Genomic DNA, 262,138 nt, shown 5'->3' on the forward strand with positions numbered 1-262,138 from the left:
CCAACTAATCCCAAAACTGAGGCGAGGGATACCTGCCAAGTCTTAATCTTAAAATTTCCTCTCCATCTCTCAAACAGCTAACTAAATCACAATTACAATCCTTATGAGAACCTCCTTATTTTTGGCCTTTATTGTTGATTAATATTAAAATATAACACCACAAAGAAACACTTCTGTACTTCGGGATGTAGTCAGTGTGGTATGTTCTTGTCTAGTGTAAGGGAAAAGGTGCTGTATTAGGTACAAGTAGTGCTGCAGTAGTCCAAACTGGAAAAGATATATAAGTTAACTACTAAAAAACAAGTCTTTATCTGAAAAAGGAATGCAGTGTTCCTGCTAAATGAAGAACAACAACAGTAATCTTAGTAACTGCTACTTTTGATTCTTAAGGGTCAGGGACAAATCCAGCAGGACCCCAGCGTGTCGTAGCGACTTAACTGCCAGAAGCAAATGCCCTAAACTAAGGGCAAAGCAAAGGTGCCAGCCAGATCCTAAAAGCAGACACTTTCGTCTTTTCTGGATTCAATTTAAGTCAACTGGTCTTCGTCCAGACTCTAATCTCCCTTCAAGGTCTGTTTTTATCTGCGAGCTAGCCATGCCTGCACTGGACTAAAGAGATTCATAAAGCTGCATGTCATCAGCATATTGTTGGCATCGAAGCCCATGTCATCTCACTGTCCCCTAAGGGCTGTATGTAGATCCTAAGCAGGAACAGAAGAAAGAGGAGATGGAAATAAATAAGAAACCGCCACAATCAGCCAACTTGCCCCTCATTGACACACTCTTCTGTCAACTAAAGAAAGGTTTACAAGGAGCAGTTTCTAATATATTTGCAGGGCGGGTAGACACTATGAGTATTTTCCAGCTCCACTTACTAATCAACTGACCACTACCTGTTCGTTTGACACCAGGATCACCTGGAGTCACCCTGACACACAGCCAGGATAGCACCCCGATCTAAAAAGGTCAGGTACTGAAAGGGGCTTCTAATGAAGGAAATAAGAGTGTTAGGTCAAGAAAAAATTGGTAGATATAGCCACATGATCAGTGTTCCAAACACCCAGCTGGCTACTGGATTCTGTACATTTCAAAAATAGCAAGAAAAACAGTGAAAACTAGCTGTTGCAGCAAATGTATAGACCTACTGTAAAATCACCCCAAGTCTTTCAATTGAGACAGTCTACCCCGCTGGCTGGAAAGACCTACTTGGTTTATAACAACAGGAAAAAGAGTAACAAAGAACAGTCTATAACTAGTTGAATGAAACTACTTTACTAACTGGCATTAATGTATGAATATATTTCAGATTAATTATTTGGAAGGTAGAGAAAGGAAGAGTTATTTCACGTGGCTGGTTTTTGTCAGTTTTAATAAGGAAGGTACCTCTGGATCTGCATATACACCGGTTTTGTATTCTTGGAAGGGGGGGGAAGGTGTTTCAAGTTTTTTGGTGGTGGTTTTGGCTTTTTTCTTTAAATGTAACTGAAAATATTGCCACATCTTCCAAGATTCCAAACAATCCTTGCTATAAAATTCCAACCTAGAACTGACTAGACATGGGATTCAAACACTTCTAGCTTTCTGCCATAATATGAGAGAGCTTGATTCGTAAACAACCGCGACAGACAGTAAATTACTACAAATGCACCTTTTCTCATAAGAATGTGAACGAGACTGGAGATCTCGAGACCGCGACCTTGACCTCGACTTCCTCCCAGATTTTTTACGGCTGTATGTTCTGCTGTCTGAGGAGCTACTTGAAGACGAACGCCTGCGGTGTTTCTTTTTCCTTCTGCTTCTGTTCTCTTCTTCTGTGTCCGAGGAGCGACGTCCCATTTTTAAACTATGTAAAAACAGAAATTCTAAACTGTAAGAAAGTCTCGTGTCTACATTATGTTGTTATAGGTATAAAAAAAATAGTGTGTATGCATATATAAACAAACATATCATGATACCATTTTAAAGTCATCATGTAAACAGAAAATTTGGTTTGCATGCAAAAATTAAAAATCGATTTTAATGTAAGTTGTCAACAAATTCATGTTATTAAGTAACTTCAAATTCACACTATCAGCAAATCTGAATTATTTTATTATGGTATCAACTATTTGTTGTAAATTTTCACAAATGCAGCAATCAAATTTCTACATCAGAACATATTTTCATTTTAGCGTATTTTTACATTTTTGCCTTAGATATTAATTTCTGAGAAATTTGGGGAGTAATGTATAAGATACTTCTAATACCTGATATTTCACTTTAAGACGCTACGCAACCAGTAGTACATCTTTAATATGTTTAATTAACAGATATAAATGAAGATCCACAATAGTTGCACGATCAATAGAACACAGTCGATTTCAGTGACTCATGTGAGTCACTTCATGTGGTTTTGGTCGTGCAATTAAAATAACATACTTTTTTGTCCTAGTTGTCATAATTAAAACATGCACTGAGAAAAAAATTCTAGGAAGTTATTTTAAATTAATTTAAACTAGAGTTAGGTTGATTTTGATTCTCAGTTTAGATCCACTCAACTTTAAATTGCTTTATTCCAAAATCAGACCTATAAATACTAAATTAATGTTTCTTGATTGCCAGTGTGTTTACTTGGACAAAGTTCACAGATAAAAATTTTTGAATTTTAAAAAATTTTCTTTGATAAAAATTTGAGTGGGAGGTGGGGAAGCCTGCCATTTATGAATTGTTGCAAAGACTACCCTCTTCATTCGGAACTTCCAAGAGATCAGTTCCACTGCTTCACAATTAAAGAATTTCTTGACTTTCCAGGCTGCAAAAAGCGCATAGTGCTTTAAAACCATTTTTCTGTCCCAGCAGTATCACCCCTATCCACCAAGACCCCTCTTGTTCACACACACGTCAGCTAATGGTTAGTAACAGCTCCTCCTCCCAAGAGCAAACTGGGATTTCAAGGCTCCCTGGTGACTTCAGCACTGGGAAAACAGGAACTCGTCATTCTTTAACATTCACATCAACAGCTAGATCACGGCTATATTTTGTCACAATATCACCTGTCTTTAACCAACACTGAAATATTACAGGTCCTCATCCTTCTAGCATAAACAAGTTGAACTTATTCATTTTCTGCACACAAACTTTTGCCCTTTCTCACACCTTTGACCACCCAGGCAGCAGACCCTAATCTCCAGGGCAGAGACTGAAAACAGAATGAAAGAGAAATTCACCATTAAGTATGTTTATGCTTAAATTCACAAAAGGTTTACATGCAAATATAAGTCTTGATTACACTAGGCCCTTGGGTCAAAATGCATGACTCAGCAAAAAACACATATTTAGTTCCACAGACAAAGTCTCTTAAACCTACATTTTCACCCCCAAGTTCCCAAGACAGCTAAAACTGTTTTGCACAGGATCGTACTCGCTAGAATCCTACCCTGGTATATGTAAACACCCAAGCAGGCGTGGGACTTGCAACGTCAATGTACTGTGACCAACTTTCCCACAGGAGCCTCTCAGGTACCACCTACCTTCAAAGTACAATAAATATAGAGCCAAAGCGCATTTGCCAGAATTTAAAGACTATATCAGAGATGCAGGTTTGCTTGTCAAATTGAGACATGCTCCTCCCACGCTGCTTAAGCTCATCCTAAGGCCTGCCAGAGCCCTGGAGCCAGGGTGAGGAAGCCACAGCAAGCCCAAGTCTAGAGTCAAAGCGACATCCTCCCAGGACGTGCCAAGTTCTGGACCCAGCATCTACTTCAAGGAGAGTTGCCATATTTTTACCCAACAGCTGTTTAATGCAAAATACAAGAAAGTCCCTTAAGTATCTGGATTTTCTTTGATGTTCACTAGAGTTCAGTTACTGCCACAATCCAAACAGTAGCTACGTAAACTCATCCCTGTGTAGCCAAATCTCTGTGGATTGCAGACAGCTCTTTGTCACACAACCCGCAGCTATCGGTTCCACTCCTGCAGCCACGAGTGCCTACAAATTAGCCGTTACTAAGCTCTGCTGCAATAAACCCCTCTGTATACGTACTTCTCTGCTCAAGAGTTTCTGTCTTCAGCACTTTAGAACTGGTCCTAATAATCTAAACAAAGCATTTTTGACATATTCAACTTAAAACAGCAAACCTCCGTGCACCTAAAACAGCATTTAGGAGGATGAACTGTTATGCAAGAGAAATTCTTTTTTAAATGAAGTTTTTTCTACCATCTTATTAAAGTTATTCTGCACAGATTTTGAAAAAGACATAGGCAGTACTTTACAGACTATTTTATCTCATTTAAGGAACTATGACTTTACAATTCTGCAGAGGAATGCCAATTTATATCAACACACCATCTTGTGCAGTCATTTTATTTTTTTTCCCCCTCATAGTAAGTGATTTACAGAGCTCCAAGCTACTAACAGTTATTGAACAGTAAAATAATGCTCTTCAAATATATACTGATGGAACAATCTTCAAATGAACATGAACCTGAATCTCAAACTTAAAATAAGCGGAACTGCTTAGAAAGATGAAACTACAACACACAGATTTTAAGTTAAAAGCTCACAGACCACAGCTTATGACAGCAAGATTAATGAAAGAGACCAGAGAAACAAAGAGTACAAAGACATTTCTGCCGAGATATTCGCCACTTGATGTGGGTATCATTATGAGCCAGAACATCGTACCTCAACATATATATGGCCTGATGTTTAGCTTCCTTTTTTTGCCATCAGCTTTCTTCTTCATTTGGACATATAACTGGATTAAGCAGCACACAAAACTAGTGAAACATATTATGTAAATCTCAATTTTTTGTGTCTTTGGGACCAAAGAAGCAGCCCTTCTCTATTAGGGGACAAGCCCTACAGCATACAGGCACATACTTGAACCTCAGGAGCTCCAGGAGCTCTGGATTTATCATGGATGAGCTACAGGACAACGGCAGCCGGGTGACTGATGTCCTGCATGTTCCAGAGTTCCCACTGGAAAAGGAGGTTGCCAGAAGCAAAGGGTTGATCCGGGAACAATTTGTGCAGCTGAGTCCTAGTAGCTGTCTCCTAGGGGGATACCTTGGAAGCACACAGGCGACAGACAACTTTGACAGGCACTATCTTTCACCGGGGTCTTTAGACCATCCCTTCAGTGCATGACACACATTTTCCTGTAAAGACGCCTCTTATAAACAAAGCACTTCAGAGCAGTCAATTATCAAGACCTTGAACACGTTAGTTCTCTCCCTGCCTGCTGCCCACTCCCCCCCTACTCCTCAACAGACCTGGGAAATTGCCAGCACTGACCAATCACATCACTGATGGACAGAGGAATCGGTCTGGGGGGTCAGCAGTGGTCCATACACCGTTTCCACAAACAGGACGGGATAATAGCACCTACAGCTCACAGAGGAGAACTAAGATCACTCAGGGAACCTTAATTAGCAAAATCATGAGGAGGGGGGAAGAAAAGGCAAATGGAAAAAACGAAGACTCATTACATGGCACCAGATGCTGAATCTCGTGGGGTTTTCCCACCTGCCTGTTTCCATATGAAGTCTGTAGATCCACCACAAAGACTTGTACCATAGAGTTAACAGAGTGATGTGAGAGAGTTCACCCTTACAGCTCTAAGGAATCCCATTTTGATGGCTCCTTACCCTTACTTCTTGGGCAGAAGCATTAAGCCATATGTATTTGCAATAGGAAACACGCTTCTGCCAACCCCTCTTTATGTGTAGGCACTGTGGAAGATGTGGCTCTCGTTGCCTGGCAAGACACAAGAGGCTTTTATCCTGACCATGGAACAATTCTGGGATGAGAAGAGGGGAAAGGGAAGACATTAACAAGCACCAACAGCAGATGAATGGTTTCAGGTGAACTTAGAACCTGGGTTACATCCCAGGTGTCTGTGGGGAGACAAGTCTCCTGACTATCATATCAGTGAGGTTCCTTCTTCTCCACCACCCTGTCTCAACCTTCCCACTACGTGTTTCTCGACCACCCTCAGCATATTCCCTTTCCCACTCCTGCGTTTAGAGCAAAGAGCAAACACTGAGCATTCAGAAGATGCTGTCTTGAGATATGAGGACCCACAGCAGCTACATGGAAACTCCCGCTGAAGCCTGAGCTGGAGCATAACATCACCAAATTAATCAGCTACTTAAGTAGTTTTGAAAGCTCTAGGGAATGTCTGTGAACATCAACATTTTGAAGGCTTGCAGTTTGTCTGAAATCGAACAGCTTTTCAGGACAATGACTAACAACTAGACCTGATAAATTGTAAGTCCCTGTTCTGGAGCACAGGCATGTTGGAGTATCTAAAAGACAGGTCTCCAAGCAGTTCTTTTTTTTTTTAAACAGTTTTTGTTTAAGTCTTGTTTATGAAAACTGATGCTGCAACACTTTGGTTGAAACAAAAACAAAGTGCATACTCTCCTACACATGTTTTGCCAAGAAAAACACCAACATCAAAAATTTCAAACCAACTATTTCCATTTGGCAAAGTTATATAGTGCTATCAAGCTCACCTGCAAACAGGTAAGTCACCTCCCACCCTGCATTTAAAAATGTAAAGAACAAATAGACGACATAGGAAATGGGCAGACTTCTCTAGAAAAATCTATTCAAAGAGAGTAAGGCACACTATAAAATATAGCAAGAAGTATACACTCATTGATCTGACCTTGTTCAATCCTGTTTCATAGATGTTAGAATCGCTTCAACTGTGCAATACATGTTTTCAAATGTGAGTTTCAAATTATTACTGTATTTACTGTAGACTGTAAGAAAGTAATATCGTTTAGTTGTTTTTAATCAGAGGCTGTTATCCAGTAAGCATCACTGCAGTAGCCTACACCTTGAGCACAGCAGCCAATTAAACAGTGCAATCTTTAGTTACCATAATCAGCCAGAAGTGAGGAAGACAAAATAACCTCCACATTTGTTCAGCATCAAATCCAAATTACGTTTGTTAGTTACTAAGAAACTTTGATCATAACCAGCTTGCAATAATCACTAACCACCTGCACTGTTTATGCAGCACCTCTACAAACAAGATCCTTTAAGAAATTATAATTGATGAGAAGGGCATTGACAGCAAATATACTGCGACCGTCTTGGTATCTCCTTCCTCCCTGCTGAACTGTGCAAGTTCATCTACAGGAGAGAATCCACAAGTCAGGATGAGATGCTGCTCAAGCTTCAGCCAGGAAACAAGGCTACCTGGAGTAAAATTTCTTCTAAGTCCTCGACAAACATGCTCACTAGCTAATAAGTAGGAGTCAGGCTGTTACTAATGGCAACGCTGCTCCCCAAAAAGGGGAAGCCACAAACAGGCAGCAGGTAGAAGTCCCTCTCAGACAGTGTGTGCAGATCAAAGACTGTCTTTGGATCTTCCTCCGCTGAGCTTGTAGTTATGTGGAAACTGTCCCTGCTCTGCAATTCGGAAAAACCACTCTCAGTAGAGGAAGAGATTTGATTAGAAAAGACAACAAGGTGGTTGTTCTTATGAGGGCAGCAACGTGACTTGTTGATTTTATATATTTATCCAGTGGGGCCTCTTTTCCTTAGCCAAGTTTCCAAACCACTACAGGAAGAACACCTGAAGCGCATCTACCAAGACCACTGCCATAACGGGTCACCTCAGAACAAAGTCTAGAGAATAAAGGGTTACAGGAATTCAGTTCCTTTCTTACAATCTCTCCCATAGGAACAGGAATCCACAGACACCAAACATCCCAGGACACCAACATCTTCTGGTTATGTAAAAGATGTCCTCACTGAGAACTGTATCAACGGTGTTTTTCCAAAATCATTAGTTTTGCACTTGAAGAAAGTTTGCCTCGGTTCAAAATCATGAATGAACAATTCATTTGTAATAATAATATTCCTTAATTCAGCTTCAAATCTTCAGATTTCAAAGCGCAGGAGAAACTAGGCTCAGGGAGACATCACATGCCCACGGTCGTCCAGAACACCAACAGCAAAGTGGAGAATTGAACCAAGACCTCAAACCTTTGGATGATGCTCATCTACCAAGAGACCACCTCCCCAAGCCACCTTTTGCTCACTAATTCTTAATTCTACAAACTGACCTTCCACCACATAACTACATTTTCCATACTTGAAGGCAGCAAGAACTACAAACATTCCTATTCTAGATCAACTCAAGTAAGTTTGCTAAGGGCATTAATTAATCAGCATTTCTTCCAAGTACCTAACTTCCAGAATATGCTTACAGATCAACTCAGTTTTTCTGAACTTTTGGTATTTCTTTTAAATCAAGCAGCTTTTGGTATTTCTTTTAAATTAAGCTCATTCATGGGGTGTAGGACCACGCTAAACCACTAAAACCAAGATGTTTAAAATTTGTCCCACACCATTAGAACAGAAAAACTGTTCAAAATAAGTTTCATTCATAACTGGGGGAAAAAAAAAAAAGTAGCACCCAGAATTGTATTTAGCAGAAATATAAAATGAAAATACCTAAAGTGAAATAAATAAAATTAAAATACCTAAAAGGACTGCTGCCAGAAACAGCACATCAGATACAGAAAAAAAAAAAAAAAAAAAAAAAAACACCAAAACAAAAAACAATCGTACACCTTCTTTACCCCTGTTTTCCCAGACAAGAACTGGGAAAGCAAGATTCTACACGAATAATTTTCTCTTATCCTACACATCAAAATACAAAGTGGATTCCAACGGCAGGTGACAGGGACAGTGACATCCACCACAGATACTACATGCTCCCTACTCACACCAGCTGGGCCCTGCTAGTAGGCAGCAAGAGGAAAAGGAGACTTGAGGAAGGCCGGGAAGAGCTCCTACTGCTCCGTGCCACCGGGAAACCCGCCTGGAGTCGGAAGAAACACACCCCGGGCTGGGCTCCGCTCCCCAGCCGGCTGCTGGGCGCTGCTCCGGCTCTGCCCCGCACAAGCCGGTCCATACTCTTCTGCCCCCGCACCCCGACTACTCCTAGACTACTCCTAGGAGAGATGGACACGTTTACGACTGCGGTTATCACACACCCCCCGCCCCGCACTCCGCAGCCGGTCACGTTGCCCGCACCGGGAGGGGAAACAACCCGCAGCGTTTCCACACCGGGAGCCCGGCCCGGGGCTCCACCGCGGCCCCGGTGCCGTCATGGCAACACCGGCCCGGCCGCAGGCCGCCGCTCCCGCCCCGCCACCCCCCCTGACCCTGACCCCGGCCCACAGCCGGCGGCCACCACGGCCCTCAGGAGCGACAGCAGGCCGCAGGGCGCGGCGGCGGCTCACGGCGCCCTTGCCTTGTCGCTGCTGGGGGTGGGCTCGCCGCCGAGACCCCTCCACCACGTTACCTGGGCGGCGGAGCGGCCGGGCCGGGCCGGGCCAGGCCGCGGGAGCGAAGGTGCCACCGGGCCGCGACTGCCGGTTTGAGCTCAGCGCCTTCCTGGGCGGCGGGCAGGCAGCACCAAACCACCGCCGAGCTCATCCAGGCGGCTAGGCAGCGCCGCCGAGCGCCGAGGAATCGATGCGGCGCGCTCACCTCCCCGCCGGGGCGATCGCCCTCCTCCACCCACCCCTGACGCCCCACGGTTGTCCCGGGGTCCCCCGCTGCCCACGGGCGGGCGCAGCAGCCCCACGGCGCGTTGTCTGCAGCGGGAGCAGCGTGGAGACAACGGCAGCGGCTTAAGCGGCACGGTGCCGGTGGCGGCAGGCTGCGGTCCGGCTCCCCCCGCGGGTGGCGGGGACAGCGGCGTGGAGGGTTTCTCGTTTTAGCTCCAAGTCGGTGTTTCCTGGCACTGACAACCGCCCCCGTGGCGTGGGCACCGCGCCGGGGGCCGGGCTGTGCCCCGGGGAAGGGAGCGCCCCGGCCGCAGGGGGAGAAACCGGGCCGAGCTCAGCCTCCGCCCGGGCAACGGCGAGAAACGCAACGAAACGCTGGAATCCTCCACTTAATTCTGTCTTTTGACGAATTCGGTTAGTTTAACGCGAGTTCCCGAGCACACGCTCCCCGCCACGGGAATGGGCGAAGTGTTGCGTGTGGAAAAACAAAACATGAGGACGGAAGAGCCGCTGACACCGGCATCTGCCCGCTCGGCAGCGCGGGGCCGGTCCGTTCCCCCCGGGGTCCGATCCCCCCCCTCCCCCGTCCCGAAAATGCCTCCCGGAGCGGAGCGGGGACCGGTTTCACCGGCGGCGGGACCCGCTCCGCTGCCTGAAACGGGGTAACGGCAAATCGTTGCCTATCGCGGCTGAGACGTGTGTAATTGGATCTGAAGAAATGCTAATTCCGTCCCCAATTCCGTACCTGCCCGAGTAAATAAACGCTCTTTTATGTAAAGTCATCTCTCCAAAGGTCAAATGAAAAATCAATACATAAGGAAGAGTTAAACAATTTTGAATAATTTATTAGAATTCTAGCGAAGGTGTAAAAGAGACGACTTCTGTCAACAAAAGTACTCTCTTAATGGGATTTAAACAACAAAGGAAAAACAATATTAGCAATAAATAGCGTGATTCGCTCTAATCTGATGCCTCAATTCGCCGTACGAGAAAACGTTAATGATACGGCTGTATTTGTCACTGTCAATTAGCCGGTAATTTATTTTGGTGGATTTGGGCGTCCACGGCGGAACTTTTCCGGCTCCCCCGCTGCTCCCCCGGGGCCGGTTCTCCGGCGCTGCCCGTTACGGGCCGGCTCCCGGCGGGGGAAGCGCCCCTTACCTCGGCCCCGCACCCCACGGGGGCCTCCCCAACACCCAACACCCCCCCTCCTCCCTCCCCGCGGGGCGGTGCGCGGGCGCGGAGCCTGCGCGCCCCCCCCCCCCGCCTTGGCCACTCCCCCGCAGCTCCGGCCCCTCTCCCGCGCCGCGCTCGCCCGGGACCTCGAGCGCGGGCCCGCGCTTAATTAAATTAATTAGGGCGCAGCGGGCGGCGGGCGGGTGGGCCGGGGGTGGCCTGGCCGCAGTGCCCCGCGGCGGGCGGCGCGGCCGGGCGGCGGAGAAGGGGTCCAGTCAGAGCTCCGAGGGGAGGTAATTCGCCGGGAACAAGGGGCAGGCTTTGCAAAGTATAAATAGTGCCACTTCAATCGCGGCGTCACTATCAGACCCCGAGAGCCCTCCACGTCGGGCGGCACGGTACGGCTCGGCTCGGCACGGCCCCGGGGCGCCGCCACCCCCCCTACCCCCCCCCCCCACCCCCGTGGATGCCCACCCGGGGAACCGGGGCAGCGCGCCCCTGAGCCGCGGCCATGGAGGAGCTGACGGCGTTTGTCTCTAAGTCGTTTGATCCCAAAACGAAGGAGAAGAAGGAGCTCATCACCTACCGTGAAGTGCTGGAGAGCGGACCCCTACGCGGACCGCGGGAGACCGGCGGAGCCGCGGCGGAACCGGGCCGAGACGAAGCGGGCAGCCCCGCGGCGCGGGTGGGAGGCGGGAGGTCCCCGCCGCGGGAGCCCGACGCCGCCGCCGAGAGAGCCGCCGAGGCGGCCACCCCCAAGCTCAGCGACGGTAACGGCGGCATCGGGGGCTCCCCACTTCTTCCCTTACCCCGTCGCGGTCGGTACGCGCGGAGCGGAGGCGGGAGCGGGCGATGGCCGCGCACCGGGCGAGACGCACCGCGGGCGCGGGTGGAAGGGGCTCGGTAAAGCGGCAGCGCCCGTGGGGAGGCTGCGGTCGGCGTTGATGGGCGGCTTTCCGGGTTTTCCCAATTACGGGAAATCCGCGCCCGGCCTCGAAGTTTATATTAAAATATTTAAAGAAGCGTTTAACTTGCTCCTAAGGCGATCCGCTGCCGTTTAGCATCCCGCGGGAGAACCGCGCTGCCAACGAAAGCCCGGGCGCGCCGGCCCCTTCGTCCCCCCCGCGGGTCTCGGCAGCGCGGACACGCGTGGGGCCGGGCCGCAGGACGCTCAACCCGCCGCCTCCGCGCCCCGCGGCTTTCTTCAGCAATGCCCCGCGCTTATTCCGCGCTTTTTCCGCGCCGGGGAGATGGCCGCGGTGCCTGTACTGGGGGTCGCCTTGCCGCTCTCGGGAAGGCAGCCGGGCCGCGCCGGCGGTGCGAGAAGCGCGGAATCTCCGCGCTCGGCGGCGGGGTAGGGCCCGTCGCTGCGCGGGGCCCCGCGGTTCACTGCCGCCCTTTTGTTCGGACAAGCGTCACTCGGCGGAGCGCGGCGCGGCCGGGACCATCCCCCGGAACGGGCTAATAAACGAATTTGTGTTAACGATGGGGCGCGGGGGGAGCCGTTACCGGGGCAGGGCCGGGTGGGCAGCTCCGCGGCGCGGAAATCCCGCGGAAGGGGGGGATGTCCGCGCAGAGCCAACGAAAACAAAATCCCCGGGAGAAAGCGAGGTGCGGAGGGGCCGCGGTGACCGGCGGAGCGTACCGGGGACCTGTTGCTGCGCATCCCCCACACCCCCCCCTCCTTTCCCCGGGGCTGGAGCCCACCGGTGCGGGCGGGCTGCGGGCTGGCGGCCCGCCGGGCTCCGTTCCCCACCGCCAGCCGTTACCGGAGCCGAGCGGCGGGGCCCGGAAAAGCAGCGGCCGAGGCGGGCCTAGCGCGGCTCCGGGAGCCAGAGGCCCCGCTCCCGGTTGCTCCAGTCCCCCCGGGGGGGGTGGGTGGGGGCGGTTGACCGGTTCTCCCCCCCTCCCTCTCCGAGCACCCGCGTCGCGGAGGGGAGCGGCGGGCTGGGGGGGAGCCCCGGTGTCCCCGCTTCCCGCCCCGGGGCTGGCACCGCCGCGGTCCCCCGTGTCGGTCTGTCTGACCGCCCGTGTCGTGCCCAGTCTCCCCAGAGCTGAAGGAGCGCAAGGAGGATGCGAAAGCGATGGAAGACGAAGGGCAGACGAAAATCAAGCAGAGGAGGAGCCGGACGAATTTCACCCTGGAGCAGCTGAACGAGCTGGAAAGGCTTTTCGACGAGACCCACTACCCGGACGCGTTCATGCGGGAGGAGCTGAGCCAGCGGCTGGGGCTATCGGAGGCCAGGGTGCAGGTAGCCAAGGCCGTGCGTGGGTGCCCGTGTGCGTGGGGCTGTCAGCACGGTGGAAGGGGCCAGCTCGGTAAAACCCGGTGGTGGCCCGTCCCCTGCCACAGGCTGCACCCGGCAAATCTTGTAAAATCACCCCCCATCCCCAATCCCCCGGGCTTTCTGGGGGGTTTAAGTCCCCTGCTCCTCGCTTTGTCATGTTTTATTTAATTTCTGCATTTATTTCATCGTGAGAGCTACAATGGCGATTTTGTTGGCGTGGGCTGCGGTCCCTCTCCGGGCTGCTCCTGGCGCAGGGTTTACCGGGCGGACGTACTAATTAACTTTATAGATGTAGTGACCATAAACTAAATTAGAAACTGCTAAGTGGAAAAAAAAAAAAATACAGATTTACAGTCCGTTTCTCGTCGTAGTTCTTAAATCTTGAGGGAAGCGACACGAAAATGGAGCGAAGTGCACAGACCGGCTTTGTTCGGATTTATGAAATACAAAAGTCTGGGATAAAACCAGGCTATTTTAAGCGTTCTCCCGTACCGAGAAGCCACAGCTTCCTTTGAAATTTTTTTTTTTTTTTTTTTTTTTTTTTAACCTGCGCGTTTAACCTCGGGCTGCCCTTCCAAAGTTTTGCCAAATCGGTTCCTGGGCTGATTTCTGGGAGTTTGGTCGGGATGTGATGAAGAGTGAGGAAGGCTCCGGGCTTTGCCCGGCTGGGGAGGACGGGAACTCCTCAAATGAGAACAAATGTAGCTGCTCCGGTTTATTTCCGTTCTAATAATAAAAGAAGAGAAAATGATGGTCATTATTTGTTTGAACACATGGAGTAGTTTTAGGCCCCTCACATCTGCAGCTGCTAGAAAGTCTTGCTGTAACAGATACTCCCCCTCAATCTTTGTGCTCGTAGGCCACCATCTGCACCCAACTACGCGCACAATCCTTGGGGGGTTTCCCTGCATCTTGTACCAGGGTGAGGACAGCGACAGAGCACTCACGTTGAACCGAAAAAGTAGTAATAAGCAGCTTTTGTCATCACAGCCTGACCCACACAGAAAAAGAAAAAAAAATTAAAAACAAACAAACAAAAAATATATATATATAAAGGAGCCTTCATTTTCCCGCTGCCCCGTTTTTCCGCCGAGGCGGGCGCCTATTTACGCGCAGCAAATCTTAAGCAAAGCAAAACAAAGTTGCAGGGTTTCAACTTGGCTATGAAAAATGTAAAAGGGAGGTGCTTCCTTCTGCTGGCTGTTTGCTCGACAAAGAAACGCGGCGGCGGCGGCGCATAATCCGCGCTCCCATTATGCCAAATCGCAGGGTGCATAATAACTTTTAGAGATTTACATAGATTAAAGCCATTCCCTTTAAAGCGTTCCGGAAAACGCTTTGCAATAATATTTCGCCTCGCATCTGCACTAATTTGTAAATTATGGAATGTGCGTTTCCACGGGAGGCTGAGGGCGAACATGGCTGTTGGGCAGATTTTGCTTGGCTGAAGTCAATGACAGGGCGGGGGAAATTCACATTTATATTTGTCTCCTCAAGTAAGACCTCAAAAAAGACATTTTTGGGGTTTTTTTTGGCCGCGGGGAAAGGATTGCTCGGTGGCTGTGGCTTCTGAGATGCGGTGCAGAGGTCTGTCTTTAAACAGGAATGTTTTAAGACGCGCTCTCCCTCCTTCCCTCCCTCCCCTCTCTCCTCTAAGCGAGCAGAACTTTATTCTGGAAATTTATTTCAACAATTCCATTTCCCGTCTTAAAAGTATGTTCATGTCTAACGCGCAGCCTTCTCTGTGGGAGCAAATTAGATTATCATGATAATGAGACAATTATTCCGCTTCTGTGCTACCCTCCACTGCACAGAGGAACAGAGAAATTCTAAACTTCTTTGTAGAGAAGCTTTTATGACAGTAATTAACACCCCCCCCCCCCCCCCAAAAAAAAAAGGTGAGTCTAAACACTCTTCGGTGTTTAGTTTTTCTTGAAGATAAAGCTAATTAATTTATTTATTAATGAGCACGATCTTCTCAGGCCTGACAGTGCAAAGATCCATTATCGCCAGTCAGTATTAGATATCAGGGGGCGATTTCGGTCTTTTGGGACCCTGATGTGGAAAGACGAACCCGGGACTCAGAAAGTCATTTCTCTGGAAGGAGCACTCCGCCAACGTCGATTTTTTTTTTTTTCTGTGTATTTTGACTTTTTTTTTTTTTTCTTCCCCCCTCCCCCCTTGCCTTTTGCGTTTCGGAGCTCATGAGCGGGGGCTGCCCGGGAGGAGGGAGCTCAGCCCGTGCCGCAGCCGGGTTTCTTTGTCTGCCTTTTAAAATTATTATTATTATTATTATTCTCGGTGGGTTTAATTTATTTTTTCTGACGCTTCGCGGCGGTGGCAGCGCGGCCCGTGTCCCCCCCACCCGTGTCCTCCCCGTCCCTTCTCCCCGCAGGTCTGGTTCCAAAACCGAAGAGCCAAATGCCGAAAGCAAGAAAACCAACTCCACAAAGGTACTGGGGAGGGTGGTGGGGAGTGTCGCGGGTGGGTCGGCCACGCATGGGGGGTTGTGTTTGTGTGTGTGGGGTCAAGCCCCTGCTGACCGCCCCGCTGCCTCCCTCAGGGGTGCTGATCGGCGCCGCCAGCCAGTTTGAAGCCTGTCGGGTGGCCCCGTACGTGAACGTGGGTGCGCTGCGGATGCCCTTCCAGCAGGCAAGTGGGCGGCGGGACGCGAGTGGGGGGATTTAAGGGGGACACCCCAACCCTCCCCACGGGTCGCGGGTGGGTGGCTGCCACGTCCCGCCCCTTCTCCCGGCAGGTTCAGGCGCAGCTGCAGCTGGACAGCGCCGTGGCCCACGCCCACCACCACCTCCACCCGCACCTGGCCCACGCACCCTACATGATGTTCCCCGCTCCCCCCTTCGGGCTACCACTAGCCACCCTGGCCGAGTCCGCCTCCGCCGCCTCGGTGGTGGCCGCCGCCGCCGCCGCCAAGACCACCAGCAAGAATTCCAGCATCGCCGACCTCCGCCTCAAGGCCAAGAAACACGCCGCCGCCCTGGGGCTGTGACCGGGCCCGCTCGCTTTTGCTTTTTTTTTTTTTTTAAATAAAAAAAGGGAAAAGAAAAAAAAAAAAGACGAGGGAGAGGAGAAACTGACGGGAGATATTATACTTATTTAAAGAATTAGAGGAACTAGACGCGCAGCTGGGAAGTTCACAGGTTTTGAAACTGACCTTTTTCTGCGAAGTTCACTTTAATACAAGAAATTTGATAAGAGAGGCGGGCCTCCTTTCACGTTGCATCAGATACTTGAGTTTAACAACCACGTCTGGAATAGCGACAAAAAGAAGAAAGATGACGACGAAGAGAGAAAAAAAAAAAAAAAAAAAAAGAGGGAAAAGGAAAAAAAAAAAAAGAAAAGAGAGAGAGACAATGATTTCTCTGCGAATTTCTAATGGGAAACTGTCCGGGATACTTCCTCCAGCAGCATTCCGGGTTGCATGTATTTGTATTTCATTGATGGAGTCCTTTGATTCACTTGCACTTCACCCTCATCTTTAGTAGAAAAAAAAAACAACAAACAAACCCAAAACAAAACAAACAAACGTGGCTGGGCTCTTTTAATCTTGGAGGGAAGCAGAAAGAGAGAGAGAGAGATCAAGCACTACCTTTTCCACTCTGAAATCTTTGTTGGTCGTTTGCTGTCCCACCTCTGAAATAAAAGGGAGCGGAAAGCATCAGGAGAGCGGAGTGTGCCTCCCTTTGCCGGCTCTCTCTTGTCCTGAGGGCACAAACAAAAGGAAAAAGGAAAAAAAAAAAAGAGTATTTAATTCCCAACCACCACTTTACACACGGCAAATTCCAATAAGAGGTACTGGGTACATGTAAAATATGTTGATACACACGAACAAAGTTTATTTTGGCTATAACTTGTGAATTGATAGTTGACTGTCAAACATTTACATTTTATCTCATAAAGGTGTATCTATTCACGTAACCTTGTGATTATTTTTTTTTTAATTTTTTTGTTATTATTTGAAAGACGTATAGCTATTTAACCTGGGGTACCTTGCAGTCGGTGATTGTTATCCCAGTTTGCCATCAGACCCTCATGCTTATTGCCAAGACAGAGGGAAAGCTCTTCTACGCGAACTTTGGTATGGACGGGCTTTGTATCTATTTGTTCTCCATGAAAACAAAATTATTTATATTGACCATATTTTTTCTAGTGTATTTTAAGTTATTGAAAAAAGGGAAAAAAAAGAGAAAGAAAAAAAAGCTGTTATTTCATTACATTTGTTGTCAGTACAATATATTTTGTTTCACTCAGGTTTGCTTCACCTTTTTTAATCCATTTCCGACGTCACGAATTTCAATAAGTGCCAAGTAATGAATTTAAGACACTTTGCGACCTATTGACTGAAAAGGGTAACGTTTTAGTGGACGGTTTCACGTCACTTCTGGTACTGTTAATGTTAAATCATCGGTGAAATTCTTTCTTTTCTGTGTTTACACCTGCTGTAGAGCTCGCACGTTTCTTTCTGCTCCGTAGATACCGCCCAGCACGACGAGGAAGCACCGCTCACCTCCGCGCATCTTTCGTTACCACTTTCTATCCGTTTTTTCCTGAGTTTTCGGCTTCACAAAACTTACCGCGGCGTTTTGATTTGGCTTTCTTTTGAAGAAAAAATTAGACCGGTGGAAGTTATATAGCAATTGTGTCTTTACAAGTTCTGTCAAGTTCCCTCAGGTAATAAAATCGAGGAAAATGTAATGGCTCAAAATATTTTCCAGGGGAGGAACGGGGCGGCGGGGGGGGGGGGGATTTGCACCGCCCGCTTCCCTCCTCGCAGCCGCGGGCAGAGCCCGCACCCCGCGGCGGGGCGGCCCCGGTCCCGGCCCCGCCGTGTCCCGCTCCCCGCCGGGAGCCCCCCGCCAGCCCCGTCCCTCCCCGCCGGGCCCGCCGCCGGGCGCCCGCTCCTCCGAGGGCTCCGGGAGGGGGGAGCGCCCGCCCCCGTGAGGGGAAGGCGCCCGCCATAGTGATTCTTGTCAGGGGAAGGCGCCCGCCACGGGGGTCCTTGTGAGGGAAAGGCGCCCGCCATGGTGATTTCCGTGAGGGGAAGGCGCCTGCCGTGGGGGTCCCTGTGAGGGGAAGGTTCCCGCCATGGGGGTCCCTGTCAGGGCAAGGCGCCCGCCACGGTGATTTCCGTGAGGGGAAGGCGCCCGCCATGGGGGTCCATGTGAGGGGAAGGCGCCCCTCTCCCTGAGGGGAGGCCGGGCAGCGCCAGCGGGAAGGGGCCCGTCTCGGCGCAGCGGGGGAAGCAGCCGGGCGCTTCCCGGGGGCTTGGAGGCGGGTGAGGCGCAGCCCCTGGAGCCCCCTCGCCCCCGCCGGGCCCCTCGGCGGGGAAGCGGCGGCCCCCGGCGAGCCGAGCCCGCTCTCCGCGGGGAAGCGCTTCCCCCGGGCCCGGCCGCCGCCGGGCTGAGCGCGGCGGGGAGAGGAGGCGGCGCCGGTGGGTCCCGCGGAGGCCCGGGGGCCGCGGTCGGTCGGTCGGCGGAGGCCGAGCTGTCCCAGGGGGGCGGGCAGGGAAGGGGCAGGGGCAGTGCCGCCTCCCGGGGAGGGCTGGGGGGGGAAACGGCGGGCTCGGCTGATAACGGGTGGGAAAGGATAGATTTTATGTTAGGTAAAGCAGCTTTATCCAAGCAAAAGTAAGATACTGCTAATGATAAAGTCAATAAAACTAACGGTGGTGTCGATTGATCCCCGAATAAAGAAGTTAATTAATATGTGCGCGAGCAGCTAATATCACAATGCCATTGTGGCCCCGCAGTTCGCATCCCAAGCACAGCCTGGAATATTCTCCAGATAAACTTGTCACGTCTTACCTGCTCTGTTTAAAATACACCTAGTTTAAATCTAGTTGCCTAACAGCCTCGTGCGGGTTATTGACGTACGGAACGTGAACTGTGATGGATACAAACAACGTGAAATTCAAATCTTTACAGTATGCTCAGATATTGGCGTGTCTGTCTTCAAGATGATTGTAATAAAAAACATGAAAAATGTACTTTTGTCATAACAGGGAAAGACGATGGAATGGTGTAAGAGAACTGTGTGTTTCTTAGTGCAGCTGTGATTAAAATAAAATAGTCTTAACGGGATATTTTTGGACAGGAATACTTACATTCCTGGTTTCCTTAGACTGGAATACCTAATAAGTCTATAGGCCGACAGAAGTTGGCCAGAACTCTTCTGTTTCTATTTTATTTCTTAGAGTGTCTAAACCTATATAAAAACCCGTAGGTTTCATGAAATTTAATTATGGATATTTCATGAGCCAGGCAGTGCGCATACAATATATGCTTTCTGCAGATAAAATTTTAGCGTGGGATTTACGTGGAGATGTACTGGCCTGAGAAGGGGATTTAGAGAAGAGATCAAATAATTCATGTAGGAAGGAATAAACACCTGTTTCTGTCCTCATAGAGCCGATCGCATGTTCGCAGCAGGAACTTAGCGCAGATTCTTGTTCACTGAAGTAGCAGTTTCCACAGTTTGTTCACTCGCTACAGCAACACGATGTCGGGTGAGCAGCGCGGTGTGATGGCAGCCAGGTGTCCTACAGAAAACTTCAACCACCACTGCCCTAACTCCTACCAGAGATTTCAGTTCTCCTTACAAGAACACTTCCAAGGAGAAAGAAAGAAAACACTGGTCTTGCCCAGTGCATAAAAGTGCATGAAGATGTGCTAAAAGCTGCGTCTAAAATTGATATGTCTCATATTGTTCATTAGCAGCTCAGCTTTATTCCAGGCAAAGCTTTTAACCAGAGCACTTAAACTTGCCTTTCAGAAAAGCAGCGTGAGAAGAGCCCTTGAGCCTCTGTGGTATCCAGCCGAGGGTTCTGCGCGACAGCCGTTTGCCCTGACGAGTACAGCAGTCCTTCGAGTGAACTGCGGCTGAATACTCAAGGAATAAATAATGTGTTTTGTGTAACAGTACCCACTGTACTAACTCCTGCCCAGTAAATATTGATACTTGTCCAATTCTGTGGCTGTTCCCATTTCATTTGCCCTTCAATTTTCAGTTTCTCACAATTTCTGAGCCTGTTCGCCCTTGCTGTGGAGTACCAGCAGGTTAAAGTCCACCTTAAAGGTCACCTACTACCTATATTTAAAAAACAAAAGCAGCAGACCTGTATCACTTTTGTGTTTTTGAGAAGGGAGGCAAAGTTCTAAAAGGAACTGGAAAAATTGTGCTCATTTTTAACCTTTCCTATATTTAAGCTGCAACTGCCCCAGGTTTTGATGGAGGATCTAGTAAGTGTTCTTGGAAATGTGAGTTGTCGCTACTCACACTTTACGGGAGCGGCCAGCCTTCTCTCCAGATGTTCTTGAGGCAATTAAGTTGGTGTGAATGAAGAAAATTCTTGGAATTTTCTACACCAGGAACCTTGCTAGCCTGGTTGCGGAGCGTGGCTTTTAGGGTGCATTTATGCTGTTTTGCCAGTCCTTACTCCTTTTACTGACTGGGCACAAGCTGAATTTCTAATGGCAAAACCAGCAGAGCCCGCAAAGCCCCTCACCTTTCTCGGCGGCTTGACAACCATGTGCCTTCTTTTGACAAAGTAACAAGCAGCGCAGACCCAAGCTCTCCCCAATTTGAGGCTGATTTTTTGTTTTCAGTCACAAGTAAAGGGCTCCCATCTGTCACAGGTAAAGGTTTCTCCCATTTGCAGGCAGCCTGCCTGCTAGGAGGGAAGGGCTGCAAGCGTGGGGTGCTCCTGCCTGCACATTTTGGGGGGATCTGCTCTATCATTTGTGGGTAATGTCCCCCATGTTTTGCACGTACCAGTGCTGTGCTGACACACTTTTGTGCTGCAGAAGGCAGCCTCTTTTTCAGCAATAATGTTTTGCGCTCATATGAGAACCTTAACTTTTCTTGGAGAGGGAAGGTAAGCTGAAAGAATAAAAAAGGAAAACCTGCTGCTTTTCTCCAGTGGCCAACGCTGCATGACCTGCCTCCTTCCGTGGCCTCAGAAAGTGGGTAGTTGGGACTCTGGTGTCCCTTTTTCTGTCACCCCAGCCCCAAGTTTATATCTCTTTCTGTAAGATAATGGGGAAAAAAATCTGTATGCAAAGATTTGTGTCACGTTTTGCAAGCCTATCTACATACCCCTCCTTTTCTCCGTGTTAAACTTTTTAATACTGCAGCTACAAAACATATTTGAGAATGTTTTCCTTCATAACAAAGGTTTTGTGGCCTTGGCACATCAGACATGCTGTTCCATAAATGCTGATGTGATACCAACAGTCTCCTTTTACACAGGTAAAAATCACTCAGGGAAAAAGTGAGAAAGGATTCTGAAATGAGGAGGTACAAAATGCCCCCATCATGCGCCGAACAAGGTGTAGTTTGACCTTACCAGCAGCTACGTCCATCCTGAAACCACTGAGGATATAAACCCGTGGTTGATAAAACACAGAACCAGAGCAGTGTAATCTTTTATGAGCATCTCCTTCAAGTTAATTTAGAGAGGAAAGATAACAGTTTTAATAATGCATTACAAAAATGCAGCTGCATCACCGCTCAGGCTGACATTCCACGTGTGACAGATTAATATCCACATCAGTGCTCCTCACCCGGGTTCCCCACCGGGATCCGGGACGTGCATCTGCAGGCCCTCAGCGGTTTCTGCGGCTGGGTGGCTGGAGGCTCCCTCAGCGGGTGCCTGCGCTTCCTCCTCTCTCTGCCGGCGCTGCCGCCCTGGTGGTTTGCTCTTTGAAAATGTCGCCCTGGCTCACCGCATCTTCTGCAAAAGGCAGCAAACAGATACAAACTAGTCAACGGTCGCTTCTGTCGGGTTAACGAGCTGGTCAGCAGTTTTTTACACCCAACCTTCAGTGTTGTGGATGCAGGTTCCGTAGTGTCCCCTGCAGCCTCTATCGCTCAAGCTTTTGGGCTTCCTGGGTTTGCATAAAGTGATCTCGTATCACTGTGAAATGGTAAACGCTGGCAATTTTGCTCAGAACTTAATGGCTACGGGGTCATATTGGCTTCACAGTGCCTGCACTCTGTGAAACCCAATTGTTTTAATTCTCCAGTCATCTGCCTCTGACTAGCGCCTTCGCTGCTGTGGTCACACGCTCCAGCAAGATGTTAACATGCTCCGCACACTCTGGAACGGGGGAAACATTTCGTCACTCCGATATTAGGCGGCCGCTGCTGCCATTCCTATTTCCCTAAGAACTATTAAGACCTACTATTTTCTTTTACTTACAGGAGGGAACACGTCCCTCCAGTCACCACTGATGAGAACACCAGATGCAGCTTATACAAGATGGTGGAGTTAACCCATGTTTGAACAGCTCACGCTAGAAAGAGTGTTTGAAAAATTAGAATTGGCCATGTTATTAGAAAGCATCTGAATTTTGGATGCAACCAGAAAGAGACACAACAACTTTTCTTGGAGGGCATTTTAGTGTCATGACTAAAATAGTTCTGGTGAGAGCTGGCACCAAGCGATCGCCCCTCTCAGCGTGCCGGAGGATCACAGAGGGTGCTTTAGCCCTTAGACCGTACCACAGCAGACAGCAGTGTGCAAACTGTTAGTACTAACAACAACATACTTACGAATCTCTTAGTTGTTCTTTGAGTAAATAAGCAGCGGAAACTTGGCTAGCACTTACCAAGATGGGTAATCTGCTGGAAATTAAGATACTGCCTGTTACAAAATAGCTGTGAATACTCAGAACATCTTTTACACCATTCTTTCACTTAATGTGTATACATTATTTATTATGCAGATTCTCTTTTATGGAATATTTAGATTTGGAAGTGTTTTGACATGTGGTAATCTTTAGGAAGAAGGTAAACATATTCTTTTTTAAAGAAAATGTAAATAAAGTATTCCCCCAAAATATCTTTGCGAGGTTAAATGCAGGACAATGGAAACCACATGTAAATGCCCCTGCTGTCCCTGTGCAGGAACATTCATATGTATTTCTGTTGACTTTGTTGACTGTAGCAGAAATTCTGCATGGGTGAAGACCACAGTACCAAACCTATAAGAAAAGGAAAACAATAGGCTAACGAATTAACTGTGTTTGATACATTTTAAATAGCTGGTTTAGATTATCGGAATTACTTGAACAGCCATTAATTTAAAGAAATACCATTGCTGCAACATTTGTCCTCACTATGGAAAGGAATCCTAACTAATCCATATGCTTTCTGGTAATTTTTTACATAATTTTTCTCCTTGCCCAGTACCTGCAGGTGGGATTTTGGTTATTCTTATACTGCTGCAATGGCAAGGCTGCAGGAGATGACTCCCTGGCAGGATCTGCTGGCTTCAAAGGCCAGATCCTTACCTGGTGTAAACAGCAGTAGCTCTGTCTTACGCTCATTCCATCAGGAAAAGATCTGACCCTTAGTGGTTTTTGTCCTTGTTTCATGCAGCTGACAAACAGCTTTATAATAGGAAGCAGATGAAAATTTTTACATGTGTAATCAGTTTAATTACAGAAAGAGTTTACAATGTTTTCCTACCCAGGTAAAGCATTTTGTATGAATTTCAAAAGTAATTTAACCATAGTCATATTTCTAAAGGAAAGATAAACATTTGCAATTCATAAATTATTTTATGTTCAGATGTAATTAGTTTAGATTAATTTCTAATGGACTCATTTTGCTTGTAATCAAGAACTTATTTTCATGGGCCGGGGAGATGCCTGTGAATTTTCTCTCCGAGCTTTCTTTCATAACATCTGCACTGAGACTTCTCGGTTAAACAATGGAAAGGCAGGATTTACAGAGTGTCAGCTCGCTGTTCTCTTCCTGGAGAAAGATGAATTAAGCCTTCTGTTATAAATGGAACATATATACTTCAAAACAATTGTTATTAGTCAAGATATGTCCAAGGTCAGGCTAAGTTATGTATGATGTATTCCTATGAGTAATGTATCATTATGGCTATTTAAAGTGTGAATACATTTTAAATTTTTTTAAGCTTTTGCATAAGTTTTATAAGTGTCGCACTTAGTTTTCAGAAAAATAAAAATTAACATTAGCCAGGAATTGCATTTGTTTTTAACTGTTTCCTGTGTGCTCATACACTCATTGTTCATTACCCCAGGGAAACATGTGGGGTTTCAATGTACTTCAAGTGTTGTCAATAAGGAAATGGTAAATCTGGTCTTGTCTAATTTCAGAAAACTTGAAGCAATAGCTTGCAGATACATGGATTAATGTTAGGGGCTCAACCGTGCAAGGATAATAACTGGAGCAGAAAGAGGAATTTTAGTTCTGCCATTGGTAATCAAAATTTATGTTTAAAACCACTTGCACTTTTGTATTTTAACATCTATACAATTGGGATAGTCGTAATTTAAAAGGGGAATTAAATTTGCAAAAACTTAAAGAAAACTTAAAGAAATTCTGAAAGCTGTCCTCAAATCTGCACTGGCTTCTTCTTGCCTCGGGTGTCTCTACAGGCAGTACCACCACTATTCCTGTGCTGTCGTTTCTCTATGGCAGTCCTCCTGTCGCAGGGTCTCTGGACCCTGGGTGCTAGATATGCCCTGTACTTCTACTACTGACTTCAGCAGTGCATACCTGGCACTTGGGAAACAACCTTTTATTTTAAAAGTACTAATTCTCTTCTCCTCACATGGCTTATTTCCTCAAAGTTCTCAATAAGGCTAAAAACCAGCTTAAAAAAAAAAATCTACACAACACTCTGTAGCCACCTTTACCATCCTCCAAGTTCCTTGGCCCTTACTGTGCCTGGGCAGGTGGCCAGGAAGTTTATGATAAGTTTTGGTGAGTTTTGAACTCATAAGATCAGTTTTAAAATCCCCCAGCTCATATAAACAACTGCACGGGCTTAACACAACCTTACGGGAGATCTTCCCCACGCCCTGTCTCTGGGTGTCTTGAGAGGAATTGCAGCAGAGCTGAAGCATCTCCATGCAGTACCTCATGTGACCATTCCCAATTTCTTGCCTGGTTCTGTGTGTGGTTTTCCCCTCTCTGTGCTGACTTCCAGGCCTCTTCCCTGCGGCTGTCAGTCACGTTATCCCAATCTCCCTCCAAAATATCATCGGGCTCTGGCTCTGCATTTCCTCTTGCCCACCGCTCTGTATGATGCATTCCTGTGGCATCGTTTGCCTCTCCCTGACAGACTTTCTCTGTGCTCCTCACCCCAGCCCTCCAAAGATGTTTTTTCTTGTCCCCATTTCTCTCCACTGACAGTCCTTTCTCCTGGACGTAACCTCGAGCCCGTTTATAATGCCGTAGGGAAACAAGTGAGCTGCTTTGAGGGCTGGAAAGAGCTCTCTTCTGTCTTGGATCTTAAGCTGCCGTCTGCTGCAACCAGTGCTTTCCTGCTGTCTTCCACTGCTGGGGTTGCTGCTCATAACATCATTTTCCCGGGAAGACGTGAGAGCTCCCTGGGGACAATCAGAGACCTGGGAAAAATACTTATTCCCTGCTCTCACAGAATCGCAGAATCATTTTGTTTGGAAAAGACCTTGAAGATACCTGGTCCAACCATTAACCTCACACTGACCGTTCTCAACTCCACCAGATCCCTCAACACTGTGTGTCCTGAGAAGACAAAATGCTGTGCACTCACAAGCGTCCCAGGACAGTCAATAACACTGGGAAAATACAACGAGATGGTATGTGTGTAAATTTAGTTTGTCCAGCCAGAACATAGTGATGCTGGGACATCTCTCCGTAAGGTCCGAGCAGGGCAGGAATGGACCTCCCTGGCAGCTGGAGGTCACAGGAACTCCAGCCACCCCACTCCCGGGGTCCAAGCTCATGTACTTATGGTCTTGCTCTTTGCAAGAGGAGTTGTGGTAGATCTTCGGTGGAAACACAGCCCTCTGAAGCAGGGCTTTGCAGTTTCTACTACCAGAGAGGAGCACACAGCTGTGTCTCCTGGAGGATGCTGGAAGAAAAGCCACAAGCCAGGCTTTCCAGAAAAGGTACTGCAAAATGTAAATGAAAAAAAAATCAGGTTTGTGCACAGAAGAAATGCATTGTCCACAAATTGCATTTTGCCTTGATTTCTTCTGTATTGAGTAGGAACAACCTTGTTTAGCTTAAAAGATCTAAGAAAATTATAGCCTAGGGCTCTTGGCTAGTGTCTAAGTGTTGCTCTTATCACTGAAGTCCTGAGGAACAATTTAAGACAAAATGTCCATCGCACCTCTCTTACTCAATACTACTGACAGTTTGCCCCGGGACACCAAGGAAGGCATCAAATGTGGACAGGCTTTAGAACATTTAAAAATGTGGAAAATTATTAAATACAGCTACAACTCCCACAGAGAAGCAACAAGCTTGTAATACTGCTTATTTTCAAGTGGTCACAAGTACTAATGTGAAAAGTATTGAATCTCCATAAAACTAGACTAGATCAAACAAATAAATAAACTGAAAACACCTCTCTGAAGCAAACTACCATTGACCCCTGAATTACAACTTCCAGGCAACAGCAAAATTAGTTAATTCAATAAAGCAATCTTATATCTAGGAACCTGTGTGTGCGTTGTGCAGTAATAACATCAAGTCTGGTGATATTGAAGGTGGTGGATGCAATAACTGAGCTTCACTGCAGATGGGCCTAGGAAAGAATTGAGCTTCCTTATGGAATGAGATGGCCAAAACAGTAGAAGCCATTCCCTAAATGGAGGCAGAAACCGAGATGAGTCACAGATTAGGAGTGTGTGGGTGGAGAGCATCCTCGTGGCATGATGACAGGCACAGAGCAGAGATCTGGATGCTGTGCCTCTGCATCTGTGACAGCCTTGCAGGGAAACAGGAGAAGCAGAGGAGTGGGGAGAGGAGGTGAAGCACCTGGAGCAGAACATGACACCGGGGAGACACACGGTTCGTTTATTGTGAGCACCGAGAGAGGGTGGGAGCCGTGGACAAAAAGAGGAGCATTTCCTGGTCAGTTGGCTGCCTCTTCAGGGAAACTGGAATTGGTGCATTGCTTGTAAATAAACACTGATGTATTTGTGGAATACTTTACCCACTCATCAATTTATTTTCCTAAATTAAACAACCCAAAAGAGCCTGGACAGTAAGTTTATGACACACAGGCTAACAGTACTTTCCTTCTGGCCAGATCTGCTCTGAGGACTGTATGAATTCAGAAGGAAAAGGGTGGAAGGGAATATCCACAGTTTGGCCCTTGAAATATCATTATCTCATGCACATTTATGTCCCTACAGAAAGACCAGAATCATAGAGTTTAACCAGGAAATTACATTTTCTGATAGCCATTAATTCATCATCCCTTAATGGCCACTGTCTCCATAATTCCCAGTGGTAGGGGAACAAAAACACCTTGAGGGGAGCTGGAGGCTCCCTGTGGGGTCAGGAGGCGGGAGGGAGCACCACCGGGTGAAGGGCATGGAGATCATCCCCCTCCTCACTAAATAGCCTTCTGGCCTCATCCCTGCTATGAACAAGGGAGTTGTTGGCACGAGGGTGATGGGTTACCTTGCTGGAAAGGGTACGTGCAGTGACGAAAAGGACAGAAGACTATTAAGCTTTACGTAATAATTTTTCCCTCCATAAGATTTTGTACAAATAGACATTTGAATAGACGATTTCGTCCTGGTGATCAGAAACTGCCATCCTTTAAACACAATTGATGAAAAATATAATTTAATTATAACTGTCTTCCCTCATTTGCAACATATGGATAATATTTCAATGGGTTGTGACTAAACGGAAAGTCTCACGAGCCAGTACCCTCTGTGGCTAAGGTCAGTTGGCGTACGTGTAACTTCACAAAGTAGATCTTTTTTTTGAGATCCATTTTAAAGAAAATTTAAATCTAAGTATTGGCTTATGCCTAAGTTCTCAGAAAAGTCATTCAGCACTGAAAACAAACCGTTATTTTAAAATTTCCTTGCATACAAACCCATATACATTTCTTTGTACAGAAAGAAGTTGAATTCCAGTTTACGCGCGAAACTCAGTGTGGCCATAAGCAGAGAGCTGTGAAACCTGCCTCCCTGGGTATTTAAATCGTGTGTGTTTGTATGCAGCTCCACAGCCAAACAATCACAGAGTGCCCTTGACTGCCGGGGCCTTGCCGCCCGTGCTGCCTTTGTAGCCCAAAATTGGGATTTCAGAAGGGAAAACATTCTTGAATTAGTCATTTTTCAATGTCTTTATTTTAGACTCAAAGTGTAGGGCAACGAAACAGATTCTGTTAAAACTGATTTAAAGAGGGTTTCCAACTGAGATGATGTGCTGTGATCTTAAGCCCAGCGCTGGAGCGGCTTCTTGCTGGTGGGTGAGGGGAGGGCGTGCAGAGTCGCTGGGTGCGCTCACGTCTCAACCTGCCTCACTCCAGCTCCTCTTCTTCTGATGGAAGAGAGCAGACAGCTTCCACGTGTCTGAAGGGATCTCCACCTGCACCCAATGACCTTTGGCAGTGTTTTTTCCCAACCCATCGCTTGGGAGCGAGCCAGGAGGTTCATAAGGAAATAAAAGTTCACACTGATTGTGCGTGTAAATCCTGGCAGTGCTGGAATTTAGCATGTACAAGGACTGCAGGAGCAGGCTACGTTTCTAAACTGAATCAAAATTATTTCACGTTCTTGAGACACTCCCCGCTGGTTAGCTACTTGCCATATTTGATGTAAAGTTAACAGTATTTAATGAAGTATCTTTAGAGAGAAAAATAGTAGTTCAATATCAGAGAGAAAAGGATGGCTAATCTGGTTACATTTCTCTAATCACTTTCATCGACATTTTTAATAGGATTTATTATTTTGATTCAAAAAAACTGGGCTGCCAGAAAAAAACCCCAGCCCTTACCTTCTTGAGGAGGGCAGTTACATAGTACGTTTTAGCTGATGTTGTTTTTAATGCTCCAATGAGAATAGAGCAAATTATTGACAGTTTTTTTGTAATATTGGGTTGATCTTTAAAACATGTACTTCGTCGGATGTTTGTCTTTTCCTGTGTCTGCTGTCTGCAAATGCTTGAGCAGACACAGATATCTGTGGGAATACTGACCACAACAGCATATTTTATTTGTTGAAAATCAGTTTTGTATTGTAATAAAGAATATTTGCTGTGGCAGGCTGGGTTTTTTTCCCAGTCTGATTTATACCTGTCCAGACAGCTAAAGAAAAATGCCTTAAGACTTAAATGCACAATTATATTATCCTAAGTATTGACTATCAAATTCTTATAGTGAACTGACTGTGAATTTCTAGATTAAAACTGAATTCTGATTAATTTAAAGAAACAAAAGGAAAACCATGAGCTGTGCCACTACATGACAAACTGGAAGGGAATGTCCTGGTGTAGATGCAGTACAAATAGCTCTGGTCTGTGGTGGAGCTGAGCTGGGCTCCCCAGCAGGTATTGTCAGGCTCTGATGAGGCAAGAAGGAAAGCCCATGGTGATAACATCATGGAAAGCTTCTTCCTAAATTGTCTTCTTGAAGATATTTCTACTATGAGATGGTCTACAAGTCTATAATTAGGAGCTCATCTAGCCTCTGCGGCTAAGCTTGGTGATGGGAAGCAGATATGCCAAATTTAAAATAGCGTGAGGAGAAGGTGGTGGGAGGGACGGGCATTTATGGATGGACTTGTGGATGGGAAAAAGACAGAGGCAAGGGGGAAATGAAGGAACAAATGAAAAGCAAGAAATGACTAAGTTTGGAAACATTCCTTTATTTATATTCTTTGGCAGACAGTTAACTTTCTGATGATGCTTTCTTCTTATATCTGTCTGACTGGGACCCATTTTCTAACTATTGCCAATTTTTCCCACTGAGATAGCGCTATTTATACTACGTTTTGGTTGGGTTTGTAATCGGCAGCTTAGCAAGCTGGACTCAGGCCAAGTTAACCAGTTATAGATGCAACTCGGGTGATACCAGTTTAACTTTCCTAGCAGTGAATAATGTAACATAAAAAATGGTCGAGTACTGCCCAAGGAGGAGCCTCTCACCTTGGCCAGCTCACATCCAGAGGTGCGCTTCGAAAAATGTCCAGGAATTGTGACATCCAGTCTCCTTCCCTTGCTTTCCTTGGGCTTTTAATACACTCCCTGCCCTCCCGCGCTCTCGGTGCCATTTCAGGTGTGGGAGCCATTTCGGGGTGCTGGTGCAGGGCTGTGGGTTCATATGAGGTTGGTGCCTGCACCTAACGATCACGGCACCAAAGCAACACGGTTGTGTTAGTTGCTTAAACAAAGAATCATACAAGTAAGGAAAGGAGCAATGGTCAATTATACATTAAAATCAGGAAAACATTAAAAGCACACATGACCCTGGACACAGCCTGTATCAACTGCCAACATTTGTCACCCGCTTTTTTTTCTTTACTTTATTTGTAATGAAGGTGATAGGGGATAAACAAGTGGAAATTGAAAAAAGTGACTCACAGGCAATGTTCATTAAAAAATAGTCCTCAAAACCTGTTTATTTAGCTTTTTTTTTTGTTTCTAATTCTTTAGTACAAACTAGTCATTTCTAATTATTCTAGATACAACCAGAGACTCTTTTTTTTCTGATTTAAAACAGTTATGAATATAATTTTCTCTTCACAAACTGAATGCGTCCCTAAAGCGGTTCCAGATGCCAGACATGTACATACGTAACATTCCTACTGGACGAATAACTTTTGATATTTAATCAAAAGAAACAAGTTTAACAAACAATACACTAGCACATGAAAAGATAACATGGTGAGAAAAAAAAAATCTAGGCTATAAAATCTAGATGAAACTTTTCCAACTTGTAAAGAGGGTTTTACAAACTAACCAACAGTAAGACTCAGGAATTAAATCTGAAAAAGTATGAAATAACCAACTTGGGGAGAAGACAATAAAAATGGAAGGAAGAGGAAATGGAAAGGAATAAAAACAGTCAGCAGACAAATGGGGACTTAAAATGCAAAGAGAAAAAGAAGAAAATCAGAAGAAATATCAAGAAATAATGTTTTCAACAGCACAAGAATAATAAATGGAGTTGTATGAGGAAAAGCGCAAGATATACCATGAGTAATAATATTCTAAAGAAAACAAAACTGTGAAAATACACGGGAGAAAAGAGAAAATATGAAAAACCTCATTTTGTATTAATTGTGTTCCACTTCAAACGACACATTTCAATGCTGGAAAAACTCCTGTAATTAGATTATTGTTTACAGCAGGTTATTACTCAACTGGTTCCTATTTAGGCTGTCTGTATTTGATCTGATTCTGTCAAACCTTACAGTGAAGCCGTTGAGTTGTTACCTGAAAATAAAGACTTAATCACGTGAATGTATTTGGAACAAAAATTCTCATTATAACACCATCTTTCCTAAAGGCCTTGTGCGACAGAATTGTGATTAAGCAAAGCTCAGGCTGCAGCTATACGACTTATAGCCAATAACAATATATTGACGTTTAGGTGGTTGGGTTATTTCTTGACCTTGAGTAGCTTAGACGTTGTAGGAATCACCAAGAATTTTACCTTCAGTGCAATGTCCAGAAATACAAATAACATAACTGATTAAATACAGTCCAGATATTAATACACAATAATAAAATCCAATCCATTATATAGGTTGTTGATAATTTGCTGCCCTCACAGAATGGCAAATCACTGTACTTTTGGGGGAAAGAACATTGGAAAATAGTTATAAAATACCCAAACAAGCCGTTAGACCTATCTAAATAATCACCAGAATGCACCAAACAAGCAAGTGGAAAGAGTCGTGTGTAGATGTTGTTACAGGCGAAAATTATTTTATTATCGTGCGTTTTAAACAACTAGGTTACTACATTTTTCATGTTGTGGCACTATTGTATTAGACACTAAAATTGAATTTTAACCTACTTTTAAATGTTCATCCTTTCCCTTCACTCCAGGGTTTGAAACTGTCATTTGTGTTACCATTCTCTTGGCTTCCACTGTTGCTTTTAACTACTCCGCAATTATAATAGCTCGCTAATAGACCATATCATTGATAAACTTCCTCGTTAAGAAGAACCTAGGACAAAAAATGATACTGGTTCTTTAAAAGTTTATCCCTATGGCACCATCATGTAAGCATACATATGGGACAGTAAAAATGGAAGACGACACATTAAATGACATTATTATAAAATGCAATACTCTTGGAATGATCCCTTATTAAATTAGGCTCTATGATCTGAGATGAATTTCCCCGATCCCTAATCCATCACTAGAGAAATATTAAAAGATAGGTCTCAACTGGTATTAGAATCGCACTCAGTCTCTACTTTCATTATTTTGAATTAGGGTGCTACTGGGGGGAAGCCTCTTAATGAGAATTAGAGTGATTCACTGGCCTTCTTTTGGATTTTGACAAGTAAAATATTAACTCTTCAGTCACAGCTGTCGGAATTAAAATACTTGGCAGCCACAGATGCACAAATTAAATTGGCCTTTATGTTTCCATATTGCTGACCTCCTTAGAGGCAAAAACATCAAACCCAACAATAACAGAAAACCCACAGTATGTCATTTCTTGGAAGAAAATGTATTTATTGAAGTTTTTATATTTGTTTCAGTTTTAAACACATAATTGAACAGATACAGAACATTTTTACAAAAGGCTGTTATTTTAATTTTGCATTCGGTAAAACTTCGGCTACAAATCAGTTACTCGGAACCATTAATCAGGCAATAAAATAATAAATGAAGTTATTTCGGGGATTTCTTAACTGTTTAAACCAACATAAATCAGATTTACGTGCGGTGCATCAGTGAAAACATCTTAATGGCTTTGAGTGGCATTTTTTTAGGGTTGTTTCTTGGTAAATAATGGATTCTCTTTCTTAGAAACAATATATGAAAATGTGTAATTATTGCAGAAGCACTTTTTGTTACCGAAGCTCCAGTTTGCAAAGCAAAACAAGTTGAAGCTTAGCAATGTCGAGAAAACATCTTTTCTGATCTTTTTCCCTCCTTTTTAATTTACTGCTATGGTAGTGGCGGCGGAATTTCAATTAGTCTCAATTAAGTGTATCTCAATTAAGTGTATTTCAATTACAATAAGTGTTTCCAAAGCGGAACTTGCCACATGTAAAAGTCTCAAATAAGGGGCTGATGCAGAAGTGGCATTTTTTTTTTTAAAGCTGTCCTTAAATTATATGATCCATCATATCCAAGGCAGCACAGGGGTTTGTTATTCTTTTATCTGTCTCTGGTCACCTCCAGCATCTCTCCCTCCTCCCTAACGATCACTCATTGATCTCAACTTGTGATCGGTTGAGAACTACTTGGAGAGGGACAGTGATGGATGAATTTTAACCATTTTACCCTTCGCATCCAATACTGCAATGAACTCCCCGGATCTGTGGCATGGGGGGAGAGCCGGGGGCTGTGGCCATTGTAGGCGTTTGGGGGATGAATTTTGTCTCCGGCTGGGCGTGCGCTTCTTGGAAGAGTCTCTTTTTGTGTGTAGGTGATTGCAAACCACCTCCACGTAATTTCTTATAACACATGTCGGATTTTTTTTTTTGCGTGCTGATGTGGAGTGGAGAGACTGGAACGTTGACATATGAAGCACGTTGTATTTTATATGAGGAAATAGAGTTTGTTACCCACTTTCTGTTTTGTTGATTTTTTACTTCTAGATAAACGAACCCATACTTTGCAAGTGGAAAGCTATGCCTTTTCTGCTCGTGACAATGGAGTTTTAGAGCTGATAACACAGCATAGTTGCATATCTAAAACAGCTCTGGTGCCTTAATATTTTGAAATATTTTGTTATTCACGGGCAGGGATCTTGTTGGATGTGTTTGCCCTGCAGCACACTTGTTGTCACCCCTCTCGGCAGGCTGCGATGAGGCAGCAGTGGCTACGGGAACATCTTGGTGACATCTGAGACATGCTTGCCGTACTTGTTTGAATCCCCGAGCTCCCCGCTCTGCTCACAAGTCCTGAACAGAGTCCCCTCCCAGCCTCCTCCAGGAGGAGCTACCCCCAATGCGGGGTTTGGGGAAGCCCCTCGCTTCCACAGAGGGAGTGGGTTGGAGACGCAGAGGTTGCGGCTGTGAAAATTTTGGGCTGCGACAATTTTGGGCTGCGACATCCAACCCCGCGTGGTGCAGAAATACGGCCAGGCTCAGCCATTCTGGGGGGGGTCCCCGCGCTGCTCTCTGCCACGCTTCACCTTCTGCGGCATGCGGAGCTGTGCCCCGTGAGGAAAGCATTCAGGGCAGTACATCCACAGCTTTCCTGGAAATGGTGCTACATTTTTTTTATCTTTTTTATTACATTATCTCAGCTATGCAAACAGCTTGCTGCATGGGAATAGGGGTTTTCCTACGAGCACTTTGTCTTTCCTCCTCGCCACATCCCTGTTTGGTGCTGAAACAACCCCCCAGCAGCCCTCCCCCCTTGGAGCACAGCCTCAGCTCCTGTCTCAATTCAGATTTCCCGGCTGGATTGGGGCTGCTAACCCACGCAGACAGTTTTCCAGGCTCTGCCATTTGTTCACCGGTTTCTCGGCCGGCTGGGCACCGGTCAGAGCCGGGAACGCCACGGTATTATGCAGGAGGATGGTGGGCGCAGCCGGCTCAGTGTGTGAATTAGTTCTGCGCAGAACTACTTAATACATCTTTCCTGGAATTAAATGTGCGCGGAGAGCTGCCATAGGGCAAGCTGCGGGGTGGTTTAATTTCTTTTTTAGAAGACATTAGCAGAACTCGATAAAGGGTCAAGTAATTTCATCCAAGTTGCCACTAGTTAGTTAAGAGAAAGCGACAGGGCTGGAGCCTGACGTCGTTACATTCCTGCAAATGTATTTTATAAAACAGGAGTTTTAAAATTTCATTTTTTTTTCCGAAAGAATGATTACAGGAAGAACGCTTCTTAGCTTTAAAAGATTACCTGACTGGTAGCTAAGTAGAGCATTTTGATTAATATTTGCTATTTGGCGAGCGGGCCAAGACCCGAAATGAGATGGTTACTTTTGCAACAGGAACGCCTTTGGTGGGAGGCTCGCCGAGCTCCCGGGGAGGCTGCCCGGGGAGTAATTTCGGCGAATTGTAAGCGGACAGTGAGTCCGCGGGGAGCGCTGGCAATCATGGCGGAAACAATGTTTGCATCGATCAGCTGTCACGGTGATTTATGGCTTCATTTTGCTGTAATGGAGAATTAGTGGAAAGATTATCAGGGACTCAACACTTTGGCTTGTTACCCATGTCCAGACGAGCAATTTGTCTCCCTGAAGCAGTGAAATACTTGTGACAGCTCCAACACTTGCCCTAATTCAATCAAGAGAAAATGTTGGAATTAATTTGTTACAAGAAAATTTAAATATGTTCAGCAAACAGTAACCGCAGAGCAGCAGGCTGATTTATTGTGCTCGGCAAGATATCGATCCGCTTCGATCTGGCCCATGTTGAGGTTTTAATGTGTAATAATTTCCAATTTAAAGCTCCTTTTCAAGATCACGGGTTTAAAGAGAGGGCAGGCTAGGTCTCAAGACCTGATTAGGAGCCTGTTGCAATGGCTTTGTCAAAAGCCTGTTTGAATGTAAATTCATAGTTATCTTTTGCACTATCTTTAATATTCTTGACATGGATTTTATTGTGTGTCAAACCTCAGGCCAGCTGCCTGCCACAACCATTAATGAAACATCTTAGGAAATAAATCTCAGTCTTTATACAATATTTTTAAAAACCTGAAACATTAGATGTCAGCGAAAAGGGTTTAACAGCATCCTTTTTTTTTTTTTCCACACAGTAAACCATCAGAGATATAGCAGTCTTACAGCTTGCCTACACAATTAGATTGAATTATTGTGCAAATGCTATTATGCCATAAGCTTAAATTCCAAAGTCTGCATGAATATTTTAGGTAGTTGTACAAATCTGTTATCTTCATTGAAGGTGTGACAGCTTATTCTACCAATACCTATATATAATTTTTAAGGTTCTCATTATTAAAATACTCTTCCCTAATGCGTGTGGGATAACACCACTCAAGAAGGTGGCCGGGGCATTAGAAATTTAGTCTTTTATAATTCACAGAGCAGACATGGTGGTCTGCAGAGCTGTGTTGCTCTGTGCCAGGCTCCTCTGCCACACAGCTACAGCAAAATGGTGTGCAAAATGAAGTGTGCTCAATTAGTCCTTTAAACCAAATTATTATGATTGATTAAAAGGGGAATCCTGGCCTCCAGTGCTAAAAAGTGTGTATAATAACCTCCCATGTAGCTCCAATTGCAAGTTTCCTCTAACATTTTTAGAGCATCAGTGGCTCACATAATTAGAGAACAATCCCATTCAACCTAATCAATAAAAAGTCATCACCCACTGTTGGAGACAGCCATACCGAAGTATTTTTTTGCTCATTAGTAGAGCTCAGGCGTTAGTTTGCTTTAGTTATTCTTAGTTTTGCTGCCATACCCTTGGACAAAGCACTGAAAAATAAGCTCTCTTTATTAAAGCAGTGTTTTTGAAAAACTTTCTGATAGTATCTGGGCCATCAAACGTAGGGTTTCGGCATCATCACTCGGTCAGCAGCACTGTGGAAGTGTGGGTAGCACAGTGGGCTGCTGGCGCGAGGCCTCACGGGTCCTCTGAGAAGAACCCACGCTGGGCACCTGGATTTATCTGGAATGGCTTTGGAGTCATCTGCTGGGTGATGGGAGAGGTGTTGTGAACACCTCGACTCTGTGGATGATCCCAGAGGGACTTTGCACCTTCCTAGCACTAGGGAAAGGAGCAGTGTGGCCAAAGCCATGGACAATCAGAGCTCGTTAACTCCCCTGGCTGTCAAACCTCCCGCTAGCCTAACACTAAATGTCTCTATCTATAAGTGTGTTTAAAACGTTGTCTTGAAGGATGAATATTATCCAGTAAAACATGAGCTTCTTGCCTGTCAGCTGCAGTCATAGGAGCCACTTTCTGAATTCTTGACTTTGAGGGCTTTGGAGAGGCCTTTGCAGAAGCAAAATTTGGCTCTGTAGGAGCTTTTGGAGACAGAATGTGCAAAATTCCTGGCCCTACACCCAATTCCGAGTGGACATAATCAACAAGATGTCAAACCGGGATCCTATTTGCTCATTCGGTAGCAGATTAAAACTGAGGTGAATCTGGATAAAACAATGACACATTGCTCCCTGGAGAAACTCTGGTGCAGGGGTGATGAGCTCTGTGAGGGGTTTTGGTGGCCTGGCAGCATGGTGTCCCCTGACAATGTCAAGGGGACAGGACATCGGCCACGGGGTGAGCGTGGTTGCTGTGGTAGGACACATTGCTCAGACTTGCCTTGCCCCTGCCTTGGCCTCCTGAAAAACCAGCCTTGGCAAAGTTATCTGCTGTGTCCTCTGCCACCACATTTCCCAACGAGCCCTTTCACCAATTTCTCAGCACAAGAAGACATCATCTCTCAAGAAGTCAAAGGACCGCATTGATCTCTGTCGATGTCTCCGGTCCAAGGACTTACTGTTGCAGTCTTTGCTTAGTAGACGTGTTCCCATCTCAGTCCTCTCTCTGATGAGGTCTATCCTGAGATATTCTCTATATATCCTTTCACATGTGTGCACTCACATGCCTTTGGAAAAGTAAATACAATTTTATTAAAATTTTTGCATGAGTTAGATCATAAAAAAAGGGATTCTGGGCATGTTGTATAAGCTTTATGACGTGAGGTGTCCCTGTATTTTCGAGATGGACACTGACTGGGCACTTTAGTACTGGGAATTTGCATTTTTTTGCAGATGTTGTGATGATATTGTACTCATGTTTCTGCAAATCCATAATTATAATTCAGTTTCTCATTACAAACTATAAATGTAAATATTTCTGTGGTTATTGATGGAATTTAACTTCTGCAGCAAATAGTATCTACACATATGTTTCCTATCTTGTTCTTAACTGTATAATAACATGCACGCTACAGCTAGTAAAATATTATTATAAAACTCCCTTTGCTGCAAATCTTGACCAAAAAATAGAGCTTGCTATCAAATATATGTTCCTGGGAGTTCATGGGAGTCAGCAGAGTTCACATGCCATGAAGGGCCACGGCAGTCAGGGTGCGCAGGAGCAACTTGCCGACCTGCATCCTTGTCCTTTCATGGCCACGTCTTCACCTGGTGTCAACGCAGGGGTCCCATCAGTGGGCTCCATCAGTTTGCACCAGATGCCCGCAAACCTCTTTTTCCTCCCTGATTTGGGGGAAGCCAGGCTGGTGCTGGCTGGCTTTGTGAGCTGGAGCTCTCCCCAGGCTGGCGAACCCCTCAGGCCCCAGGCAGAGCAGGGCTGAGCGTCTGGGGCTCTGAAGCCCAGCAGGGACCTCGGCGGGAGGGAGGCCTGCCACCATTTTAATGTGAATTGGAGGAGAATCAGGCCTTGACATTTAAAACTGAATTAGTCTGATATTTAAAACTGAGATAAACTGACATTTAAAACAATCCCATGCTCTGTTGTTTCATTTTTATTCAATTTTGTTGGTCTTTTAAAAATTTTTGATGGGCCAAGGCTCCACCACATTGGAAGTTTCTTGCATGGGGCCCGATGCTGGATCATGACCTGTGGGAACCCTGTGGCTGAGTTACTCACTGTTACTTCACCAGCACTTGCAAACGAGGAGAAGAAGCCTCCTTGCTGGTTCCAGCGAGATGCAGTATGTCCTCACCCGTTAATGTGTCAAAATAATGACACCAAACCAGCTTGCAATAGGAGTTGGGGAAAAAGTCAATGTTCCCGAGCCGTCAGGAGCAGTGCCAGGTTAAATTGTATTTAAAGCAACCACAATGTTGTTTAACAGTGCTAAAAGGCAGTATTGTAGATTAATAATACCAAGAGAAATCTAGAAGCCTCATCTAATTTTTGGAGCCGCGCACTTTGTTTTCTTTTCTCATTCTCTGCTTGAACAGCCAAGAACTGGTTTGGTTCACATCTGTGCCTCGGTGTGCCCGGAGAAATGCGCTTTTCCAGCTCCCACTCATCAGCACGGTCCTGCAACTGTGGGCTGCAAATCCCGCTGGGAGATGTTTATTTGTTTTTTAAAAAGTCCTATCAGAATTTGGATCTGCTTTCTGCAATTGTCTTTATTGCTCAAATAAAAGTTTAGGGGCTGTTCATGACTGCAAACGTAAACGTTGGTAGAGGTCTGAAAGAATGGCATTCCTTTCAAGTTAGATTTGCACAAAGCAAAAAACTCTGAAGAAAAATAATTTTTAAATAAGTTACCAATTGCGAACTTTATAATGGTGCCAGCTATTAACAATAGACCCGTTTGGGGTGGGCTTTTTTCCCTTCCCATAACATTTTTTTCTTTCTACAAGGTCATTTTAGGTCTTCAGTCTCAATAATAATTTGCTCTGCGAGCCATTGTAGACAGAGCTGTCTTCAGCCTCTCAGCTCGGATGGAGAAATCCAATCGTGCCATGGGATCCTTCCTAAATCTCCGCCAACTAAAACGTCTTTTTATTTTGCCCAGAACAAGGATGCTGGCGGGCTGGGGTGGCTCCGCAAGGCGCTGGGACCTCTCGAGTGCTGCGTCCTGCTCAATGCGGGGTGGCAGCCCGGGAGCCGGCGGGAAGGAGCGTGCTCTTCCTTTGGGGTGAAGCCCTGGCCGGGCTTTTCCAGAGTTCCCATTGTTGCACAGCTGAATCCAATCACCGCTATTTGTTTTTCAAAACAAGGCTCAGCTCCCTGTTGCTGGATGATATTTTCATCCGCTGACATTTAACCAAGCTATTTCAAAATGAGACGAGAACGTTTCTAGAATTCCTTTATTTTTAAAGTTTTATATAAATCAGCTTTTAATTGTCTGTTAGGAAATATTGTTAGTAAACAGCTCCATTTGCAGAGATTTGCACAACGCCTGTGCCTGCTCTGGAGGCTGTGCACTCGCCGGACCTGTGAAAACCAGCTATAAACTACTCTGCGCATCGCACATTTTGGGAAACAATATTATTTTTCCAAAACCACAGAGCGATCAGATAACATTCAGGCCCGCATGCTGCATCTCAGACAATGTGTCTGTGATTAACCGTTTCCTCCAACTTATGAATCGGGGTTTCACTCTAGGATAAAGGTAGAGCAAAGCTATTGAAAAAAGAAATAGCCTCTTCCTTGGAAAATCAGCAGCCGGGCTCTCCTGCCTGGGGGAGCTCTCAGCAGGAGGAGATTTCAGGAATTTCTGAGCATCCTGTTGTGACGGAGGGTCATTATGTGGGATGTATTTTATGAAGATTGGGAAATTAGTTTTGTTTGATTATGGTTATGACTTTCTTCAAATGATCTGCCAGGACTTCAAAACGCTGAGGAAGAAAGGGGATAAGAAATTAAGATCTTCAAAATATAATTTTGGCCTGCTGTGCTGTTGTGTCTCCCTGCCCCCGCCACAGAGGGCTACCAGATGCCGCTCTTTCATTTTCAGAAGTGTTTCATTAATTTACATTCTCATGAAAATGAGAAGTCAAAAGACTGAGGTTGACTCATGTCTGCTGCGGCCATGGGCCTTGCCAGCTTGCCCAGACCCATCGCTGCGCTCAGCCCTGCGATGACCAGCTAATCATAATTAATTGCCAGCAAGTGGAGGAGTTTAGTCCTTATGCCTGTAATATCAGCTCACAATTCATTTAATTCACTCCTCACTTAATCCAGACTTGACTCTGGTGTAGGTTGGCTCTGGGCATTTCTCTTTTGAAGAAGACAACCCGTGTGCCTGGGCCAGAAGGAAAGGCTCACCAAAACGCTCCAAGGTTCCTCGTAGTGAGGGAACCTTTAGGAACAACTTTCAGTAAATCCGTATCCCAACAGCCAGGCCCAGATGAGATGGTAAAATTTGGATACTTGTTTTCTGATGAATAACGAAGTTTTGAAATGATTGTGACCTTGGGAGAGGTGAGATATGGAGCCTTCCTTGCTGTAGCATCTCAGGACTGCAAAGCTTTTAGCATTTTTTTTAAAGATCTGCAGGAATTTGACTATCCTGATACTGAGGACACATTTAGAAGTAAGATGACTGTTTCATTCCTGTCTGGCAGAGCCAAGCTAATCAATTTAGCTTATCAAGCTCCAGTGTCTAATTAGAGGCTCTCCTGACATCATCCCCAAGCTGGGTTCAGCTCATCCTGGAGGCAGCGTAGCCTTTTTATTACTTTCTACAACTTAATCACTCTGTTTTAAAGACATTTTCTCTGAATTGCTCAAAGGTTAGCCCCTCTGTCAATTTAAGTCAATATCCTCTTCTTTTCAAAATTAATTGCTATTAATTAATCACCATCTGAAGCAGTTTATTGGTATTGATTTGCTCCCTTTTGTATGTTTCTATGAGATCTCTTATTGGTCTTCCTCACTGCATTTATTCTTCACCCAAGCTACAAAGCCCATATTGGTGAGCACTGGTTGACAGCCAGGTCCAGATGAACATCCAAATCTCAATTATAAACTTTCTGTCAAAGGAAATGACACCATGGCATATGTGTCTCTGGCTTTTACAGTATTTTCATTTTCTGAACTTCCTGATTCACTTAAAACCAGAATAGCACTGCCATTTTTTCACTTATTCCTGGCGTTTTGAAAATGGGTCCTAGTTTCAGGTTCCTGGCATCATGTTTCCTGTGTGCATGTAATTGAGGAGCCCCATCGACTGTCCTAGCACCCACATTTCAGTGGTCTGACCTTTGGACACGTCAGACCAGAGCACAGATTGTAAGTATTTAAACAAGACAAGACCACGCCGGTAGCAATAACACACCTTTCCCTCCTTCATGTGCAGTAGGAAGAAGAAGTAAGAAGGAGAAGACATCATCGCAGTGTCTCTGTGTGATGCTCTGCTTCCCATTGCTCTTCCACGCTGGTGGGAGTTGGAACCATGACGATAGAAAAGCATTAATTTGCTTTCAAGTTTTGCACTGTTATTGGCATTTTCTGTCCGACCTTTTTCCTAGTGTAATCAAATAGCTACGATCAATACATTAAAAGCCAGATTTTCTTATTAGCTTCTCTCTGCAGCCATCAGCTGTCAACATGTAGTGATCAGTGCAGCATCCTCTTCCAATTCAATCTCATAAAGCTGGAGATTTGTGGGGTTTAAAGAAGACACCCCATGCTATGTTGGGGCCCGGCGGGGCTGAGCACAGCGGGGAAGGCCAGCGGGAACGAGGATGGTGGTGTGGGAAGAGGTCACAAGCTGAAGGACATCCTGCAGAATAATGTGCTTTTCACAGTCCTCTCGAGGATACAGAATGAGGAGCCATTTAAATGCATCATAGTCTTGAGATCAGTTTTATTCTAACAGACTAGGACTGCGATAATTCAGACCTCATCTCCTGGCCTTGGGACACCGTTAGGGTGGTTTAGGCATCACACCTCCTACACCTGAGAGGAGAAGTTCACCCAGTTAGCAGGACCCACCTCATTTCCTTCCACAAGGGTGAAGGAGGAGCGCTTCCTAAAGCAGAGCTTCCCCTGGCCCATCACGTCGCTACACGTTAATGACGGAGTTTCTAGCTGACGGATGGGTTTCCCATCGCTTGCCGGTGCCTCTGATTGGTGACACTGTGTGGCGGTCACCAGCCCATGGCATCAGCACCGTCATCCTGCGTCTGATCCAGGGCTCCACAGAATGTGTTGCAGGCTGCTGAGCGCTGTCATTTTTCAGCCTCTGAAAAGATATAATTTCTCCTCTCGAAAGCTTCGGGAGGTCCCCGGGGATGTTGTCATCTGCTTTCACCGCCTTGAAAAAAATGTCATTTCTCTTTTTAAAGAGTGCTACAATTATTATCACCAGGCCTCGGGGCACTTCACCCCAAATCACACAATGCTATTTCGGGTCTCTCTTTTACCACAAATGTTCAAAACCAGCTGCTTAAATCCAGTTTTCAAAAGTGAATTGGGCATTTAGCAACCCAAGAGTCTCTTGGCGTCTCTGAGACGCTGCAGAAGCTCTCCAGCCAAGCAGGAGTACCCAGAGGCTTCATCCTGAGGCCGTGGATCATGTCAGGAGCATCTTTCTGGGGTCCTTGGGGGCGAGATGGGTTTGCTGAAACTTTACTCCCTTCCCCGTGCTTCGGGACGCCCAGATGTGAGCAGGCGGGACCCAGCTGTGCAGCGCCTGGTCAGGCAGGGTCGCACTCACCGGCTCAGCTCCACAGAAAAAAACGGATTATATTTTGTATATAAGGCTTTGTGGGATTAAACATTGCTGAATTTGAAAGGCTAATTACTTCTCGGGCAGAGCCTACAGGATTTTTTTCCTCTGAAGTCTCTAATGACCGTGTTTATGGGTAAGTTTCCCTGAGTACCTCCAAGACTGAAAGCTTTTTTTATGAGACAGATGGAGATGTTCTTTCCAAGAGTGAGTAATATTTAACCTTAAGCACTTTCAAATCCGGCCTCAGGAATATTGAGATGAAAGCCTCGTGGCACTAAGCTTCTTTCAAATGGATATTACAGAAAAGCTGCCTGGACATTTGTCTCCCCGAACCTCCTCTCTGTTTAGCATGCTGCCGGTGCGCCTGTTTTCCTCGAGGAGGTCCAAACAGAATAAATACTTGTCTTTTGGATTTAATTTTCAGTGGCGGCTCTGCTCTCACTATTGTATTTCTTTTGAGCATCATTTATTGGATTTGAAGTTCCTGATAGTGTCGGTGAGGGTGCGGCGAGGTGCCTTCATCCTCTCCCTACCAGCAGGGAGGGCAGCTCCAGTGGCTGGGGATGGGTACAGGTACCAGGACAGGTACCTCGATGTCCCTTCATCCCCTCGGCGTCTCAGCATCACTGTCAGGCCCGTCGCCAGCACATGGGAAGCAGGTTTGTCACACAAGCGCCCGTTGAAGGGAAACTCATGCTTGTGCTGTTCCCAGCAGCCCCAGCCTCAGCTCAAGTGAAGCAGAATCCCCTTTTTTGCCCATATTTCCAATTATTTAAATACAAAGCAAAGCTTGTCTAGTGCTGTGCTCGGCACCTCCTCATTTCACTCACTGAAAGAAAAGCTTAAGTATTTTAAACTGAGTCAGATTTCTTCTATACATGTTGAAATGGCGATATTCAATCAATAATCATAGAATGGTTTGGGCTGGAGAATAAGAGTTGGAGAAAAATGAAATAGGAAGTACAAATACATTTTCAAGAGCTTTTACTCCTTTTCTTTCCCTGTTGATTTGATTCTTTACACGCGAACCCGCATCTCAATAGCATTATGTGCTGGGCAGGGAGGGGAGCAACGTTGTCCCCCGCTGCACAAAGCACTGGCACTTCGCAGTCTTTCTTAAGATCTTGCGTAGCCTCCGAGTTTTCAAGGGAACCCCTGCGTGGCTTTGTCCTGCCGCGGCGGTGGGTACGCGGCCCTGCAGCCCATATGCAATCTGTATTTGTCTTGATCAGGATATTAAACTACAATCGTGCACAAAGCAGTGAGGTCCCTCTGCACTACTGTTGAACTAAGAAATCATTATCATCAGACAGAAGAGAAGTATGGATGATGGATAATGGGTCTCTCCGCTGCCCAGCGATCATTACGCTCCTGCCGATGAGGCAGCAACTGTTTTAAGTCCCATTAGTGGATGATGGGCTGTCTGGAAGAGGATGCTCATACCTGAGCAGGCAGCTCGCTCCGGCTGTGCTGCGTTAACCCTGGCACGGTGGGACCGTCCCCCTCCCGGCACGGTGCCACTGGCCAAGCCCTTGGGATGCGGGAAGGGATGAAACGGCACGTACCCATCAGCACATGAGGCAGAAAAGTGCAGAAACTGAGAAACAGGGCGTGAAAAGTAAATTGCTGCTTCCTGAAGGGACTGTTGGGCAAGAAACATGTTTAGGAAAGTGTTAATGAAACTCCGACATGAATTTGAGAGTTTATGAGTCACCTGCTGATAGCATTTATGTCAGCTTAGCCCAGCGTGGGTTAAACTTTTCCCATATCCGTGGTCTGAAACCTCTATGGACACACTGAGTTTGGTGGAGAGCAGGGAGCGGACGTGGCAGAGTGTCATCCCGATCGATGTTCATAACTGTCCACACTCATGTCAAAATGGTTTTGAGCTGCCTCTTTCATGGGTGGTGGTCAGCAAAATTTGAACAAACTGGACAGCACAATTGCTTCTGCAGTGAAGAGGAGGTGATGTGGGCACCACCCCCCTGAAGCCCCAGCTGTGCTTTGCAAAGCTGTCTGCAGGGCGGCACCACCTCGCTCAGCAGGTCTCTCCCTGTCCTCACCTCCCCAGTAACACAGCCTGAGCATAAATACCCCCATCTGATTTACTCTGATTTTACCAAACCTGGCCAACAGCCGGGAGGTGACACCTCGAGAGTGCCAGGATCCTTGTTTGAGTTAAAACCCACATTTGTTCCTGTTGCTAGGCCTGGCTTGCAGCCCCCTGGTCTGAGCTTGATGCACCACATGCAGGTGGAAGAACTCTTCATTGCTGGGAGCAAGAGGGGACTCACTCGTCCCAGCTGGTGTCGGCATGGCTGACCTTCAGGAAAATTTAGAACATTTACTTTTAGGCATGTAAGATCTTATCTACAGCCCTGGAGAGGACGTTAATGTAAAGTGAAGCTCCGTGGTGCCAAGACACTTTCCAAAGAGTCTCTCCTGAGGGAGTCCAACAAGCCATGGCTGCGCTGGGTAGTCGTGGTGTAAGATAACCTGAGAAGTAAGTGAGGACGGGATGTACAGCTGGGGACTGTTAGCCAGCGTGAGTATTAACCTGCGTTTCTCCCTGAGTCCAGCTAAGTGCACTGCCAACATGCCACAAACGCTGTTTTGAGATACTGCTTGTGGTCCTCTGTGTAATATATGACCCTAACGGGGTGCTTGCATGCACGGCTTCTACATTTGCTTTTGCTAGCAGGTGGAGGTTGCAATAGGGGTGGGAGCAGCTGTACGGAAAGAGCTATAACGGCAGGAGCGTGACGTGTCAGCCAGGAGGGATGGAGCTGCTGGGTTTGGGATGTCTGAGCAAATCTGTGGGCTCCTGGCATCCGTCACCAATGTTGGCTGAAAAATGCCGTGGGAAGGGCACGGATATCTCTTGACTCTGCAGGCTCGGGGAGGGTTTCCCATCATAGCCTGTTCCATTTTCAATGAAATCGTCTCCTATCACTGTGTGGTCCCTGAGTCACAGAATCACAGAATCATCTCGGTTGGAAAAGCCCTTGAAGATCCTCCAGTCCAACCATGAACCTCACCCTGACCGTTCCCAACTCCACCAGATCCCTCAGCGCTGGGTCCACCCGACTCTTCAACCCCTCCAGGGATGGGGACACCCCCCTGCCCTGGGCAGCCCATTCCAACGCCCAACAACCCCTTCTAGAAAGAAATACTTCCTAAGAGCCAGTCTAAACCTTCCCTGGTGCAACTTGAGGCCATTCCCTCTTGTCTTATCGCTTGTTCCTTGGTTCAAGAGGCTCATCTCCCCTCCTCTACACCCTCCTTTCAGGGAGTTGTAGAGGGTTATGCAGCCCTGGGTGGTACAGGAGAGCTCACAGCTGTTAATGCCACAGGCCTGTATAAAACCATTCACGAGTCTGAGTCACTTTAAGTAAACTTTGAGAAAATGAATTTTAAGTCATATCTAAATCAGATACATCACTGGTGCGTGACCTGGGTGCATGGTAATGACCAAGCAGCAGCCATCGATACCTCTGGGTCTCCCCTGGGGAGCAGATCTTCCCTTGGCAGCTTTGTTTTAGATTACATAGCCACGACTGTGGCTCCCTCAGCGTGATTCATCCTGACGTGATCCCCTGGTGATGAGAGCAGAGGACAGAAACCTGTGTTTAGCTGGAAATACGTTTAAAAATGCATTCTGGAGGGTTTTCTTTAAATTATTAAAGAACAGTAATTCACCTTTTAAACTCCTGAAGATGTAAAGCACTTTATGGACTATCTTTCAAATTGTTTTGAAAATCTTCAGATCCCTCTCTTGGTGCTCTCATAACTATTTAGTAAAACAATAATAAAACCAAAACCGATACAAATGTTATCTGTTGTTTAGAGAAGTAAATATCCTTGGTAAGTCTTAGCAAAGCACTTACAACAGAGTGGTTTGGATGAAGTCCAGACTGTTCAATGGTTAATATATTATTCATATTAATAAAATAATGTTTGGAAAGGCACCAAGAGTCCTAATATGTGTATCAAGACCTGGGTTTTAGTAGTTAGTTGACAATGAGTTGAGGATTTCCCACGTTTCTCTGAAATTTATGAGGGTGTGAAGAGGCTGGTTCCAAGCCACATCGCTGACACAACTCCTACGTGTTCGGCATTGTGAGTGTCCAAACCAAGCTCCTCCACCAGACCCTGGAGCGATGAGGCTCAGCTTTTGTCTCAGGGATTGGAAAACCAGGGCGTCCATTAATTGCGTGTGGGTGGGAGACTGGCGTCAGCCAAAGCAGGAGGAAAGTCGATGCCCGGCAAAGCTCCGGCAGTGGGAGCAGCGTTTCAGGGTGGCTCATTGGACCTCAGCTGGGTGCTGGACAGGACATAAAGTTTGCAAACTTCAGTGGGTCCCCTCAATGGGGACCCTCCGTGCACCCCTCGCCCTGGCCAAAGCCCTCCCTGCACTTTGCCAGAGTGGCTCTTCAAGGAGCTGAAACCCTCTTGCCAGAGCAGCAGAAGACAAATGAGCTATTTGTAACCCTTAATTTAAACAGCTACCGAAGTAATAGTATAAATAGTATAATGCAATTGTAATGGATAATGAATTATGCATGCAGCCTCTTCCCTCTTTGAATATGCATGAGGCAGGAACTCACGAAGTGGCACAATATTGCTGCTTTATTGCTTACTTAAAGCCCAGTCCTAAAGGGGAGCTCTGGGGACAGCGAGCCCAGAGTCTGCACCATCCCCTACCCTCACAGTTATCACAACGTTGCTCCAAACACGCTGATAAAGATCTTCTGGCTTTGAACAAAACCTGCACCAAATCTCACTCTTCCAATCACGAGTAAGCTGGATATAAATATCAGAGCCAGTTCCAGCTTTTCTAGGCTTTGTACTGTCTAGCTTAAAAATCAGGAAAATATCAAACTAGTTCTAGAAGCTGAAGCAAATAAATTAATGTCAGTGACAGGAATAAAGTGGATCTAATTAGAAGTCCCTCTGCAGTGCCTCATTAGTGTGGTTGGTAAGTAAATGAAATTTCATCAGTAGTGAGCTAGACTATTTGTCTTTGGTTATTTTTAGGGTTTACAAAATGCCAACAACCGGGTTTCCTGGCAGAAAATTTTCTTCATCAGATGTCTAGAGGCCTTTTTCATAGACCATGGCACAGCCACTTCATTTACATTCCTTGGGCACTTCCTTCACTTTCTGCAGCTCATTCATAAATTGAAACAAATCAAAGCAATTTTTGGAGACAAATGGATTTTAGCTGTCTTATTGGATGTATGTAACTCCATAGAGCAGTGTGCTGCTGTTATATCAGAATACTTTATAAACTTAAATTCTTTTTTTCATGTGAATAAATGACTATTTTTTCCTTTCTGCAGGTGCCACCGTACTCCAACATGGGAGAAACCCACATGCCGCACGGTAATTTTATTACAGGTTTGTCCAGGGAGCAGGAGGACTAATTTGTCAGTCTTATTCAACTTGAGTCAGCTGTTGGTAACCTGCACTCTCCGGCAATCCCGAATTGTCAGTCAGCAATGATTTTCCTTGACTTTCAGTGCTTATAAAGTCATACACGGTGGTAATTTAATGAGCGGGAGATAAAAATTCTGGTCATACTCCTCCAGCAACGGTCCTGACATATCAGTTAGTTAGAAACCCTCCTTTCAGGACAGAGCCCTCTGATTGAAACTGCAAAGTTATTCCCGTTAATTATGTCCTCAACATATTAGAAAGCCCAAACAGCAGCAATTCATGCGGTTAAGGTTTTGGATGTGTTGCCACCTACGATCCTGTTGTTGTTACTGTACCACAAGCTATGGACATTGGGAATTTAATCAAATGAATGGCAATACCACTCTGGAGCAGCAGCTAAGGGACACGTGCTGTTAGCAGGGAGCGACCTGCAGCCCAGCTGCAGAGCTCTGCTCCTCGTTGAAGGGAAGCCAAGAGATCCCAATAGCTCTGCACGCTGGTTGCAGTTGTCCAGGGTTTGCAAAAGGAGGCTTTTTTGCATAAAAGGTAAGATTGCTGCAAGGAAAATGTGCAGTTTGGCACCAAGCCCCATCTTCTGCAGGTTGCGGCTGTGTGTGAAGGCACCTGGGTGCTTTCTGCCCTTCCACCAACATGTGCTCACAGCCTCCCCCGACACAGAGGAATCAGAAGGGAAAAGCTTCCCAAGAGCTTCCACTTCCATTTGTAGGGTTGGAATAAAAACCTGCATGAGCTTTTACCCCCATTTACAGCCTGAACTTTTCTATCTAACCACTAACCACAGCCCCTGCAATGTTTGGAAAACATTCGGATTGGGATTTAGATGTTCAGCTTCCACCTTCAGAAATGTTTGTATTCAAACATTATTTTTATGGTAGATTTTAAGCCTGATTTTAACATGAGTGGTAGCCTTAAAGAGCTAGCACAGACCTGGGGACAATACACTGCAATCAGTTCTAACGAGAACATCAATTTGAACTGGATTGGGTTAGCTGTATAGAATGCATATAAATTAGTATAAAGTTCTTAATAGATTTTAAGCCAATGGCTAAGATTAGCATCTTCATTTAAAAATATTACACGGATTAAATTCAGAGGCTGCATACTTCCATTCTGTTTCACAGTATTACTGACTAGACACTGGGCCACACAGAATGATTCATAAAGTTTAGATACCAGAATAACATCTTAAGGCAAGAATAATTTGATTTTTTTTCCCTAAACGTGTTGCCATAGATTTTCCTAAATGTTTCACAAACAGTTATTAAAAGCACATTGAGAATCTGAATTCCCCGTGGGCAAAATGTTTTTGTACTTAACTTTCATTTAATTCAAAAAAAAAAAAAAAGATCACATCTGGTTGGAGTTGCAGCAAAACATGGGAAAATCGTACCCAGCTATCACAACAGCAGCGCCACAAACCTGTGGATCGCTTGTGGCCACCCTCCCTCGTCCCCTTCCTTCTGGGGGCTGGGGGATCCCCGTCCTGGGGGGTGGTCAAGGCAAGGCAAGGCTTTGGGGGGGCTCAGCCGTTAACCCCCCCACCTGCCGTGGGCTTTGGCAGCATCCCTGCAGGGTCCCACTAGCAGCATCCCAGGCCTGTTGCATCCCGGGGCCGTTGGGGTGTTTGCACGGTGGTGGCCCTGCTTGGACAACTTGTAGTATGAAACAACAGGCAGGTGCCATGGGGGGTGGCTTTTCCTGTAACAACCATCCGGAGACATAAAGAACATTCCAGCATTAATTTATTGCACCTGTGTTAGAGTTTTAAAAAATGCACTTATCAGCTTTTGGTATTAAATAGTCCATAACTGAGTGAATATACGTGAATCAAAAAAAAATCCAACACCCCCTTTCAAATCTCCCTTCCCTTCACAGCACCGTAAATTTCAATGTCATATTCCTGTACATCGCTGCCCTTAATCTGACAGTGTCAGAGGGATCTATCTTCATTTTCTCACTCTTTTCATAATCTAATCCTCAGCTCTAACATGCAATTAGTGCCCTCCTCGCCCTCCGCATACCAAGCAGGCTGATTGCTACAGCTTTCACTGTGCAATCCATTTAGCCATGCGACTCATAATGAATATGTACATTTTGAGGACCTCGGCGAGGAGGGTCACAGGCAATCAACCTTGAATTCAATTACGCGAGTCAAGGTTAATGACTCGGCGCAGTGGTCAGAGGCATTCAGCCTCCTGCAGATTAAATCAGGCTGTCACAGCTGACAATGCTGCGGCTCGTGCGAGGAGCGGGGGATCACGCCGAGTGAAGATGGTGTCACTCCGTGGCCGGGGCTGCATGGGGCTCTCCCTGCCAAATCAGATTGTCGGGCTCCCCCCGACCCGTAATGCGATTAGGCGGCGAGAAGGCACGGCTAGTTGGGAGCGTGGGGTGCCCAAGCCCTGCCGATGCTCACGCGGGGGGACGGGGAGGACAATCCCACTTGGGAAAGGAGACTTTGGCAGAAAGCAGAGCCTTGGGTCCCACCTGGGCAGCTCTTGGGCAAGAGCCCTGCCTTCACCAGGGAGCCCTGGGCTGAGCACAACGCGAAGGGTGCCGCAAGGTTCCCCAGCCCACGGTGGGACCAGCCAAGAAGGGTGCGCAGCCTTCCCCCGATCTGGCACTCAGCAGGACACCCCAAGTCCAAGCACCACACACCAAGGAGAGATCATGGTGTTTCAGGACAGCTTCACAGCTGATATTAAAATAGCACCTATTTCTTTTTAAATTATTTTTTTGCTGCTTCTTCATCCAGCTCCCCCAGGGTCTCTATTTTTAGCTGTGCTCTAGGTGTAATGACACGGCGCTAGAGGGCTTAGAATAAGCTTAAAGATGGTGCTTGAATGGTGGACTGCAAACACTTTATTACATGTTTCCATAACCATGGGCTAAATTGCACTCCCGACAGCTTGCTGGCTGTGGCACGGATGCAGCGCCTGGCTCCGGGTATGTCCCAGCCAGCAGCAGGATTTCAACAGGTCTGCCTTCATTTTGGGGAAAAATGGGTTTTCTGCAATGAGTTCATCCCAAACAGAGCCAGCATCTGCAGAAACCCTTTCCAGAAAGTCCATCCGTGGGAAGGGGTAACGCAAGGATTGCTCCACAATGGGACGCTGGGACCAGTGCTGACCGTGACCTGGTGTGGCCCCGCATGGGGAGCCCGGCCAGGACGGGAGGGACTTGAAGCCAGCGGGCTTCTGGGACTTGGGACAACCCTCTGTGTGTTTTGGCTCCAAACAGCACCTCGTGCATTTGTGCCCTGGTCCCCAGGAGCAGGATAACCAGCTGCCATCCCCATCAGCAGCTCCAGCTCCACTGACATGTCGCTCATGATGAAGAGCTGCTCATCAGCGCCGACGGTTTATGATGCACTATGTCAACCTCCACTTATTAAAACCTCCCTAGCGTAGATTGATTTTTTTTTTTGTCCCCTGCAGTGGCTGTGTTGGAGGCGCTTGGGGGCCTTTCTTTGCTGCAGGCATGCTGCTCGCCCACGCTTCAAGCCCTTCTTAGGTTTGCCAAGGTTGAAGGTAAGGGACTGGATTGACCTCTTCGGGCCATGCTTTGCTGCGATGGCCCTTGGGGACCCCCGCAGCAGTAACCCCACCAAAACCCACCACTGCTGGTCCCCTGCCCAACCACTTATGGTGCATTTCAGCATCAAAAAATCTGTCGAAGAGGAGATTGCACAGAGGAGATATTGGGTGCTGGCAGGTTCAACCTCCTGGTGTGCTCCTGCCTGGGCATTGCGGGCACGTGGGACACCAGAGGCTGGAACTGGGGACAGACCGCCGCGGAGCAGCCAGCATCCACTGGGGATGAGGCCCTGGGGGCTTCCCCACACTGGGTAAAGTGTTATTTAGTAGTGCGGACAAATTAAAAACATAAATAACATTCGACTGTCGGAATCTTTTCAATAAAAACAAATTATGGGGTTTATGTATGTAAAGCAGTATCGTTTGGTGTGAAGAATCTTTTACCCGTGATTTATACTGTTATTAAATATGGGGCAATTTTTAGAACCAAATCACTGCTGTAATTTCAGGACCATTACATTGTATTTAACACAAATTCGCAATGAATGTATTTTTCAAAATGTCTTTCCAATGTGCAGTCTATTGGTAGCTTTTAAAATAGAAACCTCTTTCCTTAAAAAATATTATTTTGTTTGTCTTCTTCTCCTTCCTTTTCACTGGGAGAAGAAAAATCAGAGAGGCCAAATGGGCAGCTTTGGTTCACATAACTCGGCTTGCTAGAGTTGCAGTGTGAGACCTCGCAGAGCGTTGTAAATACAGACAAATTCATCATTCCTTACCATGAAACAGTTCCTCTGCTAGGGTGGACACCCCTGGCCCCCCCGGCAGGTGCCCATTGCCTCTCCTCACTGCCCAGCATGTCAGCAAGGACACGCCTCGGGCGCTGACGCTCTGAAACGTGTTCACCATGTTCCTGCTCCTCGGTAAACACTGAGAAATCCTCTGGGTTTCTTTTATTTTTTTGCTTGTTGTCTTCACGACTGGCTCTTCAGGACTCGGTTGCACAGGGCTTGGGGGAAACGGTCCCCCCAGGAAATGGGTCCCAGGAAAAAAACCCATCTTTATATTTATATCCAAGTCCTGATGTGCACCAGCTTTCTCCTCTGCCCACAGGGGAGGGGGTAGAGACCCCAGCCTGCCCCCAAGCGTGTGTGTATGGAAATGGGGGACAGAGACAGGAGGGGCTGGGGCTGCTCCATCACCTCCTGTGTGCCCCGACAGCCAGAGGCCACCGTGGACCCTTACCAGGCTCCTCACCCCCAACATGCATCTCGAAGAACGGTGGGATGCTTCTAATCGTAGTGGTCATTAGTGCAGTAGTTATGAACTGCTCGCTACCATTAGTGATAAAAAGAGAGGATAAAATATCGATATACAGGCTTACAATCCCTTCCTGTTACTTAGAAAGTGGAGAAAATTTCTGGAGATCCATTCGGCTCTTCCATCACCCATTAAACATTCAGAAAAACAGCTCTCCTGGGCAATGGAAAAGCACTTTTAAGTGCTTTTCTCAGCCCTAAAACTTTCAGTCAGACTTAAACTTTCAGCACATTGAATCTAATACTTGTAGGAGTCACCGCGGTCTCTGGCCCACGCCAAGGGATGCTGTCACTGTCGAGCAGCGTGGATAAATCACCTGGAGGGGACGATGACAACACTTAGAGGGGAGTCCGGGTGGGGGAATTGGGGGATGTACAGCAAAACCCAAAGAAATACTTGTCTGTAACAGGGGTGCCTACAGAAGGAGGGATGCTACGACACGAGCTCACCCCCAAAGCCTGATTCAAAGCTGCTGGCTCAGATGCCAGCCCACGGAGCAATGCTGCCAGAAATTGGGAACTGGGACAAATCACAGGGACTGTCCCCAAACAAGAGCGGTTTGTGGAGGTGGGCTGGTGGAAACTTTAGAATAAAGATTAAATAGGAGAAAAATATGAAACTGCCAGAGGCGCTTCTCATCGAGGTGGAAGAAACCTTGGTGGAGCGCAGGGGGAGGTGACACTGTGCATTAAGGGGAATGTTTGTTGTTGTCCGATGTGATTTGGCTGACGTACAGATTTCTTAATATCACACGGTGACACATTTCAGGTGTTATGAAAATTTGCATGTGTTTGTTTAGTGGTCTGGGGGAGCCACTAATGAGAATTCATAAATCCTCCGCTCTGACTTTTAGCTGGCTGAAGCCTTCTTTTATTTAAGCTCCTTAAATGCAATTTTGGCAAAACAATAATATCAGATTAGAAACAAACAGCAAATTGAAGCTTGTTTGAGAGGGGTAGCGTGACAAGCAGCAAAACGAAAACTTATGAATTGCCGGCACAGCCCCAGCTGTTGTTGCCTGATCTCGGAGCAGGAGACCTGTGTGTGACGGGTTTTCAAGCCATGCGAAATTATCACCTGCCATTGCCACGCTGCAGCGGTGGAGAATTCACGCTCCTATATAAACTGCCCAGCAGTTTGGCTGTCCTAATCCCAGACATTTTCAGAGACTGGTGAATGGAATATTTTTAGGATTATCTGATTAGAGGCATTTACTGAAAATTGCTCTAATTAGATTACTGAATATTACAGCCACAGAGGATGCTGTTGGGATGAATTAGCTACCTAAACAGCAGGTAATCAATCAGTGGAAACTTTTAATTGATCTAACAAGTTTATTTAGCAGAATATGTGATCACATCTTCCAGGTTTTATTTCAGTTTCCTCCAAGCTCCTAAAAAGTCTTTCAGGGGCTGTCAGGAGTCCCTGGGATGAGCAAACGGGCTGCTTTTCCTCACTGTATTTACAGCGTAACTGGTTTGCAGCAAAAGGGTTTGGAGGGAGAGTTTGGAAAACAAGCTGGTGTGTAGGTGATGTACATGTGACTGACATAGTTTTCTTTGAATTTCCAAAATATATTCAGGTGTAGCAAAAGAGCTGTAGGATTAAATGATCTGAACCAGTGTCATTATTATACACAATTATATTAAATCATACTTTTGTGCTAATAAAAGGCACCCTCAAACCCGGACTTTCATCACAAAACGGAGTGTCTTTCTGGGTACATCCACAGCTTTCTCAACAAGCACTGAAAGTTAAATAAAGCTTTCAAAAGGATTTATCAGGTAAATGTTATGGATTGCTGTGATTTAATTTATGGGATTAGTTTGACTTTCAATTACCAGGCTTCACACTGAATCACTTTATATTTTGAGCTCTGTAACTAGCACTCCTTACACTCGATCTTTCATTTAGAGAAGGATTATCAATAATTAGACACCATGGCCTTATTGATCAACTAATCAATAACCGCATTAATCATCAGCAGTCTGAAAACAATTCACTCTTTGCATTAGAAGGAATCAGTGCAATCAAATTAGCATCCTTTGCCGCACACCCATCGCAGGTGGTATCTTTATGATAGATGTAATTTCTGAACCCGTTACTGCAGAGCTAGAAAGTGTTTTCTCTTTCTTTGAACTTCTTAATTAAGTGTGGGTCATTATTTCTTAATTGTCCAATGTTTATTTGTCACTAACAATAAATTTTTTGTCACAAAACGTATTGGGTATAGAGGCTGAGTCTCCAAAGATGCCAGTTTATTGACACATGGGAAATAAAGCAGAAATGCAAAGCTCCCTGGTGTGAACCCCGGGGTCCAACCATTACCTGCATCCACATCACCCCAAAGCCCAGCGGAGGTGAAGTGATGCTGCCTCCCGAGCCAGCTGCTTTACACAAATGTGTGTCTCTGAGTTTTTTTCCCCTTAATTGCTTAAAATTTTCCCAGGCATTACAAATAATTATACCTTTGTATTATCCAAGTTACATGGGGTTTACTTAATCCAGAGTAGAACACCTGATTAAGTTTGCATTTTGTCCTAGCCATAAAAAACATTTATAGCCATCCCTCTCCATCAATCAGGTGAGACTGTTAGGAAAACAACAAACTGCCCAATAAATTATCATAATCTCTTGTAAAATCTGATCTTCATAATTAATTTAGTCAATTGTATTTAAGCAGTTGGAAAGTAGCCTAAATAATGTAATCACATTGGGTATTTCAAGGAATAAAACCTGAGAAAGCCGTAAAAATCATTCAGAATAACACAAAACGATCATTTTGTTTGTCAATATTCTGCAGACCTGTGGCTCAGGTGGGCAAATGGTCTCGGGTACAGCCATAAATCGTATTTTGTGGTGGGTTCTTGGGCTGGGCGGTGGCTGGTGGGGAGAGACTGGCATGAGGTTGCCCAGCTTTGCTGAACCACGCCGGCTTCCAGCTCCGTGGGATGGAGGTGGCTTGTGGGGGTGCCTGTCACGGGCAGAGGGGGACCCTGCTTCACCGAAACACCCTGGGACTGGCCTCGAACCGCTGGCTTACTGGTGTCACTTCTCAGCCCCAATAGCTAAGGGAGATCAGAAAATCGATGATTTTCATGGGGGTCAAGCCTGGTGGCTTCAGCAGGAGTTTTGTTCATTGAGAGAGTCAAACAGCAATACATGATCTCGTCCATAATAGGGATCGTGCAAGGTCTTTTTGTGTGTTCATTAATTCTCTTGATTTGCCCCTAGTATTGATGAAAAGATGCTCTGGAAATGGCCATCAGTGCATGATACATGTTTCTGGTGGCTGGGACAGTCCGAAGTGGGAGGAAGACTGGCACACGCTCAACTGCATGGACTGGGATGATGAAAACCAACCCCACACCTCTCGAAAGGTCAGTTCTGCTGGAACAAGGCAGTGCCCGTCACCAGGGACTTCTAAAAGCACCTCTACGTGGCTCGTGATCTTCCGTCTTGTTTTATCAGTGAAGTATTTTTCATGGAGAGAGAGGAAACTTGTGCTTGCTTAACCCCATTCAACGTGTAGAGTCAGCAGTGGAAAAATACAAAATAACCAAAAAGTTCCATGGAAGTGCACAAAGGTTTGCAATGAATCCAGCTTGCAGATGGCTCATTTACTTTCAAGAATTCCCCAAATCAAGATTATTAATAGGGCTGTGGGCTCAGAATCACAAACTGGAGCTTTCTGATACCATTTATGCATCCAGCTTCCAGAGAAATCATTGGATTGTGCACGTCCTGGTGGGAAGGACCCATTTGTTTCCTTATGCTACATAGATCGGTGTCCCTGCTCCCCATATCGGGGTCTGCTTGTATGCTTAGAAATTTCAGCAGGCTAATGGCAACTTCATGTATAATTTAGATGAAATGCGTGCACTGCCATTTATCAAGTTAAATAACACACGTCATGCCTATGGCCAAGTTTTCTACGACAAACACTAAAAATGTACTATCGGTGGGATGAACATTGGGGAGGGGGTGCGAGGTGCAAACATGTGCACAGCCATGTTATGGGGGTGCACAGGGATAACTTCATCACCAGGAACTACATTCGTGGTGCTCTGTTGGAAGACCAACTGCATGGGCTGGCAGACACGCACGGAGAACCCGCACGTGGCTGTTTCTTGCTCTGTGCTGGGCACATTATAATTTTTAAAATGAGAAAACTATTTCTTAATCGCATCTTCTCATTCTTTTGAATTAACGAAGGACTTGTTCAACGCTCTCGTCTTCAAAAAAAAGCAATCAAAAAACTGGCAAAACAGAAGCGGCGGCGTATGTTTCCCCGCCGCTGTCACCCGAGACCTTTGACTGAGAGTGACTGAAGCTTTTGTGTTTAACCCGTGTAGCATTAAACCTTGCAGCACGGGCGGTACGTGGGAACAACAGCATGTGCTGTTTTGTTTGATGTAACAGTATGTGCCACTGTTGTGAGAGGCTTAAACTGTCTGCGTGGAATATTTTACCGTCGATGCAGTTTGTGCTAGAAGAAGTTTTTAGCTGTGAAGTGGCAGGAGATGTGGCAGGAGGGCTGCTCCTCGCCCAGCGTGGAACCGCGGCTGCTGCTGGCGGACGTGGCTCCCCAGCCCTGCGTGGGCTCATCCTCCATAATGCAGTGGAGACCAGTGAGCCCCCTCCCAATGCAATTATTATTAATTAGGGGATCGATATATGGGCAATAATTATGGTTGCAGTAGTGTAATACACTGAAATGTGTATATCAATACCCATATCCATACATCCCTGATTTCTCTGCTGGTGACTGAACCAAGAAGTCACGGCTGTCCAGCCTACCATACCTCCTGCTCAGTGCGTAACATCTTCTAACACTGTGAAAAAAGAAAAATAAAACAGAAACCAGAGAGACCTTGCATTTGGAGATGTTTAGAAAACAGAGTGGAGGGCTCAGCCCCGGGATGCTGGAGTGGCTCACGGTGCTGGTCCCACCTGCAAACCTCACCGCAGGAGTGCTTTCTGCTGGTTATTTTGGTTTGAATTGGGTTTTTGTTCAACTGTAAACCACTTAGAAACAGTTCAAAACTTCACTTGAGGCAGGACACTCAAATGCTCAGAGACTGTGTTTGCAGTATTTAGAGCTTGGGTACTGCTGTAACTCGTAGGTTAGTAGACTATTCATAACTCCCTTTCTTATTTTATTCAGTCTTTTGGGTTAGCCAGTAGTTCTGTCCCTCACCCTGACAGCAGCAAAAATGAGAGCGGGATGGAGCACATTGGGCAGGGCCCCGCTTCCCAGCCACACTGACATCCAGACGATGGGATTTCGTTCGCTCTGCCATAGTGCCAGCGAGATTTCGGCTGCAAACATTAAATCTGTATGTGGTGACCCAGAGGGATGAAGGCATGCACTGAGCTGAATCCTCTGCTGAAGCACCATCCTTAGAATCCAAGCCTTCTTGAACTAGGGTCAACATTTCCAAAGGCAACAGTGCACTCAGTCTCCTTTTTCCCTGTTTAATTTGTTGCAACTTATGAGCACGCAGTGCGGAAAGCAGGTCGCTTTTAGCTTAGGAAGAGGAACACTGCACTGCAAGAGGGCAGGTCTTCACAGGCTGGTTTTGCCACGGAAGCACGGCAGCTCAGCCACAATATCCCATCAAGGTACAACATCCCACGGTTGCCTCTCCAGCAGCATCCATCCCTCCATCCCACCCTTTGCAGGTGGGACCCACGGCTCACAGAGGAGCCCCCTGGGGCCGGGCAACCCCCACCTCTGTGCCCAGGGCGACTTCTCTCTGCAAACAGCACTGCATAATAAAGCCCGGCTTAAAAGACCCATAAAAATAGCAATTATAAGACACGAAGTGATCTGAGGAAGGGCTGGCGCAAAGAGGCCTCACTCCTTTGATGTTTATTGCCACAGCGGAGCAAATACGAACAATGCTGGTTTTCATGAACGCTTCTTAGCATTCAGTATTTCACATTTGTTTCCAATTTTAACAGTTAACATTGTATGCTTTCATTATGCCATTGTCTAAGGAATCGCTCAGGCCGTAGCGGTTGTAATTTATCTTTTGTGCTACGTAATTTGGAGCAGTCCAGGCCAGAAAGGAACATCTGTATGAGGGACCGGCATCCGCACGCCCTGCACTTCTGCACCGGGACGTGTTAGAAGGTCACTTTCCTCATAAACTTCGTTATCGCTGTTGGTTTTATTCATTATATTTGACATATTAAGCTTCTGTATCTTGGCATAAAGGACACAATATTGCAGCATATTGGCAAGCTCATTTGCTTTTCACAGCTAGTGTTGTGTCCAAATATCAGTCCCCGGGGAGCAACACGTGTATATAGACTGCAGGAAAATGAGCCTCAGCAGCAGGTGGCCTTTTGCAGCCTAATGAACATGGCAATCTGTTACTAGCACGGCAAGGCTTTTCACCAGACAATTAGGCAACTAAGCATGTAATTATTCAGGCCAACAAGAAGAGACTCTTCTCTAATTTCATCTTTTCATTGCTGTTTACTCACCCACACTCCCCTCATTAATGAGAGATTTTCCAGTCTATGCTAATTGGTTTCAATAACATTCATTTCGGTTGAAAGGGAACGATTCTGTTAATTGAGAATCGAAAGCATCTTTTCATTTCAAGTGCGTCCTGCTATGGAAATCTGAACACTCTCAACAGGTTCGAGCTAATGAAATTAAGTTACACAGCCACTGGTGGTGTAATAGAAATAAAGTAATTTATTTTCACTGAAGCATGTGCTATAGGTCCTGAACAATTAATCAGCTCATTCGGGAGAGCCATTGGAGAAGGCGATTTTGAATAAACAGGGCTGCCTGCTTCAGATCTGCCGCTGTAATTCTCAGGGTGGTTTAACTGCTAAGCTTTCCAACACGACCTGAAAATGTTTAATGAGAACGAGACACATTTACGGAAACACTAATTCTTTAATAGCTGTTTGGAAAAAAAAAAAAAAAAAGAGCAGAGAGCTTGCCAGCCTGCTAAGCATGAGGGTGGGTTAAAGCATCGTAAAATAAATAAATGGGTGGTTCCCATCTCCGAAATCAGAGACCACCCCGCGGCACATGATGCTGAGAAGGACTGTGGAGCTGTAATCCTATTTCTTCAGTATTCAGGACCTGTAAAGCAAGAGGGAACTGAAGCCCAAAAGGTGAATATAGTGCTTTTTTCATTGACCGCAAGTACAAGGATTTTTTTTTTAAGGAAAATGGAGATTCTCAATTATCAACGTAACTTGTAGTGTTCAGGCTCGAAGGAAAACTTTGACTACTACAAAATAAACATTAGCACATCTGCAGGCGGCACTGAGGTGGAGAAGGCAGCTTGGAGGTGCCTGAGCATCCTGCCCTGTGGCCCCTGGTCCCACCCTGCCTTTTCCCTGCCCTTGTCCTTACGACTGATCTTGGAGTGGGTGATCAGGGCAGTGACTATTAATTAATTAGAAATAAATTTGCAGGCTGAGAACTATAGTCTTCAACCAATGCCAGGGTAAAGGGGTGGCTTTCCATGTGGGAAAAACCAGGAAAATGAAAACTTCAGTGTTTCAGCATGGAGGAGACTAAAGATGGAGCATGTTTTTGTATCTAGATACAAGCCTCTGTGAACAGGCATATGGAAAGTCTCTGCAACTACATATGTAATTATTTATTGTTCAAGTGCGACGCAGTGTATATTTAAAGTATCTTATGGTCATCCAAAATACTTACATAAATAACTGAATTAAAAAACCCCAAACCATACATTTTCTTGACTTCATCAATTTTTAAGGGAGACTTCCAGCTTTTCCTACCTTTCTGGTATTAGAACACCCCACTGAATATATTTTAACACTAGTGAAACTACAGCGTGTAACTTTTGTCTTTATCCAGTTTGATGATGGAAAGTCCTGTTTCAAATCTATGTGAATAATCCATCCTCTGGGCAGCTCTTCCAGCAAGAGTGTTTGCTTGTGGAAGATGCCCTCTCCACCATTAAGAAGAGGAACTCGGGGTTGTTGCAGTTGCTGGTTGTGTTTCATGTTGGCTTTATTTGTAAGCATTTATGCGGATGTGGGGTATGTAAATGCTAATTTTTTTTTTTTTTAAAGCTGGCTTCCAAAATGCATAATAGGTAGAGACTTATAAAATAATACACTGCAGACTGTTATGAATATTTCAAAGAATTATTTCTTTATTTTGTGCATAGCTCATCACACTGACATTTGATTCATAGCTGCACAAATGTACCTGGGGTTGCTAAGGTTACCCAATTTCATTCACCCATAGATAGTTGAGATCTACATAATCCCATCAGATCATCCACTGCATTTCAAAGTGATATTGATAAATGGTGCCTTGCTCAGATGATATGTCCATTTACATGTGATATATCTCACGATTCCTGTCTTCTAAGATATTGTGGCTGATGAAATTTCACATTATGTGCATATACAGAAAGCAGAGGTATGCGTCTTGATTCTCAGTTTGAAAAGGCCCCAGAAGCAGGAGTCAAGTGAGGGTGCTTTGTGCTTGAAGCTCACTTTTTCTACAGAAATTAAGAATATTGTGACTAATATCAGACTTGGGTTTTGTCACAAGAGCATTCAGTTCTCTGCAGCAGTACCATCTCCTGGTTGCCACCACAAAGGCTCAGCACCTTGCTTCACTGAGCCAGAGTTTGCTAGTAGCATCTTCATCACCTTTTGTTGTGGAACATCCAAGGAAACCCGAATAGTTTTTCTAGCAGAACTTTTAGACCATGAAGGATGGCCCAGGCTGGGCATCGTGGCTCTCAGTGTGGCAGCATGCGGTGGGGAGAGCAGCTGGGGGACCTTTGGGGAAGGGGGGGAAGATGCATGACAGAAACATGGGTGTGACCATAACCATGACCGTGGCCATGGCCATTTCCACCCAGCAAACCTGGGGCTGCAGGTGAGCAGCATGGTGGGAGGCTGCTCTGGGCATTGCAGGCAAAGACAAGCTGGTTACCCAATATTTTGGAAATATTTCAGAAAATCTGATGTGCATGTAGTGCTTGCTCTGCCATTCGCTTTATATTTATTTTTGGCGTAGTGCAGTTAACCCAGGAGCTGGGGCGAGAGCCAGGCCAGGGACACAGGGTGCCCATGGCACCAGCACAGCGTTGCCTTCCTGCAGCCAATCTTGCTTCCTCCAAAGAGAAAGGAAACACAGTGGAGGAAGACCGTGTCCCACCAGAAGACCCGTGGGGAGACCCTGTGCAAAGAAGCTCCAAAACCCACCCGTGGTCCTTGGCATTACCGAAGTGCCAGCACAGCCTGGCCGCTGCACAACAAGCCTTGCTCCTGTCCTCAGCAGTGCCCTCCACTTCCCACCTCAGGAGGATATATATTATACTCAATATATATTAATCTCTAGATTATAAACCACAGCTAAGCCATAGGCGCCTTTTTATTTGAATTTACAGAAGCTCGATAGTAACCGTCGTCGCTGAGTGTTCGGAGACAGGGAAGACGTTAGCTCCATTGACCAGCAAAACCCAAACTGAAGCAAGCCCCTCTCCCTGTGCCCCCTTTTCCTCAGAAACCCAGCCCAAACCACATCACACAGTGCTGGGAAGCAGTGGAGCTGTGGTCTTGGTGGGACCAAGGCGGGCTGGAAGGTGCTGGGGAGCCCGTGGCCCCCCCAAAACGCCCCCAGCCAAATCAAAGGGTGGATGCAGCCGGCGCAGTTATCCTAGGTGAGCATCCCTCATCGCCAGCCATGCCAGGAGCCACAGGCGAGGCACCCCTGTTTGCATAAAATGGATGAAAATCAAACAAATTTGGTGAGAGCAGGCGTGGCTCAGGAGAAAGGGAAGGACTGAATGTATCAGGTCATTTACTCACAATGGATCATGAGAGCAGATCTAGTTAGCATCTTATTTCCAAGCCGAGAGATGTTTGTAACAAATCTCCTCGGAGATACATTTGTAAGTGAAATGAAGAAACTGTTATTGAAGCAATATGAAGCTGGAGCCTGTGCAGTCCTGAAAACCTACGCTATATTTCATCCTTTAAAAGCTATCATTTTACTTAGCAAGCTGCTTACTACAATTATACAATGTTTTTCTTGGCCCCCAGCTACATTAAACATCCATTTTATAGCGTTCACTGTATTACCCTGAAAGCCTGGCTCCTGAGGAAGGGGTTATAAAGGCTTATACTGTAAAAAAGTACACGGTTTCCTCATTAACTTTATAGTTTTACTGCCTTGTTTTGGGGCACCTTCCCTTCCTCCCCTCAGTGGCTGGTGGGGCTGAGCACAGTTACTTTACCCAGACATGTTTGGTTGGGGACATTTTCCAACAGCATCGTCTACTCTTGGCTGCAAAGCCCCTCCTAACACAGATGCAGAGCCCCTCCTAGCAAAGCCCCCGCGCTGATCTACCCAGTTCTCACAGGATTTACCCCGCAACGGCTCCTTTGCTATCAAAAATAAGGCACCTCCTCAGCGGTGGCGTCAAAAATCTCCTCCAGAGCTGCCGGACACAGTATTTATGTTTCCCACACTTTCCCAGGCCAGCTGGTCTTTTTTTACACCCGTGCACATTATCGGGATAGTCAGACCGGCGATTAAATCATGTTTGAATGTGTGTAAAATCTGTTATCGTTCCTGTACAGCCCGGACGATCGCACCCTGTCACACAAACGGGATTTGACTGCTGCTAATTATAGGCAGATAAAAAATGCTCGGCTCTGCGGAGGCCTCCCGAAGCAGACAACGTCTATAGCTGTTGATTATTAAGGCCTATTATGTATTGATAGGTTAGGATTTATTACTGAAAGCAGAACCCAATTGCTGGGGATTGGCTGGTAGCGGGGCGCTGGGGAATAGGTGCAGGGGCTGTTAGCCCGGGGTAATCTATCAGCGGGAGGAGGAGCGTGCTCCAGCAATTAGGGAGCCAGCAATCCCAGCGATGCGCTATCGGCAGCCTAATAGAGATAATGGGTTTTACTGGACAGGACGGGTACAGCGCTGCTGGGGAAACAGTGACATTAGATAAATAGAAAAATGGCTCATTAAAACATGATGATGGCTGCTGCGAAGCAATGCAACCGAAGGGCGCGAGGCACCAGAGTGTCTAGCTGGAGCAGATCCTCCCGATACGGGCGGATGTTGCAGGGAAACGTATACGGCTCCGAGTTTAAGGGCATACATTAAGCTGGTGTTTGTGACAGAATTAAGCTATTTCCATCCCAACATGTTTCTTATTACAGTCCCCCTCCCCACGATACTATTTTTAAGGTGCCTGCACTGTGAGATGCCCTTTTTTTTTTTTTTTCTCCGTTGTTTATAACCCAGGCGTAAATACCCATCCCGACCCGGAGATGTGGTGCTGCCAGATCATCCCTGAAACTTGCCTGCTGCCAGGCATCAGCCTCACGGGGAGAGGGCACTGGCGATGGTAAAGGGCAGGTCAAAGCTATAGAATCCTTCCCCTGCAAGAGAGCATCTTCCTGCAGGGCCAAACCTTCCATCATCACCCACCGATAGCTTGTGGGGATCGTGAGAAACCCTCCACACCCACTTCTCCACAGATATTAGTCTTGCTAAACAGCTTGGATCCAGTAAGGATTCAAAATTGGCTTCAAATGCAATAATCTGGACTTCATAAAAATGCACGATTCGTTCAGGTGCAAGGAGGTCTGAACCGTCACTGCTCCTGGAAATGGCAAGTGGATTTTGAGAGAAGAAGCTCTCCGGAATGAGAATGTGTTTTACCTTCACAATTAGTGTTTCACTATTAAGCGAAGACCCTGGGTGCTATAATTAATATCTTACGATGCCACAGGTGAATTATGAAGGTACTATTTCACACACAGGAATAAATGAATACTTCTACTGTAAACCCATTAAAGATGTGCAGGCAGCAAAGTGTATAGGTTAATAAAGTGTTCAATAATAAATAAATTAAGATGCAGGTAATAAGTTATCTGGTTTTGCCATCGTCCAATTTGTGAACCACATTGTATCAGAGAAAAATTTCATACTGGACTTGTGCTGCTTGAATTTAGAGGGGACGGGCACTGGAAAAGGCTGCCTGCTGTGAGGACTGAGGCACAGGGGTGAGCGTCGCTACCCGGTGAATACCACATGCATCCCTCTCTCTTCGGAAAGGAGACAACGAAAGAGTACGGCTTGAAGATTTTCTCCTTCTGAATATTTCAGTTCAGCTGAATATAAATAAACCAGGCACTTCCAGACTCAGCAGGATCCTACCTCCTGCAATATTGCTCTGTCATCCTATTCCTGCCCGGGCTTCCTTCGGCATCTTTTATTAGCTCTGTGCTTACAACTGGCCATGGTTAGCATCCAGTTACAGTAAAACCCAATGGCAGTTGCGAGGTTTTCCATCCACTGGTTTGTCTCCCCAGTGCAGAAGGAAGACCAGAAGGCTGGGAGCGAGCCCATCCCAGTGCTGCCCCACTTGCTGGGGGGCTTCCCGTGGCAGCACCCTGACACCCCCTTTCCCCAGCCCAGCCATGAGACCGGGTCCCGAGGGAGCCCTGGTGCAGGGGTCTGAGTGTGGCTGGGCAGCAGAGACCGTGTCCCTGGTGAAGGGCTTTCACACCCGGTGGGTACAAACTCCCGCTCCATCCCAACTGGAGCAGTTGGGTTTGCTCCAGATTTGTTTTTCTTCTCCGTAACACATGGTGCTGTCATAACCTGGGAATAATCCAGCCCTTCCCAACAGGGAGAGTTATTTTTCTCATCTCTGAACATTAAGGGAATAACTTGTGAACGCTGAGCAAGTAAATGAGCTGCACAAACTAACCTGCAGGAGCACAACCAGTATGAGTTAGGGTTGATGGAAATCTGTTTTAGTGCTCGGTGCTTCGCTGTACCCTCAGCCACCATCACCAGCCACTGGCTGCCACCTCCACACAAGGGAAAGCTCTGGGGTGTATATCCCACGTCAGGACAAGTTCTAGTAAAAGAAAGATTTAATAACAATTAGGTAGCATGCTGAGGGACTCCATAATTGCTCTTTACATTTAGCATGACTTTTCCATGAGCCTACGATGAGCTGGGCTGAGCTGGGACATGCTGGGGTGTGCTAGGATGTACTGGGATCATGCTGGAATGAGATAGGATGTGCAGAGGTGAGCTGGGATGTGCTTGGACATGCTGGGATGTGCTGGGATCAGCTGAGACATCCTGGCACATGCTGGGATGAGCTGGGATGTATTGGCATGAGCTGGAACATGTTGGAACATGCTGGGATGAGCTGGGACATACTGGGATGTGCCTTGCTGTGCTCATCTCCCTGCTCAAGGTCTACACCAAGGGCAGCTGCGAAGGGCACAGGCACTGCTCTCTCCAAGCCACCACGTTTTCCCACCATCGCTTTATTCCGGTTCGTGTTTCCCACCAGCACGCGTAGGCAGTGGGACGTGACTGCTGCTCACAGATACCAGGCAAAGGGAGGGAAGCAGAAATTTGGCAGAGCGCCTTCATTTTGGAAACTCTTACATCACTGTCAAACGTGGTACATGAAACATTGCAAACTTCACGGCAACAGCAAGCTACGTTATTTCCAAAGACATGCCTTAAGATTTTCTGTGAATTTCTCTAAAGATTCATGAGATCAAGCTGTTTTACCAAAGCAAGCTGAGTTTTACTGACACAGTCTGCTCAGAAAATGACCAAATCCGATAGCAATAGTCCGTATGCATGTATTGATCTTCAGCTTTGATAGTACCTTGGCTCCTGGTGGATGAGGCCATGCAAAACACAGATTGATTTAAGAAAGAGCTGCCAGGAAGAACTGGGATAGCTGCAGGCACCTGGTTCACTCATCAAATGTTTGTCCTCAAACCTGATGTTGTCTGCAATGCTGTAGACGTGGCTGGAGGATCCCTGTTCCTAGGGGAGGGGTGGGATTGGGAGATCTGGGTGGGGTGCGTGGCCCAAGCATCCGTGGTGGTGATGGGACCAAAGGCACGGGAGGCCTCTGAGGAGGGAAGTGGAGTCTCGTGGCTTCTCGGTGGGGTTGGAGCATCCCCCTGCCCTTCCTTGGGGTGTCCCAACCCCACGCCCCTCTGCTGCCTTGCTGCCACAGGTCTGATCCTCCCTGAGCTACATTAAGCCCCTCTCACTACGCAATTCCTGCTCTTCTCCAGGGCCTGATCTTTGCTTTCTCTTCCTGACATGGATGTTAAATACATTCCTGGAGAGACAATGTGGACTGGAGGCAATACGAGACCCAGGCTCTGTGAACTGAAACAGCATGAACCATATTTCTGGCCTATACATCCTTCTGCCACACACTCATTGCACTTAATTTTTGTGTGCTAATTTTCAATGCATGCAGCAGATGTGACGAACAGGGCTCCCGGAAAGCCCAGATCTTTCTCCTGGCTTAAGCCAAGTTTCCCTGGGCTACTGGGACTGCTCCTCCTGGCTAAGGGGGCTGAAGGACCAGGGGCTGGGGTGGGCACTGAAAACCAAGGGAAACAACAAAAAAATTCATGGCAGTGGTTAAAAGTGTCTTGCATTCTTTTCCTGTGTGAGGGAAACTATTTAAACTGGCACAAAATAAATTTAAGGAGCATATTCTTGGAATTACATAGAAAAATACCCTGTACATTTTGGCAGCAGCTAAACATATCCTTAATAGAATTCATATGGGGCCTGGAGTGATCACAATGTTTGGAGAGGAGCCAGATAGTAAGTAATTTAAACATCACAGGAAATTAAATTTTAGAATTCAATTTTGCATAAAGTTTTCTGTAATGAAAATGTCACACATAAATTATGAAGTCTGATTATATTCTTTTTTGACTTTTTAATAAAATAATAGAGGCACTTGACAGTCAAGAACAAATGCATATTTTATGTGAGGAGCATTACGTTAAACTAACGTCCTCTGGAAATAATGGAACAGATGTTAACACTGCTATATCAGTTATCAGGTGCTCTGTTAAACAGCTTCAAACACAAGTATTTATTAAAAATGCTAACAGGATTGTCTCTCAGGGTTATCTAATTGTAGGCTTAAAATGTAGATGTTTAATGTAATTAATTATATGTGTAGAATTATACAGTTAGGCCATAATTTATTGTATATGTCTACATATAAATTACACGCCGCTGTTAATATATAATTAATTCAGTACATGCAAGGAGAATGGTTTTGGTGAAAACACAAACTTGTTCATAATAGAGTGATAAATCAAAACTAAACCAAATTTCCCCTTCGTTTCGACAGAGGGACTCAACACTGTTACATGTTTCTGGGTGCCCCTCAAACTTCATCCATCCCAGGGATGGCTGAGCCCCCAGATTGGGCTGAGACCCTGGGAGGGACACGGAGAGAGCCCTGAGACCCTGGTCCACGCTGCTGCTGGTCCCTCTCATGTGGTGGGCATGGCAGTGGCCATCACAGTGACCATCGCCCACCATGGTGGGCATCATGGTGGCATCATGGTGGGTGGGCATCATGGTCAACGTCACAGTCGGCATCGTGGTGGGCATCATGGTGGGCATCACAGCGGACATTGCAGCAGGCAGCACATCCCAAATGTGCAAAACCAGCCCTGCAAGAGCCACCAGGAACAGATTTAGATCAGCAAAATGTTATTGATTATCAACAAACACAATTTTTGGCCAAGGGCATTACTCTGCAGCCTTTCTATAATAATACCAGCTCTTGGCTTTGTGGGTTTTTTAATATCCTGACAAAGCCCTTGGTGGTTCTTTCCACCCAGCGTGCAGTAGACAGGTGTTTTGGCTGGGGACAGGTAGCAGGGGCTGCCCACTGGTGGCGGGCAGGATGAGACCCCTCTTCTCCTTGGAGGTTTGGGATGCCGTTGGCTTTCCCTTGGGGTGAGAGAGATGCAAAGCCCCAGGTGAGCACGTTGGGAGGCATCAGAATGTGACCGTGGCGCTGGGTGCATCCCCAAAATTATCTTTGCACGGAGCAGATGGAGGGGTATCTTCACTCCTAGCATGGAAATGTCAAAAAGCTACATCCCTTTGATAGTGGATGTTAAAAAAAGGCCAGCACATCAGCCACCAAATCACCCCCAAGGGTAGCTGGAACTTCTGGAGAGCTGTGCTGGAGGAAGTCCCCAGCGTTTTCCTTGGGCTTCCCGGTACGCTCGAACAAAACACGCATGTTTTGGCACAGTCCCCCATGCATTCCCAGCCCTAATACATTATAAACGTGCAAAACACAGGCTGAAGTAAATAAAATAAATCATCAGTTTTGCAGTTTGTGCTCATACGTGGCAGCCGGTTCCCTGCCCCTCGCTCCATTCCGGTGGGGAGTGGGGTGTGGGGCCGGGGGCCACCTGCAGCAGCGGCAGTTTGGTGAGCGGGAGCCACGCAGGTGGCTGTCCTGGAGAGCTCAGGCATGGGCCGGGTTTTGGGGGGCTGGTGGGGGACAGGGATGTGCTTGGGAGAGATCTCCACTCCTCTCGGAGATGTCTTATCCCCTCCTTGGGTGGACGTCTGGTGCAGAAATGCCCCTGGGCAGGGGGTCCCCTTGGGGTGCAGGAGGGTCCCCAGCATTAACTGGCACCGAAGACTGACAAACCCCCACTCCTGGGGCTGGTGGGAGATACGTTTTGCCCCTGTGAGAGGAGCACGACCCCCTTCCTTCTCCCATGGCACAACCATGCTGGGTGTTCCCAGTTTGGGGACCGGTGTCTGCTGAGGTGGCATCTGGGGCCATCCCCACGCTGAACTCATCCTGCCCGAGAAACCAGGGTCAAGGAGAGACCCGTGGCACATGTAGCATGGTCCTGCTGCACATCCCCGTCGGTGACACAGTTTCCCACTTTGCAGCCACGGCTCCAGCAAAAACACAGCTGAAACGAGCTGCAGCCTCTTAAAAATGTAACGGTTTAAACGGCTTTGAAAAATAAAGTCGGATTTGTTTCCTTGGATTTAAATTGGTAAATTATTTGAATTTCTCCACCCCTAGGTGAATGATTTAGATGGCCTTGACCCCAGTCTGACTGCAGGGATTAATGTGGTATAATGATTGCTGAGGCTATCATTGCAGCAGGCATCATTAATTATCCTTATTGATTGTAGCTTTCAAAGATAAAGCATTATGCTGACTGGAAAATACCCTCTTCCTGCAAGGTCAAGGCTAAAATAGGGCAGCTAAATAATTGCATTAACAAACAAAGAAATAAAAATAACCTCTCAGAGAGCTGTGTAATTAAGATCCAATTACAGTGTTTGGCCCTGCCGGTGGAGCAGCGTTGCCTTGTGCAGGATGGGATGCGGGACGCGGGATGCGGGATAGAGGATGGGGGAGCCCGTGGGATGGCTCCTGCAGTGCTCACCTTCAGCCCTGCGAGGGCCTGCGCTGCAAATACTCATGGTGTGTTAAATGAAATGGGCGGGTGGAGGAAGTGATAATTGGCCTCAAATCCTATTATATGACTTTTGGATCATATAGTGGAGTTTAAAGATGTCCTGGGTATTCTGCTGTCGATGTGTCTTGCTCCCCCTTTTCCCTCCTACAGCATTTCTGGCCCCACCAAGCACCCGGGTGCTCATCCCGCGTCACCGGTCATCCCAGTGCCAACGTTTCAAAGGGAAAAGATGCCTTTAGAAATGTAGAGCAGAAACCCACGCTACATCCACGGCGGAGAAACGAGCGCAGCCTGCTTACATTTATTTCCCTTAAGAGAAACAACAGCCAGGGAAGACAGCACCAGCTACGTGTTCCCAAGCATCCAAATCCCATCTTTAAAAACAGCTTAGGAGGAGGACAAGCCTCTGGTTCCCTGCATGCTGGGTGAGAGTGACGATTCCCATCTCCTCCAGCCCACGTGGGGTTTGCATATGCATTAATGTCTGCAGAGAGCAAGGAGAGGCGAAGCGCTCTACATATACGTTAGCTTGGTGTTATTAAAGCCCTAAGAGTGGCTTTCATTTGGGTGGGGGTGACAGCTGGCCCCGCTGCACCGCTGACCGCAGGCGGCTGGGGAATTACCACTGTGTCTTTGAGGAAAAATTTGCCTAAAGGTCTCAGTTTATTTTCTGTTTTGTCATGTTGTCCGTCGTCTGATAGGATGTGATGTGAGGTTGTGAAGTGCGTTTCGAACTGAAACATTTTTTTGACATCCATTTAATTATAATTATTTTAATTAAAACATTTGTCATTAAGAACCAGACGATCTGGCACGCCGATCCGACAGTCCGCTTGCTCTTCGTCATTAGAAATTTTTAAACCAATGCAATAATTTATTTAAACATGAATACCATTTTCCATTTAAGCAATTATACAACTTGATTTTCAGCCGAGGGAGACCAGTCCATATCACCAGGAAAGATCATCTTCCATCACAGAGAATCAATCCCACTGAGGGGTTATTTATCCATTACAATGGGTTTCCCAAAAGCTGGATCCCAGTGGATGCAAGCAGCATTCCGCTGCCAGGGGGAGGCTGCCCAGGAGCAGGGGACCAATAGCAGAAATGTCCCAGCTCCCTGGGATGTGTCCTCACTGCTGGAAAAGCACTGGATGCAAAACCTGACCACAGGGCATGGGAAATAACTGGTATGATGCTGCTGCCCTTCCCCAGGGAGGGATCTGCCCTTGCCCTGAGACTCCTGCCTGCAGCACCCGGGTGAGGAATCCTGCCTCTATCCCTGGCATAATATTAAGTTTATTCCAGCCTTCATACATAGCACCTTCTTCGGAGCCCTGAAAAAGCACATAGGGAATCTGCAGGGGCATGAGGCCGTACCCCGGGAAGACCAAGGCTCTTTGGTTGCTCCCGTTGAAGGTACAACCTCAAGGAATTAATAAATGAAGCCAAAGGGGTTTGCTTTTCAGCCACTTTTCTGCCGAGGAGATCCAGAAGAGCTGGAAGATGGATGTGACGTGGTGATGCCGGGAGGTACCAGGGCTGGATCCTGCTCCCGTGCTACTGTGGGATCACTGGCTTGGGCTGGGAAAAGCAGGATCTGTGCTGGATGGGGGCCAGCACCCGCGGCAGGGCGGCACCGGCACCGTGCCTGCCCCTGACAGCTTCATTAGCCAGAGATGAATCTGTGCAGAGTTAGAGATGTCACATTAGGTAATTAATAATGTCCCCCAGATATGCAGATTTCCCTGGCTTTTTGGGCAGAATAACCCGGCAAGCGGCACAGTTGGAGCTGGCGGTGGAAAATCTCCTGAAGAATTGTGCAGTTCTTTAGAGTTATCACTTATAATAGGTTGCGAAAGGGGGCGAAAAAAAAATGTGAAAAGGCAACTATAGGAGCAAAAGGAGTTTGCATTATTGTTCACCCTGTGAAAAAGCAAGGTGCAGGATGTAAAGCGCCAGGGGAAAGCCGGCAACAATAGACCCCATAGCAACAACAACTTCTAAGGGGGAGCGGGCGGCACGTGGCTGCTGCAGATCCCACTGCCCACCCCTTGATCTCGGCGCGCTGGCCCCCGGGAGCCAGGCAGCCCCGCGGGGACAAAGGCCCCCCGCTGCCCCGCTGCACAAAGGCAGCTCCTTCTCCTCGGCACAACGCACCCGGGGCAGCAGCAAACTGCACCCCGACCCTCCCCTACAGCCCTACATGGCTGCACCCCGACAGGGAGCACACCAAGGGATGGCATGGGCAGTGGAGGAGGGCTGCGGGGTGTTGGGGTGCAAGTGAGCCCGATGGGGTCCCGTCCCGACTGATGTGCACTATGGCTGGCATTTTGGGGACATCTCCTGCAATATCCCGTGCAAAGACATGCAGGCTTCCCTGCTCGCCCGTCTGCCCATCACCACCAGCTCCTCCACTGCCCTCACCCTGTGGGAACTATTTTTAGCTTTTGGGGGACTGCTGCTGCTTTTCCCCGTCTTTGTCACCAAATGCAAACCCCTGGGCTTGAACTGCATTTCTCTTGTTGCTTTAGTGAAAGACGAAGTCATTTTGTCTCAATTTTTACATGCAGAGGTCACCATTAAAAAATCATAATTCAGCACTGCACCGAGGGCTGGGTCCTGCCGGCACTGTCATTAGAGCAGAATTTAAGGAAGTTCTGCCTGAAATGAGTCGGTATTTTTAGCTAACAGTATCAGGCAGAGGGAGAGGGGGGTGCCTGGGGAGATAACGGCATGGTTTAGATTTCTGCCTTTACGCTCACTGTCACATTAAAAAAAATAAATCATAATTTTGATTTTCCATGTCCCTGAGGGAGAGATTGACAAGAGCATCCAGTCCTCGTAATTGGATCATTCCTCTGGGAAAGTTGGCTCGTCCGTTGAAATCCTTACAAGCTCTAAGGAAAATTGCTCTCAACGTTATTGAAAATATTTTAGGAGACTGAAGATTCTGGGACCTTTCCAATTCAAGTGCTCCAGCCAGTCATGCCAAAGGAAGACAATAATGGGAACCAAATCTGGAGAGCATTGCACTTAATTGGAGCCCGATCCTGCAAGCCTGGAAGGCGCACATGCTCCCCAAGGGCTCCGGACCCTCCTTTGGTAGGGACTTGCAGGAAGGAGCCGTTAAGACGCGTTCCAAAATAGATGCCTGAATTAAATTATTTTAAATGTTTTGGGTTTTTTTTTTTTTTTTTGATAATGAAAAATTCAAGTGTTTTGACACGGGTAAGTGCTGTAGAACAGGGCTGCAAGAGGCCGGTATGAAGCCTCTCCCGCAAAAGCCTTTTCCCTGCTGCTGTGGGCCCATTTGCATTTTGGACATGAACTTTTGGGATGCGTTTGGGCAGTGGTTTGCAGCCCCCGTTTGCATGCTCAGGGTGCTGAGGGCCCTTGCAGAGACGCTTTGCCATCCCCACCCTCTTCTGTTGTGGAGTCGGGGAGATCGTAGCCAGAGGCTGATGGTTGGCGGGTAGCAGGGGGTAGTGTGGGAGAGGAGAGGGTAGAGGAGTTAACTTATCATTACCACTGTACAAATTACTGCACTTTTTTGATTAAAACTTGGCCTCACATGAGATTTGCCAGCGGCAGAGATATTAAAGATGGAAACTTTTCATAACACCGGGCCAAGGCAGAGGAGTTCCCGCTGAATTGGCTTTACATGACGGGACGCGTGTGCGAGCCATCTCATTGCTTCCCCGTGGCAAAAGACTACGCTGTTTAGAGCAGACGCCGTCTGTCGGCACCCGGTGGGGTGACGGGCGCCTTGGCGGGAGATGTTGGAGATTTTCCATCATTTCACGTGAAAATGATGATGTTGTGCATCCACTTCATGGACGGCTGGCTTTACACAGCTTGCTTTCAGAGGATGGGGTTAAAATGGAAGATTTTTGATGAGATATAGTCTTCCCTTCCTTCCACATAAATTAATTGTACAATTTAATAAACTAACAGGTGGTTCCACTTCAGACTGAGCAGATGTTAGCCTGAATGAGCCGAATCCCCTCTTGCCACCCCTTCATCCCCCAGCTATTTCTTCCTTTATATCTTCCACTTTCTCTTTGCCTTTTCCTCCTTCTTCTCTATCTGATTTATGAGCATCTACAATGTAAAATGTTTCATCTGGGCTATATGAATATTGATGATGGGGCACTGTTGATTTTAGCTGTACTCATAACTTTTTGTGCTTTCTGGAAGCATCCCTTCTCGCAGGCACCGGCGATGCTCTTACGTCCCTATTTGTCTCGTAGACCACATTTTCAGAAGGCAGCCCCATTTGTTAGTCCTGCATCTCGCATGTACATTTGTATTTGATTATCTTCTAAGGAGAAGACAATAAGTACTTACACGAACCTATGAAGAAATTAAACACACAAAACAAATGAGCCTGGTGTGTTCACATTCTTTCATTTCCAGTGATAATGCCCAGGAGGAAACACTTGCACGACCGCAGATGGAGGATGGGTTGAGAGCCCCAGGAGGACCTGGACTACCTCCTTTAGAGGAAAGCTCTCTTGTATTTCCCATGTGGAGAAAAAAAATGATAGCACTGCTAATGGTTGGGACATGGCAGTGCACCAAAGGGAAGGAGGAGGTAGCTGGGGATGGAGGAAAAAATGGAAAATAATAATGGGAAATGTTTTGATAAGAAGCATTGTGGTCTTATACAAATATTCAAAAACTTCTGGAGCCCATTTATCACTAGATTGAACACAGATGATAGCAAGCTGTTTGTATGGGCTGGAATGTGCCTCCAACAGGCCCTGCAGATGCCCAGGGCTCCAGACTGGGGACCCAGAGGGGAGTGTGGGGTGGGGGTACCCCAGTCCCGGGCAGTCACACACCCCTCATCTGCTCCAGTGCCCAAAATGTCCCTGTCTGAACACGGCTGGGCAGTCCTGCACGCCTGGGACCTGTCTGCAGTCACTCGCATCCCTTCCTAAGGCAAAGGGAGAGGCTTCAAATAGGGACACAATCCTGAAAACAATGTGAATTACACATGAAAAGCACCCGAAGCTTTTCAAAGACTTGGGAGGGAAGGTCAGTGCCCAGTCCACATCAAAAGCCAAAAGCAGTCTGGCACATACCTGTGCCTTTGAGAACATCTGAAACACCTACAGTAAATGAGCATTTATACCTCTCACTTGTCCAGACTTCCTTTTTGCTTCCTCTTTCTCTAGCAGGCACCACCATTTTAATTTTCTTTATATTCTTCCTTAGCTTCTTCTGATGTTCAGGAACAAGCGGCGATAAAAAGTGTTAAACCCTAATTACTTATTTCCTACTGGAGGCCCTGTGAGTGCGACCCTGGTGTTTATTATGTTCCCCGGAGCAGCCACGGGGCCGGGACCATCCAGCCCCATGCTTGAAGGGTTGCAGCACCCTTCACTGCTGACACTTGGCTCCTTACCTCTGTGCGGGCAATGTTTTTAACTTGTAGTTTTATTACAAAAGCCAACAAGAAAATCTGACAGCACTGAATAAGAGCCTTTCCTTCATCAGCTGTCAGCACTGGTTTCTGACATCACCCTCTACAAAATGTTTTGGAAGGACAAATACACATTGCAGCATTCTGGCCGTTTCTTTGCTCCTTCCAGCAGACTCCATGTCTACAAGGTCCCACCTTGACCTACAAAGGTGACCTCCCTGAAACCCACCCAGAGCCATCCTGACGCCCCTCATGAAGCTGCTTGGAGGGAGTTGGGGCACCAAGGTGCAAAGGGACCCACCGCACCCCATCCCACCCCCCACAGAAGGAGCCTCCTGCAGCACTTCTCCCCCTTAGCCTCCACACCGAGCTCCGTTCCTAGGAAAGGGGGTCTTGGCCAAGGCAGAGGATGCACATTTCTTGGGCTGGTGTTGGGCCCCGGAGGCCCGGGCTTGTTTGCACAAACAGCGCATTGGCTAATGCAGAGCAGCTCCTGCAGAGCATCCGATAGCGATCAGCAACAGCAGAAATGAGCTCGGGATGTGTAATTCCCATCAAGCAGGAATAATCTTCAAAGTCCTACTGGGGTGCTTTTTGGACGACAATGCAGTTTTCTCTGCTGTAAATGGGATGCAAAAGAACTAACTGAAGTTGGAATGTTATTGTTTGTGTCAGACTCTGTTAACCACGTTAAAACTATATATAATACTTCAATTTCCTATGTAAAAACTCTCTAATGGGCAATATTCAGAAATCAAAGTCTTATGTAGCGGTTAATCTTCTGCACGGACAACGCCAAGTTTAAATCCAGTCCAAATGCCACTTCTCAGTCACAGCTTTAAAGGATTATAAATGATTATAATGGTATTTGTCTACTTGCCTGATACATAAGTTCATGTCAATGTTATCTTGAAAATTGACATTCGGTTTCATCTTTGAGGTGAGAGAATAAACTGTTGACTACCAGCTTCAGAGAGGAAAATGGATTGCCTATAATGTAATTAGAGCTCTATTCACAAATGATTACTTTAGTCCAGTGCACAAAACAGGGCGATAAGGAGCACATTCAGCAGAGGCGAGCAGAGAAAGGCTTTCGCTGGTGTTTGCTCTTTATTCTGCACAGGGCAATGGGCTCCCGGTCTGCAGCTCCTGTTTAAGAAATACATAATACTTGTACAGAGTGAGCAAAAGGCAGCTTGTGCTCAAACACTTTAATTTCCATTATTTCAGGTATGTGTGTTAACTACGACAAAGGTTTGCTGCACTCTCATTCCTCTGATGTTCCAGCTCACATCGGAGACATGCTCTATTTTGATGCCTCCCTTTTTCCTGGAGCCTGCCCGGCACGCCAACACCAACGCCAGTGAGATGGCCTCCTCCAGCTCTTGGGTTTTTAACTTCTTCCAGCACTCCAAAAACGAAGACGACCAAAACTGCTGCGACTCTTTAATGCATTATTTGTCTTTGTGCCTCTTTAGCTCTTAAAAAATACGTGAAAGAATAAGGATTGTCCCCAAGGATAAAGGAACAATGGGAAGCAGTGATAATTTAACAAAAATAAATAAATTAATCTGTATACACTGGTGCTAATACAAATGCTTTGTGAATGGCATGAAAGATTTTGCATTATTTTCAAAAAAGCACAAAAATCTTTTCTTTTGCATTATAAATTCAATTTAATTTTAAGTAACATGATAAATAATGGCAAATTGAACTTTATTATGTATTCATGAATGCAGTTTAATACAATTGTTATTTCTGGCGTTTGTGGTTTAAAGATATTCCCTTCTGACTTGATGTTATTTTTTAATGTGCAAATTCAGAAATAATGACCTGTGGTTTCCCTCGCCCGCGGGTGCCAGGGCCGCGACGTGGGGCTGCAGGGGATGAGGCCTTGGCGCCGGGGTTCGGTACGACACGGCGCGCTTCGAGAGCGCCGGCTGCGGAAGAACGTCTGCGAGCAACGCTGCCTTCCCCATTCCCTGGCTCTGCAGTAAAGACTCACATCTGAAAAACTACGGGGGAATTATGAACTGGAGATTATTTTCCGGAGACAATGCGAACTCCGAGGCATGAATGTCACTCCGGCGAAACTCCCGCGCAAAGCCTTTGCCTTGGCAGCTCAATAATAGCAAAGCCAGCCTGGCGAGCGCGTGGGGAGCGAGCCGTGCTATCTGGGCTCCAGAGAACCAGCCAAGACACCTCCAAGACATCTTATTTTGGGGACTGAATTGTTCTGTTCCCACAGCAGGCTGGCCAAGTCCTCCTTATCCCCCGCCTGCCGCCCCTCTTGACAAGGGGAGCCCCAAGGACGGGGTTGCGGGGTGCATCCCTCCCTGTTCCCTGCCACCGCCCTTCCCACCTCTGCCCCGCACTGGGGTGAAGCTGCTCGTGAGTGTCTCCATTGCAGAACCACCAAAAGAGGTTACCTTTGCGTACTCAATATTCCCCCGCTATCAAAAATATTAAAAATCCACTCTTTTGGATGATTAACGATAGCCATCGCACTGGCTTTTTAATGGGATTTATAAAAATTATTGAAATCATGATGGGGATTAAATATATATGTGCACACAGCAGGAATGCAATTTGCAGATGAAAATTCTCTGTGTACACTTCGGGTTTTTAGGCGGGCAGAGCAGACGAGCGTTGCTGCCTGCGGAAAAAGGATGTACAATCCTGCACGCAGCTACAGCTTCAGCGCTGGGCTGAGATTTCTTCAGACTTTGGCAGAAAAATAACCACAGTTACTTACAAAAAGTTTTCCTCTTCTTGTTGGATACCCTTTAAATTTAGAATAATTTCAGATGGACAAATTAAAAAGTACATTTGAGATAAAATACACAGTCAGACGTGGATTTAAACTCCGGATCTAACTCCAAAACCACTCGCAGTTTGACACAGCGCAATGATTTACTGCGTTGCATGATTATATCCTGTAGGTAGCAGCTCTGCAAGTAGGAAATAATTCAGTCAGGGCTGTGGAAAAGAAATAACTTTTCTTCCGCGAGCAGGACTTCAAGAGGAGTGACAGAAAGCCGAAGCCCCATGGTTTCTGAGGGGAAGGCACTGGGCCACCCCTCTGGCAGCACCCATGGAGGCTGCCCCATGGGGATATGAGATGGGTGGGGGTCCCCATTGTGTCCTGCCAGCTCCTGGGATGAAACCCCTGGTTAGGGACTTCAGGGTACTACACAATTAAGCAGCAGCACTGCAAGGTTATTACGATGTGTCTTTGAGATCCTGACCCATAAGTGGGCCTTTTCCTACTATGCTCTGTGAAAATGATATAACCATACGTCAGATAAACTCTTCTAACCCTTCCTCTATGCTCGAGGTAATGTTCTCTGAAGACCCTTCATAAATACCCTGTTACACCTTCCCAGATTTAATTATAAAAATACTTGAAATACAATAGTCCTTCACATGCAGGTCTCATTTTCTAATTGAGTTTTGATATGAATACGCACCCAGGAGACCCTAGGCTGATGCACGCCAGATGGAGGGACGAAGCCCTCTCTCCCCTCTCCCCAAAGCAGAGCTGGGCTCATCTCCGGCATCCTCCTCCCCTTCCTGCCTGGCAGAGATGGAGCTTGTTTGGGTGCAGTGGTTTGGCCCCAAAATGTCCCCATGGTGGCCCAGGCAGGACCCGGGGGCAGAGCGGGGGCTCACAGGCACCTGCAGCACCCACTCCTCCCCGGGAAGGATGTACTTAAGCCTTCCCAGAGCTGCCTGCCTCTCTCTGAGCGGTCTGTCACCAACACTTCCCTGGCTACTTAGATTATCTTTGCAAAATTAATTCTGAAAAAAAGTTTAAACACGAAATTAGAAGCGGTTACAGCTGAGCCATGCGAAGCGAGGACTTCCCGGCTCGCACGCCGGCGTGGTGCTGGTGGGCAGTACATCAAGGGAGGGATGACACCCCGGTGATGAATTACTCGCTCCTATAACGTTGCCCAGCTGGAGCGGCTGGAGCAAGCCTTAATTTACTATTTATAAACCTCTCCAGCTGTATTTTCCTAGGCAGAGCAGCTGGCTCGTTGCAGGAGTGTGAAGGAGAGGATGTTAACAGGTTGGCTGGCCGGACTCTGGAGAGCGTTTTCAGTGGCACATAGGAAGGGGTTCACATGCAGGACAGCATCGAAAATCCTCTGCCAGCCAGGGCTGGGCTGCAAACCCCCCGGGACCAGGCTGGTGAGGAGAATCTGGCTATTTACTCATTAAAAGATGATATTACTCCAACGATCACTGCTGAGAGAACAGCTCAGAATGGCAGAGCCAAGGGCTGGTGGCAGCCAGCCTGGGACCCAATATGTGAAGTGAAAAAACTCTCATTTACCTTTTCGCCCTCTCTTTTCACCAGGCTGGGCAGCCCCCCACCATTCTGCTCCTGCTCACCTAACTCACCCTACAGCACCCATCCCTGGCAGCATGGGATGCAGTCCTATGGGAGGATGGACTGGGACCCACAGGAACTGGGGGCTTCCCCCACCTCGGCTGCCCCACTGGGGAAAAATCCACAGAGAAATGGCAGCAAAGGGTGCAAATCGGGGCATACACCACTTACAGACCTTCCCCACATCAGGCACCATCTGAGGGTTTCTGTAATTCCTGCGCTTTGTGCTGGGTGACACATCCCCACCGCTCTGCATAGGCTTCTCCCAGCACTGCTAATGCAAACATTTAATTTTGATGATTTATAGCACGGCTATAAAAAAACTCTGGATTACACTTTGGAGTCAAGGTCTCAGCTCGAGAGCACATTTTTATAGAGTCAGCATCTCTCTTTTTAAAAGTTATACTTCAATATTAAATATGACTTTTTTCAGCAAGTCAATAAAATCCCTTTAGACCAGATAATAAACTCATTTCTTCTGGGCTGGCTATTGTTTCCACGCTGGGTCATATCCTGCAGCCTTTAACACCGCTGTTGTTTAGCCTCTCTGATTAGGATTTTTGCCTTGAAACCCTCTCAGGAGCGTACCCAAGCATGGCTGTTGCCCCATGGTGAGGGCAGTAGCCCACAAACCAGCTCCACGAAGTTTTCCCTCATAGAGTCATTATTCTTCAGTGCAACACAGTTTTCAGAAGAAAGCACCAAGGCTTGTCATGGTAAATTAGTTTAATTTAATCATGCCAGCTCTCTGGATGGAAGGAGACAAATCTTTGCCCTATCTTCAAAATATGTGTACAGGAGAAAAGCTGTGTTCATGAAAAACACTCAAATATTTAAGTTTCTTAAATGAGAGGGAATAAATCATATCATATTTCCACATATATACTATATTCTACAAAAAGCTGCACAACCTTAACAGCAAGTAGCTCTCCTTACAAAGCTTTTTACAGACATTAATGTCTCCAGCTTGATTCCCTGTGTTACAGTGGCTTTGAAAATATGGGTCCCCCTTTGGCATCCAAAGAAACTTTAAATAACTTTTATGATTCCCTCTGGCCTTTGCACTGAAACCTCCAAGATGGAAACCTTCCCTTGGAAGGTCGTTGGCAGGGTTTGACATGATGATCCTCCCCAGCCACACTCGGCTGGAGCAGGGTGAGGAGCCGGACAGATGCAGGAACAGGGCAGAGTGAGTTCTCCAAGCCCTGAGCCCTCTCCCATGGTTGCTCCTGGGCCTAAATCCCTGTCTAAGCCCAAGAGGCAGCAGAAGACCTGCAGTTATGGCTCCTGGGTCTCATGTGGTCCTGCTTTGGCTGGGCTGAGCCTGTTGCTGCAGCTGCTGGTGCTCATCCTTGTCCTGTTCTTGTCCCTGTCATCATCCTGTCCTCATCCTGGTGAGTCTTGTTCCTAGTGCATCCCCATCCCATCCCATCCCATCCCCTACCATATACATCCCATCCCACCCCTGCTGTGCCTGGGTACCAGGCTGGGATGTGGCCCAACGCTCACTGGGCTGGGGCTGTGGTGCCAGGATTGGGCCCCATACATGGGCACTGGCGGGTAGCTGAAAGGAGAAGATGTCTGCGGTGGGGGAGTTGATGGTATCAGTCACTGCAGAAGACAATCCAACGTCATGGTGCAGATGATACTGCTATTGAAATGTTGTACAATAAAACATGACTTCTGCGTTTAAAGGAAGACAAGTGTTTTATGTTTTTAGAGCTCTCAGAATTATCCTGTAATCTTATTTATTTTCTAATACAAGTTTTTGTGGAAAAGGCTATCATAAGATAAATAGAAATTAACTGATTATAAGGATTGTCATTCTTTAAGTACATATTTATCAGACCATTTGCTCATTCTCTTCTAATATCTTGACATAAGAGTGTCAAATTAAACACTAGCCAGATTATGATAATACTCAGCACTTTTGTAGCTTTCCTATCTGATTTGAAAAGCTTTCTTCTCCGCAAATGCACTTGAAGTTGGTGCTTTATAGGGCTTGATAGAATTCATTTCAGGATTAATAAGCCTTCTCTGAACCATTTAACAAAATCTCTGCAGCATCCTATCCTTGAATAGGGAATAGATTCCGAATACCAAAGAGCAGTTTAATTAATTTGTCTAATTAATTGAGGGAAATGAATATTTTTTTTCTGCAAATTGTTTCATGTTAACAGCAGCAAATGTCAGTTGAATTACACGGGTGATACAGCCCCGGCTCCCGCCGAACACAAGGTTATCTGGGTGGTGTTTTAGCGGTACATGAAATTTGATGTCTGCGACCATCCGGGGCCAGCCACCCGCGCGAGTCTATAATTACTTTTGCCACTTTGCTTTTGTGGAGTCATTCATTACGAGCCCGTTCTTATCTTGTCATACCTCCGTGTCATTAGCAATGTTTGAATGCATTAGTGACCAAAGGCAGGTTTAGCAGGCAGCGATTAGAGTGGTGGGGCTGCCAGACGCCTGAGTGATGTTTGAAATATTGGAATTGTTCTGCTCATTTCTATCCAAACAGGAGAGTGAGGCGTCGACGGCAAAGCCGGTGCTGCTGCGAGGGGGGAAACGCTTTGCTCTTTTATCGCAACGCGATCGCTTTCGCAATTAACCTCATATTAACTGGGCTCCAAAGCCACGGTGTCCGCTGAAATAGGACACGCGGTGTTGTAGCTGCAAAGGTTTGTTTAAACAAGGAACACGCTTGGGAAAGCAGCATCTCACCCCCCCAACGGCTCCTTAAAAGCTGCCTCTGCTGATCCCAGAATATATATACACACATGTGCATCCCTAAATATATAGGTGCTCACAGCCTCGCTGTATGGATGTGCAATAGATCCGCAGCCAGCCTCGCTGTAAGGGACCTCCAGCCTGTCAGGGGGTGATTTAATGGGGCTGAGCCCCCAGAGCGCGTTGGCTGAACCCCATCCCCCAGGAAAGCCCCTGCAGGGGAGGTGCAGGGGGTCCCGCTGCTCCGCGGTTCCCCATCCCCACCCGCCAGCCCAGGGTAGGATATCCCCTCCCTGCTCTGAACCCATGGTTTCCAACACACTGATCTCATACGAAGCAGATCTCAAATCTTTGTAACACCCGGAATATTGATCTTCCAAAAATGAACTGAACACCAAAATATATTTCCATTTATGAACTAAGAATTCAGCTCTTTATTAAAAAGCCCGACTGCATCCTCCTGGAGTCAAACATTATGGGACAGATTTAAAAAGTGACTGTCTGTTTTGCAGATGCAATTAATTGCTGGCTAAAATAGTATCATGTAGTCACTCATGCATACAGACATCTAGGTAGGGACTGATATTGTGGCATTTTCTGAAGCTCTTAAGATATCTAAGGCATCATATATTTCTAATAAAGGCAACTTTTATATGCAGACAGTTCCTGAGCTCAGACAACACATCTGTTGTACTTTCTCTTCCTGGAAAATAGCAGCAGATTTTACTCTGCTGTAGAACCAAACAATTTTTATGGGAATAAGAGAAAGTTTTACTAGATATGCTCTTGCAGATCTACTCTAGTATTTACTAGAGGAGTTGAGCATTTTCAAAAAGGCTTTGAATGATTATGCCATGTGGTGTTAGTATATATGAAATTACTGGCACAGCTTTTGTACTCTGCTGAATTTCAAAAGCTGGAGAAATATGTCCTTTGATTGCTTTAAATTTATTTGCCCTTAATTTCATCGCATGAACTCTCTTTCTCATCACCTGGCGGTTACTGGATAGCACAGAAATTAAGCTTGATTACTTTTTTTCTTTGTTTCTTTGCCATATGTAAAACTGCTTCAGTTTTTTTCCCTTGGAGCGTCCCCAGCACTTCCACTCATGGAAGTGCTCCCAGATGCCCTGTCTTTGTGGTCCCTCCCTTGGGCTGTGAAAGGGGGGGCAGATCATCTCCCCCCCAGCGCGGGGAAAGAGCCAGCACAGGGAATTGCAGGGACTTCCAGCAAATCCTCGATGTGATACAAAATGATTGTAGCACAGAAAATTCATAACCTACTGCTAAGAGATAGAGAAAAGAAAGTAATATAGGGAACAGCTGACTGTTTTTGTACCCTCCATAGTGTGCAGGTATTCGGACACTGTTTGAATAAGAAAAATAATTAAGTAAATGGATATTAGGTAAAACGTACCCTGGTTTTACCAGGAAGAGATGTGTTCACTCTCACCCGACACGTACCACTCTTGGTGAGATAAGGGGTTTGTCTGACAAGGAAAATGGGGTAAATGTAATCAGTCCACACCGCCATGCCACATTTGATGTGGTGCTGGAGAAGAACTTGGTTAAACCAGAGGATGGAGGCCTCCGTCGGGAGGAAGACCTGCACCATGAAGACCTGGATGCCATGGAGGAGTAAGAAGACCTTCACCAGGAGGACCTGGCTGCCATGGAGGAGTAGGAAGACCTTCACCAGGAGGCCCTGGCTGCCATGGAGGAATAGGAGGACATGGCTGGGCTGGAGGAGGGGAGTGTCACATTGTGACTTCTGCGTAAACTAGGTGAGAAGGTGCATGAAGGCCCAACCCCGTGACCACAAGTTAACCGTGGGCCACCAGCCTGGTATGGCCACGAAGGGAAGCAAGCCAGATTCCAGGTGGCTCCCATCCAGCCCTCTGCAGGACCTCCATGCAGCTGTGGCAAGCCCTGCTCAGCTAGGCAGCACCTTCAAGAGATGTCATCTCAGTCTGGCTGGCCATGGTGGAGGAGGAGGAGGCACGAAGATCTGGGCATGGGCAAGAGCCCAAGGAGGCCATGCTGGCTGTGCAACCCCACCAGGAAAAGGAGCTAGACAGGCTGAAGGACATCATTGGCCCAAGAACAAAATGCCTATGAACTCTTTCAGAGGTAATTGGCTTTGAAAAGGGGTTTCTGGTTTTCTGTTTTCTGTGATGAGAAGAATGACATTCTGTGGCAACCATACAAACACGTGTGTGCATGGGGGAGTGTGGGAGGAGGAAAGGAAAGCAGCCTTAGGGGGGTTGAATTGGTCTTGTCAAATTTATGGAAGGGATTATATCCTGCGGTTGCCTATATACATAGAATTTTCTTCTCCTGAACTCAAACTGAAATCCCTTAAGTAGAAATTGTATGCCCTTTTCTGGCTCCCACTGCAAATTAAATCAAATACTTGGACAATTAGTACAATCGTCATGTCAAGGGAACAGCCTCAAGATACAGTAAACACACTGTACACCAAGCGAATGTTTGATATATCTGAAAAATCTTTATAGTCAAGATATTTTACACTAAGCCACATTGATTTCCCGTCAATTTTTTTACATCAGTGTATGCAATACTGGTTCAGCAAAAAATACAATAAATACTGGAAGCGATATATCCAAATGGCATATAGCAGACATTTTGCAGTAACTCAGTTCATAGCCTCATCATAAATAAATCAAAATGAAAACAAAAGCCAGCACATAAATCCCGTGTACAACCTACACCCTTACTGAGATGTAAAAAAATACAGCCGGACGGTACAAGGCGGTCCTGCTGGGGAAGCCGCACAGCTGGTAGCCTGGACCGTGGCTCTCCTTGCTTATCTGAGAATTTGCTTTTCTCCTTTCATTAAATTTTGCAAACATATTACAGCGTTTCATCTGTCAGTCCTAATACTGAAAGACCATATTAGCCTACATATTACCTGGTTCCTGTCTCCTGAAAACTTTGATAAGACCAGGCAGAAATAGCTCCAAAAAGACACATAATCATTTTGCGCTCTAAGCCTGGCTTTATGGAAATGTGCAGAAGGGGCCGTGAAGGAGGAACGGGAGGGCTGGAAATTAAAAATACGTAGGGAAGCACTAAGAATAAACAGGCAGTAATGGAAGGGGTGGGAAAGCAGAGGAAACACGTGCACATGCCTGAACTGGGCTGAATGAAGAGCAGTGGCTGCTTCGTGCTGCCAGAGCAATCCCCGTATTTTAAAGTAAGGTTTCTTTTGGAGAGCTGCAGAAATACAGGACAAGGATAAAATTGTCTGCAAAATGGCTAAGGTATTTCCAGGAAGAAACTTTCCTGACATTAATCTGACTTAAATGAATGGCACCTGCATATCCAAGGGCAGAGCTGGGCCTGTGTATGTCACTCTCAGTGAAGGTCAGGTTTAGGGGACAGAAAAAATAGTTTCTTTTTTTGAGAGGACACTTAATGGGTATTATATAACACTTTCTCACATTTTTGCAAATATATCACATTTCAGTATATATATATATATATGCCAATACGATTAGACGAAACACTGGATTTCATTAGCAGCTGTGGTAGCTGATCAATACATTGTGTTTTATCAAAGCTCCGTGGAAGGGTTATGTTTTGCAATACAATTAGTGCCTTGGTCTCTCCCCCACTGACGTGCTTATGCCTCATTTACTTGGGGCTCTTCATCCCTTCTCTGCCTGATCTGACACTCCTGCTTTTGTGTGTACAAGCACATAAAATCTCCACATCACGAGAAAGGAGAATTTCCATTTATCGGTATTTTTGATACAATGGTATTATGATTTTCAAATCTATACTTAGCTATTTAATTAATGCCATGATGGTATATTTTAGCTGAGTGAGTTTAAAGCCTCCATATTCAGTGTTTCATGTAATCTCCTGTAATATTTAAGATGTTGCAGATGTGTCCTTTAGCAGATACTGGAGGTCCTACAGTTTTCTGCAGCTGTGCATGGAAGTTGCTTTTTACAATTGATTTTTTAGTTAATTTAAAATAGCAAGACAAACAGCCTATGCACTAAATTGAGTATAAGCGTGCATACTTTAAAATGGGGTTAAAGCAATTTTAACTAGAGATATTTCTTCAGTCTGCCTGTAGAAAAAAAAAATAAAATCAATCCCAACCTAATTGGAGGCCACAAACCAACTTCCCCGTCCACTGCTTGCTATGAGGAGCACAAGAGGTTGTATTTACAAACAGGATTTGGAGCAGGGAGCTCGATAAGCCTGTTGCATGTCAAGCAATTTTAATTTTTGCTGCTCGAAAAAGCCCAATGGCTGTGGTGCTCCCGTGAATTCAGGGGGACCGTCAAAGACAGTCACTATTTCAGCTGCCATGAATATGAACAACACTGCTTATAAGTCCCCTGAGACTCCCTAAAAGCCACGTGGAAGTGCAAAAGATTATTAGTATCAGATTAATGCTCGTATATCTCCTCCATGCCATGTTTATTGTGCAGCCGCTGCTGTGGTGCCCGTGGGAATCAGGTACTGGATCAATGGGTCAATCCTGCCCACCTGACACCTCCACTGCCTCTCAACGAGCATCCCTCCCCAGGCTTAGCCAACACCTTGGGGGGTTCTGAGCAGGGGTTTGGACTCCGAGCCATATGCCCAGAGCCAGGGCCCTGGGCCATTGAGGGTTTGCCCACTGCAGCTCCATGGCAAGGCAGGGGCGGGATGGGGAATTTGCTTTCTCCCCATCCTTGGGAAAATCAAATATTTTCTTTCCCAGTTCTCCTGAACATGGGAAGTTTCTTGCTCAGTGTTTTATCCACGCCTGCAAGGAGGGAGGCTTAATCCTCTTTGCATCCTCCAGATGTTACTGCAGCAGGGAAGTGGCAACGGGGCTGCTGGGCACTGGGTGCAGACGGGTGAGGCTGGGTTTATTTCCTCAGCAAAATAAACCCAAACAGAGATTGCAGGTATACTGCGTGAAAACCTAAGTCCAAGAGATGAAACTTTCCACCTCATTATATCCGCACTTCCAGACGTTATGTTTCAGTTTGTGGAGCAAGAAGTGGGACAAGGTTTCTCCTTTTCTCTGGAGGAGAGCAGGGCCGGCAGCGCCGCAGCCCGGCTTTTCTCTGGTAATGAGGAGCAGCCGCACCGTGCCGTGTCCATCAAACCGCTTTTTGAAATGAAACTCACAATATAAGTGCAAAAAACCAACAGGCTAGGAAAAAAAAAAAAGAAAAAGAAAAAGAATAAAAATCATATTAGTGCTGGAAATTCAACTTTCTACTTTTCTTCCTATACCAGAATTTAATAAACCTCTGCCCGGTCCCAGCACTGCTGAAAGCCACGCAAGCCCCAAGCAAGCAATCTCGTGGGTGACCGCACTGCGCAGACGCCACATCAAGTCTTTATTAAACCCAGTCCTAGGAAAAAAAGTGTGTTTCTGCAAAACTGAGTAACCAAGCAGGAGGAGACGCAGAAGGTACAAACAAAAGCCCTCCAGAGATGACTGGCTTTTTTAGCAAGTTACCTCTGCTTACGTGTGGCTTAGAGGGAAATAGGGAAGAGTGTCTCAGGCTGGAGGTGGCAGCAGCAGTGGCCGGAGGTTGGGCATGGCCAGCCAAGGTGGTGCTTGGAGGGTAGAATTGGGAAAAGGGACCGAAAACCAGAGACCACTCCAACAGGGTGGATGTCAGAGATGCCAAGATTCAGCTTTATAGACAAGCGACCCCCCTCCTTCTTCTTTCTTTGGGGAGTTCATCAATTGTTTTTCTACTTTGTGATTTAATGATCTACTTTGTGATTTAATGATTTGTGATGTAGAGGTGTTTATGAGGGTTTAATGAGAGAACCGCATTATCCTGAGGCCACCAGCAGCCCTGCCCTGATGTGCCGGGCTGAGGGTGAGGGGCTGCTGCCGCAGAGCCCCCCAAGCCCTGAAGCAGAACTCTGGGAAGAGGATCCCAGCAGAAGGGTCCCTTTGCAGGATGCCCCTATGCAGCACATCACCCCACAGGAGGCTGAGAGCAGCATCAGTGTTCTCTGTTTAATTTGTCCTCTCCATGTTCACAAAGTTGGAGTGTGAAGGAGCAGGAGGATGCTGAAGCTCAGGGACAGGTTGCACCTGCTGGTTGCTCTTCCCCGCTGCAAAATACACAGCCACAGTTGGCATTAATGCAGCAGCACATTTCCAGAGCTTCGTCCAGATGGGGTACCCCAGAGGTGCTATGGGGTGGCCTTGGGCTCAGCACTGCCTGGGATCCCCACGCTTGGGATGCCCTGGGCTGGAGTAGGCTGGGGTTTGAGATTGGCTTTGGATTTGTGTTGAGTTAAGGTTCAAGTTTTGTTTGGGTTTGGTTCTGTTGGATTTGGGTTTGGGTTGGGGGTGGGTTAGGTTGGGTTGGGTTTGGGTTGAGGTTTGGGTTTGGTTTGGGGTTGGGATGGGGTTCAGATTCAGGTCTGGGTTCAGGTTCCTGTTTGGGTTTGGGCTGGCTTGGGTTTGGGTTTGGGTTGAGGTTTGGATTTGGTTTGGGCTTGGTTTTGGGTTCAGATTTGTGTTTGGGTTTGAGTTCATGTTCAGGTTTTGGTTTGAGCTCATGTTCAGGTTCTGGTCCAAGTTTGAGTTTGGGTTCAGGTTTGGGGTATGGGTCTGGGCTGCTCCCCAGAGCTGCCCCCCAGCTAAGGAGGATCTGAAGCACAGAGCGATGATGAGGAGCGGGCTGCACTAGCTGAGGGGCTGAGAATCTAAAATCTCATTAGGATGAAAGGTGTTTGCTATCAGAGCAGAACTTTCCCAGGGCACTTCTGAAGCAGTGCCTGTAGGAAGATGAGTTTTCTAAATGACTTTTCTAACTTCTTTTTTGGCTCACACTGGTAATTGGTTCATTTCCAGGTACTAGCAAGAATGTAAATATGGAATGAATCAACTTTTTCCACATTTTCTTTAGCAGCCCTTTTATGAAGAACAGATTTTCCACAGAGGAAATTAAAAAGTACATAAAACTGAGAAACCATGGTGTTGTTGAGAACAGCATCAGCTTTCAATGTCACTTTATAACTGGCAGCACATACTGTATTCGAATGGCATTAATATAAAGTACAAAGTTTGTTTCAATTAGCTTCGTTTTTCTTTCAGAAAAGGAATTATCATAAATCCCTGAAATAACATTTGTCCAAAAGAGATGTGTATCATTATTTTAGAAATCTTTTATGTCTGTTTTTAAATTACACTTCCTTGTAAAAATGACTATACATTGATTTAATAAATATACTTGATTTGTGTATATTGCTTAAATTAAAAAAAGACGCTACATAACTCCGATTTCCTGTACAAGACTGTCAAATAGTTTTTCTGCAGTAAATTCAGCGAGAAGGCTCTTGCCATGTTGTTCTGCGTATGGGTATGTTAGCGAAGGAGAAAGAAGGGATTGCATTAGCATTTGGTTCGTATTTCTTTCTGGGCAGAATTCTTTTGAACAACGTCTAAAACTAATCTTCCTTCTCAGTGCATCTGTAAACATCTGAGGCCCAGGTATTTGGTGGAGGATGATGAGAGCAGAAGGGATGGTGAGGAAGGCTGGGTTCCCATCCCAGCCCCACATCTGGACCCTGGAGGATCCTTCTGCTTCAGCCTGGGGGATAGGGCTGGAAGAGACCTGTGCCTATGCCACAGGAACCTATATATGTCTGCATATATATACATATAGAAACAGAGAGATGCATATATGTGTGTGCAGAGACAGGGAGAGAAGGAAGAGGTGGTTTATATATGTATACACACACACATGTATACATACATGTGTATATATATGTATACACACATATATATGTGTATGCGTACATATTTATACATCTAAACCCAGCCCTTTTTTCTCTTACTCCCTTTGCAGAGGTGGGGCTTTGGTGAGGTTGGGAACTGGGGGTCTCCCCTGCCCTCTGCAGCCCCTCCATCATCCCAAATGAACCTCAGCCTTCTCCAGATTTCTGGAAAGCTTTCCTGGCTTGGTCTGTTTACTGCTGAAGAAGCATTTATGCACACACAGGTCCCCAAGCTGCGCGCCAGCGGGTGCCCAGGCACTCCTCCTTCACGCTGCTGCTCTTAAGCTTTCCTAAACGTGCTGATTTAATGAATTTTAGGATGTTTTCCACCACGGCACACCACATCCCCTAACGTACCACATGCTCCACACACCTCTTAACAAGTCCTGGGGAGGAAGAGGTGCTCCATACTACCTCAGGGCTGGTGGGTGTTGGTGGAAGCGGGGATGAAGGTGACAGATGTCCAGTACTGGGCTCAGGGCAGTGACAGTGGTGCACAGACATTGCTCAGGACTGCCAGAGGACAGGGAGCTGCTCTGGGAAAGGCTCTCAACCTGACATGTCCCAAACTCAGCATCCTCCAGATACCTTCAACGTTTGGAGGAACTTGGACCCAAACCTCATAAAAACCCTTATAACTCATAAAACATTATAAACATCATAAACTTTATGAGTTGCACGTGAGTCCATCCCAAAGGCAGTTCTCACTCCCAGGGCAGTTTTTGGTGTCCTGTGGTGACTTCAGGTGCAGGACCTGGACTGATCTCGCAGAGGAAGAGGCACCCAGGGCTGGCCCCCACCCAGCACCCACCAAGGGGGCGACCACAAGTGGGCCCCAAACACTGGCTCCAGAAAAGCCCTGGAGAAGCCCTGGGGTAGGAGGGATAGGACACAAGCCACAGGGTCAAGGCCCTGTATTGCCTCTCCCCTGTTTTATGGAGTCACTTGTGCTCATCACCAAAGCAAACGAGTGATATAAAAATCCAGGCACTTCTGTGCACCCATAAAAGCAGCATGTTCACAAGAGACACTCCATAAATTCTAATTAACATGAGAGCTAGGTGCCTTGCATGACAGCCAGTACACACCTACAGAAGCATCTTGTCTCGTGACCGTTTTTACTGAAATCCAGCCTAATCCCCGCAGTTTATTTACATTAATATCTAAAAATATTTGTCCTCTCCTTGCCAGCATGACACATGCCTTGGCTCTCCGTGTCTTAACAACAAAGGTTTTCTGAAACAGACAAGCTGCATCATAGTTAATATGTACGGCTCATCATTGCATCATGCAATGCAAATTGCAGGACATGCTGCTTTATCGGCTAAGCCGTATTTTAATGTTACTGTCACATTAAATATTTGTTGCTTTGAGTCAGTAAATGACAGAGTCATAAAGTGCGGTGATAGCCAGCATCTTAAGTGTTTTTGATGCTTAATGTGGATCCTGATCTTGAAAATAAACCACACACATTTAACACTAATTATATGCAAGCTATGATAACAGATTTATTTTACAAGTGCTGAACTGTGATCCACAGCTGTAAGAACAAGCTGGGGGAAAAAATTGTCGAGATGAGTAAGTACAGAGTTGTGAAGGTGACTTGAACTTTTACTTGGCACTGCTTTGGGTAGTTTGGGGGCAGTTCCTGGCGTTTTAGGTCCCGTAAAGTGATTAAGGAGAAAGAGGCTCCTGACAAGGAAGGTAAAAAATGTGATGGGGTATCAGCTATCCCCAACGGTTGCGCTGGGCATGATGAAGCCAATGAGTCTACAAAGTCATCCAAACGACTCGTATCGCAGTGTCACGTAGGGGTTACTACGGGATCAGCAAAATGCTAGCAATTGATGTTCAAAAATGCCCTTTTCTAAGGCTCTCTGTTGTCCTTTGGTTGCACATGGGTCGTCGGGCTCAACACCTGCAGCAGGATAAAGCAGATCCATGTGCGGGGAGAGCAGGACACCTCTCCGGTGTTTTACAGCATCTTTCGAGCTCTCTGCCTCACCCCACATGTCTGGGGCTGGACAGGTTATTGTTTTAATATATTCCTTAAGAGAGAGAGTGTTTCCTTTGAAATACTTCACTGCAGCATTTTACCTATTTATTGGAACTGAATTGTTGAAGATTTAAGTCACAGAGCTGGATAGAGTATTCCTTTAAGAGTATAAACAAAAATAGTTCTCCTTTGGACTCCGTGTTTGGGAGAAAGTTATAGTGTATTTGAACAGCTAAAGGTCATTTTTATGTAGGATCATTATATCCATTTTGGTGATGTGTTGCGGACAGCTTTAATGGGAAACGCACCCTCTGAAAGTGGTGCCCATTGTATCTGAAAAATTGCGTACACTTTCATGGTCTTGTTTCACACAAAACAAATACAGGTGCTAATTTTTGGTGTGCATGAGATAAACATAAAATACATGTGGTGTGGGAAGGAGTTGAGCAATCGTGCGGTTGTTGTGTTGGTGAAGCAGCACTGGCAGCTCCCAGCTCCTTGCTATGGCTTTGGTGAAGATGCACTCTGGGCTGATGGAGAGCGTGGTTTTAATTAAAATATCACAAAGGTCTATACATGCAGCTGACAAGAGATATAATTTATCTTGTCAGCTTTCCCCACATCAGAAGTGTCTTCTTTGAAGTAATAGTAATAATAATAATAATAAAAATCATCCCTGACTGCAATGTGAAGCAAGTTTTCGCTGCTCCCCTGCCTGTGCCTGCCTGCTGTGTCTCCGTCAGCTGGTGCCACGGGCTGGGATCACCTCGCGTGTCCATCTTTCCCAGGGAAGGGAAGGAAGGAAAGGTCATCTCTGGGAAAGCTGCCCAAGCCCAGCAGTTTCAGGGACCAGTGAAGCTGGTGCCCGTCAGCTACACCAACATGGTGATGGTCCAGGCTGGTCCCAGCCTGGCCATGTGTGAGCCCACGGCGTTGGGGGATGAAGCTCCCAGCGATGCTGAACGTGAGGCTGGGTACTAGCCTCATGCCCTGCCAGGCTGGAGCCCTCTCCCGCAGCCCACGCTGGGCGAGGTGATGCAGTAGGGTATACAGGTTTGTACTGATGAAGCAGTTTTGCCTTTGCTGGCACAGGGCGGGTGCAGAGAGCAGGGAGAGTTTCAGCCAGTGACAGTGGCCAAACCAGACGACCCAATAACAAGGCAGAAGAGCAGTGGTGGCCACATTGGACCTGCTCCAAAGCCGGCTCAGGTTCCCTCTGCCAATGAGACAGAGTGTTTGTGCGTTTGCCCATCGTACAATCCTACATCTGTCAGGGGAGTCCAACATCGTTGTGCCCAAAGGGAAGGACAGGATTGGCTTTCCCAGCAAACCAGAGCAGAAACACACCTTGTAAAACTTCACACCGGCATCGCTTGTTAGTGCTTGTTTCTGTGATGCTCCAGCCCTGCTGCCAGTCAGGGTGATGGAGCTGCGCCGGCCTCTGCCGAGGCAGGATGAAGCAGCCCCTGACGTGCCCCCCAGCATCTCCTAGCCAGACATTGCTCCCATGGAACCACGTTGGTGTTTCTGCTCCAAGAAAAATTGATTTGCCCAGACATTTTGTGACTTTTTTCAGGAGAACATCCCATATTCTCTCAGCGTATGGTCACCATCCCGGATCATCCTGCCCCACGCCTGGGTGCTCTGCTGCTCCTGGGGAAGAGACTGATAATTGTACATTTGCTGGGAATTACACGGGACAAAGACAATTGTAGTGTGAAGCAAATCTGATCCCATTTCCTTCCATTCCCCAAATTATATTTCCCATTTCACTTTTGCATACCATTCAAAGTATGTCTTATACGTAAAGTATTGCACACGATGGGGCAAACAAACAGCAAACGGCCCCCCTCCCCATCCCAGCCTCCATCTGGGAGTAAAATGAAAATCTCACAAAGGGATCTCTCAAACCCAACCACTTGTTTTTGTTTTCTCTTCCTTTACAATGGAAGAAGATAAACACCTCCCTTCGTTAGTGCGTCTCGAAAGTTTTAGGATTAAAATGCTGATCAAACTTTCAGATTTCCTTTCCAGTGGGAGCAGGAGGAGGAACCCTGCTGGGCTCTTGGGCTGTGTTTCACACGGGCTCTTCCAGAAACATCCCAGCGACTCAGGGCTGCGGCAGCTCCAGCCCGTTCCCCCTTTCTCTGCCTCCATCGCCTCCTCCCCACGCGAGCTCCGGCGCCGATTTTGCAATTATCATGCAAACCAGCACCTCGCAGCCTCGTTAATGCCTTTCAAACCTGAAGTTCCTTGAAGTTCTGAGGATTTTAAAATACTGATACCCATTAGCAGCGTGATTTCCCGCGACGCAAATGCACATTACATACTTGAATGTGCTGGAAACAACAGCAAACGCCGTGTCAGGAGTGTTTACATGGCTGTTGTGAAAAACGCTAATATATGCCTGTTCCTTAAATTCTGTTAGCAGTTGTAAGACAGTCGGATCCCACCCATGGGAGCGTGTGCCCTCATGAAACACAATTACAATGAGAATATCTCATTATCTCATTGGCTTTAGCTTACTCTTCTGTTACCATGGTTTCAAATACACAGAGGAGCCTGAAACTAAGAGCGCTGCTAACAAAGAACATCTCCTTGTACAATGACATCAGATCGTGTTAGACAGAATAGACTTAATTAAATACCCCTCGACGTAGGGCAAAATATAGAAGTTGTGGATACTTTTAGAAATGGCATCTCCTGGGTGTTGTGTGTGGCTGGCGAGCTCTGCCAAGGACCAGCCGGCGGTTCCTGGTGGTACCGAGGAGCGGCAAACACCCGGACATAGTTATGGCGATAAAATTGTTTATAAAATTATCTCTCTTTCAGCCCTGAGCTGCCTCCCACCCCCCTGCACGCCCTCCCCTCCGCCCGACCACAGCACTGTCCCAGTCTGTGTGTGCGATGCCGAGTGACTTTGGGTGATGCTCTGTAAAGGATGGCAGGACGCAGGTGCCATCAACCCAGCCGGGCTCCGTGCCACCCCAGCCCCATGCTCAGTTGACCTTTTTCCCCCTCATTTTTGCACCAGCAGCAATTTGGTCCCTGGGGAAGGGCAGAGATGTGCGGTGCTCGGACCCCCTGGCCGGCTGGTCCCACCACCCATGCGGCTCGGCTTCACGTTTCCAGTGGCAGCATTAAAAATTCCACAAATCATTTATTTACCCTGGAGTATATCCGGTGACATAATGTGACAATAATGACATCCCTAGTGGTGTTAATTGATTTTGTCCTGGTAGAGAAGGTAATTTGGCGTCCACAGCAGCTTCTAGATCACGGACTTACTGATTGTCTTCCTAGGTAATATTACTGTTAATGAAGAGAAAACATGCTTTTCTCTTTAAAAGACAGTATGCTAATTATGACAGACAATAGAGAGTCAGGGGTCATTTATTATTTTTAAACAGAGAGTTAATGCTAAATGACTGGCATGGAAGTGCAAAACGACTGTAAATTAATAAGTGCAATTCCTAGCTCATAAAATCCAATGTCGCTATTAAATAAAAAGAAGAACATTCATGAAATATTCTAACCATCTGAATACTTGAAGGTGTGAATAATTAACAGCCAGAAGTTAACATCCACTAGCTTGTAAAAGGTCTGATTAAAAGCAGTGTTCATCATCCACCGAACTATCACAGCTCATTGGGTCAACATCTCCTAATTAATGATTTCTTATTAGAGAGATAAAAGGTATTTTCTCAGGATAATTATTTTTAAAAAGGAAGGACTGTTTTCAGTGTAGTGTGTGGAATAATTAAAACTCATTTAATGGGGATGAGACTCGTTGGGTTTCTAAGGGAGATGTTGGCGTGGGCACCAGTGGCTGCTGTGTGACACCACTGGGTGTTAGTAAGGTCCCTGGGCAGATGGTTCACCTGGAGTCTCCTACTCAGAGCTGACCTTTGCTAAAAACCAAGCCCAAAAGTCCATATTTTCAACTTTCCTGGAAAATACCACCATGGCAGCACCCAAGCTAGCAACCAGCTCTAGTGGATGCTGCAGTAGCCTCTTATCTGGTCTCTCTCTAGGGGTGTCCCCAAACTTAGACCCCAGGAAAGGAGAAAACCCCCATTGAGGGGCAGGAGAAAGGTTCTTCTGCCCTTTTGGCTCAGTTCCTGGTTTCTGTCTCAACCTTCTGATGACAGAAGCTGGTGGAGATAACATGCCGTGTGTCTTCCACCATGGTGCAACATGAGGAGCTGCTCTTCGGCAACAGATTGTGGATTTGTGGGCTGAGAAGCAGCGTGGAAAGCTGCCAGTGAAGTCTCATTGCAAGGCAGGGGCTGGGATGAACCAAACCAACATTCAGGAGATGCAAAGGAGAGGTTGTATGTTGTGTAGTCTTCCTCTGGTTCTGCTTATTTAAGTTGCCATCACAAAAACATGCACTTCTAGAGAAAGCATGATAGTGAGTATGAGGTTAGAGCAGGATGAGAGATTAGACAACCTAGATTTCAGCAGTAACCCATCGCTTACAGACTTGTCTCTTTTGCTATATGCATGTAATTTCAATTGGTATTAATAAAGTATTAGCTGAATTCAGTGAAAGGGAGCTGACCTTTATCGCTCTTTGTTGGAAAATTTTAAAAAATTCATTATAGGCCATCATCGGAGGTGTCACTCTAACCTTCATCTTACTCTGCCTCTCCTGCTCCCATCTAATCTTGGCTTGTGTTTTATGTGCAAAACCACAGCTCACCGGGTGCTGCCAGCTCCAGACCTTGTGGAATCAGGGGTCCAGCTACCCCACGTTCACAAGATTGAATTTTTTAGCTAAACTACTTTGAAAACAAAAACGTCCTTATTTTTTATTTTAACTTTAGAAGACCTCCTGGGCACTTTTTTTACCATTTTACATCTTTTCTTCACAGGAATGGAGAACACTTTTTCTGATCTCTTTTAACCTCAACAGCTGAATTTGTCTATTTACTTGGCTCCAGTGTAAAGAATTGGCATCACTTAAAACTCAGGATCACCACTGAGGTGCAGTTTTCTTGACTTCTACTTCTGTGCAGCTACATTTATATGAATAATTTATTTTTAAAAATAGTGCCATTAAATGGCTTCAGGAATGGGTTTAGTGTTTGGGACCTGTGTTTAAGGATAGTGGTTATAACACTACACAATGTACCCTTGATACAGAGATAGCTTATTTTTTTTAAATGAAGAAAATATCCCTGGAAGGTTGAAGACAATACCCTATAAATTAGAAGTATTGGTCACTGGGTAACTATGAACCATGTCAATCTGCATGGTGAAGCGTGGGAGGAAATACTATTTTAGTGCATTAAAAATCATCACAGGTTGAGTAAATAGGATCCTTGCAGAAAAAACTATGTCTTATTTAACTCCCTCCCTAGGTTATAGGGCGATTGTAATCCTATAAACACCTAACTTGGAGAGATAGATTGAGACTGGTGCCGACAATTCTGCCTCCCCTGTGAAAGGGGAGACATCGTTGGGGTTGTAAAGGTGCTGCGGGGGGCAACCAAAAAGTGTCTCTGCTTTGGGACATGAATTATGAAGAAAGCTGGAGACGCCCACGTCTGGTTAATCTAACAAAAGGGAGAGTAAAAGGGTAATCTCTGAGAGATACAGAGTGTCCTGAAAGGGAGGGAATTAATGCGGATGAGATGTCAAAGACACTTAATAATTTAAAAGCCATAGGTAATGGGCTGACTGTATTTTCTGGGGATAGATCAGCTGATACGGGTATCGCAGGAACAATCTGGGGTTTTGAAGGAGTCGGGCTCACTTGTTGGCGTTGCTTTGCTTTCTCGCATTGTTGGAGATAGGGCTTAGTGCTGGAAGAGGGAACAGACACTCAACCTCAGCGCTCCCCAAGGCATACCAGATCCATCCTTCCTGGTGCCTGGTGCTTTCCCCATCGTTTCCCTCGATGTGCACAGCATGGTGGCTCCACAAAATGTGTCTGCTCTGAGGGGTCATTGCTGGGAGGAATAAATAGCATCAGTCTGCAAAACGCCCGATGAACCTACACCCGTTGGCTTGGGCAAGCAAACAGGAGTAGGGTGAGCTGCATGGCCACAGGAGCCTGGACACTGTGATCTCGGGGAGGTCCACCTTGATGGTGCAGGAGAGGAAAAACCAAGAAGATTTCACCAGGGGAGCGCCTGCACCGGTGGCTTTCACTGTACCCTCAAACCAGCCGATGTCACCTATGATCCTCGCCAGAACAAGCCATCAGAGGAAAATTCATTGTGGCAGACCTGGCAAATCAGGTGTGAACCCCCTGGGGGAGGGAGGTGTTGCTTTTATTGTGCTTGTGGTGCCATGTAAACAACAAGAAAGAACTCTGATGACAGCATGGTCCCTAAGGTTTGGGGATTCTCTTTTTAATTTACTTTTTAAACACCTATTTCTAAGCAGTGACCCATGTTAAAAGCATCTCCTGGTGCTCATTTGCATTTAAAGAAGAGAAGTTCAAGCTCTTAAAACTCCAAATTCTGCGTGGAGTGGGGGCTTATGAACCAATATTTACACTAGATTCATTTTGGTGACTAAATGGCATTTTAGCTCTTGTTATAATGAGGGAGCGCTGCGCATGTCGCCTTGCTGTTTTTGACTTGCTCTAATGATCTGGAGGTGTGGCTAAGCTTTAATGATATGCTTTAATAATTTATCAATAGAGTTTGTAAGTGCTAATTTGCACTTTTAGGTGCATATTCTCCTTTTGAAGCCTTCATACAACCCCCTATTAATGTTAATGGGAATTGTGCTCACATTAAAAGGAGATTATACCCCTTAGGTGTTTAACATCTGACTTCTCTAGGTCTTAAATTGCATTGCTGAATGTCACTTCTTTCATTTATTAAGATGGCTTTTTGTTGCGCTGTCACCACACAAGTGCAAAGGCAAAGACTATTTGAAGTGAGAAAAAAAATTGGGAAGTGGTAAGTCAGTGCACTAGGCTTGACTTCTTAGTCTTGGGCTTAATTCTAATTTCAGCACAAGGAGAAGTGAGGCTGGTGACAGATCAGCTCCATTTAGATGTTCGCCACCAAAGGAGATGGCATAATTCACCACGGTTGCCACATGGCCACGGGAGCTACTGAGATGTATGCAGGAGGTTAATTTATGCCCAGGAAAAAGTAGAAGACCAATAGTCTGGAAGACAGATTTCCTCCACCAGCTAAGTGTTTAAGAGAGACTCTAATCACTTCTAGGGGCAATTTTTGCAATAGCATCAAATGCCAGCATTTATAAATTGACATCTAATTAATGGGAAGTAGGTGAAGGCCCATATTTATCTCCTGACTTAACAAATCACTGAAGTGGAAATTTAAATCCTATTTACTTCACTGAAATTAATTGGGTTAAACTACACATTTAGAGATCAATGCAGCAAGTTTTCACCTCTTAACCCTTTACTAAGCCCACACCCACTACTTAACTGGGATTTTGGAAGCTAAAGTGAGAAATGGAGAGTTGTTTGGGTGCAAGAGCCAGGCAGTCTGATTTGCGCAGGGATGTATTAGCTGATGCAGAGAGGAGCGTACAGTCCACAGGGGAGAGGATTCATTAGCTACTGAAACCCACCTTCCCCAGAAATACATAATCAGAGCTAGTCCTGGCTTTACCACTAACCTGAATCACCCTGCTGTGGTCTTCAGATTCACTCTTAATTCCTTTGGTGGGTTTTCGGGAATTTGACCTGCACGTACCCTCCTAACCTGCCAGAAATAAATGCAGAACTTCATGCCTTGCGAGGACAGAAAGATGGCCAAAAAAAAGCAAGATGTGGTGGCTTGTTTTGGCACTGGAGGTCTCGGTGTTGGTTACGGCCTTCACAAGGCCAAGCCTTTCTTGGGCTAGATTTTGTGTAGCATCCTATTTCATGAGCAGCATCTCTCACCTCCAGCCCCTGGGGCTGCTCAGCAGCCCTCTCATGGACAGGGCGTTACTTCATGCCCACTGAATCACACCCTTTGAAATGCAAACATAAATATGTTTACATCCTGGCAGTAAATTAATGTGGGTAAAGAAAATACTGGTGGCATATTCGGTCCTCAACTAGGACCATCCAAGAGGCAGGAGAGCACGGCAGATGCAAGAGTCCTTCTTTCAGCTGGAAAAAGCAGGCGGAAGGTCTGGTTTTATTTTGGATCTATGACGAGGACTGTGACAACCCTGAAAAGGTCCATTGGATGCTGGAAATAGCTTGATAAACAGGGTGTTTCACAGGTGGAGCCATAGCTGGTGAAGCCTGTGTAGCTGGGAGAACAGATACAGAAGGATGAGGGTCAGTGATGCTCAAGGGTCTTGCAGCTTGAAGTTATCAGTGTCTGCCTTTGTGTGATGAGCTTTCAGAAGAAAAAAAGATGGACAAACATGTCTTTCACATGTCAGAGATGTAATGGATGATGAGGAAGATCCATTTGCATGGGAAAAGATTTAATTTTGCCTGAAAAGCAGAGAATAACGAAGTGGTTGTATTGCTTCTGGATCAGGCACCATGTTTTGTGGAACCACGGTGGATGCTGTCAGTAATGTAAACAGTTACTTTGGCCAAGTGTCATTTCCCTTCAAGACCATGTTGATAAGAGGGTGAGATGACAAACCTGAGCTTGCAGACTGAAAGGGCCACTGGCAGGTCGACAGTGGCTATTTTAATGAACACATGTGTCTCTGTAGCAGGAAAAGTGCCTGTCTCCTACGACAAGGAGTCCCAGAGTACCAGAGTGAGCCACCTCTACCTACCCAAACCCAGAAACATCCCAGTGCACCACGGGGATATAACAGGGATGGCTGGCTGCAGAGCACATCTTGAGTTGGAATGGGATGATTTTATATAACACAGGTGCTTGGTATTTATCTGCATAACTTTCTACGCTCATCCACACACCGGCTGAAAAATCCAGTTAATGCCTTACATGTTGTCGTGGTTTAACCCCAGCTGGTAACTAAGCACCACACAAAACAAGGGATTCATTCCCCACTTCCCCTGGGCAGGCAGGGGCTCAGCCACCCCCAGGACAGCCGGGCTATGACACACATAACGGTGCCTTGGGGGACAAACGCCACAACTCTGAACGTCCCCCCCTTCCTCCTCCTCCCCAGCTCTATGTGCTGAGCATGACGCCATGTGGTGTGGGATGGCCCTGGGGTCAGTTGGGGTCAGCTGTCCCTGCTGTGCCCCCTCCCAGCCCCTCGGGCACTGGTGGGGTGGGGTGAGGAGCAGAAGAGGCCTTGGCTCTGGGTAAGCCGGGCTCAGCAGTAACGAAAAACATCCCTGAATTATCAATACTGTTTCCAGCACAAATCCAAAACACGGCCCCATACAGCTACTATGAAGAAAATTAACTCTACCCCAGCCAAAACCAACACACATGTTAATCATGAGAGACAGAACAGTTGGAATGTGCTACCTGATGAATTATTCATTTTGCCCCACCTGGGAGTTAATATTTACCATATCTTGCTGAAATCCATTAGGAAGAACAAACATTGTATTTATCTGACAAGCTGCAAAACCATTCATTTGCATCATTGCCCGTGAGGAGAAGGTACGAGGGCCACTGTTGTGGTGAGCTGGGCTCCAAACCGTCTCATCCCTGGGTTCAATCACGCCTGGAGCTGGAGGCTGAGCTCCGATCATGGGTGCATAGCACCAGCCTCCTGGAAAACCCTCAGCCACACACATGTGGGAACGCCCGCCGTAGGATCTCTTGGATATAACTCTAGCTACAGCCTGATGGGCAGGGAGGAGGCTGAACTTCTGCACCAGCGGTGCGGGGCTCAGACCTGTGTCCATGCACCCTGAGCTGCTGCGCCGTGGTTTCCAGCAATCTGGTCACTGAGACTCGCCATCTGTCCCATCACCCTCCAGAGTTTTCCATCTTCTACTGCTTTCCCTTCGAGACTGCTTTGAAAGTACTGTCTTTTTTTGTTGTTGTTGTTTTTAATAAATCATTAGAGAAACTCCTTTAAGATAAATTTTCATTTTCCTGAGGGGTGTAAGAGATGTGCAGCTGATGGCTTGGTCCTGCAAACCGCTTGTGCAAGTGCATTGCTCACTTAAAACCAGAAAGGACTATTCATCCAAGGAAAATCAGTCACCTAACACAGAAGCACGTCCCCAATCAGTGGTGAAAGTTTTGCACGGACAGGCAACCACCAGAGTGGACGTGATTTTACTGACCCAACTCTCTGGCATCAGTAGGCAATTCTTCATCAAACACTCTTCTTGAGCCAAAAGGTACTGGGGATAAGTCAAAAGGTACTGGGGATGCAACGTAAGATACAGAGAAAATCCTGGTATTTAAATCCTGGTATTTGGAAACGGTATGGTGATGTGCTCATCCCTGTCCAGACCGTTACATTTTAGATTAGGATTTGGTGTGCAAGGTCCAGGCTTACACTAACTCAGGGGGCACGGTGTCCCTGCAACCATCCCTCGGTGGAGACTGTCACCACAGGGAGCCCTCCCATAGCCCACCAGCACCTCCCAGCAGGAAGTCCTGGGGGCGTGTGAGGTCACTTCACCACATACTGCTCTTAACCTGGGGGTCCCATCGCTGTGGATGCTTCCTTTGGGGATTCAGCTTCCTGTGAGGTTGAATTTGTGCTTGTTTTCATCTCATCTCACCAAATACCTCTGCTGAGTTTGCCCAAGTTGCTTCAGAAAGAAGAAGCAGAGGCATGGCGCTGAAGAACCTCACTCCTGAGGCCAGCTGCTTCCTAAGGGATGAAAATCAAGAGGCATATTTATAAAAATAGTATTAAATAATAAATTCCATATTTGTTGCCACGGGCCACCAGAGGAGGAGTGGAGAAGGACAAGCACACTCTTCCAGGGTACCCCCAGCACCCCAGTACTCCTAGCACCCCCAAAACCCCCAGCACCCAAGGTGACTGATGCCTGTGGCCGTGCAGGTGGGAGCCTGGGCTGGGAGCCCCCACACTGCTCGCACAAGCAAAGGATGAGTTTGTGAGACAAGGGAAAGCAGAGAAATCATATTTTTAAAGAAATCGATGATCGGATGCAGAGGAAGGAGAGGACTAGGCTTCTAAGAGCAGAGCATATTTCATCTCTGCTCCCCGTCCCAGTCCCTGCAGGACCCACACCGGCTGTGGCTTCCCACAAACCAGCGGTTTCAATCGCAGCCGCGCCGCCTCTGCCGGCACCGCGTTTGAAGATGTCATGGGAGAACGGGGCTCTCTGTGAAGCCCGAGTTTCAAGAAAATAGACTGTTCCCTGCCCCTGTTCAGAGACAAGCTCTTTAAAGCCTTCAGAAACTCCACCAAAACAGCATCGCTCCCCTTCCTGAGAGCACTGACGTCCCGCTGCACCATGACTGCTCTCACCTGCCTGGCTTTATGCTTCAGCAGAGGAAGAGAATGGTGGTGGGGAGGCTCAGGAGCCTGTAGGAGCACTTAAATAAACCTTTTCTTGCTTTCTTCCTATTTAGATGAATAAGAGGAAAACAAAAAGAGAACTTCATTCCTTTTTTCTGACAACATATTTAAAGCAATCACAGTATTTTCCACAAAGCGGAAGCTCCAGCATCCCCCAGGGTGTCCTCCTGCCTGCCCAGGCAAACCCTGGGCAAACCCTGTGAAGGTCTGTGCTGGGCTCTACGGAGGTTTTTTCCCTGTTCTGACCAGGCAGGTGGGGCAGGAGGTGAGAAACCGTTGCAGGAGCTGCCCCAACCCACAACCAACCCTGGCAAGGGGCATCTTCTGCAGCACTCATGCTGTCCCTGCACCATGGGGGGACAAGGCACTTCTCCCCGCTTCATCCTGGTCCCCTAGCAGCACCAAGCCTCATTTGATTTTTTGATTATTTTTTTTTAAAAGAACAGTAAAAGAAATTATTTACGAAGCTCATTAGGGTGAAAATTTAAGTAGGTGTTTGGCATTGGAGTCTCCTTCGGGGAGATCACACAAGCCTCTGAGGTCAGTGGCGAGTGTGAAACTACACATCCCCACAGCCCACGCTGTGTGATTTGTCTCCTAATGACTCCAAAATATCCAATACTTTCCTATGCCGAAAGCATTTGTCTCACTAATTAATGTCCAATGAGGGATCCAGCTGATGGGGATGCTTTTGCAGTGCTGGCCCATGGCAGTGGGTGCAGGCTGGCTGCTGGCAGTCAGCCCGCGGGGCAGCTCCTGGGTGGAAGATGCCCAGGCAGATATTTTGCTCTTACTTTGGCTCAAATATTTATAATGGGAAAAGGAGGGAGTTTTACTGAACTCAAATGACGGAGACTTCTGTCAAACCTCCTAAAGAAAGCAAACACCAATTTTGCTAGAGGATTTGCTATTCATTTATATTTTTTTGCTATTAATTAATTTTTGCATTGCTGAGTAAAGGGTGTTTAATATCATTTAATGAATTTACACAAGAGACAAGGGATCTTGAGTTCTGGAGAAGATGGCAGCGGTGCCAGGGTTCCCAGGCTCTGTTTGGCCGTAAGGGTGAGCGCAGCTGCGACCAATGGGGACAAGGACAAAGGGGCCACATCCTTCAGGCTCCTTTATTTTCCCTACTCCGTGTCAGTCCAGTGCCCAGACCCCTCAAAATATTTACATGAAGGTCTCAGCAGTGGAAAAAACTTTAGCAAAGGGCTATGGTTAAAGGCTACTGAAACTTGACTGAAATAATTCCACTTCCTCGGCAGCCCAGGGAGGCTCCATGGTGATGTAATGAAGAAAGAAAACAGGAAGGCTCCTTCCTGAATACCAGGTATGTCCCATAACTGAAGTGGGGTCTATATTCACTATATATTCACAACGGGTTCAATATTCACTAATATTGAATCTCTCTGCGCTGTGGCTTGTGGAGGTTTGAAACCGAGTAAGAAAACAGTGGGAAAAATACCCGAGTCCAAGAGATTGATCAGCATCGCTGTGCAGGGAAAATATTAAACAACTCATCCAAACCCTAGGCTTCTGGAAGAACCGATGGTTTTGTTCTATTGACACAGCCTGGTTTGGGGAGTTTATGATTTTTTTTTTTAAATTTTCTTTGCTTTTAATCAAGAAGTCGTACCTTGAGCTTCTTTCCCAGGTCCAGGAGCACTTGCTGGGGGTTGTCACATCCCTGTGTCCCACGGCTGGTGTCACACCAGCCTCCCAGGTTTAGGACGGCTGCTGCGGGAGATGGGCTCGGAGCTGGTATTTGGAGCTACTCAGTATTCAGTGGCATGACTTACCTAATGCACATGGATTTAATTCATTTCTGATTGATCCCATAATTACAAAATTTGTTTAAAGCTGTTATATTATCTCCTTATTTGACACAATATGGCACAATTTTGTTATAGTATTGAAAACCAAATAAGACAACTGCAGTTGGTAGCATTTCAAAGAAATATTCCCTTTAAGATGAAATCAATCCTGTTTCAAGTTTATTCCCTTGCTTTATGATTGAGGCTCTAGGGGTGTATTTTGCTGAAAAATGTCTTTTTGATTTTTCAGAAATTCTTTAGATTAATATGCAGCTGTCATTGCAAGGCAAATCCAGACCCGCTTTCATGTGCCTCCTCTCTCCCCAGGCTGCGGCGTGTGCCTATCCCTGCCGGGGAGGAAACCGCTGTGCCGACGGGCAGCACCAGGCACGGCCGCCCCGGCCCCTGCGCTCCCCTCGCCCCCCACACCCGGCTCTCCCCCAGTTCACACCCGCCACCCATTTTTAAAGCAGGCTTAAAGTGCGACCCGGTGATAATATCAAGAGAGTTTGGGTCCTTTGTGCTTTCCTCGGTGCGCCTTTTGAAAAGTTGTTTGACTTGCAGATCATGTCGAGTAAACTTTCTAAGGGGATACTTTTGAGTAAATAGACGCTGAAGGCCGTAAGTGAAGTTTAAATATTTATATCAATATTTAACCACTTCTTCTTTCGGCGGCAGCGATCAGCATGGCTGGGAGGACACATCCACCTCCCGCGAGCAGTGCTCTGACGTGGGGCTGTCTGCTCTCCTCCACCTGCTTCACCCAGCATCAGCAGCTCTTCCCCAGCTGCCCACGAGCAGGACACCCACCAGCACCCTCAGGTAGTGGATGCTGGTGGTGCACGTGCCCTCTGATTGCTGCTCTCCCATCGCCTGTGAGTGAGGAAGGGTTTGGGCAGCTAAAGTAGGTTTTTGTTGCTGGAAATGGGGACGTCGATCCAACGTGGGGGTGTGGCAGCCCAGGATGTTATTACTGCGTCAGTCTGAAAGATTAAAGGATGGATTTGTATTTCTTCAGTCATGTTAGATGGAAAGGTGCCTCCCGGGCAGCTGCAATAAAGCAAATTATCAGCCAAAACCCACCAGGGAGGGTGAGCCCAGCTGGGAGGCAGGAGAGATGCTCACGGCAGCCAGGGACACCCTTGTGTGCCCCACACAACCGCCAAACTCCTGAGAATTTATTGTAGGATTTTTAAATGTATGCCAAAATAGAATGTATCAAATCAGCAGACCAGTGTTAAACACAGTCCTGCGAGCTGGTTTATGGCCAGATCTCATCTCCCACCCCAACGAGGTTTGTGCTGTTGCTCCTAGCATGTGTGTGGCAAAGGTACTATGTATAAAACCATATTAAGCAATAGCAGACTGATAAAAACCTGCAAAATCTGGTTCTGGTGCATCACAGAGATGGTTTAAAGAAAAGACATAAAATAGTGCCACCATGTTCATGAAAAGCTCTTTGACTTCTCCACAGCAAGGTCCTGCCCATCCACTGCTGCCCTGCCTGTTCAGTGAGTGGTTACCTGGAGATGCCACACGAGGGGCCCCTCAGCTCCTGGCGTTTAGCTACTCGTTAATGAAGTTCTTATGCAAATAAGGCACCAAGTGCCCCTTCCACCCGTGACGGCAGCAGGGACGTGGGGCGCAGGGTTGGCGCCTGCCAGGAGAGGGGACCCGGGTGCTGCACGGAGCAGGATGGATCCTGGTTGGTAGGAGAAATGAGACAAATCACCCTGCACAGCTTTCTGTGGGATTTCACCAGAGATTAATGAAAACTATTATTTGGAAGAGCTTTTGCATATTTTATTTTCTTATCTAAACTGGAGCGTTCCAAATCTGCTGTTTCAAAGAATGAGAAATGCTGTTAGGGAATAATACATTAATAGCTGAAATGCTACACACTTGCTTTACTAAGGCTGTTTCTGCACTAGTTGAATAATTCTGTTGATTCCTCCACTTTAACATAAAATTTATATTTGAACTGCTTTCTCAGAAGCCTTTGGCCACAGCTGGAGTTACAGGATGAGTCAAAACAAGAATATATGAACACAGAGAGCACAGGAGTGGGAGCATTGTGTGCAGAAGTGCTCATCTCCCCCTAAAATTTGGCTCTTCATTTCTTTGTACTCTGTTTGATTTCCCTTTATCCATATTTCCTTCATATTTCCATTTTCCTTCAGGGCAATTGCAAAGAGCTCAGCTAGGACAGGGCTTATATGAAGTATCAGGAGTCCAAGTTTAGCGCGGTTGGAAAACACAAAAACTATTTGCTCTTCCTGAAAGTAAATATCAGCAGTGTGCGTAATCAAGTGCTGAGAAATTTTGAAAAAAACCTTATCAGCAAAGTTACTTGACAATCCTGAACCCAGATGCTCAAAACCATTTGTCTCATGGCCGATTATATATCTGACAGATTTACAGCTGTGGCCCTCCGAGCCCACAGCACTGTGTTCCTGAGGAATGGCAAAAATAAAGGTAAACCCTCTCCTAAATCATTTCTAACTGCACCCTCCACCCCGAGCAAAACCCAAGTATCCAAGCCCCAAGCTCCTGCTGTAGATGTGGAGGGACCGAGGGAGCGCCGTACCCCGCCAGCAGCACCAACAGCACCATGAGAAGCAACGATTCTCAGAGATGCTGGAAATGTAATGTATTGAAGACCCAAAATTTCTAGTTTATTTTAGTTTTTGAAAAACATTGAATAGTTTTTCCTTTCCAGGACACTATCACAGAAAATTTCTCAGTGGAAGATAACACAAACAAGGAATATGTGCATAGTTTCACACAACCTATAATTTTTCTTGCCTAATATGAGGTGTTTTATATAAGCAAACATTCAGAAGGGGAAAGGGTGAGAGCAGCTTTGTGATGTCCCTTTGTGGTAATTAAGCACAGACTAATCGAAACTTAATAAACAGAAATTTAAATGTTGTTTTCTGTGTCCATATCACGCATTGCACATCCGGCTCTGGGAAGCCTTGGTCCATGCCCTGGGGCCGCATCCTGCGCGGGGCTGGGCAGCCAGGTCCCGGGCACATCACTGGGCACTTCACCCCCAGGGCTGCTCACCAGCGCTATAAACATCTTGGAGGATGATCCTGAAAGGAGCTGGATCTTTTCCAAAGGAATTTCCAAAACTCCTCCTCCTCCATGTGTTTTATTGACTGTGGTCTTATTATTTAAAATGATTTATGATGAATTTTGGCTGATGCTTCTCCCTCAGCAACACTTTCTGAAGATTTGATGATGACTCCTAAGACAAACTTCGGTTCCAACAGCAGCCATCGCTCATGCTGGGAATGGACACGTGCTGCGACCCCTCTCCTCGGGCTGACAGCGGTGTATCACTGCACTGCAATTTTTTTTACTGAAAATGGCAATGTGACATGAAGCAATTTGCACTAATGCATATTTGGAGCGCTCCTGAGGCGGGTGTAAAGGCTTTTCTCCTGAAATACTCGGAGGATGCCAGTCAGGAGGCAGCGAAGCTTACAAGCCACATGGAAGCCTTAGCAGACCAGACTTACAATAAACTAATTTGGGGTACGGGTATCAACAGAGGTCTGATTGCGTAATTATTTAACGCAGATTGAAAACACGAGCAGCTTTTCAGCGTTCATGTGCTGATCGTCTGCCTTTCCACCGGCACGGGCGCAGCTTTTGTTTGCTGCTGGGGGTGCGGGAAGGCTGGTGATTTACACATGTTTCGGATGAAAGATAGTCACGTGCATCTTGTGCTGACAACGTTTTACATTACTCTAGATTATACATCTGTCATGTTAGTTATTAAGTCGCTGCGGATTATATTGCATTACTGCTTAACAAGGAGATGTATCGCGGCGCAGGGGAATGCCGCGCCTGTTCCAGCAAAGGACATTGTTTTCCCATATTTCTCTAGGAAGATCACACATTATAATCGCTGTATACAGTATACCATGTAAAATGATCCCCATTTATTTCATACAATAGATACTGTGTCATTTAATTAATTTAGACTAAAGAGGAATGATCAGCATTCACTAACAACTTTACCTTTGGGACTGTAAATGAAAAACCCTCATTCTGCACCGCAGCCAGAGCCAGGAGAGCGCTCCTGGAGAGATGGTTTGCACAGAGAGGAAAACTGCCCCCGCGCCCTGGTTTTTTCCCCCCAAATTTATAACAAATTTATAAAATGAATCTAATGCATCTAGCAGTCATGAAAGCTACAGCATGGTGTGGTACCTAAGCCTGACCCACAGAAGAATTGCCAACAATTTAAGGAAACCACACACAATCACAGCCGTGCGCACGGGGAAACCAGTACCAGTAGTACTGCTTTCTTTTCCTAATTCTTGTAATTTTTTAGCTTTTTTTTTGTTCTTAGAAAGGGTGTCATAGGAAAGTATAAAGGTATAGAGGTACACCTCTAATGGTGATGTTTATGGTGCACGGAGCAGCACGCCAGCGACCGCCCGAAGTGGTGATGCCGCCTTTTAGCATTCCTGTCCCTGCAGAATCCATTTCTATATTATGGAGATTTCTGCAGATCTTAGGCCATGAGTATTGAACAGTCCTCACCTCTCACAGCTTCTCATTGACCCAGAGCGCAATACAGGCTTTTTTGAACATAAAAGCATCATTGACAGCCTCTATATTACTCCAAGATTCTGCTTACCCATGTGCTAGAGGAGACTTTTAAACTTGCCGCTAATTAGAAGTACATTCCGGAGGCCAAGCCTTCAGTTAGTTATCACAGCTCCTCAATCGTCGCTTCTGTTGGAGACAATCTCTTAATCCTGATTGCACTGGGTTTGAGGAGCGCTGAGGTAGCATTCCCTGTTCTGTTTGCTGCTTATTTTTCCCAGGGCTCATCCCCTGCCCCCTGCGAAGGCCACAGTGACACAACCAGCAGACCCCGAGCCACGAATGCAAATCTTCAGTGTATCTTATACCTCACTCTGAGTTTTCCCCTCATTTTGTAGCTCTGTGCATTTACTGTGAGAACTATTTTCAGCATACATTAAGTGAACTATTTTAATTACAAGTAGCAGAGCTCCCTCACTCCAACACAATTTTTTCTTGGGAGAGATGATGTGTGCTGGAGGCCTGGGTTAGCCTCCACAACGCTCCTCGGTAAATTAGCTGTGGAAAAGCCTTTCATTGCAGCCTTTAGCAGTTGGAGTATTTAAATATAACCACACAGCTTTCATTGGATGTAATAAAAGATTCTCATCTGTATTACCGGGTTCGATATAAGTGGTTTGCCTCTCAAATGTATTATAGTTCATTTCATATTTAGTGATACGGTAATAGCTTAAATTGTGCATTGAGGTCAAGGACAGACATTGATCTGTTTAAACAAATACTGCTATTAATTAGAGGTGGGCTTGCACTGAGATACCTGGCCTTCATGGGACACCCCCAAAGAACTGGCATTGGCAGTCATTTTCCTGATGACTCCGTTGCTCACTGGAAGGTGATCCCGAGTACCCTGATCACAGGATGAGGAAGAGTTGGGGGGGTCCCCTCCAGCCAGCTCAGCTCAGCCCACCATGGTCCCCACTTCCTTTCTTCACCAATGGAGAGCAGCAAGAGGCAGAAATTTCTCAGATATTAAATTTTTTGAAAATTTGCCAACGTTTCATTATTAATGCTAAGTTGGGTGAAAGGAAGCCTTGTTGTGTCCGCAGGCGCTAAGTAGGAATGTGCCACCTTGCAAGTGCAGGAGTAGGAGAGAGCTCACGGTAACGAACCACAACAGCATTAATTACCACATCTGTAACAGAGGATGCTCAAACCCTTTGGGGTGAACCACAGCTTGTGCGTGTCCTCTCCAGCATGGCCCAGGGGCTGCCCTGTGCTGCTGGCTCCGTGCGGGCGAGGGATGGCTCCTGCCCCAGAGCCCACGAGGGACTGAGGGTAACAGCCTCAAGGACAACCTCAAGGATAACCTCAAACCTTCTTTCTCAGTGCCTTCACTCCACTTTCCATCAATCCTCTTCCCACATCTTTTTCTTCTTTCCTTTTTAAAGCTACTGCCTAGCCAATTCCTTTTAAGTGAAGAAGATTTTACAAAGTCTCATGGGCCATTTCCCATGTCTATAAACGTTTTATTACTTGGGCAATATGGCCAAAGCACTCACTTGTCTCCTCTCCAAGACCTCAAACACAACAAAACAACTCCCTTAAATCCTCACTCCCAAGTGCACACTCATTTCTTTGCTACCACAAGATCACCTTATTGAAATCAATGAGTCTATACAAGCAGTACTAAGCTGTCCAGAAAAGTCCTTCTATGTTAAAGCAGTGATTTTATTAAAATGTTCCAAGCAAAACCGAACAACATAAACAGTGACAAAAAGTTATGGACAAGAGATGGTGGAAAGCCCTGCAGTATCAGATATGGAGTGCAAGGGATGTCTTGGCAAGGTCTGCTCTTTACCTCGAGGTGTTTGCCTACGAGCAACCTGCTCCTGAAAGATTTTGCTACTCCCGGCATCATTTGCAAGCAGTTTGTTCTGACACACACATTGACTTGTTGACAAATAACTCCTACGCTGTGAGCTCCCAGATTTCTTTTACCCCAAATCATTTGTGAGAGCAAAACCTTGCCCGGCCGGGGTGTCTTGGTGCTTTCCCGTGCCGTTTCAGGGGTGCTGCCCAGGAGCTTTGGGGCTGCTGGGAGGCTGCAGGGAAAACACACCCCTCCAGCAGCCGCCCTGCCCGTGTGCTGCCTGTGCTGCCCACGCTGCCTGCCCTGCCCATGGCGGGGAGGAGGGAGCCAGGCAGCAAGCGTATAAAGGCTGAGCGTAGCCCCATGTGAAAAACCTGACACAAACACAAAGCAAAAGCAGGACAAACCAAACCCGCTGCTGAGAAGTTGCAGAGGTTATCCATCACTGTCAAGGCTCCCTTTGCAGTATAAGCTGTCAGAGCAATTCAGAACACCGGCAGCTATAGCTCTTCCTGTATCTTAAGGGTATCCCTTTCAGAAGGCATCAGTAACAACAACAACAAAAAAATCCCTCTTTTTAAGGGTCTCATCACACTGAAAACTTGTTTGGATTTGTGGCAGCACTTTTACATAAAGATAAAAGAATTCAGAGTTTCCTCATAATGCGATACCAAAAATCACATTAGCAGATAGTTGAGCAAGAAGATCAACATCTAATATGTCCCCATCATATGCCCATTTTTAAGTATAAAATGAAATATTGAATAAAGAGGGCTTAAAATAAAACCTGTCTCCAGCTCTGTGCTTGGGGCATCTTCACGCAGCGGTGGTAGCCGCCAGGATTGCGTTATATCTGTTGTCGGTTACATTGCGTTCCAAAGCACCACTAAAATAATTTGTCTGTTGTCGGTAGGGAGAGTGAACTGATACGTGTTGGCACAGGGAAGATTAGGAGAAAAGACATGCTCTAAAGCTTAATACATCTGGGATATATATATTATAATCTGTTCTAAACTAAAGGCTCTGTGTGTGCAGCAATTGGGGTTGGCACTGAAGACCTGTAGACCTTGGTGCAATGCAGACCCCTTCCAAGCCCCTTTAGCTCACGCTGTTTCTAAATTAAGCCAGACACGGTGTACAATATGGAGCAGGGGCACACATCAGCGATCTGGGCTCAATGCAGCATGACTTGCATCCAAAAAATATCTCACTTTCTCTCGGTGAGACGTGGGTTTTACACGGGGCACGGCTGGACCCCGCTCTTTGGGCGGCAGGCGCCGGCAGAGCACGGTCTTGGCTCGCCGTGGCCGATGAAAGCGCTCGTGCTGCAGGTTGTTGATGAACTGAGCAGCAGGATTTGTGCTTTAGCAGCACCTAGGTCTGTATTTTGGTGCCCAGGCAGCACGGTAGGAATCTGTGCGTGCCTAGGCCTGCCTGCCCTGCCTGCTGTGACACTCCCATGGCAGCACCAGAAAAAAAAAAACCAGGCCTGGGAGAGTTACATGCACAAGAAATGTGTGGGGGTTTGGGGCCAACAGCATCCTTTTGTGGGGGTCTTTTGTAGCAGCAGCAGCAGCAGTGTGACATCCAAGTGTTTTATTGCAAATGTTTGGCTGAAGACACATCTCCCAGGACAAGCCATGGCTCCTGTCCCACTGCCAGCCAGCTCAGCTGCTCTGGGGTCACACTTTGCAGAAGTTACTGCAGTTTTAGATGCACAAATGGGCAAAAGATGTTGGTTTCCTTTGGAGAGATTTTACCCCATCCCATCCCTCCGGCTCCCGGGCAGGGTCCCCACAGCCCCACCAGCAAAAGCACGAAGGACATTATCCACCAGGAGAGAGGGTGAAGTGTCCACATCTGTGCAGGGCGAGAATGCAATAAATAACAAATGAGATTTGATTATATAACATAATATTACTTTCAATATAAAAATGAATTACGCTGTATGCAATAATAAATCATAACTTTACATTTCACCAGCGCAGAGCCAGTTCTGAACTGCAACACCTGGAGCTGCAGCTGAGCCTTCCAGCTTTTAGGGATACCTGGAGCCCAAGTTTCATCTCCAGTAGATCAGGTGAAAAACTTGAGCCTGATTATTGTGAAGGTACCTGCCTGCAGGAAGAAGGCACTGCCAGTCCATGGCAATATGCAACCCTTGCAAGAAGGCCAGATGGGTTGGGAACAATTTTTTTAAAGCTATAGCAAAACAAAGTCAAGAAGCCCAAAGGTGGGCAATTTGAACAGGTTTCCTACTCCCACTGCAGCAGCACATGAAGGTACCACTCAGTGATATGTGTGGGGCCAACATCATGGGTTGTTCTCCTGGGGAGCAGCACCTCTCTGCTGCCAGGGTTGGGGGAAAACCCCCTGCTTTCCTTCACAGGGCAGGTGTCAGATCCACGCGGAGCAAGGGCACGGGATGGAATTCAGGGCAAAATGCAGATTAGATGGGTAAACTCAGTGCTCGTGTTTTTCCAGGCCCTGGCGCATCCCTGGTGCATGAGCAGGCTCTTGACTGAGCATCCCAGGCTCTGCACCATGGGCAACCCACTGCTGGGGGTCCCCACTCAGCCCAGCAACACCCCTCTCCCGTCCAGAGCCTGGGGAACGCACCCTCCAGATCAAATACCAGCCACAGCCCCACACGGGTGCACCTCACCCACGCCACGGTGTCGGTGGCACTTGTGGAACTGAAGCACAACCGGGGCTGACGCAGATCCGGGCCCCTCGGTCAGCCCGTGGCTCGCACCCGGGAAAGGCCCACCCGGATCTGCAGCTGGGCCACGTTTGACTTTTAAGTGTCGCATGATTTTTAAGCACCTGTTTGGCATTTTGGCCAAAGCAGGTGAAAAGAGACAGTTGGCTACAAAAGCACCAGTCCCCTGTGTCTGACAAATGGCAAAGTTAGGAAAAAACATGGGCAGAGGCTTGGGCATGCTCAAAAAGAGAGGAGTTGCCAAAAAGCAAAGCAAAGGATCAACTCAGAGGCAGTGCTTCAGCTCGGCTTGCACGGCTCTGTGACTTTTGTTCCAGATTTACACCCTGGGTTGAAAGATGAGACCAGCCGCAGAGCTTGCAGGGCACTTTGTGAGGATGCACTGCCGGGTCCCTCCTCGGGGCCGGGGGATGCAGCCCCGGGGGCCCCGCAGGGTTTGGGGTTTCCTGGCTCGGCAGCTCCAGAACAACAACTGCTCCATCTGGTGGGAACGGCTCCGGCTGGGTTGGGGCCGTGGGCTCGCAGTTTCCTCCTGCAGAGCCGGCAGAGATGTCCCGGCCAGCCGTGGGGCTCCCGGCCCTCTGCCACGGCACAACCGTTACCACCCGCTCGAGGAACCATGTCCCCTGGCCTGACGCAGCAAGGAGGGAGAAGTTGATGAAGGAGATGTGTGAAAGAGGAGCAGAGCGCCGAGGATCGGCCGAGGAGGAAGCAGTCACCCTGCGGTTGTGCTCAGACGCTACCAAATGGAAGCGGACGTGCTGGAGAGCGGCGCCTCTTCTGCAGTGAAGCCCCGGTGTTGAAGGGTCCATCCGAGGGTGTTTGAAGGACAAGGCCAGCACACAACCAGCCCAACCAGGTCAGCCCGATGAAACGGGTGCGCGGCCTCGGGGACCAACTCCCCGGCGTGAGGGGGAGTCGCCATGCACGTGTATCCTTAAATAAACCCAGGGCCGGCTTCTTTCTGGTTTTAAGCATATGACACCAGAAAGGTTTAAAAGGAGGTTTCACAGGGGTGCAGCTCAGCCCGGCATCGCAGCACAGGGGAGGGATGGGAACGCACAGCCTGTGCTGGGCTCTGCATGCAGGCATGAGGCTGATCAGTCAAACAATCTTAATATTTAGGAACAAAACAATAAGCAAAGATAAAAGTGGAAGGAAGTGCTTTTGCTACAGCTCTGGTTCAACAAACTCAACCAGTTGTGAAGCGGTGCTGTGGTCTGACTGAGCGGAGCGAGGTCGGGCTCACAGCTGGGCAGCAGCTCTGCCCCTGCAGCTGCTGGCAATTCAACAGCCCCTTACCATTTCATCCTACAGCAAACATTCCTTGCTTATTCACTATAAATATATATACAAGAGAGGACGGCAGCACCCTAGGACTTGTAGAGAGCTTCCAGCTTTCATACTTTAAAAACCAGACACATAAATGCAGAAAAAATTTCTATGTTCAGCATTTAAACATTCCTTCTATATGAGTTTTTGCTTGCTTGCAACCCAGGGAGAGCGCTGAGACACGAGGCTCTACTGCAGGACTCATCTCCAAATTAATCATCATAGATGTGCTTAGACATCATCAACTCCATACATTTGTCCAGGGCCAACTCAAATGGGCCCGTGCTACAAAAATCAAAAACGGCCCTTAGATGTGTGATGGGAGAGGTGCCCAGAGCCCAGCCCCGTGGCTAGTGGCTTGCAGGGGGTTTCTCTACTATCCAACATGCCTGACATGCTGTATGGAGACACACAAACAAACAGAGATGCTGGAAGAAGAGGGGAAGAAATACTTGCTTGCTTTCTAAGCGTGGCACTTTTGTATCTCAGCGAATTGGCGTAACTACAGCTGGCAGTCCTTATTTTAAAATATGGGCATTTCTCTGCTGGAAATGCTATCCTCCACTATTTCCTTGATCTGAAAGCCGTAAGTGTCAATACATCAGCACTGAAGTCTGCTGAGTGCCTAGAAATAAGGCGGTCTCATTTCCAAAAAAAGTGACCACCAGCCTGCTGTTAGCTCTGCCAGCGCAGAGGGAGAGATGGCTTTTTGCAACTTTGATTTACTGGCAATTGTTGGAAAAGAAGCAAGCAAGAAATGAAAACCCAATATTTCCATTACAGTTTACTTAATAAAAAAATATTGTAGGGAAGTCAGACATCATAAAATGCCCATCTTCTCTCTATATTTACAGGATCATACAATAACTTGAGCCAGACCAGTAATCAATTTTAAAAAGCCCTTTGCAATTGAAGGCACAGACAGGGGAGTGTTCAATATCCCTGTAGCAAACCAGCAGCCACACTTCACCAGAGCACCCCGATCACGGCCAGACTGCGTTACAGCAAAGGGCAGAGGGTAAAGTACCGACCTAAAGGCTGCTCACAGAGAGCTCTGGAGCAGGACACTGTATTTCCAAGAAGCCATTTTGAACACTGAGCAATTTCTCCTCCAACGTGCCCAAGAGCTCTTCCGCATCCTCCATTCTCCCCACTTGCAAAATACCTTCACTTGTTGATATGGAGGATATTTTTAACATCAAGCTCCCGTGTTATGGCCAATCCATCAGGCAGCAGGTGCTGCCTATGGCAAAAAAAGATCAATTCTGACTAGGTGGTTTCTCCTCCTCTTCACACACCCCTCCCTCTCCTCTCCCCCAGCATCACATCCCCCTTCCTTGGCTTCTTCTGGTCCTTCTTATTATCTTCACTTACTACTGGGCCTGCAAAAGTCTCTGGTTTAGCTGTAGATGCCATGACCTTGGTTCTAGGGGACTGTCCTGGAGCAGAGGGGCTGCGGAGGACTGTGCCACCCTGCCCAACCACTCGGCTCCAGCCTTCCCCCACCACCGTCCACACCAGGTGCTCTGCCCCACGGGCCATGGTGGCTGGGGGAGGCACCAGCCTTCCCTGAACTTGCACCAGTTTCAGCTCAGTGTCCCACCTCCTGCTGAGCCAGGGTCCCCTAAGGAGAGGGTGCTAGTCCGCATGAGATGCCTGGCCCATGGGCGGGCGGGTTTAGGGCTACCTTGGGTCCGTCTACGCTCCACCTCAGGCGCTGAGGCTTTTTTACTCAGTCAGTAGCTCAGGCAGCTCCATTTGTTCAGCTTTGTCAGAAGAACTGAGTCGTTTGATGTACAAGGCACTTCGGGACATGTCTACAAGAACTTCTTTTAAGAGGAGAAAGTTCAGGCTGCTGCTGAAGGAAATGCAGAGTCACTGAGGTTGTGCTGAGAAATAAAGGCTCATTTCCCGGGGAGGACCATTCTCTCTGGGTGTGTTGAGACCCTGGAAGACATCCTTCAGCTGGCCAGTGGCTTGGGCTCCAAGCAGGAGCGGGTACAAGCCTGTGGCCCACTATTAAGTCAGACAAAATGATGCTTTCTTCCTGAAGCCTGCAACCCGTCCTCCAAAGACATTTAAAGATAAAATGTGCTGTTACAATAGGTGCTAATTTGAAGGCACGTGATGCTCATGAAGAACAGTAGCTGGTACCTGCCTGAATCTCCACGTAGCAGTGAGAAGTTTCAGGGAGCAGGAAGGGCACTGCTGTAAAGCCAAACGAGCACTCTGCCAGAGTCAACCAGTGTTTCTTATTTCTCAGTCGATAGTTTAATCTATTTTAATGATTATCAATACTGATGTTGAGTGTAATCACCTTGTCTGATACAATTGCTAGAATCTAAAAGTCAACTTGATTTTAATGGTTTATCATTAGGAGTATTATTTAGTCGGATTAAACTGGTCTTAATTCCTCCACAGTCATCATTTAAAAGCTGTTTGGAGCACATTACGGTGACCCTCCTCATCACGATATGAATCAATGCCCTGTCTCCATACTATATATTTTCAGCAGCATCTAGCAAGCAGCCACGCAGACAGACACCAGAGTACTACAAGGTATTAATATTTATAAATCGTTCCTACCACTGTTAAAATTTCCTTAAAATCCACCACAGCAGTGGTTGGCTTTACCTCTCCTGGGGGTGATGGGGCCCATTAACCCCCGACTGCCAGAAGAATGGCTGGGAAATGCTCATGAACTGGGATTTGGAGGAGAAGCTGGAGCAGCCCAGTACTGAGGGGCTTTCAGGGGCCAGATCCAGCCCCGCTGGAGGAAGTGTTGTGCTGCAAAGGCATCTCCAGGCACATCCTTGTTGCTTCCCATGGCCACGCGGTGCCTCGTTCCTCTGTGCTCTGCTCCCCTGCTCGCAGGGACCAGCAGCCTTACCCACCCTTACCCCCAGGACTGATGTCCTTCATGTGCAGAGCATTAATTTCCCAGTCTTCTGCTGCTAGGAAACCAGGGGGAGTGTTTGTGCTGCTGGGGGACTTGCCTGGGCTGGCTTTGGGAAGCAGGCACAGCGGGCACGGTGTGTGTGGACCGGCGATGCCCTGGCTTGGTGTGGTGCCATCAGGCCACTGCAGCCCTTGGCCCAAGTGTTTTCCATGTCTTTTCCTTGCTAATCCATTAAGTCGTCTTTGTATTGTTACCTGAGTACTAATAAATGTTATTTGAAGGGACCCAAGCCCTGTATGTGGGTGACAGTTTCTTAGGGTTCCCTCTGTTAAAGCTTTGATTAACTTAACCTCCAGCTTCTTACACGTGGTGCCGCACAGACGTTTAACTCTTAAGCTAAACATCCATGAGCTTAAAACATCACGGATGTGTTAGGTCACGCAAAGAGGCAGCAACAAAGCAAGCGGCAGAAGGCACAGCTGCCATTTTTCTCCAGCACAAACATTGTTCAGTTAGGAAAATGCTATTTCATATCCCTAATAACTGCTACTGTAAGAAACAATGGTTTTCTCTTGCATCTCTGAGGTTACAGAGGAATCAGTAAGCAAATGGCGATGGAGTAATTATAACAAGGTGGCTGTTGCCCAGTCTTGGATAGTCTTGTCCGAGATTTTTGTATCTACAGATAAAGCAGCGACCTTGCACGGGTTTAGTCATAGCACTGATGGCAAAGAGAGACATGGCGTTGGCTCCTGCTCTTTGAACCTGAAAAGCAGCTTGGTTTTCTTGTTGTACTTTTGGCACAGCTGTAAACAAACCCTCTCTCAACACCATTGTACTAAAAACCTTGCGGGAGTGTCTTTTGTTGCTTCCACAAGATGCTGCAGGCCTTTAAATCTAGTTGGGAGGAAACAGAGGGAAGGAGATCCTGGAGCAGCCAACAGTGGAAGTTTGTGCTCCATACTTCTTACTGGATGAACCAACTTTCTTTCCTTTAGACTAATAACACATTTTTTCAGTGAGAATACAAGCATGAATTTAGAAAAAAATTAAATTCCAAGAGACAGCCAGAAGTGGAGAATTAAGTACATATTTTTCTTATTGGAACAAGTGATCGAAACTGATGTGTAACAGCCAGGAGTCCATTCCTGGAAGAATCTTCTGTGGACAATGGAGAACTATGTTAGCTAAATTATTTGATTAATTTGTTTAAAAATAAATCCCTGAAGACATTTTAGAAGTTCCCTCTAGTTAATGAGATTTCCGTGATAGTTTAAAAAATAAAATTAGAAGACAATGCTGCTAATCTTGGATTACACGCAGCACGAGGGAAGAATTAGTAGCATAAAGCGAGAAGATTAAGAGACTTTGCTTTCCAACAAAGTAGCTGTGATAGCAGCTACATGCTGTGTTTTCCTGTCTGAGATTAACAAAGAGGTGGTCAGGATCTGCCCTTTAGTCTCCAGCCTGGTATATCTGGGCATGGCTCTACCCTCTCTTTCTGACACAGGTCTGGTTCTGAGAAAATAACGATGGGCTGAGCAAAGGGATGACCAAGGCCTTACACCCAAACAGGCGATAGGGAACAGCAGGGACAGCCCTATGTAGCTGATCAGCTCTCACAGTCAAATAGTTAATTGGAAATAACATTTTCTCAAGTGTAAGTATTCACTTAACCCATATACTAAATATTACTTATATATGAACTGTCAATAAATAACTATCATTGCTTCATATTTTAAAAGTGAAATTATTTTCCATTAAAAGTCTCAAATTAAATCACAGCAACTTTATATACCCCATATTTGGCTGTTCTAACAAACAGCAGTATGAAATGGGGATAAAATACATCCCAAAACAGGATTACATCTAGCAATAAAAGGGGAAATAATCTTTGAAGAGATGATGTAAGAACAAATTCTAACTGCATTAAAAAGTAACAAGTCATGGTTTCAATCACCAGCCAGGCAAGAGTTTGATAATCTCATGTGTACAGCATATAAATCCGTGAGTACGACAAATTGCATTTTAATTTATGTACTGAAAAGGTTAACTTCTAATACCCTCTGCTTGCTGCAGAAATCAGGGCAAACACGTTCGCCCCAAGCACACACTGAGACTAATAAAGTAACCGGCCTCACTGGGGTGGATCTCGCCTGACCCCCGGGCGTCTGGCAGAGCTCTAAAACGTTGCAAAAGTTCTTGGCTTTTCACAAGATGACTCAGCAAATCCCTTTTACTTGGCTATCGGGGCGCTGCCACCGCAGGGAGTGCCAAGCCGTGCTTTTGGGGGAGCACAGGACCGGGAGCCATCGGGACCCGGAGCCGCTGGGATGGGCTTATCCCACTTGTGCCACCGACACCCAACCACCATCTCCCGGGCGGTCGTCACCTGACGGGACCCGATTCACCGCAAACAAGAACACGGAAAGGGGTTACTCATGCAAGTTCCTGCTGCAACAGAAGCTGAAATGAAATTTTCAGGGGATGAGGCTGCCCCCCACCCCTCCAAAACCACCCCAACCCTGTTCCATGGGGCTTTATCGGTGGCACGTGAAGATCTGTACAAGCTCAGAGAGAAAGATGCTTCATTTTTAGTGTGCACTTGTTGCAGCAGTTTAGATAAGATCAATTGAACTCATTAGTTTATTATTTTAAAAGAATATTATTATTAGTTTCAATTTATTTGTTTTTACTTAGTTTTTTCTTATTTACAAACAAAACTTTAACCATGTCCTTTTCACAGCTACCTGAAATCAAAAGGAAGGAGCCCCATGATAACTCCACAAATATATAAAATGCTCATATTGACCTTTTTACAAGAACAGCCCTCTTGCTCACAAACTTATTTATTGAAGAGTCAGTCATTGTACTCAATGAAGTATTAACAAAAAGTTTATTCGTTGAGGTAACTTTATTAAAGTTTTCTTCAAACACAACACAGCACTGCAAAAAATCCGCAATTGCAAGGTACAGTCTCCTTAGCTGCTCTGTTTTTTTTTCTCTGTGGTACTTATCTAAAACAGAAGCTTGCAAAGAAAACGCATGTTGTACAAAACCATTCTATGGGGTATATGATGACATACAGCAATTATAATCCTTGGAACACACAGGTATTGATGTATAAATGCTTTAACTCTTAAAAATAAAATGCAGAGCGATACTCTGCGATGAGCTGTACGTGAGGCTCCCACCAACTTACACCAGGCTTCTGCTTTTGCATCAATAATGGATCCTCTGCACTGAAGTTACTTAAATATCGGATGTTTTTCCCTCTGATGCACACAAAATTGAGTATGAATAAAAAAGGCCAAATCTTTTCCATTCAATGCAACTGGACTGACCAGCCTGTGACTCCAGGCTGGGCTCAAGGCACGGGGTGATCTCATCCTCTGTTTTTAAACCAGTCACTCTATGGTTAACTAGATATACGTGTTCATCTAAAAATAAATAGTCATCCCACGGTATGCACTGTAGCATGATGGCAAATAAATAATTCTACAGCGCCTACTGCTGTGACTCAGTATCATACTTTGGGGAGAAACAGCTAAAATTAGGGGAAAAAAATAGGGGGGAAAATTGTATCTATCCTGAAACAATACAGTAAATATTAAATATTTTATTATTGGCATGTCATTCGCAAGTAAGTAATGACAAATTAATGACAAAATAAATAATAAAAAGTAAGTAATAAATGTGGTCCCTAAGCAACTGCAATCTTAACTGTTTGTCAAAGTCATCCAGGAGCAAAATCCAACCAAACGCGGAGCGGAACCCAGCCCGACACTAGGCAGGCTCCTCGTTCACCAGCAAGGGCTCCACTTCCAGCGCTACCAGCCCAGCCCGCCGGCCCCTGTGCTGCCCATACAGGACAAACTGCACAGTCACCTGGTATTTTCGGGGTAAGGAAGTAATTAACTGTGATACAGAGGTAGCATTGCAGCACTTGCTTTCAGTTAAAACCAAAATAAGCTGTACAGAATAAAAGCAGCCATCCATTTCGTTCTGGCACTGACTCTGAATACCACAGTCCGCAGAGGAAAGCTTAAAACTTGCTGTATCTAATTCATGTACTGTAGTGTAAGTATTATCCATTTATTTAATCCCAACTGAGGAATTTTCTACATTAGCATATGACCTTTTCCAAAACCAACTTAACGCTCATTTTCAGCACTACTTTACAGCAAAAAGTTTAATCATATTTTACGTGCAACACTAGAAAAGGGAACATACAGAAAAATTCTATCCCAAAACTTCAGATCCCCTTAGTTATATGGCTCAAATACACATGAAATCTCCTTTACTACCTCATCCTCGTGCTTGCAAGGGTCCTAAGTGTGAAATTCGTTAGCAGCAGCATAAGGAACAGTGTGGAATCCAACATATTGCCCTGTACTACTCCAGCCTCTAAATACTAAATACTGCGGGGCCAGGCTGAGGGGGGATGCTGGGGAGGAGGGGAAGTTACTCAAAACTTTTAGAAATAGATCAGCAGGGCCTGATCAGAAACCAAAATTCTCATTTCCTGCAAAATTCTAGGCGGTTCGATATTTACAGGCACTGGCACGCAGACAACGCTATGACTCGATATTTAATGCTGTTTTCAACACAGAATTGTGCAATTGGACGTAATTATTTATTTCTGTTGTCAAATAGACCATTGGAAATACTGCCAATCTAAAAAGAATTAACAAACTCATCCTTTTTCTTGATGGTTCCAGCTCTCAAACAAAATTATTGACTTAGAGCATAGACAGCCTTTAAATAAATAAATAAATAAATAAATCAGGGGTGTGCATCTATAACTGATAGGAGAGATTTCTTACTCTTCAGAATTTTTGCTAGATAGTTGGGGAGTTTTAGGCTTGAGTACCGAACTTGTTACAAAAGACTTTGTTTTCTGATAGAGATACCATTTTAAGACATGAAGATCTCATACAGACCTATCCAGCTATGCCCTTCCCTTAAGTATTCTTTTCTATTCCAGGCTAAGAAACACACACAGCACCTCACAGCATAAAGATTTTCTAAGCACAGTACATCGAGATGGAAATGACTTGCGATGGAAAGCAGCAACTGTCTTCACAAAGCCAAGCCACCACCAGCCAGCAAAGAGCAAATCCCCTCTGTACGGCAGGGTTTGGGTCTCCTATTGTTTTTCTGCTCACTTTGGGAACTTTTTTTTAATTTTCCTAAAAGAGGGAGTGATTTCAGCAGCAGACCATGCTAAACCCAGCATTACTTGCTATCTAACTTCAAGGAAGAAAGTTTTAAGAAGGACATCAGATGGGTGGAAGCAGGTGTAAATCAAGTAGGGAGCCTCTAACACGAGGATCTGCGTGAAAGCAGTTTTAAAGGTACGTGGTGTAGAAACAAGTGGCCATGAGTACAGCCAGGTACCTTGTACAAAGTCCAAAGTACACTCTTAGAAGTCCAGGTTTCACAAATCACCGCTACTGTTAGATGTAAAACCCCATTTAAAAATGAAATCATTTCTCTGGGAGGAAATCTGACATATAGAATTCTACCAGAAACACTTTAGATCAGTTAAAATAACTTGGCTGGCAGACAATAGTTGTGAGAAGTTTGATGTACGTGATTTCTTATAAAAGTAAGGAGGGGAGGAAAAAAAAAAAGCAGCTTTCTGGGAGGCCTGGATGAATGGAGAGGAAATTCTCTACATCCTAGGCAGAGCCCCAAGAATTATCCCACCTTCCCAAAGCCTTCCAGCGTCCCACCTCTGAGGCCAACCAACTAAAGACTAGACAGGATTTCCTTCAGAGACAGCAGGTCAGTGCTCCGTTTTTAGTATTTCTACAGAATTATGTGGGGAATGCTTTCTTCTTATTGCTTAGCAAATTAGTTTTATGGCATATATACCTACCACTTAAATTTCCTGCCTTTTTCTTTTTTATAGGCCTTGCTATACTTGCAGCTGAGCACCTCCCCGAGTCTTAACAGTTCCACTGGTGGAAAAAGACACTGAACTGGGAATCAAAGTTGCTGAAATCACACTGTGGGCTTGGGACTCTCAGCCACCAAGCTGGCAACAGCAACAGAACTTTTAAGGAGGAATAAACACAAGTTACGGGGAGCTTATCAAACAGTATTTCCAGAATAAGTTTTGTAGCATACGTACTCAGCTGCTCATATGTTTAAAATAAATGCTAAACCGCTAAGACTACTTAATACAGAAACTAACTTGCTGCTCAAGTCTGACTTTCTGGGGGAAACTTTTTAAGACCTAAGCATGCAGACAGCCCAAAGTGGAGGAGACAACCAAACTGACTTCTCAGAGTAAAGTTCAGGACAGCCACTGAGCTAGTGTATCAAATTCGTTTCCTTGATTTAAACAACGTAATGACAAAAAATGAAACAGTTTTGAGACAAAAGCTGGTATTTACAGGAGCGCAGAGAAGTGGTATGTTTGGCTGGGAAACTCTCCGGGCTGAATTGTCAAGTCAGACTTATATTCTCTGCACAGTGTAATTAAATTACAAAGCGTGATGTTTTGTAGAAGTATATAATGGATTCCAAGTGGTTGCCCTGCAAATCACAAAAGGTGCAAGAGAAGAGTCTGTGTACAACAGCTTGGCTCTTGCTGAATATACTTTGGCCACCTAGTAACAACCGGGCTCTGCTTAATGAAAAGAAGTACATGCGGAGGATCTGAACACAGTTCTCTGACAATAGGGTGATGTCAAATAAAAAATAATAAAAAAAAAAGGCAAAAATCTTGGTAAAAGGCTTTGTCTGCACTAAACACAAAGCAGAGTTGTTTGGTTTTGGGGGGAGCAGGGGAGGAAGGAACAGGGTGAAAGAGGGTAGCAGACTCACAGAAAAGGACAAAGTTTTCTGGAAAAACTTGTACTAGATTCAGTCTCAGAAACTTAGTGATGGCTGGTGCTACCAGTCTAAGGGCATAACTGCTCATCAGCTGATTTTAAAGTATGTAGTACGGCATCCTTGTGTACGAGTGAAACATGAAGTAATCATGCATTAAAAAAAAAAGCTCTAAGGTCCACCATGAAACCCGACAGTAGGCAAACCCAGACTAAGTGTCTCTGACTGCCCGGGCGCCCTGTCAGGCCCATTTAAACCCTGTGCTTTGTGGTTGCTTGAGAAACTCCAACCACCTTCCACTGCAAAGCTGTAGTTGGAAGGAAACATTTACTGGAAAAGAAAATCGTGTCCAATTTATAACTCAGATGTGTAATGCTCTGAAACTCCTCTTAAAATGAAAAGAGGACAATTCCTACTTCACAAACAATTGGATGCTTCCATTATTTATCGAAAATAACCAGCTTATTGTGCAACCAAATAACTTTAACTGTGGACACCAAGGAAACAGGATGACGGTGTTATTCTGTTAAACTGAGCTGAAACAACTCCAGTGTAATCCTGCACTAAGTAACGCTGGAGCTGCTGTTGCAGCTATGATCAGGAGTCCATTTGTTTCTAAAAATAGTCAACGCCAGCCGTGTCAGATGGAAGCAAAAGAATACTGCAGCAGACACAGAGTAAGTGAACTCTTAATCCTGGCTTGGACCTTGAGAAATGAGAGTTTATTTTCCACCTAATGAAACTCTGGACACTATCAGGAATAAAGTCTACTAGAATGAGGCAATTCCTGCAACCACTCCTCAAAGCAGAGACTGTTACACAAACGATCAATTATGAAACACCTCCCTCTTAGCAATTGTGACTTTTCAGTTTAATTCCTCTGTCTTCCAAAACCCAGGTGATCCTGTTCTTCGTTTTCTGGTCTAACATGACATATCAGTTTGTTAGTTTTTGTTTTATTTTCTTGCTTGGCAAGAGACAGTAATGAAGCTCTCTTTTTAAAAGCATTGACTTCCTTACCTTCAGGGCTTCTCAAAGCAGGAGGTCTGCTTTTGTTTTCTCTTGATTACAAATACTTCATACATTTTCAACTAACACTATATACTTGACTAGATTCCTATAAGCTCCTCACCCTGATTTGGAAGCATCTGTTTTCAATATAATTTGAACTGGAGGACTATTAGCAAGATTGGATTCAGACTCCAATCAAGACAGAACCCAGAAATGAATGTCATGTGCACATTGGCACTGCAATCCTGGGGCAGGGCTCGGAGAGGGGGAGGTTTGGGGCCTATACAAGTTTCTTTTCAGAGTACCTCATAGAAAGGCATCTGCAAATATGCACACAACGTACTGTAAGGGTCATCAAGATCAAGTTCTAGGGGTTTTTGGGTAAATAAATACTGGCTGGTTTGTGTTTCCAACTGGGGGTGGAAGAAAGAGTCCCTACTTTGCTCAGGGAACAAAAGGCCTGAGCGCTCCAACGAGCCACACGGGCTACCAACCCTGAATCCCTGCAGTCTGCATTGTCTCGTAAAAGAGAAAACTACAATTTATCTCCAAAGGGGCCACGAACCACAGTTTAGTCTCACCACTGCAGTGGAGTATTGTGTTCCCACGCTGCAGAATGTTTCACTAAACTGCCCATTTAAATCACCATGGCTGGAGATGCAAAAAAAACCCCACAGATGGCTCTGCTGAACGACAGCATAATTTAACAGTCCATCCACAGGCCAGGGTCGGCTGTCCCATTGCTAGTCTGATTGGAGTTACTTTAATCAGAAAGACAAGACTGATGCCTGGGAATCATAACTTCTGGAACTGTTCCAGGTAAATCTGGTAAAGAACTTCCTTTTAATATGGAATGGATTAACACAATATGCTTCAGCATGGTCCTGAAGTCACTCTTCATTTTATCCTGTTGTAGAGTTTGAGTTCGTGGGGCTAAGTACCAAGATGTTTTCAGACACAAACCTGAAATTCTTACTTCAGGAGAAATCAGAAAACCTCCTCTTTATACTCTTTTAAATGAAAATACAAGCTATAGTAACAAGACAGGTGACTATAAACCTGTAGTGAACAGTAAGACCAAGTACCACCACATCACTGTCCACTAGGCTTTTAAAGCAAAAGTACAATATTAGTATAAATGTTTTGCCTTTAATGTCTTGATCACAAAACGCTAATGCTCAGTCTAGAACGAGCACAACTAACAATAACCAATATACTGTGGGCATCTTACGTACATCCCCTGAATACAAGAATAATAAATTATAGTGTTTTAAGTTTGCTCAGGACTTTCAAGACATTGACATACTAATCTAGACAACTGCGTAGCTGGTTAGCCCTTCGCATGACTCAGTGAGCAGAGCTGCTGGTTTTCAGAAGCACTCAGTGTCTCAATGCATCTGATTTTTGCCCCAAATTATGCAGTTAAGGGTAGCTGCAGCATTTCTTTGTTAAGTGCTATTTTCTGAAACTAAGTTTGCCAAAACCTCATTGTTTGTCTCTGACGTTCATGCAATCTTGCAGTAACACAATTTAACCAAATTCTCAAAGCTGTAATTCTATATTTGCATTTAAGAACAGGCAGGTTTGGGGCTTTTTGGTTTTTTTTACATTTATCAGACAGCAACCCTCCCTGCCCAACTTTTAGTATACTATATGTTCTACTTTTGTACATGTTATACTACATATTTGTACTTTTTATACTAATATTGTACTTTTGCTTTAAAAGCCTAGTGGACAGTGATGTGGTGGTACTTGGTCTTACTGTTCACTACAGGTTTATAGTCACCTGTCTTGTTACTATAGCTTGTACTTTCATTTAAAAGAGCATAAAGAGGAGATACTCTGATTTCTCCTGAAATAAGAATTTCAGGTTTGTGTCTGAAAACATCTTGGTGCTTAACTCCATGAACTCAAACTCTACAACAGGATAAAATGAAGAGTGACTTCAGGACCATGCTGAAGCATATTGTGTTAATCTGTACAAGATATAAATTAACCTGTGCAATGCAGCTTTAATGTAGGTATTTTCTAGAAACTTCTTATTCTTATAAAGAAATATTATTATAAAAAACATACAAATGATTGTTCAGAAAGAAGATTTTATGATCAGGTTAGAATCATAGAAAAAGTTTTCATTTAAAAAAAAAATCCACTTAATTTCTGACCTACTTATTAAGTCTATCCTGAGAAACTTCAGTTATAACAGGAAAAGGATACAAAAATGTCTAGGAACAAAACCCCAAAGCTCCCAATGAGCCATGGAAGATGGTGTATAAAGTAGAGGGCCCGAAAGGATTCGGTAGTTGGCATCTTTAAAACAAGGCTCAGTCCATATGTACAGTTTCCCATCATGGCTAACGCAAACAGCAGGTAAGAGGTGCCTTCTGTTGATTTTCTTTGGAACTAAATGCAAAGAAGTTTTTACAAACAGAAAGAAATGTTAAAACATGTATCACAGTAGCCAGTTATAGATAGTTTTGGCATGTTGTACTATAACACATCCAGACTTTCAGTCATTTTTGTCCATCTCTTCCTGGGCTCTGAATCCTCTGAGCTTAGTACTTTCACCACGTATCGCTGAAAACTACAGAAATTATTACAGTCCTTAGGAGCAGCTCCAATTAATGTAATTTTTATATAAGTGCAAAGCAGCAAGGATAACCTGCTTCCAAACGATACTTAGTTCTTAAGAAACCTGTTGCTCTATCAGTCTGTTTAGTAGACCTTTTTGAAAATATTGTGGTATTCCAGCTGTGAAGAAAAAAGGGAGAGGAGGAATATGAATAGGCTTGGAAATGAACTAATCATTTCCATAATCAATTACAATGCCTGGATATAATTGACAATGTAAAATCTTCTGGTCTTCTCTTGTGTTTGGGGTTTTTTTGGTTTTTGGTTTGGTTTTTTTAATATACTGATAGTGAAGAGGCTGTGGGAAAAAAAGTAATGGCATCTTTGTGAAAAGGGGCTAAAATTCTGAACTAATTTTCTGTTAATTCTAACTTTTGATCCCATGGTTGGTCACTTATGGTAGAATAGTTTGGAGAAAGAAAACGGGAGATATCACTCGCCCATGACAACAATCACACAAAGCGTGTTTCTGTTCTGATAAATCCAACTGTAAATATTTCACTTCCTCTTCCCCTGCCAAACAATCCTTATCCATCAATCAAAGAACATCATTTTCCTAAAATTCTCACCATCCTTCTCTGAATGGGAAAAAAAACCCGTATTTTTTTCTTTATCATTTTAGACAGTCACAAAAGCAAAATAGGCTTTCAAGTTCAAGAGGACTCACTGTTAGGGAGAATCCAACATCTAATGCAACAGAGATTATTTTGTAATGCATACAAGTATACTTAGCAAAAAGCTACTTACATTTTTATACAGCTGAGGAAATCTACTTCCCAAGTAAAACACACAGGATATATAGCCGCAAATGAAGCCTGACATTTCAATCATATCAAGAGAATTCTGAAAAAGAAAGGTACATGTATTTTGGCAAGAATGTTTTCAGGCATTTCAGAGGATTAAGCTGAGAGTCCACTGGCTGATTTTCTGGACAGAACTCTTTTCAAAGCAGTTCAGTGCTGCTCTTCAAATGACCAAAGAGGGCTAGAAAGGGTTTAATCTTTATCTCACAACAATGCACACTGCTGCATCATAGCCATGACTGAGATCAAAACTAGTGCCGGGCTTTAGGATACGACACTAATATCAATCCAGTCCTCCTGCTAAAAAAGCCTGGGCACAATAATTCAAACCAAAACTAAGAACTGTAGCTAGGGCCACTAAAAAAAAAAAATGAATCATCCTGACTGGAGAAAGCAGAATACTCATTTTTCACAGTTTAAGAGTTGTTAGTTTTCTCATTCTAGCTGTGTTTTGAAAATAAGCTGCTTCCCTGCTGGGCAATGTTGCTGGATTACAATTATTTTACTGGCATTAGTATGAAGGCCAAATTGTTAGAATAGCCTGTGAACTTTCCTGCTGAAATGACAGCGGCAGCAGGTACAATTGTAATTTTCCCCTTCTATTGATCTCACTTGTGACTGTGTAGTCTCTACGTGGATGTCTACAGTATTTTACACAAGCAGAAACACAACACGAATACGTGTTATTTCAGAGCGGCACATCCTAGCGACCCAAGGGACAGAATAAGCCCGAAACACAGGAAGCTGCTAAAAGAAGCAATTTTATAACTTTTATTTTGGGATGTATGGTCCATAGTTAAAACATCCACATAGTGCCACATTTATGATTTCTAAAATCATTGTTAAAAACGTCAAGCAATTTTCTTTAAAGCTCAGAGTACACAATCTTTTCAAGGCACTTTTGGATGGGATTTTTTTTGGAATGGAAGCAGGTAAGAACTTACATTACTTCTTTCCATTACTGTACTCTGGTCTTGGTTTCTTAGTAACAGCTGACAGAGTAAAATAACACACAGTGCTATGCACACCACGATCCAGGTTATACAGAAACTCTTCAGGCTCTTGCTGCCTAGAACGACACACAAACAAATTAGCTGAAAAATAACATCTGCTGTCGATTTGAGGTTACTTTTTGTTTGCGATATGAATATGTAAACTTAAAGGTACGATTTCAGGTATCTTTTTCTTGGCAGCAATGTAAGTCCACCTCTTTCTTCTGGGCTCTGTGCCCACCATCATAGTTGTGCTGTGTCTTTGTGCAACAACTGAGGGTAGCAGTGCAGGAGCAGGAGGTGAATTCCTGAAATGGGTATTGCTACCGAGAGAAAATTTTCATACTCAGCTTATCTCTTATATTAACTCCTAACAATTTACAATTAAATAACAGCTGATAAACAGAAAGCTGCTAAGTAGAATGGAATGTAAGAGTTTCTCTCAAGATATCTTGATTAAAAACTGCAAAAGCAAGGATATTTGAAATGGAAATTAATGAAAATATCTTTTGGATCAATGTGCAATCTAAGGGCTGTGCTGGACCAGTCTCTATGGCCATGGTCACTGAGATATCGAGCCTTACTGAGACTCAGGTATTCAAAGACACAGACTCCATACAGCAAGTCTTCACAGACACCTACAAGACAACCTGAAAATAGCAGACAACCCTGCAGAACCCTGGAGCTACGTGAGATGCTGGTGAAGTCCTGCAGTCACTGTTAGCAGCGGAACAACCTGCTGTACGGTGTCAGAAAGCCTGCCCTAAAGACCTGGAGTCTAAACAACACAGACTTAGCAGTGCTGTTCTACAGGCTGCACTCTGCGACGCAAAACTGACCCAGTTCTGGAGGGGAACTGCTCCAGAAGTGGGTATTGAAAAGCCCTCTCTTGCAGCTTTAATCACAGTACCATTCTTCCCTCTCCAGCTATGCAAACCATTGAGCTGAAACAGGCACTGGCAGTTAAAACGTACAAAAGCCTGTGTTTGTTTTCAAGAGTAGGCAGCAGGAAGGAAATATCTTCAGCGCTGACCTATCTCCAGGTTTATTATCAGTTCCATATTGAATGAATCTGCTTTATCCCTATTTAGTCTGCTGGGCAGGCATCTGTTTTACTTCAGCTTTTTGTTACCTCTGCTGTACCATGGATTTTCTTTGATACTTTAGTTTTTTTTCAGATTGATGAGTTAATGTTTTTGATTTGATACAATGTGAACAGAGCTTTCTGTCTTCCATTTCAGTCAAAACAGTAGTCCATTGGTAGGCTGAATACTCCAACTACTGCCAGGATTTTATGAAGCACAACTCAAGTAATTTCATTCCCCTTGAATATGTTTTTTAACTATATGTTTAACTATATGAAACAGAACACGTGAAGATGTCAAGATATTTTATGCTATAAGCAAACAAAGTCCGGTTTCAATCAACATACAGAAAACTAACTGAACCGCACAAAGGAATAATGCCTGCTTTCAACTTATACATATATTTAGATAGCTGTAAGGAGATAGTAAAACCATGGAGTAAGTTAAAATACAGAACCAGATTCCACAAAACTACTGCATTTTTTATGTCTACATAAACTGAAAGTACTACATGGAAAATATTGACAGATACTACATGGGTAAGAAAAGAGAAAGGCAGAAAGGAAGAGAAGAGAAAGGGTAGGATTTTCACAAGAACCTGAGAAAACTGGAAGCAATAGGTCTAGCAATTCTGACCGGAATTCGTGCACTCTATTTTTTGATCTCTCTGAAAAAAAATTATTTAAATGCTGTAGAAAATACCAGAGTGTGCTACGTTATGGAGAACATTTTAATTGATGAAAAACCTTACATTTTGACATCTTCTGATTCTTGAGCTTATAGTAGACAAATTGTGAAATCATAACTATATCCATGTTAACATAAAAAATGGCAGTGACAATCTGAAAGAGAAGACACATTTACTTGTTCAGTATACAAATAGTTCAAAATACCTTATAACTGCATGGAAATTTTGCTTCATAATCATAATGTGAATGACAAATACCAAAACACTGCCAGGAAAAAAAAAAAAAGCCTTTCCAGTACAAAACAAGCTGGAGCACTGCAGATGAATGCAGTTAAACCTTATGCAACAGGGACTTGCTGACACAATCGCAGTAGTTGGCCGTTTCCCAGGATGCGTAGCACAAATTCCTACCTGGGCAGACAGAAATCCTTCCTGCCCAGAAGCTTAAGTCTGCTCCATCTAGTTTCCCAGCACCTCAGAAACTGCTGATCTTACCCAGTGCTTCTTATCTCAGGAAGACGAACCCAACATTCTCTCTTCCCCTTTTCATGAGGGGGAGATGGAATGGTTAGCACCACACTTTAAGTCGTAAAAGCCTGTTGTAAAAGTCTGTACAGCCTTGGGTCCCTCTCCAGCTTGTGAAAATGTCTGCAGGTGGCTGACACATACCTCTGTCTCTTTTAATTAAGAGTCAAAAATTAAAACCCCAGATAAGAAAGTTTCAGGCACAATTAATGTACTGCTGAAAACGACTGTTCCTTTCAGAGACACCCCCCCTTTAATGAAGAAAATAAATTTTCAAATTAGTCAGACATTAACAGCTTTGAACTAGTATCTCTCTGTTAATAAACAGTTTTCTTACAAAAAAAAAAAAAAAGTCCAAAACACAAGAGGCAGTTTATAGAGTAGCTGCCCCAAAAGAGCTTGATCTATTACAAGCTAAACAACACAACCTCCTTCCACAGCCCCATTTGCTCTGCAAGCTTACTTTGAAGCTGAAGTTAAATGAAAATTCCCCACTTCATTCATCACTGAGTAACACCCAGTAAGTCTCTTTGAATGTTAATTACAAGCGTGAAATGGTTCCTATAACACATAACAGTATCAATGTAAATATTTGGAAAATTATGACTTATTTGACAGATGGTAGATCAGTTAACAGAATACAAAACTATTTTCTTTCCCAGTAGGTACTTCACAGTGCAATATTAAGGTATCCCAGAGTTTAAAGGGCCAGATTGAAAAGGATAAATCAAAAAGTAGGAATATTGACAGATTACCTGAATTGGCAGTTGATTTGTTAAATAACAGCCTACGAAATTTGTAAGATCTCCAGCTATCCAACACAGCAGAAAGCCCAAAGACAGCGCTTGATCCACTCTTCCATTCCGATAGGCAACGTAAATTTGACTGGCACAAATTCCAGAAGTAATTGTAAAATAGCGTAAGCAAAAAACGTTTAATAAGCTCAAAAGCACATTTTTCAAAATCTGAATAAAGAAAGATTAAAACTCTAGCCACAAGAGACCTATCACAGCAATACTCCACTTACCTTTTGAAGAAGAACTCAGTATCACTATAGCTCACCATGTCTTCCTCTAACATAACAAAAGACTCAAATCACAACCTCATTACTGCTTGCACGTGCTCCTTTTTTGTGGCCTGCACTGAAATACCATTTTCTGGTCACCAGAACTAGGCTGTAAGCATTTTATAGTTATCTGCTGTAAATACCGGCCTTTAAAATACTGAAATAAGAAAAACACTTATTTAACATAGAAGGGCTAAGAATGAACAAAGCTGCTAAAAGAGTTGACAACTACACTTAGCCTCTAAATTGGAGAACTATTATTCTGACTCACAATGGGGACTATGAAGCAATCCCAAACGCGAGTCCATTAGACAAATCTTGATGAATTCCATGCTCACTAACATGACAGTTTTAATGTAAAGCCCCCTTTCAACTAATATTTCTGAAGCTCAACAGCTTACTAAAAGTGGTTTTATTTTGCTTGATTTCCATAGCCCTTTTACCAGTTCGGTAAATTATATCCCCCTTATGGGGACAGACTTTGGAGTCAATCCCATTTTGTTTCAGGCATTTTCACCTGCTGGGAGCATTTCTACTTTTCCTTTGTCATCTCCTACCGACATATTTGAAACCTGAACCCCGTGCCAGCAACCAAACAGCAGCTGATTTCACGCTACCAAAGCTCTAACTCATGTGCCGCTTCTGACCTTTTCCTGGTCCAAATTTAATTGGCAGGAGCCAGCACGACCGTACCGGTGATACAGCCTGTGGTTTAAATAAACACTGAGCCAGCTTCTGCTGCAAGTGTGCCTGCGTGTGCACACACATCTCAGGGTGGAGAAGATAAGAGAGAAGAGGTGATTTATTCTCATTTGCTCTAAGTGGCAGAGATTAGCGTCAATTCAGTACAACAGAACAGTACATCAAGCTCATTTGTCAACCACCAAATATTTTTGCAAACATGAACAACATGCTTCTCTGGCATATTGTATCTGTATTATGCAGATGGAGAAACATATCCAAGATAAAATAAAAAAAAAAAAAAAAGGCAGCTTTTGAAAAAAGCTTCAGGCAAGATTACTCATGTTTGAATCTGAGGATTCAAACTCTTAAGAGTTTAAACTTACGGTAGTGCAGCAAACAGAAAACAGACAATGGAAATCAGTCCTATGACAACGCTCCAATACTCCCACGCGTTCTCGACACATTCTTCCAGGAGATGCCAAATCCATGGTGTTCCATTTATGCACAATCTCCTATTTTCTATTGGGGAGATATTGAAAGCATGTGTATACGGCTGAGAAGCCATCATTCCTTGGGCTGAGATTCAATTCAGAAGTTTATTTCTGCCTCCATTTTTACCCCATGCAAATCCGCAAATCCGTTTACCAATGCTGCGTATCCGCTGTGAAAAGACCTCTGCATCCAGACGGATGCTTGATATCACAGTTATTTCCAATCTCATAAACGAACCTGCCAATGCAAAGAAATAAATACAGCCAGTGTGAATAAGACATTAACCATACAATGCTTGCTTACACTTATTGCTTACAGAAGAGAAATTAAAACTTCCAAGAAAGAAAAACACTTTGTGGTCCATCGCATTCATTAGCTCCTGACAAATATGCAACACTCCAGATTTATAGCACTATAGCATTTTAGTCTGAGGTTGTGCTAGACTGAGACTGCCAGTTACACTGAGGTGCCAGCAACGTGCTACAAGGTGAAGTAAACCAAGCAATTTATTTGCACTTCAGACCAAATCTCTGATTTTCATGTTCAGTGTTATGCCAGTAAAGTAACAGTACTTTCTTTAATGGTACTAGCCCAGATTCTGAACGCTCAACTCGCAAAATAGAAATATAATGTTGCTTTCTATGCAACTAACTTCAGGATAATGTTACGAAAAAGAAGCCACTTCTGACTCAGATTCCAGATGAGCTCCAAGGTCTACGTGAACCTAGCTAGCCCATCAGACTAACTAGTGATTCGACATAGGGTCAAACAGTTTGGGTTATTTAATATTCCAGAGGAAAGACAAAAAGCATAAGAAACTTGCAGAAGGCAAATGCAGGGTAGTCCTGCCCCCAAAGTCCCCAGAATGAAACACAATAGTACAACAGGGCTTAAATTTTGAAGCAAGGGAGGGTTGGGTTTGACCTTTAAAAATATTTTCTTGGAGTCAATTATAATAATTCTGGATATTGTTTGTTTCTCCTGAAACATCCATCCTCTTTGAAACTTTAACATTTGCTTAGAAGGCTAACCACTACAAAATTCGAAGACAATTTTAACAAAAATGCAGAATTATCTATTACTATCCCTTGAAACTTCCTGCTGACAAAACCCAGCTGATATCCTACTCATTCTGATGATAATTTAAGTCCTCTGAAGTTTAATAATTCCTCATACAGAGGAGTTTAAAATCAGCTAGCTATTAAGGAAAAAAGCCAGAGCAAATGCACTGTTTAAAAAAAAACCCAACCAAACAAGAAAATAAGTACTGTACTAGTAGGTTCACCTGTTTAGTATTTAAAGCCAGATGTAAAACCGAGAACAAGAAAGATGGTGAAAATTTTTAAGACCATTTGGAACATCTCAGATGCACAGCGATTTCAGGAAACAGGAAGAAGTAATACTGAGGTATAGAGCATCCCTCTAGAAGTGAATGAAGTTATGTCGTAGCTCAGACACCCATCCCCAGAGGCCTGATGTTCGTGGCTGGCAGTCTGGATGTTCTTCACACACACACGGGGACAGGGCTTGGAAGGGCTGACGTACCCGTTCTGCAATTAACAGGTTGGAGCCACCTTCATTATGCATCAAACTAGTTCAAAACCTTAGTAAAGCTTCACAAAGTTTGTTTTCATAGAGCAACAGTTACTGTAAAGTTAGGACTCACTTTGCTAGTCATTGAGAAAGCTGCTTTTTCTTTTCAAGAGGCTTCAGGTATCTGCGGCGTTAAACGCTGGAACAAGTTTTCTGCAGAAACTGGCTGCCTCTCAAGAGAACTGTCATCACTGGGCCTAAACCAATTAAACGATAAAAAAAGAACATGTATTCATACACTGAGAGCTCACCTTGGCCTATTAGACATTTTCAGTTTATTCAGCTTATACTGGTGAAGTTATTACACTTTGTGGGCATCTTTGAAAATAATTTTTAAAGTTAAAAAAAAAAAAATAAAGTTGTAAGTAATGTTTCAAGTAAACATTCCCACTCTGGTACTCTGCAGCTGAGCAGGATTTTACCAGCCACTAAAAGGGGAGAAACATCAAAGCACACATACTACTCCATAGGCAGGTTTTAGATGTGAACTTTCAACCATTTGTAAACAGTGTAACAAAAACCTTATACATTTTATTAAGCTTCACCCCAAAATGCACATTTCAAGATAAGCAAAATATGTCAGATGTAACAAAAAAAAAGGAAGATGAAACATGGTATTTTAAAACCATGTCTGAAAAATTAGGTTTAACATGGTATTTAATGTCTAAATACCATAACTGCAGTTGGACTCATGCATGCAAAAGTTCTCTTACAAGATCAAGGACTATGTGGCAGCAAGTCTAAACAAGGCAATTCAGACTCAACCACCTGATCTTACGCTATATCCTGCTCCAAAACCCTGCAGCCATTACGGAAAACCAAACAGTTTAAAGAGTGGTAGGAATTAGACAGGCCACTTACACTTCCCAGATGACTGAAGACTTGAGCTTTGGCCTCCTGCCACACAACACACTTAACACATTTAAAGCACGTGGATATTCTTGGTTTGTTACGACTTAACATTTACGCAGCAGAAAAACGTTCATGTTGCCAGTCCTTGTGAGTGTATTTTTAATCTTACGATAATTGCTGTCTTTCTTAAATCCCCAGCAAAATACTCTGTCCTGGTAAGAGCCCAATCACCAAAACCAGCGACTCCACCAGCAGTTAGAACAACCAGACGCCGTCAACCAGACGTATTGACACAAAACCTGAACTCCTCCTGCTGTTGCTGAGAAGGCAAAAGGCAACGGCGTCAGCGTTTGATCTATTTTCACACCTGGACCCGTGACACACCTATTTTCACACCTTGACACTCAAGTATTTCATAACTACACTTTCAGCTCAAAATAGTAACGGTGTTTGGGCAAGACCAATACAGGTGGTTCCCTCCCCCACTATATAGTCTTGCATAGAGATGTGAATTTTTCCTCAGCATTTAAAAAAACCCCTTTCACTTACTCTTGCTGCATTAAACGTTTTCCACCTGAAAAGAGGATAAGGAGACTTTTCTTTTGTTCCTGTAGTATATAAGTTGCCAATGATGAGAAAAGAAAATAATATTAAAAGGTGATTTATGTTCCTATAACAATTCCTTGCCTGTAACCTCATATTCTTTCTCAGATTACTGCCCAAATACTTGTTACTCCCATTTGGAAAAGTTACAGTAAAGGTATTATTTTCACAGAACAGTTAACTTGGAACATTGACATCGTACCTTTCTGAAAAGGTCTGGTGTTTGTCTAGCTAGAAATAAAACCATTACAGTGCAAGATATTTACTAATAACAAATCAGCAGCTTGAGACTCCTGTTTGGACACTCTTTTTCTTATTTTAATACTTTATTCTGGAGGAAAAACGTACACGCAGAAATAGTCAATGATTTAAAAGTGAAAGCCACTTCACTAAGAATAGCTTCACAGTGCAGAGGAGGAAAAGCAAGCTTTCCCTGGAACTTGGGAGACTTCCCGCAGATTCTCTGCATCTCCAGCTGCCAAGCTGCCGTGAACATCCACGCGTTGTGGCTGCTGCGTGTTCCTGGATGTCAAACGAGACATCGCTAGAAAAGTGTAAAGATGTCAGATACGTGTGTTTGGCAGATTTGCAAGTTCTCTAAACAGCAGCTAATAACAGCTTGAAATCTAAAAGGATGTTCAGTTGGACAGTATTCAAAATTTAATTACTCTTGGGGGGAAAGAAAAAAAAGTGGAGCTAAACTAAGGAGTAATTCAGGGATTCTTCAAACGCTTCTCAATTTTAACCTAGTCACTGCATTTTGTCTCCAGCTATTTTCTAATCACATTTTTACACACTCCCGATTGTGAATGTTGCCTCTTCAGAGCTGATGATAAAGCATGACCATGTTTTACCTAGAAAAAAAGTCCAGTTCTCACAGAACACTTCCAACTTAGCTTATAAAAAACAAAAGAAAACAAAAAAACCCTAAGGAAGCGCTTTTCCTCAGGAGAGCTTGCAGGCATCCCAGCCCTAAAGGCCCCGGGGAGCCCCAGCCCTTGGGACAAGGTGGGTGCAACAACCTGGGGCCTTCTGCAGCCCCCGGGTGCCCCGGCGGGCCCGGCCCCCCGCCCCCCCGACGGGAACCGTCATCTGAGGAGAAACGGGGAAGGCGACATGAAAGGAATAACAATTAAAAATGGCTTTAAGGAAGGGCAGGGGCTCGCTGGCTCCACGCAAAGCGGGCTCGGCCCCGGGAGGAGGCGACGGACCCGAGCGCGGCAGGCACCGACCTGGCGAGGGCTGCTGCTGCTCCGGGCTCCGGCGGGGCGCGGCGGGCCCGCCCGGCGCCGCACACCTCTCCCCGCGCCGCCACCGCTGCTGCCGCCACCGCCGCCACCACCGGAGGGCGGTTTCGCCTCACGGAAGACCCTGCGGACAAGGAGCGGAGGGGAGGCGGGGGGGGCTACCCACCGTGCCCTCAGCCCCACACCGAGGGGCAGACGTGAGGAGGGACAGAAGGCCGGGCCGCCCGCCCGCTCCTCCCCTTCCCTTCTTCCCGCCGCCGCCATCAGCCGGCACAGCGGCGGGGCCGGGGCGCCCCCTGCCGGCGGGCGGGCGGTGCGGCCGCTCCCCTCAGGCCGGGCCGCGCCGGGGAACCGGAGCCCCGGGGCCGGGGTAGGCCCGGGGATGGCGGGGGGCGGTGAAGGGACGGGGGCTGAGGGAGGGAGCGGTGCTCCGGGCCGCGAGGAAACCCCCGCAGGCGTGGTGGTGTGTCTTTCGCGGGGAAGGCCGGGGGGCTGCTAACACAGCCCTGTACAGGCGCTTGCGCTGCCAAGATGCAAAAACTGTGGTATTTTTAAGACCTGGGGCAGTTCTGTCAGGGGCGCTGCCCCTCTTTTACACAAAACCATTGCTTTCAGGCCTGTATCGCGTCCACAGAGCGGCCGCTGGGAGAAATAGAGAGGGTTCTGTGCGCAGAGCCCCCCACCCATTCGTTTACCTCAGGGCTGAGGCCGATGTGGCCTTCACAAGCCCGGCCTCCCCTCTGGCCGCCCCATAAACACCGCGGTGACCTTTCCGCTGCAGTGTTAGTGCCCGCTGGACTTGCCGAGCCTTGGCAGCTCTTGAACGCCACCTTTTAATTTGATCAGTAATGGCAGTTAGTGATCCGCGGTACGGAGATGTCTAATGTACAATCCTGAGATCTTTGTAGGGTATGTACTTTCGGACATGAATATTTTAAAATATTTCGATAGGAAAGAGTGTTGTATAATTTACTGAATTTTTAATATAATTTTACTTTTTATTCTCATATAAGCTCATCATTTCTGTAGTTACTGCAGCCTAGCTAATTAACACAGAGTTGGGAGAGCGATTAAAGGAAGGCTCTGGGTATCTGCATTGTTCTAGTTTAATTGCTGCTCAAGCAGTGATTCAGTGTTGGTTTTGGCAGTTGAGCAGCATTTGTCTGGCGCTGTGAAATTCCCTGTTTATGTCCATGAGACTCATCTGTTGTCAATGGGCAAAAGCATGCAGATTTGTGAAATTTTTAGTAGCATACAGACTTGTGGAAGGAATAGGTTTTGTTACATGCCTCACAATCGTAGAATGGTTTGGGCTGGAAGGGATCTTAAAGCCCATCCAGTCCCACCCCCCTGCCCTGGGCAGGGCCACCTTCTACTAGCCCAGGTTGCCCAAAGCCCCATCCAACCCAGCCTTGAACCCTTCCAGGGAGGGGGCAGCCACAGCTTCTCTGGGCAACCTGTGCCGGGGCCTCACCACCCTCACAGGGGAGAATTTCTTCCTTAGATCTCAATTAAATCTGCTCTCTGTCGGTTTAAACCCATTACCCCTCATCCCCACACCCCCTGATCAAGAGTCCCTCCCGCCTTTCCTGTAGCCCCTTTCAGTCCTGGGAGGCTGCTCTAAGGTCTCCCCGGAGCCTTCTCTTCTCCAGCTGAACCCCCCCAACTCTCTCAGCCTGTCCTCACAGGGGAGGTGCTCCAGCCCCCCCCCCCGCCCCCGATCATCTTCGTGGCCTCCTCTGGCCCCGCTCGAGCATGTCCGTGTCCTTCTGCTGTTGGTGCCCCCAGAGCTGGACCCAGCACTGCAGGGGGGTCTCACAAGAGCGGAGTAGAGGGGGAGAATCTCCCCCCTCGCCCTGCTGCCCACACTGCTCTGGATGCAGCCCAGCACGTGGGTGGCTTTCTGGGCTGTGAGTGCATGTTGCTGCCTCACAGTCAATTTTCCATCCACTAACACCCCCAAGTCCTTCTCGGCAGGGCCGCTCACTCTGCCCAGCCTGTATCTGTGCTTGGCGTTGCCCCGACCCATGTGCAATGTTTTGGCTGGGCTGCTCAGGTGGTGCCTGTTGTTGCAGAGCTGGAGTCTCCTCACCTGTGTAGACAGAATTGGGTCTCATGGCTGGTGCAGCACGGTAGAAGAAGGGAGCAGGCTGGAAGGAGCCGCTGTGCTGGCAGAGGACTCGTTTCCTCCCACTCCCCAGTGCCTAAAGAAAAGCCCTCTCAGTGTAAGGAACCCGTGTTGTACTGAACCCAGAACTGGATGTGAACCTGAAGCAGGCAGTAACTGGAGAGACCACGCAGGTGACTGGAGAGGATAAAATAATCCGCAAATGCAGATTTATGAAGGCAAACAAAATTTGAGCAAACAGGTAATGGAACCTGGAAAGTGTTTGTGCCCTGAGGGCACAGACAGGCCTTGATGGCCCTGACCAGCATCTCCTGGGGCCTCCCCCCACACCAGCCCAGGGGCCCCAGCTCAGCTCGAGCTGAGTCCCCCAGACTGATGCTTGGAGCAGCTTGGCTCCAGGATGGGCCCTTCGTGTGGGCAGTGTACAGCTCACATCCAGCCCTGTTTCCTGGATGGACTTTGGACCTGGTCCATCACTGGTCCTGTCTCTGGCCTCATCTCCTGGTGGTCCTGGCTGGACTCCGCGGGTGTATCTGGATGTGGTTCACCCTTTGACCCTCCTGGGACCCTTGGTGGCCGGTGTTGCCTGCACCCAGCTCTGCAAGGCTGAGCCCTGCCTGCAAGGGCCTGTGCTGAGACATCTCTCTGCTCGTGGCTTGCCTTGATTGTGGATCCCGAGGAAGGAGGTGTGAGTATTCTTATTATTTAAGTCAAAACCCCACGTATCATTAAATACGTGAACATAAGTATGCTGATGGTTAGATACAATGTTGACCTCAAATGAGTTCATACACTTAAAAATACATAAGGTTAATTGCAAGGCAAAAGGAGTAAAGTAGCAATTTATATGGGAAAAAAGCACTGTAAAAATACCTCCAAATCCTTCCAGAGACTAGAAAACATTTTCAGAAACAGAGGTTGAAATTCATAGGTTTATCCAGGCCAGTTGCTGTCTCTGTTCCTGGAATGAAGGCATCTTCTATGACACGAACTGCATTTTATGACATCCCCTTAAAAAAAAAGGTGAATAAAGAGAGGATAATGTGGTGAAAGACAGCCAATTATTTCATAAATGTAAACTACATTAAAAAGTGGTGTACAACATTATATATTTATGGATACAATTTTGTTCTACTGTCACATAACAAAATGAATAATACATTAGTCCAAGAACTTGTCATTAAGTGAATTTCTTTGTTGCCTTGCCATTAAAATAAAAAAGTCCTTGGTCTGTATATGTGCATGACATTAAACCCTTTTCTGGGAGCATAATATAGGGTGGGTGAAGGTACTATTAGACTGCAAATTTGAAGTAGATTTTAAAATTTTTAAGGTGAAATAATGCTAATGAAATCAGTCAGATTTGAAGACATTCAGGAAGGCTTTACAGTTTTTTTTCTGTTAATGAGTTGTGATAAATGGAACTGATATTGGATATTATTTAGACAAGAAAATGTTGTTCTTTTTTACTCTCTCTTGTCAGAATATTATTCCGGTAATCAGTAGGAAAGAGTTTCTTTGCAAGAATTAATGAGAACGTGGAATTGGGGAAGATTTATTTAAGCATCAGAAAACTTCCAGGTAAGGCTGACAGTTCAGTTTGATCAGTTTTAACTCTAGAATACCAATTATTTTTCTCTTGTAAGTCACTGTGTATTGCAATACCAGTATCACATTCCTGTCTTACTTGTTGTAATGAGGTTGAGTCCAGCTGTGACAGCCATGACTTTTCCCTGTGGTGCCTGCTTATATTGTTGGAAAGCCTGATTCTCAGAAGCAGTGAATGCAAAGATTTGAGAACAATGTGTGGAAAGCTGAACCAGTGTCTACACAGTTTAGGGATACAGAGGACTTTCAGTGATGTGCCCTTGGTGCAGAGAACAGCGCACGGGGCTGCCTTAGGCAGAGTGTTGCCCATTGCTTGAGGGAGGGAATCCTTCCTCTCTGCTCAGCTCTGGTGAGATACATCTGGAGTGCTGGGACCAGCAAAGAGCAAAGACAGGGACGTACTGGAGTGAGTCCAGTGAAAAGACATGAAGGTGGTGAGAGGGTGAGAATGTCTGATATAGAGGGAGAGGCTGAGAGAGCTGAGACTGCTGGGGAAGAGAAGGCTCGGGGAGATCTTATCAATAAATACCCGATGGGAAGGAGTGAAGCAAGGCTCCTCTCAGCAGCATCCAGTGACAGGACAGAAAGCAGTGGCATAAGAGAGATACAGACAATGCCAGTTAAATGTAAGGAAAAACTCTTACTGTGGGGAAGGTCAAACACCGGGACAGGTTGGCCAGAGGGGCTGTGCACTCCTCATCCTTGGAGATGTTCAGAGTCCAGCTGGAGGTGGCCCTGACCAACCTGCTCTGGCTCAGAATCATCTCGGTTGGAAAAGCCCTTGAAGATCCTCCAGTCCAACCATGAACCTCACACTGACCGTTCCCAACTCCACCAGATCCCTCAGCGCTGGGTCAACCCGACTCTTCAGCCCCTCCAGGGATGGGGACTCCATGCCCGTTGGCATTCCAACGCCCAACAACCCCTTCTGGAAAGAAATACTTCCTAAGAGCCAGTCTAAACCTGGTAGGAAGTATCACCCTGCTTTGAGCAGGGGCTTGGACTAGATGAGCACCGGAGGTGCTTTCCAATCTCAACCATCCTGTGCTTCTCTGACTCTGTGAACTGGGGCAATTAGCAATTAAAAAGAACAAGACTGTTACTTGTATGGTTAAAGTTAAATTCAGGAATCTGTCGACTTAAGATCTGGTACCTCCTAACAACGTTTCCTATACCTCTAGCTTGTATGGGTTTCAATCTTTCTCCACATCTTTTCTTTCTTTAATTCTTGTCCTTCCAAGAAGAGAGAGCATCACCTATTTGCAGTCTGATGAGGAAGACTAAAGGGGCAATCTAACCTGACAATTGGCAGAAAATTACCTTTATGGTTAAAGTCAGTTAGGCTGGGTATGGGAATTTCAGGTCCAAGCCTAAATGCTTGTCTTGTCCCCTGAGTACTACTGAGGAAAAGAAAAAGGAAACCCTAATACAGTTAGGTGATGATGTAACTGTTTTGGTGTTGAGCCTTCCAGGTGTTCTGCAGAGTTCTCCATGTAGATGTATGAGATGAGTTTGCACCTTTCAAAAGTAAGACTAAACTTACCTGAAATACCATTTATCTCAGAACACATTAATCTGATTTTTTTTCTATTTTCTCCTTTTTCTCCCTAATGTAATTGACAGCAAAATTGAATCGGTTTACTACTGAGTTGGGCTTGAAAGGTGAACACTGAATTTTCTATTACTTGATTTTAATGCAACGTGTACACCTCACTATTTGATAAATTCAGACCTGCTGGGGAAAAACTGACAACCACATTTTGGACACAAAGGATCAGATGTTGACTTACGGTTGCAGAGACTATTGGTTTAAATTTTTAGTTTATGAGAGAAAAATGGCTTCTCTGCAATACGTTTTGAAAATTCAGGGAGTTCGTTTCATACCGGAGCCTCTGCTGTTGGCTGTGTGCCAAGTCTGTGGAGTAGGAGGGGGAATGTGTAAGGAAAAAGACAACAGGTAGAGTGGTACCACCCAAAAAAAACCCAACCCCACAAACAAACTCTAACAAAAAAAAAAAAAAAACCACAAAGAAACAGGTCATGAAAATTCTGTGAGGCAAATTTTGCTCAGGTTCTGGCCTGGGGTTAAGCCAAGTGACCAGGACGTGGAAGAGCACTGGGCACGAGGTGTGGGATTGCCAGATGTGACAGATAACGGGGTGAGAAGCTCCCAAAAGTGACAGGTATGGGGAGGGCTGGACTGCACAGCTGGTTAAGAGGGGCCATTAGGGAAGTGATTGAACTTTTTGGGGACCTGCTGGGGCTCTTGTAAGGCCAGCTGTAGCTGTAATACTATATAAAACCGGGTTTACCTGGATAATAGTGATAGAAATGCTAATTTTGCGTACAGCCAGGCACACACAAGGCAGAGGAAGGGAGGTGAAGGGGATGGCCAGGAAACAGGATGGGGAGCTGATAAAATGTGCTGGCTGGGGGTACCTGTTGGCAGCCCTGTGCTTGATCACTGCAGCTGGTGCAGGATAATAAATCAAACTGGGTGTTCTGACCATGCTGCAAGAGTCAAAGCTGCTTTTGTGGCCAGGAGCTGGGGCAGGGAGGTTTCAGCTGTGTGCCAGCCTCCCTGGGCATGGAGACAGAGGGCTGGAGCATCCTGATACCCTGCGGGTGCCCAGTCCAGGCCTGAGGAAAAGGGCTGAGGCATTCCAGAACAGAGAGTCCAGAGGAGATTCAACAAGAATGAAAAAAAGCATGAAAATATGAGAAGAGTGAGAAGCTGAAAGAGATGTTTGCTCCAAAAGATGTTTTGAGAGAGCAAAGAATCATAAAGTCAAATCACAAAACAGTGATCTGTCATCTGTTTCTGTCAGAATAGGAAGAAGTCTTTGGCTGCTGGGTAAATTCCTAATTATGAGGTGTTGAAAAGCTTTGCTTAGGGAAGCAAGATCAGAACAAACATCAGGTGTGCCTGGACTTGACAGCTCTTGCCTCAAAGTAAGGAGGTAGGTGAGACAGTCTCTTGAGGATTTTCTAATCCTGCATTTCTATGGTTTCATGCTCACTTATTTATACAGAGGCTTTCTTATACAACTCTAGCAAACAAAACTTTGTCCTGGAAAGGCATTTAGATAGCCATATTAGTGTTGATATTAATTAATTGAAACAACTTGTTCCATGAGGTGCTGCTCTTTTTTTTTTTCTTTTTTCCTGTTGACTGGTTTCCTCAAGCCTCCAAATAACTGCCTCTACTTAGCTCTGATGCCATTATTAAAATTAGAGTTTCTGGTGGAAGTACTATTCCTCTTGTTTATCTTTCAAAGCATTGTGCTCATCTGTGAGGTACAACATTAACGATGGTCAGCTTATTAAGCATCTGAACAGATGTTTTAGTGTTTTTTTTTTTAAATGCTGGCTCTTCCCGTGGCATCTATCTCTCTCCAAGAGGAGAACCTGTGCACAAGAAAGCACAGCCTATTGCACATGCTGCTTCTCTTTCTTGTAAGTTAGCATAAATGCCTGTATTGATTTTAAATGTGGGTCTATGGTACGGATTAGCTGGTGTCATTAGTAGCTTCAGAGGGTAGGTGTTTAATATTAATAATCACTGTTAGCCTATAGACTTAATTAGGATGGGAAACAGCTGGATGCTGGGCAGAACCGGTCTTGGCTCCAGACGCTGTGTCTCTCTGCAGCAGGCATGTCCTGAGGGCTGAGCTCTTAACTGGTGGCAGCTGAGAACAGCACGTCCTCATGGTTACTTATCAATACCGCTTTTCCTTCCTGCTTCTAGGACCCTTTTAAAGCCTTCTGGCTCTAAACCAGAAACCAGGAGTGTGAGCACCTCTTGGAACAGTCCCTTGTGGTCAGGCAGTTTTTCTTCTGTGTGGGAGTAGCTGCCTTTGCTCTCTAAGGGTGAGTTTTCTTGACTTCTGCTCTCAGGGGCAGAATGCAAGGGTTACTTGAGCTGTCATCAACAGTTTAATTCATTTGTCCTGGCTATCCTTAACAAAAAAAAAAAAAGGATATTTGCTTAAGCCAAATGCAGATTTCAACCTTTCAACCTTATAGTTGGGTATAGCAAAGTAGAAAAAACATATAGATATCTAAGAAGTGAAAAATCCAGCAGACCCGTTGAAGTACTCCTCTGCTTGCAGAACTTGTAACTCTAGTGGCACAAATCCAGCACTCGATATTCTGCTTGGTGCAGTATAAAAACTCAGCAGTGGAGTTATGCAGCTCAATTAGCACAGTTCATAAACTATGCAGCTCAATTAAGGAAGCCCTGTATGCGGGATACAGAGTGAATGGAAATAGATGCCTGAAGTAATAAAATATGCAGTTCAATGGGAAAATGATGCAGGTGGTTAATGAAAATGGTATCTGATATGCAAAATGGGAATGTGAGAGTGTGTGTGCATGCATGTGTATATGTAAAAAAGAGATGGGGTGTGTTTGCAGCTTGTCCATCACAGCAAGGGAGGCTGCAGAGCATCTCTAGCACTGTCAGAGGGACCTGCAGGGACATTTGTTGGTTGCCTATGAGTATTTTGGAACTGTCTCCAGAACAGCAGTGGCTATAAAGAAATGAGTATGCAAACTTTTTCCATTTCTGATACATTTTATCAACGGGATGGCACCTAGATGCGCAGCAGACGTTGTCTTTTGTGATGCAGATGAGCCTTTTGGAGCAGTGCAGCTGATAATGAGCTCTGTGTATTGTTACAAGATAGGGCTGCCAGGCAATAACCACCTACAAACCTGACTAACAAACAGCTACAGTACTGAGGCAGGGTCTACCTCTTCTGAGACTTTGGGTCAAATCCTACAGTTTTTTGACTTCACTTGGGGAAAGCCTCTTTTAATTTCAACGGAAGCTTTGACTTTGGTACACAGGGTTTGGCCTTTATTTGAATTAAACAGCTCCTCTAAAAGTGCCAAACAAGATTGCTGTGCTCTGCCAGTGCTGGAGTATAAGCAATACTTAGGATGGAAAACAAAATTTAGAATAGTTAGAAAATAGCTTTAGTAATTAATATGGAATTTGATAGAAATCTTAGGCTGACATCTAATATATTTTATTTGGCAGGACAGTTTACAATCCTGAATAACGCACTTAGTGGATCAAACCATGAAAGTACACTAAATATTGGGCTGCTGCCAGCCAAATGCATGGCCCAAAAATGCTTCTTGTTACCTGGTCCATATAGAAACCAAAGACTACTTCATGAATCTCTGTGTCATTATCCACTTCCTTGTCTGGGACAGCAAATGGGCATAAGGTAACTTTAGGAAATACCCACTGGGAGAACAAAAGACTATAGATCCCTCTAATGACAGTAAGAGTCTCTCTGTTAACTTCAGAGGCTCTCTTATTTCTGGAGTGAAATATTTCATCCTCACCAGGATGTGTTATCTGAAGGGGAAAAAAAATCAATAATTTGGATGTCTCCTATTGTGGAAGGGGAAACATTGCATCCAGTTCTGCAATTCTTGGACAAAATTCCTAATATGTATGTAAAAGATGTAGCTGTGACTTAGTGAACTATATGGCATGTGATAAAGAACTTGCTTACACAGGAAACATTTTCATGGCCCTCAAGGTGTTTGTATCCTTGTTGATTCCCTCAGAATCAGAGGAATGTTGCCAGGTTTTAAAAATTAGTGGATTAGGGGAACATTAAGAGGTGTCTTGCTTGGCAAGATTTTGAGGCATGAGTGTGCGTATTGAAAGGACAATAAGAGGGGGTGCCCCATCCTGTGTGACTCTGTCCTCTGACAGTGCCACCACCATGTCCTACAACACGGAGCAGGATTGTGCTCTGTGAATTTATTTATTGCAATGGAGACTTTGACTGATAATTATCCGATTTTGAAGTTAAACATGTAAACCCTTTGGAGGTATGATCTGTGATTTCTATACTATTCTCCTTGGTTTTCCATGGCTGACTCCTGGTGTACAACAGATTTTTGGCATCAAGACAGACTGCAGGAACGTAAACCTGTTTTTTCCATTAGCCTTTTCTGTTAGTAGGTTGGGAGAGGGTTGAATTTTTATGAATACCCTAAATTAAAGAGACTCCAGCCTGACTGTGAAATTAATAGAGCTATCAAAAAACCCACTGTCATTATACAACAATTGTTAATTATTTACAAGCAAACTTCTGCAAGAACAGTATTGTAGCTGTCAGCATTGTCGTTATTAAAATTAAAATGCTTTGTCTGGGTAGAAGATAACATGACTCATTTAGGCTAAATGCAATGAATATGGAATATTCTGTTTCTCTCCACCAATTAGTCAGAGAGAGAACAATAGTATGTCTCTTTCCTAACAAGATGTTTATTTTAAAAAGTCTAACAAAATAAATATTTTCAGGGCTTTGTTTAAAAAGGACATAAATTCATTGTAGCTATTATAATAAAAGTTAAAAACAATGGGGTTTTTTCTAGGATGGAAAAAACTATTTTCCTAAGGTAAATTCTCCTTTTCCAGATAGTGAAATATATGTGTAAAGCTTTTGGCCTTATTATCACAGTATCTTGGTTTGCCTTAGTACAACACATTGCTTACCATGTGCATGAGAGTTGTGAGTTGCTGTCCCTGACTTCATTTGTCTTTCCAAGCATACTCTGGTCCAGTGGTAACTTCTTGCTTCTCTGTGCAGTTGATTACAATTTTTATAAGCAGCAAGAGGAAAGTCAGAGAACTTTTACGACTGCGCTGGGTGCCTCAAGTGAGTCTTCCTGCTGTATTCTTTCACGTGCCATCTTGTATTAGCTAAGATTTCATTGTCTTAGTGACATAAGTGATTTATAGCAATGAATTCATTGCTGAAAAAGTAGAAGCAAAAAAATTAAGGTATGACTGTGTCAGGGTTGTAAAGGATGATGCTGGCAAACCGCTGCGGGGAGCGTATGGATGGGAAGGGCTCGTAGTGCCTAGCTGGGAAAGGGCCATGTCACTGTCTTCCTCTGAGGTAATGCCATCAGTCTTCTTTTCAAAGCTTGTTTGGGTCTCTCTCCCTGATCCTTACTTTGCTGCCTTATATTCCCCAGCCTGCTGTCTATCTTGGTTTTCTTTCTCCCTGTACAGATGATTCTGGGAGCAGAGTGCATTCACTTCAGAGTAAGGGGAACCTCTTTCTGCTGTCCACCTCGTGACATTAAGAGAACGGTTTGTCTAACAAGAGTCAACACTGGTCTCATCCTTTCAGCGTAGTTATTAGAAAACTTTTTCTATGTAAATCTTCTGAGGACTTTCATTAGCTACAAGTGTAGTTGTGTTTGAGTAAGTACAAAACCAGCTTGTGGTTCTACTTTTCCTCCTACATGAAAAATTAAAAGATTGTCAGATGCTGGGGGGAAATGTTACTTCTGTTGTTGTTAGAAGTCAAAAACAGGCTCACAGTGAGTGAAGGAATCAACCTCTTAATTCCTACTGTACACTGACTTAAGTAGTTATCAGATGCAAAAGTAAAATCCAAGACCTTTGTTTATGCTCTCCTAGTTAGACCATGCTGCCTTTTGAAACTCTTGTTTTTTAAATCTCTTGTTTAGAAAAGTTTTTAGAGTGACAATATTTATGTTCTGCTATCAGCTTGCAAGTTTTTGTATGGTTTTTGTAGAGGTAGGAGAGAAGGAAGCTTCATTCTTCATATACTAAGTTAAAAGGAAGATGTAGAGAACACACAATTGCATTTTATTTAAAAACTGACAATGGTGACTTTCTTAACATCATTAAAAGTATGTGTTCACCCACCATTCATTTTGTATTTGGTTGTAGAGGCCATGGTGAAATGAACAGCAGCAAAAAAGCTATTTGAAGGATTTGCCATCAAAATTGAAGACTTGTATAACTAAATGTGTATTCTGTGGTGCAGATTTTTTTAAACAGTATAATTTATAAACCTTTTCTGTATTACGAAAGGACAAAAGTCCTAACAAGAATGTTACAAACATGCCTTCTTGTTATCTTTGGGCAAACAGTCTTTTCGTCCAGCAGCTGGCTAAGAGTGCTTGACCTTACACTTTGCTGTTCTGAGAGCTGGTTCATTTGATATTACTTTGGCTGTTATTAGAAAAATGTCAGTGCTGGGACACTCCCAGCGTGGGTTTGCTCCTGTGCTCTCCCAGGAGAGGAGGACATAGGACATAGTATCAGTTCCAAGATCCTTCAGGTCTGTGTGTAGGGTAGGCTTTAGTTCTGGGTGATTTGTTGGGAATCTGGAACTTATTTGTCAAAGGAAAGTTAAGGGGAAAAGTATACAGACATGCTTAATGTGGAAGGAAAACATGTTCAGCTTGTGTGCAGAGTGCTGCTGGAATGATTTGGAAAGCATTTCTCTGCTACGGCTGCCAAGCTCTGGAGGTGCTCAGGTAGGTCCTGGGGTTCCACCTCGAAGGGCTGGCTGTAGTTCTACGATTTGGTGAGATGCAAACGGGTGCCAAGTGAAAGGATGCATTTCCTCCACTTCTACTATTCCCTGATTTTTCTTTTGGCTAATCTTTCCTCCAAAGACACTGAAAGGCTGGGTCCAGCGTTCTCACCAACTTCTGAGAAGAGGCCCCAGAAGTAATATTAACTTCTGTAATTTCCTCGTTACTCTTAAGCAAGTTATTAATTAACTGAATGTAACCACTGGCTGTTGATAAATCCTTTTAACTAATTCAAATTCCATATCAAGCTTGGAGCGTTTTCGCTCAAGCTGCTGCTGAAGTTAAGCTTTGTGAAGAATTAGTTCTGATCTGTTTTTGAGTGCCGGAGTTGGGGAAAACGGAGAGAAGATATTTGTTTGCTTGATTCCACATGACAACTCCAGGGTAACTGAATAGACTGTACGGTTGGTTTGACAAGGCTGTGCACCCAGCCAGCAGCCTCGCATACCAGAGACAGGGGGATGGAAGGGGGACTGACAACTGTAATGGATTTTATCAGAATTTCTCTAAAGAGCAACAACTTGCCTTCAATTATTAATGTTTTTCAGAGGTTTCTCTTCTGAGAGGTATGAATAACTAACTTAAATATGCATTCATGTAACATTTTCAAAAGCGAATAAATGACTGCATGGAAAGAAGTTGAGTAGCAGATCCAAATATTAAATAATGCAAGAGGTTTTTGAGAGTGTAGGAAACGTAGTCTTTAATGGTGTGACTGTTACTGGGTTTTCTGTGAATGCAGGAACTGTGGTTATTATATGTATAGATGTATTACAGTGATTGTGACAAACTTTGTAAGTTAGCCTGAAGTGCCACAGAAAGAAAAAGCAGAGGCTGTGTGCTGTGGTGTGTGGCGGCGCCTGCGTTACTCCGGCAGCGCTCTGGACTCACCCTGGGGCTCGGATGTGTTTCGCTGTCCTCCCTGTGCTCAGCAGGCACTTTGCCTCGCGTTAGGGGGTCTCTGAAAATGCAGGCTGGGGAAGCTGCTGGCCTTGTTAAAACCTGTGCTGAACAGAAACTGAAGGGGATTGCCAGGTACCTGGGAGGAACCTTAGGAAGTTCACTGATTGTTTGGTGACTGCTCTTTTGGGAGGCTTTGAGGGACTGTGACTTTGCATTTATTTCTTGCTCTAGTCCAATTTTCACTTCCAGAGTGGCATCTCAGAGACCCTAACCTGTAGCCTCTCATGCTCTGTTCCATTCAGCCTTTCCCTCTCTCTAGACAGAAATACATATTTATACATTTTGTAAAATTTTACATCAAGTTTTTTCTGTGACATCACTACAGTCTTGAAAATTTGTCACAGATATGAAAGCTCATTAAACAACACCTGAAAATGAGCATCTTATGACAGCATCACCATGACAATGAGGGTGTTGCTATTTGTTATATGAAGCAATTTATTCCATATTAGCAGTGTGTTGTTTATTTTAGCACATAATATTTTAATATCATGAAGATATGTAGAAATGGAATTCTTACAAATCTGTCTTAGTGATGTTAAAAAATGCTAAGTCTTATGAAGTGTTATATATAGCATTGGTGTGTTCTGAAACAGCAGTCAAATATAAACCTTTGGGATTTCTTACATACTGAAAATTGTAGAAAACTGTCTCAACAGGACTTAGGTTATCGTGTGTGTGTGTGTATATATATATAAAAATTTGGTCAAGTTATAAACTGTTTGCAAAAGTAGCACTTAACAAGTTTATAAGTACATTGTTACCATTCTGCATCAGTTGGGTTCAACATGGATTGTGCAGCCAAAATTGCCTCGGAGATCTGTGAAATCTGGTTCCCTTAAGCAGCATCTGACCTATAAAACCTACTGATTAAGCCAGTTTACATCTAGGAAGAACACTGAACTTACTTCAAACTGAGGATAGCTGTATAGTCCCGCAATTCTGGTAGAAGAGATGGATCTTAAAAGAGACTGTACAATTCCTCTGCTTATTTTGCAGTTGCCTCCAATAAGAATCCTGCTTCCCTGTGTATAAGAACTGGATGTTGAGAGCAAGTCAGTTCACAGCTCCCAGGACTGCAGCAAGGTGTTTCATTAGCAAAAAACCCCATTTTTAACCCTAGCCTAATTAGTAGACTTCATAATTTATTGTTTCATCATCTGGTCCAGCTCAGCATCCATGGGATTTCTAGACGACATGAAGTGTGGAAACCTGTCATGACAGGAAAAAAAAACAGAGAGGCTTGTAGGAAACAATGGTTGTCTTGTGGGAAGAGTTTAAATATATGCAGCTGATCCCATGGGAACTGCTGTGGTCTATTCACCCTGTGTGAAAATGATGCTCTTTCAATATAATCTTTAATCCTTTTCTTTCACTGAAAAATGTGAGAACTTTATTTAAAAGTTTTGAAAGAGTGCTCTATATTAGTGAGTAAATGCTTTTCAAACATAAAAAAAAAAATCGAATTATTAGTGTAATACAGAGGGGAAAAGTTCTCTGAAATATCTTGCAATATTCTGTCCAGAAATCGCATATGTGAATGTTCTTGGGAAAGTTTCAGGCTGAAAATAACCAGGAAATGTATCCCGGCTTTCTTTTTTTCCTGGATTGGGTGCATGTGGGGAAGGAAATATCCAGCAGTCTTGGAGATATTACAAACGTCTGTGACTGTTTGAGGCATACTTTTTCTAATTTTCTAATAAAAACAGATCTTTCCTATAAGATGAGGGAGAAGGTTTTTAAGATAAGGGAATCCTACCATTTGCACAGGATAAAAGTTTGCTTTTAAGATGATTCCAATCTTTCTCCTACTGATGGAAAAGTCAAATAAAACTAAATATGCAGTTGTTGAAAACATTTGTCCCCACCCCCAGAGAGAATGGAAATCGAAACCTCTCTTTGTTCAATCCATGCATGTGTGAATAACATCACAAACTCCCCCAGGGTTTAGTAGAGCTGCTGTCTTGTTTGGTTTTTATGGGACCATGTCCTAAATATTAAACCCTGTTTGGTGAAATCCACGGTTGTATTCCTGGAGGTATCATGCGGCAGATATTTTATAGTCTGCACACAGAGTGCTGAAAAGGCAAAGAGTTACTAATACTATTTCGCTTTTGCTTTCCTATAGTGTCTTTCATCCAAGGCATCCAAAGCACTTCATACAATCCAGTGTATTAAGCATGGCAACGTGTCTGCGAGGTAAGGAAATTGATTTTTTTTTTTTTTCTTTTCCTCTTTATAGATAGTCAAAAGCATTGGGCTGTGATTTGCCAAGATGGCCATTGTAAAGCAAGACCTCTAGCCTTTAACACAAGTCTCTCCATTTAAGGGGAATTAGATCACCTCCCTCTTCTGTGTAATTTACTTGACACTTAAACCTAAGTTACTATTTTGAACTGGGTGCTCAGTTTCCACCTTTTAGATTTTTTTTCTTTAATACTTCAGGAGATGAGCATTGCCTTTTGTTTACCAAAGAGCCTTGGCTGCTGTGGTAGCTTGGCCCTTCAGCACAGAACAAGAAGCACCAGTTGGAAGTGCTCCTGCTGGGAGCTGTGCTGTGGCATTTGAGGAGAGCCGTGTGTGGTACCCGTGAGTGTCACAGAGGAGAGTGGGGTTTGGAAAGTGCTGAATGGATCTCGGATTCACTTGGGAGCCCTGGCAGTGCACTGGGTTTGGAGTATCCTCTGTCCTCGGTGTGGCTCCAGCAAGGGGATGGTTTGTACTCATGGCCCGTTATCTCTTGATGTATTCAACTGCAACTGGCTGGGGGCTTTGAGAGCCTGCAGGGCCTCTCCCAGGTGCCAGTGGATTATGGATGTTGCTGCAGAGGTGAGTTAGCTCAGGATTTGGTGCTGTGCATGCTTCACCTCCTGAAATGCAGTGTTACATAAGTTCATGTACAGATTGGCTCAACAGTGTAGTAAGTTTTTAATTGCCTCTTGCTTTGCAGGGAGCAAACTAGTAGATGCTATAAGGTTCACTTAACATGAACTCTAGGTGGCCTGTGTTTCCTAAAATTTCTTCAATATAGTGAGGGTTTTCTTGACTTATGTTACTTAGCATAGAACTAGATTAACAATATTATTGCACAGGTCTTTGAAGGTTGCACTTTTGTTTTCAGTGGGATAGCACCATCTGATAAAATCAAGCAACCATACTTACATTTCAAGTCTTTTGAAAGTTAAGGAAACTATTCTAATTTCTTGTAGAATATCCTTCACTGTAAATTTTTATCCTCTCCCCTTCCTCTTTGATTTAACAGATATTTTTTTTTTTTTGTCCTTCTAATGTCATTCTGCAGAATCCAAGTTCCAGATAAAACTGTAAGACTTGTCTTTTAGCTCAAAGTTCAATTGGCTTTTGGATGCCCTTAGGTCCAACTGCCCTTTTACATGGAATTTTTATTGTTAATCTTCTATTATTGGGGGAATTATTTTGCAAACAGACCAATTCAATTGCTTCAAGCTCTGAAACCTGTCAGGCTAGCTTTTATTCTGATTGCTTCTGATAAGGAGCTTTGGTAAGAATGCTGTGCCTCCAGCAAGTTAAGAGACTCACCTTGGAGGGGAACAGCTTCAAGGTCCCAGGGAACGTATGGCTCTTTCAGCTCGTCATGAAAAGGGAAACTATGTGTTGAAAAATCAGAATCAAAACTTTGAATTAGATGTGGGACTCCACCATGAACCAGTGGAAATGGCCTGTGTTACAAGCTGAGGCCTTTTTTTCCTGCATAATGATGAGTTGAAGCTCGTTACAAGAGCTGGAGTCACTGCTTTGTTTCGCACCTTTGACCGTGGATCCCTGCTGCCAGCCCCCCAGACACTGCGCAGCTGGGGAGCCACGCAGGATGGACAAACTTTGGCAAGACCCTTTGCCTCTTTTCCCTTGCTCGTGTACATGGGACACAAATATATGCGTGATCTGTCTCAGACGCTGATCTGACAGGTATGGTAATCTCTGTCCTATCCCAATGAGAAGATACTGATAGATGATGTAAAGTCAAGGTGATGAGACATCTCGGGGATCATACTCTGAAGAAATTTTATTGTCCAACCTGATCCTTTTTTAAAAAAAAAAAAATAATTAAAACCTATGACACTTTAGAAGACATGTGTGTTACGTCTTTCCTTTTCCTCAGTGCCAGCTACCTATTAGTAGGATCAGTACAGCTTTGTAGTGAGCAAGGAGATATTTCAGGGACAATTCTCTCCCTTTAAGACCTATGCAAGGAAAGTATTTTCAGCACTGTTACATAATGCAATGATTAAGAAGATTTGCTATAATTCCATTTCGAAGAGCTTATATAAGTAAATGTTTTTCTGCATTGTCCTTCGTGTTGTCTGTAAAACTTACAGAAAAGGTGTCTGCTCATCAGATAGAGAATGGGGCCTTTCTGAGAAACTCTTCTGCAGAAGCACGGTGAGTAGAATATCATTTGTGAAAGGCCAAGAAGGGGCTGCTGTGTTTCAGTGCAGCTGATCAAAGGGAGGTTCAAATGGATCTTCGTTCCTAGAGCATTTTTCTAAATTATGTGTGCAGATTTTCTCGTGCTACTTATGAGAGTAATGTTAAAAGCCAAAGCGAACTTCAGACCCTCTTTTGTATTCATGTAAAGGGTTCCAGAATGATAGCATTTATTCCTCTGGACAGAAAATCTCTTCTGTAGCAAGTTTGTTCACTTGTTCTTTTTCTTTCAAGCAGTGTGAGCTTACTGAGGTTCTTTTTACCTTCTTCCCAGGGAAGGATAGCTTTCCACTAACACAGAGAGTTCTGTTTTCTCTATTAAAAACAACTGCCCTCAAGTGGAGTAGGCTTTGTATTTTGTCCTAGGAACAGAGCGTTTCATTCAGAGATAAGGCCTCTCTGCATTTAGGTTCCTTTAGTCACCTGACGAGCCCCTGGTAACTTTTAGGCTGCTTTAGTCTGCATTCCTGAAATGCCTTACTCCTGGCACTGCAATTAACAGCTTCAGGTTCACTGCCTGCCACCCACTTCCCCGCTTTCCACTTGCTGTGCCCTCCGATGCTGCCCCAGGTAGCAGGAGAGAGCAAAGCGGGTGGTCAGGCTTTGTCTCCAAGGTCACAAGCTTTGCACACCTGTAACCATCATTGAGGATGTCGTGTAGGAGTCGTGAACAGGTAAAAAAAAAAAAAAAAAAAAAAAAAAAAAACCACCAAAACCTCAGTTTGCGTCTGCGGCTTTTTTTACTCTTATTTTTGAATTTGAGAAATTATGAGTACAATGGGCCCAATCTCCTCTGTACTTAGACCATCCCCTTCAGTTCGGTGACTGCTGATCCATGCCGTAGCAATTGTCAGGAGGATCTAGCCTGTTGTGCTTCAGGGTTTGCAATCTTATTTGCTCTTTTCTGCTTCTGTCCTGTTGCAAATAATCAAACTATAAATCCTGTGTAATGATATTGATAGATTTGGGAAAATGAAAAAACCCTTACAAACGGGCTTACAGCAGATCAAGTGCAAGGTGCTGTTTGTGCTATTCAAATAGAGGTTGTTTCATTGAGTGATTTCCAGAAGGTTCTCAGCATTGTTTTTTTCCCTGATTTGACATTTTACTACTTTTTTTTTTTTTCCTGAAAAATAGCATAAAATAGAGTAACAGGGATTAAGGATACTCTGCATCTCAAATAAAAATTATAAGCGATCTAGTTTGACAGTGTAGTACTTTGTTCATCAGCTTGAGAGAAGAACCTAGAGGAGCTGGCTGTGAATCCACACAGGCACATCTGGAGGACGTGCTTGGTAGAGTTCTTCTTAGCCTCAAAAATCAGTAAATATTCTGTGTCAGATAAATAAGTGGACACAGAGGGAAAGCTTTTGTTTTGTGAGGTAATATTTGTGGTTTATTACATGTTCTCATGTCAAGCTGCACCTGGGTTAGATGCACATCTGCAGAGCTTGCTGCTAGCTGCCACGTGCTCCAGCAGGCAGGAGCTCTCTACCTGCCCCACTTGGCATGTGCCATTGGCGTGGCCGTGGCCATAGGCTGCTATAACAGGTCCATCTAATGCAAGTCTGCGTGGAAAATGTGGTGATGACTGAGTCCTTAATTTGTCACTTTTACCCAGCCTCTTCATCACTCTGTCCAGCTTACAAATAGACCGTTTTTCATAACGTTCCCTTTTCTCCTCTATTTCACTTCAGCTAATATATATCAAATCTCAGACATTTCTCTTTCCTCTATGTAAAGCTACAGGGAAATTTTACTCTTTGGAAACACAGACTAGGTTATGTAAGTGATGTGCACAAACAAAGGCAGAGTGATCCAGTTCTAGCAACTGCTTTTCCAGTGCATAACATCTGAAGTTAACACAGACTCTTGAATTAATGAGTATCATATTTAGTGTAGGCTTACCTTAATGTCATAATTGTGTCAGCTAGATAGTCATAGATGTATACAGATAATATATGTGTGTATATATATATGTCCTTTACATTTAGTATGTTTACTTCAGTTCAGTTGCTGTTTTGTGAATCAAAATATCTTTCCAACAGCCTACTTTGTGGTTTCTCTGGTGTGTTTATCTCCACACGCCTCATCATTGAGAAAATATTGATGGTGTGGAAGATGTTGGTGTTGAATGAGTGAGAATGATCACTTGTGTACTAAAAGATGGCCAACACAGATGCAGTTAAAGCTAAAGGGAGCTTGAGGTGACCGTCGAGCAGAGCTTGGCTGGGGGGGAGGTCATTGAGCTGTGCAACAGCAGCTTTCCGGGGTGCAGAGGCATTCCCATTTGTAACCTCTCCTTTCACATGCACCTCAGCTTCCTGAGGGCCATGGCACTATGTGTCTTTGTGTTCCCTTTGGCTGGCAGAAGCTCAGTGTGGCTGCTGTGAGTGCTGGTGCATGTCCTCTGTGTGGTTCATCCCTTTCTCAGTAGGGTCACCAACAGCAGGCTGTTCCACCGCCCCCTTCCCTTGCAGCTCTGACTGAAGTTTCTTGCTGAGTTTCTTTGTCATCGTGAGTGTTGTTGGTGGGAAAGCATGGAAGAAGGGCAGTACAACGGGGAGCTGAGGGAGGAGGGACCTCCCTTGTCCCATTCCTACTGCTAGGGCCATCATGGAGACCCTTAGAAGACTCAAGGACAGACATTTTCTGCCTGCATGGATTTGTACTTGCCTTGGCAAAGTCCAAGGAGGACGTCCAAGCCCCATGGGATGTTCAGGGCTTGGAGGACCCTGTGCTGCTGGTCCCTTTCTCATGTGCACTGAGATTGGCCATGAAGACCCTCACTTCAAAGGTGTGTGAGCAGAGGGGACCCATCAGCACGAGGCAAGTCACAGACTCATCTAGGTTGGAAAAGACCTTGAAGATCATCCAGTCCAACCATTAACCTCACACTGTTCTCAACTCCACCAGATCCCTCAGCTCTATGTCAACCGTAAGTCCTGGCAGTCTTGGAGTAACAAATAGCACTTCTGAAGTGTGGAGAAAACCAAACTTCTCCTATAATTAAGGCAAATGTCTCCTCTGCAGATGCTTTAAACACCAGAGTTTTGGGGCCCAAGTGCAGAACCGTCCTCTTTCATGAGCGTGTGCATGGTGCCGAGCCCGGCCCCACTTGGCTCAGCTTCTGTTAAATTCTCCAGCCAAGAAGTGCATAGTTTCAGCTCAGCCAAGTGTTTGTTTTCACATGACTTGAAAAGACTGCAGGGATCATTTTGGCAACAAAACTGGCTGTTTTTCTAAACAAAAATCATTATCTTCTCAATCTTGCTAATAGTGTATTTCTGGGATCAAGACACAACAACCCAGAAAACAAACAAAGCTGCTTCACCTGCCTCCTCTAGCTCTGCTCTGCTACTGCCCGCAGGAAGGCGGTTTGTAGTCCTTATCGGTTAGTCCAGTCACCATCCTGCTCGGGTGATATGCATTGAAATGAAAAAAACCTGGGAATTATTTATTAAAAGTTATGTATTGTTTAGCTAATTTTAAGCTATTTGGTGTTTGAGGGCAAAAGGTTCTTCAATGTGCAGTTTGTGGTGTGTGCTTAAGGGTGTCCCTGATGGGATCCTGTTTGCTGCTGATATATACTACTTAGAAATCTTTGCTATGCTGGAATATGACAGTCAATGCATTTGCTAATTTCCCCCTTTTTAAAATTTTATTTCCCTTTTAGGTTGGGGCCAAGGAAATCTTGAAATGTGCCCCAGATTTATTCATCATATTAAATTGACCACTAGTCCACGGGATTGTTTCCATTCTATCCTCATCTGAGCCGTTCACGCACATGGTGTGTGCCGAGGCCTGCCTGGGCGGCAGCGAGCGCAGCCATGCATCATCTGTTTGGGCTGGTTTTGGCACAAAAGGACCTTTCACGTGCGGGGGATCTTTTCTCCTTGGAGGATGCTGAAATCGAAGGAAGCCTCTCAGAAGCTCTTGAACAAATAAGAATAATTAGTTCATCTGCGGTAAGTGAAACACCATCCTTAATCATTTTTTATGAGTTTAAATGTATGTATAAATGAAATCTTAAAGGGAGGGACATGCACAATTTAAGTTTCTAAAAAACTCAAGAATGCTGAGCAAAGTGTAAGATTTTAAAATGTGGTAACCAAATCCAGTTCCCACAGGCTGGATTTCTTTTAAAGCTATTTCAAGTTCATCTTTATCATAATCTTTATTAAATAGTTATTTAAGGCGTATTAAAGATTAGCAGGAGGTTACAGGTATGTATAGTGTGTATTCTGTTTGCAGCAGAAAATGTTCTGAATGATGGTAGGCTCATGGATTTTGGTAAACTCTTTGAAAGTGCTGTCCAAAAAAAACCAAAACTCTTTTTCCTTCCTGCTTCCAGTCTGCCGAAGGGAAGGGAAAATCTTTTTTGAGCCTTAGGATGTTCAGTTACAACACATACATGTTCTCACAACTGCCCTTTTGTGCCACTTCATATTGTATATGATTTTTAGAAGTCGGTTTTGGCAGTGTGCGGGTCTCTGACTCTCAGAGCATTGATCACGGTCTCCTCCATCAGGACAGCCACTGTACCCTGGCTCTTTAGTCATTTTTTTGACAGCAATTACACCTGCACAGTCTTTCAGAATATTAATCAAGTTATTTTGGCCATTGCCTCCGCTGTTCGTGACACACTTCAACTCACCTAACTGCAGGTTATCAGGGATTTTCCACAAATTCCCCCTAATATAGTTTTTGACAAAAAAACCCGCCTGAATTCCCCACAAAACGTTTTTACCCCTACACCAGCCTGCGTGAAGCAGCTGCAGCATCCTGCAGAGCCATCCCCTACCGCGGAGCTGCCGAGCGGCCATTCCCACCAGAGGGCTCTGGAGCTCGGGACCTGCTCCAGCGCTGCCCCGTGCTGGCTGTCCCAGCAGGCTGCCTCGGACACAGGATTGTCCCCAAATGTGAGGAGTTTCCCAGCAGCACGGACGGGCCCGCTCTGCTCTCCGTGTCCACCCGCAGCCAGCGACCACGACTCTCCCCAGGGCTTCACTCTCGTGCCGTCCCAGCCAGCGGCTGTTAACTTGTTCACTTCTTTAGCAAAAGGTAAACTTATACAAAAGAAAAAGGGTGGGTTTCTTTTTTAAAAAAGTGCACGGATTCTTCTGTCACACCAAGCAAAGCTTGTAGAGGGCTAGCAGTGAATAAAGGCAGAGAATTGCGTTGAGACAGACCCAAACGTCGTGGAATCTGCCTGTGATACACTGTCAGCCCTAAGCTGACTCTGGAGCTTCTGCAAACCAGTGCTGAACTTGGCTCCAGCCCTTTAAAAATGACCATGCTTTATCTGGGAAAACCAATGACTTGATTAATACTTCAGTCTGTCTTTTATACTTCAGTCTGTCTTTTATCTTCATTACTTTTTAGGAACAGTATAGGGGACTGAGGGATGGTGATTGTATATTCTGCAGCTTTTCACTGCCGCTTCACAACCACGTGGCATCTGTGTCAGTGATTACGGGGGATTACAGGATTTTGTGATAAAGCCTATTTAATTAACTTTTGTTCATGTTACATTGATACTAATTGAAACTAACTGTGTTTTACATCAGGGACTTGACATGATGTGAAATATTTGGGACTCTGCATCTGGGTATATGTGTTGTGGATATAACGATTCCAGTTTCAGTTTTAGGATGGTTATGGGAGAAGAGGCCTGTGCGAGTGGTTCTAAGGTGTGTGGTTTGCACTCCCTGGTCAAGGAGGCCATGCTTCAAGACAGACTACCAAAAAATAATTTGATAACCTTTACAAGAATGAGAATTAAGACCTAAAACAGTGAATTGTCTATAGGATGACTAATTTCTGTGTTTAATCACACTAAATGTTCATTGCAAAGGTAGAAGTGAGAAAATAGACACCGGACAGTTACAAAAACTTCATGTCTTCAGGCTAATTTTGTGGGGTCCTTGAAAAGGATGCATGTTCTTTGGCAAATGTCTTTTTTGTTTGAACCAGGACTACCAGACCAATGACAACGACCAGGCTGTGGTGGAAATCTGCATCACTCGCATCACCACCGCTATCAGGGAGACGGCATCCATAGAAAAGCATGGGAAGGCCCTCGTGGCGCTCTGGGAGTCGTGTCTTGAGCACAACCTGAAGCCTTCTGGAAAAGATGAAGACACACCACATGCAAAAATTGCATCCGATATCATGAGCTGTATCTTACAGGTAAGACTGAGCTGAAAGCAAGGGAGTGGAATGCATTTGTTGGCTCTTCAGCTTTATCTTTTGAAGTGCACTTGTACTGTTTTTTCTGAGGGTGCATGGGAGTGGTTGCATTTGTTTAAAACTAAGAATAGGACCCCAAATGTTAATGTAGATTATTACATGTATATGGCATCCATTGCAGTGAATCAAAAGTTTTGGCAGCTTCCTTATCTTTAGAAGTGTCTTGACTGTTTAGTGCCAGATTTCATTAATTCTAAGTATTTGCATTTCATCTAAGTATTAAAGTGGGAGACGTAGGACTATCACTTTCTGTGGCTACAGAAAAAATTCATTGGAAAGCACTTAATAGCAGGGAAGAGGTTATTTGTTTTATTTGTTCTGGAAGGCAGCAAAATGCCAAAAAGATTTTAATGACATGAAATTTAGGTCATTAGATACGCTGTCAGTAAGGAGGATCTTCCTGAACGTTTTTGTTGTAAAAGCTCAGTCTTGGTACAACACAGAAAACTGACCTCTGAACTAAAATCCAATTGCTACTACTCTAAATAGAGGACTAGAAAGAAGTTATGCTCTGGCCAGGAGTGTTGGAATAACTTTTTAGAATGTTTTGCTAAATATTAAGAGGTAGCAACAAGATCGAAAAGGTATTTAGGTCCTAAAAACATTTGCTAGAAGAACAGCTGAAATTGGGTCCTATTTCAACTCAGTAGTGTATGAACTATTGCTCCCTGTGAATGCAAGACTAAAAAGACATTTGAGTATATGGCAGCCTTTTGGGGAATCGAATGGGCTATTCCAAGGCTTTTTAAGTAAGCTGAGGGTGGAAAGCCACTTAAAGTGGGGGGGGTAGGGGTGAATTTGAGAGGGTTTTTTGGGTTAGCTTGTTTGTGGCTTTTTTTTTTTAGCTGGAACTGCAGGCAATGCCATTCCTCGTTGGGAAAGGAACACACTGGAGAGACCCACAGAGAAACTGATGTGCATGGTTATCTAACTGGAAGCAGAAATCAGGGTTGTTTCCAGCATTTCAGCTGTGGGTACAATTCATGGGGACCAGCTCCATGTCAGATGGAGGAACAGTTGCTACGAAGTGCCTTTCTATACAGACTACTCTGTGTGCAGTACATCTGCTGTTTCATCATTGCTTTCTTTACTTCTGCCTCTTAAGTCAGATGTGGGGGTTTTTTTGTTCTTTCATTAGAAAAATTCAAGTGATAGTGGCACAAGTATGTCACTGTCCCATGAAAGGTACTGCTTAGCCCCTTGTAGGTTATATTGTTCCATAAACTTATTGAGATTCCGTACTGAGTTTGGCTGAAAGTGTTTAAAGTCCAAAAGAAACAGTTTCAGGAGAAAATAACATCAATGCTGAATTTACTTCAACGAAATTTTACTTTACAATCCTTTAGTATGTTTACTCCCAGTCTGACACTCTGAAGTTGCACAAAAAAGTGTATTATAGCAAAATATTAAAAGAAGGAAAAAAACCTCCTTTTCTGAAGCCCAGGTTCATGTTGATTTTGCTTTGGGAAGCATAGAGGCGTCTTCTAGCCAGACATTTAGTCAAGACTGTGGTTGAGGCTTAGCAAGATTTCTTCTGCCCTGCACTGGCCCCCCTGCGCCGTGATCCATAAGCTGCACCCCAGCGCAGGGCGCAGTAACGCATCCAGGGAGGGCCCTTGGTATATCGGGGAGTTGTGTCCCCTGTGCCTTTCTCTGCGAAGGACCAACATTGGGAGGGACCGCACTTTCTGGTAGGCAACATGTTCCTGGAGGTGCTGCCTCATCTCTGTCTGTCCTGTGTCCCTGGAGGTAAAACAGTAACTGGATTTGGATACCAGTAGCAGCACAGCTTAAACTTTCCAGATGAGAGACTGTACATTGTAAAATCATATTTTGTCTTTGTGGTACAAGAAATCATATTTTATGAGAATACTAAAATATGCAATGGCTTGTCTAAGCTTTCAGTTTGTGCTGTTGGCAACTGTGTGCATAAATCAAGCGAGCTCGTATCCAAATGTTTTGGGGATTGCGCTGTGTTGCAGATGATTTCAGGAAAGGAGCTCATTGAAATGCAATGAGAAAGTTATAAAAGTACATTTACCGCTCCCTGAAACAGAGCTATTATCAGCGAGTTCCTTTGCATAAAAAAAGAAGGCATAAAATGAGTTTTTATACAATACGTGAGGCATAGTTGAAGTAGTAATGAATATCTGACAGCTGGGTTGAATCTCACAGCGTGTTTCTGTTGATATTAGCAGCAGGGAGGTCCCCTAGGTTTGCAAACATCACTATATCATATTATTGAAATCTGTTTTTCATTGTCACCTTCTCGTTTTCATAAGTGTGCATTCATGCCCTGATGTTTATAATGTAACAAATGAAGCCTTTCTCTTTCTATCTGAATTCAAACCTTTTCTTGCGTAAGTATTTTATCTTTCTTACAGGGGAAAAAAAAAATGTTCTTTGGAATTTTCTTAGGTCTTTTAACGCATAGTCAGAGGGCCAAACCTTATCTTCCCATTCTTTCTGCATGGAGTCCTAGAGTATAATTTGGAGGCAGAATTTGGCTCCCACTCAGTAGTGCCTCTCAGCCAAATATAATGAGGCATTATGTAGATTTAAACATGCTGCTGCATAAAGCTCTATTCATTTTAAGAGCTTTTCTCATTAAAGACGCAATTTTTGGCCATATGGCAGTTGCCACGATAAGCTGTCTTGACACCCAGGAGTTGCTGCGGGCGCTTCTTCCTTAGGGGCTGGCAGAAAGGGACTGTCCTGAAGTGGCTGCAGCGCTCCTCTGCTTGGCAGGTCTCTGTTGCAAGGAAAAAAATCCTCATAGCCACTTAAACTTGGCTCTTTTGTGTTCGTTGAGTAGCATAATGCAGCCTTAATTAGGGTCGGTCCTGCTCTCTGTTACTGCTAGTAGAGGCAGAGCTGGCCTGGGAGGCAACGTAGCAGCGTATGTGGAATAACAGATTTGTTTTTTCTTGGGGCTAAATTTATTTTTTCAACGCTGCTCCAGAATGAGCATGTGTTAAGTCTGGACTGCCTGCCTTAGTACTATTTTGTTGTTTTCTGAAACATCTGTGTTTCAGTGGTTGCCTGTGATTTCAGGTGCTAATTAAATATAATCACATTGCAGGATTATTTTCAAAAACGATGTCCAGTTTCAAAGAGATGCTCAAAACTTGGTGAAGAGGAGAGAAAATCACTGATTAAGGACGTTCCAGAGAGAATGTAGGTCCTCAGTTACACATAAACATATCCTACTAGTTTCAAGGGCAGTTATGTATGGGAACTTAAGGGGCCATAGATGTGTATAGTCAGTGCATGCAATTTCTGTATAGAAATATTTGCAGAAAACCTTTTCTGACCTTAGTGTCAAAATCTAAGTGGATGTGCAGATACCCCTGAGATTGCTGCAGCTCAGTGCCATTTTGAAAACAGGAGTTAGCGGTCCTGAAAAAGTTTTGTTGACCCAAAAGCTTTTGTGTTCAGAGAAGTTGGCTGGAGTTTAGAGAAGGAAAACTTAATTATTACAGGACAATTGATGATTAATACTAAAGCTATTGCCCTGTGAGCAAGTCTCCCAATATGCTGACTCTCATGTACCAGTTTACCTTTGATTTAGTCCCAGTGGCTTAGCCTGAAATCCTGTTCAGGAAACCAAGGAGTCCTTTCTTCATGTGGTTTCTGCTAGCATGAAGATAGGCCAAATCTCAGCGTAGTTTAGGTGAGGGAAGCTCTGACTTGTGCTGGGGAAAGATTTATCCAGCCTTGAAATTGTTTCCCTGAGCCTTGACTGTGCCTGCACACCGGGCTGCCCTGCTTGGGGCTGGGCATTGGTGTGGGGCAGGTTAACTGTGACGCCGGAGCAGAAGGCAGCCACACACCCTTACTGCAGAGAGCAACATTTCCCAGCAACTAAGCAACGTTTCCCAGCTCCAAGGTGTTTCCTACGCTTTGGGATGAAAACTACCTACTCTGTGTGGATGATGGATACAGCTTCTGCTGTCAGAGAGCACCAAACACAAAATGTCTTGTTAAAAATGTGACAGCAGTTAACATTTAACTAGTGCACTTCGTATCATGTTTTTTTCCTCCTCTTGCAGAAGACAAAAATAGGTGCGTTATTGGCATCTCCTGGTGCAGTGGTTTTAAATTTCTTTACTTGCTCTTTCTTTGAAGTCTGCCTTCAGTGGTGTTACCAAAACATAACCTTTCTTGACATTTTTTTCTTTTTTCCCCCTGTTGTTTTGATTTTTATTTTTCTATTCTGATCAGCATGAGGCTTATTTTAATCATTTTTTTCAGCTGCTTATTTTTCAATGCTCGTTTGTGTTTTTACAGAATTACAATCAACCTCCAGTAATGGCCTTAGCTGTTCCAGTAGCAGTGAAATTTCTTCAGAGGGGCAATAAGGAACTCTGCAGAAATATGTCAAGCTATCTCTCCTTGGCTGCAATCGCTAAAGCAGATCTGCTGGCTGATCACACAGACACCATTGTCAGAAGTGTCCTTCAAGGTATGAACGCACTGAGATTTTGGATTTCGTCCTGCAGTGTGCCCACTGTTAGATTAGTGAGGCTGTATTAGGCATAGAACCAAACAAGTTATACATAAAAACATGTGTGAGGCGTGGATGTGGAAAGCGGACATATGGACATATCTAGATATGATGTGATAAAACACGGTAGACGCAATCTAACACCAGACTATATCAAGAATAGGTGAATTTACTGAGCCTTGTTGACTATGGAAGTGTCATTATAGATTGGATGACCCGCAGGGCAGGAAATACATCTGTACTTGTTAGTATACCCTACTAATGGACTTCAAACGGTAAGCCCTGATATGAGACACTAGTTACTGGGCTCTTATCGTTTCTATTAGTGTCTTTGGCAATACTCCAAAATATAAATGGGGATGAAATGAATCCCATTCTGTGGCAAAATAGTCAGATGTAAGCTATAAAACCTTTGTAGTGGTTCTTTAATTTTGCTTACATTATTAGCTTTACATGGAATATTGTTGCTAACCTCTGTACACTTTCCTTTTGTGGTTTAAAAAGCCAAAATATTCATACCTCTACGCAAGGAAGTCTAATTTAGTTGAAGTAGTAAAGTTCAGTATTTGTTGCACTGTAGTGCCACTGCAGTAGTAAAATCAGTTTGTTTTTCTTTGAGTATGGGTAATAGCAATAAGTAATAATTGCTGTCTAATTATTCCAAGGACATTGTTATGAAGATGTTAAGCCCTCAAATTAAGTGTGTGCATTCTGTATTTACTTAAAAATATAAATGGAGTCTGTTGTGGAGGGATAGCTAAGCTAGAAAGTAATTTTGTCCTTAAGACATCATGATAGAGTTTGCATATTTCTGTCCACTTTGTTTAAGGATAAATGTGTGATAAACATAATAAATATGTAGGAGCTGTGTGATAATACTAATTGAGTAGAGTCCAAGAACAGAATATTGCTAACAGCTTACAAAGCCAGATGGATAATTCTTTTAAGGCTTGTGACATTAGTATTTATGTCTTAATTTTGTGCATTACCACTTGTAACTCAGTGCTATTAATAGAAAGAAATAGAGCAAAACAGGTTTTATGGTATAGTCTTAGGTTTGGGAAAAGTGATACCTACGGCTGAAGGTTTCATCATGCCTGCTCGTTTTTGTGTATTTATGTTATTCTACCAGCAGATGTTGCTGTGGACATCAGGTTTGGAAATTCCAGACTGGAAGAGGGCACTCTGAATAGGCAAAGTGCTTTGTTTTGCATAGTGGCTTAAATGCACTGTATGTAACTTATATTTAGGGCGTGAAAAGGTTGGTTTGCTGCAGACTAAGAACCGCGCTTAAAGACTGTTTGCTGAAGGGAGAAGGGAAGCAGGAGGGTAAGCTGCTCGGGGTGAATTTACCAAGCAGCGTGGAGACAAAGGGCCTTGTTTGGGTGCTGTGCAGACAGGGCTCAGCCTAATGGCACCAGGGAGACTGATAGTAGACTTTGGCCCATTGCCTGCGACTGGATTTTTTTGATTACTTGGGGCAACTGTTTGGCTGCATAATCAGTTTCTTATCTTATTAGCTACAAAAGAGCTCTTTAGAAAGAGTGTTTAACTACTCTGTTCCAGTTTGTGTGAACTCAGCTTCTAAACATGCAAATGTCTCACCGTGCCCGCGATGCTGACAGGCCCTGTGCTGACACCTTCCATCAGCATAAGGGCTCGGGCAGATTTATTCCTGTTTCCAGGGCACAGCAGCAAAACTACCCTGCAGTCATTGCTGCAATCTGAGCATCCCACGGCTGCTCCACCTTCCAGAGCTGCTCAGGCAAGGGATGTGGATGTTGCATTCAGCAGAGGCTTGTTTGAGAGCAGAACTGGGCTCAGCAACGTACTCCAGGCACGTGCGCCTTGTGCTTGCACCTTCAGTTTTACGTTTGCAGTGCAAGAGCAGGGTCGCGGTGGCTTTTCCGTACTTGGAGCCCAAACTCCCCCAAAATACTATTGACTTAGTGTTTCCAAACAGGCAAAGTAACTGTTGACAAAGAAAAACATAGTTAAGCTAGGAGGGAAAGAGAAGCTGATGGAGGTGACTTGTGGTGCTGGGCAGGAGGGGACTAGACTGTGGGAAAGGTTTGCTAGTCCACAGACATGATAAAAGAAGAGCAAAGCAGTTGGAAAGCAGAGAGTTTTCCAGCTGAGTCAGTGAGAATGAAAGGACTGGCTTAGCATTTGGTCATCTGCCAAACCAGAACAGAGATAGGAAGAGGCTACTTCCAAGACAAAGCATTTCAGGTATGAGGTGCAGTAAGAAAAGTAGCCGGGAAGGACTTCTGGTAATCTTTTTAAGGATTTTGCTTTTTCTGCTGCGTTTCGTGAGCATTTGTTTTCATTTAATGGAGGGCACTCTATGGTAAGAGGATTTGAGAGCGGTTTTGCCCTTGCACGATGGTGGGACCTCAAGTGTTTTTCGTAACTCTGAAGATCTGTTTTCTGGCTGACAGCGGAGGAATGGAGGTAATCTTTCATTGTTCTGTAATTAAGGTTATTTCCAGATATTATTTAGTAAGGGATTTTTGTCATGCTTACTACTAAGCATTTAAAATTTAGATACGTTTTTATTACAGGGTAATAGGAGAAATTTCAGCAATCAGAGCAGGGTTGGTTTTTTTTTTTTACTTTAAACAGCATTGCCAAAACTCTGGAGCAGGTCATATAACTCTAGTTATGAAGCAGAACCCCCTTGAATGGCATAATAAAGTGGAAATTACCTTGTCATAGCTTTTTCTTACTACTTTTGTGTCGTGGGAGGAAGGATCTGGTAGCTGTGTCAAATTCAGGAATAAGCATAGCAGCAACATGGCAAGGAACTTTTCAAAGTGCGTTCTTAGGACATCTGTAGAGAATGAGAAAGAGAAACATGTGAATAGGGCAGAAGAGGGTGGGCTGCTTCCAGTGGAAATAAGAATTGCTTTGAATAAGACATTCTCCTTTAACTTGTTCAGAGGCTTCAACAGGTAGTGAATAATTGTTCTTATCATAAATGGTTACATATCCAGCGAGTAACTATTCATCATTGTCTACTCATGCTTGGTTTTCTACACGCAGATCACCACCAGTGTCTTGGCTCTCTGCATCTGCTTCTTATGCACTGTAGCCAGCCCTATGTTTTTATTGGAATTTGGATAAGTTTGTGAATGTGAGAGAACAAAGCTGCTGCCACTGAATATTCATCAATTCTGCCTTGTACAAAACTCCTATTGTCATCAAACTAGTTGGTTACTTTGGATATAAGCATATCTCAAAAATGCCTATGTCCTTCTCAGAGGGCCAGTATTATGGAGTACTGATTGATTTCTATTTGGGGATATCTCAGAACCAATCCTTCCCGCAGCTTCTGAGGGCCGTGCTAGCACAGCCTCGGGCCAAGGCACGTCTGTCAGTATGTCAAAGCATCTCTTCTGTACAAGCGACCGTGTCTGTGTGGGAGAACTCCTAGAATGGCAGATCCTTGCACGTGGCAGCATTCACAAGGGGGACTGCAGTCATGACAGGCCTTGAAACCTGGCTAATGCTTGGATTTTGGTCCTCAGAGGGTCTCTCCATCTGTACGAGATGTTGCTATTTACGTTCTCTTTCTATCAGCAGCTAAACCTGCATGGTTCAAAACATGGAAAAATTCCCAACTGGTATTTACTTTCAGAGTTTCTATTCATAAGAAGTGTGGGAAGTTTTAGTTTAGTAAAGTATCTTTATTTACAGAACAACTTTACAAAAATAATTTCAATAAAATTATTACAAAGTCAATTTACAATATAATACAGCTGTGTTTTCTCCAAATGTAACATCAGATTATGATGGGGGATATTACTTTTATATGTTAGGTCAATCCGTGGCGCAAATAATGCTTTAAACAAGGAGCTAGTTTTGTTATAGTCTACAAATTACTAACAACGATTAATAAACAACACATTTCTTGGTTTATGTGGCTCCTCTGTACAATTGACATCAGCGCTACAGAAGCCGATGACTGGAGGAGCCTGGCAGATGCGCAGCCTTACGTCCGCTCTGCAGAGACCGCTCAGCCGGGGCACCATTCGCCTCTGAAAAGTCCACAGTGGCACGCGCTTTTATACATCAGAAGGCACTGTGCTAGAGAGACAGCAGTCGTCTGACCTCGGGAACAGCTTTTCCAATATCACACCTTGATAAATTTGGGGGATTTTTTTCCGTGTTTTGCCAAAACAGCAGGCAGGGATCGAATCCCATCTCCACAGTACCTAATTTTGTAAACTTTCAATACTAATCTTCCTTGGGAATTTGAGACACACGGGCTCCTACAGCTCTGCTTGTACGTATTGGTGTTCAGCTCTTCATGAAATATGTTCTCTGCTTCAGAAACTGCCTTGGCAGAATTTAAGAAACATACTGGGCTCCTCCGTACGGCAAAACTTCTGTGACTCCCCACCCGATGATGTTGCCCCTGATGCTGCACGCGCCTTCTCCGCTCTGCGCTGCTATCTCTTTGGCGCTGAGCACTCTGTCCCACATGTTAAAGCCAGTTAATTTTCCAGAGAAGGCTAAAGCTTCATCAAATCCCCCTCCAATGCAGCAGCCGTTCTTTTCTTGACCAATCTGCAAAATCCCTCCGTCTGGAACGGTGTGAGCATCGGCAACGTCCACAGCGGTGGCTGCGAGCTCTCCCTTCACCCACAGGGACGCGGAGCCGTTCTCCGAGCTCCAGGCACCGCAGAGATGGATCCACTTCCCAGGAACAACTACATTTTTGACAGCTAACTTGTGCTGGTCACCACCAACAACAAGCACTGCAGACTCCCGGCTGAGATAAAGCTGGATTTCATACGGATTTAACTTGGTTCCATAGGAGAAGACAATAGTTTTGTCCAAAGCCTCAGTCACCTTGATCCAGATACAAGCAGTAAAGGAGTGAAGGGTCATTCCAGCAGTTGGGTGAACGCTCCCAAATATCTTTTTCGAACGCATGGGGAATAGAATTGCTGTTTCACACCCTGAAAAAGTTAGAACGATGGTTAAGTAAATAAAAACTAGTCTATTTGTACATGGACAGTCAGGACCCTTGACATACACTCCCTTCTGGGCTTCTTAAAGGAGTCCCCTCTCTTTCATTTAGGCCTTGTTTCAGCCTTTGTGTTCTTTTTCAGTATGGAGTGATGTAAGCAGCAACGTTACGGTGCAAGGATGGGCTCAGTGATGTGTGAAAGGGCAGGTTTAGATACCGTGTCATCCCTGGGTTAGCAGCGTGAGGCTGCGGCTGTGTCACCAGTTACTTGGTGTCCTGTGGTTGTCCCCTGGACAACTGGGCAGCAGAGAAGGGGACAGGGGCTACTGAAAATCAGGCCCAGGGGGTGTTGGCAGAAGCATGCTGAGATGTGTTGATTTATTTATTATGACTCCCTTTTCCAATCCTGCCTTTAGGGCTGTTGGTCAGAAACTTTCATGCGCACTGGTTAAGCAGGGGAAACGTAGCAAACAACTGATATTTTTAAAACAGTTCACCTCTCATCTCCAATTAATATGTTGATAATAGAAATTAGATTAGTTAAAACCACTATCAGAAATTTGTGAAACTTGGAAAAGTAAGTGGTGATCACTAAAGCCAAGCCATTTTTGGTATTCTATGTGCTGTTCCCTATTTGTATAACTTAATATTCTAGGTGACACGGGGGGGAAAAGCAGCCCCTTTCTACAATTAAGCCGGTTCACTTCCTGTTTAAACAAGGTAGAGGATCTAAAATGCCTAAAATACATGTGGAAACTTCTGCTCTAGTGAATGAAGGACTCTTTGTGCCCTCCAGGATTGCACTGCTGTGTTATTTCATCGACTGCTTCCTTTCAGCTTTGAGCACATCTACATTTCTTCATTGGCCCTTCTGAGGAGGGGCAGGGTCACTGAGCAACTGTTGGGGATACTCCTTAAAATGCTACTTAGGAACGCTGTTGTGAAAAAGCCTTCAATTAGCAAGCTTTCAGGCTTTATTATCAAGGCCTAAACAAAATTAAAACCAGCACTGAAGAACAAAAAGTGTGATTAGAAAATCCCTCAAGAGTATGGCTGGCAGTAATTCAAGATGTGAGAAATTAAAGTCAGTTGCTAAAAATTTGCTTGAAAAAAAATTACAGAGAGAGACTCTGCAAGTACTTAAAATGAATCCTTTAAATTGAAAAATAAGAACATTTTTTATAAAACCACGTAGGAGCCAGTGGAAATAATCTGGATTTCCACTGGTGAGACTGAGATCTTTAATGCTGATCAAGTTTTTTACTCTCACCTAGTGCAGAGTAACTGACTGCGAGGCTGGCTGCTTTACAGGAGAGAGATAAAGAATGAGATCATGCTTTCTGGAAGGCAAGGCTCTCTGTGTCTGGGGAAAAAAGGAGCATGCTGTAAGATCTACTCCCAGTACACAAAAGTTACTAAAGTGTGATGATAAAGGAGTAAAAGCAATTTACTTATAAAGCTGAATCCATGCCCTACATGAAAGGATGGATGAGATTGTGAAACGCTTTGATGTAAACTATTGTTATGTTGTGTTTGTATTGTAACAGGCTTGTGTAAGCTGTTGCCTTTGCTTTAGGAGTTACAACAAGCTCTGCTTCTTCCTCACCTGTGTAAGAGCTCACACTGGTGGTGCTGCTACAGGTCGTGGGCAAGGCTGGTGTAACTGCACCCCTAACTTCCTATTCGCACACGCCCGCAGGATTCTGCGAGCATGGATTTCTGTGGGGTTTTTGAGCTGCAGTAACTTAGATTTGTGGAAAATACAGTCGTTAAAGACATGTCAACGTTTAGGAGGTGTTAGTGACATTTAGTCACGTTTAATGATAGCTGTCTGGTAGGCAGAGTTATATTCCGCGTAGTTACATTGTGCATGTAGCAGTTCTGCACCCACACTTTAAATAGATGGGGGTCTGCTCTGCCATACCCACGCTGTTGTAGCTGCTTTTTGGGTGTCGTATTACAGAGCACAGAAAAACTGACATGGAATTTGAGATAGGAGCTCGTCTTTCTATGGCCATCTCTCTTGTTGACCAATACAAATGTTTTGGAATCGAGGGAAAAAAACCCACCACCGCAGTGTTACTAATTTTTCCATGCTTGAAGAAATATTCTGTCCTGACAGTTGCATGCAGTGAACGTGCCTCCCTGCGGGAAGTGTGTTTAGCAGGCTGACATCAGCAGCGTGTCCTCAGATCTAGCTCTGCTCTTGGGCAGTGGGAGTTGGGGAGGAGACAGCGTTTGGTTTAGGAAGAGGAAGGAGCGGGTACATGCATGGAGAGAACAGGAGAGCTCAGTGACTAGTGCGTAGGAGTTAGCAGCTGGGAAGGTAAAAGGTGAGAGAACATAATTTTTATGCTTCCTGCTCTCTGGCAACCGTTTAATCTGCAGAAGGTGGGATGCTAGCTGGATTTGCCCTGCATAAGGACTTTGATTAAACCCTTCTTTGATCCCACATTTGAAAAACTCAGTGCCTCTTTTTCGAGAACGGTTAATGGGTTTCCTCCCTGTATGTACAGAATCATCCAGGTTGGAAAAGAGCTTGAAGATCATCTAGTCCAACCATTAACCTTACACTGACTGTTCAGAGACTGCTCAAAGCTGCTGTGCTGTTCCTAAGATTGCTTTGGGGTTGTACGCAGAGGAAGGCGCTTAGGAGGGGTGTTTATAGGAGCTCTGTCAGGACAGGCCCACCAAAGAGAGCTCTCCAGAAAAGCACAGCGCATGTGGACTTACCTGCTGGCAGTAAGTGCTGAGCTGCCCATGTCTGCGATGCCTTCAGTTCAGCTCTGGTTTGCTGTAGCTCTTTCCACAGAGAGTTCAAAATGAGGTTGTCTCCTCTGGTGGGACTGAATTTATCCTGCTGAAAAGCTGTTTCCTGAGCCTCCACCTCGGACCTCCTCAGCCAAGCGCTCTCCAGCCGCCCGAGCCTGCTGGACACGTTGTGGCTCAGCAGGAGAACGTGCTCGAGAACCTTTCCTTGCTCAGATTCCTGAAGCCTCTTGGCTTCTTCAGCTTGGTCACTGCTCCTCACAAGCGCCTGCTCTACCTGTGACACGACGCGGGAGGTGACTTTCTCGACCGTGGCAGCGAAGGTGCCTGTGAGGCTGGTGGTGAGCTGGCTCAGCTCTGCTTTCAGGGTCTGCAGGTCCACCTTCAGGACCTCATCCATCGCCTGCAGCATCATGTTCTCTTTCATCTGTGAGTTCTCGAGCATGATGAAGAGCTTGTCCCACTCAGTGTGCTCTCGTTGGCAGTCGGACAAAACAGCTGGAATGGAAGAGACAGATGTTGCTATTCCTTTGTACTTACATTTTTAAACAGGAGTATTTGACAAAATCTGGCTCTGTGCAAGGCTTATGTGCTCCAGACTGTCAGTGTGTTTCCTTCTATATCAAAACAGAAAAGTAGTGTGCGTTATAGCAATTCTGAAACTGTCATCGGCAGTCTTTTGCAGGAAAACTGAAAAATAAAGAGTATAAAGTAAATTCCAAGGCACACCATCCAATGCTCTAGCAATTGCCATACATAATAATCTACTGATACAAGCACATGCTGCTTCCTCTGGGGAAAAAAAAAAAAATGTTTATAATAATAACTGTTACAAGAGCTAGGCAACAAAGAATGCAATTCTGCCCTTAACACAAATTTAGTTTAAATCTACTTACTTTCCTCAGTACCAAGAACTGGACCTTCAATTTCATTATCCAGATTCACATACATTAGATCATAGTCCTCATCTTCCTCCAAAACAGAAACAGAAGCCCTGAAAACACAGAACAGCATAAGCAGAGAAAGTATTTCTTGGGGCCGCATTCTCGAGCTGCTTCCTGAAAATAGCTGGGCTGTCTGGAGCTAAAGTCAGAGTCAGCCTTCAGCAGAGACAAGAGTGCGAGCGAGACGCGGCGAGGAGCCCCTAATAAATGCTCCGAGCGCCTCGGCTTGAATGAATGAGCAGTGCTGGTGCCAGTGTTGTAATAAGAGCACTTCTGCCTGTTGGTTTTGGCTGAGAGGAGGAGGGGGCGTGCAGCTCGCTCGACTCCAGCCTTCCAGGTTTGCACTGGGGGGAGATGAACTGACTCACGGAGGGGAAGAAACAGGGAAAGCTGCTCTTGTGAGCTGCCGCTTCCCCTCCGAGAGCGGGTGGTTGTAACGTGCAGCGATGCGAGGGCGGGGGCTGCAATCACTTGGAGTTCGCTGCCTACAAGCATTGGCTTTGTGGGTTATTTTGTGTTATTTGTGGACAGGAAAGCCTTCTCTGCAAACCCCGTTTTGTAGTTGGTACGTGCAAGGGCTCTGGAGGGGATTGGTAGAAAAATAAACATACCTAGGGTTGGTCTGGATACATGTGGATGGTTTGACCTAAATATTGTAGCTTTTTTGCTGGTTATATATAAAAACTTCTATTATATACTAACAGTTTACTGCTTTAAGCAGTAAAGGAGAACTCACAAAGACAGCTTGTTAGGGTTTTGCTATTCTAGCCCTAATTACCAATAACAGCATCATAACTATGTGGATAATATGCTACCGCTAATATTTTGTTTCGGGAGCATGTAGAGTGGCAGCTGCATGATTAGAGTTGTTTCTGTTAACCTTGGAAAATAAAAAAAAAAATGAAACAAGGCACTCTTGGATTAGACATTAATCTAGCTCTAAGTATTATTGTTACTGGTGTTAATCTGCTTTAAATTCTGAAAGCTTATCACTTCAATGGGCCATTATTTCTGAGATGCATTGTTTAGGTGAGATAAGGGGTAATATGGTACAAATTAGATATTAGCTATGAAATATTCAGAGAATAGCAAAAAAACCCAACCCATAATCACATCTGACTTGCAATCTGTGTTCCCTTTCCATTTGAGTCTCTGCTTTAGCCCTTACCACTATATATAGGAGTGTGTGACAAGGGCCTTGGGCCCCTGTTCTCGCTCGTTCAGCCTCCGCCACCTGGGCCAGGAGCAGGAGGTGCAGCCACACGAGGCAGTTGAGACAGAATCCGTGGCCTCAACCATTTCCTCCTCCTGCAGCACGAACCAAGAGGCACTTCCCAGGTGTTGCCTTTTGACTGAGGAGGGAGGTAAAGCTGGAGGGTCCCCAGCCCGCTCCTGGCTCCTCCAGGCTTGTTCCCAGCACCCCAAGGCTACCTGATGCTCTGGGCGCTGCAGAAGACTGCTGAGAGCCCGGTGATGCTGCACCAGCTGCCTCCCGGCGCCCAGCCTTGCTTGGGCAAACCTGGGCTACCTGGGCGTTGGGCTTGCTGGCCACAGCACCCTGCAATTCCTAAGTGCCACACTGTCTCGCTGTTTTGCCCGATGTGTACAGGGGGTTCCTGCCACTGTGAAGCCTACAGCTGCTCTCCTGCAAACGCAAATAATAAGTAATAATGTCGAAGCGATGTATTAGAAACCTCAAAGGTTTGGTGAAGTAGAGGCAAAAGTTTTCGAGGAGGTATGTGCCTAACTTAAGTCATTCCGGGGAAAAAACTAGTCTTGATGCACAAGCTTTTATCTTTGAATACTCAATTTGGAGTGAATGTCAAAACACCACTGTATAGCGTTGAGAGCTCCTTCTGTCCACGTTAGTTTGCAGCATGCTACCAGGCTCTTTCTCTTTTTTTTTTTTTTTTTCTTCTTCCCCAGGCTCTCTGCTTCTGGGTTGGGCAGAGCAGAGACTGAGCACAAGGTGACCTTTGGTGCTCGTTATGTGTGCAGGGAGCGTGGCCAAAGCGTGCCCAGGGCATGGTCCTGGTTGGGGTTGCCCCGGCTGCGTCCTCCCTGCCTGTCTTGCAGCCAGCCGTGCAAAGCCATCGAGTGGCCCCAACTGTACATTAGTCTTTTCCTGACTTGCATAATTCCCAGTGTGTGGTCTGCTTGGAAAGGCTGAGAAAATCTAATCTGGAAAGTATTGGGGGTAAGGGTGGTAGAGGAAGGAAGAGAGAGAGAAGGTAATTAAGGAGTTGAGTATAATGTTTTTCCATTCTGGGAGAACAAACTTACTTTTTAGGCTCTTAGTTTAGACTGAGACAGATGAAGCAAGATGGAAGAAAGGAAATTACTTGGGAATGGGCACAATATCACCTCTGACTGTCTGAGCACTGAGAATCAAAAGGTTGGTGAGCTGCATGTGCGTAAATCCCTTAAAAACTGAAAAGACGTGACAAACAAATAGCAAGAGGTGCTCAGAGCTAGCTTGAAACATGAAAAGACAAGAAAATAGTGACTTGGGTTGTGCTTTATGACCTTTCTTAAGTTATATGAAGAACAGACACAAACTGCGGTATCTGCTTGGATTGTTTATGAGTTTGTAAACACAGGTTATTCAATTAAAAGCAATTCCATGTCAGTGAGGTCACTTAAATATCACTCCAGTGTGATGGGGTTGCTTCTAAATTGCCTTCGCTTTTCATTTCTCTTGGTTAGCAAATGTAAACCCAGCAATGTTTGCTGTGGGAAACTGCCCAAATTTGCATTTGTACAACGTATTTTTGTTCAGAGTTTTGTGGCTGCAATCCATCATGTTGTGTCGTGACAAATAGTATCACTCCTCTAATACATCTGATACTTTAAACGCTTGTTTTCTCAGATTGAATAATTAGTCTTACTCTCCAGATACCTTCCTATCTGTGACATCCCAGCTTAGGCAATAGCATGCCTCAGGTTCAGGGCTGGTTTTCCTTGTTTAAAGCTGCTCGTTTTTGTTAGTTTCTGCTGAATTCCCTCCCTCTGCATTTTTACAGCTGAGATGAATTTTGCCTGTCCAGGAACATGGGAATTTCATCTTTTGCAATTGTTACCATTGCTGAAATTCAACTGGAGCTTAAGGGCTCTGTTCCATATGGGCAGAAAATTTCCAGTGGAAGCTAAACATGTGCACGTGCAAAGAAAGGACTTATTTCTGTAAGCACTAAACTATCTGGAGAAGAAAATAAGTTTTAGTGTATTCAGTTACAAAATTTTTCAATTTGGAACTCAGATGTGACTCTAGAAAAGTTCAATAAATACATCTTCTCACCATTTTGGTTCTAACTCTGGGTGAGTTGGTGCTTTGCATGAATCCCATTGTATGATAGTGACAAAAGTGACACGTTTTTACACATCGACTTGTAACATTAGGAGGATATTTGCACGAAAAATTTGGCTAGAAAATGGCTGGAACTGAACAGCTTGTGAATTTGTTTAGAGTAATTCCTCAGCAAATATCTTTCCTTTGCAGCTGGCCTTTGTGCTTTATATATAGAAAACAAGACAGAAATTTGCCACATCCATGGGACTAGAGGCGGGGTCTGAACCTTGTCTTTAGCGCTGCAGAGGTTGTACGGAGGGCTCAGAGCTGCCTTCGAGGAGAAGCCAATGATTCTTCAGGCAGAATAAATGCTTCAGGGTAGGATGCAGAAGTGTGGCTGGCTGAAGTGTGGAGGCACTCCTCCGAAGCAGAAGGACCCCTTAGGGATCATTACAAGCTGCTCGACTAAAAGTTGTCTGAACCTGCGATGAATTAGACGTGAGTTACTTGGCTCAGAGGTGACGTTGCGAGGCCTAACAGTGTCTCGGGGTGTGTTTTCTGTATCTGGCAAGAGCACGATGTCGTCCAGGCTGAACCCATCTATCCTTTTTCTACCAGCCATGAAGTGACCTGCTTATCTTCCAAAATTACGCAGCTCAGATTTAGATTGGAGAAAAAGCAGCAGGCCAGAGAGCTAGTTCCTATTGGAAACCAAATCCAAAGAGACCTTAAGGACTTTCAAGGGTTTACAAAAAGGAGCCACACTACATTGCAATAGGCAGATGTTTTCCATATGTTGTTCAAGTGAAACTTAAATATATTGAGGCAGGCATGTACAGCAACGTGAAGTTATATATTTTGGTATGAGCCTGGGCTTCAAATTGAATTATGCGCAGACATCTTAAGAAAACGTGTGAGAGAGGGTTTTGCATATCTTTGTCTGTCTGCAGTTGACTCTCTCTGGCTCCTTTCTATTCCTGGAAATGGCATCCTTAACTATTTATGTTCAAATTTACTGTCATGCATATTTAGTTCTCTTAATAACCAGCTATTTTTTCCACATGCTGCTTATTTAATTTGAAAGTCTGAATCTCGACAAAGGGATTATAGCTTTTATGTCTTTTCTAGCCTTCTTTCTTTCTTTCTTTCTTTTTTAATTAATTTAAATCGCAGTTAGTTTGGTCTAGGATTTAACAGAGTATCATTCTAATCTGAAAGCTCGTTAAGCAAACTTCTCATGATATTGTACTTGAGAATGAAAATGATAATTAATAGGATTTTTTTTTTTTTTTTACACCTACATCATTATACCTGCAATGATTAATTCTCTTTAGGCTATTTATTGGGCTTCTTGGTCCAGTATATATTTTTCTACAGTGTGTTTTATGCCTCCCTGGTTTTGTACTGATGACTCTTAAATAAAACTGGTGTCTCCAGGTGTGTGCTGATTTTTCTAGGGCTCTCTCCAGCTTGAGGGTACGGCCACGCATCAAGTCACTGCCCTCTCATTTCCTCTGTTCTCAGGGAACTCGCTGCTGCTGCGTGTCCTGCCTGCTCTGTACGAGAAGCGACCGCAGCCAATAAACCTCCACCTGAGAGAGCTGGTGGCACTGATGGCTCAGCTGGATCAAGCCGAACACCACCACCTCCTCAGGCTCCTCCAGATCGTGGCTAGGAAGAAAGAACTGGGGGTAAAACTGTTTGGAAGATCTTACTGCTAAATGCTGCACCTCCTTTTGGAGGAGTTTATTTGTTTCAGATGACTTGGCAAGGTCTGCCTGCTAGCTGCTCTCCCAACAGTGAGGAGTCCCATAACATGCATGACAGTGCTTTCCTATGCTAATTCCCCGTGAATTCTTTCATTCCATTCCAAATTCTCCATCTAATCATAAAGAGAGCATAACAATGACTCTGCTGGACCAAAAAGTTTGTGTTAAACCAGAACTGTTTTCAACTTTTTTTGGCTCTTGCTCTGTCAGCTGAGTATGAATTCCCATAGCTATGGTTCCGTTAGAACATATGAACTGTGTTAAATTACATATTAAGGAAAATCAAAATGAGTTAGGAATTAATTAGGAGTGAGCTGGAGATTAATTAAGGCAAGACATATCATGCTTTGGAAACTGCGTGTCATTGGCAGCACGCAGCACAGTAGAACAAGGCACAAAACTACCTGCTTTGTGAATTCATGAAATTCATAGAATCTTTGGAAAAGAAGAATTAACAGTAGTTAGTACTGTTCCCCCAGGTAGCTGAGGAAGCTTTATCGTAGTACACAGTCCCAGATGAAATGCAGCTCCTTTTGGAAGCAAGGGACTTGTCAGCCAAGGGAGCTGGGGTGCACCACTGGCTATTGCAGGGCTCTACGCTGGAGCTGACACGTCTGAAGTTGTTTTGTATTCTCATTATTACTATTATTACCATTTATTCCTACTAACAATTTATTCAGCCACCCACCTGCAGTATTTTGCCAGAGCGATAGGTGTCAACTTGCTAAAACTGATAATCCTCAAAAAAATAACAGAAGAATGGGTCACCTTATGCCCCATTTCTGCCTTGAAATGTCTTTACACAGATGCAACAGTTTCACTGAATCAGAGGTGGGTGTGTGAGTGTGCACGTACGTGTGTTTATATGAAAAATAATCATTCAGTAGATGGTTGTATACACTGTATCCTGTTTGTAAGATGATTTTAAGGACTACACCCTCAGCCTCTTGAAAATTGTGTTTTTATAAGAAATGACATCTTGCCTACAGCATTTTTCTGTGCGATGAGGATTTGCCTCTTATTTTTTCCTTTGTTCCAGCTATTAACCTTGTCACGTTATTTAGTTTCCGGTAGAAACCAAAAATTTCTACTAGTACTTTACTGGATCATTGGGGGAGGCTAAGTCTTATCTTGTTTTAATCAATAAAGTACAGGACTGGCCCAGAGCAAGGGAAATATTTGGTGAGGGTTTTTTTGTCTTTTTTAACAATTGAGCATTTCCTTACTTATATATGCATAACTGCAATATTTTAGGGCTACAGCCTACCCTTATTCCATATGTTGAGCTGAACTTCGATTGACCTCAGCAATAGCTCTGTGCAAAGGTCAGCAAGGGTGGAAAACTGATTTTATTTTTATCACTCCAATGTACAGGACCTCTTTTGGTTATACGTGTTCACAACTGACAACTATATTCACGACTCGTTTCTGTCTGATTTTTTTTAATAGGTGCTGAAAGAGTGTATTCCATTTCTGTTTGGACACTTGAGAGACCCTAACCACAGTGACATTATTCTAAATATACTTACAGAAATATCCAGCTATGAACCGACAGCCTTAGCCACTTTTCTTCCAATGCTGAAAGAAATTGGTGAGAGTTTTCCAGGTTTGATTGGGCAAACAGCAAAGATCTTTGGAGCTGTTGGACATATTGATGAAGTAAGTTTAAAAACAAAAGAAGTGGGTTGGTTGGTTTTAGGGTTGGGTTGTTTTGATGTTTGGGTTGGGTTTTTTTTTCTAAATCTTGCATAAAGTAATACATCTAAGTATTCTTTTCTTCATGAGTAACCAGACTGCCCTACCCAGAACATACTCCTGCTCGTGAGACCACGATAGGTCTAGACTGTAATACCAGCGTGGCTAGGAGAGCAAGTACCACAAAAATCAGATGTGGTATTTTGGTGACTAGGACTGCCCTTCGATCTTCTAACCACGGAGCAGTCACGTAGTAAAGGGTCTCTGCAGAAATGGGGTTCAGGTTAATGGGAAAGAAGGAAACTTTCTAGAAGAGATTAATGAGTGTGAAAAAGAGAAATATTTAAATTCTCATAACTGTAAAGATAAATATAAAATTATTATTTACTGTGTATCTGGTCTGTGCACATATACGCTCTGTTTATACAAATTGTCTGTTTATGGAATGGTTAAAACTCCTATTTGATAAAAGCACATAATCGTCATGATCCCAGGGGCTTAGCTAAGTTAGGTTGCCGTGTACCTATATGTGAAATGAAAGGCAGAGAAAAAGAAAAACATACTTTGCACACCCTTTGTATGATATCATATTTTAGATGCATTTAGCCTTCAGGAATGTTGTAATCATGCAGTGAAATATGAACTTTCTCGTATAGTGTAATGCAGATTTTTTTGGCTTTGTAGCCATAGTTAATTGGATACTTCAGACAAATGTCTTTATAATGAAAACACTCGGTGGTGATGCTGGGCTTAAGCCTCACCACATCTTGGTTCAGGATCTGACCCAATGGGAACATTATGCCTAGAAAGGATTTACAGTGACAAACTCCTAAAAAGTTATGGGAGTTTCATGGCAGCGTAATGACTTCGCACTGAAGTTTTTGCTTTAGTCATAACTGTGCGGTCTGGATGCAGGAGCGATGTTCACCTAATCCAGGTGACATGACCAGACTCAAACACACTGTGTATACAAAAACCATCAGGCAGCTCCCAGAGCCCTCTGTCCTCCCTAAAATACCACCTCTGATGGGCAGCCCAAGAGCCCAGCAGCGAGGGATGCTGCTTATGAAGGTCCCGTGTTAGCCCTGTCCTGCTGGGACTGGGAGATGCCTTAGACCCCAACGAGACCCGTTTTACCCTGCTGCTATCCCCCGCTCCTAAAAATACACCCTAGAGGAGATTACCACCACGAGCTTGTAAACTACCTGATTGCTTGCGTGTCCTGAGGCCACCCAACTGGTTACTTATGACACATCATGATTTCTAATGAGATTTTATTTTCATTCCCAGGTATGAGTTTATGTGTCTTTCACCACTGTTAATAGACATTTTCCTTCCACCTCAAATCACCATTCTGTAAAGGCAAAAATAATGTTCTGCTGAACTCAAAGAGTTTCTGCTAAATAATTCAAATTTTTATGGCTGGGACAAAACTCGATTATATAGCAGCAAATTAATGGTATGTAATAAATCTAACCATTTGCTGAAGTGTGGCACTGATGCTGTACAGTAACCTGGATAATTTATTTCAGCAAAGAGCTGAATCCCGCAGTTTCTGTGTCCTTTCAGTGATCCTTGAGGCAAAACTTGGACTAAGTCAACTGGAGTTTGCATAAAGGCTAGAGATTTCACTGTAGGTTTTGCCTTCCTGCATCAGACTTTTTGGTCATCCTCCTTCCAAACTGGCCTCCAGCGGAGTCAAAGGAGGAGGGGAGAAAAGTGGCATTGTTTGGCTGTGCGGGAGAAAATATTCCATGTATTTATCTTCTGCCTTAAGATGACTTCTGCCTTTTAGATACAGATAACGATGTGGTTTCATTAAGGATAGTGGTCATCATGGAGATGATGGATAGTGGAGATAGAATCTCCAGAGAAAGCAGTTTCTTTTGGCCCCTATCCAAAGTCAGTCCCTTAAATCTCCGGTGTGGGTGTTGTTGGGGGTCAGGCTCTGTGCCCGGTGCCACTGCTTGCTGGCAGCTCTCAGTGTGTTTGGGTAACGACTCGGCTCGATGATGAAGGACCAGCGGTGCACCTCGAAGCATCTCGCCTACCCTCGTGTAGGCACATCGGGCAAACCCATCATAGGGCATCAGGGTGCGTTATGCTCAAGGTAAAGCAAGACACATGAAAAACGCAGGGAAGTTTAAGGGTAAATTTCCTTTGTGCAACCTTTTTAATAATTCAGAATTTTCTCAGTAATACTCTTAAATGAGACAGTTGCACTAATTTAACTGGATATTGTGGCATGGGGGAGCCTGGTGGGAGGCAGGGAGGAGCAGAGGGGCGGGGGGCGGCCCCTCTGCTCTCCCGGTCACTGGCACGGAGGGATGTTGTGCCACTCTTATGTCACTTGTTGCAATAAGGCCGATCCTTTCTCCTTTGGCATTTAGTTTTGAGTGTGTATTGGCTGGGCAACGGGTGTCTGATCACACAGGAAGACACTCCACTTGCTGTTTCTGCTGATCTTGAGCTTTATATTCATTTAAAATGCAATTTATCTCCTGAGAATCAAAACCAGATTTGGTTTGGCTTTGTAAATCTTATTTCTGGAGAGGGAGAAGCCAAAATCACATTGAAGACTGTGAGCAAATGAAGTTTGTTGTTCCCTCCTTGTTTACTTACATCACCCCAGCAAAGTTTACCTTTTTAAGAACTGCAGCTGACCACATTTAGTTCTGCTTTTACTACTTAAGAGTCAACATCTCCTAGAAGCTTTACAGGTTATAACTAGCTAATCCTCAAATGAGCACAGCTGGGATCAGAATTCAAGGATTTATTTCAGATTCTGTGTTTTAGCGTGTTGAACCGGCTCTTCCCATGGGAGTGTATCTGAGGCCCCTTTTCTGCTGCATTCTGCTGCTTAAAAGGGACTGAATTTATTTTGCCTTTTGTTGTTACTGTTTTATGCCAATACCAAGAATAAGCAAGGAACCAACTGGACATGTTGTATTTCATATATTGTTGGAAATTATAGACTACAGAAAGTTTACAAAGAAACGATTTGCAGAATGTTTTCTTCTTGTATTTGTTAATTGGTTGGTTTGTGCTGATACACATAGCTACCAAGCATTGCATGTGCAGCCTGAGCAAGCCTGCGTTGAATAATTAATCTCCAATCTCTCTTTTAGAAGTGTCAAACTGGCATTATGTCCTCTGTCATATGTCTTATTTTTCGAAGAAACTGCAAGCTGCTAACTTGGCAGCAGAGTGCATTCCAGCCCGCTCTGCCACCACGAGCGCTGCGTGTTTGCAGAGATGGCACGCTTGTCATCTGCTTGTACTGGGCTCTCTTCTGGTGACAGCCGGGAGACCTTTCACTAGATACTCAAAAACATTGATAAAAACAACACGCAAAGGATGGCAGAGGTGAACGTTCCAACATGAGATGAGTGGCTCCTCTCCTTGTTTTGCTTTCTAAAAAGATAAAAAGCATGAATACTTCTGGATTATGGAAGATCTGCCCTGATTGAAATATCTAAGTAGTTACCAGCAATCCGGTGACTTGATTTTGTTTCTGCAATCACCTTTAAGCTTTATCAGTCTGTGAGGCTCCTGACATCAATGCCAGGCTTGCACAGCACTGTCACCTGGCCACAGGTTACACACCCTGTGAAACCCCACCACTGGATCTGAAGGATCTGGATGTGCTTCTGGCAGTGCCACGCTGCCGGTTTGGTTCTTCCCTCTGGTATAAACAGTGCAGAAAGAGCCTTAAAATGTGCTTGGGTGGTGGCTGGGTGTTGCATCCTGGAGCTAAGGCTAGTCACCATTTTGGGGGCAAAACTTACACTAGAGTTGCTGGGGGGGCTTAGGCAGATCTGGGGGAAGTTGAATCCCTCTTCTCTAGGTTGAACACTTTTGTTTCATGGGGCTTTTCCCTCTTTTGTGATGTGAGATGTGGTCTGCTGCCCCTCATCACCTGGGCAAGTTCCCTCTTCCTTCACAGACATAACTGATGATCTTTTTCTCACCTTCTTGTGAGTTTTGCCTCTTTACCCTAAGGATTTTTTTTGTTCTTTCAGGGAACTTGAGTGTTTTGTGGCCCACAGTTTTGTGGGGGTATGAGGAGCTACTTTGATGGGACATTCATTGGCCCACAATTGCCTGGGGTTGCATCCAGATGTGGTGACCAAAGGGAACCTGTGCCTCTTGTGTGTTTAGTAACACAGCAGATCTCTCATAGTCCTCCTTTTCCATCGTAAAGGTTTTATTTGCTTTCCTCCGCTGGTTCCTTGTGCAGATTTTGCCCCCACCCTATTTTGAGCCAAGAGATGGGTCGTGTCTCTTCATGCTCCTGTGCAGATCAGGCTTCTTGAAAGGAAGAAAAGAGCCATGGATTTCTCTGATGTATGGGGAATGACTCACTGCAATGCAGACAATCAGCCTGCGATAAAATAAGCAGAAACACATCTGGCATCATAAAAGCTGGACAGATCTTAAAGGCTCAGTATATAACAATGAGCGCACCCACAAGAAAGAATTAAAAGAGCACTCTGATCTCTAAGCGTAACTGCTAAGTTACAAACATTACTGCAGCCAGTTCATTTATTTAACTCGGGTCCAAGTAGAAACGTGCAAGCAGCAAAATGGTCCCTGCGGACACACGCGCTGCTGACGGTCTCGTCTCATAGCCCACCATGGCAATGCCTTCCTGAAAACCTCTGTTGTCACTTCTCCCCCTCTTCCTTTTCCTGTAACAGAGCCACGTTACAGATACGCTGCTAGTTCTTACTTATAGATGCGAATCAGCACCGGCATCCCCTTCCCGGCCAAGCAAAACACGTGGGAAATGAAACAACGATGGTAGTGTGGGAATTTTATTTATTGATATTTTATTTCACTGGGAGGTTTACTTGGGGGAAAGAGGTGGCGAGGATTGAGACTTGGCCTTTATGGTATAGATTGCAGATATGAGCAGCAAATCCTTTCTGCTGGCTTCTAGAAGCAACCTCTTGTGCTTTCACTGAACTGCTCCCTCCACCCTGGCAGTTCAGACAGACCCCTGGAGAGATGAGAGCTTTGGCTGAAGAGAGATCCCTTTATTTTAAAGGTTGCCCCCTTGTTTATACACACTGCTTCTGTTGATGTCAGTGACGGTCTCGTGGGTGAAGCTGAAATCAGAACTTGTCCCTTAACCATAAATTTGTGCAAAGCAAAACACCATCTTGGGGCATAGGTCAACTGAACGTTTTAGTAATTTCTTTTTTTCCAATAACTGTATGTTTTGAAGCCACTGGAAATCAGAGTTGCTTCTGAAAGCCTTGTGATCTCTTTTTGTAGTCTCCTGAGCCTGATTTTAAGATAAAGCAAAGTATTTTGCCACACCTCATTGCTTGTATTTTAGATCTTCACCTACTGGCAGATGTAATGCCATAAAATGCAAGGGATGCTTATGAAAAACTACACGAATACATAAAATAAGCATTGTTAAAAAAACAGTGGGTTATGTACATCCAAATAGAGTTTCTGAAAAATTTTGGATAAAAATTGTGGCAGGGATAATGACTGCTTTCATGCTGAGCTATTTTGCTGTAATTTTGTTTTGTATAACAGTTACATATTATATTACTCAGTAGAGTTTATTGTTCTTTTGCCTCACTCCAGGCGAGTAGCAGCACTTCAGCATGGCTGGAGACACTCCAGCTGGATCAAAGTGACATGAAAATGGTCAAAACTTCTCTTCCAGTTACATCTGCTGCACAGTTTGTTTAGGAAACAAAAATGTGTTTTAAATGTTAATTGAGCCTGTGTTTATCTCTTGGAGGGAGGATTGTCTTCCAAATAAACTAGTGAATATGTACCAAAAAGTCAACTTCTTTCAAGCCATTGAGAAAAAAGCTCATTCCGTCACACCATCCCAGCCCATCCGAGGACGTAGCTGTAGTTTTTCCCCATATGGCTGAAGGGAAGCAATTTGTCTGATGCGCTTTTCTCATTTATCTCTGTCATGGCACAGTGTAGCAGATCCTCTTTTGTTTGAAATAAGTTGACTTTTTCTTCAGAAAATGTCTCGCTTGTGATGCTTGGGCCATGTTCTGCCAAAGTCCCCCATGTATTTTTATAGCCCAGCTGTATTTGGAATCAAACTTCCAGCAATTTTTTCTCTCCTGTTATGAGGTCCCAGAAGAGAAGAGGTAATAATGTTACTGCCCCGCAGTGTTTGGAGTATGTGTATGGCACACGACTTCCCTCCTTTTCTGCTAACCCTTGGGAAGAAGAGAATTTTTTATTTTTGCCTTTGCTTGCATTTCAGCACAGGCTCTAAAAGCAAAATATCTCCCAATTTCTGTAACAATCTGCTGAGTCCCACATGGGTTTCCCTGAGTGGAGCCTTACCCAGTTACCCCAGTGGAGGATCTGAGATGAGCTCCTGAGTTAATTGCTGCTTTCTCTGCTGATTTTCCCACTTAGATATTTTTAGGACTGTGGAACCTGATACACTTAGGACAATTAAAACAGAGGAATCCTAATGCGTTTCTTCACCTTTGGGGTTTCTGTTTTCTTATGAGAATTTGTACATGTACATACAGAAATAGTTGGAACTGGAATTGTGTGCCCTTGCCAAGCAGAGATGATAAAGTATCTTTGGTAGAAAATATTTGCATGTTTAATATTATGATCTGAAACAGCCCCTTTAATCCCAATTTGTGGGGGAAGTGATCTCGCTGATAAATCGGTGAGCTCACATCCCCCTGAAAAATTGGCTAGCAAAACTTTGGCTACAGAGGGCATATCAGACTTCAGTGCCTTGGCAGTGATTGATACAGCCGCCAGACAGCACCTTATCGCGCGCAAGGGGATCTCAAAATGAAATCTCATTTTAAACTTCTCTTTGTTGCAGTGTTAGTCACGGGTCTAATCTGAGTGTTGCTCCTAAATGAATTGCTGTGAAAGGAGAGAACCCTTGTGATTTACGAGGTCCTTTAACCTCTCACCATTAGCGAGAAGAGATGCTGATAGTTCCCCTGCTTCTGCCGCTGCACCTCGCTCCTCTGCAGGCGCTGTGCCGGGGGAGTCCGGCTCGGTCTGGGTAGCACCAGTGACGACAGGCTCTTAGGTGACACCGCCAAATATAGCAACACTCAGCAGGTCCAGGAAGGGAGGTCGTGATTGGGAAATGTTTTATGGTCCTGGCAGAGTGTTTGTAACAGCTAATGGCATATGCAGAATTCACTGCAATTGCCTGGTGACCCTTGATAATTTGCGGTTGTGGAGTGGAAAGTAGCAGGGACAAAGCAAAAACCTGGACATTAGCCTGTTAACACAACGAGGCTGTAACAAAGACACAAACCCACAGTTGGTCGTGGGTCATGCAGTGCCACAAACCAGCACAGACCCAAGCCGCAGGGTGTGTTGAGCTGAGCTCTGCCAACAGGTTAGAATGTGTCTGTGTCCATGCTAACACCTCCGCGAGCTCAGCGTGCAACAGGCCGGGCGTGAGGAGAACGACCCTGGGGGAGAGGGAAGACCCTGAGAGCTGGAGCAGCGTGTGTGAGCACTTGGTCCCTTATGAGAGAGTTCGCTTCTCAGAAACGGCACAGAATAAAGCAAAAAAAGGACACAGAAACTGAGTATAGGGGGGTGAAGTAGCTTGGCCAGGCTCATAAGGCTCATCAAAGATGAAAGGGGAGCGAGCTCTGCTGCCGGTGCTCTGATCGCTGAGCCGGGCTGACCCGCCACCCTTGAGCAGTGCAGGGCCCTTCAGAGAGGCTCTTCTAGGTTTGAGGAGGAGACAAGGTGTACTGAACTTGGCAGGTTAGGCAATACCAAGAGGACTAAATGTAACATCAGTAAGACACAAAAACCAAACTCTGAGTTTGACACAGTTGCTTTTTTGTTAGTTATCGTGGGGTAGCCACTATTCCCCAATGTCAGTATTTTAATCAGCAGTGTGCACACAAACCTCCTTTGCCCAAGGAAACAATGAATTCATTTGTTTAAGATTGTTCTTATTTCCTCATGTTGTCTAGGAGCGAGCCAGAATATGCCTGATGTATTTGGTGAACCAGCTGGCCAACATGGAGCACTCATTTCACCATATTCTTTTGCTGGAAATTAAGAGTCTCACTGACACCTTCTCCAGTATCTTGGGCACCCAGAGCAGAGATATCTACCGCATGAGCAACAGTTTCACTGCCATAGCCAAGCTCCTCGTCCGACAACTAGAGAATGACAATATGTCAGGAACCAGGTAAAGCTAGTTTTTATGTGATAAAGCCACAGCCACCTCCATGGCTGTGTGAGGCAGTATAAATTTATATTAAATATATTCCAATTGTGATGAATGAATGATCAGCTGAAAGATGGATGCACCACAGTTCCTCTAAGTTGCTACGTTGCCATTTTCATATTGATTTTGAGATCCCTCTTGTGTCGTTCCAGTATATACTCATACAGCCATTGGATTGTGTTTATAGTGTCAGGTAAACATACAAAATAGTTTGCAGACACCTGATGGGCAACATCCCTACTTGTAGAAGTAACTTGAGGTATGCATTTCAAATATACGTAAGGCAGAAATCTGTAATTAAAGGGTGGCAGTAAGAGCTGTGGGTGCACAGCAGACGTCGGCTTTGTGCTACCGGGCAGAATGACCTCTGAACAACATACAAGAGAAACTGCATCATTTGGCACTGAAGAATAAAGAAGCTGTTCAACTTTTAGCACTTAAAGAACAGGAAAAAAGCCATGTCTCAGATAAGCAGACTAAGCAATCTAAAAAGCTTCAGTTAAAAATAAATCGGTGAAATCAGGCTACACAATTATCACTGAGTTTATTCTAGAAGATAACCACTGAAGCTGATAAGAACAATGACTGGCGTAGCTCCCTGATAAAGGTTTGCTAGAAAAAGTCTGAAAAAAGTTTCTCAAGCTTGCACAAAAAGATGTTCTGCTCACTCAGCTTCTTTTAAATGTGTAATCTAAGGTTAAAGTATTAGGAGCGTTGCTGCGTTTGTCACGGTAAGAATATAAGTGTTATTTAAATATATGGTGGTAGTCACTTTTAATTAGGGAGAGACTTATAATTATCATTGTGTATACTGAAATAGGTCAAGAGGGCACGAAGGAATAGTAATTCTTTGAAAAAATTTAACACAGATGTCAGAAAACTCATAACTATGAAGGATAGCCTTGGAGACAGACTTGTAGAGTTGGAGCCAAAACATTGAGGTCATTCAAGAAACAATTAATTGGTATCCTGGAGAGAGTTAAAAATGAAAAAGGAGAGGAACCCTGATATAGTCTCTCATTTTACACCAAGGCTGTAAGAAATGTCCGAACTTCACCTGGTGACAGAAACCTCAGCTGAAATCGAGCCCTCAGCAGTCATTTTATGAAAAGTTTCATTGAAGATAATGAAAAAGCCTGTGGAGGTAGCAAAGCGAGCATGAAATGACAGACACGCTTTCCAAACTAGTCAAGCTCAACTGTGAAGAAGAGTGTGCCAGATGTCACTCAGGGAAGGGATCAGAAGGATGTCACGTATTCAGGGAACTGCAGAGAAGCAGGACAGGAATTGAGGCTTCAGTAACAAAGCATAATAATTATTCACATGGCCCATCGTGGTCCCTTGATTTATGGTGGAAAAATTCCTTTATTTGCTAAAATGTTGGGATATTCCTATTCCTTATTATCTTCTGTGGTTAACATTTATCTCAAGAGCTGATAGAAGTAAAAAACAAGAAAAGGATTTCACTAAAATGTTGTTGCTGTGTTTTCCCATTTCTCTTTAAAATTCCCCTTTGTGAAGGTCTTGCTTTGCTGGGGAGTAGAAGCTTCTTCATCTGCATGAGTGTGGTTACAGATGCAAAATACTGCTTGGGTGGAGAGTCTGGGGGAGGAGAAGGGAGGAAATGATAATATTTTTCAGGGGATTTTTCAGAAAACCTCCTTATTTTCCTTCAGAAAGCAAACTCTACTGATTTTACTGAGCATGAAAGGGGAAGGCTTTGGTTACTCGCTTGTTTAAGTTGTATTTGCTTCTGAGTGACAAGTTTGAACGCAGCTGTGTGTAGAAGTGGCTGAAAATGTAACTGCTGTCTTTGGAGTGTGGAAGTTGCCATGGGGCCAGGCTCTGGAGGGCAATATGTGGGGGCAGGCCATGAAAATGCACCCACCTTACCGCAGGGCTGCAGAGGAGCTGCTCAGGGTTTAGTCTGCTTTAAGGATGGGCAGAGTTTGGCCTTATGTCTGCAGTGGAAGGAACTTAAAATAGGCATTCCTCCACGCTGTTTATTTTGTTCTTAGTAGTTTTTAACATTTCTGTGGATAAATTGCTGCTTTCATAAGACAGGACAGCCCCTGGGATGCAGCCATGCTCGCCACGAGGCGGGCGTGAGAGTAGCCGGAAGCGATGGGATGCAAAAAGCTGTTCCTGATGCTTCTCTGGGTAAGGAAGAGTGTCCTGGGACACGCCTGCTGCAGTGGGCTCTGCCCCGCATGCAGCTGTCTCGAGCCAGCCACAGGGCCTGGACCCTTTCAAACAAACCTTTCTGAAATGATTTCTTATTCTCCATCTGCTTCTTGATTTTTTATTTTTTTTTTTTTTTATCCCCCCCACCCCATATCCTCTGTGACACTGGTTGCTTGCAGCTGCCACCATCTTGTTATCTCAACATGGCTATAAGAGATCACAGTGAAACACTGATTTTTCAGTATTACGCTTTTTAGGTATTTGGTTTTATATTTCAGGCCGACATCAAGCAAAGCATCAGCTAAATTGGACAATAACAAGTATGGCGCAGCAATTAAGCCTAAAGTGAGAGTTTTCTGCTGATTTAAGCGGCGTTTATTCTGACTCGTAGTAGCGTGAGTGGGACCGGCCCAGACATCAAGGTAGAAATGCCCTCCTCGCTCCAGAGCTGCTGCTCTTACTGAACTGCAGCGTTTTTAAAGAGCAGCAATCCAGAGTCTTTGTGCTGTGAAAGGGAAACAGGATTTTAAAATGTGTGGCTGGATTATAACCATTCCTTCCAGAATTGTGTGTTTACATAAGAAGAAATGGATTTCTTTAGAGCGATGGCTGGCTTGGAGTTGTTTGACACAGGGAATTTTACATGCAGCTAGTGGAGAGTATAATTAAAACCATGCGATGCTCTGTTGCCCGTTACTGTCACAAAATTGCAAGTTATTCAGTCTCAGAGGTGCTTTTTTAAGAACACATACAGAGTTTTAATGGACTGATCCAACCTAGAAGTATAGCACAGTCAATTAAAGGAAGGAAAGGAAAAGAAAGGAAAGAAAGGAAAGGAAGAAAGGAAAGGAAGAAAATAAATTTAATGATGCTTCCAAGCCCTCGTTCAGGGTAAGAACTGAGCATAACAGGCTATACCAGTACTACTCGTTTTAGTGTAGTGGCTGGGTGAAATTATCTTTTCTCCTTAAAGGAGAGGATAGGTCTAGTACATGGCATCACTCTGTCACCATTCATTTGCCTTTCATTTTCTACAGTATTTGTCCTTCTTTAAATCAACATTTGGAGTGGTGAAGAGAGCTGTAACAGCATCTAAGATGTGTTGGTAAGGGACTGTGGTGTGATTTAATGCAGTGCGGGTGCCAAGAAGCATCCACCCCCCTTGCCACTCCATGTCCTGCCTGGCCCTGGGAGCAGCTGCCCTGCAGGCAGCACGTGCCACTGCCTGCACCCTGTTAAAATCAAGTATTAAAATGTTCTGGCCTCCACCATTAGTACCTGTGAGTGCAGAGGCTGTGTCTGAAGGGCCGGAGGATGCAGCCTCCAGCTCCTTGTGGCACCTCAGCCTTGAACATCATCTAGCTGGTGATGTTTCCACCACCATTCCTTAGTCATGTTTGGAAGCTCTTGATGGGCTTCCCAGCTGTGAGCCAGAAGGTTTGAGATTGCTATTGCTATCCACTGCTTCCCTTCTTCAAACCTGCGCGTCCATCGTATCTGAGGAGGTGATTACGTCTGTATGCTGATGAACCACAAGGACCTGCACTCGATCCGTTTGTGTTGCCTCTGTCCGCGCAGAGTTGAAGCCCTGGAAGCAATCCCACCTCGAGTGTAGTTTTAACAATTTCTATCTGTGTATGCTCCTTTTCCCATTTTAAGTACCTGGCTGGTGATGTTGATAATGGCGCTGGTGGTCTGGAGAAATGCTCTTGAAATTAATGTATCACTCTTGACTTGCTGACCTATATATTTAAGCCTCTTTCTACAGAGAATTTAAAAGCAGCAAAATGATGAGTAGCCTAATACTGGCTTTGCAAGCCAGATCCTTAGGATTTCTCGATAGGTTTGTGCATCCTTTTCCTCTTGAAAACAGCCTGAGCTTTGGTGTAAGCTGATCCTGCTCCAGCAACCTCAGCAATGTACCAAATGTCTCTTGCCAAGATTTCAAACAATAGTTTATTTTACTGTTGCTGGAAGGGGAGGCCAGCAGGAAGGCCTGCCAGGCGTCCCATTGGGCGTGGGGTGGAGGCTTCATTGAACGTTTTGCTTGGGGTATGTGCTTTTGGCTTCCCGGGAATTGATGCGAGCGCAAAGCGGGTACATGTGAGAGCAAATGATCCCCTGGGGACCCCAAAGGGGTCAAAACTTGAGGAGCACCAGGCAGCTATGAGCCCTGTATGCCCTAACTTACTGCTGCTTTACGTATGGCAAATAGGATTCATTAACGTGTTTCTTTAGCAGAAGCATTTTCATGTGTTTCCTTCACAAAGCCATCAGAGCTCAACGGGAGAATGCTGGACAAAAAGGTGCTGTTATAAAAGACCATTTTTATTTCCAAGCATCATCAAGGCTTGTTGCTTTGGGTCTGTCATTCATAAAGCCCATCAGTCCATCAATCCCCGCTCTGTAGCCGGAGGGCTTTATATGTATTTACATATGTAACAGACATTTTTCTTAGTGCTTAGTTCCCACAATGGAAGCAGTGTTGAGGGTTATGTTGGAGTGACAGCTTTCTAATAAATTAAATCTTGTCCCACATCTCCAGAAAGATTTGTTAGTAAAGGTCATACCAAGGTTCTTTATTACAGAAGAATGTTTTTTTCAAAGTATTCTGCAGTGTTAATATATTATGAGATCTTGCCTAAATTAAAAACAAAACAAGACAAAACTTGCCAACTCCCCTGAGAAGTATCCTGAACTGCCTTTATCAAAACAAATGAAAAAGTGGATTTTGTGATGCAGTATTAGTGGTTGGGTTTTTTTAAACATGCTTTTTTGTTTCCACAATTGGTAATTTGCAGTATTTGCGAGTTTTTAATAGGCTTTCTGACTGTGAGCATGACTTGTTGAGACTCTGCTGCTTTGAAAGTGCTGTGTTAAAACTCTCATTTGTGGCTTTCCATATCCATATTTTACAGATTTAGCTATTCAGATGTTTGCTCGTCAGGAAAAAAAAAAAAATAAAGAAATGGTCAGAAACAAAATGAGCTTGTTTTGGAGCTGTGGGTAGAGTTTACAAAGTAAATACTGTCAAATACCCCTCGATTCTCTAGGAGATTTCTGATTGTCTTTGTACTGTCTTCATGATTTTTTGGTCCAGTTACTCCATAGTTGCAGGAGTGAGATGGGAACATATAAATCCCCAGCAGAAGGCACGTCCCTGAAGGAGGGGGGAAGGGGCAACAGTGCTTTTGGCACCATGTGCTGTTGGTTCCCTGGGAAGTTCAGTCCTGTTGCTGCTGCACAAAGGCCAAGCAACGTCTTCGAGGGAGAGTACAGACACCCAAGGTTTAGATTTCTGGTAAACGGCCCAATATTCGGGGGATCTGAGTCTCGCTGCGAGCTGTACAGGAACCCAGTGAGCTCCGTGTTCAGAAGCCCTGTTTTGGGGAATCCAGCCTGAAAACCTTAATCTAGGAAACCTGCATTTGGGCATGGAAACAGCTGCGCTTGGACTAGGGCAAGACATCGGTGTGCCTGGCCTTGCCCTGGGCCTTTGGCTGGTGGCAATTGCTGCCCCTGCCCCAGCACTGCTGGGCCTCCAGCAAAGGTTTTTTTCACTGGTCAGAGGATATTTTCATCACTAGAAAGCAAATTTGCCAGCAGTATATTTGACAGATTTCTTTTTGTCCTTTAAGATTAACAGCTTCCCTTCAATTTATTTTAAAGTTATCTTTGAATTTTGCATTAAGAGGTTACATAGCCTAAGACTGACGTAACAATCAAATTTAAGATAAACCAGCTTCCCCTGCAGTCCTAAAGTTCATTTTAACTCTTAATTTTCTCTTTCTCTTTTACTGAACTTCAGTCACATTGCTTAGAACTTTTCCTGAGCCTATTTTTGTCCATGTGCTGAGTTTTGAAAGATACTTTTCTTACTCGGAGTACAATAATTCGGTAGGAACTGCATGTACTTTCATCAAACCTTCAAAACCACAGACTTCTATAAACTCTGAAATTAGCTTGACTTTTGGGTTATGAAAATAATGTAATAAGTCACTGTTTAGCAAGCTTGAGAATGGTTTAAGTTCAGCTGAAAAATTTTGGTATTGGACTATCAGGGGAAGAGTTGGGTTTTGCTTATGCAGTTTCTAATCCAGTGTTGTCAGAAATGTTCAATGTTTCTGGTCCATCTGACAGAGACATTGATCTAGAAGATGTTTCTGAAAATGATTAATCAACCTCTAAGAGAATCTCTGCTGAAACATAATTATTTTACCAGATACTTAATACAGGTCACAGGCAGGAATGCAGCATCAGCATCACTATGAACACAGCATGCCAGAGTTAATTCTCTGCTTTCTACTTCCTTAGAATGGAAAATGATACTGAAACAGAATCTCCTGTACCACTGGATGATTTAAAATCTGTTATGAGTGGAAATGAAGAAGATGAAAAGCTTCAAGTTAAAATACAGGCTTTTGAAGAGAAAATAAATGTCGACAACAGTACTCCTGGCTCAGTGCGGAGATACAGTTTAGGCCAGGTTTCTAAAGAAGAAAGGAAGGATATGAGATTTAACAGGTATGGCTCTGTAAAAAGTGTGAGTGGTTTTCATGAATATCATTTTTGTAATAAAACTTTATCCAAACACTGAGGATTTGATCCATTTGCATGATGCCTATGGGCATTGTAAGTCTAATTTTAACCAAGTCTTATATTCATGAATTCAAAGGCTGGATAAAATCTAAATTATTTAATATCTTCTGTGCCCTAAAACAGCACAAGGGAGAGGAAAATATTTGCATACAGATATTACTAGAATGGAGGATACAGAGACAGTTCTCGGCTATTATTGCTAACAATACATATCGTATGTTTGAACTGAATTTTGCCCATGTGCCGTGTGAGATAAGTGCGACTCTCCTGGGACCCTGGGTGAGATGAAGGCTCAGACAGCATCGTGCACCCACGGTGTCCTCAGGCTGCCCATGCACCGCAGCTTCACGGCAGAGGTTTTCTCTTCCAGAATTTGCCCTTTCAGTGACTTCAGTTCTATCCTTCTTACTCTTACGGAGGCTTAACTTCATCCTTGGCGTATAGGTACGGGGCAGTGAAGAACTGGAGGCTGAATCTTGGCTCAGTGAAATGGCTGCTGGATGGCATTTTTATGATGTGATCAATAAAGCCTATACTCCAGTCCTGGGGTTATAAGTTTCTTGTAGATAGGTTGACTAGCTCCCTCCATGGCATGCAGATGTTGTGATATATGGATATTATTTAGTTTCATTTGCTTATTAAAGTTGTGGCTTGGATTTTGCTTATGAAATGCATATTTACCAAAAGATACTTGCCTCAGGCTAAGCGAGCCCCACACTCGGCTCTCTGAACCATCTGCACAGAGGTAACGCAGAAGACCACGCATTCAGGTGATTTTTGTGTCTTGTCTCTATTCCAAAACATTTTTCCTTTCCTTAATCACCTTCCAGATCCAAAAGCCTCGCTTTGCATGCAGTCCGCATGAAGGGGGTACACTTGGAGAGTGGACAGGACGAGGAGAACGGGGAGATAACTGCTGGCATCTCCTTCACCGAGATCTACATTAGCCAAGAAAATGACAAATTGCCTTTTAGTGTTGATAATGAAGCAATGCAACTGGGAAATCCTTTGGTTTCTCACCAAAGTATCGATTACCCAGAATCGGCAAATTTGTCAGAAGCTACTAAAGAAAAGGCCCTTGAAGGAAGCACAGAGGCAGTGATGAGCCCTGTGGAATACCAGGACAAGCTCTACTTGCACTTGAAGGAAAACCTGGGTAAAGTGAAAGCATATGTCACCGAGATGGGGAGGAAAATTCCTGTCCCTGATCAGTGTGTTATTGAAGGTAAGAGTTCTGAGCCTTTTCACTTAGAACCTCAACACTACACTGAAAGTCCTCCTGGGGTTCAAGCAAATGGGTAGCCAAGATCCTTTAGCACGGAGCTCATGGATGGGGAGGAATAGTTTTATAAAATAATGTCATTGACGAATTGCAGCGTTTTGAAATCTTCCAGGACTGTTGTTCTTTTCCCTCAGGGATATAGTGCAGCCCTCGCCCGTGCCAGGCTCCCCTGGAGGTTAAGGTGAGGGCTTGCCTTTGGGTTGGCACGAGGAACGAACCCTGAGCTCTCTGGAAAAGGGCAGGACTGTCGCACTGAGCTGAAGAGACGTGGCTGTTGGCTTTGGCTGGCAGCACCTCTGGGCACATCTGGAGGGCAGGCAGGCGAGGGGAACGTCACCCGGCTCCAGGCTGCACGTTACAGAGCCGTGTTCACGGTCGGGGGCGTTGGGTGAAACAGAGCGCGCGTGCCACGGGTGGGACTTGGCCACGCAGGTGTATGGGTAAGCCCGTCCTAATACTTAAGCCTCCTCCTTGGCTTGCTGAGTTGGTCTGGAGAAGATCTGTGTCTCCGTCCTCGTTATCATGATATAATTAAATCAGTTGACTTAGAAGATACACCAGAAATGAAGCAGGTCAGGACCCTCAGGTCAGCACACAGCTCCTTGAAGGTGCAACAAAATGAGATTCCCCAGTGCTTGGCTTGGATCCTATCTCACCACTTCCCTGGGATTGTTCCATATTTCCTGCTTTCATCGAGGGTGTGGGTATTTGTTTTCAAGTGCAAGAAAGCTGGTTTTGTGAGACTGTAGGGGAGGTGGGCAATACACTGCAAAATGGGTCTTTGATACTCCTCTTTTGAAGGCAATACTTCAGGCTGAGTTGTGAGCCTCGGGGTGGTACCGAGCTGCAGTTGCTTCCTCTAATGTGAATTTGTGTGCACCTAACCACTTGCTGGTGGTCGTGCGCGATTTATGGCCCAACCCTTCAATGGGCCATGTTGATTCCAAAGAGTAGCTGACTCAATAAATTAAATTAATTTGCAGCCACTTAAAACGTCATCTTCCAACGCTACGTAACTTCAGGTCCATCAAATACCAACTTTTATTGATAAAATATTTGTTTACTTTTTCAGTGGTCAAGAAGTTGAAAAGCAGTTTCCACTCATAAAAGGGGTAGAACTATATATATTTTAAAAATTTATGTTTCTGAAGAATTTCCTAAATGTCTTAAATTCCAGGTTTACTATGTGAAATAGTTATTTGGTAGAATTAATGATAAAACTTTTGTTTCATAGAACTGCAGTGGAAACATGAGTGAACAATCTGGCTTTTGAAGTGCTGAATGCTATGACCTTGCATTAATCAAATAGAATATGTTGAATATTTTTAAATGTATTGCTCAGTTTCCTTTCTGAAGTACCTATAATGATATGTTCTAAGCATGTGACTATTTCTAAATTCATTCAAACTATTGTAATTTCCTGAAAATCCTCAACTAGCATTCTTAGGGAAATTCTTTGAGTAGGGACATATGTGCAGAACAGGAGATTTATGTGACTCATTCTAAATATGTTGAAGAACTGCAGTCTGGCTCATTACACAGGGGACAGCTTTGTTAATATTTCAGATATGACATAAACCATTCCATCAAAAACCTTACAGTTATTGGACTTCTGTGATTCCTGCACACTATAAAGACCCATTCAAATGTATCTGGTTTACATTTCAAATATTTAGAAAATAGTAAAAAAATGTTAGAAAATATTAATATACGTAGGTGGCTAATTTTATGTTGGTTATGTAGGAGTTTGTTGAACTGGAAATTCAATATGTAAAACCTGGAAAATATTAAAAGATAGGCACTTCAGAGCAATCTCCTGTGGAACAGAGTACTTGAAGGGAACAGTGGCAAACTGTGTTGTGAGAAAATAGCACTGCAGTGTGCTCATAATGGGGAGTGCAAGTTTCCCCACATACCCTTCTGTTTGTCACGCCTTTCCCGGGCTTTCAGGTGGGAGCTGGCACACAGGTCAAGAGAGCACTAACGTCACTCCTAAGAATTGCCAAGTAACGATGGGCCAAATTCTGTTCACTTAGAATTCAAACCCCTGCTCGCATTTCTAATGCCGACGATGGCTAACCTCTGGGCAGACTGTCTGTGAACTGGTGAATTCCTTATTGCTTAAAGCTGAGGCTGGGATGGCGTAGAAGGATGTCATACTGGTGAGAACAGAAGAAGCTTGTGCACCTTTGGGTACATCCAGAATTAACGTGTACGGCCTCTGCCAGGTACGGGGGCACTAATATCAGGAGTAGTGGGAATAAAAGCAAAAGGCTGCTGACGGTTTTCCAGACTGCCTTGCAGAAAGACAGAGGACGTTCAGTTCCGTGCTCAGCAGCTGACAAAAAAAGCAAATGGACAAGAGAAGAATTATTAAGAAAAATAGATATATCAAATGACATCATAATGTTATTGTCTGTGTTAATTGGAGCCTGAATCTTGAAGGACAAAGGAGACTGGTAGCAGGAGTATGAGGATAATCAGAGACCTCCATATGAAGAAAAATGGGCTTGGACTCCACAATCGGGGGAAGAGACAGCTGATAGAGATTTGCAATATCATGAATGACTGAGAAGATTAATTGGGAGCGGTGGCTCACTGTCTGTCCTAATACCGGTACTAGAGAACATGTAATGAAGTTGTCAGGAAGCAAATTCAAAATACACAAAATAGGCACCTCTTAACACATAATTAGGTACATGTAATTAAATGGCAGAACTGATTGCTACAGTGCATTAAGTATGCTGAAAGAGTACCTGGTTTCACAAGGGATTAGGTAAATTCATGGATTAGAGCCATTCAAGGGTTATCAAAATAATACCACCCCTGATGCTGGAAACGCCGGAGCCACAGATGGGGGTACCAGGAGAGCAGGAGGGAGATGCCTGCTGTGTGCTTGTTCCGCTCTTGCACTCCTCACTTACAGCTATTTTACTTACCCTTTGAGAGATAATACCAAGATAAGGAACTGGTGGGACTTTGACTCAAATCAGAATTGTCATTCCAGCATCCCTCAAAAGGACGAAAATTAAGAAAATTTGGTTTCTTAACCAAAGTAGGAGAAAACTGAAGTAGGACTTGATAACAATTTTTAGCTATGTGCAAGACAGTTAAGGGAACAGCCCATGATGGACAAGGCAAGAAATAATGAGCTTAAATACCAATAAAAAAGGTTCAGCTTAGAGTAGAAAAAGCTCTCTAGCTTGCGCCAGCAGAGGAGGTTGTGGAGACTAAAAGCACGTTAAAGAAACCTGGAATGCTGAGGCTGCAAAGTTTGACAGATCTGAAGAAGCGTTGGTGCTCCCTAAAATATTTCTGTTTTTTCCACATAGATCAGTTGATTTAATATACGATTTTCTTTCTTCCGACGCTTGCCTTACACCATCAGCCAGCTGTACTGCTGCTACAGCTCCCGGTGTCACAGGCACTCTTGGCTCTGAGCGTAAGGGGGCAGAGCCGATGACTGCTCCAGGTCCCCTGCATCTCTTTGACTGCATCTTCTGCCCCATAACACTGCCTGGGATTTGCAAATTTTCTTTCTTGCTATTGAGTCAGACATTTGCTGTGTAGGTCTTAGCCCTCACAAAATAGTTTTGCTTTACAAGGTGTGTTTTTTCAGTTTCCTTGTTGATTTATAAGCTCATTTAAATTATGCTATATGTCAAAACTTACATTATATTAAGTGAAGTGTTAGATTTTACAGCTGTGAAGGGATACAGGTTAAGAACTGTAAGGGTGGATGCATGATCTGTCTGCGACAGTTTGAAGATGCCTCCTATACACGTTGAAAAATTGGCATGTCCTCAGCTCTGTTATCTCATTTAGTATTTACTATTTTTGGCTGTGTGTGCTTCAGGCAGAGGAAAGTTGTGAATTGGGTGATGATCCTACAGCAGAAGCAGGGTTAAGCCTGGGCTGTTGGCCAGAATGTCTTAGAAAATGGTCAAGTTGAGGGTGTTTTGAAGAACAGAGAAGCTACAACAGCTTACCAGATGCATGTGTGTATGTGCATAAGTGAATCTTTTGGAACTAACACTGCAGTCAGAGAGGGGATTTAAACTGGGGCAGAGAAAAGGCATCTGAAACCACAAAAATCCATTTATTTCAGCTTGTTTCACTTTGGGGCTCATGGTTTGGTTCAGTTCCTGCTTAGGTTGAACCACTTTGCCCAGATTCGCATCTCTGCCATACCTTAAGTGATTTGAAGCCTTCTTTTATGTCATGTTAGTCACTTTAATCTTCTTAATCCTGTAGATCTTTTTCTCAAAAAAAAAAAAAAAAAAAAAATAAAGCCACCATATTTGTCAGGCACTTTAGCTTTCATGGAGCTAAGCAAAGTAGTTTTCATCAGCCCATATTTTTCCAGATGGTTTGTGATCTTATATCTTATCGGTACCTCCAGGATTTTGCAGGTGGCAGTGGCCCAGACTTGTGCATCTATAATTTTCTGAATGTTCACAAGTTTGGTTATCACTCTTCAGCGTACACCGGGCAGGATTTCCGCTGCCTTGTGTGGCTGGGGTCCCAGTGATTAAGAACAAGGGTTCAAGATCCCTGCGTTGCATTTGCAGTTTCTCTGTTGGCTGCAGTACGTGCTTTCTGAAAGGTTCTTCAGCCTTTCTGCTTTTCTAGGTCTTGTGTACCCCTCTGGGGATGGGTTTGAGCAAGCTGCATTCCTGCGTTAGGCACTATTGGTGTTAGGACTGACAGAGTTGGCTTTGGGAGTGCCACCACATCCACCCGAGACACAAGTCCACTCAGTTTGACCCTGTGTAGCCCCAGTTACACCCTGCAGGCAGGCTCCACCTGCTCTAACCTTGCTGGGTCTTACTTAGAATCCTGCATGTTGGATGATTTTTGACTTACTCTTCTTGTTTCCCAGATGTGTAGGGATGGTGGATCAAATGCACGGCCATGTGTATCCTGCCTCTGGGAGGGGCTGGTGTCAGACGGTTCCCAGGCACAAGCCTGTACGGCTGCTGGATTTGGTTATAACTTGAGGGCAGGTCCTTGTTTTCCACTCTAAGCCTACTTGCTCTTCAGATAATTGGGATAAAAATGCCACCATTAATGGTGAGTGTCGAGTGCCAAGTGAGCTGTTGGAAAGAAAGCATTTCATAATATCTGTGTGTAGAGGATGCTTAAGGATTTGCACATCTCTAGCCTGCCTAGCCTCCTTTTTAACCAGATAGAGCCTGGGGAGATCTAGTGCATCATTCAGTCCTTGGTCACTGAAGTCACATTCAAAATGCAATGCCATCCTATGAAAAATATTATAAGCATTTCACAGTAGTAAGTCACTCCTGGCTCCTCGGTGCCCTACAGGAGGAAATACAGGCAGCAAACGCTTTGTGGGATTAATGACAGAATGCTGAAAGAGGAGGAGGCAGCAGGGGAAACAGGTTGCAGTGTGCTGGCCCTAAATCTGGTTGTTATTATGTTTTATGCTGTACTGAGAGATAATCGGTACCATATGACGGGGTAGATGGAAAAGCTCATTGCTCCCCTGCAGTGCTCACCCCTGCACCGGTCTGATAAATTCCAGCATTCCATAAGCCAAACGTTGATTTGGAACAGATGGACCTCTGCTCCTTCAGTGGGACCACAAAGTTGCATAGGCTCAGGCCAGCATTTCCAGAGATCAACTCTGCTGCTGCTAGGCCAAAAATAATATTAGTTGGCATTTTATTCTACAGGGCTGGTATTTCAAATGCATCCCAAGTGCGAGGGCGGGCAGGGAGAATGGAAGTGCTAACTCAGGATGGCCATCGCGCTCGCGGTGACCTGCGTCTTCAGACCGCGGAGGAACTCCCAGCACAACGGGGAGCGTAACAGGAACATGAACACGCTCATAACTTGTTGCCCTCACATACGTGATAATAGCAAATCATGTGTGTTTTACACCTAATCTGGAAGCATCAGCTTAAACAGGCTGGAGCTGGTCTCCAGATGGGCTTTACCTGGTAGCTGGCAGATTCCCGGTGGGGTGATGTTATCAAGAGCCAAACCAGAGGACTTTGACTTCTGAGCTCCTGGGTTCGACCAGGACAGACCTCCCGGTTCCTCCGGGAGCTGCCAGTGGCCGCTGTGCAGGCAGGGCGAGCAGGCAGCCCCTGCCAGGCTGGGGGTGCTGGGCAGAGGTGGCTGGGGGACGCAGAGGAGCCAGGCAGCGGCAGGAGCGGGATCTTCTCCCAGGACCCCATTTTCCTGCACACGCCTCACGGGTTCTTTGCACTTCAGTCATTGATACAGGCAGTGAGAAGGTCAATGCGCTTCTGCTTCTGAGGAGGGGACAATGGGGCAGAGAAACTTTACTGTTGTACCTGCCCAAATGACGTGGGCTTTTCATTACCCCAGTGGTAAAGGGTTTTATAAAGTTAAACTAATCTGTATGATCTCAAATGTGGCTTTTGCTGCTCAGATTTGGACTCTGTGTATTGAGTGCATTGTAGGGCCTCTCCAGACCCCATTATAGTCTTTCCTTCTCCATTAATTTTTGTGTAACTTACTGGAGGTGAAATCTGTTGGACTGAGTTATGGCATGCATGCAAAGCTAGTAGTGTTAAAAAAATATAAAATGGCATTTCGTGAAGCTGGTCACTTTAAAAGTTACCCTTTTCTCCTATAAATGTATTTATTATTTGAACACTTATTTGTAATCCGAACTGAAGAGATTGGGCAAAGGAAACTGAGGAAGCTGAAAAAGGCTTAAAACTGAAATTTAAAAAGTTATATCCATTTCTTATTCCTCGGTTTCATGTTTATGGGTGGCTTTCAGTCTATTTGGGAAATTTATGAGCATACTTTTACTCCTATTAACAGATTTTATTTAATAGTAAAGGATTACCAATGTAAATCAAATAATGCATTAATTATTCTGAGAACCAGTGACTCTGTACCCACTCGCCTGTGTCCCTCCTGGTTTAGCCCAGCATGTTAAGCTGGAATAAACAACACTTAACAACTCTACTGACATTCTTCTGCTTATATTTTGTTCTTTTTCCCCAGGCACAACCATTTAGCAGTAAACTTTAAAATTGCAACATATATTCTCTTGTTTCCTGTAGGAAAAACAAGTTGTTGCTTATTCTCTTGCTAGAAGTTCGAGACTTGCCAACAGATGTGATGAGAAATGTTTCCTGACTTGAGGAGGGTTTCCTTGGGATCTTGGGTCTCTGCCATCTGGGGCATTTGGTGACTCTGTGGGGTTGTTCTGTGCCTTGTGTCACCTTTCACATGTTCTTCAGGGTTTAAAATCCTTTCCTCGTGCTACTCAGACTCTCCTTCTAAGCCAAGCCCAGGAGAGCTCGCCCTTGGTGCCTCTTTATGGAGAAGATGTCCCCAGGTGCCAGCAGCTGCTGCTGGCAGCGATGCAGGAGAGCAGGACGCGGGTGCAGCCAGGTACGATGCCCCGTGGGATGCTGAGATGAGGAGCTGCCTGAGTGGAGGCATGCCCAGAGCTCTAAAATCTTTCGATTTTCTCTTAGGTGCTCATCAGTAGGGATAATTCATAGTAATTGGCTAAAACAAGCACTTGTTCTGTCTGTTTGGTGGTTACCCCAGAGACTCGGCAGCAGTAGACTTTGCTTTGCTGCTGCTGAGGCGAAGCAGAGCTGTGAACTTTTCTCCTTTGCCGAGTTAACTGAGCTGGTGCTTAGCCTAAACAAAACTCTCATTAACATACCCAAACTTCTCGCCTAATAAACCTGCTTCGCACCAGAGCTCACTGGCCCCTCCCCGACGCTGGGGTAGATCCAGGCTGGCCACCTTTCCGCCTGGATGTGGGCTCACAGGCTGTGAGATCCCAAGTGCTGAGAAATTTTTTTCTCTGCCGTTACCAAAGGGAGTGCTGGCAAGATGTACAAAATGTGCTGAGAAAGTCCAAGCGTGGCTCCGCTGGCAGCAGCTCCCGGGTGCACGAGCAGCTCGTTTTTCCCGCAAGCAATAGAGCGGCAGCATGGCTACAGGGTGACCGGCGTTCAGACCCCATGGCTGCCTGTACTGAGCCACAACAAAGATGTATTTGGTGTCATATCAGCTTGTCCCTAACCTGTCCCTTTCCTCCTCATACAGTATCTTTTGACATGTTGATGTGTACAAGGGATTATCTTGACCCAAGCAAAACGATGGTATCTGTTGTCCGGCTCCAAGAGCTAGCACTCTTAAATAGTCATAAGACAAGTCTCTCCGGGTTTTTTTCTTTTTCCCCCATCAAAGCCTCTAAGAGCCTGTGCAGGATAGAAGTGCTATTAGAGTCACAGATCTAGTGGTTGAAATTTCCATAAATCCTAATTTAGGCCAGATGGGACAGGTTACTCAGTGAAATAGAAGTTGGCATAAACACTCTGCTTCAAATTTGCTTTCCGCATTTAGAAGCGACAGTAGTTTTTAAAGTACAAAACTGGTTCTAGAGCCTGTAACTGTGTAGCTTAAATGTGACCAACGTAATAGGCTTAATGTCCTTGGGGAAATTAGTTAATTTTTTCCTTCCTCTCTCCCTTACATACTTTTGACCAATTCTTTTAAAGAGTTGCAGATCCATCTTTGCCATAATTTGGACTTCATTGCTTTAAATCACATCAAAAGGACCTTTAGTCAACATCGGATTACCCACACTCACCAAGATGTGCCATGTGCTGGGGGAGCTGTGGCAGGGCAGGTAGGTTTTGTTGACAGGACTCTCCTGTGTGTTGTATCTCACTGATATCCTGAAAGTTTCTTGGGGCTAAATTAACCTTCCCTTACCAGGCGAAGTCAGGGTGAGCGGTTACTTATTTCCACATGTGGAATTACACACAGATTCAGGGAACTAAGTTGTCTCCACCTTCATAGGCTGAGACTGGTTTCTTTTCACCTTCAAAGCTTTTTCACTAAGTCAAGCCTGCAAGTGATTTATTTTTGTTCTTCCTAGCAAAAATTTTTGTACACTCCCCTTTCCTAGTGAAACCTACAGACCTGATCGCCGCTCGCTCATCAGATTCCCCGTTGTCAGTCCTGTGCATCGCCAAGTGCAAAGGCAGTGAGTTTGTTTTCCCTAGAAATTACTGTCCTCAAGTCTTGCTGGTGTGAACAGGTCTCACTATGTTGTGTTATCTCTGCTTTTACTCCTCTGAAATCTGTTGGGATTGCACAAGGGTGATACTTGGTTCATAGTATTTTATATAACTTGCAATGATGGACTAGGAAAAGTATGCAACACAGCTTACCTAGAGGTCAGCCAACTTACATACATTTAGGAGAGCCCAAAATGTATCTTCTTAAACTGCGTATCATACTGAGTATATAAGTCCATGCAATTTGTAAATGCTGCAGCGATTTTAAAAACACCTTTTTCATTCTTGGTTAATCTCTGAGCACATGTGTGAACAGGGATGTGTTACACCCACGCTGCGCTCCCAAATGATCCTGCCACGCTTCTAACTTACCCACAGCAAAAATAACCTACTGTGATGGACGCTTTGAGGTTTAAATAACAGCTCGTTGGGATCCTTGAATAACATATTATGAAAGTGTAGTATTATACTAGAAATATCAAAACGCATGGTGGATGTTATTGCTCTGCTACAGTGCACAGACTGAATTGAAATTGCTACATGAGTGGGGAAATACATGTGAAGAGTAATATTGTCACTTCTAGAAGCATTCAATACTTTGGCTTCTTAAAAATGAAAACGTAGCATACAAAAGTTAGTGTCGAACCACTGCAGGGTGTTAGGATAACATTTGCCATATACGATACAGACATTTGGGGGATATTTTGAGCACAGCAGACTCTGATAACCTGTTGAACCATACTTGCAACTGCAGTGTTTTTTGTATGGGATGTAGTACAAGAGAACTCTACTGACATGGTTACACTTGAATAGAAGTTTAGACCTATTTTATTATTTGTAATGCTAGAAAGAGAAAGCTGTAGTGGTTAAAGATCTCTGAAAACTTTGGTGGGGTTACTTGTGAGCAGAAGCGTGAGTCTCTGATGGTGCTGTTCATTAAAATGATAATTATTTTTTTCCCATTTTAAACATTTTGTGAAATGGCACAATGTAAATATTTTTCTGACTCGTCATTTACTTGAAAACATGTGCAGCTTCATGTGCCCAGATGATGACCAACTCATTTTGCCTTGCCTATCTATTTACAGGTCTCCCATGACCATAAAAAGGAATTTCCATGGTAGTGGTGTGTTGGGTTGCACTTGAGTGAAATACAGTGTAACAGTGGTAGATATGGATCATGGTCATCTTAGTCTTCATCAGAACAGGTTTATTAGTTAAATTCCACTTTCCACTGACTTTGGGATAACTGAGATTAGCTGTTAGATGATAAAACTGGTAGTTCATTGCAAACCATTGAAAAATACACCTAGTACACTTTGGCTTCTTATCAGACATTGCCAAGTTCAGCATATGAAATGTAGCAGAAATAGCTATGGGTAATTGCTCATCTCATACCAAAGGTTTGAAGATTGTCTGAGTAGGAGGCTTTTTTCAGTTGGTATTGACAAATGAATGCTGCTTTTTTCCGGGAACTAACCTTTTGTTCAGCCAGCGTGGACTCCAGCACTGGAGCTGACATTTATTTTGGCATGTATTATCAGCCTCGGTATTTTTCTCAGTGTCATCCACAGCGTCTTGCTAAGCAATTTGTTAGGTTTTTGTGTCTCTCCATATATCCTTTGGAATTTTTTGTTCTGCAGCATTTGGGAACCCCCTTCACAGTCCCATCAAACACAATCCCCCTAAGCACTGGGCACCCTTTCTTAATTGCTGAGCAGGGGCAGATATCCTGGAGCTCTGCCACCTTCTGCTCGCCCCTGCAATGGCTTCGGTGGGAGACTGCCCAGGTGGGATTTAATCAGCTTGATGGGGACTTACTGTGGGTGACAAGAAATCCAGCTCTGGACTCTGCTGCCTTGAACACTTTAATGTACTCCAGGGTTTGCCTGCAGCCTTTCAATGCCTCCCAGGTTTCTTGTCAATTCATACTTTTATAACTGAAAAAATAACCACCATGCTCACTGAAGAGGAAGGCATTGACTGCCAGCTCCTTTGCGCAGTGGTCGTACATGGTTTATGGTCATTTTTAGCTAAGAGTGATTTCCCATAATGAAGCACTAAACTTTTCCCACGCATGGCCCAAGGCCAAGCCTCTGCTTCTGGTTGAGTGTATTGAAGTTAAGGTTTTGTTAGCATCTGTGATGCATAAACCAGGGGTCTTTAGTTTGGACCATGTTGCTGGAAGACAACAGCCAAATCATTGTCAACAGCCAAATCATTGAGTTTTGTGCTTTAATATGTCCCAGGATTTAGGGTCGCTCTAATTAACCGCTTCAGTTTCTCAAACCCCTTCATATTGAACATGAACACTGGCAGGTCTGGGTATGAACCAGTAGGTTTGGGTCATCAGGTTAAACTCAAATTTTCCCCGTAGCCACTAATCCAAGAGTAGTGGGTTTTATGCCCCCTCTTTTCCCTGCTAAGGTGAGTGTGTTGCTTATGGGCATGATGTATCTGGGATCTGCAACTAAGTTCATTTTCTTTTCAGAACTGTTATCTCAGTTTAGCAGCATTTGCATCTTTGCTGGTTTAACTTTAAGCCCTGGCTTTCTCCTGCTGAAAGCTTGCGGTCATACACACACTTCTCTTATTGTCCCACTGTAGGTCTTAGAGTATGTTTGTGCTTGGGCGATTGACACAACCCAAACAGCACTTCCACATTCCACAGGATTTAGTCAATCTGCACAAATCAGTATCATCTTCTTCAAAGAGCAGCCTACAGATGCCCAATGCTTGGCATCAAGCCACCCCTTTGTGTGGGTTCTTCCCTTCTTCAAGGCAACATTCTCCTGTAATATATTCATTTATTCAGGCCTACGCAAGAGGAAAGAGTGACATATTTCCTAACACCAACAAGCCAGACTCTTTTTTTGGTATGTTTGGTGAAGCCAAGAGCAGTGGCCCCTCTTCAGCTCCTCTTTCCATTGTTGTCTCAAAGCAAAGGAAACATTTTCAAAGTTGTCCTCTGCTAAACGCATTCTCTTGAGACAAATATGGATGGGTTTTCCTGTTGGCTCACCTGTGGGCTAGGAGAGCTGGGGCTGGTCTAGGTCCTTCCTCCTGTCTCTTTGAAGGGGAGTGATCTGGATGATGTTTGTAGTCTGGTTCAGCTCAACATCAGTTTGACTTGTTTCATGAACTCCCTCTCTGGGAGGAAAGCTCACTGCCTGGTCTGACCCTCTGACCTAGTGTCTGGCTTTTCTTCTGCTTTCACCATCACTTCTGCTTTCACTGTTGCTCGTTCTGGCCCCCATATTGGCTTATGCACCTGCCTGTGATTAAAGATTAATGACCCCCCATTGGTTTCCACATAATCCAACCTTCACCTGCTGTAATGTTGCTGATTATAGCATGTGAGTGTTCCTCTGAGGAGGGAGTGCTGTTGTCATCCCTTGCTCTATGGTCGCTACAATCTGCTTTGGTTCTTGTGCCCACTTCCAAATATTATGCATTGCTTTGGCTTGTGTGTGTTTCCCCACAGTGTGTGTAGTGACTCTTCTGGGTTTTGCGAACTCTAACTTTAATCTTCCTGTGCCTTTACATCTCAGATCTCTTGTCCTGTGCTACAGCGGAGTCTCAATGAGCTCTGCAGCCCCAGCTTGACACTGGTGACTTCTTTTTCTCAGCAAATTCAAACAGCTTTGTTAAAGGATAATGAAGTGGTTTCCACTTGCCAGCTTCTGAAGTTTTTTCTCCCAGCCTAACAGCCATCTGGCCTCTCTGCAGCATCTTCGGCAGGTTCCAATATCCCAGTTTTAAATTTTCTGCATTTTCAGTGACAGTCTGATCCATTGATACTTTTGGTCTAGGGACCCATCCTTTTGTACCTCTGGTGAAATTCCTCATACGTTGTGGTTTTATGTGAAATACTGAATTTATTACATTTCTCTCCTACGCTTTCACTTCTTGATTAGGTGAAAAGTGTTAAAAATAACAAGTATTTCAAGATGGTCTGTTGTTGGAGAGAAAGGCTGCCTTCTGATATCAGTCTCCCCGGTTGCTGGCTTACACTGTCAGTGGATCCAGAAGGCTGTGCTTTATAAACTGCCTCCCATGAGCCACATTTTCTAAAAAGTTACAACTCATTTTTCCAGTTCGGGTATTTTCTTACAGCATTTTATTCCTACACCTTCACCACACGGTGACTCACCGGGATAGCACGAGACTCTGAGTAACGTTCCCTGCAGAGCTGGCCCCTGTCAGCCGCCTCAGCTGCATGATTCATTTCACGGACACCGCGCGGCCAGACCTGCCTGGCCGACTCCGCGGGAGCTCTCTTCTCCTTCAAAATCCTTTGGCTTTGACCCCGCAGGTGCTGGCAGGGCAGGGCCCCCAGTGAGGTGAGCAGCTCTGGGCATGGCTCAGTCTGGTGGGCTCACCAGCGCTGCAGGGCAGCTTGTCTGTCTGTCTATCGATTGTTTCTGCCTTTAGCTAGGAAATAAGTGCAGGTGGGACCCGCTGTTCCTCTCCCTTCCAAGTTCAACCCTCCAGCTGGGTGAAGAGGGTGCAGCACTCTCCTGTGTTTGCATCAAGGTCATCGTCTAAGGCTCTCCATGTCATTTTCCATGCTTTTTTTTACCTTGGATAGCCACTTATTCCTGTTCAAAGTGGCGATAAAATGATACCACTATTTTACATTAATAAAGAATTCCGATTAGGTTATGCCTAACATGCTGTTATCATTATGAGCAGTCATCCAAAGACAGAAAACAAGGGTTCAAGGTCAACGTTTTGCAAAAGCAGAATCATGTTTCTCAAGGGCTTAATTTCCAGTTAAAACCAGCATGGGAAGTTCAGAGTCAGGTAACATTACGTAGCTTATAGCTCTTGCTGAGCAGCTGATCCCAAAGGACACTTTCGGACTGTGTGTAACCACGGTGGGATTTTTATCAACAGATGACATGATCACAGATGGCATAAACGGTCAGTATTTGATAGAGCAGTGAGAATTGTGGTGCCCCGGAGCTGGGACTGGGAGTCAAACTGCACTTTTGGAGAAAACCTGTGTGTTGAGTGGGTGACGCTGAGTCTCACCTGTGAACGAACACGTCCCACCTTTCCCGGTGGGTAACTGTGAATGTCTTTGCAGCCTCTTGTCTGGTTGGACCTGGAGCTCTGTGCTTTTTTCCTTCTCTGTGTGTTGGTTTTTTTGCTGCGAAGTCTGTGGCTGTGCTGGCAGTTGTGGCACTGGTGTGACAGCAGCAATGATTCCTGTCCCTTGTGTGTTGTGCCTCTCGGAGCACAGCTGCAAAAACTGCAGCTCCCTGGCTTAGCGTGTAAAAATTGAGTATGACCAGCAGACTTGGAGTATGGTAAGAAATGGGGGTTGTAGGACCTGGAGCCTCTAGAAGTCAGAGCATCTCTGCACAGGGAGGTTCAGGGGGAGCTGAGCTCTAGGGCTGGGGCTTCTGGGTGGATGTGGAGAGGGGCTATGGCTGGGAGTCCTCGAGGTGCGGGGCAGGAGGTGGCACATCGGCTCCCCGCGGTGACACAGGGCTCAGCAAATACTCACTAACGCTTTTCTTTGAAAGCATAGTATTTCTGGTGATTAATTTCTCAGATGGCCTATACAGCAAATGTGCTGCGTGCACAGTGATGTTGTAAATCGATTTATGCATCTTTGGGCTCCGGGAGGATCCATTGCAAAGGCTTTCAGCAGTTCCTGAGTGAGCCCATTTCTCGCTGGGAGCTGCGCGCTGCGCTGCGCTCCTCCACCCCTACAGACACCAGCTTTCAGCTGCGCAAAGTCTCGGCAAGGATCCCACGGATGTCAGGCCCCCATATGGCTCTTTCCTAATATGGGATGTTTTTTCCAATGAACTCTTTAAATAAAAATAAGTGATGCACAGTTTTGACAGATCTGTCTGCTTCGATAAGCCAAACAACGGTACCGAACGCCTGAGAAAGCACAAAAAAGATAAACAGCCTGACTGTGTGCTGTCTTGCACCTTTCGCATTTGGGAGTAAATGATTACTACATAAGATTTAAAGCACTGGAGACTAAATTTCTCTAGCGCTGTCAGATGGTTTGTGTTTAATTTAAGGGCACAGACACAGCAATGCCCTTCGGAACGCCGCAGGAGTTGACCCAGCCTGAGATGCCCACGCACTGTGTGACTGCACGTACACTGGTAACAGGCAGTTAGGTTTCTGTCTTTTACGTAGTTGATGTTAATGTTCTGTATATTTATTTCTAGATGCTGTTAGAAGTTGTGTAGCAAAGCTGTTCTTCAGCTGTCCCCTGAAGGGCCATTACTGCTTGTACAGTAAATCCAGTTTTACCCTTATCAGCCAGCAGCCTCCGCTGTGGATCCACATCATGTTCCTCTTTCAGCAGGTGTGTGCAGTACACATTAGTGGCACTTCTCTATTGTTCATGTTGTACTTGGAGAAAAATATTTTAACTGTTAGTCTCTTTAAATATGCTTCTAATCCACAGTGTTTTGTGACCCTTGTGATTTCTCAGAAAGTCATTATAGTAGGTTGAAGTGATTTGCAGTTTGTAAGTTTTTATATTTTTATTAAATACAACAAATTCAAATTCTCTGGAGAGATTACAAAGTCTGGGGATAAGAAAGTGAGACCAAACCTTGTTGTCCTCATTCGGGCAAAACTTGCAGTAAGTCCCAGGTGCCTCACCAACAAGCAGCAGCTTCGCAGCGGATTTGCAGGGGAGCAGAATCAACCCCGAGGCTGCAGGTGGAGGTTAGAGGTGCAGCACCCACTGGGATTTTTTTACGGCAGAAGTTTTGACTGAGCAGGATTTGCAAAGCTGATCAGTGCTGTTCTATCAACCCTAAAGCTATTTTCTCCTGTTCAATACTGTTTCCAAATACAGCCCAGTATTTGGACATACATGGAATTTCCTAATAAGTTACAAATAGTATGAAATTGTAAGAGAAAACCCTACGTTCACACTTCAAGATGAAACAAATGGGCTTTGTGTTAAAAAGTAAGGTTCAGTTTCTTAACCTATGCAGAGCTGTTCACCACAATTCATCCCACCCTAATGCAATCTTAGAAATACAAAAGATTTATCTGAAATTTAAAACATGCCCAGAGAGTTATGCTGTGAATTTAACGGTTCAAATCAATCTTCCCAGTGTTTGTTCCTAGAAATAAATACAACAAATGTTTTTCAAAAATGCAGGTCCGTAGGAGATGGTCAGGGAGGGAGGGAGTGACAGAGCAGAGCAAAGGAAGCAATAAAGAGCAGAGGCAGAAATAGGAATGAGAAGATGAGCTGAAAGGGGAAAATAAAAGAGGTGAATTACTCTGTAAATGAAAACCTGAAGGAAGAGGTTGAATTTTAATGCGACCTAGAGAGAATAAATGAGTTACGTTACAAATGTATCATTTTATTCCTGATGAGAAGAAAACAGATGCTGAAAAATATGGACAAAAAGGTACTAAACCGCACGAAAATGAGCAAGGAGCAGCAGCAGCAGAGGAGATGGGGCGGCAGAGCTGGCGTACCTCGCTCACCACCGCGCAGCCTCTGCCGCTGGATTTTAAGGCAATGACCTCTGCTCCACCTTTAATCCCGGGTGCCTAGCCTTTTCCTGAGACATTTTTTGTTGAAAAACCTCTCCCCTTAACCCCATCCCAGATTACTCTGAATTTGGCCCTGCCAATTCCATCTTTTATCAGAACATTTGAGCTTTGGATCGCTCCCAGCTCACGGGGGCAATGTTACTTTATTTCCTCATTCCTCTGCGCTCAGGTGCCCATTGCCCCCCTTCCTCATCCCCACGGGCTTCCTTTGGATGCTGCCCTCAAACCCTGGTCCCCCGTTTCCCACAGCTTTCCCTGCTTCAGGTTGGGTAATTGCCTTTGTCCCACTGCAGCTACTCTTTCCAAAGCTTTGCTTTTATTCCCTACCCTTTCGCTAGTTTGCTAGTGCTACCCCTGGCCCCGGGCTCCCCCCACCCCGGCAGAATCCCCCCGTGCTGCTGGGGCCAGGCTCAAAGCAACTCAGTTTAGTTTGTGTCTTTACAAACATGCTGTAAACACAGCACTTAATATGCTTTTTTTATAGGAAAAAAAAAAAAGGTTCCTCTTGTGTTGCACTGAGCGTTTAAGCCTGCTGTGCATCAGGATGGTGTTTAATGTCAGTTAACTTATGTTTTACTTTTGTTCAAAATCCTAAAGCTTTTAAGTATTGGATATATAACTATTATTAAATTAAATACAGGGCACTAAATTCAGCCCTGGGATAACATTATTTAAGCCTGTGAAATTGTACAAGAGATAAATTTGACATGAAATGTATTTATAGTGTGTTAATAATAAGTTAAATGAAAGGCTGGTGATAAAAATGTAGTTTTCAGCAGATCTGTCACAGATTCACAGCCAACTAATACATGGTTTCTGAAGATTTCAATACTAGTTACCGTATTTTTATTCCTTTTTTTTTTTGCCAGTTGCTCCATATTCTGTTTGACATTGCATTCTGCAAAAATAAAAGCAAGAAAGACTTTTTCTCCCAGGTCTTGAGAACAGATTCTTAACTTCATGATCCTGCTTTCTATTTAATTTTAAAAATATTAGTGAATAGTTATGTTTTGAAACCCTTGGATGGAAGTTGTGAAATGGCAAATTATTAGTGCAGGGTAGTAGGAAGAGAAGTGTATATCAGTGGAGATCTGAGAAATTGTCTTACAGTTAAGCAATGATTAACAAAAGGAAAAAAATAGAATAAGGGGTGATGTTGGAGAGGTTATTTGATAGACAAGATGCTTAGTTTCACAGATTCATTCATTAAAATCATCCTCTGGCGTTATATGATTTATGGTTTAATTTCCCTCATCAGGTGGGACAGTGTCATGCCACTGCGGTAGCACCGGCGAGGGAGGGGCTGCCTGACATGTCCTTTTCAAACACCTTCCCTAGAGTCGCTCATTAATTTGCCAAACACAAACTAATTTGGGCTGCCATTTTCTTGTGCCAGGTGGCTGCCTGGAGCTGACTGCTTCTCCCTTTTAATTTGGACAAAACGATCTGGCTGTTTCTGACAGCTTAGCTAGAAAAATGTGTTGCCTCAGCCATGATAAAATTCCTGGTTGAGTCTTACTGAAGTGTGTCTGAGTCAGTTGGATGCCAGACAGTGGGATTAGGAGTGTTGGGTTTCTGCTTAGAAAGAGAAGAAGGAACATCCATCCAGGAAACCTACGTTAAAAGGACGTTGTTCAAGTTGTGAAATCAAATACTTGAAATATGGAAAATCAGATTTGCTCGTGCACTCAACTTGGCTCCTGCATGCAAATGCATTTTTTAATTACCAGATCATGTAGCAGATAGAGGCAAAAATGCTAAGCTCTCTCAGCTGTGGTAGCGTTCTTGTAACACTGACTTTGTGTGCAGTTTTACAAGGAAGAACTTCATGCTGTTGAAATATTAGAATCCTTCAAGGCAGGATAAGGTTGTATCCTCGCTGTCCTTTCAAATAGGGAGCTTTGGAGGTGAGAGCACCCAACCCAACCCAGGTTTCATCTTGTTTTGTGAATGTTCAGGGCATGAAAATTCCCCTCCTCTGCCAGCAAAATCTGTGTTGAACGTGTTCTGTGGAGTTTTTTTTTCTCTTGCCTTTCATCCCACTCTCTGTTCAGTGCAGTTGCAAACGTTGCACTGTTACTCTTCCCTGCACGAGGACCAAGAGCTGCAGTCAGATCCAAATCAACCCGTACAAACCCAACACCAGTGCTAAGCATCTCCACTTTGACTGGGAAATGGCCTGTCTTTGCCAAAAAAATACATGTCACTGAGATCTGCATCTGGCTCACAGAGGCCCGTGCTGCTAGCATTTTGAGAAATTAGCATTTCAACACAAAAATGACATGCAAGTTGCTATGCATAGTGGTAGTTGATAGATAATCTTTGGTGAGACAGCCCTTAAAGACATGTAGCGTACAATAAAAAAAATCCCCAAAGGAAATGAAATATTTGAGGATTTACCTAATTGTGTGCATATTGATCCATCCTAACTCCTTACAGAAAAATGAACTAATCCCTGGTTATTTGTATGGCTGTCCCACTGTAAGAACACAATGTTCTTTGTTAATGGCCAAGTAAAAAAAAAGCTTGAAATCCTGTTTTCAACATTTTCTTTAGAGCTTGTTTGCAGAACCTTTGTCCATACAGAGTAATTCTGTTCAAGTCCTTAAGGCCCTGTGGGAGAAGACACAGCTCAAGGGGACGCACAGTTTTGAAACTGCCATGATCCAGTCAACATTTCCACACCAAAAGGTAAGCATTTTGGGTTTTTCTCAGAAAAAAACAAATAGTAGAAGAACTTTGCCCTGACTTTTAGAACAACTGTACAAAGACCTTTACAATAGCTACAGCAAGACTTTGCTGTGCTCAGATTGTGAAAAACAAAACCCCTTTCCCTGCTCCTTCCCCTTTTTTGCCTTAGCTCCGGCATCTTACGAGTGTTTGCGCTTACTGACGTGCCACATCCTCTGCTCCTGGACAGCCCTACGATGATCCATAGCACATGCCTCCGACCTCCCTTTTATGCAAAGCACTCGGCTTGTGGGGTGGTTAAAAAACATTCACTGACCGTTATATTTTCAGCCTCTGCAGAGGGTCCACGGCGTCATTTTGTACTGTGTTTTGAAAGGTCTCCAGGCTTGTCCTCCCTCTCCTCCTATGTGCTCTACGTGGGTTGTTCCCAACACGATGAAAACTAGTGATGCTACGTATGGATTTTTTTTTTTCCTGCTCTGGGTTTCAAACTCTAGATTCAGATGAGCTGCCATGATGGACCGTTTGGCAGCCACTTGGAAATTCACCTAGTTAAACACAGACTGGGATTTTATGGAGATGATCGTCACACATGCACCATTAGTTACCCCCATCAGTTTAAAAGATTACTTTTTCAAAGCTTTTTACCATCTCCGGGATTTCAATGAATGCTATTTCCAAGCTATTAATCAGGCTTCTTGGAAAAGGATATCTGTTTATTCCTGAACATCTCCATCCAGCTCAATTGGATGAAATGAATTGTCAAACATGATTTTAAAATACTTTCTCTCAGAATATTGTATGCATGAAGATGTCTGACTGAATAAGATTAATTTACTAAGGTTATGGCTGATTTAAAAACAGGAGTTTTGTTAGAAACACCTTCTGAACCCCCAAGATAATGTTGCATTGAAGTGGAAACTCCTGCTGCAGTGTGTAAGAGGAGTAGGGGATCCCCACAGCTGAAACGCAGCTTATGGGCCAGTTTTACTTAGACACAGTGGAGCTTGCGCTAAGTATTTTAGCTGCTATTGAAATCCTAGCCTGACTCATCCGAAGGCATTAGAACTGCTTTTCTGCTCAATACTGGCTTAAATTGAGTCCATGCCAAGATCTACTAGTTGAAAGTCGGAGCTGGTGGAGTGTAAAAGAGTTTGGGGTGAATAAAGAGCTTAGGGAAGAGCATGCCTTCACGGGTAGGATTAGATGTTGTGCATCACGCACACAAAGTCTACAAAACGTGTCCAACACCCTAGAAACGTGATTAGTCTCCAGCGCATTGGTTGCATAATCCTGCTGCTGCTCAGATACTAGCATTTGGCCTATTTTGGGAACTTTCATCACTCCGTGACAGTAAGAGTATCTCCGAGGCCCCAGAATAGTGGAGCTGGAAAATGAGATACTGATCTTCACTGGTTTCATGAATTAAGCAGTGAATTGAAGTTTGGTAATTCCAGGAGCTGTGGATTGCCTAACAGCCTTCGAAGGCTGAAGGCAGTCAGGCAGATGTAATACATCTGAAATGGTAAAAGACTTTAATATTCAGTCTTGGTCCCCACAGTATGCTGCTGGATTTACTTTCTCAGTTTTGGTTTTGCTTATTAATACAGAACCTGAGTTTGTTTCTAGTGCAATTTCCATTCAGTTTACTGAGAAAAGTCCCATTGAGTTTTCTGGGAGTGAGACCTGGGCCTGCCATAAGGAAGGTTTCCTTTAGCTTTTACATTCCCAAAAAAATCTAGCTGGAGCATTCCCAGCATGACCTAGTCCTTCCTTTGCTTGACAGACTAAGCTTCTGCAGTAATCTGAAGTTTTTGTTTCAGAAGCTCTTCCCATTGCTAATGGAACTTTAAATATTGTGAATGATTTGACAAAATTATTGTAGTTCTTAATATTATTCCTCTGCCAGTAGTGCAGGAAGCAAAATTATGGGTGTGTGGTTGTTTCAATAAGCGTAGCACTTCATTTAAAATATTTTGAAATCTGTTCATATAAATGCAGTGTCAGCATCCTGTATTATATTTTATATTAAGTTTTATGTGTCATGTGATGGCAGCTTCTGAACGCTTTATCAGAACCGAGGAATTTCTGTGCTGTGAGCACACGGGGAAGGTCTGACCCCCCGCAGCCAACAGGAACCCCAGTGGAGTCAGAGCTGCAACGTGCTCTGCAATTCCTCCGCATTTGCCCCATGACCCTGTGGCTAATCCAGAGTGAATGAATTTAGACTTTTTCTTTCAATATGTGTTCTCAAGCATTTTGCAAACCTGGAGAAAAATCTATTACATCAATGATTTATTTCAGAGGAAATTCTGGGAAATAGTTTCAGATTTACATCACTGTAGGCGATTTCTGAATTTGGCCCAACACGCATGTGCAAGGAATTGCAGCAAATACCTGGCTTACAGAAAGCATGCCGTGTTCCACGGGGCAGCCTGTTCATGCCACAAAAAATATTTACACAACATGGCTTAAAACGTGCCAGAAGTAAAGCATTTCCAGATGTACATCCTTACAGATTTCCGTTCGGTTGCTTCATAGTTCTTTATCAAAGTACACGCAGGCCACATTACAAAAACGAAGCTGGTTTTTGCCGAATTCTTTGTGTTGACTCATGCTGTGTCAGAAGAGTGAGATGGTGACTACTTTACGGGCCCCATGTGATGCCTTAAGAGAGTCTTCTTTTGAGCAGCGTTGCAAGAGAATAATTAAAATTTTCAAGCCATTGTTAGTTCTGTTCTTCCCTTGCCTTTGTTTGCTATCTCAGTTTACGCAGCAGAAAGAAGCACCACGTTTTCACAGTGGAGTCGTGAAGTTTTCAAGATGATGGAGCATGGGGATGATATAAATCTCTCCTCTCCAATTAGGCTTTTCCCCCATGCTTCCCCTCCTGAAATAAATAACTTATTGCAGATTATTTCAAGCGTACTAGAGTACAGAGTGGAAAAGAAAGATTGCTGCATTAATATTTCAGTGATACTTGTTTTCTTTCAGGCTAGTGTGGGCTCATTGCAGCCACTAAAAGTTTTTTTCACAGGAAGGAGAAGCTCCTAGGCTTTTTATTCAGCATGATCCACAATAATGCCCTGCACAGACCCACTGAGAGCAATACCATCGTTATTTTGCCCATTTTGTGTCCTCCCAGATGCCACAGCAGGAGGAGGATCGGGGCACATTGGGGCAGAGTGTGCTTGCAGGGATATCTGCCCCACCATTGGAAGCCCACAGTGGGGAGGAGACCCCGAGGGGCTGGTGTGGTGTGTCCCTGCTTGGGATCTGCTCAGGATCCCACAGCACGCACGAAGTATCCGAAGGGAGGCAGGGAGCCTTGGGCTGTCAGGTCCAACGCCCACTGATCAGCTGGAGAAATGCGGAGAGAAGCTGCACAGCACTCCTGCTGCACAGCGCAGCGGCCACCTAAATTCCTTGAATGTACAGAATTCCTCTTGGGAGGAAACTAAGATCTTCAGCAACGTCTAAAGAGCAGTTACAGAGCGAAATAATCAAGTTTTACCTGTGGTCCCCAGTATAAGCCAGTTTGAGCGTGCTGGGGCAGGGCAGCCCAGCAGCCAACTGCGCAGAGGAGCAGATGCAGCCCTGACCCGGGCGCAGGAGGACGAGGAATTGCCCACCCGAGCGTTATGAGGGAGCCCACCAAGGTGCCAGGGAGTGCAGGGACCTCTCTGCTGCAGCCTGGCTGCTCACCTCCCATGTGAGGACAGAGAGGAGAGCTGGGCTGTGGGGCTGCTGCCCTGCCGACACATGTCTGAGACCTTCATCATGTGATTGTTGTCTTCCCATGTGTTGTGAAGCCCATTCCTCTGCGTGTTCCTGCTGGAAAGGGAAGAAAACCTTTGTCGTTTGGAGCTTCTCAGGTGATGTGAGTTGTGCTCCCTGTTCTGCCTTGCCATTCTTCCTTCTGATGGCCTAAAACCCATCGGCAGATGGTCTCTGGTGTGCAGAGGGTGGGGACAACCGAGAGCCCCTTCAAATTAAAACTCAGCATTTAGCTCACCTGAGCTTGTTATCCAGAACGAAAGCCAGAGGTCTGAAGTGGTCTTGAGTGTTTCAGTTCTTGTGAAAACAGCCCTTTCCCAGCCATTTCCCAGGTTGAAAGAGGCTGGGGAGGAGAGATGCCATGCTGCTGGGTCTCCCTCAGCCAGCCAGCCTCCTGCTCCCTCTCCTTCGCTAAAACTTGTCTGAAAAGGCCCGAAGCGAACAATTCCATCCTTTGCACAGCCTTGGTCAGTGCGTTGAACTAATGTCCCTGGCACAGGATGGTATTTTCCCCACTGAGTGCGTAAATCCATGTTTTCTTTGGGCTGCAGCGTGCAGTGTTGCAGATCTTTGAAGACCCACACAAATAAATAGGAGTGTTTTCTGAGCGGTCCTGGCAATTCCCTTTGTGTTTTCAGTGAGTAACTTGGTTGCTGTTATTTAACACCAATGTTTGTTTTAAGTATGAGATCGCAATCTGTTTCAAAATTAAATAACGCGGCTTAAAATTCACTGAATTATACTGTGTTATTAATTGCCTCAAAAGGAGTATCCATTGGCTTTTCCCATACTTGAAGCTGCAAGTACACTTTCTGTAGTTTCTTTGATCAAGTCAGACGTGCAGGTTACTTTGCAGATGAATAATCTTTACTTCCCTGGCAGAATAACGTCACATTTACCTGGGTATGTTTTGTGTGGGCTAAATCAGTCCTTGTTGTTGCTGTGGTTTTAGAAATGTTCATATTAACATTCATGTTAAACATTTGTATTGGTGCTTCTCACAGGGGGCTGGGTGCAGAGCCTCCTTTTTTTCTTTAAAAAAAAAAAAGAAAAAAGATAAATAAAGTGGTACCCAGCCACTAACTCCTGCTCTGATGAGGGATCCAGCTGGGCAGAAGGAAGTCCCCAGCACTGCAGTGTGTTAGCAGAGGCCACTACCTTCTGGGTCCTTCCAAAAATCCTGAGACAGCTGGAGGTAATAAAGGGGGTTCAGCTGGTGGGAAATGTGCTGAGCACACTGCTGGCAGCAGTGTTGAAGGCAAAAAAATATCCCAGACCAGTTGTCTGCTTCCTACAGACTAATATATAATTTCTGTATTATCTGCTACTGATGATAGAGAGAGGGAGATGTGTCCTACTTAGCAGTTTGGTTGGACTAGATGATCTTCAAGGTCTTTTCCAACCTTGATGATTCTGTGATTGTGCCCCGGCAGGTTGTTTGCCCACAGGAGACACAGGGAAGAGGACGCTCGTTGGCGCCCGCTGCGCATCCCTCTGTGATTCCGGGTTACGAGCTGTTAACTGTGTGGCGGTTCACCTCGTCAGCCAGTTTGGTTTTTCTCATTCTTGGCCTAGGACCTGGACCATGTGCAGATGCACCTGGAAGAAGTGAGGTTCTTTGATTTATTCGGCTACAGCGAGGAAGCGGGAGCTTGGCAATGTTTCATGTGCAATAACCCCGAAAAGGCAACAGGTGAGTGGTTTGCCTTCATCGCTGGTGGGCTGCGCGTGGCAGGGGAGCTGTGGGGGGTGGAGGATGGACGCTGTGTCTCTGGTGATGGTGGCAGAGGTTGAGGAAAAAGGAAAGCAAACTCTCCAGCATAGCGCAGGCAGTGTCTATTTTAATTAGAATTGTCCATTAAACTCTGCTCGTCTCAGCATCTCTGGTGAGATACAGTGCCAAGCACAAACCTTATTTGGTGTATGCTTAGAGGATACAATCCAAAATTAATGTAGATTCATAAATCTGCATGGCTGCTAACCCCTGGGGAGTGGGAGGGATCTGCGCCCATCTTGCAGTGTCCAGATAAGAGAGTTGCATCTGCCAGACCACGGCCCAGGTCCTCTGGAGACTGCAGAGGTGCCACGCGTCTGGGGACATTGGCATAGATACTACACGATTCACGTCGTCTTTGTTCTCAAAATTATTTGCTTTGATATAACTGAATCCATAGCACACGTCTTCTTAGGAACAAGGCATTGCTTAAGAACAGCCATAATACCTCAGCTATATTAGAAAACAGATTGAGTGGAAAATACGCTTTTTCCCAGGTAAAAGATCCTGATGACCTTTTTTTTTTTTTTGAAGTTTTCTGATACCCATGTGTTTTAGATCAGTGCGCTGAAATTCAGAGAAATGGCCTTTTTCTTAGATGTTTTTTGCCACTCTGTAAAAGTCTGCACAAATCTGGCCAAGAATTTTGAATATTTTGGCCAAGCCATTGAATAATTGGCTGTTTCAGCTATTTATTTTAACAGCTAGCATCAATTTATATTTCATCAACCCTGAATTTAGTAACTCTTGCAAGAGTGGCACAGCCTCTGCTGTAGGCTGGGCTGCCCATGCTCATTTCATGGGTGTTTGACCATCTTCCCCCTTCCACAACTCTCGTGGGACTCAACAACCGTAAAAGAAATCATGCTTTGAGCTGAAATTTCATCTCAGTACCGTGGTCTTGCTTGGTTTGTCCATCACATCAGTGATAGATGTATGTCAAGCTACAGTATGTCTTGCTTAAAATTTCAAAGCTTAGTGAAATAGCTTTGTTTGGAATTTCCAAAGATATTTAACTGTCCAAAAAAAGGGAGTGTTTGGAACGAGCTATTGATTAGATGTTATTAGATAATTGATGAGCTGTTGGGGGATGTGGTGTAGGGGAGAACTTTGTAGAGTGGGGCTGATGGTTGGACTCGATGATCCCAAGGGTCTTTTCCAACCTGAATGATTCTGTGATTATGCTGGTAGGACAAGCTGTATTAGAGCCAACAGGCCAGATGAAGGTGGCAAAGGCAAACCTTGGGGTGATGCAGCACCATTTCCTTGATGCCGTGGGTTTTACTGGTGATGCTAGTCCAGGGACATCGAAGGGCAGCTGACACCTTGTTTCCCTGTCGCTCTCCTGCCAAAGTACCGCGTCCTCCAAGGAGAGGGCTAAGAAGGGCTGGAAGCAGGACGCGGTGCCACAGTGTTGGGAGCGCGGCGTTGGGACTGGGATCCAGACCCCACCAGTACAGAGCTGGTATTTTTAAATGGGGCTGAACTCAAGGCAAACAGCAATAAAAGACTGCGACAGCAGGCAGCGATTCCCAGGGAGCTCTTCAGTGCTCTCTGGTTAGTACAAGAGCTTACAAAAGTGGGGGCTCTCTCTGTACCACTGACAAGAGGCTCTTGAGGCTGTTTGCAGAGCACTCAGATATCTCAAGTGGGGTAAACCAACGTTCCCTGCCCGACACCGACGCTCCGGGGGAAGCGGGAGCATAACGCCTGCCGTGGAGTGCCTGCGGCGGGGGGCTGGCACGCTGCCTCTCGCTTATTCATCATCCTTTCAGCCTGGTGATAAATCACATCGCCGTGTTGTTGTAGGTCGTAGATTTGGTGTCGCAAGATCCCCCAGAGATGAGGGAGAAGGTCACATCGCTCCCAAGGGTTCGCCGTTTCCCCTGGCTCCTGCGAAAAGGCCGCGATGAAATTCATGCGCGGATCCCGCTGCCCCGGGGGTGGGAATACGGGTCTCCGTTTACACGCTGGGGTCAGCGGAAGGGATTAATATGTTCAAAGCTCTGCCCCCCCTGGCCTGGGTGGTTTCCACTCAGCAGCGCAGCAGTTCTGTCCTTCCCAAAAAGTGCCAAAATCTGCTCTGCGTGGAGATAGGCGAGCATGGGAGCGCTGGGCGAGGTGGGGCTGCCCTCATCAAGCTGGCCCAGCAGATCCAGGTACAAATTAGACTTTCATTCCTATATGCTGGTATTTATATAGGCCCTTATAAATGATACTGCCTCTTCTAGGAGTGGAAAAAACAGTAATTCTCCCCCGTTCAGAAAGGTTTCCAGCCTGCCCTCCTCCCTGCCCAGCCACCGGGCTGTCTCTGCTGCCAGAGCCCAGGAGAGGAGGGAGAAGACTTTATTGAATGTCAGCATCTACAAAATCACCATTTATCCTTTGTTTTAGAGCCAGGGCTGAGAGTTCAGGGATATCTTTGAGAACAGTCAGGAACAGGAGGAACTGGGCACAGAGTATTTTTGGACTGTAACTGTCCTTTTTATGAGTGATTACTCTCTTTTTCTCAGTTTAAAGAAACTTTTGTAAGAAAGGCACATTGTGAATTATCATGGTTTGCTTCTCAGCTCTAAAAGTCTTTAGAAGACCAAGAAAATAGTGTTGTATGGTTATAAAAAAGCTCAGGTGTAGGAAAGGAACGTGGAAGATAGTGCTCAGTGGAATAAAAATCTGCAGGTGAGTGACAAATTCACCTTAGTATTGGTGATGTAGAGCTGTGGTAGCTGGGAAAAGTCATACTGGAGTGGGAGACATTCCAGAGTCTTTTTGGGCTTATAAGATCTGACACAAGAAAGAGGATTCGGAGGTCTCCTTGAATTGGTAAGAAACATAAAGGCTGTAAAACATCTTTTATTTTCATTCCACAGTAGGACAGACCCTTTGAAATCTCAAATACTTTTGAAAGACAAGAAAGTAATTTCTTCCTCTCAGCAATGCTGTTTAGCAACCAAATTCTTCTTAAAGAAGGAATTCAGAGGCAAATTCTTTTTCTATTATTGTCTTTTGTCTTTTGTTAATGTTGGGGTTTGTTGCATTTTTTGGATGCCGTGTTGCAAGATGCTGTTTATCCTCCAGACTTAGAAAAGCATCATGCCTTAAAGCCTTGATCTTGCCTTAGGATGCCAGATCAATGATGTGTTTTTCAGATGTAGCTGGGAGGATTTTCGGAGCCAGACTACATTTGGAGGCAGTTTGTGAGGAAAGAGGCAGTTATGCTTAAGCAATGTGGTGGATGTACCCAAAGTGGCAATTAACCCAGAGAAAGTTTGAATATTTCTCATGCATTCTTCTGATTGCAAAGCATTTCTTATACAACCACGCTTTTCCAGAAGTGCTGTTAAATCCTCCCAAATTGTGTTTTTTTCCTGCCACCCAGGAAGAGCGTTCCCGCAAATCCTACGCATCTGCTCAAATACACATGTGTGCCCTGGCTGTGCAGCTGGTCTCAGAGCTAGGAAAACCAGGTTACACTAATTTTTTTTTTCTAAATGATGACTGTTCAAGCACAGATGCAAGCATTTGAAATTTTGGTAAATGCAGTGTGTGCCTCTCGTTAGGAAAAGCTGGCCTTTAAGAGCCTCATTTCAACATATCCTCCTGTATTGACAGTGGGCTTCACAAGCTCTTGCACAAAAAAACTCAGTAAAACCCCTTGATAGCCAGAGAGGGAATTTGCAGTACATTCCCTCTTCTGGAAGCTTACAAAGAAATTGCGGTAATCCCTGTGGGCTGCAGAAGAGCCATTGTGCCCATGGGCAATGATTCGGGTACAACTGAGGGGTTTTTTATGAATTCCTCTTTTAAAAAAGCAATTCACTCAGAATAGCCTACACCATATTAACTTCTGAATACATTTATCTTTTGCTAGCAGTGGTGATTATCTAGTGAACTGAAATATCCCAGCTATAATGCTTGCTTGAAAATTATAAAAAGTGGCATTTGGTAATGTGTCCTTTCCAGGTTTTCAACAAAACCAAATGTGATGATTAATGAGAGTGAGTGAATCCATATTCCCCTAGGTTAATTGCATTTATCTTCGTCTGCTTGCCACCCACACATTCCATTCTTTCAAGTTAATAGGAGTTTATTATCACTGAGATCATTCATGATTGGACTGAATTTTTGTGGATGATTTTGTTTCATCAAATGCAAGATTTAATGCTTTGTTTTTTATCTGTCTGGAGTGCATCTTGGAAGAGTTTGGAGGGTTTTTTTACTTTTTATTCAGTACTTAAACTACTTAAAGCTTGATGCATTGTAGTTTTGCAAAGAAAGCAAGATACAATTAATAGAAAATAATTCCAATGGCCACTTACAGCAATGGGTAGTATTCAGGGGTTTTGATTTTGGAGTTAGTGTCTCTATATTGGGATGGGTTTAGAAGCAATGGATATTATAGTAAATAACTTTTTATTTTGAGTTTGGGTAATATTTTTAGTTCTATTGTGTGTTCTGGAGAAAAAAAAATAACGACAAATATATAGTAAATATAGCTTTTTGAATCCTTTAGCTCCTTTTTTCAAGCTAAAGATCTCATCAGACATGTCAGCATACCACCACACAGAGTGATTTCAAACCCTGAGATGATGTGATCACCTAGTTTGACCTTCTATAAAACAATAGTCAAATAATCTAGTCCTATAATGCTTATATCAAAGAAATGTTTTCTCTTTGATCTGTATTACTTTTGTGTATTTTCCTAAAGATGTCCAAACCCGATTTTTAAAAGTCAAGTGAAGGAGGATCCATGACAGGCCTAAGATGTTGCTCAGGTGATTTAGCCACACTGTTAAAATGTGGGTTTATTTCTAGGCTGTCTCTAAGCACTGCATCCCCTTGTGCCCTTCCCTGCTCTGCAGGAAATCTCTGTAGACTTTATCATGTCACATCTTGATCTTTGCTTGGGCAAATTAAGGAGAACACACTTTATTAGTTTCCTGTGATATGAATAATCAGATGAAAGATCAGTCCTAAATCAGTCTTGTATCACTTTTCTGAGGTCTTCTAATTTGTCCTTATTCATGCAAGGTGAAGGAATCAAAACTAGGCATAATTTTCCAATAATTAATATGTGTATAAGGAATGTGTGGGCTCCAATTGGCAGCTGATGACATTTTTAAAAAATCTTCTAACTGTATTAGAAGCGCAGATGCTTCTTCCACATAACCCTGCTCTGCCCTGGAAAGCAGTGGGGCCGCCAGCTACTGAAATTTGGGTTTGGAGAGAGTTCAGACAGAAGAATAAAGCTCTGCGTTTCTGAAGCAGTATGGATTTCCTCATGATGTCCCTTGCTACCAGAGCTCCATGCACTTACTCCTACTCTGCACACAGCAGGTATCAAATGCCTGCAGTGGTGACTGAGTAGAATCCCAGTAAGGACTGGGAGAAGCTCCACCAAGATGTTTGGGGACTGAAGCTCTTGCCCTGTGAGGAGGAGCTGAGGGATGAGGGCTGGTGCAGGCAGAGCTCAAGAGGAACTCATAGTAGTCTGTCCATAACTACAGGGAGGTCATCAAGAAGATGGAGCCAGGCTCATTTTGGTGGTGTGTGGTGGGAGGGCAAGAGACAACGGGCATAAATTGGAACAGGAGAGGTTCAGACTGGTTACAGGGGAAAACTTTCCCACCATGAGGACAATCAGGCCTTGGAACAGCTTGTCTAGAGATGTTGTTGAGATTTTCAACTCCCGGATGGATAAATCCGTGAGCAACCTACTCTGACCCTGTTGGTGACCTTGCTTTGAGCAGGAGGTTGGATGAGAGACTCCTTGAGCTCTCTTCCAGCTGAATTATTCCGTGATTCTGTGAAGTTAACCGCAATGAAAATAAGCAAAAGGACTTAGAAAAATATTGGAAAAGAGCTTCGTTCTTATCTTTCATGAATCTTTTTCTTCTAATCAGACCCTCAGACATACTGGCATCAGATTCATTACAACGACTTTGGAAGCTGACATCAGAATTCCCCATGGGCTTCTTTGTGGACGTACACAAGAAGTGCTCTGTTAACGTTGCTTCCAGCCACCGGGTGCTTAAAGGGAGATCAGCACTGCTTTAGTAAATCCTGTTTTTGAAAGATTTTGGCCATAAAAATCCACTTTAGGCCAAAATTGCACATTGTCTTCCTTTCTCATGTTGCATTCCTGACCACCAACCATCTTGGTGTCTTCTGGTCCCTGAGCTTTGTGCTTTACACCTTCTTAGTTTGGGTTAAAGCATGTTCCTAGTGCACTGGAATCGGTATCGAAGCCATTCCTGGGTGACCAGGAGCCAGGTAGAGGCACAAGGTCCAACCACTGAGCAATTGTCTTTTCATATCAAGTCCTTCTTTTGCAGTATCTAGATGTTTATACAGCTGTCGTCGTGCTCTGGAAGTCACTGTGCACATGATGAATTCTTTTTTGTTATCATGTAGGAGTAGAAATTCTTTTCCTGTCTTGTCAATTTTTTATCGAAGTGAATTTCTCTCCTCTTTCTTTAATACACACTCCAGGAAAGCTTGCAGCTTGGTGCTGCTGGTTTGAGTTTCTCACATTCACAGCTTTTTGCTCTCTGCTTCTCGCTGGGTAGAGTTTGTCACAGTGGTTCTGACACTTCATCTTGGGAGACGATATGGAGCCATGCACCGTTATTATCACCCACATGCTACTGAGATGGTAATTTCCTGACACCAAACTGTGTATTCTCATGGTGAGAAAACATCCTCCACCAAGAGTGCACATGGGAACGGCAAATTATGGGAATGACAGGGATATTACCCTGTACATCATTAAGGTTGAAATTTGATGAGGCACTTGCACAATAAGCAAAATATCAGTTTAGATTAGAATAATTATAAAAATTTAAAACTTTTTATCTGTTCTCACAAATCTGAGAAATTATAATGCTGATTTTATAAATGGGGAACGAAGTTACCAGAAGACGAAGTGGCTGGGACGAGGACATGAGGACTTGTACTCAGAGCTGCTAGAGAGCTGCCAGCCCTGTGGGACTGGCCTTTTGCTCAGCTCCCAGAGAGGAATGACTCTTCAGGATGACCATTATGGGTCTCCCATCAAATCCCAGCTGCAGAAATGCCAGATAACACCCAATACAGCCTCAGAAAGCTGTTTAGGAAGAAAACCAGCCCTTCTGTTCCCAGTACATCTCCCCCATGAAGCTGCTGTTGGCAGGTGGTGTCCCCGCTGACAGGGCATCAGCGCAGCCAGAGGCAGAAATGAGCACACGGTCCTGCCCGGGTGAAAAAGCCAAGGCTCAGCTCAAGGTGAAGCCAGATTTTTTGCAGAAACAAATTTATCTGGAAAACCCCCCAGCTTTTTCCTTGCTCAGAATGGATTATTATTTTCTCCAGTACTTTTTTGTTCAGTGGCATTTGATGATATCTTGTGAACATCTTGTTAGCTGTGTGAGCTGGATTTCAGCTGCTTTCTGCTCTGTTTGAACAGGGTTAGCTGTTATCAGGGAGCTTTGACACAGGATATTGTTTCTCTTGTCTAGAAAATGGGAAGTGAGCCTGTGCAGGATTTTTTTGCCATCCATTCATCAGCAGTTAATTTACATGAGTGTAAATTCAGCATAGACTACATGGCATGAGGCTCCTTCCCAAGGGCATCTGCCCTGGACCAGTGCTTCAGAAACCCACATGGGGGAGGCGGGGGGATGTGTGGAATTTGGGCAGTTTGTTCTGCCCTGTTTAGGTTTTCTCTGCCATAGAGCAGGGAGATTCCCCGTGGCCTTCTCCACCTCCCTCTGCACAGCCTGTTCAGCAGAGGGTTTAAAAAGCCTCACCCCAGATGTCGTACTCAGCCCCAGATCCATCATTTTGAGTGTTGTTGCTCCTGCGCACATCCCCAGCAGCAGACCGGGGCGTGGAGGCAGGACAGAGGCTGCCAGCAAAGAGCTGTTGCAGAAGCACCACGTCACTGCACGTCGTAACATCCTCATGGCCAAGGAAGACTCTCAATCCCCTCAGCTCTGCATTTTCTTGGTCCCATCTCCAGGTTTTTCACATAAACTGAATATTTATTTGAAAACAGCTCTCACCCTGACCATGCTTCTCTGAAAGACTTGGGAGAAGAGATTGTTGGTTGAGGAAATCTCTAAAACAAGTGAACTTGTGTATCTGTAGTAGTTCTGAGAACAATATTTAACACAATTGCAAAGTTTTTCTTAATGGGCATACTGTAAAATGTGGCTCCGTCCCACTAAAAAGCGTGTTGTGAGATGGGTGCAGCCCCACACCGGCTTCCCTGTAAATTTGTGCCATTTTGCAGCGACGAAAATGATGCAGGGAGCAAGGAAGCCTCTGTTTTACTTTGTTCCATGCCGGGTTGGGGGGTGTAATGCAGCGGTGCTGGCGTGCAAATCTACAGAAAAGAGCTGCTGCGTCAAGCTTGGGATGCGGCGGGTTGCGAGGAGCAGAGTGACCTCATTTTGTCACGGAAATCACAGCTGCAGTTCCCCGTGGAAGCTGAAACTTGGCCACCTCCCTTTTCATTCAGTCCATCTCCTTCCAGAAACTCCCTCTCTACAGAGACAGAAATATTTATAGTCTTTCTTGAGGAAATTGCAATCGTACACACTGAAGACCCCCAAAGCCTGCCTCTCTGCCAGTATAAACAAAGCTGGGCAAAAAAAATACGTTCTTTATCTAAATCTGATGCGTTGTAGTTACGCTGTTTGTTTTTCCTCTACCAGACAGGAGGCAGCGAAGAGAAGTATGTGCTCAAAAAGCTACAAAACCTTGGAAAATCCAGGTGCTACCTTTGGGGGCTGCACTTGGCCACCCCACTCACCTCCTGTCCTCAGCATCACACCAACCTACTGTGTTTCGGGCTCTAAAAGGCTCATGCACAGACAATAGCAAACATTTATCAAGAAAAAACTTTACTGGATAAACTTTAATGCTAAGGTATGCAAGTATGGCCAGCCAGAGATTAACTGACCAGCTGACAGATGCTGGGAAGGGCTCCAAGTCAAACATCACATCAAAAAACATCCGTTGTCGGACTGCTTACGCCTTGGTCTGCTCTTTGGTCTATCTCATCCATTGTGTCCCATCTATCGGTGTAAAAATAGAAAAGAAAGGAAAAAGAAACCCAGCCGTGGAACTAGAGAATTTTTAAATTGCCCCATAGGTGAAGGGCGGTGGCTGGAGGCCGCTCTGCGGTCATGGTTTAAAGCCCATGGTGACCCCTTAGTTGCTGGGTTTTTCACGTACAGGGTTTGGGAACGCTCTTCCAGCTCCCAAAACCTCGTGTGCTTCCAGCCGAGGTCAGTGCCAGCAAGTACTGATCACAGGTGACCATAGTGGCAACGGGGCTGGCGGCAGAGGTGGCCACATCCTTATAAACACGCTGTAAAGGAAGGTGCAAGGCTTCCCAATGTTCACACAGTGCTTGGAATTCTGAAAGTAATTTTAAATGTAGCAATAATTTTGCAATAAGGGGAAAAAAATGTTTTCCTTTCCTAGAGACTTTATTTGGGTTTTATTTTTAAGGGAATTGATTGAAGGAAATTCTATAGTGACAAACATAAGTTATTTTTCTAAGGCAAACTGAAGTCCCTTTTCAGACCACTATAGATGAATGGACTGGGAAGTGGCTGAGCTGAAGGTAAGGCTCCGAGTGTGCCTGTTCTGCTTCCATGCCAATCACAGCCTGTACTCTGTACTGTACACTACATATTTTTAATTATCTCTCAGATTATTCCTGGGCAAGACACTGTAGCACAGGGTCATCGGGGGGAACAGAAGCTTTTGTGACTCTCCCTCTCCTCCTTCGTCATCTTTGGTTTGGGCAGAGTTACCCGTGTTGTATTTAGAGCAGGCTCTGTAAGGACGGCGTTTACGTGCATGCGTGGCAGAAATGCTGTTTTAGCTCTTACCCCCCAGGCTAGGGGTGAGGCAGTGTTATTGGCCAATGACACACTAATAGTGTGTGAGTAAATTTTGCCACAAGATGGTAAAAACTTCGATGTCCTCAATGGGTAACATGATGAAAAGACCTTGACGGTTCCTGAGGGAGCAGGACAGGCACCGGGTCCCTGGGGGCTGAGCTGTGAGTTGCTCTGGCCTTTGGCAGTCCAGATGTCAAAATAAATGGTATTATTTTAGAAATGCAAAAGTGATAGAAAATACTGTGTTCCCAAGTGGTCAGTGCTGTGGAATTTAGAAGACTTAAGTAACAGGGTTTGTCGTAAGGATTAGTTGCTACAAAATAGATTGCTAATGTTAAATGACTTTTGAAACATTCCTGAAGAGAAAACTAGAAAAGATAATAAAAATAATAAAGATGAAACAGGGAGTGACCTCTACAAAATGAAGGGCTAGGTTATTGCTCGAACACTGGATAAGGGAGGGCTGATAATAAACACATCCCTTTCCCAAGGGAGGGAGGAGTTGTGTCTTGGGAGGGTGAGGAAGGGAAGGGTCATGTCTCGGAGACAAAGCCCTGGGACTCACCAACCCCTTTCTCAGCAAAAATTTCCATTTCTGGGCTGGAATTACCTACAAGAGGTTGGCAGTTGTTCCCGTGGGATGGCACCTGGTCTCTCAGCCCCACATGGACATCCCACTTCTGGCTCTTAATTCCTTCTCCGTAGGGCTGCTGCTGCAATGAAGCAAACTACTGCAGTTATCAGAGAGTGATATCCTCAAAATATTCCTATCGAAATGCTGCGCAGCAGGAATACAACTGTACTGAGCTCTGTAGCGTGGATTAAAGCCTCAGAGACAACGTGAATGTCTACTTTTAATTGCATGAAATGATAAATTATTATTGCGGGGCTGAGGAACAATTGGGAGGCGGCATGGTGGGGAGAAGTACGTGATGGTTAAGGGAGTAGAAGGAGCGATGGGCAGAGGGGTCTGAGCCGTCAGCTCCATCTGCGAGGCCTCCCAAGCAAAACATGGCTAAGGGCAGAAACATCTCACTGCAGTGACAGCTGAATGCTTGAGGTCGGGAGGAATGTGGTCTCGGAGCTGACACAGCTAAACTGCAAAAAAAAGCTCTTCTGCCTGGCAGCAAAAGACGGGCTTTCGGCTGGGGCAAAGGGAGGACAGAAATAACCCCCTCATTGTGTGTTCACCTCCCCAGTTGTAAATCAGGATGGCCAACCTCTGATTGAAGGCAAGCTTAAAGAGAAGCAAGTCCGGTGGAAGTTTATCAAAAGGTGGAAAACTCGGTACTTCACTCTGGCTGGCAACCAGCTGCTTTTTCGGAAAGGAAAATCTGTAAGTCCAAAGACCATCAATTTGATTTTTCTCTTTCCCTTCCCCCCCAACACCATTTTCCAGAGGTTTTTGCCACTCGGCTTTGCCCGTGGTCTCTGTACCCACATGGCGAACCCAGACAAGGGGTTGCTCACCAGCTTTAGTTATATTTTTCTCTCTGGATCAAGAGCGTGAGATTTTTGAGAGTGCTCAGCCTGCTTTTGTTCAGTCAACAACTGTCCAGGGCTCGGCACTGCGACTCAGTGATCTGTACCCTGCTAGCTGGTGCCCTGTGCCTGAGCATCATCCCCTCTGCCTCCACAGTCACCTCTCAGATATTCCAAAAGCTTCTGCTCCTGAAGGAATTACAGTAGGTTAAAAAAAAGTTTCCCATCTTGACCAGTGGTTCTTTATTTCCTTGAATAAACACAAATTCAATAAATTCTGCTCAGGTAAATGTATTTTTTCCACATGCAAAGTGCATGGCATGGCACAGCGAGGTATGTAGCAGCCACGGCAAGTGAGCTGTCATTTCTGCGTCCCCGATTTTCATGGGACCAGACGTGTTCAGGGGGGAGATGGTTACGTTCAGAGTATCTGGAAAGTCAGGCCCTTCTGAATGCCTCAGGGCAGTCTCCAAAATCAAATGACTGTTCACCTTTTTTGAAAGCCTTGCCTGCTTTTGTACGTTAATAACTGTTCCCGAGATGACGACATTACAATTGGTGTTATTTGCACAGGAAATGCCAGTGTGTTTAAAGCAAGGTGATGCTAGAATGCTTTTCTCCCAAAGGAACGGAGGTTTTTTTGCTTTCACTTCTACCATCACATAAATTCAGAGAAATTCTCCTGAAATTTGTGAAATTATTTGAAATTTACACTGATAGACTCAGAGAAGTGTGTCCCAGGGCATGGAACAGCAGGTAACTGAATCCAGTCCCCATTAGTTATTACTTCTCAGTTATTAGAAACTAATTTTCCTCAGCTTTTCTCAACGAGAATTATCAAACATTGTACAAAATAGTCTGTTTATTTTTGTTATAAGAGCTCTCTCTTAGATAATCCAAAAATAGTTGCATCTTTCAATTATAGCCAAACCTTAATATTTCTGGTAAATAATTTTTATTTTTATAGAAACCTAGAAGCTCTTTAAGCTTCTCAAATGGTTTCCTGAGCCCCTTCCTATAAGAAATACAACAGGGTGTCCTGCCTGGGAGGAACATGTTTCATGGGACAATACAATCCTTCTGAAAGCAAGTAGTTCAGGAAATAGCCTTTTCCTTAATTTCTAGTGACTTTTTCTGATATTTTGGTTGAGATTCTGAAGACAGTTTAGTGATACATGTACCACAGGTACTGCTCAGTACTGGCTGATGCTCACTTTTGAAAGAGTGTCAGAATAATTGTCATTTTTTAACAAGTCAGTTGGCTTAGAGAAATGTATCTAACGGGATGGCTTTAATTAGTTCTCCAAATAAGCCAGGCCTAAGGCACTCAGAATGCCTTGATTACCCCTGGGATGCGATTGCCTCCTTAGATTTGCGTTCTCAGTGCTCTCTTGTTCACGTGGGGAGCGTGCAATGCAGCGCAGGTGGGTGAAGCTGGCGGATGAGACTGTTGAACAGCAGATTTTGCTCCATAGCATAAATCACATAAATTAACTTTCCCGTTTTTAACTGGCAAACTCAAGGCTTCTTTGCCTTTTTTAAAGTTGAAGGCAAATACCTGGACACAAATACCTTCAGCGTAGCAGGCTGGTGTCCAGCCTCCCCGGGGACAGCAGTGGGGTTATCACACCTGGGTCTTTCAAGCTGGTGTGTTATATTCTGCTACTTCTACATTTTTGGCCTAAATTTGAGTCAAGTCCTGCCATTAACCATTGCTTGGCTTGCAGCCTGAAGCAACCCTGAGCCCACCAGTTTAAGTTGCCCACGTTCCCTGGGCTGACGATTGCAGACACCAAACACCAAATTTTCAACCCTTTAAGCAGGACTGGAGGTATGAAGCCTCACAGAAGGGGTTTAGACGATAAAAGTGTGATTTTCAGACCCCGCTGGAGGTTCGCTCCTGCACACCTCCGGCAGCCGGCAGGAGGATCCGCCCCGCTCCTCGCCGGGTGGGTGCCGGTGTCAAAAGCATTGCAAGGTGCAGGGTGACAGTGGTAGAGGCTCCTGCCCAGCTGCAGCTGGTGCTTGTTTCAGCCTGTGAAGCCGGACGGCGCTTGCCTGGCTGAGCGTGAGAGCTCTGCCCCATCATCTCTGGCGTTGCAGAGCAGGGCTGGGTGCTGCGTGGGTGTTTGGGCTCGACACGCCGCTCGCTGGAAAATACAAACCAGCACAGAGGAGGTATTGTGGGATGGCCAGCTGGCTGGGCCTGCTTATTCCTGGAGCCCCACCATGAACCCTCCCTTCGTCAGAGTAACCATGTGGACAATACTCACTCTGTGTAGGCAACTGCATGGGCAGTGGGTAAAGGGGAGGCAGGAGAAAACCAACATATAAGAGGTCCAAAAAAAGAGCCACATCCTAAACTCCTGGAAAATTGTGGTAAACTCCTGCCACAGAAATGTGCCTAGGGTACAATCAACTTTCTTTAGTGAAACTTGAGGGCAAATGCTGTGCGGTAACAAAGGGGGTATACAATTTTTGCTAGCTAGTCTCCTAAATGTAAGGTTCTGGCTCATAGGGTGCAAAGTTTTAGTTCTCAAGTCTATTATTTCTTTGCATTTTCTGTGATAAAATCTTCATAATGTTTATCCCAGGTCAGATTTCAGTGCAGAGCCAGCTTAATACTGTCAAGAAAGCTTTAATTGGTGTTTGTGGAAGCAGGGGAGGGTGCCACTGCTGTGGTCCTGTGGTCATGCACAGGGAATCGATGGAAATGTCTGTTCCCATGTGAAATTGGAGATGAACTTCATTGTTTGTGGAAAGTTGTTTGGTCAGAACTGAACATTTTAGTGAGAAATTATCCATTTCAAATATCCATTTATCCTTTCCAAAGAAAAATTCTCAGGTCTGGAATAGGGTCCCTGACAAAAATGAATGGAGAGATAAATAAATGTTCCATCCCAGAACGAGCAACAGCAACACCAGGAGCTGTGCCGGCAAGATGACAGCTCTGCGCTGGCACCGCCGTTCGCAGCCCAGGGACCTCCCGTGTCCCGGTGGGGTCTGTCCGCTCACCCAGCCGCTGGCCCTGCCAGGGGTTTGGGCCAGCTGCTCTTGCTGGAGAGCTGCTCCCGTCAAGGGATGGGCTTTACTGCTGGTTTGAGTCACAAAGAGGGGATTGCCCAGGGATTCTGGCACTTCAGGAATGTAGGAGACCTTGACTGAAAATAATACATGTGTATGCAACAGAGGAGAGCTCCAAAAGTTGGGAAACGCATCCTGGGTATTCATTATGGATGTGGAAAACTGGCAGATCAGGGGTAATGGTAGGGGACTATCACATCCCAGAGAGGAATCACAGCCGTTGGGCTTGGGACTTCTTTTGGGTGGCCTTTTCACGTGAGTTTTTCCTTAGAACTGTCAAATGTTCCTGGTTCTTTCCCAGAAGGACTGAGACATTATTGCAGGAGAAGCGTCCGTGCCCAGCCCTGGTCCCATGTTTCAGAGCTGGCCTGCTGGGAGAGCAGCTCTGGAGACAGCAGTTCCCACACTGAGTCGTGCTCAGCTCCTGCAAGATTATTAACCCCTAATTCACACTCAGATCAGTCCAGATCCTTCCTATACAACAGGAGTAGAAAGCTTTTGGGAAACCTGCCTTACTCGTCTTGGTAAAAAGTATAAGAAGCTCACCAGGAGAAACATAAATATTCTGGAGGAATCAGGGCCTTAAACTTAAACTTCTCACCTGGAGACCCAATCTGTACGTTTTTTAGGAGCTCACAAATCTCTTCTCTGACAGGAAACCTCCATGATTTTGTACAACTCTCTCTTACGCTCCCTGCATCATGTTTCTTACAATGACATTAAGATTTCCTAGATGTACCTACTTTATACGATTTCAAACAAAATTGCAACTGAGCTGTCCTGCATTCTCCACTCCCCACTGAGAAATGCCCCCGTTTCCCTCACATTCCTGAGTCAGACTCAAGGTATCTGTTCTGTTGTCAAAACCTGCAAAAGGAGTTGCTGCTTCTGGTTTTGGGTGGAGACTCTGAGAAGTGGAAGGACTTACCACTGCTTAAGAGAAGAGCTTTCCTCAGTGCCCAAGGACTGGCTGGTTTTCGTATGTAGGAAGCATTTGCCATCGGCACGAGCTGTGCTGGGCACCGTTAGCAGAGCTCACCGTTATTAAAAGCCAGAGAAAGGAAAATCCAAGCCCCTGTTAAAAGCTGAAGCTGGAACTAAAAAGTGCAGATGCTGAGGGGGAAGAGCTCGCGGGCGTCGCTGTGGACCCTTGGCCGTTGGGTGCAGTAGACCACGGCGCTGCGTGGGAGGGGGGTTTTGAGCTCCCCTTGAGGCTCTTTTGGGAAGTCCCCATCGGTGCGTTTGCCCGCAGGAGCAACACTTACGAGCCCAGCTCTAGAGACATCAACTCTTTATTAAGTTGGTGGAAGCTCTACCAGATGAACTTGGTTCTGTCTGTCTTCCCTGTGTTTCAGAAAGATGACCCCGACGACTGCCCCATTGAGCTCAGCAAGGTGCAGAGCGTTAAAGTGGTGGCGAAGAAGCGCAGGGACCGCAGCCTGCCCCGGGCCTTTGAGATCTTCACCGACAGCAAGACCTATGTTTTCAAGGCCAAAGACGAGAAGAACGCCGAGGAGTGGCTTCAGTGCATCAACGTTGCCGTCGCGCAGGCTAGAGAGCGGGAGAGCCGAGAGGCCACCACCTACCTCTAGAGCCACTGGCACCACCGCGCCGTGCCGGGGACCTCTTTCACCTCCAACAGCCCCGCCGGCTCCTGGACCACGGGAATCTGTGGGGAAAACCATGAGTTAGCATGAGCCAGGGAGAGCTTTGTGCCGTGGGAGAGGTCTGAGGCATCAATGACCCTACCAGGGGATGGAGTGCCATGGTGCAGGAGCACTCCCCGGCACTGGGACGTTGGCTGGTGTGGAAGCAGCTTCTGCGTCCACGGGAAATGCAGGTTTTTAAACTCAACCTAACGGCCTGCAAGCCAGGAGACGGGGTTAGAAACAAACCCGGACCCCAACCCCTCAGCCTTTGCATCTGAGGTGCACAAGGTCTCGGGGGCTGCGGACACGGCAAGAGCATTCGAGTGCGTAAGGACTTTCTGCTTTCCTCAATCACCTTCTGCCTGTAAAGAGATCATTTTCCTTCTTATTTAATCTCAGTGTACTTCATCCTTTTACTGTTTATATGTGTCTGTGGAAAAAATCAAATTTGCTGCTTCTTTCAGGTTTGGATTGAGCAATTTTAAAGATTTAATAGTGCTGAAAAAAAAAGTTAAATATTTAACTGTTTTGATTTTCCCTTTTCCCTGCTTTTTCTCCCCTTCATAACTGAATGTAATTTTAAAAATTTATTTTCCTTTCGTTTTTTAATTGTCTTCTCTGTTCTGTAACTTTTCAAAACTTCTCCAAAATCGGAAAATTCCATTTGTTTGATTTTCTTTGTCACTCTCAAATGATTCTAAAGTGGAGGAAGTACTGTAGAAAAAGCTGAAAGAAAAAGAGGAAAAAAGGGGGAAAAAAGAATGAAAAGTCTGCAAGTGAGGAAATGGACTCAGAGAACATTTAAGGCTGAGTAGAAATAAAATTTTAAATTTTCCAACCTAGAAAATGTATCCATTTTAAATTTTCCAACCTAGACAAAAAGTTGTTGCCAAAAAGGGGGAGTTAAGAGGGGGAAAAAAATCAGGAAAATAATTAACTGTAATGCTTTTTACTGTGACGTGTAGCTTCTACTCGGTAGCAGAAGGAACCCACAGCTTTTTTGACAGTTCCTTGCAGAGCACAGCAATATAATCTGCTTTCAGAAATATTCCCTTGTCGCCTTTCCGTCGCGTTTGCTGGGTGAGTTCTGGCTTTGGCTTTGCGGACGGGAGGGCAGCGGGGGCTGGTGGCAGCACTGCTCGGGCGGCTGCGACGGCAGGGGCCTGCCAGGGCTCATCGGAAGCACTTGGGGAACAGGGGGCAAGGGGAAAGACCTGGGAAATAAAGTCGGATTAAAGGTGATTGAGTAAAGTGAGCGCTGGTGGTGCCGAGTGGAGCCTGCTCTCGGCGGTCACCGCGAGGTTTGTGTCTCGTATCGCTGTTCTCCGCCGGGGTGCAGCTCGAACGACCGCATACCTCGGAACTTTCCCACTATCCTGAACATTCCCCAACTCTCTTGATTTCGCCGGGGCTGCTGCTGCTCGGACAGCTCAGAAACATTATTTTGCCTGCATTGAAATTCTCTGGCTTTGGGAAAAGGGGGCCAGGCCAGGGCTGGAGGAGGTGCGGAGGGAGCGGGATCCAAGTGATTTAACGGGGTGGTTTGGTACCTTCTTCCTTGATGTGGTTTTTCAGCGGGGTTTACAGCCTGAAGCTTGGAGCCTTGTAGCGTGCCATCTAAATATTTATCTTTGCAGTTTGGTAACTTGCAAGTACCAGTGTTGCTGGTGTTTGTCTCTCCAGAGCTCTGTAATTTGTTATGCTGACAGGTAAGATGCTAATGTTTGGTAAGGAACATTTATTCGAATTAGAATAAGGAAAAATTAGTTTATGGTAGCATGGGAGCGCCTGAGTTCTGCTGCCAGGTCAGAGCTAAGGGCTGCCCGGTCCCATGCAGCAGCCGGAGCTGGTGGCTCCAGAGAGGGATTTCTCAACCTCATCCACCAAAGCACCATCAAATATTTGGGGAGAAACGCCATGGAGCTTGGAGCAGCACCAGTGCAATGAATTTCCATCTACAGAGAAAGGAAAATTAGGCTAAACTTTGAAAAGCTGTTTGCTATTTCTGTGTCCCCTTTTTTAGTTGCCTGCACTCGCGGGGATGTCTGTGTTTTTCCGCTTGTTTTTTTCCCATTATTTTTAATCATTTCCCAGACCTGACAGTGATGTTTATGGAGGCCCCGGGGGACAGCGGGGCACCAAGGAACTGGCAGAAAGATGCTGAGACGTTGTGCGCTGCGGCTCTGCTGTAGCCATGTGTGGGCAGGGTGGGAAGTAAAAACAAAGAAGCTCAAAAATGGTTTGGGGCAGGATTATCTGCGGTGATCAGGCTCTGATAGTGACCTTCTGGGATGATGGCCTTGCCTGGTGCCACCACGCTGCCCACCCGTAGCCACGATACCACCTTTCCAAACCATCTCTCCAGCCCAGAGGGGTCCCCATCCCTCTGCCTGTGCCGCCTCGCTGTCCTCCTCCTCCTCCTGGGCCACCAACCACCAGTCAGACCAATCCCAAATCACATCTTTTCCAACTCCACATTTTCTCCAAATCCTCTTTGAGACAGTGAAACAAAACGGGTAATTCCTTCCTTATGCTCTCACGCTCCTTCCCCGACTCCTGCGGGAGTCAGCGTATGTTTGTTTTGTTTTGCTCGAGGGTCCCCAGTATTTCCGGAGACCCAGTTCCTCCCAGCGCTGATGGGATGGAGCCTCCTCCAGCCCCAGGGAGCTCAGCAGCGCATCTCAACCAGCGCTCCAGCCCGGGCTCCTGGTGCGTGTCGAACAACTGGCCTGGCCCCCGTGCCCTGGCAGGTCAGTGAGCCCTGGTCTGAAAAGACAATATTTTACTTCCAACGTTCCTGTGGTGACTGGAGAAGGAAGTGCCGATGGATCGCACTGCGCGGGCAGCAGCTGAGAACAAAGCAGTTGCTGAAGCGTTCCTGGATGATGGAAAATCAGGGAGGGCTTTAAAACTGGCCATAGGTTTGTAGATCTAAAAGATAAATTTGGATCGACACTAACGATGTCAGAGGGGAAAGAGAAGGACCTCTGTCAATGGCCCATGTGATGCCTTAACCAGCTCCAGACTTCCCGATGCTCTCAGCGCTCCGGAGAGATGCTGAAATGTTCAAATTCCTGAGAAATCTTGTAACAACTAAAATGTGGAGATGAGTGTTAGGTTGTAAAATGTAATGAAGTGGTCAGAACGACTTTGTTAAAGCTTAATTTAGTTACAGAAAATATGGAAAGCCCATCTGGGAGTGGCCTATCCAAGGAAGTCTGTGGACGTCTGTGTGGGTCCCCTGGCCGGGCAGAGTCTGGCTTCCCAGTACAGAACTCTGTTCCACTCCCCGTCGCTCACGTGGAACCAGGCAACGTGTGCTGCGATAAAATATTATAATACGTGCAAATTCTATTACGTTTTGTGCCTCTAAAACACATGAAGTCCAATCCAAGCCTGACACTGATGACCAAAAGCAGGTTCTTTGAGGAAGGTTCACCATTTTTGTCTGTGACCCTTTATTTACTGTTATGTCAGTGCTGTGGGATGGTTTGTTCAGGGTCATGCATGCGCAGAGTACGAAGCAGGCTCGATGCAGACAGCCTCTGGATGTAAACGAAGCCGTGGAGCCAAACCTCGATTTAAAGGCAGCAGAGCAAGGGTAAGAAAAGCCACACGATGGGAAATTTTCACGGCCTCTCTGGCAGACAAGGAAAGGAGATTTTGGTCATTTAATTTTTAATACCTGGACCAATGAATTCTTACTTTACCCACAGGACACACAGCTGAGTCTAATGGGAATGAAGTTAATTCATAGGTGTGAACTTGTGAATTTACAGTCTCAAGTTCCACAGAATCACAGAATCATTCAGGTTGGAAAAGACCCTTGGGATCATCGAGTCCAACCATCAGCCCGACTGTACAAAGCTCTCCCCTACACCACATCCCTCAACATCTCATCCAAAATTACATCCTGTACTAAACACCGAATGCGCCCACCAAGGCGTGTCACTGGAGTTCGATGATCCAGTAAGTTGGCCATTGGAAACATTTTTTACAGACAAAATAGTCTGTATTTCTTAATCTTGATGCCAGCTTTCAGTCCACCACCTACGCGTTACGTCATGGATTTAATGCTCCTGCTCGTCTGTGGGGATGTAGGTGCGAACGCGTGTTGTCGCCTGTCTGACAGAGCTCACGGATGCGCAGATCAGGGCTGAGCACCCACTTCACTGTCAAGTGATTTCCAGGTCTGTGCATGAAACTCGTGTAAGGGGCAAACATGGCTCTGCTTCACCTGCTGCCTCAAGGCTTTGTCACCAGCACTTGGCTGTCACCCGTCGCCTACATCCTTCCTTTCAATCTCCACGTGATTGAAACAATATGGAATGCATAGCTGTGTAGTTAGAGAGACCCCGGGTTCTGTGCCAGAAAATAATTGCATAAAATAAGAAGCTTAGCCACACTTCTCCTGTCTTAAATTAAAACTTGGAATAAAATAAAAGAGAAATTCATCTGGCAAGTTATTCTAGTCATCTCCTAAAAAGAGAAATACAGAAATCATCAATCTAGTTATGATGAGAGCAGGGAGATTTAAAAAAAAAAAAAATCCCACTGTTGCAAATTTTCTTCTCGAGCAAATACAAATAGTTTTTATTGGTTCTTTTTAAAATAACATGTATCAAACCACTCTAGATTTAAATAACTGCTGCCCTCTGAACAGGGAACATACTGGTAGTTCCCACTGCGCTGCATTTTCTCGGTTTGCTTGCTCGTCCCTTGCAGGAACTGTCCCAGCCCTCCGCGAAGACGACGCGAGAGCTCCCGGCGGCCTCGGCGGAGGGTCCCTGGGCACGCGAGCGTGTGTGGCAGTGCTCCCGGAAAAAGGGATTCAAACGCCCTCCTTGGCTCCAGCGCCGGGCCTCCGCCGAGCGTCCGCTCCTCTCTGCCAGGAAACAATCTGCCGTCTGTCTTGCACAACTTTCGGTACAAAAGATGTCATTGTCTCTCTTTGAGGGGGTGAGTTCACCTTTGCTGAAGAATCCCGTTATTCAGCCAGTGTTTTCCAGAGGAAAGGAGCCTCGCTCCTGCAGAGAGAGGGACAAGTCCCAGCCCTGGCCGTACCGGACGCTAACCCCACCCGATGTGTCAGGTACCGCACTCCCTCCCGCTCCCCACAGGCAGCACTAGTGCTGTTTCCATGGGATATGAAAGCAGACAAGGTCTGGGGGGGTTCTGGCTGCGATGCGGGGGCTCAGCCAGCCGGTCCCGGCGAAGAATCGCCTCCCAGAGCCGTGGCAGGAGGTGGCCCTGAGGCCAGGCTGCCCATGGGGAGAGCTCCCAGCCCAAACCAACCACCTCCAGCCCTCTCTGCGTACTGGGGTGACAGACCGAAGTTTAGGATCTCAACCTGAGCTCACAACTAGAAAACCAGACCAAAACCTGGCCATGAACACCCCTGAATGCGAGCAACTTACAAACCTAACGTGGGTTTTACAGGTCAGCATAACTCTAGGAAACATAATTCTTTGAAATACTTAGCTCCAGTTTACGTGAACATTTTTATGTAAGGACAATAATCCACATTTTCCTGGAAGTGTTGATGTCCACCATGATTTCTGTGCCATATCACATGTCTCGTTCAGGAATCCAAGTCGGGGCGAGTGTGTGGCCTCACATTACACTCAAGAACAACTGGTACTTCAGCATCACTTCTTCGCCCGTCTGACAGTGCGACGACAAAGGGGAACAATCCGACGGTTTTGGCAGAGAAGAGCTGGCTCGCACCTCGCGGGCTGTAGACCAGCCTCATCACGTCGCACTTCTGCAGAGAGGACAAGAGCGTGGGCCCCGTCTGTGGGCTCGCACGACGCGGGGAGAGTGACTCTCCCGCTGGCGAAGTCGGGGCAGAGTGGGGTGTCGGGCAGTGGGGTGAGCCGGCTGCCAGCGGCGTGCGACGGCAGCGGCCTGCAGTTGCTTCAAGCACTGTCCGGTGCAACCCAGTGGGGATCTCCTGGACCAAAGCCCTGCTGTGAGTGGGAGTTGGGCTGGGTGACCTCCCGAGGTCCCTTCCAGCAGGAATTATTTGATGATCTATAGCGGGGCAAGAGGATTGCCAAAAATGCAGCAGCTGCTACCATCACCGCTTCTAAAACACGCTGCAGCGCGCTGCTGCGGCGCCCCTGGAGCCTTGGTGCATGCTGGGGGTGCAGCTGTGTGCGCGTCTCCTCTCGGGACGTCTGCGAAGAGACGAGCAAACAAAGAGCAGATTTGTCTGTAAGCAGCATGGCTGTGGAAAACTTTCTCATGGGGAAGAATCTCTTCCCCCTCCTTCAGTGCTGTCGTGACCATCTTCCTTCCTGTGCTTGCCTTGCTCACGGCTGTTGGTGTCTCTGTAAGCTGAGATGAGGTTTCCTGCGCAGACCCGCACTCCCAACACTGAGGGAACGTCCACGGATCACGAGGGCTGACCCTGCCTGGCTTGGAGCGGCCGCTGACCCCGAGACGTGCAGAACACAGGACCCCTTCTGCGGCCGGCTCCCTTCTCTCCTCTCCAGAACACACAGATATTCTTGATTTCTGACCTTCCAATTCCCCGGCCGTGTCCCGCATGGTTTGACCGCCCGTGGCTGTAGGGAGAGGAGCAGCGAGGGCTGGTTTGCCCGGGCTCGTCTCTGCTGCACGGCCGCAGTCAGCGAGAGCAGGCGGCACAGTGAGTCAAACAAGAGCAGCTTACGCTGGCACTTGGGGCTGCTGTCTGGACTGAGCCCCAGCACAAGGAAAACTGCCCGTTTCAACAGCTCGGGAGCGAGGCAGGTCCTGGTGAAAGGTTTGTAAGATAAATATGAGGGTAAATGATATTTAGCCAGGCAAATGATATGTAATCGTTGATTTCTCCAACAAATTTAACTACTTCATCTATTTTTTCTGTTGCTCACAAGCAAACCATTCTTTTTTTCTATTCTTTTCTATTTCTATTTATTCTTTTCTATTTCTATTCTATTTTATTTCTGTTATTCCCCAAAAAATTCTTGTATCCCTTCTTGTGAAGTTTTCACAAAAGACTGTTTCTGATCACTTGACACCTACGCTGTGCTGGTCAGTTTTTACTGCCCAAAGGGATATTTCTGCGCCCAGACCGCAGGATCGTACCTTCTGGAGTCAGATGACAAACAACAGCGCTCTCCCACAAACCTCCTTATTAAATTGTTTCCTCCCCAGTGCTAAACTGCCTATGCTTAAAAATTCAGATTAAAACTTTGGACATTTTTGCTGTGTTTAGTGAGTCTCAAAGGGATCACACTCTCAAAACCAACCGGGTAATGGTGTCCAAGGAAGGGCTGGCCAGACTGTAAGCTCTCCAAGCCCTGTGCGCTTCCACAGGGCCGTTAGTAGCTCTGCTTGACAGTATTTCCTAGAAATGTGAACCATAGGTTGTACACCGAAACTGCCTTCCCAGGGCTTGTTTATGAGAGCTGAGCCCAGTTCTGGGAAGTTTTCCAAGGAAATTTTACCCTCCAATTCCCTCCCGCCTCCCTGAGCAAAGCATTCCCCAGTGTGTTTGACAGGAACAGAGTGAAACAGGCGATAAATGCTTAGGTATTACACACAGGCATCGCATGCGTTGTGGGTATAAATGGAATAAGCTGGACATTATTTTTCCAGCTTTTCCCATTCCAAGCCCAGCAGCCCACGGGAATAACCTTGCCTGGTTCTTGTTGACAAGCCGTCTAATTCATCTTGATACTGATGACTAATACTCCTCGGGTAAAATCCTCAGCCCCACCGAGGTCAAAAACAAGACTCCTGTTAACTCTAATAGGGCCAGAATTTCGCTCCGATCAGCGCCTGTCGTAGCGGCACTGTTACAGCTTCCTACAATCGCTGGACTCGTCCAGCTGCAGAAACACAAACCCTTCCCTCCCCACTGACAAACCTCAGGCACCAGGTTTGCAGCGAGGAGTATTTTCGGTGAGAAAAGCTGCTTCTCTCACTACTGCTTGAGCAATGAGCACCGGGGCTGCCTCCCACGACAGCCACCCCGCGGGACCCGTGGGATGCGGCCACCCTGCAACATCCCTTCTGCTTTGGGGCAGTGACTCCCGCTGCCTTTTCGTGCTGAAATGGTAGGAAGAAGCAGGAAATAAACAAATTTTATGGGTATCACAGAATCATCCAGGTTGGAAAAGCCCTTGAAGCTCCTCCAGTCCAACCATGAACCTCACACTGACCGTTCCCAACTCCACCAGATCCCTCAGCGCTGGGTCAACCCGACTCTTCAACCCCTCCAGGGATGGGGACTCCCCCCCTGCCCTGGGCAGCCCATTGTTTTTCATAGAAACATTCCTGCACCAATTAGGAAGTTATTTCTATTGCACCTGTGCAGGAACTGGGCATTGATTAATTAGATGTCAAATTGAGTTGGCTCAATTATACCATAAATCCCCCTGTTGTCTAATTAGGTGAAGAAAAGCAAAATCAGACTTGATTCATTTGACTGCTTCACTGAAATGACCTGGAGCTTTCTAAATTGTTTGGGTTGGGGTTGGTTGTGTCAGGACCTGGATGTTCCTGGCCAACCCCACCCAGGACCCGCCCCCCTGCCCAGGACACCAGCCCAGCCCAGGGCCTCCATCCTGCCCCAGCCACACTGTAGGAGCCCATCCCGGCCCTGCCAAGGGACCCCAGGAGGCCCGGAGAGGTTTCACACAACCTCAAGACATCAAAAGATTTAGATTTATCTGCTTCTATAAATGCAGATGCTCTAATATAACTGCCCTGTCCATCTCCTGTGGATATAAGGCACTCAAAAGGTAATTCTGGCATTTCATTAACTGCAATTTTAGTACACGCTGAAACACTTGGCTTTTTTAGGAGAGAAGTACCAATACGTTTAAGCAAAAGCTGTTGTTTAAGCGCCAAGTTTTGCCTGCTGATCTCTGCCCTCCACCCCTGCCGTTCACTTCTTCTGGCTCCTCAACAGGGAAATCAACCTGGACATGCAATTTCTGTCTGTCCTGCAGATAAAGCATGGGGAATCTGCAATCTGGGGTGTCCCTGCAAGCCAGGCAACGCTTGAGCTGGCAGGAAGCCTCAGGGAAGGTCGCTCATCGCGGTCGGTGGCACTGCAGCCCACGGTCACCCCCGGGGTGGTGCTGAGCAGCTGCCTCTTCCCTGATTTCACTGTGCAGTGCGTGGTTAAAGAGCCTTAAAACAACACGATTCAGAAGGGATGGCAACGCCTCCAGGTTAGGAGCAAAAAAACCCTCTTTTCTAGTTACTGGCAGTTATTTATGGAAAATATGTGTGTGTGTGTGAGAGGGTCCTTTGTTTTTACTTTTTTTTGTAAAAGATAACTTTGCATTACCACATAACACTCTTGTCAAACCTGTATTTGGTGGAATGACTCTTTATTTAAGAGTAAACAACAGTAGAAGGCCATGTGTCACAAGGTGCAAAACAGCTCTGCAACAAAAGGTGCCTGCCTGGTTGTGGTTTGGGGCTTCCAGCCCAAGGGAAAACACTCGTGGCAAGCGGTGTTGTTTTTCCTTTGAAGAACGCAAGTGTGAAGATCCTTTGCCTCGATGCAGGTGGTGGTTAGGCAACAGCGGAGTATGTTTTTCCAGCTGTCCATGACTGTGCCTCAGTTCTGACACGGAGAAGCCACCGCCGGGTTCTGGATGGCCCAGCACCACGCTGAGGGCAGCACCGAATCCTGGCCGTGCACTCGCACCGGCCTGCCAGGCTCTGCTTTCCCGCCTGGTGCACAATGAATGTTTTCCCCTCTATGTGGTCTCAATTCTGCTCTGTTAGAACTTAGTGATGTCTCCTTCCTGGTGCTGAAACATTCACCATTCTGGGTTGGATTTAATGTGTAGGAATCCCTACACATTATATTAATGTATAGTCCCCCAGGACTCTGCACTGGTGAGGCCACACCTGGAGTATTGTGTCCAGTTTTGGGTACCTCAATATGAGAGAGATCTCGAGGTGCTGGAGCGAGTGCAGAGGAGGGCAACGAAGCTGGTGAAGGGCCTGGAGAATAAATCCTGTGAGGAGCGATTGAAGGAGCTGGGACTGTTTAGTTTGAGGAGAAGGCTGAGGGGAGACCTCATCACTCTCTACAGGTAATTAGCGACAGAACAAGAGGGACCGGCTTTAAACTCCAACAGGGGAGGTTCAGACTGGACATTAGGAAAAATTTTTCACAGACAGAGTGGTCAGACAGTGAAATGGGTGCCGAGAGAGGGGGTGGATTCACCATCCCTGGATGTGTTTAAGGGTCATTTGGATGAGCTGTTGTGGGATATGGTGTAGGAGAGAACTTGTAGAGTAGGGCTGAGGGTTGGACTCGATGATCCCAAGGGTCTTTTCCAACCTGAATGATTCTGTGAATCCACCTGGTTTATTTTCCTCAACTCGTTCAGTTCCATTAAGACGCCCAGTGCTCTCCGAACACTGGCGCTACCGACATGCAGACACCCCACGCAGCAGGGATGGGCAGGGCTGTGCGAGGGCTCCGCTCTCATGCTGCTCAGCAGTGTGGTACGGCCGGTCTTCTCTTTCCAAGGGAAGAAATGAATCTAAAATAGATCAGGAATTCAGAAGGAAACAAAATGCAGGGTCCCTTTCATTCCAGCCATGCTTTAGCTAACCTGCTGTGGCTGATGAAGTCCCTCTGCCCAACCAGCAAGTGATCAGGACCAACGTCAGAATCAGAGGAATGGTGGAAGCACATTGTCCACTAACATCCACAAGGCACGTCTTTAGAACATCGACGACAAACCAAACTACAAAAAATCAAAGGCTCTTTCTAAACACATCCCATGCGTGTACGGGACTGGGGCTGCCGCGTTGGCTCTCCACCGGAGGTTGTACTGTTTCGGGTTCATTGTGGTTTCACCATATGCCTCGCAGATCTGGATCCAGCACAACCTGTCTCCAGGATAATTGGCCCTGGCCAGTTCAAGATTTCCATCAGCAGGACAAACAGGACCTCAGGGGAGCTCCACAGTTCTCCTGCTTCATGGCTGGGGGTCCAGAGACCAGTCCCGGTGGCACTGCCCCAGGCAGATGCCTTATGTTGATAAAAGAGGTAAATTATGTGTCTAAAATACCACAAGACCTCTGACAAACCCAAATTCTATCCCCAAGGCTCGGGCCTTGGGCACTCTGAAAGGTGCATGTCCATAACATAAGCGCTGGCTTAGCTGTGAACCTCTGGCTGTCCCGTCTTCCACACCACTGAGAACTTCCCTCAAACAGGCCTGAGTCCCAAGCCCCCGGCAGAGCTCACTGACATGCCACCGAGGCATCCCACTGGGTTTAGACCAGGTTAGAGCCAGCTCAGCCCTGCGATGCCTGACGGGGCCATGGCCAAAGGTTGGGAAGCACCTGGGAAGCACATGGGTGCAGCAAGAAGGGCCCACAGGAGCCAACTTCATCTCGCTGCATCACCCAAAGTCATTCGGATGCTACGAGCACAGGTGGTGGCAGAATTATCAGAGCCCAGTGCAGGGCACCTGCAGCTACCTTGTGCATGTCTGATAATTTTAGGGGACAATTTACTCTTCACCCTTCGCTTTGCCAATCATACTATTGGCCATTTGCTATTGCTTCTGCTTCCTGACAGAATGGCTGGTGCTGACAGAGAAAAAAAAAAAAAAGTAAATGTTGGATAGGGAGAAACGTTTGTGTTGTGCAAAGTTATTCCAGCCAGAATTCATCAATAGCTTGATAAACACCTTGCAGCCCTCCAGATACTTTTGTGGATAAACAAAAAGCAGCAAACTGCATAGAAGCTGAGAATTCAAAACTATTTTTTGCAAATGGTTTCAGCTCTGTTGAGTGCTTCACATCTGGCTGGATCCCGGTCCATTTAATCACCAAGGGGAACGCATGTGAAAAGCAGTCGTCCTCTTCAAATAGCTTATTTCTGCTTTTGGGCTTCCCTTTCTGCTATCTATTAGCTCTCCATATTCACAGCAGCTCACTTTCCCACTTGCAGCCTCCTGCTGCTCTGATTGTCTTTGACAAGGGCAATGCAATGGGGGTGGGGAAGGATGATGGAAAACATTACGATTTTATCAGCAGCCTGTTGTACATACTATTATGAAACGAGAAATAAAACCCATGTGTAAAATATCAGTATTGGTACTAAACTATAAAGCCCATAAGCCAGTTAACTGGCGGGAAGGCTGCGATGGGGTGGATCAATGGTCTCAGACGAAAGCCAGCCGCCCGGCATCTTGCCTCTGACAGCAACCAGTAGCAGATGCTGAAGGAGAACACAAATATCGAGTGACCCCTCTCTGCACCATCCTCTTCGCTAGTGCCGGTAGAAGCTTCAGGGACCTCTAACACCAGATGCTTCTTCCCAAACATGATGTTTAACAACGAGATTTTGCCCAATCTTTTTTAAAGCCTTCCATGCTCTTGGCCTCCACAACGTCCTGCGGCTACAAGTTCCACTGTTTAATTATGTGTTGTTTGATCGGTTCAACGTCCTCATCTGCAGATCTAATGGCAGCATGAAGGCACTGGAAAGCGCCTCAGTAATTCAGTTGCCCAGCACTGAGGTTTCCTGCCTCCTTTTCCTCGCGCACGAGCCCAGCAGGCACTACACTACTACTACTGGGGCATTCACAGCAAGCGCTGTGGGCAAATGGGACCTGGGATGGGAGCTTGTCTCACCGCATAAGAGTCGAGGGAAGATGACTCAAGATCATTAGGCTTATCTGGAATCTGAAGTTGCACCTAAGCACTTAAATGCAACAGGATCCTCAGGACTCTTCTACTGTTTACTTCTTCCGACCCTTTCAGTCAGAAGGAGCAGCACTGAGTCTCATACCATCCAGTGAAACAGAAAACTAGTCCACAAGTCCATTGAAACATGGGCAAAATAGGTCTTTTTCCCCCCAAAGCAGCTAATGGGCCTTCTAAACTTTCACAGCTCCTGAAGAATTCACAGTGTACATCCATCTCAGTTAAAATATTGTCAGCTGCCAGTCCTGTAAACCTGGCCTTACCCAAGGAGCCTCAACCCGATGAACAGCTGTGAGCAGCATTTGAGGGCTTTGTGTGTACTATATTTTGCCTCTTCCTTTCTTTAAATCTATGGCTCTAATAACGGTATAGCAAGACCTTTCTTTCCACTTCTGCATCTCTATCAGTCACTTTCTCTAGTCTACTCCTCTTTTCATTTTTCTTTGAAAAAGTTCATCTCTGTTCTTTCATTGGATTGTGATTAATGGAGGCAACAAGAAAGTGAGCACCTGAACACGTGGGATTAAAGTGTGACGTAGCGGTCACCTATTTGTTTCAGGAAAGATCAGGCTTGTCGGGGCAAATCCATTGGCAGAGACCCCTATTTATCTGCAGACACTGTCTGTTTATATGGTGGGGAGGATCTTTAGGACAGATCTTAAAGAAGCTGATGCCATGTAACTTTTCAGAAGGTACCACCAAGCAGGTAGATGACTGCAAGGCACCGGCAAAAAGCAACATTCACACTTGTCCGCAGTGTGGCATCTTTGGCAGGTCTCTTACATTGACAGCACTCTGTGTGATCCACCAGCCTGCGAGGAGTTCCCACTGTAACACTGGTTTGAATTTTCCAGCCCCTTTCTACCAACTTTACAGTCTCCATGGGATAAAGTGTCCCCATGGTGGAGGTTCCCTGCTTCTAGGACCAGAGCCATCTCAGGTGTCCCCCAGAACAGCACTGGGACAGATATGAAGTGGCAGGAGGTGGGTGACAGAAAAGAGGGAGAAAAGAGGAAGAAGTTTCATGGACCTTCATGTAATTCTGAATAAGAAAACGATGAGCAAAGCCTGAGCCACATGTGACTAGATGGCGTGTGTCTCTGTGTACACCGTAAATCATCGAGGAGGCACAGGCACCACGCAGTTCGTTACTTCGCCCCCAAGGCTGCTGGTGTGACAAGTTGCCTCCTGCAGAGAATGTCAGTGAACACTGTGGATTCGCTGCATTTCCCACCAGGCCTGGTAATTTTAGGAAAGGTTTAGATATATGCATACTGTTTTGATCATTACATTTTGGGTTAACAAAACCAGCTTGACATGAAGTCCAAAAATGCCAGAAATGCCTTTTGTCCACCAGTGGATTTCAGCAGCTTGTTAAATGTTAACAGATTGTTTAGGCAGGCTAAAATCTGATGGCCCCAAGATGGCCCATTGGAGACATCTTTCATTTATTTGGCCTGATGCGTGAGTTTACGCAGCACACTTTCCCTTAATCATAGCTGCCTCCCAAAATGTGACTTGGGAAAAAAAGCCCTGCAAAACAGTCAGCTGGACTTTGCCAAAACTGTCTGGAAAGTTCCCATTAATGATTGAAAGAAAACCAGGTTTTCTCACCTCCTAAAGAGCAACTGAACTTGAGATGGGCTTACAGAGGTGAGTGCCTGGGCTTACAGAGCTAACAGAGAACCAGCTGCCGGGGTTTAGGTAATAAGCTGCAGGTGGCAGGGAGCTGTAAAATGGGCAGCCACGGCAGCTGGGGTTAAGGAGAGTGTGGTCAGTAATTGCTGGTCAAGGTAGAGCTGGTGGAGGCATAGGGTGGTGGCTCAGGGTTTCCTTGTTGTGTGGCATGCTGGATGGTGACATTTCATGCAGGATCACGGACCAGAAATGTTCAGCAACAACCCAAAAGTACATGGTTAGTGGCTCTAGTCTGTGGAGCTCCTGAATTTGCTGGAAGCTGGGTGATCAGCTGAAGGAAGCTGTGGTCTGCTTTGGTCTTGGACTCTTCAAAAAGAGGCCCACTGCTGCCAGGAGTGGGATCCTGAGGAGCACGGGTGTTTGTTTTCATCTGATACAGCCAGAGTTAGAGGTGGTACCACAGCTGACCCCATCTCCTCGCGGGGCTATGTTTGCCGCTGTTCTCAGCAGCGGCAGGGGTTGCTCTGGCCACACAAGGGAAGCAGGAGGGGGACAGCTGGTTTTTAGCTGTCCACTGAGCTTTGAATGCGCGGTGGGTTATTTCCAAGGAGCAAAGACCCTCAGGGGAGGCCTTGTTCTGCTCTGGAGTCACTAGAGGGAAGGAGCAAATATTTGGGGGAGCACAGCCTGTGAAACACGTCCAGCCTGAAATCATCCAGCGGTTCTCTCGACATGGTGTGGGCGTGGGACAGCCAGAACTGTCCAGGTAGGTGGTGGAGATTCTGATGCTTTCAGCGGGCTGAAATCATTTAGGTCTTCTATTAAGCTCCAGTGCAGTAAAAATGATAATTACAGTAAACTGTGAATTTTCTTTTGATAATGATGTATGCAAATAGGCTTAAAAGGGAACAATTGCCTTCTGCTGATGACTTCTGTGGGTTACACTGTAACACCAGAGCAGACGTCTGGTATTTTTCAAGAGCATAGAATCAGCCAAAGTCTTGTTCTGCTGTAAAATAAAGTCAAAAGGTCCTTTTTACCACTCTGCTGGTAATACTTCCAGGTGTGAAAGGGCCACAAAATCAAAATTAACACATTTTGAATCTGACATAAGCCATTATTAGTACAGTTTGCAACTAATGCAGGATAAGTGTGGAGTTTCCCTTCTAAAGATCTCTGAGCTTCCCACCCTCTCCACGCAGCTGGCTCAGCACCTTCTGCCACCCTCCCCGGCTTAGGCGGAGGATTAGTACTGCAGGATCCACTTGTAACTTCTGCACAAACCTCTATCAAAGCTACTGGAGACAGGCATAAGATGAGGGGTGTTATTTTGATTTTTCAGTTCAAATCACTTCAAAACCGAGTTTTACCCAAGGTCAAACACAAATGTTCTTAAGGTCTGGTTGGTTTTGTAGTAAAGTGCTGCCTCCTGCTGGGTAAAAGGCCCTATAATAAAGCCTTTCTTCAGTAATTTACTATAAAGTATTTCTTTCACCTGAAGCCTAAGAAAGGGCTTTGCAGAGATTGCTCCATTGGCAGTGAAACAGAGTATCTGTTTTGCAAACTGTCGAGAGCAGAAGAAACCAAACTGTGGGTAGACACAAGAGCTGTCTAAGAAAATAGCCTGATAATTCAAGGTAGTGTGTTTATCCCTCCTGGATGCTGACAGCCAGGCCGCTGCTCTTCTGCTTTATGCTCATACCAAACAGCTACAGTTCAGGTCAAACCTCTTTGCTTGTGCAAGCGGAAAGGTGAATCCCTCGTGGAAGGAACAGGGAACGCTGGCTCTTACTGCCACAGCTGCTTCTGAGGTGGTCACTGGAGAATGTACAAAATGTGCTGAGGAGCAAGGGCGGTTCCCCCCCCCCCCACGCTTCTCTAGCCTTTCTGGCCCAGTGATGCCACAGATCTCTGCCCATGTAATCCTCGTAATGGGGAGCAGGCACTGAGAACTGATGTTCTCAGTACCCCCGCTGAGGGGTACGTCAGACCCTCTCTGTGGGTTGAACTCCCACCTACCATGACAGCGGGCTCCTGGGGTACTGTCTGGGGTGCAGCTCTGCCCAAGAGGAACAAAGGTGAGAACTGAACCTGTCCCGAGCACCTTCCCTAGCAGTGGGTCCCGGGGGGGCACCCAAACCTCCTTGGGGTGCATGACTGAGGCCGGGCCCAAAGAGTTGTGGTGAATGGAGTTAAATCCAGTTGGCGGCCGGTCACGAGTGGTGTCCCCCAGGGCCGGGTTTTGGGGCCACTCCTGTTTAACATCTTTATTGATGATCTAGATGAGGGGATCGAGTGCACCCTCAGTCAGTTTGCAGATGACATCCAGTTGGGTGGGAGTGTTGGATCTGCTCGAGGGTAGGGAGGCTCTGCAGAGAGATCTGGACAGGCTGGAGCGATGGGCTGAGGCCAACTGGAGGAGTTTCAATAAGGCCAAAGGCCGGGTGCTGCACTTGGGCCACAACAACCCCCAGCAGTGCTACAGGCTTGGGGAGGAGTGGCTGGAGAGCTGCCAGTCAGAGAGGGACCTGGGGGGGTTGATTGCCAGCCGGCTGAACAGGAGCCAGCAGCGTGCCCAGGTGGCCAAGAAGGCCAATGGTATCCTGGCTTGTAGTAGCAATAGTGTGACCAGCAGGGACAGGGAAGGGATCTTACCCCTGTGCTCCGCACTGGTGAGGCCGCCCCTCAATGACTGGGTTCAGTTTTGGGCCCCTCACTACAAAAAGGCCATTGAATGACTCGAGCGCGTCCAGAGAAGGGCAACGGAGCTGGTGCAGGGTCTGGAGCACAGGTCTGATGGGGAGTGGCTGAGGGAACTGTGGGGGGTTTAGTCTGGAGAAGAGGAGGCTGAGGGGAGACCTCATGGCCCTCTACAATTCCCTGAAAAGAGGGTGCAGAGAGGGGGGATGAGTCTCTTGAATCAAGGAACAAGCGCCAGGACAAGAGGGAATGGCCTCAAGCTGCGCCAGGGCAGGGTCAGACTGGCTGTTAAGAAAAATTCTTTGCAGAAGGGGTTGTTGGGCGTTGGAATGGGCTGCCCAGGGCAGGGGAGGAGTCCCCATCCCTGGAAGGGTTGAAGAGTCGGGTTGACCCAGCGCTGAGGGATCTGGTGGATTTGGGAACGGTCAGTGTGAGGTTCATGGTTGGACTGGAGGATCTTCAAGGGCTTTTCCAACTGAGATGATTCTGTGGTTCTGTGACTGCTGGAGAGTGCACACTGCTCGCTCCGGGGGGAGAAAGGACATGTGGGGGGGCCAGGCTGGAAGGATGCTTGGTAGCAGCTGTGAATAAGTTGCAAAGGGGAAGGGGGCCCTGGGACTTGCCTGTATGCCCAGGGCTTCTTGCTGGCAAGCCGCAGGGTCCTGCATTGTGGCTGCTGGCTGGCCCCAGCTCCAGGGTGCCTTCCTGTGTGGAATGTCTGCTGCTGCATCAGAACAGGCCTGTATTTAAAATAAAAATAAAAAAAAGGGGGGGAGGGATGAAAGGCTTTACTCACTTGTATTTGATACCCAAGTCTTATTATTACATATACTTGCCAAAACCTGTTTTTTATTAATTTAGGGAGATACTACAAAATGATATTGTCAGTCTTTCCAGAAACAAGATAAGGCTTAGAGCATCTTTAGGAATCTACTACTTCAGACTGTGATCTGTTCCAAAAATATGCGACAGAATTATTCAGTTGACTAAAGGGAGAATTATATTAAACAGAAGCCTTACTCTAATATATGGCACTGTACAATACGGGGGATCTTCGCTTATAATGGTAGAAATCCCTATTTGTGTCAATCATCGAACAGGATGTGTCCCCCTACACTCATAAATGACCTGCTAACATGAATTTTCACATCTTCCCTTGTTTCTAATTAACTGGTACTGAAAATATTCTGGGATTTTGGTATCCCAGAGCACATTTATATGCCAGTACTCCCTGGCGATGTACACCCTGTCTACATTTCCATGCCAGTTTTCTCTCAGCACTATGGGGACAGAGAGCTTATTGATGACAGCTATAACTAATTATTTCAAATTACCAGTTTCTTTTATTTGCAAATGACTTGTGCTCTATCAGTGGCAATGTCTGTGTGTATTTAATATTGCTGTCGGTTATATCAGTAAGGAAAATCTTGCCTGTCTATTATCAATTTAATTTCCTCTCCGTTTGCTAGTGAAGCTCTTGGTACCTCAGCATCCCTTCTTCTCCTGTCCTGCCATGCCTGATCGAGGATGACACAAAAACAACCGTCCTAACACTTTTCTGCAAAATCGCATCAACCCACTAGATGGCAAACAACCACTTACAAAAGCCCACAGATGCAGCTGTCTTATATAAACAAAGCCACATCAAATTCACCCCTGGTAAACAGCTAAAAGAATTACATTTCTGCTTATAGTTAACCTCACAGAGGATAGTGAAGCTTGTCCAATAGCCACTAGCAAGATATATTTTTAAAACCTCTTTCACATTCTTCGATCATGAGCTACAATCTGAACTTTCACACAGATCACGAGCTACAATGAACAGCAGCATATTTAGCATCATCTCCTTCTGTCAGGAGTGCTAAAGGTACCTTTCTTATAAGTTTCCTCTTTATCTAGTGAGTTATTTTTGGCAACGTGCTATATAAACTTGAAGAGGCTGTGCTATTTTTTTAAGCTGCCCCACTATGCCCATAAGGACAGAATTTCATGCTTTACTGCAATCAGTGGGAAATTTGCCACTGACTCAGAGCTCAGTAGAGATTTCACTTAGATGCTGTAGGAGAAATAATATCTCTGACAGAGGAGCAGAGATGAAGAGGCAAGGACCTGATGGACCTGATCTTTCTGCTTCAAATCATTCTCTGGGGAGGAAAAAATAGAATAAAAGACCTCTTGAGATTAATAAGACACTTGAAAATGTTTTAAAGGCAGAAAAAAGCTTGCAAAACCATGAAGAAATGCTTGAGCAGCTCCCAGGCCATTACAGCAATTTCAGCAGTGAAAGACAGCAGCCGGCTAACGTGTTTAACTCGCCCCCAGCACTACCTCCTCTCTGCTCTATGCCCTCCTCTGTTCACCAACTGCTATTTTAATACTCGGATACTAGCGGTAATAACTACTTGTTCAGTATTAAAAGTAGCTTTTTATATTATATACACAAAGGGCTCCTCCTCAGGCCAGCGGTGCAGCAGAAGCTCTTGCTGCAAAAAAACAGAGCAGGAGAGGGTGTGCAGCGCCTCAGGTAACCCTCACACCCTGTCAGAGAAGTTTTGAACAGCCCAAGAGCCTGTTCTGGTAACTCCTGCGTGCACCCAAGGGCAGACGTGCCGATAGCGCTGCTCTCACTTTATACTCATTTTGCGCTGATCCACAGTTTGGCAAATATAAATATGCAAATGGATGAAGCGGTGAAAGATCTGCTTGGTATTTGCAGGAGATGAAGCATTTCTGTACTGACTGTATCTTTGTCTGTAGGGGAAACACCTGGTGAAACTGATGGCAGCTCGATGTTTTTCTAGACTGTGCAGCTGCTCCTGCAGTCTATCAGATAATGTTTCGGGAGATGGCCGCCCGTCCCCCGCAGCAGGATGTGGCCCTGCGGCCACGGCGCGCTGGCTGCCGTAGCACGGAGCCTCTCTCGGGCTCGCAAACGTGCTCCACAGCCTCACCGTGCCCCTGGAGCCCAGCCGGGCTGATGGCAACACCACAGCCATGCTGGGAAAGTCACCTCTGCCTCAGGCTGCGGAGCAAGGAGGCCCCCGGACTGAAGCGACTTGCTGCGGCTGGACCAGGGCTGCTAAGGCAACCTGGATGGGCAGGAAACAAGCCAAGGCTCCCAGTGCTCTGAGCCAATACAGCACGCCTCCATTTGCCAGTTCCAGGTAAAGCCACTCAATCTTAAACAGGTTTTCCTAGGAAATGCTCGCTTGGGCTCAGTTAAACTGCTGCTTGCCCGGCCCAGGATGGGGACAGCACGTGTGACGCTGGGGTTTACACTGCACGAATGTCACAGCTAGTGACAATAAAACCAGATGTTGTGATGCCCGCTAGCTGGTG

At 45.2% G+C, this 262,138-nt stretch overlaps 5 protein-coding genes across 11 annotated transcripts in view; 2 read left to right on the forward strand and 3 right to left on the reverse strand.

Moving 5' to 3' along the window:
* The window catches only part of RSRC1 (arginine and serine rich coiled-coil 1), a 173,479-nt gene extending 164,034 nt beyond the window's left edge, over positions 1–9,445 (reverse strand). The window contains exons 1-2 of the mRNA XM_074833870.1: positions 9,312–9,445; positions 1,649–1,843 (exon numbers count right to left, since the gene is read on the reverse strand). Coding sequence (XP_074689971.1) covers positions 1,649–1,843; positions 9,312–9,445 — 329 coding nt within the window. The remainder of the gene's footprint in view (positions 1–1,648; positions 1,844–9,311) is intronic.
* A 1,761-nt stretch (positions 9,446–11,206) lies between these two features.
* On the forward strand, positions 11,207–16,345 carry SHOX2 (SHOX homeobox 2). 2 transcript variants are annotated; one of them, XM_074834619.1, is made up of 5 exons: positions 11,207–11,465; positions 12,739–12,947; positions 15,379–15,436; positions 15,547–15,641; positions 15,712–16,345. In XM_074834619.1, the coding sequence occupies exons 1-5, from the start codon at positions 11,207–11,209 to the stop codon at positions 15,991–15,993; spliced, it is 903 nt and encodes a 300-aa protein (XP_074690720.1). In that variant the 3' UTR covers positions 15,994–16,345. The 2 variants fall into 2 exon arrangements, with proteins under 2 accessions (XP_074690720.1, XP_074690719.1); XM_074834618.1 differs by having other exon boundaries at positions 15,547–15,635; positions 15,742–16,345.
* Positions 16,346–122,503: 106,158 nt separating this feature from the next.
* LOC141927264 (lysosomal amino acid transporter 1 homolog) lies at positions 122,504–141,023 on the reverse strand. Of its 2 annotated transcripts, XM_074834370.1 has the most exons (10): positions 140,727–141,023; positions 138,113–138,236; positions 136,600–136,683; positions 136,338–136,473; positions 134,960–135,089; positions 133,743–133,833; positions 131,859–131,983; positions 130,859–130,954; positions 129,698–129,883; positions 122,504–123,514 (listed from the first exon to the last, which is right to left on the reverse strand). In XM_074834370.1, the coding sequence occupies exons 3-10, from the start codon at positions 136,673–136,675 to the stop codon at positions 123,413–123,415; spliced, it is 942 nt and encodes a 313-aa protein (XP_074690471.1). In that variant the 5' UTR covers positions 136,676–136,683; positions 138,113–138,236; positions 140,727–141,023; the 3' UTR covers positions 122,504–123,412. The 2 variants fall into 2 exon arrangements, with proteins under 2 accessions (XP_074690471.1, XP_074690472.1); XM_074834371.1 differs by having other exon boundaries at positions 136,338–136,683; positions 140,727–141,022.
* Positions 141,024–144,408: 3,385 nt separating this feature from the next.
* Positions 144,409–242,804, forward strand: VEPH1 (ventricular zone expressed PH domain containing 1). 5 transcript variants are annotated; one of them, XM_074834373.1, is made up of 17 exons: positions 144,409–144,450; positions 147,306–147,437; positions 148,226–148,347; positions 155,960–156,030; positions 161,972–162,263; positions 164,272–164,487; positions 168,838–169,012; positions 182,559–182,725; positions 184,253–184,462; positions 192,469–192,689; positions 199,227–199,436; positions 200,342–200,736; positions 216,047–216,186; positions 219,960–220,094; positions 225,447–225,564; positions 236,741–236,877; positions 241,463–242,804. In XM_074834373.1, exons 5-17 carry the CDS (start codon positions 162,126–162,128, stop codon positions 241,697–241,699), a joined length of 2,499 nt encoding a protein of 832 aa, XP_074690474.1. In that variant the 5' UTR covers positions 144,409–144,450; positions 147,306–147,437; positions 148,226–148,347; positions 155,960–156,030; positions 161,972–162,125; the 3' UTR covers positions 241,700–242,804. The 5 variants fall into 5 exon arrangements, with proteins under 5 accessions (XP_074690474.1, XP_074690476.1, XP_074690477.1 ...); XM_074834372.1 differs by lacking the exons at positions 144,409–144,450; positions 147,306–147,437; positions 148,226–148,347 and adding an exon at positions 153,170–153,434; XM_074834374.1 differs by lacking the exons at positions 144,409–144,450; positions 147,306–147,437; positions 148,226–148,347 and adding an exon at positions 153,782–153,903.
* Positions 172,739–177,925, reverse strand: PTX3 (pentraxin 3). Its single transcript, XM_074834377.1, has 3 exons — positions 177,698–177,925; positions 176,766–177,299; positions 172,739–174,021 (listed from the first exon to the last, which is right to left on the reverse strand). The coding sequence occupies exons 1-3, from the start codon at positions 177,843–177,845 to the stop codon at positions 173,408–173,410; spliced, it is 1,296 nt and encodes a 431-aa protein (XP_074690478.1). The 5' UTR covers positions 177,846–177,925; the 3' UTR covers positions 172,739–173,407.
* Positions 242,805–262,138: the final 19,334 nt, after the last annotated feature.

This window comes from Strix aluco, chromosome 9 (genome assembly GCF_031877795.1).
Source record: "Strix aluco isolate bStrAlu1 chromosome 9, bStrAlu1.hap1, whole genome shotgun sequence".
Classification (NCBI taxonomy): domain Eukaryota; kingdom Metazoa; phylum Chordata; class Aves; order Strigiformes; family Strigidae; genus Strix; species Strix aluco.

Excerpts from the sequence above, each read along its gene's own strand:
- PTX3 (XM_074834377.1), bottom strand. The coding sequence starts at position 177,845 with ATGCGGCCCCAAGAAATACTTTCTCTGCTTATGCTGTTCTGTGTTTTC. Across the intron at positions 177,300-177,697 it reads AGTTCTTGGTACTGAGGAAA|CTGTTTTGTCCGACTGCCAA; the intron begins GTAAGTAGATTT and ends CTTCCATTCCAG. Across the intron at positions 174,022-176,765 it reads TCAGCACTTACTGCCAGCAG|GGTGTGAAACAGCAATTCTA; the intron begins GTAAGTCCACAT and ends TAACTTTTTCAG.
- LOC141927264 (XM_074834370.1), bottom strand. The coding sequence starts at position 136,675 with ATGAGATTGGAAATAACTGTGATATCAAGCATCCGTCTGGATGCAGAG. Across the intron at positions 136,474-136,599 it reads ACAGCGGATACGCAGCATTG|AAAATAGGAGATTGTGCATA; the intron begins GTAAACGGATTT and ends TCTCCCCAATAG. Across the intron at positions 130,955-131,858 it reads CAGTAATGGAAAGAAGTAAT|AATTCTCTTGATATGATTGA; the intron begins GTAAGTTCTTAC and ends TTTCTTTTTCAG.
- SHOX2 (XM_074834619.1), top strand. The coding sequence starts at position 11,207 with ATGGAGGAGCTGACGGCGTTTGTCTCTAAGTCGTTTGATCCCAAAACG. Across the intron at positions 11,466-12,738 it reads CACCCCCAAGCTCAGCGACG|TCTCCCCAGAGCTGAAGGAG; the intron begins GTAACGGCGGCA and ends TGTCGTGCCCAG. Across the intron at positions 15,642-15,711 it reads TGCCCTTCCAGCAGGCAAGT|GCTGCCACGTCCCGCCCCTT; the intron begins GGGCGGCGGGAC and ends CGCGGGTGGGTG.
- VEPH1 (XM_074834373.1), top strand. The coding sequence starts at position 162,126 with ATGCATCATCTGTTTGGGCTGGTTTTGGCACAAAAGGACCTTTCACGT. Across the intron at positions 182,726-184,252 it reads CTAGGAAGAAAGAACTGGGG|GTGCTGAAAGAGTGTATTCC; the intron begins GTAAAACTGTTT and ends TTTTTTTAATAG. Across the intron at positions 236,878-241,462 it reads TTTTTCGGAAAGGAAAATCT|AAAGATGACCCCGACGACTG; the intron begins GTAAGTCCAAAG and ends CCTGTGTTTCAG.